Source organism: Spea bombifrons, chromosome 7 (genome assembly GCF_027358695.1).
Source record: "Spea bombifrons isolate aSpeBom1 chromosome 7, aSpeBom1.2.pri, whole genome shotgun sequence".
In the NCBI taxonomy this organism is placed as follows: Eukaryota; Metazoa; Chordata; class Amphibia; order Anura; family Pelobatidae; genus Spea; species Spea bombifrons.
Window position 1 is genome coordinate 34,929,395 of NC_071093.1, and position 202,875 is coordinate 35,132,269.

Sequence of the window (202,875 nt, forward strand, 5' to 3'; positions counted from 1 at the left end):
GTGTTTCTCCATTTGTTATACTGTATGTTATCTATTCATTGATGCTTCTCAAAATTAAGTTCTTCACACACAGTATTAGGAAAAACAATCATATTGTATACACATATCAATAAACCGGTATATTTCTTACAAGAATAAAAAAAATGGCTGCCTGTGGAGAACCACCAGAGTACCTTGGACAATCAAGCAATCACGTTTGTGTATGGATTTGTATGCAACATGGAACACAAAACCCTGAGCCCCTCAAACCATGTTTGTTTTGTGTTAAAAAAATGTCTATAAAAATGGCTGTATGTCTGGACATGCCGCTATACATCTGTGAATTAGGAACTCATTTGGGTGACAAAAGACATCTTGGTAATTAATAATTAGGTCATTGGTTGTATTACCCAGTCTCCTTGGGATATGATGTCATATGCTCGAACTCTGCTTCAGGAAGTTGCCAACAAACACAACTGAGTTTTATATTACATGACCTGCCTCTACCTACACCCCATCCCGCCTGTTGAAGACTATGAATTCTGAAAGGGAGATATGTTACATGCCAACTCTTATTCCTTTTGCTAAATGATCAGCAATGTATTCTGACCTAGGCCAACTAGGCTGCAAGTCCCTCTGCTGCAAATCCAGGGGGAGAGGGTAGATCATTGACTTGGGCGATCAGTCCCCCAACTGCTCAATGAGCTTGGTACAAGCGATATCTAACCAGCCCATTACATTGTAGAGGACTGTGTCTGACACGGAAAGCCTCCATAAGATACATTAAAAGGTGCCGTGTGTAAGACATCATATCCCAGCGCTTTGTAATGAGCATGGTGGCTGCTGAAGGTGCTGCCCTTGGTTTTTGCTCAAACCCCAAAACCAAATCCTAAAAAGAAAACCTAGCTCCCAATTGGATCCCTCTCTAACTAAACTATGCTGGCCCAGACTGACCAGCCTAATCACCCACTATCTCAACCTCCCAGCCAGACCCAGCTACGCATTTCCAGAGGCAAGTAAAAATATCTTTATTTAAAAAAAGATTTCTTTCAGACTGCTGGATCAAACCACAAAAATGCACAAAGAAAACTGTGGTATCTGAACTTTCTGCAAAAATTAAAATAGCTTGTAATTTACTAATTTTATTAAAAATGATCCGTATTACAGAATACAGTATCTACGAATTCCAGTGGCTAGTTTGATTAATGCACTTAGAGGACTTGGCTCAAAGTCCTCATTACACACATAACGCATTTTATTTATGTAAGTATGCAACCGGTATATTATTTTTTGGTTTGTTACTAAATTAAGATTTTATTTATCACTTCATTTTATTTGGTGTTAAAAGCATTTTGGGATAAATTTACTTATTTACCATTTATTTTGTTGTTGGTATTGATATATTTAACAATGTGCTATTATTATTATTATTTTATTTTTGTATTACAAACTTTTTAGCAATGCTAAGCAGGTTTATAGTAAATTTAGGAAACATAGCACAATGTAAATGTAACAATATTGTGACACACAAAGAGTAGCATTCCTTTAAAATATGAGATTACTATATAAAGATTATGATCATCTTTTCAGACACGATGGGAATTTACCCAGCCATTGACTGTCCATCTGGCACATTGAGCAAATGGCCGGTGGGCCGGTGGTGGATAGGTCCATATACTCATGCTCCAATGGCAGACCGGGTCCAAAAGTGTGTGGCTGCTGGTGTGCAGCCATGCATATCCTGCGGCTGCATGTATGCAATGTCGCAGCCGGTGACCTTAAAGTGCCAGAGCCACGTAACCAGCATCATTCTGTCCCTGCATTTTCTTTTTAGAAGACATACCATTTAAAACTATGTTTTAGCTAGCCAGCGTATATATTTAAATATATAAAGTGTCGCGCAAAAAAGGAAAAAAAAAAATTTAAAAAAAATGTAGCCATTGAAGAACACAGATAAATTAAAAGTTTGGATTGCCTAGGCCAGGACTAGATGTTTTCTCAGTGTCACATGAAGTTAAAATGTATCAAGATGCTGAGATTTAACTGATTGTTGCTCAGAAGTTGCTCAGCTGAATATTATGCATGTGGTAGAATGAGTCAGTGATAATGTGGGGAGACAGCTGCATTTAGGTTGAGGTCAGGTTAAATGTCTGACCATGTCTGACATAATTCCCATATGAATCGGAATCAGCCATCTAACATTGGTTTTACATACCTGCCAGTTTGTCCTAATTCTACTTTTGGGGTTTGAGTTCTTAAGCATAGATGCTCATTGGCTGGGAAATGAGACATTTTGTGGATTTCCTCATCATACGCAAGTAAAACCATTCTTACACATAATGCTTTGTAATGCAAAGGAACCCAGTGGAGCTTCTTGTGGGTTATAGATATGTTAGTATATAGATTAGTGCAGCTATGTATCCCAGATTACTCAGGACAGTCATGCCATCAGGGAACATGTCCCACGTACTCCAATTTTGGGACACTGTACATTCTGCATGTGGATGTTGTGTGCAGCTGCATTACATACTATTTTCATACTGCGTGGGAATGAAGTCAAAAGCAGTGGTTGTGCAACACACACTTGACAGCTCTTTACTTAGAAAGTCCCTAGTGACAAGTTACTTGAGTAAAACACGCTTGCCATCTACCCAGATGATATATCATTGACGTTAAGACCAACTCATGAAAGATGTAAAAAATAAAGTGATACAAAAATCCTCATTTGAAACACTGTTTCCATTGTCCTATTCAAGATCTTGTAAAGGAGCCAAAATGTAGCTAGTTTCATATATAAGAAAGTTTAAAGAAAATCCCCAACAACTTGACTTCATTCTCTTCACCATGAATGGCCCTAGGCTTACTGGCTCTCTAGTGGAAATATATCTCCGGCTCCTCCACTTCCCACCCTCCAATTGTTGTGCAGATATAAACCACAAACATGGTCACTAAATAGACTGACTTCTTTGACATACTTTGAACAGTTGTGTATGCACATTTTAGCCATACGTTAACACTAGCTAATAAAGCCGGCTGTTACTTGAGGGTACCAAGCAGCTCTGAGTAAGAGTATAAAGAATTTTCAGCTTGACTGCCTTTTTTAGCTGTAGCTCTAGAAAAATTGACATGTAATTGTCATCAACTAAATACAGGTTGGAACAAATATATTTCAACCTTACTTAAAGTCTGACCCTGACGCAAAACGTAATCATACTGGAATATGGCTTCGTTTCAAAATGAAAGAGAAATCTAAGGGGCCAAATCGACTTGGTGTCCATTCTACTGTAAATAATGTCGCTGGTTCTGTATTGTCACGGAGCTGGCTAGTCCGACCGACTGCCTCCGCTGTCTTGTGCTCCCTTAGCCTGGGACAACACACTTTCCCCGGTTCCCCAGTCACTCGCCGAGACTCAGTGTCGGGTAAAACCAAACGAAGACTGATTTATTTCTCGCACACAGAGCTGGATATATCCAGCAAACACACATTTACATAAAACAAGATATTGGGACACAAACAACCCCCTTAATCTGCCTCCCAGAGACAACAGGGGCAGTAATGGGATTAACAATACAATAGGTGGGGGAGACTGATTTATACATTAGACTAAAACAATGGTGGTCACTCCCTGGTGGCAGACCCTGGCTGTCTGCTGGAGATAATCCCCTCAGCTAGTGATGAGATGATACTGCTGGGGGTAGCCACAGAGACCTTTACAAACCCAGGGCCCATAGTCAATAGGGAGGAGGCTGGCAGTCAGGCTTCTCCAGTGGTCCCAGTGATGGAGGCTTCCGTCACATGTATCATATAGATTACCTGACACTTGCAGCAATGAATGGTATGTACTTACAACCACACATTATTTTGCCTTATCACGGAATAATGCAAACAAAATTGGTTCAAGGACGAAAGGGCAAAATCACATTACAAATGCCTCCTACGGCATGACACTTGTTATCAATTAATTATATTCAAAAGTGGGTGTTTTACTGTTCATTTAGCCATTAACGTAATGAGCTCTTCTAATTTCAGGTAGTTACCCATTTCTGTGTTATTATATATATATATATATATATATATATATATATATATATATATATATATACACAGACATGTACATATGCATGTGTGTGTATTAAGTGCCCCTGTATAAGGGCTCATTTGCCTGTATATAGGTGTAACATTCCTCTATTTACGGGTTCAGGTTCCTATATATAGGTGTGATGTTTACCTGTATAATCCGGTGTAGGGCAGCACAGTTATTATGTGGGAGAGGTGGACATTTTTCTGGTACAGAGCAGGGTGTGAGGGTGTTTGCGTAAGGTGGGGTGGGCTAAGGCTGCGGTATGGGGCAGGAGTGGGATAAGGATTGGTAAAGGTTGGGGAACTCGGGTACAAGGCAGAACAGGTGATGGTAAGGCTCCTGTACAGGAAATGGGAAGTCTGGTATGAGGAACTCTGTGGGCTGAGGTATAAAGGGACTCGCACGTCCCACATGGCCACTGGACTCAGGCTGCTTTCTGTCAGTGTGGGGGGGGCACTCTTGCTGTGATTCCTCCTGCTCCTCGTCTTGGGACAACTCCCAGCACAATTAAGGCAGCCTGAGGCTAGCCCCGCCCACATGCACAGCTAACTCCGCCTCTATGTGCAGATAGCCCTGCCTCCACATAAAGCCACTCTTCCAGAAGAGGGAGAACTCTAGGCGGCCCATGCTGGGAAGCTCACAAATATGTAAACGAGAATGACATAAATAAATCCATTTTAATGCCTTATTTCATTTCATTTTCGAATGTCATTTTACTCTCTCTCTCTCTCATTTATGCGACATTTGAGTAACTATGAATCTAGGTGTATATAGAACTACATACAGTATACACCTATATCTAGATACAATATATACTAAAGGAATTTTTGTAACAAAAAAAACCTTATGTTTTATTTTGTCTCTACCTGTTTTGCCAACATTAAATGCCTTAAATGTAGGAATACAAGCTTTTGTTGTTCCTACAGATGAAATCTCAACGTTTTATTACAGGCTTGTGTATCACCTTTACGAGAAACACCCGAGTCTATAATCTGGATGATCAGACGTGTGAAGCTGGCACTTATGATTAGGAAGTGTCAGCTGATACGAGGCATGTGAATGAGTCGATAAACTGCATTTGTATGAGTTCTAATCAGAAAAGGGAGGGGTTGCCCCGGATTCTAGAGAAGGCATGACTGTTAGGAAATCGAGAGGACTGGCATGAAATCGCCTTCTCGGTAATACCTGAGTAAAGTGCCAGTTTGAATGTGCTGCCATACGTAATGATGCACTGCTTTTTAATTTAACCAAGAGGGTGGTAGATAAATGGAACAGCCTCCTAAGAGAAGTGGTAGAGGCTAATACAGTGAGGAAACTTTAACATGCATGGGATAGAAATAAAGCTATCCGGAATCTAAGACCAGACCAAGGACTGATTAAGATCCGGGTCTCTAGATCAGGAAAATTGGGGAGACTATATGGGCTGAATTATTATTTGTGAGTTCTTATGTGGTTGTAAATTATATATCCTTAATATCAGTAATGTCAGCCTCTGGTCTGCCTCTAAAGCATGCATGGCACGGTGAACAGCTACGGAGGCAGAGTCAGCTAAGCACTATTCTCCATTATTAGCTAGTTGGGGAGATCAGAAATCGATTTACCCTTTTCCTTCTTCATGCTTGTACTTCATGCTTGTACAGTCATCACACTGTAATACATTTTTCAATATTGCACAACCAAAAATATTTCAAGTACCCAAATCATGTGGCGAGAGGTCTGGGACTCGGGCATAGGCAGCAGAATTAGTTTTCAAGGACATTTGACTAAATGCCCCCAAAGCAATAATGACTTCCACAGGCCTTGTCACGGACGCTGGTCTCTGTGCATGGAAACGTGGAGTGGATGGGCTGAGGGTGGAGAGTTGCAGGGCCTTTAGGGCTCAGAGGACCTCACCGACCAGCCCTTGATCCCCCACCACCCACAAAAGCAGTAAGGCAGCTATGCAAGCCAATACCTGAAAATCAGAAACACTTAGGAGGTATGGTATTGTTGCATTTAATACCGTTTCACATATCCAGACATGATCTATGAAGATTCTAGCAGGTTCTAGCCTGTTCTATCAGCCATTATTAAGTATCATTTTAAAGCAAATACAGACTGAATTTAGGAAATAACCTCTAACCTTGCGTGGGGTATACCATTAAAAAACAGCACATTTAACTTATGCTAAAGAAGAAAAAAAGTAAGAAAACCGATGTATTTATCTTACACATTAATACTGAAAAAACACAAAAATAAAACCAAACTGAAATGGATACAGGAAACCTAACTTTAAGACGTTCTGCTTAATACAAACCAGCAGTGCGAAAGGCAAACTTGACGGACTTCCAAGAAAGGGGAACACAAAAACTATAGCTTTAGGCTACTGAGTCGTGCGTATCAATGAGGTATTTGGCGGCAGGCACTTTTATCTACAAATTTTTTTTTGTTTTCATAAGTCTTTGTCAAGAGTGTCCTTAAAAAACCTGAAGGGCCGGGCAGAACATTTGGCTTTGATGTTACAACAAAGCGACTACGTATAATTCTATGCATATTGATGAAAATGTGGCGTAAGAAATATTCTGTGTAAAAGATAGAGCTTCCACATCAAGCAATATTTATTTTTTCTTTTCTCATAAAAAAGGTTGTCAAAAAGTAAGTTTACTACTGCTTATTTCTGAGCTTTATTACTGGCGGATTTAATAGAACACAAAAGTCTTAACCTCTGAATTCAGTTAACAATGCGCAAGTAACCCCAAGCCACTAAAAAGGAGAGCATGAACTCAATTCTTATGATCCTGCCACTTTAAGAGTAAGTTCAAGGAATTAAAGGGAAACCGTCACCATCATAGTAAATTCCCATATTGAAGCTTTCACTTTTTGTTAATTTATTTGCATATCAGTGTATAATTTTTTAATTGTGACATGCCCAGAAGTATTAAACTAAAGATATAAAAGGTATTTGAGACAAGCCACAGTTCTTCGTATAATGTATCCCTGTATTTTGACAAAATGAGATAATATGTTATCTACTTGCGTTACGGAGCATGAAATTGCCATCTTGTAGTCATAGAAACATAATATTTGAGAGAAGATAAGAACCATTCGGCCCATATAGTGCATATGGCTAATCCGTGCATATTTTTTGCTGTTTCACTTATCTGCCCACCTTTTATTAGTTATATACCCTGTTGCTGTGGACAACTTGAAATTTAGATCTGAATAAATAATGCAGTTATTAATATTGAGGATAGTTACAGTCTGTACGTGCATTTGCACACGTCAAAATCTTGCGTGATATAAACCAACAGATTTTGACACATTTGTAGGCCGCTCATAAATGTTCTGTAAAATGAACGTTAAAGGCTACTCCTACACAAAACTGTACACTACTAAATTAGGAGACACAAAGATGTACTAATTACTAATCCACAGTCACACCCATAGGGGTGACTGCATACATTTCACTTTCCGTAAGTGGGAGAGAAAAATAATCACAGTCTTGGCTGTTCCACTTTGGCTATAATGAGCTTCTTCTGTGGCATTAATATGCACTAATAACAATTCACCACCATTACATTTGACATACTATGGTTAGGATGTTAAAACATGCATCCACACACTAAATACATACATGCATATGAGCAGCTAGCACCTGTTCTTAGTTTTGAGAGTTGAATTGGTGACTTGTAGACATGGTTTTTCCATGAGATCTTAATTTTCAGCAACTGTCAGATTTTAGATGGGGCACTGAATTGAGTTCTTCTTAAGTACTCAAAAATATAGCTATGTAGATACAGGTGGATATTTCCTTTAACGGAACTATGTATAATTTATATCTTGAACAATAAATATGTTTGTTAAATAGTTTCTGTTTGTGTACAGTGGAATACTTTCATAATGGTTAGTGGGTTGCCTTCAGCGTTTTTTTTTCAATGCCTGTTTAAAAATAGCTTCTTTGCTGATAACAACAAAAGCCTTGCTTCTTGTAAATGACTTCACTCATAACAGGATTAAGTGCGACCACAGTTTGACGGTCGGGTAATGTTATACTGTCACTTTATTCTCATTGATTCTTTTTCGGCCTATTTTGCCTCTGTACCTATACCAAATTGGCTAACCCGCTGTACCTCAAGAAAAGATATATGGATAGAGCCCAAGAAAAAAACGTCCTTAGTTGTTACCTTAATTGGGCCGATATGGAGAAAGATTGTGGGTCTTCTTCTGATAGAATGGTGGACTAAAGGGTAAGAAGTCTTAAGTACACTTAGCATGAGCATAAAGAGTCAGTGGTATCATTACAAAACTTCATAGTATGACATCAAAACCAAAATCTTAGTCTAATCCATCAGGAGTTGAAGATGTGAAGATGGTATATATTAATCCTCAAGATTTACTGTCAAGTATGTTAATGAAGTTGCCTTCAAAAGGTTAGCATGTTGTTGGACCATGTGAAGTATAAAGATATCCAGGAATGCTTTCCTTCAGTATAAGTGGGTTTAAAACAATGAAATGATGGAATTATAGATGACCTTGTGGAAATGCGTTTTTCCATGGCCTGCAATGGTCACTGAGCAGAGATTACCTTAGTGAGAGTGCTGCCCAATGCAGCTCATAGCACAGTTCTCTGACAGGGTTGTCCTTACAGCCATGTAGGGTGAGCGGGACACTGGTCACATCTTCTGGATAAAGCTGGGACTAATGACACATCAGCGAGTGCCGGATTCTGGAAGTTTTTGCTGCCATCTGCTCTCAAGCTAAAGTCAGCCATTGACAAGTTGACTGCCTTCTCCAAGTGGCACGTGACACCACAAATCGGAGCCCTAAAAGACTGGAACAATCTTTCTTTCTACTCCCTGCTAAGACTGACTTGCAGTCATTGGATTTCCTACATTGATGGTTGGATTTAATGGATTGCTAGTATGGTAAGCTCATTTGAGCAGGGCCCTCCTCACCTGTTGTTTCTGTAATTCAAATTATTATGTTATATATTATTTTCTATGTCCTGACTACCCATTGTACAGCGATACGGAATATGATGGAGCTATATAACACAATACATAATGATAATCCAAGAGACTGGGTAATGTATGTGGTTGTTACATCACAGGAATCATATCACATGCACAGAAATGTGTTTTTATCCCTATTATTTCCACCTTTAATTAAATAATACAAAAACTTTAGCAATGGCCATGGTTGGATCAGTCAAATGGGTTTGTCACTGTAACAGTTAAGGGGCAGAATAGCTAATTTGGGCTGGAGTTACTGATGAATCTGATAGGGGTAAAGAGTGCGGTAAATGTGGGTTTGAGGACACATGGACTTGGTCAGGCCTAGGTCAGTGTAAAACCTAAATACATCGGAGACTATTGTCATTGCTCAGGTCTTTCGCCAACAAAAATGTTTTTAGTTTTCCCAAAATCTACTCGAATGGAGCTGGCTCTGTATCATGCAGAATTCTACAGCAAGGAGACTATGGATAGTTCCCGCTTTTCAACTATTCATGATACATGGCTAGGAACCCCCTTCCTGCAACAGAGGCTCACAAGGGTTGGACATTTCTAATGTTTAGTGACTTTAAGGAGATAAAACCACAACTGTCCTGCAAAGTCAACTCTTCGTTTGGTGAATAGATCTCATTATCTGAGAATTCCATTTAGTCTGGTGCTCTAAAGTTATATCTGGTGCTCTCTGTAGCAAACACCATTTAAAACCGTAATTGTGTTAAATTGGAGATAAAAATGTGATTACTGCAATGGAGACTTCCAATATTTTTACGTTGCATCTGAGTGTTACGTAATTCTATTAACAATTAACATATTTTAATACGTTATCTATTATGTGTACTTCTTAGCCTGACAAGTTTGCAGCTGTACGGGTTTGACTTGTTTAATGCATGATATGAAGACATAACGCGGCATTCTCTGAACTTTTATTAACAAAGAACTGTTATTTAATAGTTGGACATAATGTCTCCATATCTATCAAATAAATTAAAAAGCGAATTGCTGCAAAATGACCCAAATAATCAAAAAACGTGTTTTGCCACAGATTTTAGACGTATGCCTTTGAATGTAAAAAACAATTGTTTACTGGCTTTTTGTGAAAGGTATTGTGCATGGTGTAAGGGATAAAGCTGGTGGAAACAACTCATGAAGGGGTACGGAAACATGTTTGGAAGAAACGTCAGCTAATGGTAGCTGGACCTTGTGTATGTTTTATACAAATATCACTTCTTTTCAGCCAAGTGTGGTTTATGGAGTAGTTGGTCACAATATACCGGTAATTAAAAAACGGTTGTTTTTTTCACAACTATCATCTGCTTGCACCAAATGACTCATATTATTGAAACAGAGAATATTCAATACAGTGACCACACAATAGTCTTTTGATATTTGTTTCTCGGGCACCTGCAAACAAGTTTAACCAGGAATAGAGGAGTATCTTAATAACTTATCCGGGTAGGGGGAACTTTACATTTTCACTCACTCACTGGCTTTTTAATAAAGCAAAATCCTCATCAGCACATCAACCAACAAGGACAGTCCAGAGCTACAGCAGAGAATAGATTTCCTTTATACAATGGGCACAAATGTTTTATTTATATATATATATATATATATATATATATATATAATTTAATATATATATTTTATATATATATATATAATATATATATATAATTTAATATATATATTTTATATATATATATAATTTATAATATATATATATATAATTTATAATATATATATATATAATTTATAATATATATATATATAATTTATAATATATATATATATATATATATATACATAGAATTTATAATATATATATATATGTATATATATATATATATATATATATAGTGCTCCCTTTTTGTCACACTCAATCATTCTTCTCATTTACTTAAATCATTATCCATTTGGCTCTTTCCACCAGGAAGGTGGCAGGTCTACCCCCTTGTAAGCCCTACTTGTCCTGTAAAAATCATACGAGGTACATTTATATATATATATATTATATTTAAAAAGTGTGGAAAACTTTTTGAACATCTCTCATATAAAGATGGAATATACACAAAAGCACTGCTCTGATCCTACAGATTTTAAATGATCCTGGTCCTTAAGGTATTTTTTCAGTGTTCACTTGAAATAAGGATATGTACAACATTGGGTTTTTTTTTAAATATTTTGTAAGGTTTATTACTTTTAAAATGTAATAAAATATTGTTTTCTGCACAGCAGAAAAACCTTAACCGAGGGGAGGTCACCCCTTTCACATTGTGCAAACAATTGGTTTTGTAAACATCAGAAGTCAAATGTTCAAGTTTCATTCCAAAATACAGTTAAATTGATATAAAAATAAACTTGACCACCATTAAATAACATTTAAAAATAATCCCAGGAAGCTGAATTAGTAACACGTTCGTTCTTGTAGCCTTAGTTGTTAATGCCATGTGTTGTCATATCTGAAACGGGAACGACTTTAGGTAGTCCTTTAAAACCCTGTTGATAGGAATGCTGTCCAAATTTTGCCTACCAAATGTTGCTAGGATGCTTTTTCTACAGAGTTCTTGCAAAGGTCTTAACCTAACTTTCCGTAACGGAAAGACCAGCATCTTCTTGGGAGAAGTCAAATAATGTTCCACCAGTTGAAAGAGACAGTTAAACGATTCTTTGCTGCCATCAAGGCAGAATCGCCCAGCTTGAAATTTAATCCTGATGCTGATGGGACCTGTGGCAGTTTTAACACTGATGGCAAAAAAACAATTCTTCTGCTTGCTGTCTCTGATAAGAAAGGTACCTACAGGTTCAGGTTTGAGTTTTTCATGGGCAACATTGACTGTCATAGGTCCCCAGTAAAATCCACAGGTATCCAACATGCTGCTGGTTTTGGTAATGACAGTGAAGTCTGAATGAGAGCGGAAGGTTTTGAAATGAGTGTCACTAAGCAGAGTAGCAGGGATCGGACGTCCTGGACTATGGTGGAAGGCTCTGCCAGGCTGGAGCTGGGAGTGATCAGACGCTGAGGCTTCCAGGTGTGGTGATCTTCTGTCTGCAACTGCATTATCTGCTTCCACCTTGCTGTGTGCTACCATCCTATAGACTTGACCAACCTTTGTGGTCTTCCATAGCGTCCGTCCTAGCGACGGTACTACAGTTCTTGAGTGGCTGTTCTGAAAACAAGACAGAATGAAAAATAAGGTTAGAATTAGAGTAAATAGAAAGCTACATAAAAAAAATAAGCACTAACACGTAATGCATTCTAAAACACAAACCTATTAAGTACTGAAGAAATATGGAGCTTAGGATATTGTGTTTAAAATCATACATGAGGGAAACGGTCATTGTGAAGCGTTAATATCCAATTTCTAAAACATGCATAAAGGCAAAAACACTAATAAAGATTTGCAAGTTAAGTAAACTGTTAAAAATATCTCAGTGCTGGAAATAGTTTTTAGAGATATCTATTCACTAAAAAGTCCTTTTACCTACAATATATGACCACACTGTATCATATTGACTGACCAGCAAACCAACAAGAACAACCAACAATATAATATTAGTGTTTCTGCCCACCCTGGTACTCAAAAGGATCCGGTTCTGCCAACGCCATCATAAACTACATCTATTTTTACACAGTTTGCAGTAAGTCATGAATTTTTTTTTTGGTAAAGTCAAGCTCACAAGCTCTGACGAATGATGCAGTTCTGCACTTTTCCTCTATCCTGTTACTCATCCCTTACCATAGAAAATTGTCGACGCTAAATTGCTTCCTACCGATATATCTTTTAACATCTTTTACAGACAGCACGGTTCAATAAATCTTTGTTGATTGACTTGACCTTACCTCTGCTTGAGATTTTAGATTTCAGCCCTTTCGGGTAGAAGTAGTGTACACTTATTGACTGCATCAGTAAATGGTTGAAAAGCCAGAAGGCCTTCTCAGAAAAGAATTCCCTACAGCCATTTTTAAAGGTACTCTTGCACGCAGGCATTGATTTCAAAACAAGCATTTAGTTTGATTGCCGTTTCTCTGAATGGTCGCTGGCAGAGGTGGTTCTAGTCTGTTGGCAACCTAAAGAACATTTCTTTTCATATCCGTATCCCTCCTGTATATTTAACCTATTCACTACCAGTACAGATTTTGCAAAAAAGAAGTACAATACAGGTATTCTATTCTCATGCAAGATATATATATATATATATATATATATTGTATTATTATCCATGTAAGGAAAATGAAACCATTCTGTGTTTCCAACTATGTATTAAGCAACAAGGCTGTGCATGCAGAAGAAATTCCTTTACACACAGTCTGCCAACTCAAACCTATATACTCAAACCTCTGCAACTGTACTAACATCACAACTAATAAAAAACTTTTTTGTGAATTACATCATAATTTAATGATCACAGGAAAAAAAACAAACATAAGACTTGATGCTGCATGCAACCAAAGTGCAGAAGCTGGTATTTATATGCATTTAAAGAAGAGCATTGAGCATCAATGAAGGAACCATATTTTGTGCTTTATTGGATGGTAACAGCATGTCACAGCTTGTAGGCTATTATTACAATTTCTTGGCTTTGGTGTGTAGTTTCTACATGAAAATGAACTAGAAATAGGCAGAATAAAGAAGAAAGCAAGCAAATTTTACTGACAAGGTTGCCTGTTGCCTAAAGTATGATGACTATTTATGACCTTCATATCAGTATCTTATTATAAACAAGGGCAATATAAAACCAGCAAGCAAGCACATGCAGAATCCCAAATTATTCTAGAGGTTAGACGTGTAGATCTGAAAATAGAGGCTTCTCTTAAAGCAATACTCATACAAGCAGTAATTATTTAAATGATATGCTGTATCAGAGAATTCTGATATATTTCTCACTCTGTGGAGCATTGGTATATGCAGCATATCATAGCACCCTATATACTGGTGAGGCATTATATTAAATACCTGTTGGTGCTTTGCAAGCCAGGACAATGCAAGATTAACCCTCACTTACAGGATTTAAAGAATTAAAAGGTATTGTTGGTAAAGTTTTGCCTTTCATTAGCCAGAAGCCCTGCCCTGTATTTAAAATCTTCCCAGGGTTCAAACATGTCCAAACTGAAACTTGGCTTCTGTTTCTTCAAACATCAGTAACATGAATTAGTTGTAGTTAGCTGTCAATTTTAGGGGTCTGTTTATTAACAATTATTTTCAAAATATTATGCATTTTTCAAGTTACTCTTTTTCTTTTGCTCTAAAGGGAAACCCTGGTGACGTTTAAGAATGTTTTTTAATAGTATGTCCATTTTATATGTTGTTTATTTGTAAAGGGGGAAACTTTGTATCTCCATCTTCTAACATTGTATCTACTGATCAGACAGTGATCAGTAAGCAGGGCTCTGCGCCCTGCTTTCCTCATCACAGAGGGATCATGAGAGACATACAGAGTACATAGAAAGAATCCCTCTGCTATATCACACATCTACATCAGAAAGCCAGGAATGAACATTATTTAATAATATACCCTATACACTAAACATCCTGCAAAGAGACCTGCCATTTAATAACTAGGCTCTAACGAAATCAGTGAATGATCCAAGCTAAAAGGATGAAATCAAGGATAAAATAGAAATAACCAGTCTGATTCCAGATCCCCATATTGCATCTCACCTTTTGGCTGTGGTGTCTCCCTCCTGCACAGCAACAAACCAGCGTATTCGTGATGGTGAAGATCACCAGAGTATTCCAAGGGTACAATCACAAAAAGACTAGTCCTTATGATTCCTCCATTGAAATAAATCATAATCTCCTGTACAATCCAAACCAGTGCAGGAGAATCCCAGAGCCCAGACAGTGTGATGGGTTTAGCAGAGCGAGGGCACAGTGTCTCTGCTTCGCTGTCATCTCTTTGACTGTCTCATTCTCTTTTCAGCGCTCTCTTATGAACCCCCCCTCCCCTCTCCCTTCTTTAGAGGCACTGCGTTTCTCTGAAAGCAGCTCGGTTGGACTTTCGCTTTCTATTCAGTTTACAAAGAAACAGGAGGGAGGCAGATTTCATGGCTTATCAGGGGAGGGCTGGCACTGTGCTGCCAAGGTCGCCAGCCCAATAATTCACTGTCCTCAAATATCAGGGCAAACAAGGGCGACAAGACTCCATGCACGCCATCCAGTCCCCGCAGGTACAGATTAGCCATAAAGGTGCAGAAGAAAGGGTTAAAACGCCGGCTACAGCCCTTGTTAATCTAACGCCCTAGTGGCTGTATGAGGAACTGCAAGTGAAACACGGAAAAGCTTCAGGCAGTGAGTCAAAATCATGAAATCAGAGCAGCTCCGGTTGCAGCTGCCCCCTTGCTAGCCCCCTTTTGTTTACCATGAAGCCCAGCACCGAATTTGCTTGCTCGAATATCCAGTCCAAAGGGTTTGAATATAAATGATACAAAAGAGATAGGCAAACTCACTGGTTATACCAGATGGTGTAGGTAATACAGCTAGATGGCCATGAGTTTCTATTCTCAGGAAACAAGACTGCATCCTTTTAGAAATGAGCACTATAAATATACCCAGCAACCGGTATTACTTATAGAACAGAGGGGAATTACATGAAACACTTAATTAGAATTGATTTTTGCATGAAAATGAATCAGGGTTGTGTATCATTTGTCTTTATATAAAGTAATAATTTTGGTTGGACCCCTATGGTAACACCGCTGTATCACTATTAACCTTTCTGGGGTTTTTCTTCATTTTTTTATATTACTGTTTAAATGTCATTCTGTGCATTTTATGAGTGCTATACACCCACATCTCACAGATTCATAAAGATGGGCTGCAGCCTTTTCACACCCTAATGCATACGATAATGCGTATGATAGCTGAGTGTTACCTTTTAATTGCCCTTATTGCATTGAAATGGGGCGATTGGCCACTTTCAGCAGCCACAATTGGTGACAATCGCAGTGTCCATTTAACTAATTGACAGGACCGAAGTAATAATTTCTTGCTTTTTCCTGTGATCTGTGAAGCTGAACACATCTTTTTCCACGCTTCATCCACATGGTGTACACATCACCAGTTAGCTCCAGCGCTGGCTTAACCAGAGTGACCCCACTTGCATGTGCAGAAAGCACAGCTATTTCAGGGGGCAATGAGTGGCATGAAAATAGGTCCTAATGAGGTCCTCAGAAAGGTTGTTGCACTGCAGCTCTGAAGCTGCAGTTTCTTTTTTTTAACAGGTTTATGATTGCATATTAAAGTATTTTAAGATGCATTCTTTATTGACAAGGCTGCATGGGAAACTAAACTTTCCTTTAAGGTTTTTGTTCATAAAAAAATAAGGTGACTCTGGAATTAATATTTTTATTACCTTATGGGAGGATAAGGTGTAGAACAAACTAAACATATCAAACAATTGCAAAGTTTATTATCCATTTTGGCAAGTACACTTGTACACTTTGGAACTGCTCTCAGCAGCAATTTGTCAACTCCCCAGATGTTCTAAGCACATGGCGGCAACCCGAATTTTCGAACACTGCCCCACTTTCCCAGACAGGAGCACCACTATCTGATTTTTGTGGGCGGTGGAGACCATGGGCCAGTTGGGGAGAGCCAAATATGCCATCTCTAATGACAGCGTCTGACCAGACCCAGACTGGCCATTGGGCACACTTTGTAAATGCCCAGTAGGCCATTGCTTGAAAACACCTTCAGCCCACCTTCGCCTGCTTTGACGGCTGATCCGTTCCTTTAGTATGCGGCCTCTTGCTGTAACCACAGGAAGCCAAGCTGTGCTCCGATTTTTCACCGCCAGTCCTGATGGAAAATACTGTTTTTTGAATAGTTTCTAGGTTTAAGAGGATTGACAACATACATGAACATTTCAAAATATGCCCCTTTCGAAAAGTCCAATATTATTTTCTCTTCATATTTATTTAGCTTAAACCAATTACTTCTTATCACATTGCTTTCTAGAGTGGTCGTATTTCATGGTCTAGACTGGCAGTTATACACAAGAAAAAAAAACGAATGTAGCACCATTTTTGCGTTCATGCAGGTCCCATAAACACAGCTGAACGTCACAGCTCTGTTATCAAATCTATCAAACACAGATGAAGAAGTAAAACCAATATTCACTCAATTGTGATAGCTATAGGCATTCTCTTAGAAGCTTCATTTACCATCAAAGTTGGTTCTAGTTCCTGAAACTGGTTTCTGATCCCGCTGAGAGACAGTGGTTTGTCTGGGTTTATTTCAGAGAAACCGTACCACATTATAAAAGTTGTAAAAATCATCTGCTATGATAAAATGTGGTCAATTTTTTTGATGTGGCCTCTCTCGGCTTCCTAGAATTCTCAACAATTCCTTTTGTGTTGCCCCCAACCCTTGGCTATTTGATTATGTTAGGTTCTTTTTTTTTTTTTTCCGAAACACAGTTTCCTGTTCCTGATAGCCACATGTGGTTGAGTTTAACTTTTTATAGTTTAACAAATAAAATTAAACTTTCCTTTTTTAAACACTGGTTTAAAATTGTATTCTGTCTAGGTTTTATTAGGAATTCTAAGAAAAAATTTAACCATTTAGAATGTACCTAATCTTTCTGTTACGCTTTCAGTTTTGCTACTAATGGAAACTTTAATTGATTTCATTAAAGTAAAACAGAGCATCATGTTAATATAAATATATCCAAAATTAAAAAACACATTTAATGCAGTGCAATTAATATTTTAAGCTTTAATAAAAAAAATTATACAAGGAAATTTTGCAATAAAGCAGCTCCTGAGTAACATTTCTTTTTTTTCTCTTTCTAGGCCTAAATTTACACTTCAGGTCTTCTCCTGCCCTCTACATATAGCTAGAATGATCCTACTCTTGACAGCCCTGCATATCGTACACGTTAACGTATATATTCTAGAATATATATATAGATATAGATATATATATATATATATATATATATATATATAGAATATATATATAGAATATATATATATGAGTATGTGTATGTTTTCAAAAATAATGGACCACTGTTGTCAGTGCTGGAATAACTACTTGATGATGTAATACCAGATTAGGTAGTCAGGAATTAAATAGCAAGACTATTATGTAGTGGGGCATTATTCTTTCTTACATGTACCGACAAAAGCTTTAACACCTCCTGTATAAGTAACTGGTGCATTTGTATTATGTAATGTAACGCCTAAATGAACGTATGGGGGCTGACTTCCACAATATGGCATGGAACGAGTGTACGGTATAGTTTTTTTTTTATTATAAATACATTATTTCCATTTACATCTGGAGTACAACATATACATACATATACAATGTATTTCTTCCTGGTTAAAATATTCTGAATAAAAGAAAAATGCAAGTTATAAGTGTAAGTATCTTGTTTCTTGTCCGTAACACATAAGCAGGAATTGTAAGACCTACAAATTAGCAGTCCATTCATTCTAAGATATTGATATTTGAGGCCATACAATGGATTGATGAATGTTACTATTATTGTAGTAACTGCGCCTTCTGTTGGTCAATGTTGGTATTGCCAAATACAAATACAAAGAGGTCAGAAATCTTTACTGCCGCATGTTTCACTTCCTAGAAAAGATGACTCATTATTGCAAGAAATAAATTCACAAAATTGTTTAAATGTAACAAACTCGACAACCCAATATCAAAAATTACACTATGTTCCAATAAGCCATTTCCTCTATTTTCTATTTCTTAGCATTTTAACCCTATGCTCGAGAATAGCTTGGTGGTAAACTGCACTTTATAACTATTGTCCTCATTTAGTAGTCCTTCAGTGTTTTATAATCACGGTCAGTTTCTACTGTAAAGTAACAGGCACTGTGTAAAACGGCAGCATTAGGCAAAGTGCTATTAATTCACTGGTTTAGACAATAGCTGCACCAAAGTGATAATTAAGATCAAACAAATTATTTATAAATACATTGGGATTAAGGGTTTTGCAATATTTTGTGTTGATTTACGTAAATTCACTGAGGTCTGAAATAGACCACTTATGAAGAATAATCCAGAGAACTCCAAAAATGTCTTACTCTAAGGCATTTCCAAATGCAGAACCAACTTTGAGTTGACCCCTGGATTTCCATAGCAAGCCGATTAATAAACCTCCACGAGTTGCCTCAAAACGCTTTGCAGCTGATCAAGTGATCCAACACAATACCATTGGTAGGTCATGCGATGATAAAAAGCATTCCCTTTTTTTAAATAAATCCTCTATGGCCCACTCTTTTGGTATGTAGCCACCATTAATATCCACCTAGGCAAAAACATATATCATGGAATATAGTCTTGACACCAACACAAGTATTACCCGTGTAATATACCCCTAAAGGATGGATTGTAAAACATGCAGCTCTATACTCTAATTTAAAGATGTAGTGACGGGCACATACGTTACCTAATATACATAAAATAGGATTATGGATGTTTGATTTACAGCAATAGAAAATATATTTCTATGAATAATCTTTGCAGTATCATACCAAGATATCTCTTCATTTGGTTTCTTCGGAACTTGGTGTGACTTCAATCAAAGAGAGTGCATGTTATTCCTAAAGATAAGATGAGTCAGACATTTTTGTTAAATTTCATGCACAAGTTGTTCTCTTTAATATGTTTCTGTGTTTAACTATGTCATCTTCCTATCCATTGTAACTTGTTACGTCTGTTCGATTCCTTTTTTTTGGAAATATTTCATGACTGTTGCCATTGTACATTTTTCACACATTGCTTTGGCTTTAAAAGTCTAAGTATATAAGAATGTCTATCGATGAGATAAACGCTTTGCCATTACAAAACCTTTGTCCCCTTGTATCCTGATGATACGATCAGATTTTGTCATTTCCAAGTTTGCGTACTCATGTCTTTTATTGTTTTTCTTTTGTTTTGTAAATCTTGGAGAGCTTCCAAGATCCTAAATGGGAGAAATTACCTAGTCTCTGTAAGACTTCCCCTTTCTATCCTTGTATTCATAACAATTTTGTGGTCTTTATTTTTTTAGGGCAGTGGTTTTAAAACTGATACCAGAATGCAAAAGGTAGATTTCCCTCATTTTCGGAAATTTGCTCACATTGTTTTCATTTACCATCATGTTTGCTATCCTGGCATCATGGTTTTTGTGAAAAAGATGAAAACTGACAAATCACTATTATAAGTTCCTTGGATCCAATATCGTTCACAAATTAGCTTGAGATATTTCTCTGATATGGATCCATTTTGGAAAATACATTTTTGATTATATTTTTATGGTGTGGTTCCAATAAACATTGAAATTGAATATTTAATTTTGACTTACTCTGCCAAATTATCTATGCTGTGGGAAGTAGCACAGATAAATGAGTCAGGACCAGTCTTTATTCCCTTTGCATCAGGGAACAGATTCCTCTTTATTTAATGGGCGGTAGCATAAATTAACATGTACTTCTGGTGTTCAGTGAAGTTCATTGGTGTTGGGGGGAAGAAAGCCACTGTTCCAGGTTTTAGTTGTCCTGAAGTGTGAATCCATCTACCCAGTGGACAACAACGATCTCTCCAGAAGGTCCTCAGATCGTGGCACTTTGTAGCTCTGACACTGTTTTAGAACTTGTCCACTTTTTCTCCCATCTCTGTGCCCAGGGTAGATGGCCAGGAGTGATCATCCACTGCCTCATTCCAATTCTTCAACCAGTGCCCAGGCTGAGTGTTACTATTTTTTTGCTTTCTGTCCTGTGCTTTCTGTCACTGTAATCCTTTATGATGTCTTCCATGTCCTGAAAACTGAGTGGTCTTTTGTCCTTCACTGTAATCTCCTACTGTCCTCAATTTGTTAACTGTACTGAGGAAAACATCCCCTCCTTGAACTGTTAACATGTTTAGAACGCGCAGACTGCATTTGGAATAGCTCTGTCAAGCCTCAGTTTTGTGAATTCCTGGCATTGAAAATACCCCTGTTTTGTGATCACTGCCAGGATCCCGAAGTATTATTCTTGAGTTTTGGAGGACTTTGTTTAGTACAGGATGACTGGGACTCATAAATATGAGATAGATCTTGTTGTTGGTATTGCTTTAACTCTGTTTCCCTCATTATGAGGGTGCAAAGAAAAGTCATTTCTTCTACCATCAGCTTTGCAGTATGCATGAACAACTACCTCATTCCTACTTGGATGTCAAAAGTAGGCCCAATACCTGTCAGCCTCCCTCACGATAAATTAATTTAAACACATATGTGTCAAGAGTAATACAAGATGTGGAAGTGCTCCAGGAGGCCAGGGAAATGGAAACAGATCCGTGAACAAAGATAAGTGAGAAACGCTTTTCTTTCTCAATGGATCCAAGAAGAGGAAGGAGAAGAAGCAAAGCCGTGGAAAAGTAGACAAAGAAGGTAGGGAAACATCGAGAGAGAGAGAGAGAGAGAGAGAGAGAGAGAGAAAGAGTATGAGCAAGAATGTCAGATAGAGTAAAATAAAAACAAAATTCGAAGAAAAACTCAGATCTCTATATTTTGTTTTTGCTTGTTTTAGTGAGGACCCCTCCTCATTTTAGGACACTCCTATGAATTAACAAAATGTTGTTTAAATTATAATATGTACGAATCCAAATGCACCAATCTAATGTAAATCTTAGATTAAGTTTAAAATAAATAATTCAGAAGAGAGTCATGTCTTCTCTCTTGGTCTTCCTGGCCATCTCTCGGGTATCTGCAAACACAGCAAGGGTGCACGCCATCTGCGTCAACTGTAAGTACGGTGCGTGCACGGAATGTGCCTATTTCCAGCATAAGTAATAGAAAATGGGGTGGAGGAACATGCAAAATGTCACCCGTTAACGCTATAGCGCGAATAGATGACCCTATAAAAGTGCATCAAGCAAGTTCATCATTGCTTGGTTATACCAGCTCCCCAGTGGTAGTGAATTCACCCACTGTTCCCCTTTGCCCCCCATCCTGCTCCTATTCCGTTTTGGATCCGGTAGCCTCTGGATTTTGACCCTTGGACTGTCTCCTGACCCCATAACCAGGTCTTCTCTTCTTGCAGCAGAAGCTCACTGGGGTTGGGCTTTCATAATGTATGAATATATTACAACTCTCCTGATAATTTTAGCTTTAGAGATTTTTTTTTTAAAATGTGGTCTTGTAATACAAAGAGTTATGTTCTTTGTTTAGCTACGGCCAATTCCTGGGAACAGCTTAAGTCGCAGTATTACTCAACTTCCTGAGAAAGGCTAGCTTTTTAACCTTAGGACAGTGATAGCTGTTGTAAAGTTAGAGAATCTCTCCATAAACAAAACATGCAGAGCTGCTGATTTAACAAGCTGCTATAAACAATTTACTTTTTTAATATTCATTGGAAATCAGGGATGTTTACTACGCTACAGTGAAGTGATTATAATAGTCTGGCGAACCAAAAGATCCAAGCTATTTTGATAAATGGGGGGGGGACTGATTCAACAGTTCTCCGCCAATGATTTGTGAATGTAGGGTTTTTTGTTCTTTTTTTAACCACAAACACCGACATATTTAAACTATTACAATATTTTATGGAAGAGTCAGTGAAATAAATTGTTTGGACGTGACTTTTAGTAAAACAGAAAGCATATAATAATCAGGAAAATGGTTAAAAGTAAGATGGCTCATATTTAAAGGAGCTATTCATAAACATCCAGAAATGCACCCCTTTACCCAAATAGTTTGAACAGAGCATTCTTTGAATTCAGCCTTGCAGTAAACATTTTCCATAACATTTTCGGAAACTGAACAGGAAAGCTAACATAGGGGGAGAAGTAGAGGAAGGTATATTTCAAGGGAAGAGAAATGTTAGAAGAGGTCATGTTCTAAAGCTGGAGCGTCAGAAGCCTAGAGGTAATGTAAAGAAGTTTTACTTTACTGAGAGGGTGGTTGATAAAGAGGCACATATATAGATCCTATATTCCTATACGTGACAATTTGGAGAATGTCACATCTAGCGCGATTTGGTCTTCCAGATTAATATTCACAAAGGAAGTATTTTCGAGGACATTTGTTGGTAGGGGTTGCCTATTTGTAAGCAATAACATTTATTTTTCTGGAAAAGCCACAATGCAGTAAAGCTATATTAGCTCTTCATGTGTTTGGGCTCCCAAAAGCAATATTTCAATGTCGCCAAGGTCAGTTAACATCAGAGGAGTAACCCCGGGGGGACAGAAAGGGGTGCAGGATAAATAAATATATCTTTACAATGGTGGGTATCAGCGGGGGGGGGGGGGAAATTGTGAGGTAATTCCAGTGAACTCTCTCAGTTACTCCACGGGTGAAAGGCCTCAAATGAAAATTCGTGTAAGGCATTGTGCACTCCTTACTCCACATGAGACATGGTTTGATCCAACACGTTTTTTTTGTTTTCTTAATGTAAATGCATAATGGAGACTGTGTACTAAACCTCAGCGTTCCTGTGTTAGCATTAATGAAGTGTTATCAATGAACCATTCAGAGAAAAAAACACCTATACCCTTTATATTATTTAATAAGTTACTCAAGAAGAGGTCAATAGGTGACTGGAAAAACCCAAGATTGACAATCTATGAATATCAGGATTGCGAGTACTTTGGAGGCTTTTAACAATAAGCTGTTTTACTTTTTTTGGCAAGAAAGGGTAGTCAGTCATACACACGGTCATTTAAACGTTGTTGATTCAAGGTTTATTCTGTTGGCCAATGAAGGACGTTTTTTACCTTCTTGGCAAAATTGGCATGTGGTTAAAAGTTTTCTCTCACCATCATCTGGATCAACGCAATGCCATTTTGGTATTTTGGGGAAGCTAAAATCAAAGGGCCTGTGTCTTTTTGATCTAAAAACACATAATGTGAATATTCTCTGCTATAAATTAGTAGAAATGTAATTCTTTATAGGTGACTTTTAGTATATTCCCTTACTGTACTATACAATAATACATACATGGAGAAATAATTCCTAAGTTAATGAGGGCCATACAAAGCCTGGTCCTTGTTTGTAGTAAAAGCCTCCCAAATGCTGAAATAACTACAATAGGGTGCTTGAAATAATTAAGCTATATTGGAGAACCATTAAGGAAGGGTGAGGGTATTAAGCAAGAACTTTTAACTATTTAGAGACGCTGTGAGATAGATTATGGTGTTGTAGGTCATGCTTTATGTCAATAACCGTGAGGATATCAGTAATGGGATTGATTATGATATGAATAAAAAAATAAACCATCTTTACCAAAAGGAAAGAATTGGCAAAGAAAGCTCTATGCAAACTTTAATGTCTTCACGGAGGTTGTGGATGACAACCTAGGGACTGACAGAGAGAATGGGTAGTAGCATCAGATGTCAAAAAAAAGAATCCTTCCATTAGGTGAAAGAGCAGGTGACTTCCATTTAATTTATGGCCCAATTAAACAAGCTAGGGGTTATGGTAAAAAAAAAGTGAATCTGGTATCTGGGATTTTCCACTGTTTCCTATTGTGACTTTGCACCAAAATCAATTTTTGCACATATCATACAATATTGTGTCTCTACAAATGAGCACATATAATAATCCAGCTTTATTATCCCAATTTTCCCTCCTAACTCCTTTCATCTGTCAACATAAACATAACCATGTTTCCTTGATCCTCTTTGTCAGGTTGCATATTTTCTGTTGTTTTTCCTAAAATTTGCCAGAATGAAACATAAGGAAGAAAGTTGTTGAGATGAAATGTACAGCTTAGTCAGTTCTGATGAAAAACACATTCTAGCATTATTTTGTAATCTTCCTATTTTTTAAGATGGAATAATTGATACAGACTTCACACGTTCCCCAACAAGTTTATCCATGTCTCCTCCATCTAACCCTTTCTCTATTACAGCATGCCCTTTCTCTGCTATTTCCATCGAAACCATTTTCCCGCACTTTCCTCCTCATCAATCATAGATAACAGCCGGCCCCTTTGGACCTCCTTCTGTACCATGCTACAAAAAGGTATGAGAAGGAAGCAAATCTTCCTGCTGCAATGGCATGCTGTTTTATCGCAAACCTTAAAAATCTTGGAAATGTTGTTTATCGTCTTGATTTTTTAAGGGAAAAAAATCAGAAATATATCATAACTAATTCTGCTGTTCACAAATAAAGATATCTTCCTACAGGGACGTTAATATATACTTGCCATATAAATGTTTAGTAGAATACAAAAATAAATGACTATAAAATAGGCCAGCACAAACTGTAAACACCTAATGAAGGCTTCTTGTGTTGTTCTGATATTTCTAGTTGTACCGGTTTGAACCGCTAATAGATCAGCCCTTAAAATATATAATGGGGGGGTGTTTGCTGGGAATCCAATGCGTCTGTTTGAAGTTAAACAATTTGCTGTTAGTATTTCAGGCATAGTCTCAGTCATCAGTCTTTACATTGGAGTTGGAAGTCAAGTTTATTTAAAGGGGGGGGTGCCTCCATGGGGGTCGAGCCAGCCGCCCCAGGGGGAATTCTGAACCAAGGGGAAATTATTTGTCACCTTCGGTCTTTTTTGTTTTAGAGTTGTATGATGTGGGTGGTGTAAGTAGCGTATGATCTGGAGGTAAAGTGGCACTGCTCCTACTTGCTGTTGTTTTTTTTTAACTTGCTTAGACTTGGCTGCGCGGCAGGCAAGATGAAGCGAGTTTGGGTATAGTTTCCGAGCACATGGGAGTTGGCAGTGATAGATATGGGAGGTGGACAGTCTGTTTAACCTGTGAGCGTTTGTTATTGCAAACTTGCCCAGACTAGAAGCGTGCATTCACTTGATGTTTAGTGAATTGATATGATAATTGTTTTCTTTTTTTTCTACAAAAATCATAATTGCACAACCTGTACGTCCTTAAGTAATCCTCTTGAAATCTCCTTCTTGTATATTAGGTAGTTCCCTTGTAAATGCATGGGGTGTTCTGCAGACTCCCCATATGCATTTGCCGCTGTCCCTTTTCACCCCCCCCCCCACTGCCTTTTTCCATGCTGGAAATGAATGACATAGTTAACTAAAGTCAGCTCCAATACTGGCAATACCGGTAAGTACACAGACCACCAAAGTGACAACACAGTCCATCAAGTGTCCATCAAAAAGAATGCCTGCCACTGGAATATTAAAAGCTGTTGAAGACCGCCATGCTGCGGTGATCTGATACAGTCCCACTATGTGGTCTCCTTTAAGGCAGTCTCTGTGCACTTCGTGCTGCATGCTGTATCTAAATACAGAAAGCATGGAGAATGTGAAAAAAACCCCAGAACCTTTGAAAAGGGGTCTTTAGAACTGGGGCCGTAGCAGAAGCATTCACTATGTCTTAGAAATCACGCTGATGAATAGCAGAATGTTTTCCATCAATGAAAAAAAAAATGACACTCCTATAAAACGTGATGCTAATTATAATGATGATGACGATGTTGACACAGAGGATATGAGCTATGATAAAGTATTAGTGTGCAGTGAACACACTGCCATATCTTGGAAATTACAGATTTACAACGAAAAAAAAAAACAACAAATGTTACTGGAAGTCTTCCAACATTTTTCTTTCAGCTTAGGGTTCTTTTGTTCAGAGATCTTTTTCAGGGCCTGGTCGTAAAAGCAAGGAGATCTTTTGATACGAGAATAGAAAGCACCTCAACTGCTGTGTGCAGGCAAAGCTTTAATTTAATTTGGGTTTCCTGGAATCCAGTAAGGCCTCTCAAACACAGCCAAGAATACAAATCCATTCAAATGTCCATGTATCGTCGGAGTATTGTTGAAATATTCACCGATTCTTGGAATTACCGACCGAGCTCAGTCCTTGTTCCATTATTTGTTTTTTTTGTGGGATATAGAGGGAGGGTGGGAGACGGTATTTGAAACTCCTTTTTGTTTCTACAGCAAAACTCCAGCCTAAATCCCACTAGTACTATATCCACAAGAGTGTGTCCACCTTGAAGCTTAGAAATGCTATAGGACTGGTCATGGAAATGCTATAGGAATATGTTCTATAGGAAAGGTAGGGGTATTATATTTGCTAATAATAATTCTATATGTATATGTAATAATAAAAAAAATAATTAAAGTTCTTCATTTAAAAAGTAAGCAAAATTCAAAACATTGCGACTATGAGATGTCCTTTATTAAGGGACCTTAGAGGTTGATAGATTAAACTTCAGTTATAACTAATCATGTAGCTCTTTGTCTGTTTTCATACTCAGTCTTTTTTATATTACTCTAGCCTTCAGTGATTTACTTATCTTCACGATGTAGTTATAGTTTTTTGGAATAATAGGTCACGTGTAGTAACTCCAATTAAATTGTTTATATTCTATACATCAGCGTCACCTTACCTCAGAACATCTGGTTCCAATCCCAAGGAACATTCTTGAATAATGAGAGAAGAAAAGAAAACAGATGTTGGAAGGTCATTTAAGGGAGACATCCAAAGGCACAGCCTGTGTGTCCTTATATTGTTCATTTTGTCTTACATATTATCATGCCAAATTATATTACAAGACTCTTTTGTGTTTCTAAACTAAAAGAGATGGTCACCAAAACCATCACTTGATGCATATACCTTGTGAGTATCTTTACAAAGGAGCCATAGAGAACAAAATATCTAAGGTGAAATACACTAATAGCGGCTAACTCAAAGAAGTCAAAATGAAAAGCCTGGTGTCATTGTAATTATAATCAAGCACACGTCCTCAAGAATCCCAGGAATCAATTATTCTGAACAAATTACAAAATTACAAAAAAAATGGGTTAACAATATGACTGGTGATAAATTAATTGCTAAAGAGTTATCACCATAATCTAGTGATTTACAATAAGATTATAAAGGTTTGGGGTTTCTTCACTAATAAATAACATAAGGTGGCAACCTACTAAACATACATGGGAACTTCTGGGCTCTGGCGGGACGCGGCCGAACTGCACACTGACGTCGGTGGGAGGTCCCACTGATGTTAGGGGCAGGTCCTGCTGATGTCGGGGGCGTTTTCGCTGACGTCGGCGGGAAACACCCCCATTTAAAGGCAAAATGGGCGGGGAGCGGGGCGTGTCAAGACCCCGCTCCCGCGACCCGGAGGATTCGGGTCTTGAGCCGGAGAACCGGAGAAGCCGTGCTCACCCGGCAATCCCGGGGTCTAACCCAGAGATTTACCAGGTATGTTATTAAACCATAAGATGCCAGTAGATACCAGTGAGTTTAAAACTTAAGGAAACTCCTGTGCGTGACTTCACCTCTCTTCCACCATAAAAGTGAAAGTCGCTACTGGGGTGCCAAGAGATCAATCCCCAAATTTAGATCAACCAGGCTGACAAAATCATCAATTAAAAAAAAGGTATAGGAACGATTTCTAAAAGAAAAAATATGTGCCCGACGTGTGTTTCACCGCCGCCCAGTTTTAATTTTATGTGAGTATCTTTACCTGATCTTCAAAATGATGGCATGTACAATAAAACCCCAGCTTTTCCTAGCAGCTGAACTACATACAAGAGGAATTACTTAATGTAACTTTCTGTTTACCCATACACTACAGTTCTTTGATTGAATATCATTTCTTATAAGCCATTGGTTCTGAAACAAAAACCGAATGCTCCCCAGACAGCATAATAATGAATCCTCTTATTGTACCTCTTATGATTAACTCATGATCTGACTTAAGTGGGGATATCCTTTAAATGTAGCTAGATATGTCACTATTCCAGGAACCATAACTTATTTTACAAGGTATTCAAATGATTTCCCAGTTTTTGGACATTTCGACATTAGCCTCCTGTAAGCAAGCGCAGATTAGAAACAGGAGATGGTAGGATATTAGTGCTGCTTCCCACCAGAAGTGTTTAAGAGATTAATAACCAGAGAAAATTATAGAATACTTGATAGTGTACAGAATAGTCAATTAATCCAATGTTGTCGATACACATAAATATATGTGGAACTGTGACTTTTTGCAAGTTTGGAAGTTAATGTTCCCGATAGTTTCAAAAGTACTTTCCAAGGTATCTCTCCACCTAATATTCACCAAGTATGATTCTATTAAAGAATTAGCAGCAAGAGTCAACAAGGTACACTATATGGACAGAAATATTGTGACACACCTCTTAATTATTGAATTCAGGTGTTTCAATCAGACCCATTGCCACAAGTATATAAAATCAAGCACCTAACCATGCAGTCTGCATTTACAAACATTTTTTTAAAAAAAATGGGTCCTGAAGAGCTCAGTGAATTTAAGCGTGGAACTGTGATAGGATGACACCTTTGCAACAAGTCAATTCGTGAAATTTCAGAGCGGGGTCACCGAGTGCTGAGACGGATGGTGTGTAAAAGTTTCCAAGGCTCTGCTGATTCCATAGCTGAAGAGATCCAAACTTCCACTGACTGATTGCTAATCAGCATACAAACTGTGCGGCAAGAGCTTCATGGAATGGGTATTCATGGCCAAGCAGCTGCATGCAAGGCTCGCATTACCAAGTACAATGCCAAGTGTCAGACCAAGTAGTGTAAAGTATGTAACGACTGGACTCCAGAACAGTGGAAACGTGTTCTGTGGAGTGACGAATCACGCTTCTCTGTTTGAGTCTAGGTTTGGCGGATGCCAGGAGAACGTGACCTGCCTGACTGCATTGTGCCAAATGTAAAGTTTGGTGCATGAGGGATAATGGTATGGGTCTGTTTTTCAGTGAAGGGAAATCTTAATGCTTCAGCATACATTTTGGACAATGCTTTGCTTCCAACTTTTTGGGAACAGTTTGGGGAAGGCCCTTTTCTATTCCAGCATGACTGAGCCCCAGCGCACAAAGGAAGGTCCATAAAAACATGGTTAGATGAGTTTGGTGTGGAAGAACTTGACCAGCAGCACAGAGCCCTGACCTCAACCCCATCAAACACCTTTGGGAAGAAGTGGAACGGAGATTACGAGCCAGGCCTTCTCATCCAACTTCAGTGTCTGATCTCACAAATGCTCCCCTGGATGAATGGGCAACAATTCACACAGAAACTCTCCAAAATCTTGTGGAAAGCCTTCCCAGAAGAGTGGAAGCTATTATAGCTGCAAAGGGGGGCCAACTACTTATTAATGTCTATGTCTTTAGAATGCAATGCCATCAAAGTCCCTGTTGGTGTAATGGTCAGGTGTCCCAATACTTTTGTCCATATAGTGTATCTGTGCATATCTATCTATTAAATCAGTGTTAATAAACATTGGATACATATGTTGTTGCTTTGCATTAAGAGAGTTATGTATGCATTGATAATTAGCATGTTATTACATTGCAAAATATAACACAATAACATGTCAGTCACTCTTCACAGCTTGTGTGTTATACTCAGTCAAATTAAGCTTTGCGGGAATTTAAAAAAAAAAAACATGCTAAAACTGTCCTTTCTTGATTCCCCTGAAAAGCCTTATAGTTTATTTCTGTAGCCGATTCCCAGAAATGGCTGCTTAACATTTTCCTCGAAATGTCTAGACAAACATTTGGAAGTGATTTTCAAGATAACAAATGTGGTCTCCTTCCAAGATCCAGTCTTCCTATTTTTTGTATAAAATATAATCCTGTAAAAAAAAATAATATGTGGCCATTTCTTTTGGGAAATGTGGTGCTTTATAAAAAAAATATAATTTAGAAAACTCTTTGTCCTAATTTCCATCCTATATAGACCAGTACAATTAAGTAATATATATGTATGTTGACATGTCAACTAGATTTTGAACCTGCAATGATAGGAAACATACCCAGAAAAATATAAAGGAACCACTAGAGTTTCTAATATAAGGCAGGGGAATGAAGGGACTAGCTGGTAGACATTTCAGTAATTTCAGTACATGCCCCATGACCCAATTGATTGCCATGGACAAGTGCTTTAAAGTATATTGTAGTTTTTCTAGCAGTTTGCCAACCTTCTGACAATTGATCATGAGTTGTCAGTAACGTCTATGTGGCTATCTCAGTCCTATAACTGACAATTTGGTAGCGGATGATAGCTGCCTCTGGCATATGTTTCTTTTGGAACAAGCTTTAGATATGTACCTCCATCAGTCCAGATCCTCGTAACCTAGGTGTTATTGCAGTGTATGCCCTGAATAATTGGGGCATCAAGGTATGAGATCATGAACTGGCACCATTTGATCACCATATGGTCCATGTACCCCATGGGAGCTTGAGACAGAAGCACACTAGTAAAAGCACAGATATCTTGTCCCTTGGAAAACAGTGGAAAACAGTGGAAAACAGTGGAAGAAAGCTAAAAAAGGACAGGGTGATGGTGGAAGAGGGGGTTGAGGCTGCAATGGGACAGGTTGGCTACAGTCTTTAACGCTAGAAAGTGTGAAGCCGGAAAGAGACCAAAAGGATAAGGCTAAAGAGATTGTTTGAAAGAGAACATACAAATGAGAAGCAGGATAAACACTCTGGGGGATTATTACTAGTAATATTTATTTATATAGGGCCTTCGTGTTTTGCGGCTTTTTACACTGGATAAGCAGGACACATTGAATCACATTCAAATTTGAACTGACAATAACAAAAGAGGAGGAAGTCCCTGCTCAATATAACAATATTGAAGAAATAAAAAATAGAAAATTAGCCAGGGCTGAAATATTCCTGCATTAGAGGCCCCGCTATTGTGTTCTACAAGTGCTGTCTCAATGCTTAGAATCAGTGCACCAATGGACCACAAAATCTATACGTAGAGCACAGCTCGTTCTTGAAATCAATGGGAGCATTTTCCATGTATAAACACGGGGGGTCTGACGACATCCCCACCTGCAGTGTTCGCAGAGTCAGTGCTGACTGGAGGTAAGTTTATCACTTGCACGGAAAATAGCTGGATGGTTGAGAAAGGGGCAAATCAATTTTGGGGGATTCTGCAGAACTCGGTCACCATACATATGTAAGGAGGACATCAGAAAAAACGTAAGTGACCACCCAGCTATTATACGCATTAAAGTGGATATGATGGCGAGAGCGTCCCTTTTGAGGATGTACTTTTCAGACAGGGAAGAGACAGATTAGATGGGTCAATATTTATTTGCCGTCCAAATTCAAGTTTCCATAAAAACCGGAACAGCCTTGGTGCCAATCAACTTTTATATTCATTGGCACAATTGTTTTGTCATAAATTGCATAAATGTTGATGACACTACTTTTATTTCTATTTGATCCTGACCTTGAAAACCTGATGGCCGAAAACGAAACTGTACTGTGTGTATTTCTGTTGTTTAATTATAGCTCTTCTTCTTTTTCATAGTAAATCCAGGGGATGATTGCTCTTACTCTCAATGCTTTCTTTTCCTGTAAATGACCGGAGCCAAGTTAAGATTCACTTTCTGTTTCTTCAGCTGAAGGCGGGTGTTTAATTTCCCTCGTGCAGCAACCAACTAGTTTTTGTTTTGCTCCAAAGGCTTCCCTTAGCAGCCATGCCTACATCCAAAGTATTGTTTACAAGTACGGCCTTTCTGGGTGTAATTATATATTAAAATTTTCCTTTTCTTTCTTACGACTCTTTGTACTATAGTATAATCTATTTTATGGTGATAAATCAAAGGAGTGTCACACTGTTTAATTACACCGACACACCCTTGTGTAGTAATATCAATTTGAAGTACTTATTTAATGCTGTAATTACCGTATTTATCGGCGTATAACACGCACTTTTTTTAACTAAAATATGAAGTTGAAACCCTACCTGCGTGTTATACGCCGATAAATCCTAGAGCTGCACAATCTTCCCCTGCACAGCTCTCTCGCACGCCCTCTCTGATGCCGGGAGCTGGGTGATGACGTCACTCCGGCCCCGGCATCAGCACAAAAAGTAAAATGCTGGAAGATAAAGAGGACCCATACCAGATCTCCCAAACGGTAGGGAGTAATATATAAATTTAATGTGTGTGTGTGTCTGAGTGTGTGTGTGTCTGAGTGTGTTTGTGTGTCTCTGAGTGTGTTTGTGTGTGTGTGTCTAAGTGTGTGTCTGGCTGCATGTGTGTCTGAGTGTGTGTGTCTTCGTGTGTGTGTGTGTGGCTTAGTGTGTGTGTCTTAGTGTGTGTGTGTGTCTTAGTGTGTGTGTGTGTCTCAGTGTGTGTGTGTCTGAGTGTGTCTTACTGTGTGTGTGTCTGAGTGTGTGTGGTTTCCCAGATAGCAGTGATTCTCATGAAGTTTTTTTTTGTGCTTTTTTTTCTTTATTCTTTATTTCTTTTATTACATTATAATAAATGTTATAATGTTATAAACATTATTCCAACATTAAGTTCATAGCTTCCAAGTTTAAATTTATTTTTTCTTGGGGGTGCGTGTTATACACAAGTGCGTGTTATACGCCGATAAATACGGTAATCAAACTCCATTGTGACCTCAAAAGAACATAAGGCAGGATATCAAAGTATGAAACTGCTTAAAAATTGGATGTTTTTCCCAGTGCCTTGAAGAGAGACTCCATCTGCCCACCGTTAATTTCACAGGGAGACCCTCGATAGGGTTCTTGGTAGTCAGGATTCAAAGTGTCCTCATAAACAGACAGAAACAAGATGGACATAAAATATATATATTAAAATATTAAAACATATTCAAAATATTAATATCTGCTTACATCAAAGTTTACAGGTGACAGGGTCATGTGCGGCCAAGGCTCATTGATACACGTGGGGGGCGAAGGCTGGCCCATGTGGTCAAATCCAACAGATGAGCTACTGTAGCTCAAATTGGCGAAACATTTTAACGCTGGTTCTGATACAAAGGTGTCAAAACACACAGTGCATCGCAGTTTCTTGTGTAGACGCAGGATGTCCATCCTGACTCCTATCCACTGCCGATAGCGCCTACAATGGGCAAGTGAGCATAAGAACTGGACCACAGAGCAATGGAAGAAGGTGGCCTGGTTTGATGGATCACGTTCTCTTTTTTATCACATGAGTGGCCGGGTGCTTGTGCATCACTTACCTAGAGAACACACAGCATCAGAATGCATCCATGGAGGCCACACCTCGCATCTTACAGGACTTATAGGACCTGCTGCTAACGTCTTGGTGCAGATACCACAGCAGACCTTCAGAGGTCTAGTAGAGTCCATGCCTTGACGGATTAGGGCTGTTATGGCGGCAAAAGGGGGAACTTCACAATATTAGGCAGGTGGTCATAATGTTATGGCTGAATGGTGTATTTTACTCATTGAATGAATTTCCAGCCCCATGGGAGCTTTTCTATAGAATTGTTTGCTTGAACCAGAAAATACTGATTAGTTCAAAGATATATGAAAGCAGCTGTTGATAAAGTTAACAAATAACTTCCTTCAACAGTTATGATTCTAGTTAATTCTACGACCAGGCTCACTCGAATGTTTCACTTCAGTTTTCTTGTTAAAAGGAACAGTTTTGCTGAGGTTATTATCTTTCTGTGTTCTAGAACAATATAGCCCTACTTACAAATTGTTTAGTTCAAATCCCAAATCTGCCTTAGAGTGCACACTCCAAATACTCAGAGAGCCATAGGCTTGTTGGGTCAGAATATGGTTCCACAAATATTAGGTTCAGAGTCAACAGCAGAAATTCCAGGGCAAGTTCTGACCCATGGTAGAGATGATTTTTTTATTCAAAGGTGGATGGGGTTATTCACAAAGGTCTGACAACAACCATTAATGATTTTTGTACCTCAGTTCATGGGGCTATGTTTTATTTTCCCCTCATGATGATTATTGTTTTAATAACACAAATAAGTACACTAAATATTTTATCTGTACTGTCTGCCACTTCTCATATTACTGACAGATCAGGTGCTCTGTACCATGGAAAAGATTTCTCATCACTCTTCCATAGTTACATAGTTAATTAGGTTGAAAATGTATTAATTCATTAAACTGATACTCTATCGAGTTTAACTTTTCCACAAGTCCATATTAGTTGATCCAGAACACAAAAAACCCTCACTGAGACAGTAATGTAATCTCAAAAGGAAAAAGTCATTCTTGACTCCAAGGCAGTCCGATTAGACCTGGGTCAAGATTACCACATCAATTTTTTACTCGTGATAACCCTGCATGTCATACCTAGAAAAACATCCAATGGTTTATTGAATATATTGATTGAATTGGCCCAAACTGCTTCAGATGGCAGTCTATTTCACAATTTAATAGCCTAACAATAAAGAAACCCTCTCTTTGTTTAAGAGGAACGCTCCTTTCTTCCAATTTTAAGGGATGCCCACGTGTTGCATGGAAGGCACGATTTATAAAGATATCTCCAAAAAGATCTCTGTATTAACCCTTGAAGATACTTTATAATATCCCCACAAAGACGTCTTTACTCCAGAGAACACAACCCAAATTAGGACAGCCTTTCTCTGTAGCTGAAATTTTCCATTCTTTTAATCATTTTTGTAGCCCTTCTCTAAACTTTTTCTATTTCCAGTATGTTCTTTTTTTGTACTGGTGCCCAAAATTGCACTGCATATTCTAAAAGCGATCTTACCAATGACTTATAAGGAGGCAAAATTATCTTCTGATCTCTTAAACCTGTTCCCCTTTTAAATTATGCCAGCATCTTCCTTGCTTTAGCAACAGCTGCCTGAGACTGTGCACAGCTGCAGTCTTTTGTCAGAAATAACACCCAAATCCTTTACAATAGAGTATTTACCGAACACTCAAACATTTAGAGTATAAGTAACATTTTTGTTTTTCTTACCCAAGTGCATAATTTTACATGTGTTTATATCACAACACATCTGCCAATTAACTGCCCATTGATCAATTTTGTTTAAATCCTTTTGCAGAGGCTGCTCAGACTTTATTGCCTTGCATAATTTTATGTAACCGAAATGCCTTAGTTTACTCAGTAGCCTATTGTGCGGCACGGTATATTACATCCCTGTAAGCTATTTTGACTATTAACCATGGAAACCATAGAAACATAGAAGTCATGGATCCATCTCTTAACATCCCTTTCAACAGTTTTCCCACAATCGATATTAGGGTTACTAGTAGGTAGTTCCCTGGCTCTGAACAGGACCCCTTCTTGAACAAAGACATCACATTTGCTAATCTAATGGCAATTTTCTAGTCAAAATAGAATCCTCCAAAAATAAATATAATGGTTTGTTGATTACTGAGCTAAGTTCCCTATATATCGGAGGGTGCATCCCATCTGGTCCAGGAGCGTTCTTCCCAACAACACTGTTTAACCAAGCGCTTTTCAAAAGAAACCCTTGTATTATCGTTGTTCCCTAAATGCCACTCACTGAAATCACTGAAATAGAATCTACACTGTTTGTGATCACCAAGTTCAGCAGGGATTCATTTCTGGTAAGCTCTTCCACCAGCTATGTTTCATCATACCCAAAAATCTTCCCCTTGGTGGAACTATATTCCAATTTCTCCAATCTATTGATGTCATCCCTTAAAAGAGCAATTGGTTCATTCCAAATCATTCCAACAATCAGCAATGTATTCTGACCTAGGCCTGGGACAGCAGGTCCATTGGGACAACAGTCTCTCTTCCACAGATCAGCTTCTCTCCTGTGTCGCTAAGCAATGGGCTTCTTACTAGAGAGATCTCTGAACTCCCCAGCAAGCCCATTAAGATCCACTTTCCACCTGGAGAGTCTTGATGAAGCATCATGGAGAAAGTCTGGGTCATGGGAGCGTTGTTGCAGCATGCACCCATCCACTCCCTCATTGACTTCAGCAGGACTGCCCACTGGTGTCAGTGGGACTGCCCATGATATCAGCAGGACCGGCCATAGCATCAGCAGGACCTCCCACTGACATCAGGGGGCAGCTACCCGGATCCCGAAAAGGGAGGGCTACAAATTTTCAGAATAAAATATTTACCAAAAATTTACGAAATAAAGTCCGTCACCTTTCATTGATTTGTTTTTCTATTATTATTATTGTTATTATTATTATTTGGATCCTGTTCTGGACAATAAGCACCCATCTACGTGGTTAGGTCTAGGATGTATAAATAATAGAAACAATTCTGCATAAAAATACTAAAAATGACTAGCTTCACTAAGCTCAAAAAACAGAGAGAAGTAAATTTATTTCTTTCTTCAACAAAAGTGGCAGCCCATCTATTAACCTAACTTCTTGGAGGGGAGGTTTGTGTTCTTTTTTTTGTTTTGTCTATATCTGCTGTGGTAGTTTTAGGGTAATAAAATTATGTATCTCTCTTTCATTAACCGGAACAGGTTTCTGGAATCCATCTGTATCTTTATCTTAAAATGTCATCACCTTTCTTCCAGGGATTGCAAAAGAGGTAGCTCTTGAGAATCTATCATGGTTAGTAATTTAATGTTTTCTGATGTATACGGTACTTTATTTTCATTAAACACAGCCTTAGATTAAACATTAAGACTTATAATGTCACTTTCTCTTCTAGATACATAGAGTACAAAGTAGATCGAAACCCTCGAAACCCTCTGGGTTTAACAAGAAGCAAAATTGTGTCAAGGCACAGTTATATTTAAACTGCGGTGCTTGTGAAGGCATGTGTATAAATCTCACAGCCCTTCTTAATTAGCTAATGAAAATATGTAGAAAGGAGGGAAAAAAACAAGACATTTTATGGTATTGCTCAGATTAAAATGTGATTTACAAATCATGCCTTGAAAGCTTTCTGAACACGTAAGTCATAAATCTTTCTGAAACGTTAGAGCACGTTCAATCCATTATTCATTTTTTTACGAGAGGATGCCATGGCATATAAATGTAACAGACTACTTTAAATCTAATCATAAAACTTAGTGGGTAAAACTAAAATATAAAATAAAAGATATCAGCCAAAACTGTTAAAATAATTTATTTCAATATTCAAATAATATAATTAAACAAAATAAGTATGGTCCTGGAAACAGATTGGACATAAAAGGTCTGCATAAACATAACCTCTTGGCATTAACGTCTTCCACCAACAGCAGAGGGATGGATATGATGCATTTGCCAATGTTGTACAGTACCATGTATGTCCAATTGCAATTAATAATGCTAGACATCTTGTTAAATACTATAATACTACAAGAAAAAAGGTTTGATCCAGACAAAAATTAACTAGGTCTAAGTTAACTAGGTCTGATGTTCAGATGACATTCAGACCATCAAAGTCATTAGCTACATATCCATGACAACAACACCTTAAGCCTTTATATTATTATATATTATATATATATTATTGTAAAAAAAAAATAGGGACATCACTAGGACTGTGCTAAGGGGGCCGAAAGAAAGAGGATAGATGTGTGTGATTAGTATTAGCATGTGTATGCGTGTTACTGTGTGGTGTTAGAGTGAGCAGACTGAACCCGGCCAAGGCAGACTCAAACATATAGGGGAGCTAACGAACCAATATTCCACTGCCCCCCTGCAGGCTGCTCATGATATAAGCTTAAGAGGGAAGCCACAAGCCTGAAAGTTAGTTGAAAAGCAGCTGGGTAAATGTATATATAGCTTTTATTTTAGCTAGCTAAATCATTACATGCAAAATATTAATACAATTTTTATTAAATAATAATAATAATTAAATAATATATACAATTATATAATGATATATAATATATTTATGTACTATTACATGTATGTATACAAAAAGGGCAGCTGAGCAGTCCATTTTATATTGATGTGGTGTCTCCCTTGCAAATGCATGGGGTATTCTGCAGAACCTCCACATGCATTTGGCCCTTTCCGCAGCCCCAGCCATTTGCTGTTCAGGAGATGTGTTGGATTGGCTTAGCTAATGACCATGGGGCTCTTTAACATAAATAATAATAATAATAATGTTGCAAGAATGGGTGGTTAACAGGAGACACCTGTGCTATAAAAGAGAATGTTGCCCTGCTTTCTTTTGATGGATGCCTGTCATAGGAAAAGTCAATGATTTTACTGTAAAGCCAGCTTAATGTGCTTTCATTTTTCTTTTCAAGTTATGTATAGGCAGTCAGGGGCCTAATATTCATGCCCCCTGGTGGCTATTTGGTGTAATTGTAATTACTGCAATGCCTTCTGAAGGTAGCCCTTTATATTACCCTCTCACAAAGCGAGGAAAGAGGAATTTATGTGAGTAATGTTTTACTAGGTTAGTAAAAAAGGAAAAATATGACTTATGTTTTCTGATTTTAATTAAGTGATTAAATTGTACCCTTGTGGTGAAACACTAATTACTAGTTTTGTGTAAATGACTGCAGACAGTGATGGTATATTATTAAAAGTAATGAGTGGGCACATACTCACGTTAACCCCTAAAAGGTATTCTCCACAAATTAACATTTAAGAATATAAAAGGCAAGCCTTTGCCGTAGTCAGATTTTTAAAAAATGTTTTGCATGAGAAATCCTCCATTTCACAGCCTTCTCTGCTCGAGCGACTAGCAAGAGAAGTGTACTTAAGCAAAAATTTTTGCCTAGTTTATGTGCATGTGCACACACATGAGGGCCTCCAGAATGTTGGTGTTACAACACTCTCCGAATGCCTACAATACCTCTGGTCATTGAGAGTGAGCATATACACATTTGGTATACCTTTCTTTTGCTATTTTCCATAACACACCCATTGAATGAAAAACCTTGGGTTTGGAAAATTGGCTCATAATGACTTTCCCTTTTGATTATATCACTAGCATGGTTAATACCCAGAGCTTTATAAATTAATATTATTCAGTAGAATGAAAGAATCATTATGATTGGTTGGAAGTCAGGTATTGGGCAGTATAAATTCCTTTCGGAAGGTTACATTTTTCCAAATGATCATCCCTTACGAATAGCATTCATGCACACATTGCGGTGGTGTGAAGACTGATACACAGGTGTACACAGATGGAGGTATCTACTCCTCATAGTTGTCCTTGCTAGGTATAGTATTTTGGTTCTTTATTGTTGAGAGGTTGTTGAGAGCTTAGCATAAACAATGGTTCTCCTAACCTCACATGCCTTACATTCTAACACAGTTTTATTTCCCAACTGTAAATTCTTCCATATCTGAATGAATTACAACCCATGTTATTATTATGATTATTATTATTATTATTAATTTCATCAAGGAGAGAACACAAAATGAAAATGATCAATATGCAAAAGTAACAATAGCAAGCAAATATAACACATACTGGTAAAGAAGGAGGTGGCCCCTGCTCTTGTGAGCATACAATCTATCATCTAACCAATATTATCTTCTATGTAACTTACTAATTACCATGTAACTTGCACAATATGAAAAATCATATATATATTTTTTTAAATTAAAAGCTGTTGTGTGCTATTTTCCACTGCTTGTTGGTCTATTACTCAACACACATTTCACAAGTACTGTGAAAGACCTGCGAAGGCCAAGCGGGAAAGGACTGCCAGACGAGAAAATGACTGACCCTTAGCCCCACCACCTACAAAAAACATTATTAAGCAATCAGTTCCCCAAAGGCTATTGAGATAGGTGGTTGGCACTGAAGCATACAAAGTTAATCTTGCGGTCGTCTGTAATTGTGTCACGTGACTACAGTTTACAATAATGCATTCCATAGGAATGTGACAAGAGTTTATGTGATTATTTCTGGGCAATGATGTGGCATTCAACATAAGGAATGTCTTTGCCGTTTTCATGTATCTAGCAGAAAGGGTAGAACAGCATTTTTAACGTGTTACCAAAAATGTAACATATAACTCTGCACAATATTATACCAAATACCTGTCATTGATCAACTGTTCCTACATTTGCAAAAATCTGCTTCCATACACATAATGAGGAGAAAATGAAACCGTCCTCAGCTCTCAGCAATGGTAGAGGTACTGAGTTTCATTTCTAGGGAATTGTTGAGTTTAGAATGTACGAAGTATAATAACATGCCTACGAAAACCCACTTTTTCTTTTGTGTTTCTTTTTCTGCTGTCTAAAAAGAAAGTTACTGATCATAACAAGCCTGTAAGATGGCTACAATATCAAACCTATTTACCGCATATGGATATCTCCCTAGAAATCAATATAAAATAGCAGAAGAAGTAAGGTGCCAACACTAAAATTACAGGGGTCATGGCTATTTGGAACTTTTTGGGAACTTTCATGCCCTTTACATACAATATACAATAACAACTACCCTCTCTCTTGGTAATTCACCATTCTGTGGAGTTTTCTCTTCCCTCTGACCCCTCTACATTCGTTATTACACACACTGATTTCCTTCTATAATATCAACAGATATATCACGCTACTTTAATTATTATTATTATTATTATCTTTTATTTATATAGCGCCAACAGTTTACGCAGCGCTTAATACAATACATAAATTCAAGGGATATGACAAGACAAGAATTGACAGACTAAGACAAACCGATACATTTGGTGGAGAGAGCCCTGCTCGCAAGCTTACAATCTAGAGGGAAAATGGGGTGATAAACATAAGGCATAGAGAAAGGGTGAGAGGTATTGTGGGGGTATCAATGACAAGGATGTTCTTTAATAAATAAAAAGGGTGAGCTGTTAACGCAACATAAATATCCAAATATTGTATCTTTACTACCATAAATGTGAGCCACTAAGGGGTTAATTCTAACCTTTTCATAGAGAGTTTAACCTGTTCTAGCGGCATACAATATTACAGAAATTCCAAGCCAAGAAGAGGTTAAGTGTGTCTCAGTGAAAGTTGGTAGAAGCAGAACACAGAGGCAGAAACAGCTGTGTCTCTCCGGAGCACATAAGCAGAACACGGCTATATTTCTGTAGAACAAAGTACACAATATATGATGAGACGTGTACAGGTCAGGAAATGTGTTCATCCAAATGATTGTCTAAGGACGATATTTCATGAAACGAAAACTGTGATAAGTTATTGGGTCACATTAGATTTGCTCATAAATCAAAGAAATCATAATAATAATAATAATAATAATTATAATAATATAACAGTTTTTGTTGTTGATGTATTGTATGATAATGCTTTCTTGGACGTTTTACCTATTTATGAAAGCCATGTGTCAAATGACCCCAAATGTTGAGAATAGTTAGGTGCTTGATAGCAAATTTACAGTGAAAATTATATTCTTGGGGGGTTCAAAATGGACACTCTTTTGGATTTTGAGGTACTGACCAGCTCTCCTCAGTTAATCATTTATGGGTTTCCTTCTCATATCTATATATATATATATATATATATATATATATATATATATATATATATATATATATATATATATATATATATATATTTAAAAAGGGTGATTCAGACATATCAGGGTGTATATCTTTAAAGACCAATATATTTGAGTGATTTGTGAGCCGTGTTTGCTACGAGTATGATATTCAGAAACAAAGCACATGAGCAATGTTTATTTTGAAGTTCGATGCCAGTAATCCTGACCTCCTTAAAGTTTTTGGCAGATGTACTAGGAGCCTTTTTACTCTGGCATGGTTCTAAACTAAACTTAAAGATCAGGGGGGGTCTTATTACAGGTACAAATACCCATACCTGGGAACTCTCCGGGTTTGACTTCTCCAGTTCTCCGGGTCATGACCCGAATCCTCCGGGTCGCGGGGTCTTGACACGCCCCACCCATTTTCCCTTTAAAGGGGTGGTGTTTCCCCCAAAATCATTGGGACCGCCCCAACGTAAGTGGGAACTCTCAACGACCTCACGGGACCGCCCGCTGACGTCAGTGGGCAGTCCTGAGCGCATCCCGCAAGGGAAGTTTCCCGGGTAGCCGGAGCCGAGACGTTCCCAGGTATGCCGATACCACTTCTCACTAGGATCTCTCGTTTTCAGTAATTAATGATTATTTCATGAGTTATATCGGTTGTATTTACTTTGTCATGACATTTATTTTCAAAAGCCATCTAAAAAGCTGGGAATGGTGAAGAACAAAAAATATTACAGTCAAGCAGTTTTATTTGGATTTTTGGGACTTTTTTAAATACATTTTTTGTCATGTTTGGTCACTTTACACTATATGTCTATTTTATATAAGTATTTCTGTTTCATACACAAGCTATTACCTTTTTTTTTCTCTCGTAGGTCGAGCACAAATGTAGAACAGTTAACATTTTTACCGAAAATAAAAATATAAGATTTCATTCTGTGACTAAACAATGAGTCAGGACTGAGCCTCAGCTTATATGTATTTTTACCTACTCTTAACAGTCTTTATAAATCGCTGTCTATTCTTTTTTTTCCCTGCCACTTATGTTATCTACCAATTACTGTCAGAGCAGCGCATTGCTGATCGCTGCAGCTCGGAATTAATTAGAAGAATAAATGATTAAGTATCATTTGATTAAAGCTGAGAGGGGCTTCATGTTTGTGTGAGGACAGGGCAGCAAAGGACCCATTCATAGTTTGTCTTGCACAATTTTCTTTTCTTAGCCATTATATTTATCCGTGTCATTATTTTCTTTCATGCTACCTCCCGTAAGCCTTCGTGTTTCCCTGAAGTCACGTGATCTGGCATCTGGAAATATTTATGTGATATTATTACAGATATAAAGTAACCAAGAGGGCTGTTGACTGGAGACGCTAGCAAGTCTGCATGCACGGCTTTTTCTACTATAAATGCCTTCTTTGGTATGGAAAAATAACGATTTGGATGTAAGCAGCTAAATTTAATTTACCTATTCTTTGTGGAAATGCTTTTTTGCAGAAACTAACATTTAAAAATGTAATTTCTGTTCATTTGTTCTAAGAAATATTCTGTCTATTCCTGATGGTGATTGTATAGTAGTTGACCTTGTACTGAATATTTAGAATCACTTTATGCCTTTAAGTAAATATTCATTACAAATATAGTGGGATTGTGCAGAGAACATTACATAAAGAAAAACGTATACAATTTATTACAGTAAACAAAAATCTTATGTGTATGTAGATTCTAAAAATATCTATTTGACACCTTCCTTTCTATGTTGTCATAGTTCTAAAAAGGGAATGCCTTTAAAACCGTTTTACGTGCCAGGGAGCTGGGGAAGGGAGTCCTCTCTGTGCTGGAACAGTTTCGTTGAATGGTTTTGCCCCGGTAGCATTTTTGCCCTGGGGTGGGCGAGTGGGGGGCAGTAGGGAGTGCTCTCACCAGTGTATAAAGGTGACAGATATTACATCATAGAATTACCACTGCACCGGTAACAGATATCAAAGGAAATTATATAGAGATACTTGAAACTGCCGCTTGGTAATAAGGCAACTGAGGGTGTATATGAAAAAAATCTGCAAATTTTGTGCAACATTATTATTGTTGTTTATCAGGTCCCAGCTCAGGAATGGGAAGCAATAGATTTGGCCACTACCTGCAGTCACCCACTGATACAGACAAAGAGTAATATGCCTTTACCGGTGAGCAGGGGTCAAGGTTTCGGGGGCAGAGCTGGCACAGGCAGGCTGTCTGCTTGATGTAAAGAGGTGGCACAGGTAGGCTGTTTCAGGGGCAGAGGTGGCACAGGCAGGCTGCTTCAGGGGCAGAGGCCACACCATATCAATTTCTAGCTCAGTGTATAGTGATGGGGGTTACGCTGCACCACCGTCAATGTCTCGCTCATCATATAGTGATAGGAATTATGCTGTACCATATCTGTTTAGTAAATGTTAACCGGAGGGGGGAGGGGTGCCACATACAGGATCCTCCCTGGGTGCCAAATACTCTACGCACACCCCTGACTGCAACACCATCTCCCCATGCAATCCACAGCTATCAGCCTAATCAAGCCACCTGAACGACCAGCAACTGTCCTCTCCTACTGTTTCACTTCCCCCTTAACCACCGACTAGGTTGTAAGCTCATAAGAGCAGGACCCAATACTCATTTTGTACCAGTTCGTTATTTGTGATTTTAAATTATTCCACTGATTGTAACAGCGCTATGGAAATCTGCTGACGCTATGCATCTGCCGCACCTCTCTGCGAGTCCCTCCACTGGCTCCCCATCCATAGCAGAATGAAATTCAAAATACTCACTCTAGCCTACAAAGCTCTCACTAACGCCAATTCCCTCTACCTATCCTTCCTCATCATCAGATATACTCCAGCCTGCCCTCTAAGATCCAACAATGACCTGCTCCTCGCATCTTCACTCATCACCTCCTCCTCTTACAGGACTTCTCTTGGACATCATGAGGAAGGGAGTTCCAGAGGGTTGGTGCTGTGCGACTCTCACCAACTCTACCCTCCTTCAAACGCTCCCTAAAAACTTTTCTCTTCAGGGAAGCCTTCCATTGACATAAAACATCAAAACTTCTCTCTCACCCACTTACAACCCTTATCTCGCCCTACATTAACATCATTCACTACCACGGAGTCCTCACCTCCTGTTTCTCATCCCTTATCCATCTAGATTGTACGTTCCTGCAGGAACAGGGCCCTTCATTCCTCTTGTATCTGGATGTCAATTGCTGTATTGTACTTGTCGTTATCTGTAAAATTTTCAACTTGTACAGCGCTGCAGAATCTGTCGGCGCTTTATAAACAATGAAAAGTTTAATTAATTACCCAATATACTTATTTTTAGCTCTTACTTCCAGATAATGTTAAATACAAATGGTGTAACACTTGGCGTTTCCTACAGAAATTACAAGGGTAGTAATCTCTTCTTTCTAAGCACTGTTTTAGCAGGTCCTTAATATCACATTCCTTGCTTTATTTTTGTTGCATAAATCATGTCATAATGTAATATATAATGTGTTGTTGTTCATCTGTGGTCATATTAGCTATTTAGACCTGCTAAGGAACAGATGATTGTTATAATGTCCTGATGTAAAACCATATTAATAAGTGGGTGTTCCTTCTTTTTAACACAACTCAATACGAGAAACAAACACAAAACAATCATGTCAAAAGAAAATTCTTTATTAAAAATATAAAATGTGCCACAACAGTACATGTGTAAACAGGCAAACTGTTAAATAAATTCATGGTTGTACCCTGTTAAACTACTAAACAATAATTTTGGTTAGTCAACCGTGATTTGAGGTTTCCTTGATGTGACTATGATTATCCTCTTACAAAGATGTCTTGAAAAAGATATATTCTGTATCTCAACAACTTTAGCTGTAAACACGTATGCAAATCTTCAAACTGAAAGAAAAGGAAAAAACAAGTCAAAGAAAAGGCTAATGGGCACCTATGTAGTGTAATAATCAAATTATAGCGCTATTAACTGTTCTAGTAGTGTTTCACGAAAAAGGTATAAAGAAAAATAAAATGCATTGCCTCTGGATCATCTTATCATTTTTAAGAGACAGATAAGGGAGCTCATCAATGATGATATAGTCAATTGCAATGTACTAAACAATTTAGTTTCCATAAGTAAAGTGTCAAAGGGGATCCTTTAACAAAAAAACAAAACATAAATATGACAAGTGTTATATTAGATCACTGACTAAACACAAAACTATGTCTAAAAGCACAATGTTAACCCCTTAATGACAAAGTTCGTACATGTATTGTTTTCAATGGGTTTAGGGACCGCCCATTGTCCTTAAGGGGTTAAGATTATATGTTGCCAGGCCCTGATGGCATTCACCCAATGGTCCTCACTATTTTTGCCAGACCTCTGTCTTCACATTACAAAAATGGAGATAAGCTAAGTGTGCTCTCATTTGAAAAGGAATCAGGAACACAAACTCCAAACTATAGACCTGTTGATATATGTTCTTGCTAAATTACTAGAAGAAATAAATTCAGCTGCCAAGGAGATATCTTAAAAATATAAGAAAGGAAATGGCAGAGGAGATTTAATAGCGACAGCTGCAAAATAGGAGCGCACCAGGTTATTATAAATAAAATGGAGTCAGACTGGAGGATTTAATACTTAAGAAATATTTATATGAACGGGTCGATTCCAAATTCAGCCGCAGCCAAGCTAAACAAGATCTTAATTTGTCTTTAAAAAGCATTAGTCAGGCCTTATTTGGAATATACAATGTTGGACAACATATCATAAAATATACAATGGGCTGCAAAAAGAATAAAACGTTTAAAAAGGGAACATTTTTCAATATGAAGTGTCCATCGGAACTGGATTTATTTTTCAGATGGAAGAAGAGACGTATATACCTTTTAGTATGTTGGCTCAACATCATGTGTCACCTTCAGCTAAACTTTCCCTCGGACTAAATCATCTTTATCCCATTTTCTGATTAGAGTTATAGAAAGCCAAGGAGCGGACTTGTTAAGAGAAGCCGCTCTGTATCGTGAATCTCTTTAACAATGTGGTAATATGCTTTAGAAGTGTCTGTAAATACGTCTTCATTTTATTATCATCCAACCAGAAAGCGAACATTTCCCATTAGCGACTCAGCAGATAAATTACTATTGTGCTTAATTTCCATGAGTGGATGACTTGGCCGAGGTTGGTGTTTGCATCTATTACTTTCAGTAAATGCGTAGAGGACAACAAACTGCAGGAGAACCATTATATTTTACATCATGAACATCAATGAACAGCTCTCGGCACAGAACAGACTTCTAGAATTCCATATTCCTATTACATAAGCTATATATTAAGTAATCACATTTTATTGAAACATGTTTTAAATTATGGAGGTTGCCGTCTAAAAACATTTTTGCTAAGTGCCTCATAAACTAAGTTGCGCTAAAAAATGTTTTACATCTTGTCAGCTTATTTTAAAACCTTAATAATAAATTTCCATCTACAGTAAATTCATTATACTATTGGCACAAATAACATAGAAGAAAATAAAGTCAAGGCCTCCATTTGAACTTCATTGCACTACTGGAATTCATGTCAACTGCAAGTATGCTTTTAGTGGGCTATTTAGGAATTTATCTGAGATAACTTATATAAGTTATATTCAACAGTGTATTTTACCTTGAAGGTGAGTGGTTGTTTTGAAGTTAAATTAGCCTTTAAAGCCGCTACTGAGCTCTTCTGTTTGAAAACAATGCAATGACCGCATTACTTAGTTACCCAAGTCTGTCTTATATATTTTGTGTCTATATGTATATATATAGACACAAAACTAAGGAACTGATCATTTTAACAGAGACTGTTGCTTAACAAATTTCAAATCATGACTTCTGAATTAGGGGTTGTTAGTGGCTAAATATTTAAGAAAGAAGGTGAGAACCCTTGTTGTTCTAGGTTTTTGAGGGTCCTAAGCAGAAAGACTTATCAAGGCCCCGTATTTAACACAGTTTAATGAAAATAATACATTATCCATAAATTAAGGAATATGATCCTAACGCTCAATGCCTATATGGTAATGCCACCCCTGGGGATTCTTCGGTGATCTGGGACCCAGGTATATCTTTTCACTGACAATGCAAAGATCTGCAACAAGGTAGACATTTCTAGTGGAATAAGCCAAATGGCTAGGGACGTAAGTAAATTAGGAGAATGGTTGAGAGAGAGGACGCTGCAGTTCAATGTTAAAACGTAAAACAGAAATATAGTAATCTAAAGACAAAACATAATAAGGGGAATTATTAAAGCATGTATGGATAGGTATAAGGCTATCCCAAACATGATTAAGACCAAGGAGGATTTAAGAAATCTTCAAATATTGTAATTAAAAAATACAAAGCTATGATCTGAAGGGTGGGATGAAAATAATCCATCGTCATTTCCTCTGACTATAATTTATTACAGAAAAGTTTAACATGTATTATACTTAATAAATGCAACAGGATTAAAACAAGCATTTATTGGCACGTACATTTTTATTACATTAGGAAATGTTCTCAAACCTTAATTGACACGAAGAACAATTAGATGGACTACCAAAAGGCTTTAGCTCACGGATCTTGGAAAGAAATGGCTCCCTTTCTCCAGCTGAATATTCATTTTTAGAAAAGTTCATCCAAAAAATTGGAACATTTGGCAGATGTACACAAATGTTGATGAAAGAAACCAAGCATAGATTAATATTGGCCCCTGAGAATCCTACTGATGGATTGTTTTGGAACGTAAAGTACAGATACGGCAATGCGAGCATATCTACAGCATCCCTGTCTGGAATCCAGGACAGATATGTGCAGATAAAGGGAAGGGGAGATGTAGCGCCTGATGTTTAAAGGATCTTACCACATTGGGAAGGAATTTCTATGGGGACAAAATTTCTGTTGCACAACTGGACGTATGCAGCTGCCAGGTTACAGACCGGTCTGATCTCGTGTGAGTCACATACATCTTCCATACACATTCTGTAGAAGACTGCTGGGGAGATCTAGGACACAACAAAACAAGTATATTCATGTAACCGAGATTGGTTTTCGATTGGAAGATTGGCCATAACATTGCAAGTATTAAAATGTATTGTGAATCAATGTATATCAATATTATGTATATTATATCTTTAGCAATACAACGCAATAAACACAGCATTGTGGACCATGCCTTTTGAGATGATATCACAGCCTGACTTTGATAACACACAAGAAAAGCGCATTAACAGGAAGCGAAAAAGTTCAGGGGATGCAGAATCAGAGGAAGGAAAGCGATAGCGCCGTCGCATATGATTTACACCAATTTATACAGAGCTTTGAACTTACTACTTTGAAGCAGTTCATGAGAGCTGAGTTGGTTCCCTGAAACAGTACTTTACACAGTTTTTGGTGCGGCACATTTGGACAGGCCTTGATTTTCTTTCTTCCCGAGCTACACTGAGTGTCAACCTGGTGGAAAGTGAAGTCAAATACGCGTTCTTATAGGAGCACGAAGCAGTAGACATAGATGCTTGAATGCAAAACAATTTCAAAAGATTCACTATAGTTACGTATCAGCTTTTTTTTTAAAGAATTAAGTATGGAAAGCACTAAGGATATGATCGTAGTAAAGGAGTTTGGGGAATATACTAAAGACAAAATTTAATCGCATGGAAGAGTTTAATATGTTCCGAAGAAATATATCTACTTGTTCAATGCGATAAAAGAAAAAACAATGAACTTTACAATGATTTGCTAGATTTGAAAATATGTGTAATTTGTAAATATTCTACATCAGTTTGAGAACCCATTGTTGTAAAATGTATTGTTTCAGCAAAAGTAGTTACTTATTAATCATAATTTCATGGAACATCCATAAACATGTTCTAATGTGATCCAAAAGTCAGCGGTGGGGACAGTGTTGTAAAATGCTTAATAGTTAGTGATCTAGAAGTAAGTGAAGAAAAGTTAAATGATGTCCAATCTACAGAATGTGATTTTGTTCTATTAGCTGTAGAGGTGAACCGTTGTGATATAAATAGGTTACTTCCATTATTAAAAGGAAACTAGGTGTGCAGCCTGCTTTGCTGTGTAAATGACTCAAAATACTGAAATTGCAACTATTACACTGTAGAGAAACACAAAGTAATGTGGTTTAATTACAAAACCGAACATTTTGCTAAGAAAGAGCCTAGGTGTAGAAGCAATATAGTTCAGTGCATATGTAGCATTACAATTTATGCAGTGGCATTATTATTATTTATTGTTTTATATTACACCATCATATTCCACAGCACTGTACAATGCGATAAATGTGGACATCCTATGAAAAGATTTTTAGAAACCCATCGTTTCTCCATATCACAAAATGCTGCGTGACGGAATCAATGCGCAAATAATAAAGGCAGCAATTATTAAAAGAATAAGTACCTGCCACTTCTGAGCAAAGTCATGTGTGCTGTTACTCTGCAAGTGATCTGGTAACACAAGGTCATTCCCTGCTTCATTGTCGTTGGTGCCGAAAAGACCTGCTGAAATCCCTACAAATAAAATGATCACAATTAAATATTCCTTGCATTTTAACTAAGGATAAGCAAAATATCTAATAACGTGAATATGGCATATTATATCCCCAAATTCCCTGCTAATCTAAAAGAAATGAATATACAAGAAGGAACACTGTTACTTAAAGGGACACTCCAGCCATCATATGCAACTTTGTTCAGGAGGCTGGCTGGGACACTGGACACTGGACTTCTAATTCAAACAAGAAGTATTGTCAAACTAAAGAATGCTACTTTCATTAGGCAGAGGTTCTGTTACAGACAGAGTAGAAGACCATATCAATTATGCGCAACTCAGGCTCAAAAATCATAAATCTAGAAGTAATGTAAATTACAGTTTTTGTTTACTTATTTAATAGTCTTAAGCAAAAATAGAGCCCTTATTTTATTAATACCCCTAAAACGATTTGTACACAATGATCACAAAATAAGGTTTCTTATTTAAAACATTCTGTGCTCAATTTATTAAGCCTCAGATGAATCACATGGCATACGAGGTCCCTCACCGTGATTCCATCCAGCTATTGTAATACTGCAAATCTCATGAAGATTATCACATCTCACAGCTGTTCCATCTTCGTTGGAAACTTCAATTTTATAAGTATCTTTTTTTACGATGATTCCGTTCCTGGAGAAGGGAAGGTCTAGGGTTTGACAGTCCTCTTCTATCTATACATTGATATGAAGGATATAAGGTAAGAAGTATAAGGGTTGCTGTGGAAACATACACATACGCTAACAAATTAAATGGACTACAAAAGCAATGTTGGTACCATTGGTAGATGCGGGGACACTTTGGGACATATTTCAACAAAACAAAAAGGAAGGTTCTTTGTCCTTGGAGCCAAAGATTAGCTTTATTTTCTCTCTTTCCCTCCCATAGACCAGACTTGAATAATGATATCCGTGCACCAGGTGTTGGCATATTAACTGAAAAAGTATGATAATGGGAACTAGAAATAGGTGGAATGACGTAGTCACTGAGCCTATATCTGTTTCACATTTTCATCCTTACCTTGAGTCCAGGATGTATATCAATAGCAACCTGATCCATATCTATATGCAGTGATCTTGTGGTACTGGTTCCCTGATTCAATATCACTGTAAATTTGTTGTTGACAAAGTCTCTGGCCAGCAGCACACTACATTTTGTTGTAAGGTCAAAAATATTTCCGTCAAAAGTCACAATGTGCTTGCTTCCAATCAACATGGCATGGTCTGTTGACAGAAGTATGAGATTTAAATTATTCTAACAATTATAATTATTGTTTTATATAGCATCATCATATTCCCCGGTGCTGTACAATGGGTAAACAGGACATAAGTAATATATAACATAAATATTTGAAGGAGGATCCTGCTCAAAGGGGCTTACAATCCAGAGTGAGGGTACATTACACAAGAGGTAAAAGGGTCTTTGGTATGGATGGACCAGCCACACTAGTATAAGTATTGTCTGAAGGCAGGAGAGGGGCTAGGGAAGGTGAGCTAAGGAATATGGGGGGAAGAGGGATAATGTGTAAGTTTGTAAGCAGTGTTTTTTTTTTGGAGGAACGAAGGCAGGGGAAAGGTGGAAAAGGAGGGAGGTAACATGAGATGTTTGGTTTTGAAGAGATTGAGTTTTAGGAAACACGCAGGAGAGAGCAGTGTCATGTTGATCAAGATGGAGAGTTTTTAGGAGAAGAGGGTGGTCCACAGTGTCAAAAGCAGCAGAAAGGTCCAGTAGGATTAACATAGAGTAGTGGCCCTTGGATTTAGCAGTGAGTAGGTGGTCTCAGTAGAATATTGAGAACGGAATCCAGGTTGAAGAGGGTTAAGTAAGGTTGGAGTCAAGAAGCCCAGACAGTTCCCAGGCATGGCTTTAGCAATAGAGTGTTCCTGCTGATTGCTCAACTTTTGCCACTTTGTATCAGAATCCCACTTTACATAAACCCAATGCTGTGTTAAACCATAATGTACTTACATTCAAAAGGACTTTCCATCATCCTCCGTTTGAATCTGTAATACTCTGCCACTGGATTCACATTATACAGATCTCTGAGTGGCTTCATCAGTTTCTCCTCAATAATATAATGTGTGAAATTTGGTAGGTCGGTTAACTGATAATCCTGGGGCATCATTGGGAAATTCACAGTTACAGAACAGTTGCTATATGGAAGAATATAAGAGAACATTTAATATAATCTTTAAATGAAGGTCTTGGGATACATTAGTTCTCAGGAACAGATTAAGACCCAATACAAGTTACCAAATTAAAACCATATGCTTTACACTGTTATACTCAATTTAAGACAAATACTTTATTTTATAGACTGCATTCAGTCTTTAGATTCTATGAGTCTATGTTACGGTAACATATAAGCAGAATGATGTCAAACTAATTTGCTTGCTTGCTCTTTATGCACCTGCAGTTAGGCTTAAGTGCAGAATTATGCTGTGTAACCACTACTGGAAACTAGACAAAGTGAAACTTCTTTTTTTTTCTATAACAATACCAATTTGTTTAAGCAGTGAATAGTTTACTTATTGTTTTATGGGGTATTGTACCAAAACGTACCAACTGTTTACCGTCATAAAGATCTTCAGTCTCAACAGCTGTGGTTTTACAGGAACCGAGCCCGTAAATGAGTCTCTTATAGTATTTTGGGCATTTTGTGTCATTTGGAGTTTGCACTTATTCGTGATTTACTATTTGCAAAACACTGAAAATGTTAATGTTTTCTTAATAACATTCAAATCTAGACAATTTCCATAAACACTCGTTTCTGTCTTTCTTTAAACAGACAAGCAGATTTTCTTTTAATTCTGTCTATGGTATGTATTAAATAGATTGCATTACGTATTGTTCTCTTATTACAATATTGCCCAACTAATTCTAGCCATGATAACGCTGCAAATACACTTTACAGGTCCCTAAAACAGTCATCCTGCAGTGAAAATGTTCTGTAACGTCGGTTATGTTCAAAGAAAAATCTAATGATGCTTGCGAAATATGCAAATTCTAAATAACAGACAAAGATTTACAAGGAATAGATTCTGTGTTCAAACACACATGAACTACATGTTTATTGGTACTCTTATCAAACTGCAGCAAAAGGACATGACTTTTAAAGTCAATAAAAAATTCTACTAAGCACTTTCTGAATCCACCTTTGGTCTTGTTCATCTGAAAAAAAAAATTCTTTGTATTTTTTAGCAATTTTTCTTGGTAATTCTGTATACTGAGAGTATTTGGCTGCTTCAGAGTATTGTTTGCTTGTACCCATTCTCATTTCCCCTCATTGCCCTGTAACCTCATTTTTTTATGTTTTCTAAGTATATTACAAAAGTGTATACCATTGTACCCATTAACTGATCATTAATATTTTTCTTCATTAGGTACATGCAATATGCTCCTTTATATTTGTTTTGGTTGTTACATGCTACCTATGATTATTAATACATCACCTGGAAAAGCTGAACAGGTTGCTCAAAGGTTTTCGGATCTTGCCCACTGCTCTAGATAGCTTGGCTTCTGTCCATTTCAAAATCTGGTGAGTCCCCTTAAATTAAAAGTTGACATTTTTAGAGAATTCAAAGGTAAATTTAAGCAATGAAACCAAGCTCACCACATATTAATTGGAAAGCTTGGAAAACTAAACGTTAAACATCAGTGTAAGTTTTGGTTCCTAATGCACTGGTGGAATACTCACCAAATCTAATCCAGCCCGTATGCCATCTAAAACTCTTCTAATTGGCTCCATCAGCCATTCATCCTTCACTATGCTGGGGAGAAGAGCATGGATATGTTTGAGATAAGCTTCTGTTTTTTCTTGCCAAACATCATCCAAAGGTTTTAGGGTTGCATCATAATAAGCATCCTTCAGTGTGGCAAGAGGTCCTAAAAAACACACAAATACATAAAGTTGTACGATATAAAACGTGATGTGGTAATAACAAACATCTTAAACAGTCACCAAGGTTATGGCCAAGTATGATATGGGGCTATAAATCACATCTTTATAGGAAATGTCCTAGTTATACACCAAAAAAATTCTCAACAGGAACATTTCTTCACGTCTGGTAAGTTATCAGTCTAACTATAGCAATAAGGAAGGCTAAGCAAAAATCCTTTATTTCATTTCTGTCCCTCTTAAAGGAAAAGTATGAGTAGCCAGATTACATGGAGAAAATGACTCAATCTTAGGCCACAGTGTATCTTTTTTTAAGTACATTTGTTCTGCATCATGTAGGGTATATTGAGTCACTAAGTCTTGGGCCAGACAAGACAAATGAAATATATCTTACTTTGTAATTCAATCTGTATTTGTTGAACTAAGTTATTCATTTTTTCTAAGTATAAAGGAAGATCATGTCGAAGCATTTGTCTGAGCCCACTCTGTTTCCACATCTGGTGAAATGCTTTTGGATTATACTGTAAGGCTCTGGCCATGTCTTGGGAGACTGCCAAAGGCCACCCAACTGCTTCATGGAGAAAGTGATACGACTGCACCTGTGACAAAAACATGGGAAACTGGATATTGGAAATGTTTTTGGTTTTTTTTCTTCATGAAATAACTTCTTGCAAACTGTTCCCGCCTATTAACTATTGCTTTGATTAGTTTTGAGTTTATTCACCAAAGAGAGAATTGGTAGAAAAGTTGCCGTTTCATCTCACTGACTTTACTTTGCATTCCAAAAGACTACAAGAATAGCTTGGATGGTCCTGTATAAACCTGTATTTAAATCAGCGAGTTATTGAAAGTTACTATATGTATTGAACAATGCATTACCCTTACGAAAAATTACTGCAGTTTTTTCTGAAGTAATACTGCAGTTTTTGGACATGAAAAAACTGCAATACTGCACTTTTACTGCAGTATTACTGCACATTTACTGTAGTTTTACTGCAGTATTACTGCACTTTTTTTTTTTATACTGCAAACCTACAGTTGTACTTCAAAGTACTGTAGCTTTATTGCATTTGTACTTCCGTACAAAAATAACTGCAGTACAACTGCAGTACAGTGAATTACAAATGCAGTAAAACTGCAGTAAATGTGCAGTAATACTGCAGTAAAAGTGCAGTATTGCAGTTTTTTCATGTCCAAAAAACTGCAGTATTACTTCAGAAAAACTGCAGTATTTTTTTTGTAAGGGTATGCAGGGCCCGTGTAGACCTTCTTGTAGGAGAAACTTGCTCTTTGTGATGTATGGTGAATGCAAGGACCACAACTCTCTTGCAAACCTCTATAGTGAAACCACTGAGCAGGCCTGGTCACAATTCTTTAAAAAGGCCCATCCTACTCACAAACATGGGATGTGCTGAAAATTGTCAGTATGTTAGAGTAAGTGTGTATGTTAGTCTGTGTGTTTGTTCATTGGGGATGGACCGGAGGGCTACTTGGCTTGAAGGTTACAGCCTTCCCCTGTCCCTTTTGCAGATACAACAGGTCTTTATGCTAATTTTTAAGCACTACTTACAGTTTTTTGAAATCTACCAACATATGACTGAAACTTTGTATTAATTTCGACAAGTTGTGTGTTCAGATGTGAAGCAAGGTTTCCCAGCATATTCTGAAACAGAATACAGAAAACAGTTCTCTTATTTACATATCTGTGCTGACATAAAATTGGATCAAGTTAAAATACATAAAACATAATAAGCAATGATTTAACCCTGCATTCTAGAGGGAATAAACACACACGAGGTGACTTCCACCCAGCAAAGAGAACAAATGCAGAACAGTAAAACTATAAATCAACAATGTAACACGCATACCAACATGTTCACTTCAAAATATGCTGCTCTGCAAGCCAGTAAACCAAACTGTTACTGGAGATCTGCATTGTTGTTTCAAAAATGTAAAACAAACAAAAAATGTCATACTTATGCATGTATGTGTGTATATTTGGTTTGCATAATGATGTATCCAGATACACATGTATCTACACGTTTACTTCCTTTCTTTTTTCTACCATGTCTATTTATCCATAAGGTCTATCTATTTATGTGTTGTAATAGAAATTGCCTAAGGACCAACAAAAAAGATTTGTTTTTTTACAGCAGGAAAAAAAACTGGCAGACATGCAGAGCTGGATGCTTTCTATCTGTCATCGAACTTTGTTTTTAAGCCTGTGACGGCCTACTTTGGCTAATTTTGGCTAAAAATGAAGCCCCATGGAAAGATAAGCACAATTAATGACTTATCATTTATCATTTGAGTCTTATCAAATGTGGAATGGGTCCCTGGGGTGGAGTATCCAGAGGAGCCGGGTGGGCTGCTGCTCCAACAGCCTTTTAAAACCCAGACCAGGATTTACCGGTGACCAACTACAGCTCACCTGGTCTAATTAGGAGAGTTTAAAAAGCCCAGCTTGGGGCAATTCACTCTCCTTCTTATTCCAGCCAAGAAAGCTGCTGGGGAAAAACCTCACTGCGTCTATTTTGTTTGGTTGGAGTGTTTTGTTGGAGTGTTTTGTTGGAGTGTTTTGTTGGAGTGTTTTGTTGGGAGGTGGGGAAGCCACCCCAACCTAGAGAGGAAACAAAACCCTGTGTTTAGTCAGTGCTCAGAGGAGCAATGATTTATTTTGTTTATATTGTATTTTGGTTTTGCTGCTGATTTGAAGAAAATCAAATATTTACATTTTAGCTGGATCTGGAATTGGCTTTTATATTATCCTAGAACACAAGATCTCTGACTAACTTATTGTGCTTTAAAGTCACAAGCCATAACATTATCCATAAACTTTAGCTCGTAAGTTTTTTTTTTTTTTGGTGATTACCTCATACATGACATACAATAATAACAAAGTTTTTAGGCCAGAATTAGTACAAAAACATTGGTTTAGAATTACAGCATGGCATATTAATAGAAACATAACGTCACCTCTAGCTTGACAATAGCCTCTCCACAGCCTTCATAAGACAGACTCAGGCTCTGGTTTGCGGTGGAAACTTCAAAGTGTCCTAACTTTTCTTGTGTACCATTAATCTGCAGATAGGTATTCAATGCAATCTGATCATCTACACACCCGTAGAGCTCCACTCCCCTTTTATTTGAAGACCCTGAAGATACAAACAGAAAGCTTTGTTTTGATGTGCTTTAAATTCCCTTCTTTTTCCATTTTGGATACTTGGGAAATTCGGAAGCAAAAAGTAAACAATCCATTGATTGAAGGGTATTCCATACGACGCTTGGACAGTTCAACATATTTTAACCTTGCCCAATGGTCTTTTAACAAAGTAAAGTTTTCATATGTCCTAACTCATTGAACTAACATTTTCCAGAAAACTAAAGCTTGGCTATCTTGCTGACACCCAATGTAGGCTACTCAATGTGAGATGGAAGGGCATCCTAGCGCAAAGTGTGTCATATACCCCCAGTGTGCTCTAAAATTCTGAAACCTTTTTCAAATGTACTTACTGCATGAAAGATCTAAAAGCAGAAGGCAGTTCTACTCAAAATCCAGATCAGGGATCTGCATATCAGTCAGGGGAAAGCAGATTGAGGGGCAGAAATTAAATAGTATATGGGGCAGGAGTAACACTGTGTTCCTTGCTTTTTTTGGAATTCGTTTTACATTTAATTGAGACCAGAAAAACATTTAAAAAACCTGCCAATTCATCTTACCTTCCACATGTTGAAAAAGGTTAACCTGCATACATTTATTATCATTGGAAGCTCCTATGGACCATTTCTCGTGGTCTTCAAACTTCCCCTCAAGGAGGATTTCATGGTTATCTGATGAAGATGCATATCGTCCTGTTACTTTGGCCTGAATATCACTCGATGCTTTAAACTGTGGACAGATGATACATAAGTTATTATGTGTGACATAGTTTATAGAGATCTGGATATTCTTTTATGGATCATTGCAATCAATTTATATTTCTCATCCATATTTTAAAAATAAGGAGATTAAAATATAGGCATTATTACACCACGGCTACTGGTGTTCACTGAAATTTAAGAAAACATAGAACCTCTAATAGTTGAGGTTCTCCTTGTTAGTTGATGGTATACAGCTGTCTAGGCGGGTGCCACAACTGTTGCAGACATACAGCCCTTGTGTACCTTAAAATTCAGGTAACGCTGATGTATGGAAAAGTTCCTAGTCTTTGCAGTGCAGCCTTTGGATGATGCTGATGTATTTTATACAATTGGATATTTTGGTCAGCCAAACAGGTAGCTAATAACTTACGGTGTAAGAGATGCAGACGTAAGGTTCATTAACCGGTGTAAATACCTTTATGCTGAGTGAATGGTTATGTGCATCTTTTGTTCCATGATCAATCAAAGCTAAAGAAAATACTGCGTCGTCCCTCTCATTTGGGGAGAAGTTAAGTCGCGTTTCAGACTTGAGTTCTTGTTTGTGGAGTCGATGAGTTCCAGAGACTACAATAGGCTAAAAAAAATATCAATTACAGTTGTCGTTAGTAAACAAGGCAGGACGTAGGGGAAGTCAATGTCGAAAAGGAAAAACAACAAAAACAAATAACTTACATGTGGAAGATCACAGAATTCCAGAGTCAGGATGTGGTCCAGAGTATCCAAGTAATTGGTGTCTATTTTGGTTAGGATATGCTGCTTGGAACAAGTCACTACAAATATATTTTCAAATGTGGCTTCTAACTGGAGGCTGTCAGGGCTCTGCGTGCTGCGTCTCTAAAAAGGTTACACAAAAGAATACTTTTTAGACAAAACACTTTTAGTGCTACTTTAAACAGCGGTAAAGTTCGTACTATGTGTAGCTAAGTTCTTAATTCTTTATACATGTTCCCACATTTCGGCTTTAGGATACCACTAAGGAAGTAAGGAATTGTCTGCTAATCACAGGTGACTTTATTCAAAGCTTTATTACGGCAAATACAGCTATAGTATATGCGTCTAGTATTTTAACAAATGCTCATTTAATGTTTGGTTAAGTTATCCAGGCTGTTCTTAGCGTCAGGTGAGCCAGGCAGCTGCCTGGGGGTGCTTTGGCCAAAGGACTCTTAAAATCACCACAAAAAATGTGTAAATTTCACTCTGTTACCCAACGGGTAGAGCAGAAACCTCTTCAATGTGTTTGAAGTGTGGACATGAGATTTATGCCTACATTGGCTTTCTGAATTAATAAAAACAAAGACATGGTATATGGAGGGCAACAAAGGAGTTTCTTGCCTGGGGAGCTATTTGGTTGAGGAACGGTGTTTTAACCGCAGCACAAAGACTGTTTAGCTCAGATATGTAAGCAAACCAGCCAAGTTCCCTAACAAGCTCAGTGTATGACCTGTGAAACTAACATAGAGCAAGGAGAAGCATGTGGAGGAACTTGAGACCGCTGCAGTGAGACACGAAAGCAGGAGACTAACACAGGGCTGGTGCTGAAATTGTCCCAGGCTATTCTACTATTACCCAAGAGTGCCTCGGGTATTTCTGACGTAAATATAAATGTATTCTATTCTTCAGTTCATATTCCGTTGCTGTTTTAGTTCACGTGATAGAAAATAATTACAACAAAGATGTAAAATAATAATATATTATTTCCTACAGTTAATGGACCCGGCTAGGTGAAAATTCTTTAAAAAGCGAACACACCCAGCCTTTTAGGTCATCGAGAAAAAAATAACAAATGAAAATAAAAACTACTACTCTCGTTTTTCAACACATTTCCTATGAATTACCACACCTATTCAACAGAAACCTATCTTCCTAGCAATACGTTCTTAACATTGTATCCCTTAGAGGTTAGTAATATAAGTAAATGTGTTATTATTATTGTGCTCTACATTGTTACACGTAGGATTCATTAGAGTACATGTGATACGGGTGATTTACTCTGAAAATGCATATTTTATTGTTTAGTAACTCATTTGGCCTGTGGGTTATCATATATTCTAAAGTTGTTTTTTGTTTGCTTGGTTTTTTTTGCTCACTAACTAACTCACTAATCTTTGATGTCCCAACTGGGGCTTGACTAGAAACCACAGGGCCCTGGTGCTAAAATATATGGTCACATACATACATAAATACAAACAAACATACATACATGCGCCCCCACGGTGCTGGCAGCTTTGGTTTCATCGCAGGGTCACGTGAAATAATGTGACCCCGAGATATTCCTGTCTCCCTGTGCCGCTTAAAAATAGTTTAGAAAATGGCGGAGGAGACAGGAACAAGGGTTCGCAGAGGTTGCCCTGGACCCCTAGAGGCATGTGCCCCATCGTAGTTACACCACTGGGTCCTAGCCTATGGCTTCTGTCATAGAAGGGTTGGGCTAAGGTGGGTGCCGCAGGTGCCCATCACCCAGTGACCGAGGTGTCCAGTGGGGTCACGTAACGTAGGAGGACGGCAGCTTGCACAGAGAGCGTGAGCTACAGGGAAGAGAGGGCTCTGGATAGGGTCCGATGAGGATGGAGAAGGGGAGCTGGAAAGCTGTGACCATGATAGGAGAGAGTAAGTGGTTATGGTGCAAAGGGAAAAAGGAAATAGTCTGTGTATGTATGTGTGAGTCTCCGGCATGAATGTGAGTGGGTGTTTGCATGTTAGATGAGTATGTGCGTGTGCTTTAGTTATGTTTTAGTTTGTTGTATTACTGTGACTTAATATATACATAGTCTTATCAATTCAATGCCTTTACCTTTTCCTCAGCAGTACCAATGATTTCCTAACACTGTACCTGCCGGCCATTTAAAGCTCATAACGTATGATTTAAAAATTAGATTAGAAGTACGTTTACCTCATAGAGCAGATTTTGTTTTATTTTTTTGGTATCCCATCTCATCTCCATATATTCATGAAATGTGTCGTATGTTTTCTCCAGATGTCCACACAACTGAATATTTCCGGCACCCAGCAGCTGTTTGATCTGAGATACAGAAAATGAGAAAGCTATTATAAAATTGCAATTGAATGTATATTTCCATAAAAATGACATATGGTTCAGGCCATATCGCAAATATGAGACATAACGGTAGTACATAAGGATCTCATTATTTTAGGCTCGTTTGAATATAAATAATATCAGAAACGTGTGGATCTGGAAATGATTATAGAAAAAGTAGAAGAGGAGAAACAAAGAGAAGAGGGAAAAAAAGAAGAATTGCGTGGGTATGCTGATTTAAGCAAATTATTTGAAGCACAATTGTGTTCCCTAAGGATATCACCTTGACCTGTATTTTGGATAAATAAGAACATTTTAGAAACGGTTCGTTGTTAATTTTATCCAAATAACATTTTCTTTTCAAAACATTGAAGCTGATGAGCTTGTATTTTTGAAAGTCCAATTTTGTTTCTAATAATCACACATTTCATACCTGACCTGGCACAAGGGTCACACAGGCATTCCAAATGTTAGAATTATTCATCAATTGCTCATCCAAGGTGACTCTGACGTTGACAGGTTGACCTTTATTCCAAATAACCTGTGCCTGTACCAAAGGATAGAAAAAATAATGATAGATGTCCAGTACTGGCGAAATAAACATATATGCAAATGTAATATTTTTGCTCAAAAGTTCAATTATACTTTAGTGACTGATGACCAGATGAAGAGAAAAACATGAGTAATTATATTCTCATTACTGTTTCCATTACTGTTACACATAATAACCGAGGTTCTAGTCGCCACCTGAACAGTGGCAGCATCACATCAAAGAATCACTGCACACCTAATTAAGAGGCATTCTGGCCAACTGCCTTGGTCTAAGTATTTCTGACCAAGTCTTCCATCTACTGGAGGGACCTAGGCTGCCCAGTGCTGAAGCTATTTCAAATGTTCTATTAGCTGTATACTTTGTTCTATTAGCTGTATACTTTGTTCTATTAGCTGTATACTTTGTTCTATTAGCTGTATACTTTGCTTTTCAATCCATCAGTTTGGTATCTCCCAGAGAAAGCTAATGTTGGTGCAAAGGGAAATAAGGGCTTCATGCTTTTAGCAATATTCAGTTTCTGTTTCAAGGTGTTCCCTTATTATGACGATTCAAGTATTAGTCACTACAAAAGTTTTGCTCTTCTGAACAAAGCTCTGCAAGAAAAGATCCACTCTCTTTTCTTCCTTCTCTTCTCCCATACATAGACTTAACTCTTAACTGTGGAGAAAAGTCTTCCAGTCTCTTCCACAGAAAAATACAATGTCGCTCCTCTCTCTTCGTTAGAAAAAAGTCTCTCATAGAATGTTTGGACATAAAGTGGATGGAAGAACCTAAAGTTACAGGTCCCAAATGGTACTTAACAGTAAAGAAACACCTTTGAAATTGGTCACAGGTTGTTTCAAAGTCAGAAACAAACTCCAAAGCTTATTCCTCTTTAGAAGTAGAGTAGCATTCCAAGCATACTGTCCTTCTGGTATAAAATAATAAACTCGTACAATCCCCGCATGGTTTGTTATAGCCATTTTTGGGTTTATCACAAAGGCACTGATGGAACGCATTAATTTCATCTCTAGAAGAGAACTGTGCGATCTCAAAATGGTATGTAACTTCTCTTTGTTGGCCTAAAAATGTGTCAACATTGACTAAGGACAACCTTTAATAATGTAATACAAGCTTAGTGGCTTATCCTCAGAATTGAACGACTGTTAACCAATCAATCATACCATGTCATATGACCAAAATGCTAAGAATTTGTTTAATGACTTTACCTGTTGGGTTTGTTTGCTCCCTTTCCTTTCTGATAAGGAACTGATTTCCAGATGTCTCAATGAAAAATTAAAAGGGTGGTTCAAGCTTGCTCTGCAATCTACTTTCTCCTTCCCAATTTTCAATGAAGATAAGAACTCCACCTTGATAATGAGAGACATAAACATACACTTAAATGGACTGTAATACATACTTCTTAAACAAGGATTTAAAGAAGAACAGTCATTTTTTGAATAGCTAATTTTATTGATTAAAACTGCCTATAGCTGGAAAATGTTTTGTTTAAAAGTTACCCTAATGGAAGCCGGTGTCATGGCCTACACTGTCTTGAATCTTTTCTCCTCAACCAGACTTAAAGGGCTTCTTAAATCAGAACTAGAAACTTAATAATAGGGTAAAAGTAGCATGATGGGAAGCTAGTTCTTACCCAGTAAAGTTACTTGTGTTTTGCTATACTGCCTTCTAGATCCTGTATTAGTCTAATGACCTTATTATTTGTGATGTTATTGTTTTACTATACAGTGAGAGCCACCTGTGGTGGGGAAATAAGACAAGAGGTCTTCATAAAATGCAATTACAAAGTAGCAAACAGTAAATAGGTTAAAAATTCAAGAGGCAGTATTCTCTTTACATTATGTTTTACAATTGTAGTCATTTTACTATCTATTTAATTTAATCTTTCTTACAGTTTGTTCCCGATAGTAATATTTGTAACATTCTTATATTCTTATCAGTAAAACATACTTTTATCAATTAACATTTGCATTTATCTATGTAAATACTAATTGAAGACTATGCATCAGTGCAAGTACCTGGTCTTTCCCATTCCAGCCAATGAAAACCTGATCCTGATGGTTGTGGACGGAATGCTCTAAATAGATGTTGACTTTAGCATGTTGTATTATTGGGAGGGGGAGAGAGTGTGACAACTCACCTGAAAAGCAAAAGATTATCTTTTTTATATCCATGTACAATGAATCGGGATCTATAAAACATTTGGTGTTTGAGATTATATAGCAAATATCCCCCAGTGGGAGTTGTGGAGGGTTAAAAAGTTTAAAAAATGAAATAAGTACATAAAATTCCCAGGGCCAACTGCGTGAAGATTAAGACTTTTTTGGCTACCACCACTCTCCATGGGTTATGGGCCTGTCCCTCCCTGGTAGAAGGCCACTTTGGCCCTGGGGTTCCACCAAGTCCTCAGGGAAGCTTCCAACTGGCATTCTGGCCGTGGAGGAGCAGAATATTTTTGTTCTCCCTGAGCATTGCCAGAGAGGGAAGATGAAGGTCTTGCAGGCCTTTTGGCTGGAGTTGGATTGGGAAGAAGACTGGGGCTCAGTCCATTGCACCTCTGCATTGCACCTGGCATGAGTCACTAGGATACACCTAGTGTATGAATGTTTCATTCTACGCAAATTGGAGCATCGCATGTCAGTTTTCAACTGTCAAATGTCATTTAAGATTGCTAGTGAGGTACATCTACTTCTCTGTTAACTTTTCCAAATACAATACTGCATCCTGTTTGGACTTGCTATAACCCCACCTGCCTCGTCAGGACACTTTTACATAGTTCAGGGAGGAAAGTCATAACTTACACAGCGGAAACATGATATAACAAGATTTGGTAATCCTAAAGCTACCTAAATAGTCACTCATCCTCCAGATCTCTGAAACAATGTACAGTCACCACATTGGGTATGTGGAATGCCACCAAGATCTCATAAATATAAAATAGTACATCATATTTATGTTGTGGAATGGCAACTTGACAAAAGACAAATAAAAAACTACATATTAAATCATGATTTAAATCAGTATTTTGCATATTAAATCTGGCAAACTAATAGGTACAGCTTAATCTTTACTGATACTTACCCAACAGTTGATGACCACCAGATAATTTTGGAAACTGTCCTGTGTATGATCCAAACAAAGTCATCCCATTGCTCCCCCAAATAGTCACATGTCTCAAGTGACATGTATTATGATTTTGTTCATAAAAAGTGTTGAATTCTATTAGATTTGGGACATTTCTAAGCTGAAATGAAAGCATCAGCAAAGTCAGGTAATCTTTCAAAGTAGGACACTATCACATGTTTGATTTGGTAACATATGTGCTGCATTATATTATATTTATTTAACACTAATCAAATTACTCCAACGTTTTACAAATAAATAATTACATTTATTAAAAGAATCTGGGTGGAAAACTCTACTTTCCAAATATATCAGTCACCTGAAGAAGAATGAACAGTTACTGGTGATCAGTCATTCATAATATATATTATGTTTTTAAGGACTTAGCCCATATAGAAAAGACGATGTAGAATAAGATGTTTTTACCCAATTATAGAAATTAATTTGTTGATTATTTTCGATGATTGTGTTGTAAGTTGTAACCAATAGCTCTGATCCGTATAAACTAATCATTGCACAATCACTAAAGGAACATAATAGAGAAAATCCTGGCCCAGAAGTGATGCCAGAATCTACACATGTTGATATGTGATATATATGCATTTTAATATGTTCCTGAGATGCTACTGAAAACATCTACAGATTAGGACTGCTTACCTGTGGGAAAGAGTGTTTTAAATGCACGATGTTTGAGCAGTTGGTTCCTGTATTGCGTAAGCGAGTTAACAGGTGAAATACACTTTCTTCCACCGTAACCGACACTTTACCTTCTGCTTCATTCACTGAGTAGTTTACCTACAACACAATATATTAACCTTTCATCAAAATGATTCTTATTTTCACCCAAACATAGTCATTTTGTTACAAATATGAGTGCCAAGAAGACAAACAATGGATAACAATATTCTAGATCAGACAGTAATCATTAAATCAGATTTAAGTGTTGTTGGTTAGAAAATAACCAAATTCACCACATGTCCTCTTAATTGGTCCACAGACTATCTCTCTAGCAGAAGTATTAATTTGCCATCCAACCAAGTTTTTACATTTTGGGGTTGGGATTGGATCTTCATAATAAGTCAAGGATCTGCAAACTCTCCTGTCAACTCCCCCTTTAGTGAATAGACCCCAAAAGTTGCCCCAGACCTGCTACGGTTTTGTTTTAACAAATATGCCAATCCAGACATGGATGACAAACGCATTTTATAAAATAGGAGACTTCTTTATCTGTACATAAGTATTCTTCGGATAACTTTTCAGAAACATTGTGCTGCAGGCAAATTACACTATAAAGTCCAACGTGATAATAAAATCCACAATTTTCTTTTATGATGTCTTAAAATATCTTTAAATATGAACTCTTGCAACATGGTCTGTGAACTGAAACCATTATTACGACCCACAGTCTTACAAACCCCTTAATAAATTTATTGATTTCACATTACCGTACTATTATTATGATGATTATTTCTGCCCAAATAGATATTCACAACCTACTTAGCAGTTTGGCAACTCAGCATTTACAAATCCAGCAAGGACAAAATGTTCTTTGTGGCATACAATGAGGAACTGTACGGTTTAAATGTGATAAGCACACAAGGAGCTAGAATTGCAACAGCCAGCCCCTGGAAACATAGAATTTAACAAAGAACCGTTCAGCCCATCTAGTCTGGCCATTATTCCTCATATAGTCCTTTGTTTGGTCTTAAATGGAGGATAGCTTTATCATGGTGGTTATCTCTGGGGTGCACCCATTAAGTTAAGTTAATGTACATCCACAATGTTTGACGGTGAACATTTTAGGCTGTTTGACAACAAGGTATACCAATAAAACAGGGAGCTAGAGATTGTAAAGCTTCAATGGAAACACTTCGGCCCGTATCACTGATGTGTCATAGATTCCATGTAACTACATTCTTCTTAGCTTTGATATCTCAGCTACAACAATAGTCAAAAAGCAGTAAATGAATGCCCATTAACAGAGCACCAGGGCGATGTAATGAATGAACCAGGAAAGGCTGCTTGCATGGCAAAGCGCAGGAAATTTGCTTACCCTTGTCATTAGGTTGCTGGACTTTGGGATGTAGTGCTGCAGAAATGATACATTATGCACTGCTTTGAGATTCAGTTCATTACTAAAGAAAAACAGAATCACGTAAGCAAACAAAAACACATTAAAAACCAACCACAATGCAATTCTCAAAATCACATTTCATTAATGAAAAAATCTTCTGGCTAACGTGTTTGCTCTAGAATACAGATAGAAAACCTAACGTGCTGTTCAAAACGTATTGTATACCCTGCTAAGAAAACATTCACAGCTGATAAACCTTTGTTTAAAATTGGCATTTGGTCAAAGCAGTAAAACCAAATCATATATTTCTGCTTAATGAATACCCTATTCCACTGCGCATGATAACAAAACAGCCGTGGGACATAGAAATAAAATATTAATAATAAATGGAAATAACCATCGGAATACATAGATAGATAGATAGATAGATAGATAAATAGATAGATAGATAGATAGATAGATAGATAGATAGATAGATAAATAGATAGATAGATAGATAGATAGATAGATAGATAGATAGATAGATAGATAGATAGATAGATAGATAGATAAATAGATAGATAGATAGATAGATAGATAGATAGATAGATAGATAGATAGATAGATAGATAGATAGATGACCAGGCCTGCATAATATACAAGATATTTTAATTATGCCTCAGGATAAAACCAATAGTGACTTAATAAGACTTGTATTTGCTTTGATTTCTTATACATACACTTCAATTTTAAGGTGCTGTTCCACTTAGCCAAAACATTTATTACGTTCTCAAGAATGGGAAGCAAACAAACCTTTACAGGTCTGCTGTTGAATTCTCAAGGTTCAATCATACAAATAGAATATTGAAGCTTTTACGATTTTTTTCCCCCAGTTTCTACAGAAACTGCAATGGCGATAGATATGTGGAACAGGCCCAAGCAGAAGTAGTAGAGTTTCAAAGAGTAAGGGAATTGAAACATTCATGGGGTAGGCGTATAGATATCCTGAATCTAATATGCGACAAAGGACTGAGTGTTAAAGGTTAGGAAAAATAGGCAGACCGGGGTGGGCCGAATAGTTATTATCTGCCACCAAATTCTATGTTTCTATAACCGTTTGTATAGAGTTTGGTCATTTAACAGTATTAGGAATACCGTTTCTACTGCTGCAGTTAGTAACTACAGTGAATAATTCAGCAGAGCAGGTGGAATAAAACCTTCAAATTTATGATACATATTAATTTAACTAATGTTTCATTTAGAAATAGGGGTTATTACCCCAACTTCACATCATAGCCAATAATGATAACAAACACATACTGCGACAGACGATATTGTAAATATCATTCAATAAATTGACCCATATGTTGATTTTTTTCTCGCTGCTTCAACTGGTATTTAAAAAGGTTTTATTTAGTAATCATAGAACACTCGTTGTATGTCCCTAAAACCCAAAGACAGTTAATCATTAAATATAAAAGGCATTTACTGTATTTTTTCACTGTAAAATGTTGTTCATCTGACTGATGAAAGCTGTGGTTTACCATCTTCCTGAAATTAAAGTTTCTGAGAAAAATGATTCATCAAATGTAATGCTATATGATAGCAGATCATTCATTCAAACAAGAGGTGTTCAAAACAAAAACAGTATTTTCTCGGAGAGGAAGTGAATAAAATCAATTATTTTTGAATTATCAAAAGAAAAAAATATGTGAGTAAATATAAAAACTGGATAAATTTAGTAACTAAAATCAAAAAAGTATACCAATGTTGTTAAAACAAATGCATTGTGTGTGTTTGGAACAAAAGACACAATTCACCAATGTTGGACTAGTGGAGTAAGCGTGAAGTAGATCACCTTAAATTAATTTACTTGCTTTGTATTTAAATATATAGCAGGTATCTATTGAATTTTCTTTTACTGAAGCCCACAGTATTGGTGCTTCAGATGTGAAGAAGTGGGGGTGATCCAAAATGTGCTCGGTAAGAGCCACAGTGGAAAACCGGACCCTGAAATCTCTGAAGGAGACCCTTCCTAAAGGGTTATGCCTTCCCTTCCTTCCCTCCTTGACCGAAGCCTGCAGGAGGGCTGAGTCTTCATGGTGTCCATCAGAAGTGCTATCAGGGGGACCACTGATGTCTTAAAGGAGAGATGGAGGTCATAAGGCACTACTGCCTCTCCCGCCAACAAGGGCTGAATCTTCTGGGATCCGTCTCCACCGTGGCATATTCAATGACCAAAAACCTAAATTATTGTGTTTCCCTGGTATGGCTTACCTGGTATTGAATACAAATATGGATGCCTAAAAGTCATTAGGACATAAAAAGTCTCTCCACTGACCTCCATAGTTTGCTTGCATAAAAAGACATTTCAAATAAGGGCTGATCTCTTGAAGCACATACTACAATATACATCACTTTTTACTTTTGTACTACGGCTCATACTTGCAATGTGCAAACGCTGCTCTAGGCTGTTTTGGAATCTATCGGCACAAACCAGGTGCAAAAATGCAAACAAATCATTACTGAGCTGTGTGGTCTTCGGTTGATATGCAAATGTTTTGTAAACCCTAGCTGTTGTAATGCCTGGTATTTCTGAGAAGTTAGGTATATGAATATGAAATGAGTATAAATCACATTTAGAAATCGCTTACAGAGGTCGTTCATGGTTACCCTATTGCGGAAATGCTTTTGTGTGAAGATTTAAAATTAATAATAAAATGGAAAACCTATACTAAGCTGGAATGGTATCTAATGTATATAAATTTTTTTTAGAACCCCCTATCTTACAATATGAGCCATTTCCTTGCAAATAGTATTTAACAGACCTTCTGTAGAAGCACCTATGTTTGTTGGGTGACCAACTAATTGCAATCTGTTAGTTGAATGCTGTTTTGCACCCAGAATGGAAACAAAAGATTACATATTTGTAAATCATTTCTTTGCATCATATGTGTTGCCTACATGTGCAAGTAGAAAAGAACATTTCATGTTTTGCTGTTTCTGACCCGTTTTCATGGAATGCACACACTGACCTCTGCTGTTGAGTTTTTGCATGCGCACTGAGAAAAACTTTAGTCCTTTGATCCCAGTTCAGCTTCACAGTCCCACCAACGTCTACGCTGGTTAAAATGAAGTGAAGTAACACCTGAAGGAAATAGTGAAGTGATAGATTTAATCTAAAGCATATTCAACAAGCCTTTTAATAACTATGATAACCTGAGCAACATTGATAATGAGAGTGGATCTAGTTTACTAGGTCTATTTACAGAATTCATTAAAAGCCTACGCTTTTCTTTTTCAGCAAACGTTTACAAAACAATACATAATTGACACTCTCAAGTAGATACAAGGATGGGACAATCCTCCTCTATAGCTTTAAGTGTAGAATGTAATATTGATAAATATTGTTATTGGTAAAATTGTAAATTCCGTATCCGACTGGACTCTAACTAAGGCATCATGAAATGTATTACAGCCACTTAGGTGCACTTTCGCAGTTCAAAACATATATTTAATAGTTATGGGCCACATAACCAATTTTGTCTTCAAGGCGTCAGGTGCCTTGCAGTATTTGTGCATTGACAAGCTCAGAGAAATAATAGAAATATTAACAGAATGAAGATATATAACTGATGTCATAGACTGTTTAGACTTCATTTCATTACCTGGGTTGAAGTAGGATATCCCAAGCTGAGAAGCAGCGGAAGAGAATGTTTTGTCCTTGTGGTAACTTCAAAGATACCCTTTTCTCCTTTAATTGCGCTCATACTAACATTGAGTGCTTTCTTATCAAATTCCATCCCTAGGTTGCCATTGTATGTGTTTCCTAAAGAATGGGACCAAAGAACTATTATTTAAAATTCACATTAAGAGCTCTTTTAAACAAAATTTAGCAAATTGAACATTTAAATTGTATGTCAAGGTTGTGATACACACACTCAATGGGCTTTTATATTGCACTAGCGTAATATAAAACTATGTTGCACAAATACACATGCATATTTGCCGGTCTCTATTTTTGCTAGAGCATAAATAAGTCTATTCTTTAACATTATAACATACCCTCTTTATGTAGCGCAGCCAGAAAATGTATTACTTTTGGATAACCATTTATCTGGAAAGATTTGCTGTTGTGAACACTTCTAAAGAAGACCGTCCTGTCCTTCATTGTGCTTAGAGAAGCCACAGTATACGTGATTAACGTCTGTCCTCCTGCAACATATACCACTATCTCTTGCTTCTCATCTGTTGCTTCAATATCTAGAGAAGTCTGAAACAACAACACATACAATAAGTACAACTTACATATGCTTTATATCAGTATCATGGTCCATGTGAAAGCCAAGGCCATAAAACACATACTTTACCCAATGAGTACTGACTTTTCATTGAATCATTATTGCCAAATCATTATTTTTACATGTTCTTGATGAAACATTATTTAATGGTAGTGTTCTGGTTGTGCAGCATTGACATGTGGAATGTATTGTGACTAGTAACGGCTAGTAAGTGACTTTTTAGGGTGCCCCGGAAAGACAGGATCCCCAGAACATTGGATTGAAAACCAGAGCTCCACCTACACACTACTACAAACCCAAATTGCACCAGACCTCTTTCCGTATATATATATATATATATATATATTATATATATATAATAGGACCTGATTAAATGTTACAGGGACCATTGAATCTTATTCTGCGTTGTGAAAATAAGGACTCCAGTGAATGTTACTGTTCAACACAAGTGATAGGCTTTTATCAATAATAAAATCAAAGAAGGTAAAAAGTAACCCTATCAATTAGTGTGGCTTCAAACATTTTATTGCTGACCAAGTAAAAGAAATCAGAGATGAAACTGGTCAGTGACCAGGAACATAGTCTGATAATACATGTAGTATTCATATGTTGCAAGGTGTTCATGTTTTATACACTATCAACAAATCAATACCATTAAGTATCATTCATTTCTCATCCTATTCAGAAAAGCATACAACCCAATCCCCTAATACCCTGCATCCTAAGGAGACCACCCGTCATCCCCACCTAGAGATCGTTGGGTAACCCGGTTTGCATGTCTTTATCTTACAAGCACTCATTGTAAACTCAAAAGAGCAGGACTCTCTTCTCCTTCCGTACCAATAACCTTTAATAGTCTTTTTTAATAGTTACTCCCCAACTTCAATATGCATTATAAAAAGCCAATACTAGATATGCTAGCCATGAATTTCAAATGCTCAAATCACCCGCCAACTCCTGCCACCGCTTGGCGCAGAAAATATACATTTTAATGTTAATTTTAGAATTGAACCGAAATATTATTAGCATATGACAGCTCTTTCTTTAAATGTAATCAGATGTATCTAGAAGTCACCTGTATGGAAACAGGAACTCCATTATGTAGTAACCAGGGCCAGTTGTGTCGGACGCTCCCGGTCAAATTGGTTCTTGTTTCATTCCCCTTAGCTTGTAATGTAGCACCCACGTTATATGTTCCATAGTGAGCTGAGACACTTAGGTTTCTTGTTTCTTTCAAATCAGCCACTGCCTAAATATAAAGATTAAAAAAAGACAGTCAATGCTATTGTATAATTATTAGCGATAAAGCGTAAAACAGAAAAATCTTGTGGAAATATGAAATGATATTTTTAACAATACATCACCACATTTAGAAGGAATAACTTGTGCAATAACAATTACAGTAAAGTAAAGTATACAAAAGTATCAAAAAGAAGATGTTACTCAAGTATTTATTTGGTATCTTATATGCGTGTCATTGTGTTTACTAACATTCAGGAGTTCAAATGTGCGAAATCATATATTTTAAAAGACCATATAATAAATTAAGCTTTCTTGAGAAAAATGAACTTTAATGAAGATCTCTCCACTAGTATAGTGTTTATTTAATGATGTCAACTTCCAAAGTAATGCTAGTTCTACCTTTTCAGCATTGTTTGCGCATGATGTTCCACTGTTCTGTTCTCGGAACATTCATAAACCTTAAACAAACATTTATGGCTTGACTAGTATTTCAAATACATCAGATGATTAAGTGTGACATACCTGCATTTCCATTATATTTTCAAATCTCAAGTGCTTTAGTATTTCCAAGTTGTGCATTATTTTGTAATGGAAAGCAATGTGGTCATCCTTCTGAATAAAGCTCATTTCCTCGTTGATCTGTTTGATGAATTAAAAGATATAATGAAAAGTTCTCAACTAGAATTTGTGTAGCTCCACAAGGGCTTACAGCAATATCTTGTGTGAAGAGAAGGTCAGTTTGTTTTTTTGTTGGCAGGGGGTGAGCCGCCCACCTATAGTCAGTGAGAATTGTTAGTTAGTGCTAAGAGAGCAAGGCTTTTCTTTTGTTTATTTTACATTTTATGTTTTGTTTGCCAGACCTGTTTAATCAAAAGGACTGTAACACTGGAAGCAATACGACTCGGTGTGGTATTTCCATCCCTAAGACTGTGTGGTTATATGATCTCAATCTCAACTGAGTGCCCTCCACCCTGTTAGTATAGTTCTACATCAATGATAGCCATTGAGTGAAAGGTATAATTTAGAATGTTGGTCATGGCACCAAACATGTCAATGAGATTATAGCGTAGTAATTACCTGTTTATCATCGAGACTGAGCTGAATGGATCTTTTATATTGCTCAGTGTTTCCTTCTGTTGTCAAGTCCACCATGGTCCTCGAAGGCAACCCCAGGGCTTTTGCAGGATGAATATTGTGAGTGAGAACTGCATCCAACTCTTGCTTTTTCTGTTCATTACACATATACAAGAGGATGAAATGATAGTTTATAAGGAGTGAGGATTATCCAACACTATGCTAGAATGCACATAAGTAGTTAAATCATGTTTAAATTGCGGAGAGAAATAATCGTGCATGCAATATGATGGCACAAATGTGAAAATGGTAGGGCTATGGTAAAAAAGTAGACAGTATGGAGTTGCCATTAGCTATGGCCTGCTACTGTCCTAAAGAAATGGGGGCTGTAGACAACTATCTATACTATACTACAGCAGAACTGTATACAAATACTTCTAGAGGAAAATATTTAGAATCTTTGATGTTTTAATCATTATTCTGCCTTATATGCAACATTTGGCAAATGACCAATTCAATTACGTATGAAACAACATGACAAAGTAATATTTATATGTACATTGGTATGCTTCTAATGCCAATAATGTAATCTGGAACGTATACATGTTTCATGTATATTGGTTTAATTTTCTGATGTTTATTTAAAACCATCAAACATTATGACAACATTTACAGGGAGAGAGGAAAGGGCATTGCCTTGGTTAATCCTAGACCAGCTCCCCGCAAATAAACCACTTCATCTCACACTGAAATGATGGGTTTTTAAGAAGGGCTACAAGCTTATTTGAGGATTTACTGTACCTCAGTTGCTTTAACAATTAGGATTCCTTGTAATGTACTTTCATCAACAACAATTAACATTTGTGAATCCAGGTTTGATTTCTTGTTTACGACAATATAGCCAGAACCCTCTATTTTCATTGGTGCACCAAGGTCCTGTAACGAAGAAAAAAAATTTGTTTCGAAATAATTCATTTGTCATTTTCCGCAAATCTTCTTGTCTGTGTTATGTTTGTCATTTCGGACTTGCAATAAACAGTTTCAATGATAAAAGAGGTGATATTTTACCCAACATTTACTTTACATACCATTCAATGATGTTCCATTGAATTATATACATTTTACCCATGGAATACCTATAAGGTTCACCGCAATGCAATGGAAACCCCATGGCAATATAAAACCAATCTGTCAAAGCTAGGGTCCCACTGATGCCCATGGACTGTAGGCAGTGACCTAGGGTACCTATCGGTTCTGATTTGTAAAGTTAGATGAATGGTGAAAGTTCTACTTGGACAACCCCAGAATACACACTATACATTGGATAATTATGTATATAGATAGCACATATTCTTTACTCGTACTACAGCCAAATTAACTAGTGGGAATTTACCCATCAAAATCAGGACTGCAAAACAGACTTGCATACTTGTTCTATATGCAAGTCTGTGCCAACAGAGCTTGCACTCCTCCCTCTATAGGCTGGTCAGAGGGAGACATCAGATCTCCCAAACCATCTCTGCCACACTTTATAATGGTGATTTATTTCTCAATACACATGACTCAGCTCACCGCTATTTAAAATATCATTTCTGACATACTGTATATATCAACAAATTAACCAATGCTAAAATAGTAACCATTTTTACAGTTTTTTATTATTACAAAAATCTGTTTTACCTACCTGGACAGTTTTACACTTGTTCTCCAGAAGCATTTTCCACTGAAGTTTGTGATCCGTGTGAATATCTCCCTTTACATCAAATGCGCATTTTCCTGATTTTAATAAAATGTCAACATTATGGTTTGAGTGTTTCCCAACAACAACCGACAGCATAGTTTCTTCACTCAGTCCCTTCAGCAGTGGCAGGTTATGCCTAAACACCATCTCCACTTTTCGTTTTGGCTGACACCCTGACCTTATTTGAAGTTCGGACGTGTTTCCATTGAATGTAAGAGCACAGAGAAGTTCTGCTTCGCAGCCATTGATCATAAGAGAGCCATTAACTTCAGATTGTGATGGGATATTCAGATCCTGTCAATATAGCAATAAAAAATGGCATATTTAGCAGCAAGTTACATTTAATTGGAATATAAGACAAGTGTCCCAGTTTTCACAGGACAGTCCAGATTTTCAGGCACCGTCCCACTGTCACCATAGATGCCCCACTGTTCCACTTTTGCTGGCAGTAGAGATCATGGGACAGTTTGGAACAGCCTCTGATCTACCCTGACATGGGGCTGTAAAATAACTGGACCACTTTGCAACCCTCTGCAGCTGAGCGTCATGAAGTGGCCGATATGGAAGGCTGTGGTCCTGCCCTGACCACGGCCCTCCCAGGTGTGTCCGCATCTTCACCAGCTCTAGACACCACAACGCAGGTGTTCCAATGTGGACACCTGAAATGTTGGCAGTATGAACTAGTATTAAACCATTCCTATAATGGATAAATCATTACAAATGCCTTAGAATATCGATGAAGCAATATTTATGTTACTCATTTGAAGAATGTTCGTTAATTACTCTATTGTGAGTTGCAACAATCAAAATATGTATGGTACCTTTAATAATTTGCAGTCTGTGTCTGTCTGTAAAATCCATTTTGTTGCATTGCTGGATGTGATATCTGTCTTTACGTTAATCTTGCATTGTCCAGCTCGTATGGAAACCAAGCCACCAACAGACGTTCCAGTAAATGCAGAGAACACGACTTGGTTTGCCAAGGGAATGCCAAGGTTACTTAAATGATCCATAGAGTGATTGAGTGAGGCCTGAATGGTGTAGGGGTTACATGATGTTTTTAGATTGAGCTTGGCGTCTTTCCCTTCGTACTCTAGTCTGAGAGAAATACCCAAATCACATTGATTCTTCTGGAATGATCCATTCAGATGCAGGTTCTTTGGGAAGTTCAGTTTCTAGAAAAAGGAAAACAAAATATAATGAGCGCATTTATCGACATCTATCTATCTATCTATCTATCTATCTATCTATCCATCCATCTATCCATCCATCTATCTATCTATCCATCTATCTATCTATCTATCTATCCATCCATCTATCCATCCATCTATCCATCCATCTATCCATCCATCTATCCATCCATCTATCCATCCATCCATCTATCCATCTATCTATCCATCTATCCATCTATCCATCCATCCATCTATCCATCCATCTATCCATCTATCTATCTATCTTGTTAAGGCCTCATTTATCTGCCTTAGTCACCATTCCAGGACCATTCTATTGGTTGCTATAGTAATAAGGTCACTTTTGAATAACTATCAATACATCTTCCGGTTATACAATTTATTTCAAAATGCGTTTCTTAATGGTGACGCTTTTAAAACTAGCAAAAATACACACAAAATGTTATGAATAAAAGGTCTTGATTTGGTCTACTTCATGGTTGTCTGTTACAGCAAAGCTTTATCTAGGGAGTTCCCAGAGCTGAGGAGGAATCACTGGAAATTATTTTGTTTGCGGCTACAGACATAATTATTGTACTCTCTGGAAGAAATTGTACAGACAATAAATACTCTAATTCAAAAATGTATATTTACTAAATTTATCTAAATTTGATTACCTCAAGATAGTTGCAGGAGTTAAGCAGCGATGTAGTCCAGTTCAAGGAGGACATGTTACCTACATTACTGTCAATTTTAGCTTCACAAATGGCTTTAAACAAACATTTTCCAATTGCGACATCCAGCAGAGCACCATTTCTGCCTTGCCGGCTTGTAGAAATCTTTATTTTGCTGTCCTTGCCGATTCCCAAAGCATAAAGCTGAGAAAATGTGTGTTTCAACCCAATCTCCATGGAGTTGTGCAAACCAAACTCAGTATTTATATTGATCCTAACAAACGCATCGCCGGAGGAGGCTAGTCCAAACAGACTTGTTTTGTAGCCATTAGTCAAAAGTGATCCATTAAAGACAGCTTTCACTGGAGCTGAAATCTTAAAAACAAAGCATGTCACGATTCCAGATCATACAGGAGGACTGAAAGATTATACTTTACAAGGACGTCAGCCAATGACCCAACTTAAAAAAGATCTTAATATGTTGTATGTACCGGTATATACATATATATTCCAGATGACGTATATATACTGCCCTAGGATTTAACCTCCACATCCTAAACAAAAAATGGTTTAGACATTTTACAAATAAATAAATTGTTAATTGGATTGTAGAGTTTTCATATCATTACTCTAACCCAGCTAATTTGTTTTCTTCTTTGTATTTTTTCATTTTTTTAACTACATTACTAAAAAACTTAATATTCTAATATTACCTCTGATGTTTTTCTTGTAAGCTCTCCATGGCAGTGCCCATACAGTAAGTTAGCAGAGAGTTCTGTATTACAAATCACCTAAAATATAAAAAAAAAGGTTAATAATTGCTATATAAGACGATTGCAGGTGACCGTTGCTTTATCTGGGACCTCAAGTGGTCCACAGTAAACGCGTCTTTTGCATTTTCCCCTGGAATTTACATCCGCAAGTTGAGATGGCATCAAAGGGAGAAGGCTATTGGGATATCAATGCTACTACGTAGGACTACAATGCTTATCCAAGGGTTATGATTAATTATGTATAAATTATGTATATAATGGATACCTTGACGTGATAAATTCTATGGTATGGCGGTCAGCATTTTCATATTTTTATCACAATTTTATATTCTATATTTTATAACCTTATATATTTGAATTATTACATAATAAACACATTTGTTTTGAAATACATACAGAATCACTTTTCAGAATTAAATCTCCCAAGCAGAGGAAGCTCTTTGATCTGATTAGTTAGTTATTGTTGAAGAGGCATTCATTGAAAGAACCTGTTGGATAAATCTAACCACAAAAAAAATGTTCAGAGCAGCTTCCTCTCCATCAGCACCACTTTTCAACCTCCATTTAAATAAAGAGACAAAAACAAGCCATTTGCTACCGGCAGGTACTCCAGGCTTATCATTGCTATTTATTCCCACACAGACTGCTACAAATTAATAATAACGATCTTTGGGAAGCATTACTCTGAGTTGCAATAATAGATGTGCTAATATAGTTAATGAACATGACCTTTAAACTACCCCACAATCTAACATGCACTGCAAAGAAGGACAAATGACACTAGTAACCAGAAAAACATATGTAGTGAGCCTTTCGGGTTCGAAGCCAACCTTTATAGTTGATGGAATTATATTATTTATTGAGCTGATGTCATTATGTAGAGAGAGAATTATTTCAGATGCAATTCCGGTGTTTTTTCTGTATACTTCAGCTTTGATAGCTTCATCTTCTACAAGAACAGACACTCCCGATAAAAACCTTTTGCTTGAGCCCTTAAAAATAAAAAAATACAATATTCATGTTTTTTCCTGAAATAAGTTTGCTATTTTCATGTGTTAAAATGTTGTCTCATTAACGTATGACAAAACATTGACTGCTGTCTCTAGTATGCTAATCAAATAAACTTTTGTTAACAAGTCGTTTTATTCTTTCATCTCATGTGTCACGTTCTGCCCAGGCTGCGGAGCTGCATATCTGTCTTGTTTCAGTTTGCCTGTTTTGCTTCGATCCATTCCTGGATTTCCTTTTGCTTTGTTCTATTTTCCATTCCTTGCTTCTGCTTCAGCTCTTTGCTTCAGCTCTGTTTCATTTATAAGGTGTGCCCCACCTGTGTGTTCTGTTTGTCTCAGTCTTCAGTCTAAAGGTATGTCTCAGTGCTATGTGTTTGGTTTACATGTTTGGTTTGTTTCGTACCACTGTCGTGCAGGGATTAGCGTTAGGACCCACCGTCATTGGAGTACTTTGGCGTAGTGGTGGGCTAAGCATACTATGGCCATATCATGTGACGGAATCTCCAATTGTTATCAATCAGTCTTAGGCTAGTTCCTGTATTCATGTTTGTCTGTCTTTTATGTACTGTGACGGATCGTCCTGTGCCCCAGACTGGACACATCCGCCCGTCAGCTCCTTCCCTCTCCCAGTAAGCAGACACGCTGTGGCTGTCCGAAGAAAGCAGTCACAGACCAGCACTTCCCTCAATCATGAGACAGGACTTCATGCTTTGAGGTTAAAAACAGAACTCCCTTTATTACAAACACACAGAACTTATATACAATCTCCATTCACTGTGCACCGAACCCAACCCCCAATCCTATCAGCCACATCCCCTCACAAATCCCATCAGTATACAGGGGATGTATCAGGTGAGGGGATTAAGGGATACAATGGGTTCCCCCACCTGTGTTATCCCCCCTGTAGTGCGGGTGCCGTCTGGGCAGACAGGACTGTGCTGGATGATTAAGAGCCCCAGCCAGATTATAGGATCGTCTCTTTGAAGGCTGGGGCTGAATCCACATTCAAACCGGGTACACATAAATATAATAATAATAATAACAGTGAAGATCAGACAGGGTTCGTCACATTACTCCCCTCTTGTGCAAACGTCCGGCAGACACAGCCAGATCCCTAACGGATCGGCTTGGGGATGACCGGGCCTCTACTGTCTCTAGTCCTGCGGGGTAGGGAGAGCGGGCGTGCGGCCTCTGGGGCACCCTGGCAGCCCCATGTCAGTCATCCAGGCTCCTAGGCCTGGCCCGTAGTCAAAGGGTAAGAGGCCAGCCCAGAAGCCTCTCCAGTGGGCAGCCCTCTTTAGTCTCCTCTGCAGGCATGGAAGACCTTTCTCCAGGGCTTCCTTTCCCCTCTGGGCCCTCAGCCCAGACTCGGCTCCCTCCCAACCTGATGGAATCCTCCCATGGTTACCCTGACTACGGGCTTGTCCCGAGACAGCTCCACATTCCCCCACCCAAACAACAAGAGCCCACTCCAAAGCAGCAGCAGTTTCACTTACCCCTACCTGGCTCTCCGAGCTGGGGCTCGTTTTGCCCACTAGACCATGCCGCTGGGGAGGAATGCCGGTTGCCCTTCCTCCCATAATTGGTGACAGCCGCTGGGGAGGGTCGCCGCCTGCGCCCCCTCCCGGATGCTCGTGCTGGGGAGAGCCAGATAATGGGGGTGTAAGCAGTGCAGGGCAGAGGTCAGCGACTCTCTGCCCGGTTGCCAGTGCTTCTGCTTGTGCAGGGAACGGTGCTGGGCAGAGAACAGCGTCACTCTGCCTTGTGGCCAGCTCTTCCGCTGGTGGTTCCCTGCTAGCAGGTGGGGACCCTTCGCTGTGGGGCGGGCAGAGGCCAGCAGCACTCTGCCCTGTTGCCGGCGTTTCAGCCACAGCGAGGATTGCTGGTGCAGGACAGAGGTCAGCGACGCTCTGCCCGGTTGCCAGTGCTTCTGCTGGTGCAGGGAATGGTGCTGGGCAGAGAACAGCGTCGCTCTGCCCTGTGGCCAGCTCTTCCGCTGGGGGTTCCCTGCTAGCAGGTGGGGACCCTTCACTGTGGGGTGGGCAGAGGCCAGCAGCACTCTGCCCTGTTGCCGGCGTTTCAGCCAGAGCGAGGATTGCTGGTGCAGGACAGAGGTCAGCGACTCTCTCTCCGGGTGCCAGCACTTCTGGTTGGTCCTCGTTAGCCGGCAGGAACACTGTGCTGGGGGATGAGCAGAGGCCAGCAGCACTCTGCCCCGTGGCCGGCTCTTCTGCCAGTCTGGCATTTTGCAGTGCTGGGCAGAGGATCGCGTCGCACTGCCCTGGTGGGTCCCTGCTAGCAGGCAGGGACCTTTCACTGTGGGGCGGGCAGAGGCCAGCGGCACTCTGCCCCGCTGCCGGCGCTTCAGCCGGAGTAGGAGGGGCGCATGGTGCTGGGCAGAGAACAGCGTCCCTCTGCCCTGTTGTCTGCGCTTCTGCCGCCTCTAGTGGAAACCCATAGACCGCTGCCTCAAATTCCGGCGACTGCACGCGGTCCATAATCGCCCGGAAGACTTCCTCCCAAAAGTGATTGCCCACTTTCACCTCTTCGGGCTCTGGCTGCAATGCCAGGGGCAGAGTGGCTGAACCTTCAAGTCCGGAGGCTTGCCAATTACAGTGAGCGGCCTCCGGAGCTTGCTCTGTAACATCGGTCGGCTCACACTGCAGGGCGTAGCTCCCCTCGAATAGCGCCACGTATTCTGCCTCGAGGCACCATTCTCTGTCTACTAGTCTCTCAAGGTCTTGGCTGAGTTCACTTGTTGCAGTGGGCGGCAGGGCTCTCCGGCGCTTGTCACTAATGTCCCACCATCGGTCCATGTTGCCACTGCCAAAGAAACCCCTTTCCTCGAATGCCTCCCACAACAGGCCAGGCCCGCCAACATCCATCCCTTCCGGAGAATGGGGCTTTCTGGATTTTCGCTGCGGGCCTCGGGCTTCCCAGTATATGGCTCGGTACTCCTCTTCGAGCCCAATCTCCTGTCGGACCAGCCTCTCTAGCTCTGCAACCTCACCTGGAGACGCAGGTCCCCCGAACAAGTAGAGCCTCCCATTCACCTGGTCCCTGATTCGTTGTTCTAGGGTGGGCAGATGTGTACCTTGGTGGGCGCTCCACTTTTCTAGGGCCGCTCTCCATCTCACGAGCCGGGCTCGGGTCCGTCTCTCAAACTCCCATACTGGAGTCTCCGATTCGAGGGTCTCGACTCCCCTCCAAGTCACCCCGCATCCCGGTGACTGTTCAATCCACTCCATCTGTGGATCCGTTTGGCTCTTCCTCGCCAGGGTATAACTTTGTTCTGCGGCTAGTTGCTTTGGTCTGCTCTGGTCTGGAAGGAGTAGTTCCCACCGCTGCCACCAATGTGACGGATCGTCCTGTGCCCCAGACTGGACACATCCGCCCGTCAGCTCCTTCCCTCTCCCAGTAAGCAGACACGCTGTGGCTGTCCGAAGAAAGCAGTCACAGACCAGCACTTCCCTCAATCATGAGACAGGACTTCATGCTTTGAGGTTAAAAACAGAACTCCCTTTATTACAAACACACAGAACTTATATACAATCTCCATTCACTGTGCACCGAACCCAACCCCCAATCCTATCAGCCACATCCCCTCACAAATCCCATCAGTATACAGGGGATGTATCAGGTGAGGGGATTAAGGGATACAATGGGTTCCCCCACCTGTGTTATCCCCCCTGTAGTGCGGGTGCCGTCTGGGCAGACAGGACTGTGCTGAATGATTAAGAGCCCCAGCCAGATTATAGGATCGTCTCTTTGAAGGCTGGGGCTGAATCCACATTCAAACCGGGTACACATAAATATAATAATAATAATAATAACAGTGAAGATCAGACAGGGTTCGTCACATGTACCTTTGCCCTTCTCCCTTGTATCATCTGAGGATTCCGGTTCCTCTCTCCTCTCCCCATGTCCCAGTTAATATGTCCTATCCTTGCTTATAGGAGAAGCGTCCGAGGATTCCGGCTCCTCACTCCTTCCCCTGTGTTCCTTGCCTTCTTCCCTGTCCTTTGTTGTGCCCTGTATCATGTATATCTTGTCTAGTAACGTTTATTCCTTGTCTGGTTCACTGTAGTGCCATGTAACATGTATATCTTGTCTGGTTATGTTTCGTGCCTGGTCTCCCTGTCCCTTGCTTGTTATGTTTCTGCTATACCCTTTGCTTAGCTTCCATACTCCCTGCCTGCAGCATCCTGCACGTATTCTAGTGATATGTTTCATGCCTGCTCCAGGGTTCCTACAGGATTTCGCTTTGTTTGGCTGCACAACCCTAGGTGCTCATCACCTGGGTGAGTGTGGTCACCCTGCAACCAGGCCCTGTCCAACTCCACTACTGCATTGTGACTCCTGAACACAATCTTTGGGCGCGCTGGGTCCTTTCAGTCATCTGCTTGGACCCAGTCCGTGACATCATGGGTATGTATATGTGTGCCTCTTATCATGTGTGTATTAGAGGGAGTGCGTATGTGTGTTAGAATGAGCATGTATGTGAAAGTGTGTTAGCATGAGTGTGTATGTGTGTGTTAGTGTAGCTTGAGTAAGTATGCATTAGTGTATGTACGTAAATACCATATATGTGCCAGTGTGTAGGTTATTTACCAATGGCAAGAGGCAGATGGGGCCACTTGGCTTAACCAAACACCCCCCCCAGAAGGTGCCAGCCCTCCTTGAAAAGCCTCTTGAAAACGAATGCCAATTGCTACAAAAATGAACCATATATCTCTACTCATTTAGGTCTATTGGATATAAAATCTGATTTGTTCTGTCCCACTACTGAGATGAATTATTTACTAGTGAACTTTTGAAATAACAGATTTCTGTACAGAACATCACTAAACCCTTAATATCAATTATTGAAATAATTTTCTACACCAATAAATAATCTTAACATTTTTGCACACACCAAAAATAATAAAGAATGTTAATTTTTGCTTAGCAGACCCAAATAAAATCACTTCATGCATCCTCTCATGTATGGAAATGCCTACAAAGATATGGTTTTAGCATAAAATGATGGTTTACGCATGAAATAATGCATACAACAAGTTTTTGCATAGATACCTCATGGTAGCAAATGCCGTCCACACTGTACGGGATTCCATGATCTTTTAATTTATGGACATTGTGCTTTAGTTTAGTAATTAGCTGGGACTGGGTTGAGTTTCTCTCTATCCCCATAGAAGCCACAATTCTACTACTTCCGTTTTCCAACGCTGAGCTAAATGTTCTATTATTACTTGTATTGTTAAGCGTAATCTCGATTGTGCCTTCCCTGGGAATTCCTGCAAAACACAATGGAAATAATTTATGTTAGTCCCCAACACTACACTGCCCCAATCAGAGACCCCTTTGGAACTATCTGATATAATCTACAGTTCCAAATCACTTTTATTGCGATTAGTACTTATTGTGTTTTACTTCCTCTCTTGAGCTCTCTCCTCTTACCTTGACCAGTTCTTTCACATATTTTAAGGCATTGTCCCATTAGTTTATATATAACCTGCATTTCAGCAAATCCCTACTTGGGAGAGTCTCAAATCGTATCAATATTATCAAAGATGTAAAACTTGTACAAGCGTATCAGACCAACCTGGCCAACAAGGGCAGTCAAGAACCAGGACGCAAGATAAATTGCCTCATGCAATTTAGTCTCAAATTTGAACTCACTTGTGCCATTACATAGAATATTTTATTTATGGATGAGCAATCTAGAAAGTATAAAATAAATATTCCATCCTCTCTGTTTACCTGCATTCTGTAATGGGATTATGTTGTGTGACAATGTCCCTCTAATCCCGTGTTGCTCTTGATCTCCAGCATTGGAAAGGTCCACACAAAGCAATCTATCATCCACTAGAAAGCAGATTTGCACATTTTTCTCCAAATCCCCTAGATGTAAACTAGCTCTGAGTTTCGTTTCTGCTGGCAGTGCACTCGATCCATTTTGGGTCAAACTGAAAGTAACATTGCGGAGGCTGGTATTATCCCATTCCGTATTCCGATTTCGAAGATTAATTTGGTACAACTCCTGATTCTTTTGAAATGTGATGCTACCTGCAAACAGACACAAAATGACTAGTAATGGCTTTCCTGTTTTTTTATAATTAAAAATATGGTTTAAACCAATGACGCAACACAATATACTGTATATGTACCATCCAAAAAACATCACGAGATTCCATGGCACTATTGCAACAGGGGAGGGCGAAAAGATTAACATTAAGACTAGCAATATACAAAAGTGACAATATTATTAATGCATGTTAAAACATACTGGTACGGAAGAAGAAAGCCCTGTTCTATGTTTACGTTTTACAACAAATCCATATAATCCAGAGCAAGTGAAGAATTATAGAATGCAACGGAAAATAGGAACCATTGAGTGCATCTAATCTGGGTGCTTGGCCATTATAAAGGGGCCTGGTTACCCATATGTTGGAGCAGGGTTAGCCCCAAGTCATGCTTTGAAGGTGTGGGAAATGGGCTGGGACTGGGATGGAGTGGCCAAACTCTGCTCACTCGCCCTGAGATTAAAGCCACGGGGAAGTAGCATTTCATCTGGAGACTCCGGAGCCACATGCTAGCTGTAATACCGGCAGCATGTAAGTGTCCAGTGTACGTGTGTAAATTCATATATAATATATACAAGACACTTACCCTCACATATATTTTTCTTTTGCTTAAAAGATCCATCGACAACAAGACGTTGAGGTATCATTGCCAATTCAACCATGTTGTGCATGAGATTTCCCTTAAATGATAAAACCAAGCCAACTTTCAGATCCTTGGATCCCAAGAGATCAATCAGTGCGGTTTTGCCATTGACATTCACCTCAGATAAAAGAGAAAACCTAAAGAAATAGAACATTTTCAGATCCCAATAAGACTCATTGGTCTCATTTCACAAACAATATAAATACATACGACTTGCTTAGTATCCAGCTTTAGTATCTCTATCTCTTTATTCTATATGTAGAAAAAAAAATCAATTACAGTACAAATACATCTTTAAATAAACTATTATTATTTAGTATAAACATGTATATTACCTTGTAGGGTAGGCTTTTCCTGTTATTTGTAATTGGGCAAGCTTTGGGTAATCCACAATGGTTTGATGTAAAGATGCATTAAGACCAATTATTCCAATATTCTTCTTGTTGTCATTATTCACATCAACCTCTATTAATATCACTTCTTCATCACCCCAATGGATGGAAAATGTTCCATTTATATTTCTTGCACCATTCTTTTTCCCTGTGGCGTGTAGCTAAATAGTATGAAATCATAAGGGAACAGGAGTTTTAAGTGACTACAAGAATGAAAAAACTTGAATTTCATAATGATGTAAGATGATTTTCATGTTAAATATTTTTATTCTAAAAAGAAGGCATATTAAGTCCTAAACACAAAGCATCTCTCATAATATTAAATCATTTAATTATCCTTAGAAAAAAACTCCAAGTTTTTGATGCAATTTACCTGGATTTCTTGAGGTATATTCAACTGATAGGGATGTGCGAGTTTGGAATGAATTCCTATTTCATTCAATGATTTATTTAACCGAATAAGTAGCTAAAATGAGAAAAACCCCATAGTTTTAGATTTATTAGTAGTTTCTTTCAATTATTAATTCATTCAATTATTAATATCACTGAAGAATTGCATCGTCGGGACACATACTCTATTTTTGCACAACATTTTATTTTATTTTCAATACATTGATCAAGTGGTGAGGTGATTAGAAAGTAGCTCAATGTCAAGAAGCATTATTCCTTATTACTTCCCTTTTATATAGGCTGCCTGAGCCAATAAACATCAGTCAACAATTTAACAACAGGGCAGATATAAATTAATGGGAAGTGGTAATATCGGAGACCCTGAGAAAAAGTAGATTGACACCTTTCCAAAAAATAGAGGTTTCAGCTGGCTGGGACTGGCCATCTGGCAAATGTCTAGTGCCAACGGGCGAGGGTCGCTTACTTTTACTGCCGCAGTAGATTCAGTTTATTTAATGTGCATCGGTGTGTTGGATAAACACAACCACACGCGGCACAAGTGTAAGTGCGTACCGTGTATATCCAGTAGGCAGTCACACGTATATCATTTATTGGCCACCGGCCTTAAAGTGCAGGACCAGTTTACATTCACCGGGTTTCAATCCACCTCCTCGCTTGATCATTCCAATAAATACTCTAACGGTTCTAAAAGAGTAACCTGGATTTTTTTAGGGGTTACCATGAAATTCTCAGCATTTGAAATGACTTATCTCTGTTATTTCAGCCCAATCACAGATCATGAAAGAAAAGGAGAATCTAACATTCATAAGATGCCAACCTCCAAAGTATCGTTTGTGTTTAGAATGACTTTTCCTCGGACGCCGTGATCAAAATCACCCTGTTTTATTTGCCTTGAGAAAATCTCTCCATCAAAGATTAAAGTACGTGGAAACCTTAGCTGTAATAAAAAATAACAAACATTATAATGACAAATAAACAGTATCGTATTGAGATCAATAATTTGTTTCTATGTTGAAAGCATGCTTCATGACAGGTGTCATTTACTGCCATAGAAAACATGAATTGAACTCCCTAGCTTGCCAACTAATTCTTTTGTTTAGGGTTTTGATGGAATCGCTGACTTTTATCCTACTAGTGTATGGGTCTTTGATTACCTGAAGAGAGTGGGTTATATCCATTTGTAAAACACGCCAAAATTCTTTCTTGCTGGATTTGTTCTCCAATTTGCCTTTCAAACCAAAAGCAGCTTTCTTGTTAGTCTTCACTGTAGCTTCAAACTCATATTTTCCCTGAAAGGCAAACAAGTAATAATTTCCTTCTGTAACTAAATGCTTAGGGGCAGGGTATTTCTGAATAGATATTTAAGAGATATGGAAATGAGCCGGAGATTGATCATGATTTTCCATTAGATGCCCAAAAAACTTACGCTGGGGTGCCTTTTAGTAGATATACACATGTCAGTGTTGTTGGGTAAAGCCTTCAGCTTGAAGGGATGAGTAAAACCAGCGCAGATCTGAAAAGTATAGTAAATTAGTAACGAACATGACATACTAATAAATATTCCTGAGATTTTACTAGCGCTTACACAGATATTGATAAGGTCCTCTGTGTGTTCTACCTCTGCCCTGGGAGTAAGAATTAGATGTCTGCAAGATTTGTGCCCAGGGATGCCAAAAACCCAATTCTTGACCTTCAACTGACTGCATTTTCATTGTGCACATCATTACTCCCATATGAACACACGCTCCACCATTCAATAAACAATACATCAAAGCATCTCCAAAAACATTTACAAAAGCAACCCAATACTGCTTACATAGGGATTGTCTGTATGGTAACCGAGAACAACAGTTTGGATACATTCTTCTACCCCATCCAGAAGCAGTTTGGTTTCCAGCATGTAATGCCTTTTCTTTTTATCCACTGTAAACGTCTCCTGGAGAACAATACTCTGTGGGACCGGCAATTTAAAGGGATGTCTGGGGAGAAAACAACAAAATAAAATCAGATATCAGAAAATATGCGATTAGCATACAGTATAGGATGTCTACAGCCTATACTTTGTATGAAATTGTGTAGCCAGACAGAACGCTTTAGTAGCCAGCATGAGATTATATAACACAAAAGGCTAAGTACTGGCAGCAAAAATGGAGCTATGGCTACTTGGCTCCTGTGATTTCTCCAATACGTATATAAAGTGTTATTTATGCACACTTATTCATAAACTCATGACACGGCAGAAAGCACAGCCAAGCTGCAGTAAGGTCCTCAAGAATACATTAAGCATTTAAATAACTCTATTTAAATTGCACATCGAGTCAGCAAGGGCAGTACAAAGACCAGATTTATATTGTACTATAAAATTCTTGGGTTAATAAGTACAATTAAAAGCAACACTTCATTGAAAAGATAATTAGCTATTGTATTTTACCTATAAAATGTCCAAAACCAATATATCAGAATGGAAGAGGTGTTGGCTAGTGTTACTGTATATTTTAATAGAAGCAAAAATTACATCATCGATCTACAATGTTTTTTTAAAAAAAATATTTTTTTATTTTTTGACAAAGTAAGGGGGACCAAGAGGGTGTCCTTGAAAATACACAGCAGGCAAGTGTGTTATTTTATCCAGGACAGTTCAGACTCTTTGGCCCACTGATCTTTCATATTGAATGAGGTCACCAAAGTTCTCAATCTCAGCCCTCAATACATCACCTGGAAATTTATTGAAGTGGGGTCTCAGGATATGATGTCATATCCCGGCCCTCTGTTTTAGCAGATCGCCAGGTGCATGTAAGTTGTCTTTGATGACCTCCACCTGGTTATGGCACCAGTCACACCTTTTCTTACACCATCATTGTTAAGGGTATGATGTCAGATTACAAGGACATACTGTGTATTCAACATCCCTTTGACAGTACAGATGTGTCAAGTTGGATGAGAACATAGAATAGTTGTCGAAAAGAGCTTGAGCCCCTTCCTTAACTTCTCTAACCACCTTTTACATTATGTGTCAAGTACACTGTACAAATAATCAAACCATATGCTTTGAAGGTTTTCGTTTGTTTGCTTGCTTATAAATCATTTCTAAAACAAATCATCCCCAAGAGTTTTCTATTAAAAGGAAAACCAGCGTGGTAACAGAATTTGATCATCGGTAGCTGTGTTCTCCATTAGGTCAGGGTGTAAAACTCCAGGACATGCAAATAGCCCACAACTATAATTTTAGTATGTTGTTGATGTTTATTTGGTTTGGAGAACGTGACATTGGTTTGTGGTCAGCAGAAATTGAATCCATGTTCCTATTAAAAAAAAAGGATTGCAAAATCCTAAAATGCAAATACCGCAGCCTATGCTAATAATCAAATCTGATCACAAACCAGCAAACCTTACATTTTAAAATTACATTACAACATTTCAATCATTTAAAGTGGACATACAAGACCTGAAATGAAGTAATCCTTGTTTCTGATAAAACAACTTTTCTTTCTTGACTTCTTCTATCTGCCCGTCCAGCTGTAGAACCAGCGGTGGGATCTTCTGGTCTGTCCACATAGTCTTGACTGAGAAATTAGATTTCTTTGGCTAAAATTCAAGGTAGATTTAAATATTATGAAAATATGTTTAAATAAACTAATTTTCTTAATTTTCTCCTCCACAAAACATGAAGTGCACTCTCCATTATTGTCCAACAATAAATCTTAGGAGAGTCGTTCCTTTTTTTCTTTTCTCTGAAGATTTAATCAGATATAAAATAAAAAAAACAGTTTAAGAAGCATTTTTTGTTTGTATAGCAAAAATTTATCAGTTACTATTTTCACGTGGCAATTAAGTATTCGGGCATGAATGAGACAAAAATATTATGAATGAGACAAAATTTTACTGGATACAATTTGGGGGGGAAACGGTTTGGGGTATCAAACAGTACTTGGAGTGATAATGCTGCCTTTAGTTAGCATGGTGTTGAATTCAGCTCCTTTAAGCTACCAACAGCATCTAATTGTCCCCTTAGGCAAACATTACTCTGGTACAAAATGTGAAAACAAGAAGGTGTTAGAATTAAATAAATTATCCATTTGGTTTTAAATGAGGTAATAAGGAAGACCATTGTAACATACCCATTCAAAAATTCAGTAAGGAAACCATCACTACATACCAATTCCATACTTCTATAATCAGCTGTCAAGTTAAACTCCAGCTTTGAACCCTTGATTTTAAAGCAAAATGATTTTGTTTTCTCATTGTTCTCCAGGTGAACTTCATTCTTAATCAGCTGATTCCACAGTGACACCATTTCACTATAACTTCTGAAAGCATTGCCGCCGAAGACATTTACAGTTGATGCCTAAAAAACAATATTTATGTCAACCAATAACTAAATATACCAGAAATAAGACCACTGTAAGGAAAATGAGGCCTACTTATAATTTAGCTATTTCTAATGCATGACAGGCAGCTGATTGAGCTTGCGAGTTGGTGGTATTGTCAAACACATTTCCCTTAGGTTGGCAAAACAAGTTTAAGGGGTAGAAGAAATTAAGCCAATTAAGCTAATTAAGCTATCCGTGTGTCATCAGGCTGCCAAATTTGAGTCATCCTTGCCATGTTCCACCAACATCATTCACTAATATGATAATAATGATATTTACATAAAATCAGATTATGCTGAATTTCACCAATCACTGGTCTGACAAATATACGCATTACAAGAAATTTTTTACCAACAGCTCCGCATATTTACAAACCCAGCAAATTGTAAAAATATAAGAGGAGGACAGATGTCAGAACAACACATGGTAATTTAAAACTAGAGCGTCAAAGGCTTAGATATAATGTAAGGAATTTTTACTGTGCTGCAGGGGTGGTAAATAAGTGGAACTGCCTCTAAACAAAAGTGGTAGAGGCTAATACAGCGAGGGAACTTAAACATGCATGAGACAGACATAAAGCTATCCTGAATACAAGACAAGACCAACGAATGATTAAGATTTGAGTCCTTACAGCAGGAAAAATCTACATTGGCCGAATGGTTCCTATCTGCTGTCAAGTTCTATGTTACTAAGTGAATTTAAACCTGACAAATACTGAATACTAATCCAATATAACTATTAAAGGTTTTTGTGTTGCAGCTCCATACCAATGCCTCTAAATTGCCTTAGTACACACAATTATATTACGGCATAAGAAGAATAAACAAAATTAACAGTAGTGATGGGACACGTAGTACATCCGATGCCCCCAAAACCAATACGAACTTTGCTGGAATTGAGATATTATCTGACAACTACTGGTCTATTTGAGTCTGAAAAATTATTGTTAGAAATGATTGTAATTATTCCAGTGGATAAACAGTAAACTTAAGCCTTAAGTGCTTCGTTAGTCCACAAAATAAAGTGATGCACCTTTAGTTTTTTCTTCAGTTAGGAAATTATGTTTTACACTCAAACATTACAAAGAACTCCAAATATGTATATTTTGTGTCATTACTATTATTTTCTCTTTACCCATATAAAACATGACATAACATTTGCAAAGTAAAACAATCTTAAACTGGGACTGACTCTTAGGTATGTAACCGTAGGTGTGTGTATATGAATTCTCCCCTCTTTCTCACTTCCTTTGTCTTTGTGGAACATTTCCAGCACAAGGTTCTTGATGGAAATTGCCTTCCCTGCGGATATTTCCATGATGGTCTGGTACGAGTAGCGCTGTGGCTGATAGCGTTTGATAGCTGAGTACAGATATATCCATGGTGTGTCCATACTGAAAGCGCCTGAGCAGAAACAATAAATGATATATCAAAGTACAGAACATAAAGTTAGCCATTATTTTGTGGCATGTTGAAGTTCAGTTTTGGGTCAGGCCTCATCCTAATCTGGCCTTTAGAGTCTGTGTTAGTCTTAGTTATCAAAGTCTTAATAATTTCTCATAACTTAACGATACCTTATTATCCTGTTTTCCCCATACCCAATTTCTGAGTATTGGGGATTTTGGGACATCTGGGGAGGTCTTCTGCTGTTACATTGATGGAAGTCTCTGATGTTGCAGCATAGACCTCCATTGCAGCTCCTACATGGCCACCCTACAACACTCTGAAGCTGAGCATTGTCCCACTTCTCTCCATGATCTTATATAGTCAATCAAAGCCTAGACTAACTATTTGTTATTGGTTTGTAGAACTTTACATTTTTCATTGCAAAACAGTAAATCAAAGCCAGATATTCACTCCTGGAAATATATTCCCACCAGGAAAGCATTATATTCTAACATACGCAGGCATCTAGACATAATCATATGTAACATAAACTTGTTCACAGGCATCAGTGCTAAGAGCATAGTACAAGGACCATAGAGCAGTTCTGGTCAGGAAAATTACTGATGGCAGCATTATCGAGGTTGAGCTATGTTTTATCAACGCTTTGGGCATACAGATTTAACTATTTTGGAAGATAGTTTTTTCAATATTTGTCTATATTGAAGTATAAGATTACCTACTTGGTTGATGCTATTTGGATTTGGGGAGTCATTGTACTAATTCCGGAGCTATAAATTACCTTCCCATTTCTGCAGGTCATTTCTCGATGAGTCCTTCCACTGCAGTCCAGCTACAAATGGCATCCGGTCATTGTACTGCACTTTGAAGTTGGTGTTGCTCTCCAGCGGGGAATGAGTGTGTAGCAGCTGAGTCCGATAATTCACCTGCTTCTCTGCAACTTGCAAGGTGAACTAAAAGTCACATTGTTATTATGTTATTAGATCAGACATGAAATATAGGAAAACAGGAATATGTCATTATATTTGAAAAGTATAATGCAGTGTAAAACAATACAAATTTCTGAATGTTAGATTCTCAATCCCTGTTCTATCAGAATCTTTTTCCCTTTTCCATTTGCGTATATTTGTACCGTCTCCTCATTAGGGCTGTTACTGGCAGCTTCCCCCAATAACACACCTGTGGGGAAACGTATTGTCAGCATCTGCCCTTCCTTCAGATTGTGTATCACTGTTCCTACGCTCACTACAGGAATCGGGCTTGCAATTTGTCCAGTATGCTGAGACCTGCAACTCTAAGAGTCCTGAACCCCAAAAAAACTTTTCTGGTGCTTTTTTTGTTCAGATGTGTTATGCTAGATATTAATTTGCTAATCTTGTTTGTACCCATCTTGACTCATTAAAGAGAAATATAAGCATTCAAGAGGGAGACTCAAAGACCAAAGTCAGTAGGATGCATTCACTAACCCCCTTGTTTAACTTCTTATAGAAGCTAAACTCAGCATAACTTGCTGTTAATCTCATGTATGTCATCTGCGCTATCCCTCCCGGCCTTTTCCAACATCTCCCAACACAGGTGTCCTGATTTGGACACTTGAAATATAATCTAAACTAATATACTTTTCTCTCCGTGGAATTTCATTGTCCTATACAGGTGTTGGCTTTATATTTTTTTACCTCCATGAAGTAGCTGGATGTTGAGGGATTTGAGTTGTTTTTAAAGGTTTGACTGATGAATACTTTCTTCTTGTTGTTGATCTCATCCCAGTGCTTTCCATAACTCACTTCCAACTGTGAATGTATATGAGGCGGATATTCCTCGTGATGCATGTGCACCTATACAATAGAATATAGAGAATATAGTTATGAATTTTCTGTGTGAACAACTTAATTTAATATACAGTATATATTATGTCTTTGCCGACATAGTCAATGTAAATATTTTAGGCTATTTCTCTTGATGTTGTCATACCTGAGAAGTCTTTGAGTTTGACCTGGAGTGTCCAGATGAAGCTTGCTTTTCTGGATCTCCGGGTCAGTTTCTTATTTCTCTAGACATGGGAGGGATGTTTGTCCACATCCTCTAATAACATACTCCCTGCCCTCTTCCCTGACACTAAATGCTGTCTGGGGCTAGTCCCACCAATTCACAAAGCCACTTCCCTAGAAGAGGGAGAGCTCCAGGTAGCCTGCCATGGGACGTTCCCAGGTATGCAGACAAGGATGAACGTTTTTACTAAAGCTGTAAGTCTTAACTCTAAGACCTAATGTTTTCTAACATCCACACAATGGGGCTCAACTTTTTTTACCTAGCTAAACAGGTGATCACATCACACATTCTGTGACAGTTGCTTACAAACCTTTTAACATATCAATAATTTAATTTATAATTATGTTTATTTGTTGAACTCTTGGCGTGAGTAGTAGTTTGGTCAATATAATATGTTAACACCAATAATAAACATGTTTATTAATGCAACCCTCCCATAGTTAACACCCTCTCTGTAGCAAATATGTTGATGATTTGCTACATACAGTGTTTAACATGAAAATAGATAATGTCGCATGTGTCCCAGATAACAGTATTTGGAAGAACACCTTTCAATGGGCCTTTAAAAATGGACAGGATGAAGAGTCACCTAGGGTTGTTCTTCTCAGATCTAGGAACATATACACATGATGATGGGACCCCTGAGGTCTTAAGGCTTATGCCAATCAATGAATTATGTCAATCTTACATGCTGGCCAAATAAAGGTATCCCAAAACTACACATAAGCTTCTCAAATACACAGATATAGACCAACAACATTAAGACTGATCAGATCACCAAATATATATGTTTAGCCTACCTTGTGATTAAAAGAAGGTATCTGTGTACATTGAAATTCATGCTGCAGCTCGATCCTGTACTGATCATCAGAATCTGCTTCCATTTTTAGGTTTTGTCCGGAGTCACATTCATGTCGAAGGTGTTTTGCATCACCTGTTTTTAGAAGAGATAATATAAACTCAAAACCTGTTGATGAACATGCATAATGACAAAACAATGGATAATGAAAAATAAACATTTCTCAAATATGATCCTTAGGACACAAAAATATATATTTTTTACACTATGTGCCACACAATAATTTCAACAGAGGTCACCTTAAAGTTATTTTAGTACCCAGATTGTCTTTAAATTTCTAATGAGCTTTGAATGTAATTAAACCAGATTTGCATCTTATTTTATGTTAATGCTAACAAAATTGCCGTTTGGAACACCATCCAGGGTGGTGAACTTGGGAGTAAAAATTAATCAAAATTGTTTGACAAGAGTTGATGCGACAGCTCTGAACCCACTGAACTTTGGTAAAATTTGGCGGCAGAATGAAGCTATAAAACACAGCTAATGACTCCTTGTAACAAGCCAGGCACAAGATAAACGATAAATGAACGTTCTGAAGTGGGGACATGCCAAGAAATATGAACTCTTGTAAAAACATGAGAATGAAGTATTGGAATCTATATGGAATTCAACTAAAAGCATCATGCGAAAAACAGCCTGCCATGGGAAGAGAACCAAATTTAACATCAGTGCTGCTCATTTCTTAAAACCCTTGACTTGAAATTTAACTCAAAAGATTACCAATATAAACAACTTGAATAAAAAGTGGGGAATATCACTGAACATGAGAAAATATTCCTTGGCTTTTCATTCAATATTCTCATTAATGAAAACATGATACTTAAGAGGGTGGGGAGGGAAGGAGAAAGAGAACTGTGTAAGGTGCACATATAATGTGAGATGGAGGGGGAGGAGCAGACAAAAATAGTGAGAGAGTGTGTGTGTTAGTGTATAGTGTGTTTGAGTGTAAGATGATGTGATTTTCCATCTTTTTCTGTGTTTTCCCAATAAAAGATCTTGACCTTGAGTCCATATGCCTACATCCATATTCCTTATTACATATGGAGCAAACAAACACATATATATACTGTATATCACATATTCCAGGGTTAAAAGTTAGTCACAGAAGTTAACATCAGTAACAGTCTGTGGCAGAACCAGAATTATAATAACTGGAAAGAATAATCATGGAGATCCTAAAAATAAGAAATGGAAGATACACCAAGGTATAAACATTAGGTGTGTGTATACATACACTATATATATATATATATATATATATATATAAATCTGTTTAATCAGTGAATAATCTATACCTAAAAGTCCATATTTAAGCCTCACAGCATTTGACCATAAATTTCCTCGTTGCTGCAGAAGTCCAATCATGTATGAGCCAAACAATCCTGGGATGTAAGCTTCTCCTTCTAAAGAGTATTGCTTCAATTTATCATCTGATTTTCTGTCAAGAAGAACTGTGTGAAAAGAAAATAGTGTTATAAATACAAAGATTGTTCCATTGTTAGTAAATTTGCATGTAAGACCATTATGGACAATGTTTCATGTTTGCAATGATCCAGATAAAGACACACAAAACCCTTCCAACTATCTCCTCCTGTACAGCACACCTTCTTCTGTTTAAGAAGTCTGTGGGTCTTAAAGTCATGCATCACAGAAATCTATCAAGTTTGCTTAAAGTATTTTTTTCTGAAACAAATTCAACTTTTGGCCAATTATATCATGTGTTATTTACCAAATTTAAAAGGTATGATCATTGCAAATTTGGTTGATGATGCTTTAATATTAGCTGATGATGGCGGAGCACTGTATGTGACACCTTAATCTGATGGATATTAACTGTACTGGAACAAAAGCTGACACTGTATTGTTTTAATGTAGATTTTTAATTGTCTTAAAGTATCATGCAGTGGCCTAAAACTGTGTTCGTAAAATGAAATGCAAGCCCGTTATTTCACACACACATGATCACACATTTCAATGTTGGCTCTCATTGCATATCAAAAATACTGGCTCAAGTAATCATAAATTCATAACTTTATTAGATATAACTAGAACTTAAGCTCATATCAAATGTTAGATGCGGTTTAACTTAATTATGGGGATATTTGAAATTAATGATCAGCCAAGGTCACTTTTAAACATTCTGAACTGCAAAAATATTTAAGCAGATTATTTCCTTGCCTAAAAAGCCAATTTTTAAAACTCAAAAAGATTTCATGATCTCCAAAAAAGGTTTTAAATGTAAAAATATCAATGTAGGTATCTTATAGACTGCACTTATATCTTATATCTTTGTATACATGGAACATGTCATTTTCAAACGACGTCTGAGGTCCCAATAGCTTATGTGACTCTACATATTAGCCCCATAAAAGATATGACCTCAACTTAAGACTCCATCTTCTCTGAGACCAGTATGCCTATATCCATATTCCTTATTACATATGGAACACACACACACAATATTTAACAGCACCTGAAAGGAATGCGGTATCCTTTAGCAAGTTATTCAGTGCAACTGAAAAGGCTATCTTCTTTCCAAAATGTTTGGTGATATTTCCAGAAAGGATGATGGGGCTCCCATGCTTAGTTAGCTTTATTTCCACCATTGCTGAATACCTTTGTTCTCCGCCAACTATTTGCAAGTCAGTCATCCCCTGAAAAAAGAAAGTCATACATGGAAAGTGTTCTTTTAAAAAATATACCCCAGCATTATATTATGAAATATTATTTATAATAACATTTGAAAATATTCCAAGTATAACACATATTGTTTCTGTGGATTAAGTCATTTTGTTAGCATTGTTAAAAGCTCTGTCTACATTGGTAGAGTATATTCTATAGATTTACATACAAGGCACACTGTATAAATAAATCATTACCCAAATGGACTATGTTTCATGCATATCACCCCTGTCATTTTCACTTTCTGTAAATGAATAACATTGCAGGATGTAGGTAGTCCAGAAGCAGGAGAGGGACTAGGAAAGGTGAGTTGGTAGGCGTCTCTAAAGAAGTAGGTCTTGAGGGATTTTTTGAAGGACTGCAGGCTGGGGGAGAGTCAGAAAAGCCATGGAAGGGCATTCCAAATTCCATGATAAACCGTGTAAGTGTGTATGAGAAGTAGAAATCATAGCACAGGACAGACAAAGATCATGAAAAGAGCAGAGGGAATGGGTAGGGAGAAAATGAGTGAGAGAAGAAGAGTCTGCATTTTGATTTGAATCCTGAAGTGTATAGGTAAAAAGTGAAGGGATTGACAAAAGGGAATGGTGTTAGTATAGGAATGGGTAAATTGGAAACATTTATATTTGACAGTAATCTGGTCTGTCAAATTAAAGTGGCTGTGACTGAAAACTAAACTATATTTTAGAAGAACTCACTGTTGTGGAAATGAAAATAGGTAAAGATCACCAGCCCTCCTTGAAAATATAAAAGTTTATTCTGGATACAAGCAGCAGCACGGATTTCTGCCCAAAACGAGTAAATACCCCTGCAGTTGCTTGTATCTAGAATAAAGTAAACACTGTGACATGGTTGACAAGATTTAATGTCTATATATATGATATATATATATATCATAGCAGCAATCATATTTTGTTTTGTGCTGAGATTTAACTGAAACCATATTCCACGTGGGCTCAATTTTTTTATCCCTACAAATAAACATTTAGAAAAGCTTGGAGGGCAAATAGAAAAGGGTGAGAATAGACATCACTGTTATCACGGTGAATCTCCACTTGGGAATATCCTGGGAGTATTTCCTCACTTCAGCATATCAAACAAACAGTGGAGGTGATCATGTTTGTAAGGCTACAGTGGACCACAGACACCATGAGAGTATAAGACAGCATAAGTGAAAGTGTGTGAGAGAGTGTGTGAGAGTGTGTGAGAGAGCATGAATAAGAATGAGAGAGAGACACTGAGAATGTGAGAAACTGATGATGGGAGATGGGAGTTATGGGGTACCACCGTCAATGCCTGGCTTAGTATATATTATATTATATATTATTATTATTATTAATTATATATTATATTGGGAGTTATGCTACCCTCAGTGACTTACTTACTATTTAATGATAGGAGTTATGGTGTACCATTGTCACTGTATGTCTTGTTATATATTGAGTTATGTACCACATACATTGTCTGGCTCAATAATAATGATGGGAGTTGTACGATATAACCATCAGTATCTGGATCACAATATAATGATAGAAGTATTGGTGTACCAATATAAGGATCAGTATGTATTGTTGGGTATTTTACTGTACTACCTCCAGGCTCAGGGTATAGTGATGGGAGTAATGCTGTACCACCCTCAGTGTCTGACTTACTATTTAATGATGAGGTTATGCTGTACAATTGTTAGTGTTTGGCTTGCTATATAATCATTGGGTATTATGCTGTATCACTGGCTTTTCTGGCTCAATATATAATGATGGGAGTTACAACCACCAGTGTCTGGTTTACTAAATAGTAATGGGATTTATGCTGTATAACATATGCCAGGTTCACTTTGTGCTTATGCTCACTATTAGCTGCACTGTATCATATCCATGTCCGGCTTACTGTATGCTGATGAGGGTAACAATATAACACATGCATAATGAGGATTATAGTACACACCCTTTAGAAAGTCAAAGGTTACTTTACTGTCCCATTAAGCTCATTAAACCCTTGCTCAGATCCTGACCAGCAATGTGAATAAATTACTGGGTTTGAGGAAATTTGATTTACTATGATTTTTTAATTCTCTGCAGCTCTAATATCATTCATTTGCTTGTTATCTACTTATCCACTTTCCTCAATATGACCTTTGTAAAGGTGCTAAAATTCACCTGCCTGATATTGATGCAGCTCTGTAAATGTAAATCTACCGCATACACAGGATGTCTGGTGGGAGCTCAGTGTTATAATCGGTGCTATAATAATTAGGTGGAGCTAAATGATGCTAATTGTGCGAGTTGGACAGAGTGGGTGGAGCTTTGGGGCAGTGGGTGTGGTAATGTTTCTAGCATTTCCAGCGCATACCAAAATAAATATATTAGACGGAAGAAAACAAGAAAGCGAAACATGTGATAAAAGGGAAAAAAGTGCAATACAGTCCTAGCCAATGGCTGGTGTTATAAAAATGTATCCATTACCCTCCACTAAAAGGCAGACCAGTAAGTAAAAATTATCAGCTCATTCACTGTGTGTGCAAGGTGTTACCCTCACCAAAACACACACAATGGCATGCACCCAGATTGGACACTCTCCGGAGTCTCCAAAAACACCTTGGGCTTCTTGCCTTCTCAACCTTAAGACCAAAACGTTTTCTACTCCCACAGATAACATGCTTGATCTCAGCCAAACATATGTTATTTCTTTCTTTTATTAATTTGTTAGAAGACTGGGGTATCTCACATTAGTCATTAGTAAGCTTACCCTAATATAATAAATCTCCTTGTCATCCAAAATTACTTCCACGTGTCCATTTCTTGAATTCCGAGAAGACTCAATTTTCCCTGTGAAGATTCCACAAATTAAGTGATACAGATGGAGAATTATTTTTTTTATAAAAAATCACATTATTGTTTTTTGTGCTTTTTATTTTGTATGCATGAATCAAAATGCCAAGTGTATAAGTTCTGATAGCTCATACATTTGTAACGTTAAATATTGCATAACAATCAATGTATACATTTGCCAATTAGTTAAAAAATTCACCCATAATCTGTATTATTTTACAATACATAGTATGTATATTTTTGTAATGCATTGAATCCATTTATATACCTATAGTTAAAAAATCCAATATTGTTTCTTATTATAATTTAAATAACTCAAGGACGAAGGGATCCTTGCCAACAGAGGATTAACATCGAATTGTAGTTTTAAATGCGTTTTCTATAATTTACCTTCTCCTTAAAAGTGTAGTAACAGAGCTAATTTATGGAAATGACCCATAAAGCTGCCAGTGTTCCAAACAGCTGACAAAGAAAAACTTAATAGAAGTTGAGCAGCTCATTCATCTTGATACTTTCTATCTGGACTGCTTTCCAACTGTTCTAGCATATGATAGAAAAGTAACGCAAGTATTTATCTTTCTGCATTGAAAAATTAAGAAAAATGAAACAACACAAAATCAGCCGCCAATTTTCAGCTTTTTGTGTCATCAACCAAGTTTTTTTGTAAGCTCAGCTATCTATACATGCTTCCACCAGGGACATATGTGAACGTACCAGCCATCTGAACTTTCTTCTTTGGGTGGATCAGCTTTAAACTGAATATCCTATTCTGGACATTATAATGTAAGTCTATACCAACATCCCTCTGAAACTCGGATTTTGGTGTCCCCATGAAAAAGTGTATTGTCGCTTCATTTGGAAACCATCCATCCTTCTGAAAATAAATAAAATGATATAGGAAAACTATAGGTACACAAACTTAACTAAACACTGCAATTACAATAAATGCGTAGGATATCCTTATATACTCCTCCATTTTTCATTATTTTTTTTAGACATTCTCTAAGTAGTTTTTTTACTGGTGTTTAAAGGGAACTGTTACTTTCACAATTACTGAAATAGTCAAGAAAACTGGATACACGTGGAGACTGATGAAAGTCGGGATATATGTCTGTCTTGACCATTCCAATTAACTCTGGGCTGTTTGCAGTGACACCACCTATCAGCATTTCTCAACGTGTGGTTCAGGCACCTCTTGGAGTTCCTCAGGTAAGGACTAAGGGTAGTTTCATATCTAAATAACTTTAATAAAGAATTCATGTGTATTTTGTAGATACTACTATTATGGTATGACTTGGTTAAAGAAACGCCAAGGAATACTTGACTGGGGGGGAAAAATCACAAAACGCTGGCTCGTCCAATTTAAACATGGGGTACCAGGGTACTGACCAGATGGAATGTTTGGTCTGGAACATATATATGAGGCTGCTATCCTGCCATCTATTAATGTTACAGATTTGTTAAAGTATAGTATACAATATACCCATACCTGAAAGACATAATTATATGAAGCTTCCAGAAGATACTGCCTCACTCCTTTGTCATGCTTACTTAGAACAAGGGATGCTTTGGCTGGACCAGACAATGGGAATGACAGAACACGGGACGTATTCCGATATGAAAGTTCCAAACATGGCTGCCATCCGAGCAATTTAGACACTGTTGAGAAACAATATAAAATATTGCTGAAATTGACATGATTACTTTACAATGAGAATATGTTGCTGATTTCCAAATACCCTCTGAGCTGAAGGTAGGAGCTTGGTATACATTTCACATGTTGCTAACGGAACATGTAAAGCACTTCCTTGCAGTATGTAAGGTGTATAAACTCACAGAATGGAATTTTACATGTGATAGTTTACCTCAATTTCCCTTTTCACCCCTTTTTGTACATCTTTTATATCATAATTATTATTTTTCTGGAATGCTGCCTCTTTACCCTGTACTTATATTGGACTTGTTTTTTATGGAGCTAGATGTGGGGCCTTTCTGGCAATTTTTGGTGCCCCCTTTCGACTTTCTCTCTGGGTATCATTATGGAAATTACACATATATTAATGAGCAAATGATGGTCAGCATAACCATGTTCTCTTCGTGTTTTGTGTCTACCAAAGCTAATTCCTCAAGCTCACCAAAAAATAACCAATCTCGGACGCTGACGTTTCCGAATCTGAGGACTGGGAAAAGTCTTTGGAGGTGTATTCTTTAAATATAAATTCTCCAGCCTATAACCCATGTCTCATAAAACATTATAATGGTGGCCCAGTGGAGAACTCACCTTCTTCACTCATACAGGACTTCCTTTCAATTTGATCCAACGGTTTGGTTATTTTTTCTAGTCCACCGACTGTAACCATATATAACTGGGAGCTGGAACCAGAATGAAATTGTTTCTTTAAAAACTCAATTCTATATGATGGCATATGAATATAAATTATTATAATATAATGTAATTTGGTTTATGATTATAAGCAACTCTGTTGAATTTTGATGCTATAGAATGAATATCTTACTGCACGCTGTAGGAACTCTCAAGGCCTGCGGACTAAATAAATGAAGCACAGTATTAAACCTAATAATCTGCCACTAACTAGTTGAAATATGATTGTACAAAAATATAGATAGAACAATAAAGATAATTTAGGGAAAAGAAACTAAATACATACATACATACATACATACATACATGATTCTGTATTAAAATGAGGGAGAGCTTTGCACCCTGGGAAGTAGCCATGTATAGATACAGTAAGTCAGTTATAAGTAATTATAAAATTACTGTAAAAAGTTACTATAAAAATATATTTAAAAGAGCACAGGGTAGGTCCCGTATTTTCTAGTAACGGGCTTGCCGGTTTAAAACATATATGTCAGACTTTATTATTCCAAGTAGCAGAGAATCGTACCTGAAATCAAATATCTCCACAGATTCCTCTGGAGTGTTAAGAACAACTTTAAGGTCTTGTCCATGCTTCACTTGGATCCCACCATCCAAGCTGGTCGTTACTTTTAATCCAGTTATCCATTTCAGTCCAATATTCCCTAATGTGCCCACAACTCCCATTTGGGCCGAAAGCTGAAGTAACATACTACCAACGAAAACAAAATTGCATTATTTGCAATAAAGTATTTGCTTTCATGGTTTATATTGCATTTCAATACAATTATACTGCCATAAATAAGATGGGTTGTAGTTATAGTAGTATTACAGTTTTGCCTTGATTTGCCCCCTATTTTATGCAGATAGATTTATTTTTATGAACGCAAATAACTATATTAAAACAGAAACAAATATCTTGCAAGCAGGTAAGAGATTAAAGGCTCATGCAGCATAAATATTACTTTAATAGATTCTGGAATAGTAGGAGACCTGTGTCCAGTAATCCCTACCTTGGCTTGATGTACCCATTGATGAAAAAGTTTGCTTGTTGCTTCGAATCTAGAGTGCCTTTGATCTTTATGTTGCTGGATGCTGTTGCATTAAGAGAAAGTTGAACTGGAAATCCAGAAAGAGCTGGAAAAGTTATCGCTTCTGTTGCCAAACTAAGTCTCTTATGATACTGAAATTCTTGCCCCTATAACAAAAAATAAAATGTACCTCTTATACAAGCTTAATATTCACTGTGAATAACATACTCTAAATCTAGATTGTTGGAATTCCAGAATTATGATTCTGGCCCATTAAGCAGCAGTGCGCTGGGCATCCACTTCAAGCTTTATGGGAGAGTGGCTGCCGCCAAACCAGATCTTCTGCAGTAGGCATAGTCCTAATCTGTACATTTCTGGCAGTACCACCTACTGGACCTAATATGCAAACTATGTATCTCATCTTAATGGTTAATAGATAACGCAATGAAGAATGCTACCATTATGCTAAAAAACCAACAGCAACCTGTAGTGCTTCTTATATCAAACATATTTCTCTAATGACCTTTATGTGTCCTGTCGGTTGCAAAATCACTTTCATTATTGTAATAATAACACTTTTGTATTGTTTAAGCAGATGCATAGGAAGAAAAAAATATTTCTATTATTTATTATTTTTTTACCTTGAGAAGTTTTACTGCCATCCCAGCCATACTCAATGAATATTGTTTCATTTTAGCTCTAAAGCCCTCGCAATCCATAAAGCTTAGCTCATTCCCAAAGATCTTCATGCTCAGTCCGCACTGAAGTTCTCGGTTTTTCTTCATTCCTTTCTTAAACTAAAAAATGTAATGAAAATGTTAATGAAAAGTAAAAATAAACCAATAGCCCATTATTTAAAATATGTGCCATAGATCATTATCAAATAGCATTTAATGTTAAAAGTAATGTTCTTATTTGTCTATCGGGATTATTTTATTTAAATGAAAAATGTACTCAGGTAAACCAGTAAACATTTCTTAATCATATTTAAAGTTTAAAAAAGTGAACTCTTTATTTGATTACCATGGCAACTAAATCTCTGCATAGAAAATAACACAATTCATACTATAAAAAAAACATGCAAATGAGAGCCCCTGAGCTCAATGTTAGATCAAAAAGATAATTATCAAGGCAATTCATGTCTTTTTTCCCTTTCTCCTTCATATTTGAAGATTTATATCAGATTCTCCCCAGTTTTCTTGCAAAATCAGCCTTGTATTATGTGCTCTAAAATAACACACGTTTGTGAATTAAATAATATCAAAAAACAGCCTAATTTGCCCAACAATGGTTTAAGGAATAAAACCTCAATAGTGTATTTTTTTACAAATTAAATAATTTAATTGGATAGCTGCCTTAATGCTCAGAAGTATGTTATTATTTTATGCAGGAATGGAAAGCTTGTACAGCTAACAGGGTGTTTATGTTATCCGTGCCCCACACTGAGTTAAAATGTGTTTGCGTTGGATAAGGATCTAATGTTGTTTTACCTTCTGGTGCAACTCGTTCAGTTTGTTATACTTTCCACTCTGGCAGCTGTACTTGTCTTTTTTCATCTTTTGTGGATCGGGTTCATTTTCAGTAGACCCCCCGTGGCTATATCTCGTAGATGTGTGTTTCCAGTCATCTGCTGCTGTGATGGTCTCCACAGGAGAGTCAAACTGTTTGTCTTCTTCACCCTTAGCTGCAAACATCTCATTCAAAGTAGAAGCAGGACGTCCAAAAACGGTCTTGAGAAGGTCTTCTGCGTTTTCTAACTGTATGCCAAGCTTGTAGAAATGAAAGATAAGCGGTCAGCGCTGAATTGTTTACACAGATGGCAGCCACGGTGTTTACCATTGGAAGAACTCACCTCTAGTACATTAATTGCTCTGCCCATTGTGTGTATCGTAAGATTGGCCATTGCAGAACGAGGAATGAAGGACGATGGTGTGAATATTAAAGAGCTTTCTACATTAGCGCCCACCGATTCTAAAGACAAAAAAATAATGAAAATTAATATATTTACCGGTAATATAGGAATTGTGAACTATTTTAATACGTATTAAACACATTTTTTAGTGTTCTAGAAGAGGCAACTATACACTTAACCTTCATGTACATTTTCAAGTTCTTTTTCTAAATGACTGTTGGAGCCAGGGGCAAGTTGGTCTGTGGGGATGCAATTGCCCCCGAGATGTTCCAAACTCCTCAATCAAGGCTGGTCCAACTTGAGCCATCACACTAATGGAGGCGATAGGTCAGTGGGGTCATGAAACATTATGTGACCCACAGTAGTAGCACGTCTGCTCTAAGTAAGAGAGAGCAAATGAGTAGGGGGGCACTTGTCCTTATCTGCCCTTAATGCAAAAGATGTCAGCCTTTCTCTGTTCAGACTCTATGATCTGTCACTTGTCACATTGGGTTTTCCTTTTCATGTTGATGTTTTTTTTTCATGTTGATGTCATGAATACATGTATTAGATTTCCTAGAATAACATATACTAATATGTTACCTGAATGAAGCGTGGCATCTGAATATGTGGAGTACTTCCAGGATTCACCCTCAAAGTCCTTGCTTAAGATATCGCTAGGGAGAGCTTCTGCGATGTCCTGTTTGAGAGGGTCATCTGTCTCCAACAGTTGTGACAAGTGGCTCCAAACAAAGGACCCCACTGAAATGTAATAAACAAACCTGGGTAAGAAACTGTATGAAATACTGTTATTTATCCTCATATAAACTACCTTAATCAAAGTCAATTAAGATGTAATAAAAGCAGTTACTTGCAGCAACAGGTAGAAATCTTAAGAGGGCAGATGCTGAGGACATAAATTGTTCTTGCATTTAATCCCCATCCTAAAAGTGTGCTCTGTCTGAATAAATCAATTTACTAATGCCTCATGCTATTCTGGTTCTAGAGGCCAACATGGAAGGCTGCCAGCTACTTCTTAAGATAGTTTGTGTCCCTTTTTCCTTGAGAATACAGTTTTGAGTTAAAACAATCAGGTGTATCAGCTAATTACATAAACTAAGTGGTATTCTAATCATTCATTCGCATGGCACATATAGTGTCAGGGTAACATCACATGCCTGATGCCTGCAGACAGCTTTTTAGGGTCACGTCTGGTACAGGGCATGAACCTGGGACCTCACTGCTGCTATAAGTATGGCTTTAGTTCCACCTGCCACTTGCCACGCTGTGCTGCTGACCCGCTTTATTGCAGTTAACTACCTGCTCTCCACACCTGCAGCCACTGAGCACTGATCCCCTGAGCCTGCTTAGTAGGGTATTAACACCTGCCTCTGTCCTGTATTCCTTGCTCAGGGATAGTTTGCATGTTGCCTGTTTACCAGGTAACAAACCTGTGCAGCCTGTCCCTGAATCTGGACCTTCTGACTACACTTCTGGTTTATCCTCCTGTACTGTGCCTCTGGGCCTGGCTCTGTGTGGACCCATATTGTTGATGTGATTCACTAAGGTTGTGGTTTTGTGTGTGCATTCCCTGCAACTAGACTCCGCTAGTAGGCCTTGTGTGGGGTCTTGACACATAGTCTCTGTTGCTAGATGCTTCATATTTATGCACATTTTCCATATCTTTCGACTTAAAATAGTAACCCATGATTTTTTTTTCTTGAAATGAGCAAACTTATTCAATGATTAGAAATGTGCTTCTAGTCACATCTACTATCGGTGACTACCACTCAAAAAATCAAGTTGAAAAAATCAGAGCATCAGAATCTATTCTAAAAGTTGGAAGAACAAGGTGAAAACTGTGTAGAACATAGCAGAGTATGGTCTCCTAACATAGTAGAGTTAGCAGAGTATGCCTCTCCTAACATAAACAGAAGGGAAAAACGTGTCATCCTGGTGGAGCCTGGCTTATGAAGCATATCAAAGCCTACTTGTGTGTCCCATGACAATTAAATATTCCTAGTAAATTTTATGACTGAGGAAAAAGTTTACTTAAGGTTTTATTTTCACCAATACTAGGAATAAGGATTTTATTACAAGAAACTCTTCTCAAAGATCGGGGGATCATCAGGTTACTGTCCCAGTCCGATGGGCAAACTTATGGGTGGATTCTGTTGAATTTGCAAGTGGAAGAAAACACTTGGCTGTTACATGCATTAAAGTGTATATGGTGGCTGGATGTCCTTGGATACTTCATATTTAGCTGGCTGCTGATATAATGTTGATGACATTTTATTCCTAATAAACACCTGGCATTCCCGCAGGGAAACATTTGTATATATGAACATATAACTGTAGATCTGTTCATATATACAACGTTGCAAAAGACATAGAAGTGTCCAGTGTTCCTATTTACGTGTCAAACATTGAGCTCTCCGATGAATATATTTATCTACTGCACATACAAAAATAGGTTTCGCTAAATGGTACCTGTATCAAATAATAACTGCCGCCTATTCATCTTTATTCAGCTCCACCTAGATGACCACTGCTCTAATCTACATAAGCTAGTAGTGTTTATTTCCTACATTGGAGGGTGGTCATAAATTGTTACATAACTCCGACCGCAGCCAATAATAATGATACTAGTGCCAAGATTGTATAATAAACCGCTGCTTGGTCACATGCAATACCCAGATTTGTGAAGTGAGCCATTCTACATGTGTGGCCCACAACCACCATCATGTCTACTTACATGTGCTAAAGACACTAGGCATAATACCCCCAAAGTCTCAGTGTTGGATATGGCCCTTGCTTTTAAAAACGTAAGAGTTTAGTAATTCTTTCCACGTTAAGGCAGAGCCTTTTAAAAAGTAAATTAAAAAAGGCTGCCATTACAAAAAGAACTCCATTTATTCATTAGAACACACTTGGCCAGTTGAGGAGCAAAAGTCAGCTTAAGCTATCATAATGTATTTTGATTCATATTCCAACAACGTTAGTTAAATCGTATGTCCTTGGAAAGGATGGCAGTTGTCACTTTGTGTATTTTCTGATTATATTATTTTTATGGGGGGATTTTTGTTGTTGTTGTTGTTGAAAAGTCTGAAATTGACCTTATAAAGAAGTGTTATGACGTGTGAGTGATGAGACGTTGCACTCCAAACATAATGTTGATGACTTCTTAAATTATTTTGGTGCTACAAGATGGGTTAGAAATGATCTTGCTTAATCAGTCTTTTCATTCCTGTGCCCTGAAAAATGTAAAGGCTAACACTTAGTTAACATCTGCTTTAGTAATGTTCTTTTAAATGTAGTGCAAACATCAGCCCCCCTGCCCCCACCAACAATAAATACATTAAAATAAAATATTTTTTAGTATGTTTGTGCAGAAGAGAGTGGACTTAGCATTTAGCATTAGAATTTTGTTTTTTCAAATCACAATACACTTAACTGCTGCAGGCGAGGGAATGCAAGTTATGAATGATGTTTTGCAAGTGCTAATGCACGTTGGCTTTAGTGAGTTTTTCAAGTAGGACTCCTGCACACTTTTTGACAACTCACAAGCAGTTTAGTGAATGGACTTAAATATCTTCTAAAGGCCTCCTCTTAAAGTGGTATACATTTTTTATACATACAGTATATATAAAATATTATTAGTGTTGTGGAGTATTATAATGTATAATTTATTTTATAAAAAAAATAGATAAAAAGCTTACCTTTTCTGTTTTAAAATTTTTAACAGGCAGAGACTTAAAAATAAACACTAAAATAGTTTAGCAAAAATGTTAAAATGGATTTTTTTTGCATATCTATTATAATGTTCTCAGTGGCTAAAGTTCTCCCCCAAGTGCTCAAACAGTTAACTGCTTCTCTGAACGTTCTGTAAAACGTATTTCTTACTTTATAACAATTCTCCGTGGACATTAGCTCACCTTGCGTTGATTTCTCAAGTTTTAGTGTATGTTGCACCGTCTGGAAAAGTTCTTGGCTGGGGCATTTCATTGCTGTGTAATAAGAAGCAATCCTTATTTCTGCGCTTTCTTCTGCGTCTTGATACAGCTGGATTAATGCTGTGCGCTGCAGAAAGACAGTGGTCATATACAGTGTCATATTTTACATGCAAACTTTCCACACTTTTGGGAAAAAAATGCATCAACACTCCAAGAAACTTCCAATAAGAAAAGAACCATATAAGCCCCATAAGAAAAAAAATTATAAGAAAAATATAAAAATAAAATATATAATATTATTATTTTATTATTTTAATTTGCTAATTGTGACATTACAATGCTCATTTGATTTATATATATATATATGTGTATATATATATATATATATATATATATATATATATATATATATATATATATAATCAGATGAGCATTGTAATGTCACGATTATCAAATTATAAGCAATAAAGCTAATACTGAATGTATTATTAACATTCTACTACTAGAGGTAGTAGATGAGATGAATGTGACTCCAGGTCAGCCAGTTCACAATGAATTGTAGACCATGGGAATCACTTTCCCTTTACTGATGAATAAGGAGACAGACAGCTATTATTGGGTCAACTATTATATGAATTAAGCCTCCCAATTTCCATTCAACTAGACCCTGCCCTTTATGGTGGCAAATCGATTAATCATTCACCTAAATAGGGATTCCAAGCAGCTGAGCTTTAAAAAGTATTGCACATGAATTTGCACGATAAAGACTAGATTTAACTCAGAGCTCAGTTACTTTTGGAGCAACTTGTTTATTTATCCTTCTTGGAAATGTTCAGATCACTTCCAACTGTGAAGGACTTCAGTGAATGAAAGGATTTTAGAAGGTCCACAGAGGCACGTGGTGATTGCCTGCTGGAGTCTTCTTTCTTCTTATATGTTCAGTTGTTGGGGTAACATTCTTTGATGTGCATGGTAACTAGTTAACCAATTCTATGCACGACATGGTACAGATATAAATACACTGCTGATTGTCAATAATTAACTTTTTAGGTGTGTCAATGATTTAGACTCAATATATCTTATTCCCTAAAATCACTATTTACTTGTCTTGTAAAGCGACACTCATTAAGAGTACTTTAATATGCATTTTTCTATAGTGGGGGTGTCAGGAACATTAAAACTGTTAGACTGCAATCTTAATCTAATTATTAAACTACACATTAGCTGACCCTATTTTATGACACAGGGCATAGTAGGCTTCACATTGGTTGCCTTACTTTAAAAGCTGAAGAGCACCTTTGCAGGATGGAATATCTACTTGACGTGGCATAAGTTGCTGATATGAGCCGGTTTACAAGTGGCACATATTATGCCAGTACATCAGTACATTACAATGGGATAATCAGACATATCCCCACATATCCTAAGTAGTAAACATCATGGTAGCTGAAAATAAGCAGTAAGCCATCAAGTGAAAGAAGCCAACTGTGCCAGCATGCAGTCAGACAGGCAGCCCTCAATTCGGCACTTATTTCTTTTACAAGGAGGATTGGGTTCCCTGGTGTACCTCTGCTCAACGGGCCAGTTGAAGTGGTCTTCCTTGTAAGAAGGTTTTTGCCTTGCCAGCTCAGTCTCCAAAGCATATATAGCCCATTGTGTCCATCTGGAGACCCAGCGTATGGCATCATGACTTTGGATTTAGTACTGATGAAGCATGACATTAGGAGACCCTTCTCACAATTACTCTAATGAAGATCAAGGGGGGCAACTTCCATAAATACACCACTGCAATAGAGCACTTGTGTTTGTGGTTTTGTATGCCAATATATGCTGTTTGTGAGATAAATCATTATATATCAGTAGGTTTATTCATTAATGTAGGAGATTGCAGTCAATTTCACTTGCAGAAAAAGCTTGGTTGGTCCTGTAAAATACATAGTTAATTTCTTATGTCTTTCATTATATGCCATGCCATCATTAAAATAGTGGGCTTTAAACCCTTGACATGGTATGTCATGATAAAATCCATTTATTATATTTATCCGCTGCAAAGAACCTGGGGGGCTGCCTAACACTCAAGGAAGTTTGTGGGTAGCGATACTGAACTCCCATGTTTGAAGTCTCTCATAGAAGATGTGAGACTTTGTGTAAAAATGGAAGCCTCAAGCTTACACTAAAAGTGAAGGCTTGAATCTTGGGGCAGAGTATGCGACTACCTGTAAATAGTGAAAAAAATCCATCAGTACATTGAGCAGGCGAAATGCGGATGATCTATTGTTAGATCAGCTGGCCAGCATGCAGAACAATGTCTGATCCCTGCTAATCTGTATTATCTAAACCAAGAATGTTTATATGAGAAAAAAAAGAGAGAATCTTTGATGAATTAGTATAAAATATCCTCAAAGAGAAACATACAAAAAAAGATCAAAGGGTGGCCAGAGACCAGACAGCCTTCACACCCAGAACGTCTCTGATGGGGTCATTTGCAGTTATAACAATGTAAAAGAAAGCAGAAACATGCAACTCCAACAAAGTGGGACATCAGAATTTTACAAAAAGGCAGGGGCACTTCAATACCTGCTTTATTTTTAGATGTTAATTAGACAGTATTGGTACTTGTCTGGAGAAGTATGGAAATCCCTGTAAAATACTTACATTAGCTGAGCAAGGTATCCGTCTGAATGCTTCGACCGCTGCTACTCTTGTTGAAGTAGGGTTACTTTTCAAGAAAGCACAAGATGCCAGCGTTGGGATCAGTGGTGCAGCAGCCACTCCAGCATTTCCAATAGCTTTCAAAACAAGATGTACCTGGACATAATAATTATGGATGTATTTGCTTATGTTTGTGTATGTATATGTACAAAAAGGGCAGCACAGCTGCACCTTACCAGTTTAATCAGAATGATAAACACAAGATAATTTTCCCAGGGTAACATACAATTAAAAAGTTGCCCCGCAAGAAAAGAACATATTACATTGACATGCCATAAGAAAAAATAGGAAATTACAAATGTGTGCTCTATTTGGACAATAACACCATCACTATATGCTACATCAGGTGTAGTCGGTAGCAAGATGCTTGTTCCCAACAATCCCAGACATCAAAAAACCTGTCTCCTTACACTACACACTGTGTTTTTTTAATGCCAATTAAGCTCAGGGTTACAGACTGCCCTCCTCCCGCATTATTAACAAGGCCATTTTGGCTGTAGATGCAAGGTTTGAGGTAGGACCTAGGGTGGCCGGAGCAGCAACCTCATAAGTATACCATTGACTACATTTCAGTGCAAATGCATTCACCCAGACATATCACAAGATGGTTTGGATAACTGCGCTACTGTATATATATATATATTTAAATGGTTTAGAACACAATTGGTACTTGCAGATACATTATTATTTATTACCTTTTGGATTTCCGCGAGCTCCAGTGCAGTACAATTTTCTCCTAGATGCTTTTGTAAAGTCGTCATTATAACAAAGACTTCAGGAATCTCATGGCACATTTTAACATCCAAGCAAAAGTGATGAACCAAGGCTGTGATCGCCAAGTAGACACTCTGACCTGCTTCCGCCTCATGTAACAGGGACTGAGGAATCACAGACAAAGTTTTACTGTAAGCTAAGTATAGACATGTATGAACAATTTATTTGTCGTAACTGGTCGTACTGTACCTGGTACTATAGACATCTTCTATGTTTCTGGCAGACATAGACACATATAGATATTGTAGTTTTGTAATTATTGATTATTTAGGTTTGCTTTATGTATATGACACATTGCAGGGTATAATAACAACATTTCTTACAGTGAGAGAACCGAGCATCCCAGCTGTTGGCTCAGGAATGAAGGCAAGCGACCACAGGAAAGCCTCAGTTTGCTCATCTTCCAGCTCCTTGGAAAGCAAAATCTCTTTCATTAAATTCACGCAAGCCTCTGTTCCACATGATGGAAGGGCATCTAGTAACGGTTGCCTGTATTAAACGTAGAAAAATATGTTATTTCCACAGATTTTGTGAGAAAACATATCAGAGTTGACTTTAAAAAACTATTTACTCATAAAAAGAAATCTAAGAATATAAAATCACATAAAAAATGCAGTGACTTGCAATATGTGAGGGCAATATGGCGGTGCTTGCAAGCATCGTCATTTCGGTGGAAGTTCCCAGCAGGTTATGTCCATGGAGATGCCGACAAAGATAGAAGAGAGAAGGGAAGAGAAGGGAGAAGATAGACAATGAAGAAGATGCGGAAGTGGTCGGTAGAAGCGATCGTCAGAGAAAGTAGGGAAACGTTTTTGGAAAGCATGAGAGAGAGTGAACGAGAGTGTGAGAGAGTGAGTGTGAGAGTGAATGTGGGCATCAGGCAAGAAATTTTGTTCCCGAATCAAAAATGCCCCAGAATTTTCAGCCAAATGGAATGGGCAGGAAACAAAATGAATTGTCAGAAATTGAATGGGCCTCCCCATACACACATACGTATTCACACTTGCCCATTCAGAAGCACACTTACTTGCCCTTACACAGATACATTTGCTCTAACATACATCTTAGTGTGGGCACTGGTCATAGAAAAAGGAAAGACAGGGTTCTAAGAATAATATCCCATAAAAATGTAATTACTTTTATATCTCATTTACCCAGACAGAGACTAAGATCTATAAATACCATCTATAAATACTTAAAATATCAGTCTAGTCCCCTGTTTTTTGGTTTTTAATGGAAGTCAATTTTCTCCGGATTCTAGTTCCTTTTTTATTCCATGCAAATTGGAGCATTTAGTGTTTAGTTATTAGAAATTAGAAAATAAAACGCCTGTCTCGTTTAAGTTATCCCTGGCTACTTCTACTGAAACAAGGAAGCATTTGTATAAAGAAAATCTTGCCCATGATCAGTGACAATAACAAAAATTGTTGTTCAGATATCATAGAAATTATTGGCTGATGTTACTTAAATTACTTTTAATGCCAGCTAAGCTCCCATTAAGTAGAATGGGAGTTCTACCAAGCATGTGCAAGAAGCATACTGTGGTATGAGCCCTGATTTCAGTAAGCCAGCCAAGGGGAGGAGATAAACGAGAAAAAAGAACTTTCGATAACTTTCAAGATAAACTTCTTTAAAAATAGAAGTAAAAACAAAAGGCCAAGGAATCATATGCTTTAGCCTTTCTCGGAGAGACAACATTCTTCCCACAGCTATTCTGTCTGCTGCGAACCATAATGGAATGTATTATATACCAGGGAATCCTCTGTAATAGATGTCAATCAGGAGTCAGACAGCCAAGCTTCAAACAGGTGCATTTTATCATTTGACAAGGGGGATTCAGACAGTGAGACTAAATTTGCATGTAAATAAAAGCAGTCGCTCACAACTAATTATTCAAGCTACAAGAGTCGTTCCCTTGGGAGACAACCGGTTCACTCCAAAGATTAACATTTGCAAGGAGCCGATCAAAAGACCCGAGATTGGGCTAGAGCGTTGGGTTATACATATAAAAAAAAAATGCATCTTCATGATTTTTCCAAACCCTAGAGTTTTGAAGCACATGATACCTAACACAAATTGGTAATGATTTGTACAGATTAAATAAACAATCTGTACGGAATCAAAAGTTGTTAGGGTCATGACATTATTGAGCCATTTGGCTGGACCTAATGGCGCCAGCTCTCTGCTGACTTTACATGTAAACCAGTTGGGCAACCATACTCAGTGTACAGGCTTTGCATGAGCTTTCGTCGCCATAACAATTGTGCTGACAAATACATTTAATGATGCTAAAACCTTTGTAGATGACAGGTCCAGTTTAAAGACAAATGGAATTTGAGATTAAATATGGATGAAAATGTAGTCAACGGTCATACCTTTCATTGGACCACTAAGAGAATGCAACATAAAGTCACATTAGCTTTCCTGAGCTAAGAGGTTTCTTCGACCTTTCTCTATATTTACATATATGAAGGTATACTGATGTGTTTGCAATGTGGTTATAATATACAATAATAAAGTCCCATTTTGAAAATGTTCACATATATTTTTTTTCTTTTTTTATGTTTTCATATAACGATTCAGTTTTAGGTAGGCATTTTTGTTTTTAAGAAATTATTTAACCTGTCCCTGTATGAGCCTTAGCATCCCTACCAGGAGAGACACAATACTCCAATACTTACCAGTTATCTCTGCACTTGAAGGAAGACCTTTGCCAAAGTCTCAGAAGTGCATCTGCAGAAAGAAGTCTCAACTCAAACACCAGATTCATGAAATGGTCTGCAGTCTAGAGAGTAAGAGAAAAAAAAAACACATGAGCCTTTCTTACAAAATTCAGAATGTACCAGCAGTAACTCTTCTTTCATCTTTTATACCCGGTAAGAGGTCAAACTATAAGCCCACTGTGTCAGCTCAAGCACATTTTTTTCAAGAGGTATCTTTTTCGTGACCCCACACAATGACCCCGCTACTTAAAAGGGGCTTTAACTGCTGGAACTAAATGCATTGCTCTGTTCGGATTTAATAGACAAAGACTTTAGTTCACCCCTTGCTTCTTTTAATACGGCTAGCTGTAAAACATTTTATTGACTATTGGAAACTGGAAATCTTAGAGAACCCTTTGCATTTTAATACTCATTTTGAAGTCCCATGCACACCTTTTTGCTAGTCAAGAAAACACCGGTGGTCTTAGAGCTGGTGTAAATCATGTAATAAATAAACAGGATTCTAATTTTCAGGTATATAATCACAGAAGCATATATCCCATACCAAACAACATAGCTAAACATATCTTTTATCCCAATGTTATTAGGTAGATGAAACCATTCCTTATCGCAATACAACATCTCATACAAATTGAATTCTGTTGCGCAATCCCTCTCTGCATGCTGTAGTTTTCTAAATCGAAATAAGATGTGTATTTTTTTTTAAGAGAAATAACGATTTCCTGTAAAGCTTCCAAAAATATCCAAAATGTGGGTGTTAAGTGTTGCCAACACTTCACATTCTACTAGAAAGCTTCCAAGTCGATGCCAGCACGACTTAATTAAATGGAAACTGGAATATGGGTAGAAGTTACAATGCCCCTCTTCTTTCATGGATGCTTGCAGGTCGACCACAAATAAGGTGCACTTGACATAAGGTGCCAGAATTTTATCTGTGGCATGCTGCTGAACTGCTGACCCTGTTCCCTTTGCCTGTGTTTATTTGTGCAGGCAACCCACATCTGAATATCAAAGTACGGTACGACTGATATGAAGGAAGGTTCAATTACGCCGTAGCTGACCATACAGTTCGCATTCAGCTTTCTTAGTTCTCTGTAATAATGTGAAGCTTTGTGTTGCCTGTATCCAAAGACCTATTTTCAAGATATTCTGGAGGAAATGCCAGCTAGTCTTAGAGCAATACATGGTTTTCCATGTTTGCTTGACTCTAATTCCTATCATTCATGCCACATTTTGACAGACATTTAGTAAATAGCATATGCAGGTCCACTCAGTGCCTTTCTTTGAATCATTTTTCGGTTTGTGTCCCTAAGGTGACTGAAGACTACGGAGCTTAAGTTATTTCTTAATGCTGTAGACGTAGAGACGAGGTGGGAACCTTATTGCAAATGTGGTGGAGTTGACAAATAAGGCCGCACTGGGAGCAGATACACTATTGGGGAATTGATGGACAACCTGACAAACCTCAGCCCCCCATGCAAACACTCAAAGGAACCTCTTAGCTATCATGTTTATTTAAGTGCATGGGAAGACTGGAGTGTCCCTTTAAGATGAAGCATTAATATATCCTTCAATACTACAGTAATCGAAAGTTTAAATTCCAATGTGGCTATTTATTGAATAATTACAACATGAACTAACAATAATGTAATTATTTGGCAGGTAGACCATGGTCCCAATTGTGTTACTTGCTCCTTTTATTGACCTTCTGCATCTGGTTTTAGTTTGTACATTATACATGCATCATCTTTGCCAAATGTGTGTTTGTCTTCTATTAACATATAGCTTGTTCCACGTTAGAAAGAAAAGAGCAGTTGTCCGTGTGACTTTGAGTTAAACAATGCTCAGACAAATTGGTGAGCTCCCGGAACATGATATCTCCTAGACAACTAAAGAACGTTGGGGACAATCCACCCTCTTAGGTTCCAGCCGGGTGGGTGGAGAGGGAGAGCTGTCAAATGTCTACCGTGATTAGCTTTTGATTCATGGATAAGGCATCAGTATAAGACAGCAAGAATTTGGCAAAAGACCTTCGGTCTGTATGTATTCAGACTCTTTATACTTTGAATCAATAGGACAGGCTAAAGTTTGGGGTCTCAGACTCCCAATAAGATTGCCATCTACCCAGACGTCCTATAAATATATATATAGCTCAAAGGTCGCTTAGATATGTCCTTGTTGGTGGAAGAAAAGCAAAGTTTGCTCATTAAAATAATACCAAATTGATAAAAAATACCGTGTAGACGTTGTTTATGTTGTAAATGACTATTGAAGCTGGAAATATATGGAATATTTTCATAGGCGTACAGAGGCCCTTTATCAGCAACCACCACTGTGGTTCCAATGGCACGTTGTGTTCACTAATCCAAGTTTAAGTTTAAAAGACTAATTGATTATTAGAAAACCCTTTTGCTAGAAATTTCCTTGTTTTTCATGAAAACAGCTAAGTGACCCCAAGCTTTTCCACCTCCATAGACAAACATTGGCAGTAGAAGAACTGGAGCTGTGGGCAAAACATGTCTGGATTATATAATTTAAGATACATATAACCTCACATCTGTAAAGACGGAACACTACCTTTAAAACAGTTGGCTTATAACATAACTTCTGTAATCCTGAAGGTACCTTAGTAAGCGTTTAAAAAATGCATTCCAGTGCCTAAGGCTGTGTCGGCCAGTTGCTGGAATTAATGAATTCGCCCCAGTGTTTACCAGGGTGGCCTTCTAATGTCCATCACTAGTCTTCATGTTTTTTTACGATATCATCAAACTATTTCATCTGACGGCTACTATACACTTATAAAAATGTTTGGCATACTTGTTGAACAGCGTAAGCATCGAGAACACTGCTGCCGGTCTATGAATGAATGCACTGATTTGCAATACACATCCTTCTCATTCATCAGAACATGAGAAAGTAGAAGCTTCGCAGGCACTCAGACTTCCCACACCCTCACAATAGCTTCCAGTTATGCGGTTGTCGGTTTAACATCAACCAAATACCACGTTTAAGGAATACGGTTAACGTAAGGAATACCACATAACCCACAAATGCTACAGGATGTTTTAAAAATGTAGACGGCATCACAAAGACAAGGTTTACTTAAAATCGACATAAGCTTCCTTGACACATTTACGTGTTTAGAAAACCACTAGTGTACCGAATCACTGACCTAGATTGTACTAGAGAAACTTGGCCGTCATTTGGCTTACTATGCATTGAGACACTTGTTTATGAGTAACAGATGATTCTTAATTCTATCAGTACTGCCGTTAATTTTATATATTAAACTATGTTTATACAAGCCCTGGGGGGCCCTGGTACTTTGTTGGATAATCAGTCTGCTACAACATCATCGGCCACACAGCATCAGTAGCCGCAGTGTCTCGGCTACTGTAGACAGGGCCAGGAGCCCAATTAGGTAATGTAACTTGACCCTGCAGTACTAATGTCACAGCTACCACTGCATGACAAGAAAGCTGGAGCCCGGACCCTGACAGGTGAGTGTGTGTGAATGAATGTTAGCATTTTTACCGTAGGAGGCAGACGCCATGTGTTTTGGGAACCTGGAGGCCAAGGATCAAATATGAATTTCAACAGGGAGAAAATGGGCAGACAGAGGAGGTTGAATTGAATCAGCCAAGGAATGTTATGTTTAATATTACATTGTTATCTAGCCCTGTTTATAGTACCTCGCTGTTCATGTTTAGAGCCATGCAGAGATTTCTGATAGTTTCAGACACGTCTTCTTCTCTTTTCATGTGCGCCGAGCTGTTTTCTTTCTCAAACATGAGGCTTGTGACGTAGATATCGCCTGTCATTTCTGAAAAGAACAGACGCAACTATCGTTATCATAATCCAGGTCAAAGGAGTTGAAGTCCACAAGAACTCGTTTGTCCTTTTGTAATAAAAATATTAGTTATTTAAATGTATTTGTGTGTACTTTATAAAAAATATATGGAGGAGAGGGGTTTGAAAGGGGGAGTAGCACCTGTGTTGTCACGATATCTAAACACTGTGTGTTAGCAGTGATCAGATCATTGTTTCTGCATGCCGGCAAGTTGATCCAACAAACAATAAGCTGCTAGGATATAGAAATCAGTATTTTTATATAGACCATAGAAACTGTAAAGAAATGTGTACAAAAAATGCAAGACTTCCTGTGGGGGGGCAAGAATTAGTGTTGATGATAAGCTTGGCAGCCTTATTACACCACAGAAAGCTTTTTTTCTGACTAGAGGACTTGGAGTGCCACCAGGCATGAAATATGCAGTTGGCCTACTGGGTCCACTTGACCAACTATGTGTCACATGAGGTGGCCGGCAATCAGTTGATAACATCTTTTAGAAAGAAATATTACTGTATTGTTGTATTCACAGACATTTTGAATGCAGGAGGCAATATTACCTTTGTTATTGGACTTGACTTCTTTTTTCAAAAATCTGACGGCAGTTTGAGTGTGTGTCTTCGCACCATTCCCTTCTCTCGAAAATAGTGTGACGAGGTGAGATTCATTGCACGTTGCCTCTGCCAGTATGTCCTCCTTATAAGTCTGTATGCATTCCAGTTCAGAATTCAGGATTTGCTATACGAGAGGATACAGAAACAACAGGTGAGGAGGGCCCTGCGAATAAACCCCGAAGGGTGTCCCAAATGTAAATCTGGCTGTACATGGTTGCAGGAAATTGGCGCTACGCTATTTTGACCCACAGCACAGATGTACTTAGACCACATGAATCATACATTTCCAAAGTGTTATAAAAATCAGCCCAGATGATATGTTGTGCTAAGATAAAAATTAGTACTTTGCTTCCACCATGCAGTAGACACATTGAAAACTTCTGATATTCAAGAGTCAAATGAGAAAAATTTCTGAAAACAACTCCAAATCTGACAAGAATTTAGTTCCCGCAGAAGCCTTCAGAGCAATGCTGAATAATTTATAAGAAGAAAAAGTTTTAAGAGATTGGCGAATATAATGCATTTAAGGGGAATAAGCTTCTCATATATTTGGGCAGCTTTGGAAACATAAAATCAGATTGAGAATAATTATTTATTTTTTTTTAAAGTTAAACAATAATGATAAATATATTGTGGGTGCAGTGTATATATACCGGTATAACACTTACAGTTTTATCTGGGATAGGTACTGATCGCAGAAAAGAAGAAACCAACATTCTGTTTGCACATTTATTCAATTCTTTTTTCTTCCATATAGAATCTCCTCTGATTTCATATTTTGTAGGACACCTTCCTGAAATATCCACCTGTTGAAGTTAAAAAAAAGATATCGTTTTTTTTTTAAATGGCCCATTGAAGCAAAATGGAAACCAAGAAGGAAAGCTTGTCTGGCTTAATCTTTTATCCCATTATCCCATTTTATCCCCAATCCGCATCTCACTAACAAGGCCATTTTTTCTGAGGACCATGGACATGGAAGTGGTCATTTGCGTATTCTAAGAAAATAACATTTATCTTGCTAAAATACATGGTATCTTCTTTACCACAAGATACAAGAGATTATTATTATTATTATTATTATTATATCATACATATTATCTTATTTAAGAAGGATCTCTTACCTCGTCAACAGTTCTGCCCATAGATGACGTCTTTAAGGTGCCTTGAAACACGCTCAGTATCCCGCGTTTTGCATTAAGCGCCCATGTAGGTTCTTGTTTTGTTGGACATATTTTTTGAATTTTCCCACCATGGAACGAAAACTGAAGAGGGTGTTTTTGAAGAATGTCCCTATATTCAAGCGAGTACGACTAGACAATTAGACACTGATACACAATGAATGAGTCCAACACCCGTTAAGTATTCACATTCAAGCCATATGTAAAAATGTCTGGTATTGCTCTTCTAGCTCCATTACATATGAAATGGCAGCTGCTTTTAAATTTAGGGCGATATTTTTTATGAAAGATAAAAATACTATTCAGGTTATTCTTCCTTCATGGATCATTATCAGTCACTAAATTAACTTTAGATCGCCATGAATTATGATTTCCATTCATTAGAATATTTAAATACCCATTTCTGCTCTGAAAACTATAAGTCACTAGCACTCTGGGAACATCATATAAGCCCCCTGTAGCTACTAATAGCAAACATGTGTTGATTGCTGTAGAGTTTGATAAAAAGCCTGCCTTGCGTCTTAATATCCTTAGAATTACCTTATCCTCCCTCAACACTCTGTTTGGGGTGAATATCAGCAATTTTTTTAATGCTACAATAGTGTAAGGGCAGTTTGACCTGTGGCGTAATGTCTACTGATGTCTGATATTTTTAGATCAGAGAAATACATACAAGGGAAAATACATTTAGACAGCAATTTTAAGACACCCATTGGTAGACAGTAATACAATCTTCTTTTCAGCACCTTAAATCGTGAAACTCTTTCATGGAATTTGGGCTTGAACTCACTGACGCCTTCAAGTGCACATTCTCTAACTGAAAAACAAAATTATATTAATTATTAATGAAAAGAACACAATTGTTTAGCAGCTTTATATTAGAGTGGACATAATATTTGGATTTCAGAGGAAAAAATCAACATCGCTGCCAATAAATCACAAATGATGTGGATGCTAGTTTAAAAAGGAACCTGGGACAAGCATTAAAGCAGATAGAACATTAAGGTTATTGTGGACATTATAATTAACCATCTTTCAGTTTCACTTTATTGTTACCTGAAATAATCCAAGACATCATAACCTGGTTATTACAAATACATATACAAGTATACGCAAACATACACAAAACATCTGGGTACAAAATTTGGGACATCTTCATGGGTTATAAACTCTCTTGACCGCTGAAGATCCTCGGTGTTTCAGGACATGAACTATACAAGGTAATGAAAGTGTTCTAAGGAATTCAGACTAAATCCATGTTAACACTTAACAGCTCCCAGATGTTTTGTTGGTTTGAGGTGACGGGAAGGCCACTGCAATTAGACAAATGGGCTGACTTGTTCGCAAAAACAGTTGTGAGAGTGCTAGCCTTGGGGACACCACTGCTGTCATTAAGCCAGTCAGAAATCCATTGTCTAGTGTTTGCATTCCTTATCCCTCTGCAATGACTATTTCTCGTATTTTTAGTCCGTAAGCTTTGATACTATTTTTTTGCGTCAAAGTAGGATGAGTTCTACATATTGTTCTTGAACCTTTCAATGTCAGCGATGTACTGGACAGCTGACCATACTATGTCTATTGCTCTGCACAACCTGTGCCCTCTCCTTCTGGCTTCATTCATGAATGAGCTACCTTCAATGTCTTGTCTGCTAAAGGAAGGAAGGGAGGTGGAAGATGATCCTTCTTAAATTTATGAAACTGGTCAATGTAGAAGTACACAAAATTCACTTGAAATTACACCTTGAGGATCTGAGGCTGTTTTATACACTCAGTATATTTAGGTAGGTAGACATGTTAAATTAAAGACATTGTAATTGTCAACATGATGTGTAATTCATGGACCTGGTACTGAAAAGGAAACCAGTGGTACCAACCTTTAAAAGCATTTGACAGTTTCCTATACTGTGTATTTGAACCATACATTCCAGGGAAATATTGCTACGTTCAGAAGAACTTCCTTGTAAAAATGAGCTGGTGACAGTAGAATAGCTGTAAGTATATTGGTATCCTGTTTGAAATGCCAGTTGACCAGTACCTATAAAAGATTTTTGTACAATATGAGTTGCATTTTTTAGGCATTGATTTTAAGATTTGTGACCTTAGCAAGAATTGCAGGCAATGTGAATAATACCCGCAGTACCCACAGTAGTCCCCCCAACCAATACTCATTGAAAGTCTTGTGTACTCATTTCAATTCCATTCAACATGAGTTTTACCCAAAATACATTAGTGTGGTCCAGTGATGGAAAACTCTTTCTATTCCGTACAGACTGGCAAGAGCTGGTACCATCAGGGCCTCTTGGATTTACCTGCCCCCGGGCCAAAGAGTAGCTAACATATGCACTGGCATACATATTTACACATATTCTCAATCTAACACACACCTAAACACACACATACTATTTCATGCTAAGACACATACTCACCTATTCATGCTAACACATACTTACGCATGCACACTCATGCTAACACATGCCCCCAGGCCTACCTGATTATATGTACAATGTACAAAATGGGATTGGCTTTAAAAAGCATGTGAACACTAATATTACTAATTGTGACAGTGTCTCTCATTTTTTACTGTTATAAATTTAATGCTGGTCTGTGTGACAGCTGCTAGACATCAAACATCCTTGATTGTAGATATTCAATATAACATTGGCAGGGATAAAATGCATTTAACAGCTACAATGAATCCAGATGTTCTGGATTATCTCTCGGTTTATAGGAAATTTGACAATTATTGTTTATGAGTATCAAAATTAATGATTGCAATTTCCCAGGTCATGCACTGAGAACATGGGGTATCAGTTAACTGCAATCCCTTTTATAGCCTCTTAGAAAAGATCCAGCTGGAAATAGAATTGTATTCAATACTGCAAATAAATGTCAATACAGCTGTAATTATACTTAATTATTATGCATAAACAGATGTTCCTAGCACTTTTAATTTACAGTATAATAAAAGTATAATAAAAGTGGAGATACAGTCTGTACAGTTGTATTATAAGTATAGTAGCTGATATAATATAATTTGGAAAGCAGGTTCCTACCCCATACAGCTTACAGTCTAAGTCCTGGACCTTATGATAATGGGGGCCCTTAACATTTTATTTCATAAAATACATCAATTGATGTATTTTTAGTAAACAGATGGACTTTAATGTTAATGGTTACAAGACACAATACTGGATTGTTTCTATAGACATCTCCAGAGAACTAAAAACTTGACTCGTAACTCAATTGTTTCAGCTGACAGGTGGCATCCACTCACTCCAAATATACACAGGTTGGGTCCATGTGACAACTCCAAAAATTCCTTGATGGCCACAGTTAATCATGAAAGATTTTTTCCCTATTATGTATTTTTGGATATTTCCAAGATCCTAAAATGCCAATTCATTCTAAACGTCCTTTGGATCTACATCTCACCACTTGACCTTAATCACAACTTAACGTCACAGAACGATTACAATATTTAACCAATCTATTGCAAAGGAAGTCCTATTTCTACTTTGTTTCTAACAATTGTATTACATACACTTCTTTTGTAACTGTCATAGAAACACATAAACATTGAGATAGAAATCAGTCAGCGTAGTAATCAAAAATAATTCCTATTTTGTACTTACGTGGGCATTCTGACGTGCATGGACCACCCTCTCCTAAATTCTCTGGGTTCTCTGCAAATTAAAGAAAACGGGTGAATCTCACTTTTGAATTCTAATCATTGCCTGAGATGTCATGAATAAACATGTGTTTTAAATGGCGTTCCAATGGTATATACAAATCCTATTACAGCATATAAGAGGTAGTCATCCTTACGGTGGAAATATCCAGTGTTATTAATGAGACTCTGTGGCTCTCCACAAGTAAAAACATAAGAAAATGTGGTCTACTTTACAACCATAGCATACCCCAAACATAATACACTTTACTATAATGCATATGCTTGTATATGTTTAGTAGACAGCATTTTGGCATGTTTCCTCCATGACCTCCATAGCCATCTCCCAAAGAAGAAAACTAGGATCGTTATCTGACTCCGGTTAGTATGTCTAAGAAAATGTGACATTTAAGTAAAAAAAACACATCCCACTAATGTAATGTCTTTATGGCGGGTACTTAAGAAATTGCAAATAACAGACGTATTACATGAACTACAAACTTTTTTCAATAATCAAGCGATATTTTTTTTTTTTTTTTTTGCCAGATCTCGAACAAATTTGAGTTTAATTCCCCATGCCTGCTTAGCTAATAAACAAAATAGTAAAAAATAATGCACTCAATAAATCAAATCAGATCAATAACCCCTCCGTGGTTAGGATGGAGTCCCCCTGTGACATTAAATACATTAAAACTTCTTTTTTATAGAGATTGTTATTATTGTATCAACTTGATATTTTATTTTCTAGCTAACTTATGGAGAATAGAGCTGAAAATGCATGCAGTGAAGGTTAATATGTAATGTTCACTACATTTTGGTTTTACATTATGTTTAGTAATATATTTTTTTATATATATATTTTTTTTTTTTTACTTACTTCCTAATACTCCAGCCACAACAGCACAGAGGAGAACAGCTCGCAGCTCCATGGACGCAGAATCCCCTCTTTAGTCCCACATTAACAAAGTAAAACTGGTACACTGCTGACGGAGAGCTCACAGCCAAAGCATGAATGAAACCCCTTTTCACAAAGCACAAGCTGCTTAATTTCCACCCCAATGCAGCAGGAGGGATGGGGGCTTTTAGAACAAAACAGAGCCTATCAGAACCTGCTGCAGAAGTTAAAGCCCGCACTCCCTTCCCCGGGGGAAATAAACTTCCAGCCAATCAGAAAGGAGCTCCGGCAATGTGAAAACAACAGAGCTTGCTATTCACTGTATACAGCATCCATAGAATATACTGTACATGTGAAGCCTTCTGGTATGAGGACGGGTGTTATGACTCAAAAAAAATGTAGGCTAAAAGAGACTGTGGAACTAGTACGGTAATATTAAGTGGCAGATTATAGTCGAATTAAAAGGACATGCCATCCCACTATAAAATAATGCGTATTAAAATACTTTGTAAGTACTTAAAAATACATTATTCAACTTGTAAAAAAGTTACCAGGTGGCCTTTAAGAGAAGCTCCAGCTCCAGTGCTGCTGCCCAGCTTCCTGTGTGGCTCCGTCTTTTGCACAAGTGTTGGCTTCGTAGCACTAAGCAGTCATGTGCATTAAACTGCTGAAATGTCATTTTATTAATAATAAATTCACATCCAGTTGGTTAATAATAGTTTTGTGTCGCTTCGTGTAAGAATGTGTTTATAATTATATTATGATATATTGATGAAAGTCCAGTATTTATGGGACAAAAATGAAGATAAATCTATGAACCTTATTGTTGTTGGAATGAAGGGGCCTTTTTTAGACTCCTGAGTGCTCTTGGACTTGTTTTCCTTGTATTGACACTCATGTAGAACCTGGCATTACCTTTAATACTTGAGTTCCACTAGACATTAATGTCAAAATTATAATGAGTAGGCCCCATCTAAGGTAATCAATTAGTTCTCTGAGTGTGAGAAGAACATAGAGAGGAAAGGGAAGGAAAGCAGTGCCATCTTAGCGCATGGGCACATTGGCCAGTTGTCTAGGAGCCCCACATTCTAGAGGCCCTGCAGAGGACCAACACCAGGTGCCAGCCATAATACCATATGACTGCCATCGGTAGGATGCACCCTACATTTTCCGCCTCCCTCCCCCAACGTTGGTGTCCCCTTGTCAATGTGCACAACACCCCTATCCGGGAAAGTGGAAGGGGTGTAGAGGCCGCCTACAAGCGCCCTGTAGAAAGGCAGACAACAGTTAAAGAAGAGACTTACCCATACGCATGGAAAATAGTCACAAAGTAAATAAAAGTAGATGCAGTTAGGACAAAGAACTAAGATCAAATGCAGAAAATGTTAAAGTTTTGGTAATGTGTCCATATGAAGTCCGGCGTTTGAAAGTGTAGCCTAGCGAAAGTTCCTAGATATGCCATTTTTGGTGTAGTCTAGAGGAGGGGGTACAATATGTGGAAAAGTGTGCCTATGTTTGTTCTAAGGCACAGTGTTTCGCGTATATTGTTTAGCGCAGGCTCTGGCTGATTCCACCAAACCTACTGCCAAATGGCAATGATTGTGTCTGAAGCCCCCTTTTTAGAGTGATGACATCTGGGAAGGAGCCTACACACATAATGCCAAAACCAGTACGTTCTAAAATGATCCATTTCTGTAATTGTCTGCAAACGCTTAAGATGAAACATAATGTACGCTATCTGGTAGTTCCAAAGATAACCCTGTTTCCAGGGAGCAATGTTAAACAGTTCTCTTTAGTAATCATTCCTTTCAGAATGAAGAATCTGACATGGTGAACTCCTGCTATGTCAATCATTCACAATAGCACGATTTCAATCATATAACTACATCGAAAGCCCAACAGTGCCATCTGCAGTCCCAGTTAAACAGTCCATGTGAACGTTCTCATTCATTTGATGATGGTCCAAACCTCAGTGAGCTTCTGTTGCAGGAGAAGCCTTGCAAGCTCTGTGTACTGCAGATAAAATAAAGTTAAAAGGACATTCCACCCATCATATTCCATGAAACAGCTGAGTGACCCCAAACTTTTGAACCATAGTGTATATGGACGGTATATTACAGTACTGTGAAAAGGTTTTCGGCTGTAAAGTAAAAATGCTTTAAAAAAACAAAGACGTGCTAACAGTATATTTTTATCATTTAACAAAATAAAAATAAACATACAGAAAATAAATAAATATATATATATATATATAGATATATATATGAGATCAATAGAGGTTGCAAAAGGTATGAAGACATTAGATGCCACGGTGAAGTTAGATGTGCAAATACACGCAATGGGAAGCCATCAAGCTTCATGCTATTTAGGAGAGGCTTCGGTAATGATGTTTAATAATTTTAAAACAAAGATGTTTGTTACATACCTTAAAAAAATTGTAAAAATACATCAGTTTAAAGCAAAAAAATAAATGTAAATGATCCATAATTAAGAAAAGGCCGTCTTCTCCTTTTGTACCAGTTTGCCATTGTGTGTGACTTTTATGTCACCGATTGTAAGAGCGCTATGGAATCTGCTGGCGGTATAAATGCAATGTGATGTAAGGCGGCATAAGCTCCAGAGCCAGTCCTGGATCTCTATTTCTCAGTTAAGGAGCTTTGGGGAAATGTGATTGGATGAGTATCACTTCTGTCTTGTGTGATATACCTTAAAATTCACAACCTCACATCTGCAAAGAGTTCATAAAATATGCATTACTTCTGTAATCCTGAAGGTACCTTAGTACGGGTTTAAAAAATGCTGGAATTAATGAATTAGCCCCAGTGTTTACCAGGGTGGCCTTCTAATGTCCATCAGTAGTCTTCATGTTTTTTTACAATATCATCAAACAATTTCATCTGACGGCTACTATACACTTATAAAAATGTTTGGCATACTTGTTGAACAGCGTAAGCATCGAGAGCACTGCTGCCGGTCTATGAATGAATGCACTATTTGCAATAAACATCCTTCTCATTCATCAGAACATGAGAAAGTAGAAGCTTCGCAGGCACTCAGACTTCCCACACCCTCACAATAGCTTCCAGTTATGCGGTTGTCGGTTTAACATCAACCAAATACCACGTTTAAGGAATACGGTTAACGTAAGGAATACCACATAACCCACAAATGCTACAGGATGTAGACGGCATCACCAAAAGTGATTTATTTAGAAACGATATGAGCTGCATCGGTACCCTTACGTGTTTAGCAAATCACTTTACATTATGTGAGAAATTCAGCCCTCATCTGGTTTATTATACGTTGAGACACATTTATGTCTGTGAGTTTTTAATGGTATAAGTATTGTTGTTATTTTTTTATATTTGCAGGAGATCCGGAATCAAATGACCTTAAAGGAACAGAATAAGGTGTTAAAAGTGAATTTGGTATAGCCCATGTCTGCAAATACAACAGCTTTCAGAGTTTCTTGCTTGTTTTAATGTGCTATACTCTGTTCGCTTTCAGGATATCTTATCGGGTTGCTAACTGATAGCAGATAATCTCTTTACTATCTGAGCATGGAGCCCTATACGGTATGTCTTCATCAAGGACGTTAGCGGCACCTGTTAAAGAAATAACTTCTTATAGAAACAATGTTGAGTTAAGCAAAGATCCATGTTTTACTTCCAAGTCTCCATAAAGTTGTAAGGTCTCTGAGGGCCACACTGTCCAGGCTACTGGAAAGAGGAAAATGCATATGGGGTGATTCTTCAGAAAGGACAGCCAAATGGAGGGACCACTCAACGATCATATACATGAGAGGTCATCACTCTGGTGCTCTTGGACTCTTCATTACTGATGTTCGTGTAGAACTTGGGGTTAATTCAGTACTTGAATTAATACCTATCTGTAAAGTATATGCTGAAAATGAGTGTTGCAGCAGATGATACTTTTTTGTGGATTGACATTTCTTTTTGGGTCAGGTTGTTGAGAGTATCGACCTTCTTTATGAAGTGTAAAGAAAAACTGAACGGACATCATCCCACGTTAGTGGTTTGTAAAAGTGTATGGATCAAGAAAAACAAAATGATAATATACAGGGCTCATCAACCTAAGGTGACTAAAAAAGTTGAGTGTAAAAAGAATATAAAGAGCCTTGGAACATAAAGCATCCTGGGATTGGAAGATAAATGATGATATATCTAAAGAAAATACTTACATTTAAGCATGGGAAATGCTATCAACATAAAAATGTGTCCAGTTATGACAATAAATTAGAATCAAATGCAGAAAGTTTTTGTCAGTGTGTTCATATGAAGTCCAGTGTCTTTGTAACTTAAATAGTTAATCATTTTAATTTGGAGCGTCTGTCTTTCTTGGGTATTTTTGATGTTCCCTTTGAGCATTTTGATCCTTGAATCCTGCATGGAGAGACTTCTTTGTCTGAAACGAAGCCAGGTGACTTTTCTTGACCCATACACAGCCGCAGATGTCTTATATGGGATGTTTTCAGTTTAGTATTGCTTTTTACGTGATAGAAGAGGTTGATTTTCTTGAAAGCACATCCCAAAACCTAAATGTTGGTAAAATGTATTACCACATCTTTAACGCATTTTTGTATACATGTATAACAAAACAGGACCAGCATGGCACCTTGGGCCTTAATAGGGACAATCTAATGTCCCTACTATAGAAGAATGAATCTTAAAGTAGCCATGGTGCAAATTCATTCTTCCTAAGTAGATCCGAGTACCTTTTGAGAGGAATGAGATCAAGCAAGAGTCTAAACACGTACTCCAGAGAGCAGGGCACCCATTCATTTTTAGAATAACCCATACCCATAATTGTGCGCAAATACTTCTTCAGGTGAAAAACAATGTTCAGGGTAGTCACAAAGATAATCTTGTTTTCAGGATTATATGCTACCAATGTTTGTGTGAACTCCTACTATGCCAAAATCATTCACAAAAGCTTACCGCTAACTCAATCATAAAGTTAAATCAAGAGCTCAACAGTGCCATCTGCAGGCCAAGTGTGTGCTTTACAGAACTAAATAGTTTACAATAATGTTTTTAGAGATTCTAGTTCAGCAAAGGCTTTCAGGTTTTATTAAAATCGCTGTCAACTTTCTAGAGCGACTTCCACTCCCCGGAAACTACGGTATATCTTTCTTAATAATGACATCATAGCCAAAGAGGTGAAATCAAGAGCACGGGTAGTGTTATCAGTAAGTTTGCTCATGTGACATGCTCAGCAGTTGGTCATGAGGTATCTTGTAAGGTTTTTTGCTAGGAGAGCTGTAATGACTTTGTATCAGCCCAGTAACAATCTGAGATACAAATTTAAAAAAATGATCTCAAAAAGCAACCACATATACATAAAATAGCACAAAAATATCACCACTTCATGATCATATTTTACAGACAGGAAGTTTTGGGGTTTTTTTTGTAATTTTAACCATAATTCCTTTGAGGGGATTATTCTGGTTCTGGTATCAACCTTCTCCCTTTATTATTATGAAGGGCAAACACTGGCAGGTTCTTCCAGCTGAGCTGGCCCTGTATTTACACAGAATACAATGGTCGAGGAAACATGAATAAGTCTCCTGATTTAACTATACATTATCAAAGGCTAGCGAGGGAAAAAAAACGCCTGTTCCTACAGCAGAAGCTCCCCGAGGACGGACCTTCATAAAATATAGTAAAGTCACGGCGCTAAAACCACAACTCTTCATTGGCCGGCACGCTTGTATATTTTGCATCAATTTGTAGATATTATATATATCACAGACCAGTTCCGCATAATTCTAATTCCATTTATTTGTGATTAGATAGGCACTTAATACAATTAAAATTACACAAATCATAAACGTTTTATTACAAAAATTGTAAAAATACAATTGTAAACATCTTGCAACAGGATTTAGGAAACATTTTGGTCCTTTGAAACAATTTTTGAGTTGTAATCACAATGTTATCTTGGAGTAATAACGATATACACACTTTGTCTAGTAATTACGTATATAAAAAAAAAACAAAAAAAACTCTGCCAACAATGAAACAGTGATTAACTTGGAAAATGGCTCTTAATATTACAAACTTAAAGTGAACGCAACAGCATTTTTTTTTTTCAAATATTAAGTTATAATTACAAAACAAAAGTCAAAAATCTGAGCCTTGTGTGCGATTTCGAAACTTTGCTGGCCTTTCCTCATATGGCAAAAGTGCAAAACAAGAATTGCGTATAATAGTAAAGTGTTAAAAGCAATGCAGCACCATCGATTCAGCTCAATATGGCCATGTCAGGTTTAGACAGGACTCGTTGAAAGTGGCATACTTGAAGTGAAGCCGAGCTATTTGGCCAAATAGTGTGACTGTATTTATTCCTGAGATATGTTAAGTGGCACTTATAGGACGGGTAGTGTGTATTTAAATATTTAGCATATTTTATATTTATATGCTTATTATGCGAGTGTTCACAATTTTTGTAATTTTTTCTGAATAGTCCCTTAGTCTATTTCCCTAATACAATTGACTGACTTTCAAGACACATTTAATAAATATCATGCATTTCAAGACCTTAAACTATTATTTTTTTTAGTTAGAGACGGAAGTAGTTAATTTTAGGGGTATAAAATTACAAATGTAAATATGAATACCTCATGTACCTCATACATTAGATCCTGATCACAGTATATTAATGTGATGTGCACTGATCCTCCCTCTTTCTTCTTTACTGTTTTTAGAGGGTTAGTTTTAATATAGTGGAGGAACAGCTAAAATATATTCTAGGGGTTCCTCAGCTTGATGCATGCCATGTATTATAGAATATTTTGTATGACAATACTGAATAAAGTCTTACCTATTCACTGGGAAGGTATGTACAGCCCACTTCACAGCATATTGGTAGATTATACCCATCAACATGCACACTTTTGGCAAGGACAAACAGACATCAATACACAATGCTGCATAGTTTTGCACTCGAAATATAAATAATGGGTTAAGAACAAGGAACCAAAACACATAAACTAGGTATTTCTTTAGATTCGTTTGTACGTTCCTAGAAGGGCACTGCAGTTGGGGCAGTAATGATCCACGTCCTTTAATGCATCGACACAAAAGGGAATGAGGCAGCAACCCAATCCACAGCTGTAATAAATAAATACAAATATATATCAGCACAATTGTTTATGGTGCATTTAATTTATAACACCCTTTGGGAAAATAAAAACATTTTGCATTCCAATACTACAGAAAAGTGTAAAAATCTTAATTTGAGAAAAAACGCACATCAAAAAACCCTCTGTGAGCATAATTAGTAATAGCATTTTTATAACAGGAATTTAGCAAAAAACAGTACCATTCCTAGAGACGATTTATTAAAATATAATATATCTATACACATATATATTATAAATATAGTAAGGTATTTTACTAAACTTTATTTCCACGGTTTTGTTCTTCTAGATATTGAGCAATGAACATGGTGACGCTAGTATGTGTACTCCCAATTCCAAAACTCATTTTAGCCTTTTCAAACTTACCCCAACAAGCACAAACCCCCACAAGACAACCAGGCAAGCGCTCCTGAAGTATAACTAAGACGAGTAGTAACCATTCCGTTGCAAGACCGGCAGCACATCTGAACAGGACGATCGTGAAATGTTAGTGGTTGCTGAACGTACACGGTCTGAACTGTAACTAAAGAAGAATAGAATGTTAGCTTTCTACATGCAGAAAGGTGTATATCCATTGAGGTTTTGTATTCTATATGCATGTCTAGCTTATTTCTTTGGCATGTAAAACGCCAATGTCACCAATACTGGCCACGTATGGGTTTTATGTTACGGGTCTTATCAGGACCTTATCATTTGCATTTGAGATATTATTGCATTGGCAGGGAAATGTCTTAGGACAGGCTGGAGTTTCCCCTGCCAGCAAGAGGAGGCATTAGATGTGCAATGAATGAAAGCGTCCAAAACAATTCTAAAAACTGGTTTAGTATGTAAGGTAGCATTGACCCCTAATTTGCGGAAAAAGTTGCATGTAAAATGTCAAAAAAACCTATTTTCATTTACCGCGAAATGCAAAAAAGTCCAGCCTTATCTCGTTTGTATTTCTGACCAAACAAAAGGTTTTGATTATTGTTTCTTTTTAAGCTTCTCTAAATTGTAATGTATTATACATAATAAAATGATGTATATATATATCAAAGAAAACACTATCTGTTTTTAAGAGAAAAATACGTACATTAAACATGAAAAATTGGGAATCGTGGTTGTACAAATATGGTAAAAAAAAAAAAAAAAACAATTTGTAAAAATCAATCATGAAGGGGTTAATACAAGTTGATGAGGTCACAAAATACTTGTTAAATGGGCTAAAAACTTACCAGGAGGTTGCATGGGGGAAGGGGCAGGCATAGGCTGAACTATACAGGGAGGGCTGTTCATGTTCTTTGCGTCCATCCCTCCTTGAGGCATCGGGTATGGTGGATAGGGTGGATAGCTATTAATTGCCTCGTCGTACGATGGAGGGGCGGTTGGAACCACATAGCCACCTGGAATCGCTTGATAGTTTGTCGGAGCCTGCATCTCACCTAAAACAAAAAAAAAGAAGATTTTCCCTAAAAATGTTGTATGAAAAATTAGGATGAGGTCTGGCGATAATTCTCTCCAACGTGGGGCCGGAGAAGCAGATCTTTCGCATTGTCTTTGGGCTTCTCCAATCATACAGGGATTGGGTAGTTAAGTTAAACGCTATGGGCAGCCAAACAAAATGCTAATTGACAGTCAATCCACAAGCGGTCCTGTTTGGCATTCATCCTGGCACTTTACGTAAAGTAGCTCAAATGATTTTAGCAGCAGCTCGCAGAACAAGTCTTCATGGATGGACGGATACATCAGTACTCTACCCAGTTAGGATGGACTGGATAGCGTGCTCCTTAGCAAAAGAAAAGACTACTTACAAGTTTTTATCAAAATCTGGAGTAGGTGCATTTGGATTTTAAAGCCCGCAGCGCCGCAGGCAATAAATTAAACGTTTCAGTGCACCTCGTGGTACCGTCAGCAATCACTAATCCCAACTTGATCAGCAGCAGACACATATACAACAGGAACAGTGGACGGAAGACGGGGGTGACATAAGACCCACTATTTTAGAGGGGAGGAGTGCATTTGGGATACCCTTCGTTTTTATTTTGTTTGCCCTGGTTCTACAGGGATCTGTTATACTATTATATTATTATTCTGTAATAATCCGGCCTATGTTCTTAGAAAGACAATGCTTAATTAACCCTTGTTGTCATTGTGGGCTGAGATCAGCATTACGAGATAAATGCCAGTATTATTACAGCTATCCCTAAGCGTGACTCACAGCGATGTTGGATATTCTATGAGAAATACAAATACAATGGATTTAGCTTCGTATGAACTAATGATCAGGATATAATATATCAAACGGTTTTCATCGTGACGTCTTTTGATACGCAAGCCTCTCTAATTCATTGGAACATGTACATACGGTATTTCAAATAGCCATCACCGTCACTCATGATTAAAAAGGTTACAATAAATAGTTGACACATAAAAATGTTGTGTAATGACATAAAGGGAAGATGATTTAAGGCTGTTGTGATTACACCCCCCCCATGCATTTGAAACAAATTGCTTTAATATGACCGTCTCGTGGGTGCATGTGAGATACATTTAGCACCGTTTGGTTACGCGATTGGCCGTTTGTCTCTGTTGGAGCAGTCTCTCATGTGAACACAACAATTTTGCCAGTTTCCGACATTAAAAAAGCGGAGCTAGCCTGGAATTGACCACTAATATTTACATTATATTTTTTAAAGGGTGTCATTTTGAATTAATTTTAAGATCCTTCCTGCTCTACAACCTAATTTAGAGCAGTAATAATAATAATCATAATAACAATATTGGGGTCAGCTCGGCTTCTGAGCCCCTCCACCCCACGAGAGGTACAAAGCAGGCCGCTTACCGGCCCATGTTGGCAAACCCTTTAGGTCAACTACTGGTGGCCCATTCTTCTGTATACTATGGCTAGGCCAGTCGGCCCTCTTAGCAGCCCTCTCTCTTCTTGCACAGGGATACAGTAAGAGAGGTGTACAGCTGGCTGCTATCCTAAAATTGTAGACAGTTTTCAAATGATTCCTTTGAGAGTGAAAATACATTGAAAACGGGACAATAAACTGTGTTCGATGTGATTCATCTCTGAAGGACATCAGGGATATAATACAGAATCCACAAAAAGTGTCAGAAAGTAACAGAATGTTGGAAGAGAGATATACTATTTTGGGAAGTGACTGAAATTCTCTTATGAAATGTCATGCCTTCTTAGTAAATGTATTGTATTTATGTAGTTTTACATACATGAAGAGCCCATATAGATGTCAAATATGCTATAGAAAGAAACTAGGGAAAAGAAAAAAAAATCCAAACATTTATCTACAAGAATACCACCCTTGCTGGTACATCTGCCTTTGTGAATTACAACTCCCATGACCCTTGTCAATATAACTGAGGGTTATGGGAGTTGTGGGACACAAAAACAAAAGTGATGGTTTCTATTAAAAAATATGTTCTTGGAAATATGCGTTTTTTCTCATGTATGCATCAACAGACAGCATGCAGGTACGCTTACAGCATATTTACCGATAACTTTTAGTAGGGAAAATAATTCATACGGGGAAGGCCACATGATGCAAGTCTGGGTCTGCCATTACGTCAATGAAGATCAGGTTTAAAAATATAGAATTTAGCCGCATCTTATTGCTCCTGAAGTAAGGACTCAAACCCTTGGTCATGTTCTTGGTGATGTCCTAGATTCTGTTTAGCTTTATGTGTATCCCATCGCATGCATGTTTCCTTTCTTTACATTACACCCAAGGCTCTTACTCTATAGCTTTACATTATAACCACTTGTTCCAACATTTAATTAAATGGCGACATAAGTATGAGTCGCTGTAAACTGAGTCAACGTCAGAGCGACTGTCTGTTCAACAAACACAAAATAACAAAGTGTTACATTACTGTAAACAGTTGGTGTCTAACAGCGGCTGTTTCTACACCAAATAGCAGGTAGAAAGACGAAAAATGTTGTTGGGCTACTCAGAAGATGTTACAGTCAGCCGACGTGATGAATGTACAGTGTAAACAGCATTCCAATGCTACACAAGGATAGGGTTAAACTTTGTTATTGCCCAACAGATTTCCCCCTTTGTAATCTCCTGTAAAGAAACTCAGCTGTATGCAGAAGAGATCCAAGGATCCGGCAACTACACACAGCGTTCATTCGACTGTCACCCACTGTGATGGTTTACATGCAGCTACATACAGAGCGGAAGCAGCCATTCCTAGCAGCCCCCCAGGGTATGTTCTTTTGGGGCAGAAAAAGCAGAAGGCGGAGGAATCTGTGCAGTGCGACCCATGGCCGAGCCACTTAAACATCACAAGTCTGTCCTAAGATTGGGAATAGCCTATGCCATACATGTTCATTGCATTAAACTACCACATTCACCTGGGAGGCTGTTCCACTTATCTACCAAAACTTTATGGATGAACATTTTATATTATCTTGGACTGTGATTCGGACCCTGATCAAGTGAGTTTACAATCTAGAAGACACAGTAGCAGCCATTTAACCCTTAGATGGAGGGTTAAAGGATTATGCAACATGTAGCTGTAGCCCTGTAGCAATCAGGGAGCGCAACATATAATTAACTCAAACAACCATAGGTCTGCATACCAATAAAGATTTCCTATAGGAGGCTGGGATACAAGTTAACCCATATAGAGCCAGATCACAGTATAATTAAAAACCATGCAAAAAGAAAGAAAAATGCATGTATGTGCCAGGTTATCATCAAGTCACCTTCACTGGATGAACTGCAATGATAATTGGTTTCAATGTTTGTTTGTATAAAAGTGTTATTATTATTAAATAATAGTTTAAAGTATTAGGATGAACAGTAGCGCCTAGTGGGCTTCACCAAGGAAAATAATGTTTCCAAGAAGTCAGGGATTAGGCCATCTGGGCTTCAATCTCTGGCCTTTAAATCCCATCACACCTAGTCATAAGGGGGAGGGGCTAAAGTACTGTTAATGAAACCTAACGCGTAATACACGTATATATGTTTATTACTGGAAAGCAGAAACTGTCATAAAACACAAACCGCACAATGACACATATCCCACAGGCCACCTCCAGCCCGGCACTGGAACAGTTAACAGTAAGTCCTTCCAAACAAGTTTACGGTGCCCTAAAAGTCTTAAAGATACTTTTCCATCCCAACCGAGACTTGCAGATATCTACCGGAAAAACGTACGGTACGCTCCGAGATAGTACACACTCACCGGTTTGAGGGCGCTCCCACGGACGGAATCAGTGCGTTCACCTAATTTACTAAAGCCAGGAGTTTCTGTATCTGGGAACGCGCAGCGCGCCACCGAGAAAGGAGGAAGCGGGTGGGGGAGTGACGTGTGCAGGGGGAGTGACGTGTGCAGGGGGAAGGTGGCGGGCCTGTACCTCAGCTGGGCGGATGCGGCTCGGTAGCGCGTGCTTTGCGGTCATCGCGGGTTTCACGATAAAGTTGTATTTTGTTCGTATATCCGTGCCCTTGCCTACTTACCGGATATGTGATAGCAACGGGCGCGTACACGAATAGTGACGCGTGCTCGTTCCATCTGTCATTACGGTTATTTTAGTGAGTCAGCGTGTGGTGATTCTACTGCGTTCTACAGACCCAAACGTTACAATTCTGCATATAAAACAGCAAAAATGCGTTTATAAGTTATATAAATGTATTATTCATGTTGGCGTACTGAGAGGATGACAGATAAGTAAAGCAGCCTTCCAGCAGAACGGGTAAAGGTTGATACAGTGAGAGAATTTAAACATGCCTGGGTTGTCTGAGTCTAAAACGAGGCCAGAGACTGAATGAAGTTGGAGAAAATTGGGCAGACCGGAGGGCCCTAATTGGTCTTATCTGCCATGAAATTCTAAAAGCCTAACTTGGTGGCATAAATAGCTGTCAATAGACTTAGTAAAGCCCTGAGCATATTAGTACCTCTACCACACCCCTAACACTAAAGTGCCCTCTTTCATAAGTTTTGGGGTCTGAGTCCCCACAACAGTTTCTTTTTACTAGTATCAGAATAAAAATAAGTTATCAAAAATATTGGGTATAGATATATACCGGTATATATTATGTTTTCAGACAGCTGCTAGACAAACTCGGGCTCTTTACAGCCTGTGGAAGCAATAGAATGGCTCGGTCTTAATTACCCAACTGGACTAATGCAAGTCTATGGCGTAACCGATATCCTTAGCGTTGCTATAATGAATGAGCTCAGTGTGGTGTTTGAGCAGAGAAAGTGACCCATCGCCTTCATTGGCCCCATTCCCCATACTGCGTGCCGGAATATGATGTATTCCTTGCCTTTTAGGGATGCTGCTATGGAGGCCGTGCTGCTATGTGCTCGTTACAAGGTAGATCACTGACCTTCTAAAGAGCCCATGGAGTAGTCAGTAGTATCCTGAAATCTGTACTTAAATGATTGCTCGGTCTATAAATGCTTGCCAACTGGCTTGAAAGTGTATTAGTGGAAAGTTACATGTAATGTAAAATCCCACCTCATCATCTCTATGCCAACATTAAGCTGTCACAGATTAAAAAAAAAAAAAAAATGGCTGCTGAATAGGCTGCACCCCAAATCCTCCCTGCCAAGTCCCAGACAGCTGTGTACGCAATCGCACAGCCATATTGGAATGGGCAATAAGGGGTAGCTTGTATATGTATTGCATGGAACTGACCGCTCCATACCCTGTTAGAAAATAATGGACATATTAAGTGGGTTAAGGACAGCCTGTCCCCATTAGATATTATTTTGGGGGCTATAAGGAAATATTTCTGTTATGTCTGATGTGTGCACAAACCTATTCCCTTCTATCATACAAATCTTGTATGACTTTCAGGGTATGTATGCTAGTACAGTCGAGTCATGTTAAGTCATAAAAAGAGTGAATTTGAGTGAATGTAAATATTTCTTTTCTACAGATGGGGTTAATAAGAATCTGTTGACACAGCAGTAAGTGGTCCCAGCTGTTGCACTGTTCTGAAGTCATGCTCCCCTCTTCCTTCCTGTGACATACCCTTTGTTGCTATAGTTTGGGAAAACTATGGGGGAAGGGGTCAATGAGAGTGGAAATCTCTGCAGATGCCAAAGGTCGGTTAAAATAAAAAGACATTGATACATGTCATCATTCAGTGGGTGTTGGCCAGACATGTCTCACTAGGGAGTGAAGTACATTACAAGGGCACAACTAGTATATATAATATATTTTATTATTATTACTATTATTATTTGTTTTACAAAAATGCATCCAATAGCTGAGTGGGCCTTTTAAATTTAGATGGTGTCCCCTTGGAAATGCAGAATCCCCCATATCCATTTGCCAGTTTTCATGCCCCCATGAACAAATCTCATGCCAGCGCCGGCGAGTATTCCAGGGGGGGCCCACCATGCAAATGTGCACAAAGTGCACCCATTAATTCCATCCCTGTAAATGTATTTGAAAAGTACTTTAATATACACCAGTGTACATTTAACCCCTTTGCAACCAATGACCCACTAGGTACATCCTATAAAGTTGTCCCTACTGGACCAATGACCTTCCTGGTAGGTCATTGGTTAAAAAAACAGTCCCACATTGCCATGATCACTGGGTCACCACTGTTGCTGACCGTTCCGTTCCATGTCAGTCACATGGAACGGAATACGCAGGGATACAGTCACATGTCCCAGTTCTCGTTGTAATTGTGAGCTGGAGAAAACAGATTAAAATGTTAAAAAAAAAAAAAGAACCTAAAAAGAATATACTATATTTGCTTGATTGTAAGATGACCACCCAAAATGTGAATATTAACTTAGAAAAGAAAAGCCCCGAACATAAGACTACCCTATCGGAAAAAAGTTTTACTAGTAAATATTAATTTACATGTAAACTATGATTGTGAAAAATACATATCTTGTTTTTATTTCCTTTTATTTGCTACGCTACCCCCCAGTTATGCACATCTGCCCCTATATGCCACTCTGCCTCCCAGATATGCCTTATATCCCCCCCTATATGCCACTCTGCCTCCCAGATATCCCTTATACACCCCTATATGCCACTGTACCTCCCTGATATGCCACTCTGCCCCCCCCAGACTTACCAATGCATCCCCAGACTTGTCTCCTGTGCTTCAGACTCCGTGGTGTCTAGTGGGGGCAGCCGCTGAACAACTACGCACAGATAACCTCTGCTGCTGCCTGGCACCTCTGCCGGGGCTTCTATGACTGAGAAGGTCATGTCACGCCGGCGCTCCGCATCGCGCAGACATTCACTGGCTGCCAGAGAGGAGGATCCAGGTTCCCTGCAGCGCTGTGGGGGATCTGGATCTTAGTTTTATAATCAGACCTCTATTCGAATATATTGTTTTGATTTTATTTCTGAAAAAAACCCTTGTCTTATATTTGGGCAATTTACCGTATTTTCTCGATTATAAGACAAGGTTTTTTTCAAAGCAAATGACTATGAGACTAAGATCCAGATCCCCTGCAGCGCTACAGGGGACCTGGATCCTCCTGTCTTATGCCCCCCCATAACACCCCCCCCAAAACTTACTGGTGCTTTTGACTCCCTGATGTGTAGTCGGGGCAGCGGGTAGACGTCTACGCGATAGAGTGGCATATAGGGGTATAAGGCATTTCTGGAGGCAGAGTGGCACATAGGGGGTCAAAAGGCATATCATGGGGCACAGTGGCATATAGAGGGTTAAAAGGCATATCATGGGGCACAGTGGCATTTAGAAGGTTAAAAAGCATATCATGGGGCAGAGTGGCAAGCCTGGGGGCAGATGTGCATAACTGGGGGGGCAGGTTGGAAAATAAAAGGAAATAAAAACAAAATATTTTTCTCAATCATAGCTTTTATAAAAAAAAAACATTTTTTACATGGTTTACATGAATTAACATTTACTGGTAAAAACGTTTTTCCTATAGGGTCGTCTTGTATTCAGGCTTTTACTTTTTTCCTAAATTAATATTCAGATTTTGGGAGGTCGTCTTATAATCAAGCAAATACGGTACTTAATAAAAAAATAATGTCTTACAAATATGAATATGGCTTAAAAAATCTTGTATTGAAAGAAAAATGTACACAAATAATTATGTGGGTACACTAAATGAGAAAGGGTAATTACATTAAAATTGATCTGGTCCTGTAGCGTCAAATAGCCATCGTCCTTAAGGGGTTAAATGTAATTGTGGCACAATAGGGAATATAGGCTGTGTCAGTCAAAGGCTGGTGAATGTGATGTAACAGTTGCTTCCTCATTGTTAAAAGGAAATGCAGCTGAACTTTAATTAAATAAGATATATTTAATATTTACCTATTACTCATAAATGTCATTGCCCTGTTTCAGTTTCATGATCACAGGGTTTTCTGCATCTCTTGCGGTCAACTTAATGCCAACGTGACATTTAAAGGCGCTGTTTCGGGAGGACGAAACATTGATTTTCCTCTCTGGAATGCTCGGCAATTAAACCTTAGCAGTTCTAGATTTTTAGTAACTTTCTCTGATGGTTCACTCAAATAAAAACAACACAGAAACATTAAAAGCCTTGGTTTGCTTGCCCACCACTCAACAGGAGAGGTCGGATCTCCCCAGTGCCGTAGCACAACCCTGGTTTAAACGATAATTTTTGGGATACTTGGAATGACAATTCTAATGCACCAGTTAGTTACAAAAGTGTTACGTTCTGCAGGGTATGTGGAACAGGATTTTTATAGCAAAAGAAAAATATCGTACTTTGAATTTAAAAATGATTAAAATACAGACCAAAAAAGGTTAAAAGCTCACAAAAAATAGCATCTTTTTAAGCATAAAAACATATGTGCAGATTTGCTCAGAAGTCAAGGCTAGGCGTTGCTTTGAGCTCTCTAGTGATCATCAGCACACGTGACAGCCTGACACGCAGCCTACGTTTTATTCATCTCAGAGATTTCATTAACTGTACACTTTATGTTACAAAGCAAACGCCAAGTGAAGTCAGGGTTAATTTGTAATAAAAAATAAATGCATACATGTGAACGCACAAAATGCAATAAAACCTTTTAAGCTCCATAGTCTATTTAAACTACTAAATACAAATGCAGATATTATTTGTTATAAAGCAACTTCACATTTTATCAGAAGCGGCTCTTTAATGTGCCAATTGTAGACGGGGGTCGCAAGGTGTCCGTCACACTGCCGGTGGCTTCCAGACAGGGACTGAGCTGCTCACCACCGGAGGAGCAGGGCTGGTTGATGAGATCATTGAAATGAAGAGAGCTTTAGGATTGTTCCTACGGAGCTTCACTTCAGTGGTCTCTCGCACTCTGCGCCAACGTGATGTCATATCATAGCTACACTGAAGCTGCGTGCACCACAAGGCAGCACTAAAGTGAAGGTCTATAGGAACAGCCCTCGCACTCCCACCACAAGACTAGTTGGGATTAAAGCAAATGATGAGAGGAGAGATAAAAAGAAAGGGAAGAGACAGAAAGAAAGGAAAACAATAAAAATAACGACATTGAGGCGGGAGCAAGAGACAAAACGAAGGCGAGAAATAGAGAGAGACGGGAGAGCGTGTGCAAAGGAAAGTTTCTTTGTTAGGGAAAATGAGTGAGCATGACTCTGTAAGGGCAAGTGTGTGCTGGGATTTTTGTGTGCAAAGTCAAGAATAAATACATGTGTGTGTGTGGGCAGGCATGTGTAATTAAAAGTGTACATTGTTTGTGTTTATCTTGACAGAATGAATGTTTCATTCTAACGCATTAACCTAGAGGAGATATTTGATATTTTGTCCTTCACCAAGTCCAATAATTTTAAAAATGTCTGCCATGATGTCCCTGCCTTCCCAGGTTGTAGGGCAGTACTACACAGTCTATTTAAGGGGACACTACAACCGTCATGTTCACTTTAATGCATATGATAATGCGTCCTTTAAATTTTAATGTGGTCTAAACAGTGCAAATGCATTCTGCAGTATCCCTTCCCCCTTATGAATTTGTCCCTTTCCGCACACACTCCGTTCACCTGGCATACTCACCTCCAGCTTTAAGCAGCCAATCAGTAGCAAGAAGACAACAGACTGGAGCTTTATGTTGCAGTTCTGGAGCTGCAGCTTCTTCTAAAAGTAAGTCATTTTTATTTTTTCACAGGTGCTTCCAAAGTACTTTGCATTCTTCGTTGGTGAGGATGCTCTGGACACTGGAGTGTCTCCTTACTATACTACTACCTTATGTCCCAGATCCCTAAGATTTTGCTTGCTCATGAATCGTGCAAATAGCTTAATATAATACGTGACTATGCGAATCAGAATGATTTCCTGTAATTACAACACTTAAGGCTTTGGATAAAGCCATTTACTACCAAGTAACTGGAGACCTGTGAATGTGGTTTATCCTCATTTGGCGGATAAATTATATGAGTATGATAGGTCTGAAAGGTAGCTTGACTGGATGCCAAATGACATTTCAAAGTTCATAACAAACTATTTCTGTGTTTCATTATGTTATTAGATCATATTTCATTAGTTATGCAGAACGAGAGTATATTAATGAAAGTTTGTGTGTCCAAAACATCTAAAATAACATTTATCAGGTTTCCATCTCCTGAGGGAAAAAATGTAATTACTACATTAAAACAGAAAATGCACAAACACATTATTCTGTGAGTTTAAAGTTCTATTCTGTAAGTGAGATACTTTAACATCCTAGATTACCACATAATTAACACTGTAATTTAAAACAACCCATATTTCTTCAGACTGAAAATGTCTTAATTTCTGCAAGATATGGGGGGGGGTTTAAAAACAATTCACAATACTGTAATGTGAGAAATATTGTATTATCATAAAGTAAATGCGTGCTGATTATCCATCAATAAGATCTTCTCAAAGTTAATTTTGTTAGATCATTAGGTAATGTTAATGAAAATGTTAAGTCACTCACGCTCAAACGTTTTCATCAATAATCAGTGAAGCAAACTTTGCTTGCTTCACCGATCTCTGTTTACTTGTGAACTGAAGTGTCCACTATTCTTGCAGCATCTTCTCGATGCTGGGGAGCTACATGTCGGACTAGAGATTTTTTCAGATGGTCTTAACGCTTTTGCAATGAACCCAACAAAGGAAGGACCTTTTGCATAAGGCATCATATTGCTCAATAAGCAGAAAGCCTAAGTTAGAGGATGGATTTGCTCCCGTTAAATTAAACACACTTCACAATGGGTATAGTTATTTAAAAGGTGCTGTTCCAAAGCCTCTGCTGAATGTAACACTTTTGCCATTTAATGCAACATTTTTTGTAGTACTGTTAAAAGCCCAAGCCTTTGCAAAAAAAATATTTAATGATTATTATGTTTTATGTATTTCTATGATACTAAAAGCAGGCCCTACTTCTCTTGAACCAAATTATGTAAACTTCGCCCTTCTTTACATAGTGGTGAGATCATAAGGAGCTGTACATTTATGAAAAATAAAGAGTTTCATCTGCAGCCACCAATTCACAATGAAAAAGATTCAGTCTGGTACACATCTGGCTGTTATGGAACCCTTCAATGGGTTAAAGCAGGTTTAGTTCTTTAACCTGCCATTGTGCTTCTCTGGGGTCATTGAAGAGGTCCGCTTATTGGATACTCACAATCTAGATGATTAAGTGAGACTGAGTTTATTTATTTTTTCTCAAATAGTTGCCTCATTATATCAGTGAACATTTCGTAATGTTGGCAGAATAGTTCACCAAAATCAGAATTTTGGTATTCTCATATTCTCTGCTATTACCTGTCAGAATACATTAGGAATTTAGTTTTTGTCCATTTTTGGTTTTGCTTTAGTAGCTGTAGTACGATCAGTCTAGGTATAGAGCCTTTAGTTGTTGGGAGCCGCTGCTGTAAAGTGGGGATCAAATCACGAGAGTAACATGAATGTTGTATCACAGACACCTGATTCTCTAGGGCTGTGCAAGTTTGTTGCAAGGCATCCTCTGTATGAGTTTGTCTTTTTTCCAGATCAGAAAGTCTGGTAGAATTTAAAGTTATTATGTTGATGCAGTATTAGGTAAAAGTCAGACTGGGGGTAGGGGATTTAGCAGCCCCTGAAGTTATGATATTATGCATATATATCTGAGAAGTTGAGTTTTCATTTTTTTTATACCAGCCCAAGTATTAATGTAACAATAGAGGCTTCTCTCAATTACTATTACTGAATTATTAAGATATACATTACAAAGTATTGTCTTTCTTTTGACTCTTGTTCCTGTTCTTTCTGCTTTTCCTTCAGGGCTGGTGCTTGTGTAGTCTAAATCTCATCCCTGAGGAAGCCTGTGGGCGAAATGTGTCAGGTGGCTTTGACGAGAACCTTTTATCCATAATGACTGTCAACAATATGTTTTATGTATTGTTCTATCTACTATGTATTGTTCTATCTACTATCTATTAAAACTGTAAAGTATATAAATCGTATTCCAGTCTCTGAGCCTGGTACTTTTCACTAGACTTGTGCATTCGTATTCGGGTGAACATGAAAACGAACACGAAGGGTGCGTTTTCGTTGTTCAGCCTGAATACCGAAGAAACTAACATGGCGGTGGCAAAACGTATACAAAGACGCTCATATGGACATTTAATTCCTGACGGCCAACCTACGGATTTCCGCTCCCGTTAACCCCTGCAATGCTGCGTAGATAACGGGAGCGGAAATCCGTAGTTTCATTGTCAGGAGTTAAGGTCCATAAGAGCGACTCTATTGGTCGCCGGCAGGGGCCTCCTCTAGCATCAATCAATGAAGTTGATCACAGAGGAGGCACAGACCTTTAACATCTGAAGGTGGAACTTGGCCTGGGGAGACCATGGAGTTAAAGGTCCGTACAAGCGACTCTATTAGTGGTCTCCCCCGGCCGAGTTTCGGCACCAGGATTTTGAAAGTCTGTACGAGCGACTCTATTGGTCGCCAGCAGGGGGCTCGTCTGCCATCAACCAATGAAGTGGATGACAGAGGAGGCCCATGACGGCGACCAGTAGAGTTGCTTGTACGGACCTTTAAAATCCTGGTGCCAAGGCTGCTGCGTAGTGCGTACAGCGTTAACCCCATATTAATCCCTTCTACAAAAAAAAAATGAAGAAAAAAAAACGGACACGAAGAATGCACACGAATATTCGCCCGAACCGAACACAGGAACGGGAATATTCGTAGAATACGAAGATTTTTTTTCCCCCACAAAGACGAACACGAAGTGTTGGCTGTCGCCCAAGTCTACTTTTCACAGCGCTATCATGAATCAGTTTTTAGTCCTATCCTCTTCTGGGAGCATTGGGAACAGCACTTTTTTAGATTTTAGCAGCTGATCTTTTGTATTTGTTCTCCTCACTACGCTCTTTTGTAATATCTCACTGGTACAGGTCTATGCTGACTTTCTAATTATGTAAGTTTATTTTCTGTAATAACATAAGTGAGTTAAAACTAGACACACTATTGAGAACCGGTTATGTATGTTAAAAGCTTTACATAATCTTCGTGGGAATTCCCTGCATTCTCTTGCTATCCTAGCTGCATATTAGGAGACTCTGTTTTACTTATTTGTATATTTCTCTTTAGGACATTTAATTCAAGGAAGTCCTTTATTCATTTAATGTCTGTCAAAAGCTTTGGCATACATTCCTCTTTAGCTTTTGAGAGTGTTGATTTAATTAGCTTCAAAGCTATTTATAGGAACACTGTTAGGACACCAAATGTGTATGTTAATGTTCATCATCATAATTAGAAAGCACAGCAATTTAGAGATTAAAAAATACCACTAGCTAGCTAGGTAAGGAATAGTCTGTAAACGTGGATGTGTATGTGTGTGAGCATGGATGTATAAACGTTTGTGTGTGAGCATGAATTACACATCCATGCTCAAGTGTAAATACGTGTAACGATGGATGTGTACATGTAAGCGTGCATTAGTAAGCATGTGTGCATGTGTGCATGTGTATTGGCGTGAGTGTGTAGCCCTGTGAGGGAGTGTGTAAAAATGTGTGCCACTGCATATCTAAGTTACTGGGAGAGAAGCAAGGGAAAGATAAGGAAAATATGCCAAATGCAATAATAAATAAGACTAGAGATAGGGAGAAAGGAAAGAGATAATGAAATGGAAAAAAATATGGGGAGATAAAGACAAAGAAGCGACTGAGATAAAGACGAGGAGAAAAGGGTGAAAAGGGACGGATAAAGTGAAATCAGAGGAGAGCTATAGACAAATGGAAGAGATTAGAAATAAAAAGGGGAGATATAATGAGAAGGGGGACCAAAGGAAATTGGGAGAGATAAAAGAGGAAAGGGAGAGGTAGGGAGAAAGACGAGGAGAGAGAAATAGGAGGGGAGATATACAAAAATAGTGAGGTAAAGAGAAAGGGGAGAAAAGAAAGATAAAGAGATCTGAGGCTCTGAGAGGAGACCACGGTGGGTGCAATCTGGGTGCGGGGCAAATCCTGTGAAATCCTGTGAATGCGGTCTGGGCAAATGTGAAGTGTGCTCAAACTCTACTGCTATGAAATCTGCTCTAGGCTGTAGCCCCTGCTTACAAAACAGGCATGTATTTCTCAAAAGGTTTTTTTTTGCAACAGGAAGATCACAAAACGATGGCTTGTTTTGTCTTAAACCAAAAATAGTTTAAATACATGTTGAGCGAAAAGCACAATTTTGCTAGTTTTTAAAAGCCCCCCCAGTGGACACTGGCCTTGTCGAGGGGGAGGGGCTTGAGTCCTTCAATGAAGTTAAGAGCTATGCTGGTGGTAGCAACAGAAGGGCAACTCAAGTCAGACAGGTTCTAACTGGGAAAGTCAGACATAACTGGCATATCATGGGGCACAGTGGCATATAGGAGGGTATAAGGCATTTCTGGAGGCAGGGTGGCATATAGGGGGTCAAAAGGCATATTATGGGGCAGAGTGGGATATAGGAGGGTATAAGGCATATCAGGGAGGCAGAGTGGCATATAGGGGGGGTATAAGGCATTCCTGGGGGCAGATGTGCAAAACTGAGGGGCAGGTTGGCAAATAAAAGGAAACAAAAACATTATTTTTCTCAATCATAGCTTTTATTAAATCCTTGCCTGAGAAATAGTGTCACTGAAGGTCACCCATATTCATAATGCTAAGTGAATTAATTTTAATATTTTATTTCCCATAATGCATTTTAAATATAGACCCCCACTAGTTGAAAACAACATCATAAGTGATTTTAAAAAATGATGTTTAAGTCACCAAGCTTCTGTGGTGTGAAAAAGTTAGTGGCAAATTGATTCTAACCAACCATTGCCTTTTGGCTCAGATTGAGTGAGTTTCAGTGAATAGGAAGCAGGCTGAACAAAAAGTCAGCTTCAACGTCATGATATGCTGGAGAGTTATGGTTTCAACGCTTTAATTTTGCTATAGCTTGTTAAGGTCAATTCACTCATAAGCTCATGCTGTTGGAGCGCTTGATTGGCCCTGTATAATGCATAGTTAAATCAGTAAGATTTCTATTGAAACTCCTTACCATTAAATTATACACTATGCAGGGCCAGTTTAGCAGGCAGATAGCCTTCTATTGAAACTCCATTAAATTATACACTATGCAGGGCCAGTTTAGCAGGCAGATAGCCTTTGAGATGGATAGTGGACTTTCCTTCTAACTCTCTCTTTGGTGCTAAAGCCTTTTTGCCACCTGGCCCTTGATTCCTACCATCTTATTGGCTGGCCCTGGTCAGGTGACTTCACCAGCCAATCATGCGTTGGAAATTGCAAACAGAGGGCTTTTAAGCTTCACCTTCAGCTGTTGCTTCTTAATGTCCATTTTCTTTGAGGATTGCAGGAGTTGTGTTTGCAGAGGAACCGTCTGGCCCAAGTCCCATCTTAAGCTGTTTCTCTTCTTCCTCCATCCCTGTTGGTTTTTCGTTGTGAATATGTTCCTTTCCTTGGCTAATGTCCAATTGTGCCGTGGCTATGTGCAGGCGGTGCAAACAGTGGGGTTCATTTGCTATAGGGACAGCTTTCATTAGATAATTCCTTACTCTGTAAAGAGTTAATGATGGCCGCTTTCTCCAGGGAAGAGGCCTGGCCCATGTATAATGCAAGTTTAAATAAACTTTAATCCTGGTGATTTAACCCTACATTGTAGCCAAACGCTTCCTGCAGCAGATCACCAAAGTTTGCTCTTCATAATGTGTAGAATGTCAGATAAGAACCCATCTAGGCTGCCAGTTTTCTCTCTAATAAAAGACTCGGCGCTTACATCAGTTATTTGTCTAATATTCCGGATAGCTGTATGCCCATCCCACTGTTTTAGCCACTTCTGCTGGGAGAGTGTTCCATTTATCTACTACCCCCTAAGAAAAGTAAACACTGCTTTTAGTGAACAGACTCCAGCGTTCTACATTATGTTCAAGGCAGGTTTCCACTCCAGGAATTTTTATCTTTTATTTTTTCCTTAGGCTGTATGTGAATTGAGCCTCTCTATTATGAATTGAACTATTCTATATGCATTATGAAGGGATAACCCTGGTAACTTGTAACAGTAATATGGCAATGTGGACAGAGTTAACCCCTTGTGCTTATCCACCCCGGTGAGTGGAGTATTTCCTGTTACTGTAACTCATCTAAGGCTCATCCTTTAGGGTAATTTTGTTTTGTTACATGTACAGATGTTTATAGTTTATTGTTTTTGTGTTACAATTTCAGTGTAATGTATCCACTTTTTGTTATTTTCTTGCTGGCTCGCTCCACGTTTGTTCAAGGAATCTTAATTTAATAGAAAGTTTATTTGAATTCTGGTTTTAGTTCCATAGGCAAATGTTTTCCTCTAATCTTTTTATCTTTCCCCTGCTGTCTGTCCATCTCATACTAACATTTCCATGGGTGCTCCAGCTGATTCTTAGACATTTCCCCTCTCCATCCTCCCCCTCTGTATCTTTCACTCTTTCTGTAGCCCCCATTAGCCTGTCTATCCCCTATTCTGTTGGGGGGTCACAGCATCCAGCAATACTTTTCTAGAACACGCAATGATTTCATGTGTGGCTGACCAGCACCCGTCAAGTTCTGCCCTGCAGTTTTTGGGATGTATAAACCCACAAAAAGGAATCTGGGATGCGGGATAGGTAAACAGAAAAGTTTAACATGTCATTGATGTCTAGTGGGCATTATAGTAAAATGTCTCCCACAAATTTGGCCCTGCCTATGAAAGGATGCAGACATGAATCCCTTCATCCAAATCATGAATGGGGTTTAACAAACACTAGATGTGGTTTTGAAGTTGCAATTGTGAAAACTAGTGAAAGATAAAAAGGAAAGACACACGTTTATATATATTTTATGAAAGAGACGATAACTAAGGATTCTGGCAGCCTTTGTTACTTCCTCAGTCTTTAACACAATTCCTCCTGTCTCATTTTCACTCTCTCTGGCATCCATGTTGATATGGACTATGACTCCCATTAAGCTCATCTGTAACATTGTTGTGCACGGCCCGCATAGTAGTGCTCGGTGCCTGGAGCTACAAGGATTGGCTGTCGCTTCTCAAGCCAGCCGCTGTACATTACTTCACTATCGTAATAAATGGATAGAATGCTACTGAAGCCCACTGGGGCTAGAGGATGGTTATTTAAGCTAGGGCATTGTAGTCTAATAAGCTATTTTTGTGTCCAGCTTTCCTCATAGTGTTTGTCTGACCCGTCCCTTGTATGTTGCCCCCCCCCTTCTCCTCTGCAGAGGATCCAGATATTTAGATGTTCCTGGAGGATATCCTTGCTGTACCGAGAATTGGCATGGCTCAACTTTGGACCTGTCTCCACTTAATAGTAAGACGATCAGCCTCCAAAGGTGCTGAGCCCCAGCGCTCCATCTTGGATGAGGGGTGAAGATCCGGTGAGGGGCCACCGCAGCGTGACCACCGGCTCCATACACTCATTGGTCCCTGCAAGGAGTGACGTCCCAGGCAGAAGATGGCAATTGTCTTGTTGTTTATGTTGTGGTAGAATGACATAGTTTGCTACCTGTAAAAGTTCACCTAGGTGACTTGAAAATGCATGTTTTTCAATCTGTAACGAAAATTAAATAATTTAGTCTATGTTTTCTGTTCTATATTCTAATACCCTTTTTGGTTTGTAGGTATTTAACCCAGAGGCCTACTTAGAAACTACAGGTGTAAAAATTGCCTGACTTCACCAAGCAACATGCCCCACAGTGCCTGCTTCGCCCCAAGCAGCTTGCCTGCGCCATCAGTGCCCCCCCGAGCAGCTTGCCTGCGCCATCAGTGCCCCACCCGAGTAGCTTGCCTGCGCCATCAGTGCCCCCCCGAGCAGCTTGCCTGCGCCATCTGCGTCCTCCCCCAAGCAGCTTGCCTGCTCCATCAGTTTCCTCCCCCAAGCAGCTTGCCTGCGCCATCGGTGTCCCCCCCAAGCAGCTTGCCTGTGCCCCACCAAGCAGCTTCCCTGTGCCCCACCAAGCAGCTTGCCAGTGCCCCACCAAGCAGCTTGCCAGTGCCCCTGCCCACAACACTTACTTGCATGAGTGGTGTATCCCTCTTCCTCCATGCTGTGTACATGTGATGTAATGCTGGCTCATTCAGACACAGTGTGGGTGGCAGGCCTGGTCATAATTGTGACCGTGATTGTTACTATTCTGAGGCTGTTTTGCCGGTTTCCCTACATATCTGGTTTCTGCTTCCGCCTGCACCGAGTTCCATATATCCTGGCTTGGAAGCTTTGTGGGTTTTTTCCCCTTTGGTTCTCTGAACAAATATGTTTCTTCTGGATGTGTTTAAACCCCTTTTCACATTGAGGTTTTTTTCTTTTTTGTGTGTTTTTCCTAGAATGTCCTCAGCCAAGACCAAGTTACCTAAGGAATTTAGCAGACCTACGAAGGCTACCACCATATCCAAGTACCTTACTGTCTGAAATTGTAAGGGGACTCTATCTGATCCCAATAGATTTGAACACCCTTCATTTAAAGTCCTGGAAATCTGTAAGTAGTTTTTCCACACAGACACACTTGAGTGTTTTACTCATCAGTGTTACTAAAGTCTGCCGGAGAGTTTGGTGTTTCCTTGACTTTACAGTACGTTATTAATGCCCATTCCCTGGTAATCTCCTGTTACTGGAATAGCTTGCCGTGTCCTGTATAATGCATGTATAAACATGTTTCCTACTGTGTGTGCAACAAAAACATTCTCAAAGCCATAGCAATGAGAGAGAAGATAATGAATGGCTGCAGCAGCACATACATTTTTGTCTCCTGACAGTACAATACAATAACTCAAAATAACAAGGTCGGAACACAGATAATGCTTATAAAAATATACACGGGTAATACCTGCATATACATTCTAACTGAACCCAACGCGATCCCATTCCTAAACCAACAGTAGCAACACTATCCCCCCCCCCATACCACCAGCCGCTCGAAAGGCTAGGGGAGATTCTCCATAAAACTCCAGTTTTCTTTAGCGTAACCAAGCATTGGCTGGGATATTTATTCATCTTGCCCAATTTCTGGATCAGTTCAGAGGTATCTTTAATGTCTGATCCTATTTTAGTTACCAAAGGTGTGTATCTAGAAAACCAGACAGTTTTTAATGTAGATCTACAACCAGTCTTTTTGCCTTTTGGCAATAGGTACAAAACCTGGAATATTTGTCATCTAGGTAATCTCTCTTTTTATCATTGATGTATCATTTTTCCTATTATGGAGAATTAGCTTGATCGCAATCGCCAAGCATGATGAAAGCTGACATGGACTACTAATCACCAAGGGTATGACACAAAAGAAAACATTTAACACTAACTTTACATTTTTTACATGTTATTTTCCTAATTGATTTGTATTGATATATGGGTTTGTCGTCTATTATAAAAAATATACTGTATGAATTGGACCTCATACTGTTTTCTGTGACTAGCTTTAAAGAACTCTATAGTGTGTAGAAAGCTCATATTAGTCGTGTGATTGACTATTTTGTGGTTTGAAATTTACTATTATACTCGTGTGTGTGTGTGTGTGTGTGTGTGTGGATCGGCACTTTGTGGGCGATGTGAATGATACGGATCATCAGATTGCCGGGCCCATTCCTCCGTGTGCTCCGCCGGTAAACCTGACTATGCAGCATCACTTACCCCGTATATTTTTGTTTTTGCATGTCAGCTTTTTTTCCCTACATTTCTGTTCCTTTTTCCTTGTTACTTTCCTCATTTTTAGGTGGTCGGGTTAAGTGCTGCTCTGCACACTCCTAGAGTCAGACCTTTTCCAGAGAAAATTATTACGTTGCGTTATTCCGTATTAATTTACAATTCATTTCTCACTAGTTCTCTGGTTCACAGAGTCTCTGGATGTCCTTAACCCATGGTATCCCTACTCCTATCTCGAATTACTCTCCCCATCCCCATATCCAATCTTCTCACAGCTTGCACCTCTCTTCTACTGTTACTATTCACATATCCGGGATATAACCTGCGCTGTACTATTGGTTACGATAACTACGGAGACAGACCGATCCAAAAGAAAGCAGGAGAGGCTACTGTGGGGCAAGTACAATAGTGGCAATGGCAATGAAATTCTGAAATGTCATCAAATTCACTTCCAAACTCAAATATCACGTGGCTGGATTTTTTGAAGTACTATAATGAAGAGTTCAGGTAGTTAATAACCCGCATACACAAGCTGCTGCTACATGTAATAATCTGCAGGAACATTCCATAACTTATTTTGCATCATATTTAAATGTACACATAAACTTGCCCCCAGCCTTAACTATATAGTTGGTGGCTCAATTTGTGCCGACCCTCGCCTTCTCTCAGGGGGTTAAAAATCCACATGATTAGCAGACCTAAAGGTAATGTAAGTCCTGGAGGAAAGCATTCTGCCATTGGAAAGGTAAACTTTTCCCTTTACTACTGGAAGCTGATCCATGATTCCCATCCTGCATCTATTCTTAACCCCAGCTTTATTTGGGATGGGAAACACACTTACTGAATCAAAAAAATCCATAAAATGCACAGAAGGGTCAACTAGAATATCACACAGCATGACTGTATATGACCATTTATACAACAAAAAAAAGCCCATCCAAATATGTCCTACCACTGAAGGGGTTAAATCTGTGCATACATTCCATACTATATCTACAGCCACACAATGTATCCAAGCTTCCACTCTGCGCTCGCCTCTCTGCTGGGTAGAGGGGTAGTCTTATACGGCGAGTATAGCCCAAACTCTATTTTAAGTGGAAAAGTTGGGGGTCGTCTTATACGCCCAGTCGTCTTATACTCCGGAATATACGGTAGTTATATTATCCTGATCTTTCTATTGATGTAGTGATGCATTTTATTTGAACTCCCCCAATAACGAACCACAGGCTCTTTTTTCAGTTAATGTTCCAAAGTGTTTTATTGTATGTAAAATACAACTTAGCCTAACTGTATTATCCAATATTGTCATTCTATAAAATCAAAATAGAAAAAGGCTCCAGGCCCTCAAGGGTTCCATCAGGCAGATTTATTGAAGGAGAAGGACAACAACGTTTCGACCTCACGATGAGGTCTTTATCAAGTTAACCACACAAGTAAAAGTAAAAGTTTAAATAGCACATATCAATAAATTGATAGCCAATCAAAAGACCGATCTAATCCTTACGGGTGTGCGGCCGCACATGATTTAAATTAAAACATCGGGGGGTTTTTTGTTGTTTTTTTTTTACTTTATTTAACATCCTCCATGTTAAATAAAGTTTTTGTTAACTTTATTTAACATGGAGGATGTTAAATAAAGTTAAAAAAAAAAAAAAAGCCCCGATGTTTTAATTTAAGCCTTGTGCGGCCGCAGACCCCAAAGGCCGGCCTTGGTGGGGGCTTCCCGGCCCCTTAGAGTGGCGGACCTGGTCACAGTTGCGGCGGGCTTAAACGGCCCTACGTTAATGCGGCCGTAGAGGCCGTAGAGGCCGCATAGGCCCAGTCAGTCCGGTCCTGACTGGGCCTGTTTTAAGGTAGGGGCCTGGAACTGCAGCTCCATCAGCCCCTAAGTCAATCCGGCCCGGTCGCAGTTGCTGCTTGCTCCGGCAACAAGGTGAGTAGGGTGAGGGAGGGGGGGTGCAGTGAGAAGGGGCAGAGGGGTGTTAGATAGTGAGAAATGGGGAGAGGGGATAGATAGTGAGAGGGGGTACATAGTGAAAAGGAGGAACATAGTGATAAGGGGCAGATAAGATGGGGAGAGGGGGTAGTGTGAACGCATATGAGAATGAATGAATAAATGTGTGGATGAATTGTGTGAATGCGTATGACAATTAATGAATTCAGGTGTGGATGAATTGCTTGAATGATTTGTGAGACTGCATTAATGAATGTGTTAATAATTTGTGTGAATGAGAAAGTAAATGCAAAGATGGTACATGAAGGGTGGGCTTTAATAATAAATAAATAAATAAATATGGGCTGCTCAGGCTTAAATGCCCGGGCCTATTTTTTGTCCCAGTCCGGGCCTGAACAGGACCATTTACACTATGTAGGTTAGTTACGCTCACTCAGCACGGCCTCCATAGACTGTATGAGAAGGTGCTGCATGCCTTTAAGACATAGAGCGTCGGGATATGATGTCATATCCCGGTGACATCATATCCTTCATCAGTCCTTGGTCTCATCAGGATAGTTGTATGTCTATCCCATGCATGGTTAAATTCCCTCACTTTTTTAGCTCCTACCAATTCTGAAAGGAGGTTCTTCCACTTATCTACCAACCCCTGAGTAAAGTAAAACTTCCTTGTGTTACATGCAAACCTCTGATCCTCTAAGTTACCTTCCAACCCCCTGGGTGGTAATGCATTCCCATGCTCAAGTGGTCCCTATATAAGCCATTTAATTCTAGGAGGCTCATTCAAGTCAATGGAGGATGCAACACCTCCTCTTAACGCTAGGGGTCGCTTGTGCATGGTATTATAAGTACACTGCTTTTTAACCCTATACACTAGTGAGCAGAGGGGACCAGGATGCCTGGGCTTTTTGTTTTCTTTAATTTTATTATTATTATTAATATTAATATCTTTTATTTATATAGTGCCAACAATTTACACAGGAGGCTCCCGTCGACTGGAAATTAAGAAGGTAGGCATGGTTTTTTTTTATGTATTTATTATTTAAGCTCTAAAGGGACATTACTCAATTTTTTCCTTGTTTGAATTCTTACTCTACTTGGGCTGTCTCAGCACATTGGGCAGATGAAGCTGAATTATTACTAAAATATGTAAAGTGGCATCATAATTATTGTAAAGCAGCACGCATAAAACACAAAAATGTAATTTATTATACTGTATACACCATGTCATATGCTCATTTATTATTTGTTTTATTATAATTGTGTGTTCTGCGCTGTGCCCTGTGTTTGCGGCTTCTTACAGGGCCAATTCTGGATTCATCCACCAAAAGCATTGATGTCATTAGCCGGAATTGCTCCGTGGCCTCGGCTGTGGGCAGTACAAATGGCGATGGTGGTTTCTGCCATGACAGGGCAGGACCTGGTGATCTAAAATAATTGCTTAATGATTAGAAAATTGCCGTATAAGAGACAGTAGATGAGCCGGATGCATCACTAGTGTTTTTTAACCACAGCTTAATAATGAGGGGTTTAAAATCTGAATTTCCAGAGCAAAACTTAAATTCCTTTAAAATTAAAGTGACATTAAATTTTCAAAGAAACATAGAATTTGAAGGCAGGTAAGAACCATTTGTTCTGATGTAGAGACTCAGGCCTTAATCAGTCCTTTGTGTGTTAGAATGTATCTTAGATCCAGGATGGCTTTCCAGCTGTTTATTGCATTTTTAATTTCCCTTGCTGTTTTATTCTCTACTGCTTCTGCTGGGAGGCTGTTCCATATAACTACCAAGGACTTCTACAGAATATGAACACGTTGCCTATCTCAGTGTGAAGGCCAATACTTGTACTGCATGTGTGATAAAGTCCCTTCACATATGTTTCTACCACACATTTTATTACGGCCAGACTGAATCACTCATCATCTGTTCATTAATTATGCTTTTTTTCCCAACTATAAATCAACCAGTTGGTAAAATGTAGAGTTTATGCAATTTCTAATGTAGCATTATAGATATAGTATACCCTTTAAACCAGTACAGTTAAGCCTTAATGCCCAAAATAAAACTCTAATAGAGCTGCTGACGGCATACGGATGAACCGTTATGCTATAAATTAACAGTCGCTATGGTGATGCTAGCAAGTCACCAAATTGCCCTGTAATTATATGACACCGCGACGTGATGTGTAAAGACATAGCTCTAATTTTAAGTCACAGCTAAGCACGGGTTATTTGTTCTTAGCAGGGTGTATAAATTACTAACGGCCTGTGTGTACAATGATAACGTATCACCCTGCGTACTTCACGGCCATCTACTCCATCAGGCAATTAACTCAATGTACTGTTACGGAGCTGTGGAGAGCATTAACTTTATATGTTTGCCATTTATTTGTATATCTTTGAGACACAAAACTGTTGCTGGTTTCTTCTGGTCTTATTCTAGTAACATAAAGTCCAATGGTAGCCGCATTTGGCTATAAGAAACCAATATGTAGAGTTGTGTAGCCCATTAAGGACAGGTCCACTGCTCAACTACCTAAGGTCGTTACACCCATCCTAACCACCGTAGGACATTTATATTGAAACCATGAAGATCCTTGGTGGTGATGCCCAGGAGAAGCATTGATATGTTAGTATAGCAATATAGCAAGTAATCTTGAGTATGATGAAGTAACCAACAAGGCTTTTGGTTCTACATGAAGCCAGGAACATGCGGTTGGAATCCATGATTAAACAAGTTGAAGGCTTCATTGAGCCCAGTCTAGAGTGTTCCTTGGTGCATCTACCATCATGTCACTTGATGGAAAAACCATAAAGAAGACTACAGAAGGAAAAAGATTTCTAAAAATAAATAAATCTGTTATTTATCGCTGCATTGGAAAACGGAACCTAAACTGCAGGGCAGTTATTACCTTCTATCAGGAACAAAGTAGAGAAATCGGAGATTGGGAAATGGCTACATAAATAAAAATACTAAAGCGGTTAGGGCTCCCTGCCAAGCCCTGAGTAATGTTCAGCTTGTTATTATCGGGGGGGGGGGGGACTGGGCATTGACTCCTACAAGGAAAACCATAATTAAGCCCTTTGTTTTAAGCAGCGTGGGTTTATTTTTTTAGTACATGTTACTTATAGCCACTAAATAGTTTGACACACATAGCCCAAGTGATCAATTGCATTTTACAGACTAAAGAATGGTGATAATGAGTGATATAAAGATATAAAGAGATATTTGTTGCTTAAAATAATTTTATGGTAGCGTCACCTATACATGTAATGTTAATCAAGAAGATGTTGCTGATGTGTTTTGAATATTAATAGTGATCTCGTGGGTGCTGCACATCTTCAGCGTGATCGGAGCAAACCCAATATTAAAGATGCACCTACACTGATATGTGATGAATAGAGTTAGTAGATACATTAAGATTCTGCTGGAAGGTCCTTCTAATATTAGCTAATATGTAAACGGGAATTACAAGCTGCATAATCATCTCCACGCACAAAGCATCAGCTGCAGGGACAATATTCACAAATTAGCTTAATATCCTATTTATGTAAATGAAATCATCAACATTGTCAAACTCCATCTGTTATTGCTCGATACCATTTTTAAGGGATGGCAAAAATCTGTTTATTGTTAAACAGCAGGGAAGATAGATTAATTAATTCATAAAGAGACAATATTATCCAATGCCCCAAGTGACATTGCTTCAAAGTGTTTATAATACAGTTTCGGAAATGATTTTAAATCGAATGGCAAATGATCTAGAAAGATACCTATGTCCCATGCAAAATTTGATCTTTCTCTATGTAAGGGTAAGTAAGGTTAAATATGATGTCATATTCTGGTGCTCCGCTTACAGTGTTAGATTCATAGCTGGGAACTCTCCAGCTTTGACACGGAGATCTCTGGGTGAAGCACCGGTTCTCCGGGTCAACACCGGAATCCTCCGGGTCGCTGGAGCGGGGTCTTGACACGCCCTGCCCTTTTGGGAACCCCCACTGATGTAAGCGGAACCGCCCACCGACATTAAGGGACCACCCACCAACGTCAGTGGTCAGTCCTGGCCGGGTCCCGCAAGGGAAGGCTCCGGTTAGTCGGAGTGAAGAAGTTCCCAGGTATAGTTATATTATCACAAGCACGGGTCTCTACAGGGATTTAGAATTCTTCATAGAGAATTTACAGCAATGTAGAGTTATGCCAAAAAAAATTTGAATAAGCCATGTATTTTAGGTATTCTAATAAAACAAACAAATTGCAATTTAGGTTTTCTTGAGTTATTTTTGAGATCACTCTGTAATGCTGTGTTGTGCAACTTCTTTTAGAAATCTATAGAAACATAGAATTGGAACCATTAAGCCCATTTAGGCTGCCCATTTTTCTGGATGTAGAGTCCTTGGTCCGGTCTTAGATTCACGATAGGTTTATGGCTGTCCCATGCATGTTTAAGTTCCCTCACTGTTTTAGCCTCTACCGCCTCTGATGAATAGCTGTAACCATTCTTTCTTGACATTCTATGGTGTTAATCTTTCCTCAAAACAAACCGGTTTTAGACTTTGAAATGAACCAGTGGTTGTTGAACCTGGAATATCATTTTCTTAAGCCAAAATAAATTTGAGTCAACGTACTTGGTTCTTCATGGAAATGACTCTGAAGCCTTAATTTGTTTGTTCCAGCTGAGCCACCCAGGTATGTTCTTCCAAATACACTTCTATACATTAAGGGTCTGGTTATTTGCGACAGCAGAGTTGGATGTCTGTAGAGATCTTTCCTAATTTCTTCTGGAGAAGATTGTAGCTCTAGACGTGTTTACACAGCGTGGTGGAGTTATATTAAAGCCGTTATTACATAGATGATAGCAGATTTTGCAGATGGCCAGTTGTGCATATATAAATATCATGCAAAGAAGAAATGGAATCTATCTATTTAATCAATCCATCAAATGTCAGCATATTAGATCTTGCACAGTGTACCATCTGCGCATGGTTGATTCCTATACCAAGATCTGAAAAGCTATTGCCGTCAGATATAAGAGATGTCAGTCTACTGGAAATGTTGCTTAAACCATATGTGAAATGTAATTCAAGCACCTTTGGCTAGCTATAGACATCTAAAAGCAATGTAGATAAAGACACGTAGTAATAACACAGCTGCCATGTGCATTAACCCCTTAAGGACAATGGGCGGTCCCTAAACCCATTGAAAACAATGCATTTTGATTTGTCATTAAGGGGTTAAAATGTACATGATGGCTCAAGTGTCCTTTCAACCTATCACGAGGTATTATACAGTCCTTATTTCAAAAAATAACTATAGCAATAAACATAATACACAAACCTCTACGTTACAGGTTAATTATCGAGTCACAGACAGCTGTAGTTAATTGACTATATGAAGAATGGTGTTTAAACAAATCATTTGCCGTTTACAAAAAAAAGTTTTTTAGCGCAAGAATAAATTCAGATAGTGATCATGAATGTATGTTACGAATTCCGTATACACCAATAACAGTTTGTTCATGCAGAACACTTTAATTAGCAGAATTCCCACAGCAGAAAAAGCATTCTTACATTATTTTCATGCACTGGAGCAGGAAATTAAATTCGTATTTTTAATATGTGGCAGATATATATGCTCTTTAATGTCCTTGAATTGTTAGTGTTCGTTAAATTGTGCATTAAACAGGCAAACTGAATGGTATCTGGGAGACAATCATTTTGAATAAAATGGTAGTAGCCTTTTGAGATATCATGTAACTGTTTATAAGTCCAATGTTGGCACAGTAGTCTAATCTCGTCCTATCTGCTGCTGTTCCAGGGTCTTATCAGGAAAAACTACACACTGGTTTCTGGGGATTTTTGCTCAAAAGGACAGGACTCTGAGCTCCTGGTTCATTTGTCTCTGTAATTTAAAGAGGGGTACAGGGGCATTGCTACCAGGCGACTTAAGTGTGCCCTCACCTCGTGGGGCCTGGAAGTTACGCCCCAGTTACACCAGGTACCATGATACAGAAGTATGCCAGACTCAGTCTTTATAGGAGCTAGTCTCAGGGTGCTCCGCCATCTGTCCTTTTTTACACAAATCACTTTCCGGTTCATTGGAATGGACCCTATCTTTTCTGAGTTTTCTGGTCTGTAGACCCAGGTCATCCCAGTCACAGGAGGAAGCACTTAAGAAAGGTCTGAAACACAAGGGGGGACTTCCCTGCAACTTGTATGACCATCCTGAGCTATTTTAGGCATGGTAGTATATGTCCCAGCTATCCTGTTTTTCATTAGACAGTCTGAGTAATAGGACACTGTCCCATGGAGCTGATCTTAGTTGGACACCAGAAATGTTGGGTGCAAGATGTAGGCCCCACTGCAAACCATGCGGTCCTCAGATTTCTTTCTTGCAGAAAAAGATAAGGTATTAAAGGTAACACAAGAATATTCTACCAAATGTCAGATTCCCCTTATATTTGTATCTAGGATATTTGTGAATAACATGCCAGATTTTATCACTTTCCACAGAAAGATCTCTCATAGACATAATTAGAGTCACTAAATGTCATTCTGGTATATTGCATAAACAAAGCATTAAAACAAATCTATGCTGTGCTGAATAGATGCTTCAGCGCTTTGAGATATTTTAATAACAGATGTGAACTAAACATAGAAAAAATGAATGTAACAGCAGAGCCATTTGTCTCTAGCCAGCTGTGAGCAGAATATGATATTTCATATTAGGCACCTGATGTTCTCTTGCTATCTGGCTGAGTACGGAATCTTTTTAAATATTAAGTTGTTTAATAACTGCTGAAAACGATCAGGAGTCGAATTGATTTTGTGACCTTTTGTGCCGTTTTACAAAATATCATTAAGATCATTAATGACCTCAGAGCTGGAAATTTGGTTCAAGCATCCAAAAAACATCAGCAAAAAACTATAAACAATACAATGGGGGACCTTTTGGGGGAGAATAGTCTACTTCAAGGTTAAGCTGGAAGTAGAAATGTACTTGTGAACTTCAATAAAACCATCTTGCCCTTGGAATAAAACCACAGAACCGTCTGAAATTAATGAAACGCATTCTTTAGATCTTTCTGCAGTCAAGACTAAGAGGAAATGAAATACATGGAATATCATTAGCTTGGGAACATACTAAAACTGGCTCGTAGAAACAAATGACACATCTCAAATAACGCAAAACAAAGACGCTTTCTCTTAGCACATAAAGAGTGAGAAGAGCTAAAAGGATAGAACGCAACCCGTCTGCCTGCTCAAGAATCATCAAACAGGAAATTAGCTCAGAAACCGACTGTGCTGGGTGGCACTTGAATCAGGAACAGTAATGTCTCTGTTTCATCTCATTGTTAGCACTTGTGAATAGCTGACAAGCTGCATCACTAATCAGCAGCCTTTTTATAAAATGTAACGAGGGGGGAAATTAATCTAGATAGAAAATCACATTCTTCTCCTGATGTTGGCATACAAGTCCATGGTTAAATAAGAGTATTATTTTTTTTCTTTGCTGCTATTTCTGTTTTAATTAGTCATACTTTTATGAAGACTTTCGAGTCTTTACAAAGATGTATTAGCCTTTTCTAAGGCTCCTTTGCTGATAGATACCTGCATAGATACCAAAACAATGCTCATGCTCTCACACTCGCTCATTCTCTCACATTCTCACTCACTCAATTACTTCCTACCTTCCTCGCTGGTAGTGAGGTTTTTTCCACCTCACACACTCACATACATACCCAGGCACACAGACACCAACTAAAATACCCAAACAAAAACATGTTCACACAATAAAATATCCACACACACTAACATACCCAGGCAGACATATGTTCACATATGAACATTTCCAGACACACACACACGCAAGAGCGGCAGTATCAGTAAGTATGCTGCCCCACTGGGCATATGTTGGATGTGCCAGATGACCTGCTCGGGCCTGGTTCGGTGTATTATATTATAAAGTATAGTCAATGCTTTACTGTCACATTTCTCTAGATCTGAAATGAAATGGGTATTGGTTTAATCTGATTAAAATACAGGATAACCACTACTGCTATTATGAATGCCGGATCTGTGAAGCATACAACATATCTAGAAAAATGCTGCACCCACACAGTATGATTTCACTCGCAACAAACACTACATCTCTTTAACACAACATACATTAACAGCATCTATATTTACTGCGAAAAAGTACATTACTTGCAAACAAACAGGGATATAAAACAACCAGGCAAACGAGCACAAAACTGTCATAAAGCCAGCCCTCCTTATTATCCAGAGAGACGTTACCGTTTCTACATTAAGGCATCATGACCTGCATAATCAGAAAGGTGCAATTTAAAGTACACAGAAGCCTCTTACAGGACACCGAGTCCTCTATTATCTTCTGAGATAATAAGCCCACTTACAACACATCCATGCATAAAATGTGAGTTATTAAACAAAGATTGTGATGTAGCAATTTCAGTCACACCAGTCCTAATAGATAAAAACAGATGTACCCCCATTAACCCCTTCATGACCAGACTGGTTTTGAATTTGTGTACCCTTCGTGACAATTTTAACATGTCTCCAGTGTTTGTGGTTAGCTGTGATTTTCTTCTTTCTCATTTACTGTATACCATTATTTCCCTTGTATCATTTAATTTACTAACAAAAAATCATCTACAAAAGCTAGCGAAAAACTGTTAAATAGATTCTAATATTTGTACTGAGCTTAGAAATACCCGTTGTTTTTAATAGGGCAATAAGTACAACTAGAGTATTGCTATTTCACAACCATCCTGGGTGGGACAATTCTTGTTATTTTTGGAAACTAGACACCCCAGGGTATTTCAAATGCATTGGTTTGATGAGTTCTTTGGGGACTGAAGACCACATTTGGGAGGTGTGTGTTTTGCAGTTTTGAAATTTAACATCTGGTCATCCTGCGCCCATGTCCTACAAGGAACATCTTGAAGCCGGCCAATTCAATTTACTGTGGTTAGTTCTCTAAGATGGTTGAAACAACCCACCTGTCGAGTTCCTTAAGAAACTGTGTGTCCCTAGAAGAATTGATGGTGTTTTGAAAGCAAATGGTGGTCACACCAAATATTTATTTGATAAAAATATATATAGTTGATAAAAAAAACTATTAACATGTCTATTTTTTTAAAACATTCTTACTTCCCAGCATTTTTTCACATCTGCCTAAAACTTTTGCACAGTACTGCATATGCTAATCGGACACTGTGATTGGGTGCTGCTACCCCCATTGACTTCAGTAGAGCACTACAGAGCATGTAGGAAAAGTATGAATACTGCTTTCACTGTGGGAAGCCAGGGACGGAAAAACTAAAAACTAAAGAAAGCATTCATCCATTTTCATGCGTGAAAATGCATTGGAGTCTAAACAAAATAGACTCAAATAAGCATTAAAAGAGAAAAAATAAGGTTATATGTTTATTTAATTTTAAATTTAAAAGTTTGTTTCATAGTTTTCTTGTACTCTGATCCACAGTGGCTCATTAATAATTTAATATAAAAACATCAATGTGACGGAGTTTGCAGTGACAGTTAAGGAACTAATACTGTGGTAAGGAAGGAAACCAGGTCTTTAAGAAAAAATGTATTTTAAATATTAATGTATACATTCATAGCAATGTTTTAGTTTGTGTTACATGTTCAGGAAAGCAGCTTCTTCAAAGCAGCAGATTTCTTCAAAATCCTCATAATGCATGATATCAAATCATGTTGGTCTTGGCTTTGCTGCCGTCTCCCACTATTCTCTTTGCTGCAGTAATTAATTTATGGTGGTTGCTACCCAATGCCTGATCCAGGACCACCTTCCAGCAGGAACTCACACTATGTGCCCTCTGTTCTGAGCACAGCGACATGACATCATGTCCCGGCATTCCACCTCTGAAGGACATGAAGTGCATGATTGTTCGGCACAGACCAGCGTTGTGAATATGGGCTAGTTACAAGGAAAATCTCTGATGACCCCAAACAGCCCAGTGAGTGCACTAGGGAGTGGACCACTCAAAAGAGAGATTTGCTCCTACTTATGCAGTAGAGACCTGCTCCTCCTAGGGTTAGTTGGCCTAGGCCAGAATAACTTGGAAGCTAGGCATCATATAGATGAAAAGATATTCTGAAAGGTTTCAGCTCTTCTTTTTATGCTCAACTTTTTATTACTTATTATTGAGAAGAACCATATAAAGGGTTATGTGCATGTACCCTAATGCTTGGGTTTTCCAGGGGTGGTGAATAAACCCTCCAAGAACACAAACTAGGACTAGGATATTTACATATGCAGCAGCATTTTATCCCAGAATCAAAACTTTTTCACACTGTAGGATGCATTTTTTTTTTTAATAGCGTTTGTTCAAATAAAAAGAAACCTAATTGGGAAGATAGAGTGTGAATCACATTCTGTTTGTTTCAGTTAACACGATAACAATTTGGGTTGAATGTAACATTGCTGTTACCTCTGTGAGGGTGTCACAAACAAGCAATTAATGAATCATATAGCATTTGCTAAATCGGAAAAAAGGCCGACTAGAATAATGCAAAAACTGGTAGAATATTAGTAATTAATATGTCGGTATAAACTGCCCTATTTGGCATTTGTGATAAGGTATACTTTACTGTATCTATATATTCAACAGAAGGTATTATTTCATAATTGCATGCACATTCCTGGGAACTAGGTTCGGCCCAGAGTCTCCAGGTCAGTTTGTTCTTTCTCTAGACAGCACAGCTGTATTTGGCCACACCCACTTTGCTCCTGCTCCATTCCCTCACACTTAAGTCTAGCTCCACCCCTATGCATGACTAGCCCTGCCCCCTCATGAAACCACACCCCCAAAAGAGTAAAAGAGAAATAGCTTCAGATAGCCTGCCCTGCAAAGTTCTCAGGTATGTTCATTATTTATGTATCTATTCCAATACTCATAAGCTTTATAAGAAAATACATGGTTTATGGTTTTTTTTCTTTCATATGACAAAGTGTGAGCACCGCAGAGACTGACCTTAATGGAAGTGAAGAAAAATGATGACCTTAATGCATCTCATCCTTGGCAGACTTAGTGATCGCACTTTGGCAGGCTTCTCCCCATGGATAAAAATATATTTTCGTATTCAATCAAGCTGCTTATTTTTCAGTTAGAGGGAAGTAACTGATTTTCCACAGTAGCAGTCCTGTTTAATTGCTGTTCCCATATGTGATTAAAAATCATATCTACAAGAGATTTGCACCACGTTGCTCTGCAATGAGCTGCAGGCAACTCCAGCAGTGAACTAAGGCATTTTTGATTGCTTTATTCCCAACTCAAATACAAGGAATTGAGGGAGCGGAGCTGTGAAGTCAACTCCTGAACTCCTGGAAGGCAAGTCTAGACACACTTCAAAGATTATTTATTCTTGTTCTCTATAGAAAGCAGTTCAGTTAAATCAGATGCTGAAGGGGCCTTAAGAAAACAATTAGCTATATTGTTCATAGAGTTTCACTGATAGACCTGTTTCTATAAATAATATCATGTAAATGTTACACAAGGTTACAAAGTTACAAAGGGATCTTAAGGATTGTCCCTCGCCAAGGCTCAGTTCTAGGACGGTTTATGTTCTCCTGTTGGACTGCAAACTAATATTGTCCTTTGGCTTACAGTACCACCTGTATGATGATGACACCCAGATCTTCGTATCTTCCTCTGGTCTTCCGCCTTCCCGCTTTGATAGAGTCACTAATTGCCTTGTCTATTCTAACTGAATGTCTGCACAATTCTTGTAAACCTATAATGCTAACAATCCATTGACACCATTCCTCATGCTCGCTGCCTTGGACTTACCATCAACCCTAACATCTGGTAAAGAGGGCCCTGCTCGGAAGCTTACCAAAATAGTTACTAGATGAACCTACTACAGCACACCAACCAGTCTTAGGCATTGAGGCCCTAAATGAGCCTTAGACCAGCCCTACAGATAATGAAGGTGTCACAAACAGGATAATGTTTTTATTTAAGTCAAGATGAGGTGATAGCCATGCTGAAGAAAGCCCACAAAACAAGGTTATGAATGACACAGCAGACAATAACAGCACCAGGAAAAACTGGCAACAGAACTAAAGTAGCAAATAGCGAACAGCAAAGAAAAGAAGGGAACTGCAGGAGAAATCAGGGGAAAAATTATAGAAAAACAAGCCCAATGAATGAGGACAGGAGAGGGAGGAGGGCAGACATATTTAATCTACCAGAAGGAAACCTGGTTCTGACAGTCCTAATTAATGGAAACAGGCGTACCTTCCGCAGTCAATAATGAACTGCCTGAAGAGTAATTATCCAGACTGGAGAAGGCTGACAACATCAACACTTTACAACAGCTAGACAGGAGACGATAGAGAGCGAACACATATTAAAAACTCTAGGTACACTGGAGGGATTAATGGCGCTCAAACTGCTTTTACATAAATGCCAATATTTTTACAGCCTTGCAGGATCGAGCAGTAAAGGTGAAATACAAAGATGGGTGCAGAGCAATTATTCCTTGTGCGGGGGCAGCTGAGCCAGGTACACAGGGTGCATCATACCCCGCCACAGGAAATAATGACTACTCTGTACAGCTTCTTCACTGCTCAGTGCTCTGCATGTCACTTCCTGACTCAAACACTGTCATGTACACTGATATCACACACTAACACACAACACGGTCTAACACGGTACACTGACACCCCCCAAACACACTGACATACACAGGTTGACTATGTGCACGACCCACGCACACTCATTTTAACACCATAAATTGACACCCCACGCAATCACAACTAGTAGAATGCAGAAGGTGTATAACTTTAAATGCAGGTATTTGTGATCTTAGCGTTTGATTATCAGTAAGTAGGGTCGCTGTAAGCAGACAGTATAAAAGGAACAGAGGCATTTTTTATTTTTTTGTGAAATCAGGACATCTATAATAAAATGCCATCTGGCCTGTGCACAATTCTTCTAAAGGTCACATATTATCATGCAGAATGTTGGTGATAGTCTTTAGGTTAATGTGCATTTTATTTAGAGGATTAAATTGACTACAGACCCTGCCAATGCCTAAATAAAAACCAAGCGCTTAAGTAGGTTTATTACATAGAAGACGATAAAAGTTGCCCCAAAGTAAGCTGGAAAAAAATAATTGTCGCAGCCACTTTGATGGATTACTCGCACTTATTGCTTAGTTTTTGATGAGCTTCAGTTGGTGGCGCTGGAGTTAGTAGCTAACACTGAGCTCACTGTTACCGTCTTTAGCCTTCCTTTTATATCTCAAACTGACGATTTCTCCCTTTTTCACCCCCGGTTTACTCTCCCCATACATGATAATTACTACCTACACTCCTACTCATGCTTAATTTCTCTCTTCTTTTACTCTTAAACGACCAGTATTACTCAGTGCATCTGCTAGCTGTATTCAGACTTGCATTTACAGCAGCGGCACTCACAACGAAAAGACCACAAGAGTCGCTGCACTTAAATATTAACTCAACTATATGGATGCAACATTCTCAGTTATAGATGCCTACATGGGGATTGATGGGGTTAAAAGCAAGCAACCCTTTTGGCTCATGTTGGTTTGATGGATCAGTTTAGTTGAATGACTATGAATCACATAAGGCACTTTATGAAAAGGCCAGTCTGAAATATTTACAGATGAAAGAAAGGCAAATATCATGCGTAAGGAAAATAAGAGAAGTTGCAGAATCTCAACATTCAGAAGAATTGTTACCAGAGAAGGAAGTGTTGAGACAGGTTACAAAATTGTATCTGATCAACCAAGGTAGATGGTTGATGATTACATGGGGTTATGATTGTATCTGTTATCGATTGAAATATATTTATCGAAGTCTTGTTGAACACTAATGTGATTTATTTGATGATTTAATATTAACGTTTAGGTTCTACTTTGTGATACACGTTTGGTACAAACATTAAAATAATCTGAAGCACACCTCACAAGTGTAATTGTCATTCTCATTCATGTTAAGCTGACACATAAAAGACTCAAATGAGAAGACATAAAAGACCCTCTGGCTAAGGTACATTGATGATATCCTGGTCCTTTAGACTGGTACCCCTGAATCATTTGAGTGTTTTGTGTGTCAGCTTAACATAAATGACTTTATCCTTAGATACACCTCCTCTTATAGGTTTCAGAAGATTGCATTTTTGGATGTAAAAATCTATAAATCTAGGGACATTCTGGGGACAAATGTATGGAAGGAGACATCAACAAACAGCCTTATCTTGGCAAGTAGTCAACATCCTAAGAATTTAGTGAATGGTATTCCAGTGGGGCAGTTCCTGGGTATCTTTAGAAATTGCTTCACTGATAATTTTTTCGATAGACAGACGGATGACTTAATAGAGTTTCATGAACAAGGTTAACAAGGAAAAGTATAAGGAGAGGCTTTCAATGAGCAGGTTTCTGTTTTCTTCAGTGAAAACAGCATGTAAGAGCCCCAACTCTAAGGACCTCTTGGTAGATGGCCACTTTAGGCAATCAGTTGGTGACGTCAACTGATTGATCAAAGAACCAAACAGATATAAATATAGATCTTTAAGTTAGTGATAGGATCCCTTATGTACCATGAGTCATGACCATTGTGCATTGATTTATTCTATGTACGATGGATGTGTTGCTTGTTGCCGGCCTTCACTTCATTCAGCAGATATCTTGACACTGCAGGGGCCAATTTGTTGTGTGGTGAATTTAAATGTATATTATTTTAATAGCGTCCCCTGCTTCATATAGAGAGGGCGGCTATTTAATGTAAACTATCTTCAGCACTGGATGCATTGGCATTATTTGGCCATATTCCCATACTCTTTACCAGCGTTATTTTGGAACTGGAGTAATTTTATGACTTCCAACATGGAGTTCATGCACTTTGAATATTCTGTCTCGATAGCAGTGGATACTTTATTATATCCGCTGACATTGAGACGGACCGGTAACATCACAGCACCGTGTACAGTACAATCCAGACGGACAACTTCTACAAAACTGTTTGGTTGAACCTGATCTTTTATTGGGAGCATGCTGATTATGAGGAGCTGTTTTAAATGGATCTCTCCACTGGTGACAGTCCATCTTGCCTGGGATTTATGGTTTCTCGCAGGAAGATCTATATCTTGGTGCAATGATTTTAATGACTTCCATTCCTAGCTGGGTATTTTGTTCACTCCTATATTCTATGTGTTTTTATTACATGCCGTTTTTAATGTGTTCTTTATTGTAGCGTGATATTGGATAATTTGGGCATCTCTCTCTCTCTCTTTCTATATATATACCCTTTTTGTTGGAATGAAGATTGGTATATATTTTTCTTATTTTTCTGTCCATTTATTCTGAATGAGCACCATATACTGGAGCACTTTTGTGCACTTTTTTGTTATTTTATTTTCATGTTTCAATTTTACCCTGTAATATACATTTAAATAATCTGAAACATACCACAAGAAAAAAGTCACAAGTCTTATTGCAAAGCATTACTCATCAAAGGTTACTGACCCATATATTCCACATAATGGATTAATGTAACTGCACGGGATGAGTGGCATTTCACGGCCAGAGGGGGAGAATAACATACAGGCTATTTTTATAGGCTCTGTTCTTCCAGTAATAACAGGAATGAAAGAAAAGCAATCTAAGAGAAATAAGCTATGTTCTCAGCTGTCTACCGCACGGTCTCAGCTGAACAGGGATTTTGTCAGCCTGTCACCCAGCTAGCTGTGCCCTCTCATTCTGTTCCCTATCTATTTTTTATATCCTCCTTGTAGTGATAATTAAGTCTTGTTGTGCCCCTCTTTGTTTTATTACCACCGTTTTATTTCACTGTTTCCACTTTTTTTAAGCATCTTAAATTGTCATTACTTTTTACATTTAAAGAAATATAAATATAGAGTCGTGGAGAAGTATTTCTTGAAAAAACATAAAATTTAAAAAGTCTAAAATACAACACCGAAGTCTCAACAGCAGGTAGTGTGTGGAGACAGTTAGGTTTTTGTATCAGGCTTTCTTTTTAACACAAAATTGAATAAAACATCATTGAGAAGAACTCAGCTGAGGACTCTGGCTTGATAGCCTTCTCATGCAGGAGTGCCTCATGTTTTAGCTCAGTTGTGCCATTACCCAAAACTAAATCTTCATCTAAATATCAGCCTGGTCTTGCCCTTAAGGGCAATCCAGAACTCAAAGAAACAAGACACATTTCCTTTGCACCAGAAAAACAACCCCAGATATACGTTTTGGCTTTCCTGAGTCACGTTAGTGGGATACAGTAGGTATCCCTGTAGGAGCAAGGAGGCCAATGCCTGCACTCACCTATACACTTGGATGGGTGATTTTTTCAATGTAATGGCACAGGTTAAAATAAGCAAAAACTTGAGACACTCCTGAGTGGGGACGCTCTGCAGGGCAGGCTATTACAGTACATGGCTGTCCATCGTCAGTGAGTTAGTCTTAACTTTTTTGTTTGTAGAAAACATGGCTCTCTCCAAGTGTCTGGGTTTTCTTATGCAGAGAAAAACTGCCATGGTAGGGGTTTTAAAGATATGGACCCTGCGTGAAAGACGTTTTATGGGTTGCTGGGAACAACCTGGTGCTGAGGAGGGAGCAGGTTTCAGTTCAAGGCTTCTCCACACTCATCCACAGGCCGTTGAAGGATTTCTATCTTATGGACAGTCTAAAGGAGGACTAGTCCTACTCCCCTCCTAGCTCACTCTCATCAATCCCCTTACTTACCCCTACCTTGCCCCAAACCTACACCCATTTCCTAAGACCTGTTTCCAACGTGTCAAACCATAGGCACCATGTCTAGAGATATAAACGTAATATGTATGCCCAATTTTAACGAGAAATTGGCGTTTGTACTGTACGCAAATTGATCTACGATGTGTAGCAGTACTTACTTATGTATGAAATTGCATTCTAATGATTTCATGTTGTTTTTGATAACCGTATCTTTGTTTATAAAAATTATGAAATTAAAAAAAGGCTGGGGTTGTTGGGACTCTAGTCCAGAGGAAGCTTGCTACGTGTTTTGGTTCTGGACTGCCAGTATGTTCACCAGTGTTCATGAAGCTACACGTGGTTACACATTAAGCTGAACACACGGGACATATGGAGTGTTCAGTGAGACATGGGCATCTGCAGAATTTTTTGAAATGTACAGCTTATCACCACCCAAATGAAAATGTGCAGGGGAGGACTGTACACTAACAGAGTCTAACACCGTACATTGGCACCCCACACACTCACTGTACACTGACACCCCTATGCACTCATTCTAAAATTATACACTGACACACACCCAACATAACACTGTACACTGACACTCACCCACACACCCAACATAACACTGTACACTGTCATCCACACACACCCAACATAACACTGTACACTGTCATCCACACACACCCACACACCCAACATAACACTGTACACTGACACTCACCCACACACCCAACATAACACTGTACACTGTCATCCACACACACCTACTCATTCAAACCCTGTACACTGTCATCCTCCACACACTAACACTGTCACAGTCCATATCTATCTATTGTTTCCTCTGTGCGTTCTTCTCCATATTACCCAGACACACAGACACACAGACACACAGACACACATCCCGCTACCTGCCACGCACACAGCCCTCTTCTGAGCAGCTTTTAAGAACTGCTGCGCTCCTACTGCCGGGTCACATATCATCACCTTACATAACCCTGGAGCCTCACCTCTGCGATCAATTTGTTGAAGGGGTGCTTGGGTGCAGTCCCTCTACCTAGTATGCACCCTCATTCAGGTTCCCCATGCTGCTGACCCAGGACACTTGCACATACACATCATGCTAACACACACACACACACAAAATACACCCCCCCCTCCCTCCCTGTAAAACAGAACATCGTTTTACGTGACCCCAGGGCCTTCCTGTATCCCCGAGTGGCCCAGTCTGGACCAGTTTTGGTCCAGCCTTGGGGGTTATTGCCCGCCCCTGGGTATGTGCAACACTAAATAAAAACAATCCAGCAGGGAATTTTCATTTCATTGCGATTGACCCTTTATTCACGAACAACGGTGAGACTTTGTAACTAGAAATCATCAAAGGCCACCACAGTGATGTTATACGTGGTGTACCGAGCTACTGAAAGACAACAGGGCTTAGGTCTCCTTCACGCAGACGCGTAGCGCTCACTTCCTCTTGCGCCTAAACCCCCGGCGCTGGGCGTCTCGCTCCTCTAACGAGGGCACAGCCAGCCTCCCGTTCCGTGGTATTCGAGATCCTGTGACACAGATCACGTGCCCCCTCCCGCTGGTAACCACCCTCCGTTGCTACGCCCCTCCCTGCAGCTGTTGCTAAGACTTCTAATTGGGCAGGTCCTGCAGCGACAGAAGCCGAGTATATAAAAGAAAAGGCGTTTTATGCTAATTAAGCCGTGGGCGGGACTTTGCGGTGTGAGGTTGGCATACGCCTGCTCTGTGCGGCTCACACCGTGCCCAGGACTGCTGGGGGGCGAACGCGCGGGTCGTGCGAGCGGAGAGAGGTGAGCTGGTGTGCGCCGTTTATTATATTATTACGTTCATATTTACACGTTCCTTCTACGGGGGACGCAGAGTTCTGCCTGCCGATACCCCAGTCCCACCCTCTGTCGGTGCTTGTGTTGAATGACGATGTACGCCTAAAAAGGGTTAATGCCAGTCTGCGAGACCACCTTTTAGTGCCCACTAGGCCATAAAGCGTAAACGTGTGTGTGTGTGTGTATATATATATATATATATATATATATATATACACAGTGCATGCATTAGTGATTGCTATCAGGCAGTGCCCTCACCCCCCCCCCCATCACCATGCTGCTATGTGAAGTTCTAATCCTTTTAGCTGAAATATTGCATCTAACGGGTTAATATTATCTGTTAACCCTTTTAAAGACAGACCGTCAGTTTCTAACCAAATGTTGTTTATCTGACATTTTTGTCAGGATCTCTCATCTCTCTCTTTTTTTGAAATCATGCAGCAAGTCATGACAGATATTTAAATGCAATGTATGCAGGATAAACATGTTTGAACATATGTGCATTACATTGCCTTTACTTATATAGCACCAGCATATTCTGTAGCGCTGTTATTATAGGGGACAGTGAAAATATCTGCTGATGCTGACTGCCCTGCTCGTGCCAGCTTATCCTGTATTGTTAATCTCGGTAAGCATTATGTATTAAATGTTACGAACGTCCATCCTATGCATTCTGTATGTTGGAATGTATGTAGCTTTTTCGCATTGATGTCTATAGGGGAATGGTTGCTAGGGAACCTAGTCTTGGGGGTGATAACTCTAGTCTTTGGAATGTTGGATCAGAGATTTCCTTTGGATCCACTTTCAGAGTGTAAGGAAATAAAATGACTTTGCCGGCGATGTGAGCTGAGGATACACGATACTGCAGCATTTCCTCCGTCCCATCTGCTTCTGGTTTGGGGTTGCTTTTTGGCCTTTGTTCCAAATCTGGTGTAACATGCAGTAGGAGGAGACGTCGGAGGAAATAACACCAGGCAGCAGCGCCTGTTACACTGTATGTGTTGTATGTTAACACATCCAAGATACAGATTGCATAGGGAAATGTGTATCAGCAGCTACATGGTCACCATACTACAGTTCTTCTGATATCTCCATTCAGGGCCATAAATACCATGAGCCAAGAGAAGGTTTTTGCCCTAGGTGCTACAAAGTGAAGGCTGCGTATGATGCACATGGCATCTATTGCCCTAAACCCCCTTCCAACAACCCCAGGTGCCAAGAACCCCAGTGACGACTCTGTCACCATTAAATACTGCTGTAGCCAGCTTTGTTTGGTCAACATCTTTGTGTATTTGATGTTTAGGTAGTATTTCATATAGTATAATGCATATAACTGTTTGGTCCCCTTACATTTTTCTAGTGTCACAATGTCATGCATGTGATAGACTTACCTCCAGCAAGCTCCTGCATTGGGTTGGTGAACATTGCTTAATATTCTTTATTCTTTATAGCCGTGTCTTCTGGGATGCTACAGTGTAGCATTTAGTGGTTTGTAAAATGGGTCAGGTTAGTGGGATAAACAAGAACTCCAAGGTGTTTATTCAAGGACAAGCAAACTGCGAAACGTCAGGAAGTATCTAGAGAGGTGGCATTTGTGTGCAATCAATAATAGAAGCAGTATACGTGAGATAATCATGCGCAATACAAAGATGCAACAGTAATCATGATGTGGAGCAAGAACATTAAACCGGGGGTGCAAATAGTGATTTTGTGGCAGGAATAGCACCTGGAGGTGTGGGGTTAAGTGGAAAGGGCTATGACTAATGTCCAAGGGCTGATGGAGCCAGAAGAATGAGGACTGGAGATTAGTCCTTCTCCTCCTCAAAACTGTCAACAACGGAAGAATCTGAGGATCAGCCTGCGATATAGCCTTGGCCGGTGGCCAGTTCCCTACTCAGGATCACACTAAACATGTGTACAGGCAGGGGCGTACCTTGAGTGTTTTGCGCCCAGGGTGGATTTTGTTTGTGGCACCCCTCACTTTAAAATGTAACGCCCACAAAAAACTTTGTTGGCAAGAATATTTATTTCACAAATGTGCAAGCTGTATGTCAACTGGAAAAAAAACTAGAAATCTAAAAAAAAAATAACTAATAAATTAAATAAGTTTAAATAAATATCATTTACTAAACAGATATGGTACACTATGCCAGACATTGATGGTGGTACAGCATATCTCCCATCCCTGTACACTGAGCCAGATATTGATGGTACCGCAGCATAACACCCTCCCTATATACTAAGCCAGACATTGACATGGTAAATATCTGCCTTTGAAACCACCTCTGTGTCTGTGCCACCCTTGCCCCCTAAGCATCCTGTCTGTGCCACCTCTGCCCCCTACACAGCCTGCCTGTGCCACCTCTGCCCCGCCTAATTCACAGTATGGATTTTCGGCTCAGGTTTCGGAGCTGATGTTTATCAGACTGACAGGATTTTTATTTTTGTTTAAAAAGCTGATTTTAGACATTATGCAGACTTTAGATATATTCAAAACCACTCCACCGTGTAGCTGCTTGCAAACGTGAAGGAAGTGGGAATGTTAGTACATATTGTGGTATCGGATATGAAACAGCTGTTCAAGTACAAAATAAACTAAGACCGCCTTCTGTAAAATAAATGAGTACTGTGCGGCCTGGCCTTATCAGAGATCTAACACTGCATTTTTCTCATTTACGCATTGATTACTGTGAATTAGTAAATGTTTAAAGCTTTCTCTCTGATTTATTTACTTATCATTCTGGTTGGTTATTTCTATCCAAAATAACTAAATTGGAATAATTTAGGTTGATTCCAATGTTTAAATAAAATTAAAGGGGAGCCCTCTTCTGTTAATTTTGTATTCCTAGTATCCAATTAAATACATATATATATATTTGTCCTACCTCTTATTTTATCTCCATCTACTAGACAGACGCTCATTATCATACTGTCTACGATAGAATGGCTCAGTGTTAATCAATCAGCCGGACACTCTGCCTAATGAAAGTCTGTGGAGGAACAGACTTCATTAGCACTGCCGTAAAGAATCAACTCATTGTGGTGTTTGAGAAGGGAAATAATTCAAAGCGGTTATTGGAACAAACTGAGATAAAAACAATTTTTTTTTTTTTTTAATCAGTGTCGACCATCATAACTATACAGCACTGGATTTTTTTTTTAATTTCCATTGGATTACCCCTTTAAAAACAGCAGTAAAATGGTTTGAAAGATGGCACTCCATGTTCTCATTAGTTTTGCTTGCTTTAGTCCTCTGTACCTATAGCTGTTATACCTGAAACGTTCTACCTCCAGCAGATATTTTGCAGCTGGTTTTGTGAGAGCTAAGGACGTGGCGTTTAGACTTATTTGCATAAATCTTATCATAAGCCTCTCTTACATGAAGGGATCCCTTCTAGATCTATGTATCGTTTCTAACAGTAACTTAATTCTTTCCCCTCTTTACTCAGATTAAGCTGTTCGTCATCACATAGGCCCTCCAAGCTTCAACCACTTGGGAAATTGGAATTAGGAGACAGTCATGCCTATTACGGACCTTAACCCCACAACTGGCGTTGTTACGGTTATCGTCATCCTTATTGCGATTGCAGCCCTTGGTGCCTTAATTCTGGGCTGCTGGTGTTACCTCCGATTGCAGAAGAGCAGCCAGTCGGAGGATGAAGAAAGCATCGTGGGGGAAGGTGAAACCAAAGAACCTTTTCTCTTGGTTCAGTACACCGCCAAAGGCCCCCGAGTGGATAAAAAAACAAAGCTAACGCCTAACGGGCCCGAGGCACATAACTAACTCCCTGCAGCAGAACATTGCCCATTCAGCCATGATGATTCAGAAAAGCAGAACTGATACTGTGAAGATCGACCCGCGTCATTGTCGGAAGGTCACACATTTCCCTGGTAGCCGGAGAATAGCTGGCGACGTTGACACTGCATGCACCGAGTACCTTCTGCAATCCTGCGTTTCCATACATTTTGCCACTTGAATATTTCATTGAGATCTCCCTTAGAATGTGAACGATGTCTATAACCCGTTTTCCTTTTTGATAAAGTAGTCGTTCAATCTTCTTATGGAAGAAGTATCGGAAATGATTTGGCAGTGGAAGGATTAGGAGCCAGAGCTTAGGCGCAGATTGTCATTTTGCACGTTTTTATGGTGGTTTTTAATCTTTTTTTTGTGTAATGTACCATATGAATTGTTGACTGACTGAATTAGCTTTAAGATTTTTAGCTGCGGTGAACCTGCCACCCATAACGCTTTTTATATAAAGAGCCAGTGATCTGGAATGTGGCTTAAAATAATTTAAGTGTACCAGGAGGTTCTCCCCGTTGACGTGGCAGATGAGCAGCGATGTAGATATATTTATTTGGAATAATCAACCAGCATTTTAGATTTTCCATAAAACACCTTTGTGTGTTATCACTTAATTTATAGTTTATTGTTGAAACAATAATGTATACCTCTAAACGAGCGTTATGGTTTTACTCAATCCTTTTATTATCGCGTGTTGAGATTGTGTCAAGTGCTTTGGAGATGTCCTGCACCATAGCCCCATCGTTAATGCTTAATGAGTGAGGGGCCATGAAAACAAGACATTTAGTCTATTTAAAGTTGGAGTGAATTTGAGTATTCTTGGTACTTAATGACCTTCTTGATAGGCTTGCGTTAATATCTACCAACCGCCTGGCCGTGGTTATGTTGGTAATAAAACATGTTCTTGCCCGTGCTTGGACTTCTCTGCAAATACGTATTCGTTTTGTACATTCTCTGTGTTTCATCAAAGATTTGTAATAGTATATATTTTTGCTCCATGTTTTAAAATGAAATGACCATGAAGCAAGAATTTAGTAATGATGGGTCACGATAATTTGTAACGATGGGGAAGGAGTCAAAAAGTGACATCTGCATGTTGTAGACATTTCCTCGTTGGCAGAAGCTTTTTTTTTATTTTTTATTTGCATTCAATATGGCGTGTAAATCATTTGGACCGTCAAAACATCATCTCAATATTCTTTGTACCGTGACATGAGAATAATAAAGACCAAACTCGCACGTGTTCTACAACCACCTCTCGGTACTAAGATCAGCCGTCTCACCACAGCCGTGACATTTCGAGAAAGAAAACCTTTCTTGCGCCTTGCTAATCGAGCGTTTTTGCTGTGGTGAGATTGTTTTGCTGATAAGGATGGATGTCGCCAGTGCATTAAGAATCTGAGTTTTAGCTTAATATAAAAAATAACATTTTTAGTTCTACAATAAAGTCTTAAAGATGAACCTTTATGAGCTAGTCTTGCTATTGTCCGGCATGTCACATATACTCTTAAATTTGTGTATAGATAAGACGGGAGCTGTTGTGGTCCAAGCATCGTAAGTAATGTTTGCAATAGTTTCCAAAAGGTTTTTATGGGGAAAAATGCATAATTGTGCTGTGGTTACTTCTAAATCTTTCTGCCCTCATCACAAAGGGGTGGGAAAAGAGCATTAAACTATACTTCATGGGCTGAATTTTGATGCAATTTCTGAGTATTTCTGTTTATATAAGCGTGTTTTCGCAGTAGGATTGTGTAGTGCTCTATGCGTGTCTGGCCACTGTGAGGTTTATTGATTAAACTTTAGGGTTGCACGCATGGTGAGATGAGTTATTTCAACCAAAGGACTGAATAAACCATCGGAAGGATCAATCTTTACGAGCAAGAAGGCTTGAGTTTGCCTTACATGATGCGTATAGATGAGAAGACATTACAGAATCGTCACCATTGCTGGGAGAAGTGATCGTCCTCCAGGCCATTATAATAAAGAGGCTCCAACCAAGCGTAGGTGGTCAAGACTGGCTTTGCATGCCACAAACTTAGTACTCGCATACAAGTAACATCAATTCATAAGTGAGAAACCCGCTAGCCCTTTGTCATGTAGTCAAGTTTTGAAGAAACGCTCGTGTCTAGTAGAGAAGCACGTGAAGGCCTGTTTTTAGTGTTGAAAGGGACACTCGAGCAAGTAAACATTTACATAGCCCCCCCTTACTCATCAGGTGGGGAACGTGGCAGCGGCACCCATTGTTCATTGCCAAAATAAACCTGTATCTATTATGCTGTTGTGTCAGTTCCTGTGTGCCCGTCATAGGGGTTAATGTAAAGCATGTTTACTTGGCAACAAGCGTGAATTAGACACGAGGCCCTTCGATGCAGAACACGGTTGTAAACAGCTAGTTGAGGGTTATCTCGTGACTGTTTTCCCCACGAGCTGGGCAGGTTCTCCTGGACTAGGCACAGCCCGGCTGGGTCCCTTAATTTCCTATCAGGTCACGCGAAAGAGAATGCTGGCCTCTTTCTGCTAGATGATGAGGAACTCATTAATAATTTATTCTATAAATAACAGAGCTGGGAGATCTGCCAGCGTGCATCCGGGTTCAGTGGACTGCTTCAATATATATATTAATTTTATTAAAATAAAATTCTCCCCTATTGTATGCATCATGGTATTAAGCCTATGTATACACGTTTATATGTGGTTTATTTCAGGGTTGAGATGTTTAAATTTGGGAAACCAAATTGATAATGCTCATGGACATCAGAGAAAAAAAACCCTCAAAACATGCATTTCTTTGCAAAAAATATGCTTGTACGTGACTTGGTGTGCATTTTTTGATAGTCCAGTTATTTTCTACACTTTAGAAAGGTTATCCAGCCAGGTTTTAAGAAATGTATCACTATATCAATTTATTTTAGGGATCAAATTCTGCCATGAATGAAATTGACTTTTTCAGGATTAATAAAAATGTACAAATGATTTTTCAAGTCGTTTATTCAGTTGTAAAGACTGGAAGCAGGCCTGATGGAAAATAATGTGCCATATTATTAAAGCTTGTGCAAAGAAGCCATATCAAACTGTTACAATGTTTTTGGGTTTTGTTAACCACAATAAAAAAAAAATAAGATGTTTTGGTGTTTTTTTTTCTCCCTGAATCAGTTGAAATTATATACTCAACGTTGGGTGTGAGTTTACATTTTGGAGTTTACTCCAAAATGTTATATACCGGTATAACAATCGTATTTGCTCAATTTCTAAGACGACCCCCCAAAATTTAATTTAGGAAAATAATAAAAAGCTTGACTATAAGTCTACCCCATAGGAAAAAAGTTTTACTAGTAAATATTTATTCACATGTAGCTTTTTCATATTTAGTAACTGATAAAAATGCATTTTTTATTTCCTTTGCCAAGCTTCCCCCAGTTATGCAGTCTGCCCCAGATATGCCTTATACCCCCTTATAGGCCACTCTGACCCCCAGATATGCCTTTTAACCCCTATTTGTCACTCTGCCCCCCCTGAAATGCATTTTTAACCCCCAATTTGCCACTGCATCCCTAGACTTGTCCCCCATGCTTAAGATTCCTTGAGGTCTAGTGGGGGGGCAGCCGGTGGAGGTCTGCACGTTGCTGCTGGCCAGTACATCCGCCAGGGCTTTGGTGACTGAGCACCGGAAGGTCAGTACCGGCAGCAGTGGAGGTTGTCTGCGCATCCCGCAAATGTTCACTGGCTGCAAGAGATGAAGATACAGGTCTCCTGCAGCGCTGCGGGGGATCCTCCTCTCTCGCAGCCAGCAAACATAGACAACTTCCGCTCCTGCCGTTGGGGCTTCTGTGACAGAGTACCGGAAGGTCATGTGATGCCAGCGCTCCATCATAGAAGCCTGAGGAAGTGCCGGCAGCAGCGGTGGTTGTCTATGCGCATCGCACAGATGTTCGCCGGCTGCCAGAGAGGAGGATTCGGGTGCCCTGCAGCGCTGCGGGGGACCTGGATCTTAGTATTGTAGTCAGACCTCGAAGTTTTAACACTCTACAGCGATTTTAAAACTTAAATGCTTTTGTGCCTTTTACCCAACGTTGGAACTTACAACATTGGAATTCATACATCTGTTCATTGTACCTCTGGCGCCCAGATTTAGTTTTAAAGTGTATGGAACACCTACATAACCTTTGCAGCTTTTCAGTTAAATCCCAACTGGACCTGTATAATGTATAGTTAAATAAGCGAGATTTCCTTAAACTCTGCATACACACTCTATGCTGCATTATACAGGGCCAGACGTTCCTCTTTGGGCCACAACTTTCCCTTTGGAAACTCAATCCCTGATGGAAACATTAAGGCCACGGAGATTCACAAATGTTACAGAAGCCTGAATGCTTAAGGAGTTTATTATGAAGAATGTCTAATATTAAATTCAGTTACAAAGGACACTTTGTTTCTAAGATCTATTGTGATTGTTTAACGTAAGAATTACTTCTCCAGGTGATTTATATAATACAGAGACAAACAAAACCTTGCAAACCATGAGTGTGCAGGATTCTTGAAAGATTTCAGCTTCCCTATGCATTAATGATGGACCTTGGGCAGATTATTGGGGGGGGGGCTGGCTCTTTATAATGCAAAGTTAGAAATAACTAGCACTTTCCCATAAAAATAAGAGATGTGATTTCCTTTATACATTAGAAAGCTCTTTATTTACAGAATTTGTAAAAAATCTGTATAAATTTTGCAAATGTCATTAAAAATTAATCTGTTCTACTTTCATTCGTTGGATCCAGTTCTTCAGTGATTGAGTTATCAGATGCTCCTTCAAATATTTCTGAATGATCCAAAATGGGCTTCTCTCCATCCTCAGGGTTATCGATCTTTTCCTTTTCTGCCTCCGGTTTGCTTTTTGACTCCAATGATGCCATAAGAAGTTTCAGCAGAGCGTTCTCTGCCAGAAGGGTTTCGGAAGCAGCTGCCAACTCCTTCATTTTATCGGCCATGGTTCCCACCTCCCTTGCTTTCTGTTCATACAGTGCTTGTAATTGCTCTTTGTGTACCTCCAGGGCTTTGTTGTGATGTTCCAGCCTCAGTTTCTGCACTTTCAGGTCATGCGTATCCTTTCTAGTCTCTGTAAAGTGACCAGCCAGCTCATGCTGGGCCTTATGTAGAAGCTCAATCTCAGCCCGAAGCCTGAGGATCTCTCTTTCCAAATAGGAAACATGATCTTCTTTGTATCGCAGATACTCTTTGGGGCAGGACGCAGGTGGGTCGACTGCTGTAGAAGAAGGCAGTTTGGTGTATTTTAAGATGAATTTCAAGAGGTTTTGAAGCGTTATTTGTTGATGATCTGGAAATTTTACACTGTAGTCTTTCCTGCAATTAGAATTTATAAGCAGAAATCCATCAATCAACAGTAAAAAGCATGTTAATGTGCGCTAATAGGATAAAGCCATCTGATTTCAGCTCACTACTAATAGGATTTTTTGAAAGGATGGGGATAAATGGCTTATTTCCAATTCCAAACGTGTTGCTATAATCCGAAGGAGACCGTTTCTACATTAAATTGGCAATTTATTTCTATAGTGTGACTGCCTCAGAAAAACAAACCCGTTACAGCAAAAATACATTAGCGTTATATATTTTTTAGAGAAAGGGAACAGAAAATGGAATTTCCCATGTGTATCTCAAAATGCAATTTAAGCACAAAAAGCCCCGCAGCAAACCTTTGTTAGTCGCATTTTTCAGTAAATGATATCATTTTTATCTTATTGATTTATAAAGCTCAGTCTTATTCCATTGCCCTGATTATATACTTTGCAAAAGAACAATGTAAGAATATAGCCTGAAAAAAGACTTGAAAATAGCAAATCAAAGTCCATTTAAAAAAAAATATGTTCTTTGCCTACTCACAATACATCTCACAGCTTAACATTTGGCAACACAACAGGTAACGTTGTGAAATAATACTGTTATTGATAGTACACACACTTACCTGCGCTGAGGATAAAACAAAATTGTTGGAACACGATCAACCATAAACTCCCACGGAAGATCATTATGGGCGATGTTAATCCTTGAGAAAGAACCACATAGATACAAACATTAAAGAATCGGACTCGTTGTGTGGAATGTAAATGCTGCAATTACATTATTATAGCTATAGATCATCAATACAATGCGTGCATCAAGAAACACAGGTGGAAATGTTCTACTAAACAAATTCTTTGTAGGTTATATATATATATATATATATATATATATATATATATATATATATATATATATATATATATATATATATATATATATATATATATATATATATATATATATTATACTTGAATAAAAAAACTGAAAAAATACCGAAGGGGGTTAGAGTAAAAAAAAATGTAGGTAACTGTTTTAACTTGCGCAATACAAATTTCATTCTAAGTGAAACATTTAACAGGTTGCAGCTTAATTTTAAATGATAAAGAAAGTGTTTCTCCACTTCAAATGCATATTTAACAGTTATTATATTATGTGAGCCAAATTTAATTCAGCAGTAATAAAAATACATCACATTTTATTGCCAGCAGTTGTGTTTCATATCAGGCAATGCTCACAAGCAGACCACATTGTATTGATATCCATTCTAGGCAAGGATTAATAGGCGTTTAACTAAAAGAAAATAAAACAGCAGAAACATCTTTTCCCTGGCCTGCTTTTCTGTTAATTCCTGGTTAGAAAAAGCCATTGTAAATATACTTAGAAACACACACATATTATATATACACACACATACATACACATATACATATATATATATATATACACACACACACACACACACATATATACATATACATATATACATACATACATACATATATATACACACACACACACACACACACATCACGGCAACAATACGCTTTCCCAACTTACCTGGCGACAATGAGACTGTCTGTAGCCAGAAGTTGAGTGAGACGAAGGAAAATGTGATTCAAAGATGAACAAAAGCCACACCAGGTTGTGTAATATAGCAAAAGAACATCCTTTAATGAAATGAGAGACGTTATTTTTAGATTTTACCACAATGGGTAAACAAACGGAAGGACGGTCAGATCTGATCTACAAACACACGTGTTTTGGCATTCCTGTCCAAGCTAATTTCTACTCAAAAACATGTTTTTTTTAGTTCAGTAGAGAGTTATGTCCTTCTATAGTAATAATATCCATTGTTACATTTCACAAGGCAATGATTTTACGTATCTTAAGTCTCTCATAATTGTGTGTGTGTGTGTATAAAATGTATATATAATATATATATATATATATATAAATATAAAAACACAGATATATAAACATAGTAATAAAATACTCATACAGGGTGAATGTACAGTTTTTTGGGGTTTTTTTAAGAACAAAATGAATGTAGGTCTCTGCTGTACCCCGATAAGCAGACACTAGCGGAACTGGATGTAGCCAAGTCAGTTTAAACAAAGTAAGCATATTATTATTATTATTATTAGTAAAACCTCCTTTAAAAGGTTTCTTTGCAAGTCCCAATGAAAAATGTTCAAAATAGAATTTGTAAACAAATAAAAAAAAAAAATGCAATAAACCTAAAAAAGTGAAAATACCTTTTTTGTTTCCAACACAATCTGCTTAAATGTACTGGATGTGACTTCAGTAATAATTGCAGGCTCTGATGGAGTAGCTTTGCTCACGAGATGCCTTTGTAAGGGGCTGTAAACTTGGCTGAAATTCTGTATAAAAGCCTCTGGAAGACGGGATACAGAAAGTTTGTGAAAAACATGACACAGATTGCTTATCTTCAGCTGTATAAAAGGCTTTGTACATTCACTCCGTTTGCTTAAAGAACAAAATGAACTTGTTGCTAATGAGTGCAGGACTGTGCATTTCTTTAATGTACAGACACTAGTAGAACGGGATGCAAATAAAAGACCAAGAGGGGTTTAAAATACATAAAATTGTGTGTGACATCACTACCAAACGGTCTGTACGCCATGGGGGGTGGGAATCAGATTGGTAAATTACCTATTATGCTTAAATAATCTAAAAAACAGTATTATTAACAACACACTTGGACACTGACACACAAACCCAAGTATGCTAGGATGAAAACTGTGGAAGCCAAGACTCTTCTTGTCAGTGCAGAGCTATACATTCGCTCAATATAATCCCAAAACCTACATGTAACCGCTGCTCAGACACAAATATATTTTCCTACCTAGTGTGGATTTCACGAGCGGTTGACGCTGGTCTAAAACATAATGGGTTTCTTCCTTCATATCAACAATAGCAGCAAACGTCCTTCCGTGGCCTGACCCCGAAGCCCCCAGCCTCTGCGCATACAGCCAAGACAAGTTGGCGTCCAGGAGATAAAAATGTAAAGTTTTATTGGTCCTACACCTGAGGCCGGTAATACTATCACTGCCGATACGATAGCTGTGGGGAACAGATATCTTCTCCTCCTCAATATGAGGCACGATAACGGAAGAATCCTCGTCGTAGCTCTTCCAATGGGAAGTAAGTGAAAAGTTCTCAGTGTTTGACTTGGAAGAGTAAGTTCCTCGGTCTATGGTTTGACAACAAGCAGAATAGTGGTTGAAGGGACTATAAAAACTCGAGAAATCGCTGCACTCTTTGGCAGCCGACACAAAGTGCATAAATATATGTTCTTTGAGGTAGAAGGAATCTAAAGCGGCTTCGATCTCTGTGAAGCTGCATCGAGGAAGCCTTAAGTTGCTTGGCCGGACAGAAGTTGCCCGACTGATACACAAGTCACAAACGTTACGGACCCCAGAGATTTCGTGCCCCTGAGGAAGAACCACAGTATTGCAGCAGGAAAACGTTCTATAGGTTTCTGCTATATTTGAGTCTGATGAAGACATAAATGGTTCCAGATGGTTCCGATTCCGAATTCCATCATTAATGGATAGGCTTCTGGTGCACGTGTTGTACTTAAGGGCGACATCAGTGATCTATAAACGCACAAAATAAAACTAATATGAGGAAAGCCCACTATAATGCTAGAAGAAAGCAAGATTGAAGTTAATGATCACGCACAAACAATGTTATACGTACAACAATCTCTCCTCTATCGTTTCCAGGAATAACGGACATTATATTAGTATAACCAGAATTTATCTAAACTGCATATAGTATTTGTTGACTGTATGTGTGAAATTGCTTTTGAGAAATCTAGTTGAAAAGCTCATGGAGAACGGCAGCGGCCGGGTGAGAGTTATATCTCATCAAGTTTCAGTCCCTTCACCCCACCAACTCGGAACCAGTCAGCAAGGACCAGCGACTTAACAGGGGGAGATATATCAATGGGGGGAAAGGGTTTATAGAAACAATGCAAATGTTTTTATAATGTTAACTTCTTTTATTCATTTGTTGGAGGCTAAATATTCCACAACTGGAAAATTCTATCCATCCATCCATCCATTTTATATGTAATCTTCAAAATTATAAGAAGAAACGTCTTAGAATGCTCCAGCATTTCTAAATGTAGGTTTTGTTCCAGACCTTTGTTACCCGGTTACAGCTGGTGAAATCCTACAAATTCAGGTATGTTTTGCTACAAATTACTTTTGCAGACTGTGAACTACACCAGGATCAGCATTAATGACTTGGTTTTTGGTTATATTTTATACATAAAGTAACGTTTTATGAACAATAGTCAAATTAAGTACACAAAGGGATGGTAAAGTGAAAAAGCAGAACCCACTGCACAGGGTAATGATTTCAGAGGCGACCGCAGTTCACATACTACATTCACATGAGCTGGTAAACAAGTCGAGTCACAGCAGCCAAAATGTGACCTTTATTAACCCTTTCCTCACACTCCAGCATTGTACAGCCCACTATTCTAAAGCCATACAACTCCAAGGTTAGGAGTAGATTATATATATATATATATATATATATATATATATATATATATATATATATATATATATATATATATATACATATATACATACACACACACACTGTTTGAATGCCTCCAATAAACATTTCCCAAAATGATGCACCTCTAAGACCACTGCATTGTATGTGCAATAAAGATATTTAATTAAAGACTGAAATGGACAGTAATTCCTGTTTTATATAAAAGTATTTCATTTTGCTATAGAAACCTTTAGAAATATTAGTGCTACATAATACTAACCTCATCAAGGATGGGGTGTTTTTCAGCTAACGGGTTAAAAGGCATGAACAAGAGAAGAGCTGGTCCTTTCTTCAGCGCACCGTCCAGGAGAAGGCTTTTGCCCCCATGAGGTCGAAGCCAGCGCAGCAGAGTTTCTCGGTTATCTAGAGCCCACTTGCAAATATTCGCAGCCGTGAAGTTTAGCTCTTTGTCTGGATAGATCTGTTCCAAAGAAAAATATTTATATAAATATATTAATTTCTTTGGAATATTTTATATTTCCTGATACGGAGACCATAACAAGATAATGTGTGCGCACACCCCATTTATTTCTACCATAAAAATAGAAAACTCAGTAATAAGTGAGGAAAGGAACAGTTACACGTTTAAGAACATGTTAGCATATGTATAGATATGTAATAGAGAAATGTTCTTTTATTAAAACACTTACTAAAGAGAAGTTTAGGTTTCTGTGCAAGTACACACTTCCAGGGGTGGTGAGTGAGATCTGTTTTGCAAGTTTGCCATCAGTGATCACTCCAAAGCGAACAGTTTCCACATAATCTGTAAAGAACGCAACATCACGCTTACCAAACACAGACACCTTAAATAACTGGATTTAATTATTCTGTGCATAGCACCAACGCTAATGTAAAGACAATTTACTAATTTCTAAATTAAAGAACTTGTCTAACCTACAGGGCATTTTATCATCATATAGAAAGAAGATTGCTTGCGATAAGCACTGAGCTGTTCATTCAAGGGATTTTAGGAAAGGGTTAGCAGCCAAGCCTTTAACTACAAGCAGGCAGTTCTTAACGGTTTTTACATTATTCTCAATAAAAGTGGGTGATGAGAATAATGTCAGCTAGGGCTTGTTCTAAGTGCATTTGAAAACAGTTAATGCCAATTGAGATATATATATATAAAATAAGGAAGAGGAAGATCTGTATCTGAAAATAGAAGACGAGGCGTAATCAGAAACATAGCGAGAAGTCCGTATTGTTTGTGGCTTTACTAGGACAATCAAAGACAACCCCGGGGAGCAGCTTCTTGAGTGCTTTTCAGACATTGCGGCTTTAAACTACAAGTGATTGATACCCAAAAATAAAAGACGAGAACCAGAAATAGCAAGTAGTAAGAAGGAAGCTATTAAACGTTTCATAACACCAAATGCAAAAGTGGAATGACGGGGTTGTTAAAGAAACGTATAGCGTGCAGATAAAAGCTTCCTGTAGAACTACGGCAGTGAAAAAGCAAACTCCAGAAAGTAAGATTACACATTTTACAAAATAAAAAATAAAACCCCAGCTTTTATTGCTTTCTTCCTGTCTGATATATATTTATAAACTACTAAATAACATTTATGAACCAAAAATAATGAATCTCTGCATGACAGACTTGGTCTGAAAATGAAACAACTTGGCTTCCAATAATGTTTCTTCTATTTTTCTCCTTCTAGTGATAACATCAGTACGGTTTCCATGACAACTGGAACAGCAGTCAACAAAATCGTTTGTGGCTATAACGTATCTAATCAGTGAACAGCGGAAATAGAAGAATCCGGATAGACTAATCATCGGGAAAAATGGGCCGAAGGAAGGAATAAATGGTTATCTGCCGTCAGATTCTAGGTTTCTATGATTGCAACCCTCCCTTATACTTATCCTTTTTGTGACGGTTACTTGATGCCACATTGACACGATGAGGAAAAATGTAGATTCCAATCCTCTTTTCTACATTTTATCGTTATTTAAGAGGCCATCCAGAATACAAAGATAAATAAGATCCTTCTACGCGTCACTTCTGTGAACATGTTCAACTAAACCTTCATTCTCTCACACGGGAGTTTGACATTTAAAATTAAATCTAAAGTCAGACAGCGGGAAATTAAGGCTTCAGGAAGCCAAAGGGGATCAGGGTATTAATCAAGAAATGGTGGTGCTTCCTACAGCACCATATCTTACCAAGCGGCATTAAAACTTGGTATGATCAGATTAACTCAGCCGCTAGAGATGGGCCACCAGTTAACTACCTAAGATCCACTAAGAATCCATAAAGAAGTTAATTTCACTCTAATTAACAAAAACAAAAAAATATCTGTTCGCTCACAGTCAATCTCCAATTACCCTGGAAGCTTGGATTTGAAGTCAGGAATCTCTGTAGTGCGCATGTTGCACTGATACTAATTCCTAGAATGTAGCTTTAGATATGTAGTAAGATAAGCTTAGAAAATATAAGCAGATAAATCGAACAGGAAACTGCGTGAAAATAAATGACCCATTTAATCCAGCAGTTTGCACCTGCAGGCGGCCCAAAAGCACTTTAAAGTTCTGATTATTAATTGCAGTATTGCCATTTCATCAGCTGGATGGGTAATGGATGGAATTGAATGTCAGAATGTGGATCCATGGATTATCAAACACAGAAAGATCTAACCCTGTCAGATTTATATATAAATAAAAGATAATAATAATAATAATAATAATAATAAATAATTTAAATACTGCCTTGTTACCCAACTCATCAGTTTGTATTTGGGGGTTTATTCATTAAAGTGGGAGTTGGCAGCCAAGTTGCCTCCCCTTCTCTCAATTTGCTATGCATTGTAGAGCAACACACTATACCTTTCTCTAGAAGGATCAGGTGGCCCAGTATAATGCCTAGTCCAATCAGTTAAATGACTTAAACATTACAGATTTAAATATGCTTTACACAGGGCCATCCAAGCTATTCTTAAAGAAGCCCAGTAGGGTTGGTCCTTCATAAAGCAGGGTGAAGTCTGTGATGAGCCTGAAACTTCCCTGCAAACCAAAGCCTGTATATATTGCCTTGGTTTATTCAGGGATTCAATGTTTATTGCTACATTAAAAAAAAACTCTTTAAACAGTTACTTATAACATGTATATTCTAATGAACTTACTACGTGTCCTTTTCAATAACCACATACCTTTCTGTAAAGAATGGAGGGCAGAGACGAAGAATGTCAGGTATCCCGGGGGTTGAGGGGAGGCATTGAACTCAAAGTATCCTAGAACGCCAGGCTTCAAAATAAACATACAACAGCGTTATTGCATACAGACACGTACACACCACCGCAAACGCTCAGGCATCCTAATCTATGTCCAGAGCAGAGACACAAAAATGGGAATTAAATACAATTACACCGATCGCAAAACAGAACAGAACGTTTTTATATAAAAAGTGAGTGAAAAAGGATTAACAGTCATTTCTGGAAAGAATTACGGAACATTTCCCTGCAGGTGGTACTTAAGATGTGTCCGTCACCCAACGACATTTAATAGGAAAAAGCTATTTAATTGTAAGAATATCTGAAGCACCGTTTCTTCTCTTTATTTATTACGTGGAGCAATGTCGCAAAATCAAAACCACTTCTAGCAACAGGGAATATATAAAAATAATGCGGCGTAACTTATTTTGTCAAAACATTGATATATTAGATGGAGAGTAAGAAGCGTAAAAATAGTTCTGCGGATACCTATAAAGTATACTTTCCTACTATATAAAACTACCTGTTGGACGCATTTACATGTATAATATATATATATATATATATATATATATATATATATATATATACACACACATATACATATAGTGTAAAATAATGCCATACAGACTCTTATTTAAGCATCATAACTCAGCAGCAGACAAGGAAACAAATGACATTTTCCACCAAAATCTGCCAAGGTTTAAGTAAGGTGCGCCCTCTATTGGTGAAGACGTGGATCTGCACCATCCTTTGGAAAACGTCCCTACAGGATTCACTTCTACCCTCAAAGGCATTTAACTACCTATAGCTTGTGCCGTTTATCAAAAAGTGTAAATATGCTGGATATATTTGATTTAAAAGGTACACTTCCTGTTCTTAACATCACAGAGATGTATCACCCTCCTGTTCCTAACTCTCACGTCTCATTCTGGGGGATTTTAACATTTCTTTTGACTCCTCTAACAAACGCCACTAGCTCCAAAATCCTCCCCGTAAGCTCTTCTTTTGGTCTCTCCCAATGGACTAGTTCTGACGCACACACTTCAGGACAATCGCTTGGCCTAGTTCTCTCTGGATCATGTTCGCTCTCCGGTTTCTCTCTCTCTTTTCTGTCTTTCTGACCTCCACCTTCGCTCTTACAATACCTCTTACCAACTCAGAATACCCCTATCCACAGAACGCTGGCAGATATTTCCCTTCCTCTACTCTCAGCCTCACCGGAACCCGTACAACCGTCAGTGTTAACCCTTTCCTGTCCACATGCAGCAGACTCCTTTTACCAAACACCCCCCCCCACACTTACGGTGTAAATCCCGTGCCTGCCATCTGTACAGGGATGTGTCTCATCTTACTTTAACATAGTAATTATTTTATATATATATATATATATATATATATATATATATATATATATATATATATATATATATACACACACATATACATACACACACTATAGTTACATGGTCCAATTCAACTTGGAAATGTACAACACGGGATAAATGTTGTATCATAAGACATAACAGTACTGACTACAGACACTAACTGAAGAGGAGCAGTAATGACAACGTTTCCTCGGAGGAATGACTGGAACGCAGTAATACACCGGGGGTCAACAAATTTGGTTTGGATTTTCCCCAATAATTATTTTATTTTCATTTATTACCCTCTGATGTGCAGTTATATGATTTTTATTGGGGCAATAAGACATAAAACACACCCCTTTGTACAGTACTGCAGTTAACCCCTGCATGTGAGTCTCACCGCACCCCCCCAGGAGAGCATAGAGTGTTGGATTCATGATGGCAGCTCTGGCCAGTTTTTACCCCCTTGTCCTGCAAAAACCTGTGCACCAGAAAGCGGTTTCTATTCGCCATGGTGATCAGGGTTTGCCAAGCCCTGTAATAAACTATTAAATATGTAAAAAAGACAGAATACAATCAAATGCAAGATCTACCTCATAGTTTGATAGGAAATCTTGAAGTCTTGGCAGAGATGGAATGTATTCAAGTGGACTCATCACTCTTCGAACAAACTTCTCAATGTATTCCGATTTCACTGGACCTTTGTATTCAATTGGGCCAAAGCTAAAAATATAATTAACCACATTATTTGTAATTTATTTGAACTAATTAACCTGTTCCAGCTATTACTCTGCCTCTTAGCATTTGCTGCTGAACATAAATAATAATCTCATCAGATATACCGATAGTATTAAAAACCACAACCGAGCTAGCATGCAAGGTATAGAATATGTCCAAAATGGGAAGGCATGGCATGCTACAGAACGTACGTTCAAAAAAGGAGGAAATTAGTTATTTTTGAGGTAGTTATTTTTGTGATGTATTCAAATAGGAAAATGGTTTCTACTTGCATAACACAACTGAAACTTTAAGCTCACAGCGCACCTGTGTATTCATCAGTGTTAGTAATTTTACTGGTAACCAATATATATAAGTGTGTGTGGGGGGGTGTAGCATGAAAGTATTTAAACCAGAATAAAGACATACAAATAAAAATTAAGATGCACTATATTAGTGTATATGATATGAAAGAGTGTAGTCTGTAAAAAGTTTTATGTATATATATATATATATATATATATATATATATATATATATATATACACACATATATAATTCCTGCACAATCTACTAAAAGAGCAGTGAATGTCTTTAGTGTTACCTTTTATGGTATAAGTTAATCACAGGATAATAGAAGAAATTCTTTTGCTTCCTGCATTTGCCCTGGTGCCACCAGCAGTTGACAGCCACAAAGAGTACCTAGAAATGAAAAGAACATATGATAAAACACGATACATTTTTCTAAACATTTTAACAACCTGTAAACGGAACTATTTCATACTTGCATATTTTGCTAAAGTAGACCAACCTGGGATATTTTGACACTTTTCATGATTTTTCACACAGATTTAAGGGTTACTCATAAAAAGCAACCCCACGAAGTGCTTGACAACATCTCACGAGTACCACGACATCAACCATGCATAGGTTTGTTAGGTTGTTTGGGGGCCAAAAAGCCACATTTAGGCATTTTCAGCACAAAAATATTGCAAATTAAACAAATGCCATTTATTTTATTTCCAACTTTCTTACTTGTATCACCTAGATTACCAAGCGAACCGACCGTTATATTTGATGTGGTGAGATAAACACGTTACTATGTTTAGTATGTATCAGTTACACGTGATACACATGTATAGACAATTAGGGTGGAGGACGGAGGTTGGTACACAGTAAACATGCATGGGGAAAGGCACACGGATATCCTGGACAAAGAAAAGCGCAAGACCAACAAAAGGACTGAGGTTTTAAAGGGGAACTCCCATCACTTTCTTATGACACGTATCAGACTGCAAACAAATCAATAAGTAGTTATAATTTGGCATAATATAATTTTCAGGTAGCCACATATTAGCCAATTGTATGAGTTCTAGCTCTGTTATGTTAGCCCAATACACTAGACAGATTTATTAAGATTATTGTTGTTTATTAAGATATTGTAGATATTCTATATACCAATTATATTATTATTTACCCACTGCTAATGTTTTTATTATTATTTATTGATTTACGTGCAATAAAATATTTTTAGCAAAATATTTGTTTTATTTTTCATTTTTGTATTTGTTATTCCATTATTCCATTTGTTATTCCATTATCATGAATTTTTGCACCAGTGGCTGCCAAGTATTTTTTCAATTTATTTAATTATTGAGGGTCTGGCCCCTTGTGAAGGATCAATCGCTTTCATTATTTTTGCCCTACTTTTGGGGGGGGGGATCTGTAAGGTTTGTCTTTTATTAACTTATTTCATGTATTTATCACAGTGATGTTTTTTTAAGCGCTGTACTCTATTATATTTAATTTTTCCACAAGCAGTCATGTTTGTATTTTTATTTCAATGACATCAAACATGACGGATTAAAGATAATAGGGACACACTGACTCTTAAATAATCTTTCACCTACAATCTCGCTAGCCAATTGAGTAACAATATATAGGAGAAAACGTTTCCCCCTACAAAGTAACATGTTGCTACATGTGGCTTAAAATGCAAGTAGCTTTTTGGGACTCGAGGGACAGATTTTGAATGGCCAAGTGCCAAAAATGCTTCTATTTAGACCACAGATTCATAAGCAGTAATATATATATATTTAGTACATTTAATACCACTCTAGGATGTACATATTTTTGCTGCCTCCCATGATGAGTGTAACAGAATGACCTGTCATACAGGAGTCCAAGGTACTCAGAGATGGCTCCAGCCTGGCTGCCAAACAGGCAGGAACTCCATTGTGTAAAGTAATCCCATTAACAGGATGGCTACCAGGGGAATATTCAGTAGCTAAAGGGGATTAAATGTTGGGTTGTCTACATGTACCTGTTTATTAATGTTGATTTATGTTAATGAAGTTCTGTGGCTATCTCAGTCTATGTTTTACATCAATAAACTGTTCATTCCTGCTGTACTCAGTTCAAGGTAGTTGTGTCTACTTTAGCAACATCATTTTGAAAGATGTTTTTGGCCCCTTACCTGGTCTGAGAGTTGGTTAGCCACTTGCTCGATTTCAGACCTGGCCGCGATGGACTGACCGCACCAGGGCGCATACAGGAAGAACAACGTTATCTCAGAGTCTTGGCGAATGTGTTCTGCGTAATCCAGCTGGCCTCGGAAAAGGTCCACCACCGGGGATCCGGTGGGGAAAAACCGCTCTGGTGGTCTGGCTGGCATGACAACATCTTTGGCACGGCTGAGAAATGAAGCAAGAAATAAAGAAATAAGTTAAACAGTTGATTACCAAAATATTTTCTGGATTATTGCTTTACCAGCGTACAATCCACTTCAATGTCCCCCTTAACTACTTCTCTAGGGAGGGTACTCTGTACTCCAAACTTAAAGATTTCATCGTGTTTACCATATGCTTGTTTAGTTAGGATTCCCCTTTATTTATTTTTACTGCACCTGTACAAAATACTCATTTTTGAGGACAGGTAGGGTTTTCCCCTTGACAACACTTTTAGACGTAAGGTACAACATTTAGTAAGAATAACTGATTTAAAAAGAAAATTGGATGATTTTGCTATTAAAATTATCACTAAAGTAGCTTAGTAGACCAAAATAAATTAATGTAAGTGCCTTTATTTTGGAAATGTCTTATATGTAAGATTTATTATATATTTGGGTCAATTATAGGGCAAATATTAGAGGCATACATTACTGTTTCAAAGTAAACCCCCCCCATTGCCAAAAATCACCAAAATATATTCATCTGCCCCTCCAGATGACAGAAGTACCCGCGCATGTATAGGTTATTGTATACAATACACATAGATTAAGGCAGGGTAGGCATAAAGGGAATAAAGGAGCCGATGGATATTTAAGAACCAGAAGAAACCAGCGGCTGAGTAAATGACTTTACATCCCGGTACAGACAATGACGGCAGATTCTGAGGCTTAGTAAAGGAATATCCGCGAGTAGGCACTCACACTCACTCTGTAGTGTTTAAACATTCCCCAAGGTATCCGACTGTGGAATACTCCTCCGCAGACCATCAGATATTACACCGACAATAAGCTATTGCCGTCAAATGTTATGCAATAAAGCATCCAAAGAATGAGAACGCATGGGGTTTATTCACTAAACAGGGAGCTGTGCTTTCAATGACCTGAATTCACTCCGCATTCAAACGGGCCACGACTGGCTAAAAAGACAAACAGAGCTCCGTGACGTATGGTCCAATCGGAGACTCTTCTAAACGCTGATTTAAGTATGCTTTATACAGGGCCATCCAAGCTGTTCTAGGAACACATGCTCACTGGGGTTGGCCATTCACAATGTATAGAGAAGTCAGGGAGATGAAACGCAACTTTCCAGACAACTGCCTCTTTAATGAATAAATGTATACATATACACATTACACACACATTTCTATTACATATGTATATATACACACACATATATATAACAGTACAAGTTCTAAAGTGTAACTCTCCAGGCCAACCTTTCTCCTGATCCATGAAAACCTGTATTAAAGGTACTAAGAACCGCCCAACAAAGTAAAGCAGGGATGACAGCTCCGGCACCCCGACCTCTCCTCACATTTTAAGGCGCGATCTGGTTAACGTTACAAAAACGCAATATATGGAGATATAGCAGCTCCGTGAAACATCGTTACGTGACTATATAGACTGCTCGGGTCAGGGGTTACCTGCAGGTGAACCTGAGGGCCACGATAAGGGCGCAGCTCAGCGCTATTGCCCCGCACAGTAGCTTGGGCCTGTGGCCCATCAGGTAGAACAGCCGCTTAAAGTGTTGCCAAACCGGCCTCAGCATTCCGCTTATAGAGGCAATGGGCGGCCCGAGCCCGCCGGGGGCAGGCCGGTCGGTCTCTTCATTACACCCCACGGCTGTCAGCAGCACAAACCGAGCGCCGCCACGTCTGCCGCACTACTTCCGTACTCCAGCCAACAGGAGGAGCAGGGAGCGTGTGCAAAGAGCACACCAGGTTCAGCGGGGCTGTAAGGGATCGTGTAAACGCACACACACTACGTGAGAAACGTAAAAGGGGCCGTCTTAGGTAGTCAGAGAGTCGACATGAGGCATTTTGTTTAGATTTTAAAGAAAATATTGATAAATTAATAAACATTTTAGTTAAAGATTCACAAATGTATAAACATAAGCAGATCTGCTAATTCAGTAACCACAATATTTAGCAGGGCCCTGTCTTTCAATGAAATAATAAGGATGCTTCTTGCGGTGTTGCTGTTTAGCTGTAATTTGTACCTACGCAAATTATATATTTTTTTTTCAGGATAAAAAGGGCTTTAGATACCATCTAATTCACTATATATAAAAAATATGGTGAAAAAAGCACTTTTTCTGACTTTTATTTAAAACATCTTTCACTCATCTACAAAAGCTAATGAAAAAAATCTGCTAACTAGATTTTATTATTTGTCCTTCGGAAGTGAGGACCGCCAGGACATCATTCACAAACAGTCCCAAAGAAATGTCTCCCCCTCCCGCAATAGGGTGAGCTCTCACTTGGGCCACCAGGGGCGCGAGTGCCAAAACATATAGCAGAGGTGATAGTGGGCATCCCTGGCAGGTCCCGTTGGTGATGTTAAAAGGTGAAGAGCAGAACTCCAAGGAGTAAATGCTCACCAAGGGCTTTGTGTAGACTCCAACGTCTTTCCCGGGTTCATTGTAAAAATCCCCAATATAAATGGTCAAAAGCATTCTCGACATTGAAAGACGCCAGAAGACAGGCAAGTTTAGATCCCCAAGTCTTCAATATGAAGCCGAGGAACTCATGGGTGTTGACATCAGGTTGTCTCCCCAACACGAACCCCACCTGTAACAAGGATGGTAGCTTTTTGCCAATGCTTTGTATAGATTTTAATGTTCCCATTCAGTAAGGAAATCAGCCTGTAGTTTGAACATTCCCTTGGGTCCTTCCCCGTCTTAGGGATAGTCACTATTAGGGCCTGGAGGTTTTCTCTTGGGATAGTCTGTGAAACCGGTAAAAAGGGAACAGGAGCGTGGCAAACATTTTATTAGATAGGCCATCTGGCCCAGGGGTTGGCTGTGATTTTATCTATCGCTTTGTGGACTGATCTCCTCCCCAAAGGTCTCTCTACCGCCTTGAAGGGAAGCTTGGTAGATAGGCCCATCCAAGCCATTCCTTTGTCTTTGCTGGGGAAGGTTCTGAAACACATCCCTTCTTGTTTAAGTTGTACAGTTTAGTCATAGTTCATTCGGAGGGGTAAAGAGAGAGTAACGGTCAATGGTTCTGTGGTAGTCGTGTTGATGTCTCTTCTTTTTGATGGACAGCGCAGATCTTGACAGTCTTTTTTGGAGTGCTGTAATGAGCAAGTATTTTGCATTTTGGAGATAAATGGTCAAATCATGTGCCGATGCTCATCTTAGCGTTCTTGGCAGAATGGTAGTTGGTACAGAGTTGTAGATGTGGGCTGGAGATGGCGAGGTGGACAGAGTGGGTGTTGCAGACAGAGCTTTTGTTAGCGCTCTGTTGAAAACACAGACTGGGCGTTGTGATACATCCCGTTGGATGGACAGCAGTCATCACTTCTGGACTGCTGCTAGGGTGGATGAGATGCCCCTTTTATGCTAATAAAGGCAAAGCCACAAACCAGTTATTGCTAATCAAAGCCAAGAGGAGTAATTAGTGCCTCTGAAGGTTTTTCCCATTCAACTGTATTAAGGTTGGCATATTGTAAACTAAATTTGACCTAATCTGCTCCAAATTATTGTTAAATTGCCACTATGCGGCCAAGGGTGTAACATGAATGTGTAATATAATTAAATACTTTCACCCTTTAAATGGTTTCAGCTTTACTCATTTTTTTCAAAATGAATTCTAGATCTACATTTATATTTTATATTGATAAAACAGATACAAGGAAACAAAGAATATGTTTTGTTCTAAGACAGAAACATCTTAGGGAATAAAAGCACTTAAAACAAGGTAATTCATTAATCAAGTGTTTAATGGTCATAGCATTTAAAAAAACATGTAGAACATCAATAAAAACAGAAAAGCCATGAATGTTGATGCAAAAATATGATTTTTACAAAGACAGACAACTACTTAACATTTAGTCAAATAATTTAAAATGGCCTGTACTGAATTTGTCAAAAAACATGCTAAAGTAGCTATCAATTGTATAAATAGGTTTGTTTTGTAGTATTTGTTAATATACGAACTTTCAGGTCCTGGAAACAAAAATATATATATTTCAACAAAATTTGTGATGCCCCCAAAAGTGACAAAATGGATACAAACCTACAGTCCCCCCCATAACACATTTATTAACGGTTTTGACAGCACATGCATGGAGTGCAGCAGAATACAATTACACGTTAACACAGACCCACATATTTAACTCGCATACAAAAACTAGTGCAAACACGAGCGCAAACTGGACCTAAACGTCACTTTAACACTAAAAATGGTTGTTTAGATATTTACTTAATTGTTCAGTTTTGCACGCATTACTTGTGCCTTAAACATGATGTTTTTGTTAATGGAACCCCCGATTCCCAAACTTATTGTACGATGCACATTGGTGTCTATTTTGCACTAAATACATGAAGATTTCGTTTTTAACTGTAGGTATTAAATGATGCTTTTTTGCATTTCTTCCTATCCTGCTTCTACTAAACAGGCAGCATACTTCCAGCTACGCTGCCATTTACATTACACACGTACATACTGGCTTCTTTATGAAAAGCGGTCAAGGAAGTCACATTTTCTAACTACAAACAAATACATACGGATAGTATTTGCGTGGAATAAAAAAATAAATAAATACAAATGTGCCATTGATCACCATAGACAATTATGTCATATGTTGGCTATAGACGAAGTAAAAAAAACAAAGCTCTAATATGGGCATATGCATCAACACTCTGATAAGTAATATATATATATCAGCTGCAGCCTGGGTGTATTATAATTATAATTTATAGAAGAAAAAACGATAATCAATAAAAAGATGCTAAAATCAAGTGAAGCCAGGAAGCGTCTCATCCTTTACAGTAAGCTGTCCGCAATTAATGATCAGCACATTAAACCAATGCTAAAGGGGTAACAATACTCTAAAATGCTCAACGCATTCTGAAAACGCGGTGGCATTTTTACATCAAAAGGCCTATATATACCAGAAGAACAAACAAGATTCACGACAATCTCAATATTGGCACGATGTCAGATATGGCAACACCACTTTGGCCAGAACTGTTGTAAACTGCATCGCTACTATAAAGATCACACCATATGCAGGCTGTTTAAGCGAACGTACCCCTGTATTTAAAATTCTCCTTTAGCATATCTAACTTTAACATCACCCTCATAAAGGGGATGGAGATGGACAGTAATGGTATTTCCTCTTCTATCCTACGGCATATTCCATAGAAAGTGATACTTTAATGCACATAGAAGCTGCGCGGCTTTTATTTGGCAAATGCATAGGGGAAATACAGATAATACAGAAGAAGGGTTTATCTGGAATGATTAATAAAACGTACACACAAGCCAATTGCACTAAATGACGCTTAAAACTGTAAGATTTCCATATAGGCTTTCATTATATTTTTTTCTCAAAAACGCTGTGCAAAGCAAGTATTCTATTTGGGAAATCTTTGGTAAAGCTGTTCCAAAACTATTGCTTTAAATACAGATTAGTTTAATATATGATCATAAAGTTCCTAGCAAATTAAAATATTTCTCACGCAAATTTTTTTAATATTTAAGCCTTTCCTTGCAAAACTGTCAAAAAAAATAATTAAAAACTTAAAGCTTAAAACTTAAAACACACAAAATTCAGACTGATAAAATTCTACAAAAATGATGAATGTTGAAGAAAAAGGATTTAACGGCCTGTCCAAATTTAGTTCCTTTGCACGGAATGATGTCATAATAGAATTACTGGAATGAT

The 202,875-nt window shown here is 38.4% G+C and overlaps 6 protein-coding genes across 6 annotated transcripts; 1 reads left to right on the forward strand and 5 right to left on the reverse strand.

Annotated features, from left to right (window-relative positions):
• Positions 1 to 11,217: 11,217 nt before the first annotated feature.
• SOCS1 (suppressor of cytokine signaling 1) lies at positions 11,218 to 14,963 on the reverse strand. The gene is made up of 2 exons (XM_053471105.1): positions 14,713 to 14,963; positions 11,218 to 12,219 (listed from the first exon to the last, which is right to left on the reverse strand). Exon 2 carries the CDS (start codon positions 12,139 to 12,141, stop codon positions 11,506 to 11,508), a length of 636 nt encoding a protein of 211 aa, XP_053327080.1. The 5' UTR covers positions 12,142 to 12,219; positions 14,713 to 14,963; the 3' UTR covers positions 11,218 to 11,505.
• Positions 14,964 to 45,785: 30,822 nt separating this feature from the next.
• LOC128501125 (uncharacterized) lies at positions 45,786 to 113,792 on the reverse strand. Its single transcript, XM_053470484.1, has 64 exons — positions 113,628 to 113,792; positions 112,876 to 113,028; positions 110,203 to 110,347; positions 106,871 to 107,029; positions 106,229 to 106,347; positions 105,867 to 106,145; positions 105,018 to 105,173; positions 104,359 to 104,543; positions 103,875 to 104,057; positions 103,247 to 103,338; positions 102,455 to 102,624; positions 101,680 to 101,839; positions 100,883 to 100,962; positions 97,929 to 98,109; positions 96,751 to 96,906; positions 95,397 to 95,530; positions 94,224 to 94,382; positions 93,329 to 93,500; positions 92,336 to 92,547; positions 90,931 to 91,119; positions 90,220 to 90,359; positions 88,591 to 88,753; positions 88,201 to 88,287; positions 87,929 to 88,063; positions 87,592 to 87,711; positions 86,737 to 86,829; positions 86,307 to 86,524; positions 85,911 to 86,108; positions 85,006 to 85,307; positions 84,319 to 84,539; positions 79,066 to 79,227; positions 78,176 to 78,253; positions 77,466 to 77,837; positions 76,441 to 76,794; positions 75,563 to 75,913; positions 74,680 to 74,814; positions 73,882 to 74,031; positions 73,327 to 73,443; positions 72,638 to 72,811; positions 71,327 to 71,534; positions 70,930 to 71,090; positions 70,297 to 70,409; positions 67,262 to 67,343; positions 65,866 to 66,003; positions 65,167 to 65,329; positions 64,104 to 64,225; positions 63,294 to 63,434; positions 61,966 to 62,079; positions 61,389 to 61,517; positions 59,171 to 59,332; positions 58,914 to 59,072; positions 58,298 to 58,466; positions 57,554 to 57,732; positions 56,148 to 56,240; positions 54,972 to 55,176; positions 54,377 to 54,564; positions 54,132 to 54,226; positions 52,648 to 52,832; positions 51,700 to 51,902; positions 51,191 to 51,353; positions 50,551 to 50,660; positions 49,468 to 49,590; positions 49,001 to 49,142; positions 45,786 to 46,029 (listed from the first exon to the last, which is right to left on the reverse strand). Exons 1-64 carry the CDS (start codon positions 113,724 to 113,726, stop codon positions 46,025 to 46,027), a joined length of 10,305 nt encoding a protein of 3,434 aa, XP_053326459.1. The 5' UTR covers positions 113,727 to 113,792; the 3' UTR covers positions 45,786 to 46,024.
• A 192-nt stretch (positions 113,793 to 113,984) lies between these two features.
• On the reverse strand, positions 113,985 to 126,763 carry LOC128502228 (vitellogenin-like). The gene is made up of 10 exons (XM_053471985.1): positions 126,613 to 126,763; positions 125,701 to 125,751; positions 123,943 to 124,103; positions 122,815 to 122,885; positions 122,012 to 122,180; positions 121,559 to 121,696; positions 120,837 to 121,014; positions 120,122 to 120,252; positions 116,388 to 116,491; positions 113,985 to 114,195 (listed from the first exon to the last, which is right to left on the reverse strand). The coding sequence occupies exons 1-10, from the start codon at positions 126,662 to 126,664 to the stop codon at positions 113,985 to 113,987; spliced, it is 1,266 nt and encodes a 421-aa protein (XP_053327960.1). The 5' UTR covers positions 126,665 to 126,763.
• Positions 126,764 to 132,406: 5,643 nt separating this feature from the next.
• On the reverse strand, positions 132,407 to 139,089 carry LITAF (lipopolysaccharide induced TNF factor). The gene is made up of 4 exons (XM_053471087.1): positions 138,989 to 139,089; positions 135,007 to 135,213; positions 134,159 to 134,315; positions 132,407 to 133,763 (listed from the first exon to the last, which is right to left on the reverse strand). Exons 2-4 carry the CDS (start codon positions 135,206 to 135,208, stop codon positions 133,655 to 133,657), a joined length of 468 nt encoding a protein of 155 aa, XP_053327062.1. The 5' UTR covers positions 135,209 to 135,213; positions 138,989 to 139,089; the 3' UTR covers positions 132,407 to 133,654.
• Positions 139,090 to 175,315: 36,226 nt separating this feature from the next.
• SNN (stannin) lies at positions 175,316 to 179,493 on the forward strand. Its single transcript, XM_053471355.1, has 2 exons — positions 175,316 to 175,392; positions 178,875 to 179,493. Exon 2 carries the CDS (start codon positions 178,946 to 178,948, stop codon positions 179,207 to 179,209), a length of 264 nt encoding a protein of 87 aa, XP_053327330.1. The 5' UTR covers positions 175,316 to 175,392; positions 178,875 to 178,945; the 3' UTR covers positions 179,210 to 179,493.
• Positions 179,494 to 183,887: 4,394 nt separating this feature from the next.
• TXNDC11 (thioredoxin domain containing 11) lies at positions 183,888 to 198,877 on the reverse strand. Its single transcript, XM_053471416.1, has 12 exons — positions 198,624 to 198,877; positions 196,948 to 197,164; positions 195,076 to 195,173; positions 194,348 to 194,477; positions 192,328 to 192,421; positions 189,829 to 189,941; positions 189,399 to 189,599; positions 187,449 to 188,202; positions 186,838 to 186,977; positions 186,140 to 186,249; positions 185,205 to 185,285; positions 183,888 to 184,585 (listed from the first exon to the last, which is right to left on the reverse strand). The coding sequence occupies exons 1-12, from the start codon at positions 198,746 to 198,748 to the stop codon at positions 183,970 to 183,972; spliced, it is 2,679 nt and encodes an 892-aa protein (XP_053327391.1). The 5' UTR covers positions 198,749 to 198,877; the 3' UTR covers positions 183,888 to 183,969.
• Between the last annotated feature and the right edge of the window lie 3,998 nt (positions 198,878 to 202,875).

Excerpts from the sequence above, each read along its gene's own strand:
- SOCS1 (XM_053471105.1), bottom strand. The coding sequence starts at position 12,141 with ATGGTAGCACACAGCAAGGTGGAAGCAGATAATGCAGTTGCAGACAGA.
- LOC128501125 (XM_053470484.1), bottom strand. The coding sequence starts at position 113,726 with ATGTGCCATGAGATTCCTGAAGTCTTTGTTATAATGACGACTTTACAA. Across the intron at positions 106,146-106,228 it reads GAGCAATTAATGTACTAGAG|CTTGGCATACAGTTAGAAAA; the intron begins GTGAGTTCTTCC and ends CATTTCTACAAG. Across the intron at positions 56,241-57,553 it reads AGGCTATTGTCAAGCTAGAG|AATATGCTGGGAAACCTTGC; the intron begins GTGACGTTATGT and ends ATTCTGTTTCAG.
- LOC128502228 (XM_053471985.1), bottom strand. The coding sequence starts at position 126,664 with ATGGAGCTGCGAGCTGTTCTCCTCTGTGCTGTTGTGGCTGGAGTATTA. Across the intron at positions 121,697-122,011 it reads TGGGCAGAACTGTTGACGAG|GTGGATATTTCAGGAAGGTG; the intron begins GTAAGAGATCCT and ends TAACTTCAACAG. Across the intron at positions 114,196-116,387 it reads TTCAAGTGCAGAGATAACTG|GCAACCGTTACTAGATGCCC; the intron begins GTAAGTATTGGA and ends CGTTTAATACAG.
- LITAF (XM_053471087.1), bottom strand. The coding sequence starts at position 135,208 with ATGCAGGCTCCGACAAACTATCAAGCGATTCCAGGTGGCTATGTGGTT. Across the intron at positions 134,316-135,006 it reads TTCCCCCATGCAACCTCCTG|TTACAGTTCAGACCGTGTAC; the intron begins GTAAGTTTTTAG and ends ATTCTTCTTTAG. Across the intron at positions 133,764-134,158 it reads GGGGGTTTGTGCTTGTTGGG|CTGTGGATTGGGTTGCTGCC; the intron begins GTAAGTTTGAAA and ends TATTTATTACAG.
- SNN (XM_053471355.1), top strand. The coding sequence starts at position 178,946 with ATGCCTATTACGGACCTTAACCCCACAACTGGCGTTGTTACGGTTATC.
- TXNDC11 (XM_053471416.1), bottom strand. The coding sequence starts at position 198,748 with ATGCTGAGGCCGGTTTGGCAACACTTTAAGCGGCTGTTCTACCTGATG. Across the intron at positions 194,478-195,075 it reads ATTAACTTATACCATAAAAG|CTTTGGCCCAATTGAATACA; the intron begins GTAACACTAAAG and ends TTATATTTTTAG. Across the intron at positions 188,203-189,398 it reads AACACCCCATCCTTGATGAG|ATCACTGATGTCGCCCTTAA; the intron begins GTTAGTATTATG and ends GTGCGTTTATAG.